The sequence below is a fragment of the Alligator mississippiensis genome, chromosome 3 (genome assembly GCF_030867095.1).
Source record: "Alligator mississippiensis isolate rAllMis1 chromosome 3, rAllMis1, whole genome shotgun sequence".
Lineage (NCBI taxonomy): Eukaryota > Metazoa > Chordata > Crocodylia > Alligatoridae > Alligator > Alligator mississippiensis.
In genome coordinates this window covers 60,039,795-60,318,152 of record NC_081826.1, presented here as the reverse complement: position 1 = coordinate 60,318,152, position 278,358 = coordinate 60,039,795, and the positions used below count along the sequence as shown (strand labels likewise).

Here is a 278,358-nt window from a genome sequence, read left to right as displayed (position 1 = left end):
CATCATAGAATGATCACAGAGTCTGTCGAGAATCCCTCTTGTCATGGTGCCAAAACCAGATAGGGGTATTCAACTCTGTGTTGACTTTAGGAAAGTAAACATGATTTCTTGATTTGATGCATTTCCGATGCCAAACATTGAAGAAATGCTAGAGTGGATTAGGCAGGCCAAGTTTATCTTGACCCTCAACCTAACCAAAGGCTACTGGCAAATTCCCATGGCTCCAGAAGTTAAAACAAAAACTGTATTCGGCACTCCATGGGACCTATATCAGTTCACATATTTGCCCCTTGGTTTGCATGGAGAAACTACCTCATTCCAAGTTAATGGACAAAATCCTGGTAACTCATCATGAATACATATATTCATGATGGGCAACATATATTGAGGATATAGTTTCATAGTTTTGTAGTTGATAGGCTCAGAAGGGACCTGAGCAGATCATCAAGTCTGATCCCCTGCCATGGGCAGGAAAGAATGCTGGGATCAAATGACTCCAGCCAGGTGATTATCCAGCCTACTTTGAAGACCCCCAAGGTAGGAGTGAGCACCACTTCCCTTGAAAGTTGGTTCCAGATCCTAGCTGCCCTGACAGTGAAGTAGTGCCTCCTGATGTCTAGCCTGAACCTACTATCAATCAACTTGTGGCCGTTATTCCTAGTTACTCTGGGTAGTGCTTTGGGGAACAGGGCCTCTCCCATTCCCCACTGATCCCCCATGGTAAGTTTATAGACAGCCACCAGATCCCCACTCAGCCTTCTTTTGTGGAGGCTGAACAGGTTCAGGTCCCGTAGCCTCTCCTCGTAGGGCCTGCCCATGCGAGTGGCTCTCCTCTGGACCCTCTCTATGCTGTCCACATCCCTCCTGAAGTGCAGTGCCCAGAAGTGGATGCAGTACTCCAACTGCAGCCTGACCAATGTTGCATGGAGGGGAAGGATCACCTCCTTGGACCTGCTCGTGATGCATCTGTGGATGCATGACAAGGTGTGGTTAGCCTTACTGACCACGTCCTCACATTGGTGGCCCATGTTCATCTTGGAATCAATAATGAATCCAAGATCCCGTTCTGCCTCTGTGATGATGAGAAGGGAGTTCCCCAGTCTATAGGTATGCTGCTGGTTCTTTCTCCTTAGGTGCAGTACCCTGCACTTGCCAGTATTGAATCCCATCCTATTCTCATCCACCCACCCCTATAACCTGTCCAGATCTAGTTGTAGCCTGTCCCTCCCTTCTAGCATGCCCACTTCTCCCCACATCTTAGTGTCATCCACTAATTTTAACAAGGAGCTTTTCAGCCCCTAGTCCAAAACGCCGATAAAGATGTTGAACAGTACGGGCCCAAGGACTGAGTCCTGGGGGACTCCACTGCCCACATCCCTCCAGGTAAAAAATGACCCGTCCACCACCACTCTCTGGGTGCGACCCTCCAGCCTATTTGCAACCCATCTGACTGTGTGGGCATCAATGCCACAGTTGCCTAGTTTTTGATGAGAATGGGGTGAGAGACAGTGTCAAAGGCCTTCCTAAAGTCCAGAAAGTCTATGTCCATTGTGACAAGGATTTTGTGACCCGATTGTAAAAGGCAACCAGGTTGGTCTGACAGGACCTGCACCTAATGAACCCATGTTAGTTGCCCCTGAGCATAATCTCCCCAGCTGGTCCCTCGCAGATGTACTCCTGGATAATTTTCTCAAAAAGCTTCCCCAGGACTGAGGTAAGACTAACAGGCCTATAGTTACCTGGGTCCTCTTTCCTCCCTTTTTTGAAAATGGGGACCACATTAGCCTTTTTCCAGTCCTTTGGCACCTAGCCAGAGCATCACAAGTGCTAATAAAGCCATGCCAGGGGCCCCGCAACGACTCCTGCCAATTCCCTCAGCACCCTGGGGTGGAGATCATCTGGACCTTCTGATTTAAACACATCCAGCCCCACCAAAAGTTCCCTATCTAGGTCCTCCCTGACCCTAAGCCTGGTGGTACCTCTCCTGAGTCCATCCAGAATCCCAGTGCGGGAGATGTCCCAGTTCCTGCTCAGAAAAATGGAGGCAAAGAATTTGTTGAAGAGGTCAGCTTTTTCATCTGGTGCAACCACCAGGTTGCCAAGCATGTCCTGCAGGGGCCCCACGTTACCTGGTGCCTTCTTTTTACTCCCTATGTATTTAAAAATGGACTTCTTGTTATCTTTGATCCTGGTTGCTAGTCTTAGTTCTGTCTCTGCCTTAGCCTTCCTAACAGCCATTCTACAGTCTTGAGCAATGGAGGCTTAATCCTCCTTGGTGATAACCCCTCCCTTCCACTGGTTGTACACCTCTTTTTTAGCTTTCAGATGTTCCTGAATACCTTTGGTGAGCCATGGGAGCTTTTGAGTACTCTTGCCCCTTTGATTCGAGTTGGGACTGTCACCCTTTGGGCTCAGAAGATCGTCTCCTTAAGGAATGGCCACTCATCTTGGACTCCCAACTCCCCTACCCTCTGGGACCTCAGTACCTCTCCTACTAATCTCCTTAACTCATTGAAATCGGCCCTCCTGAAGACAAGTGCTACTGCCTTGCTGCAGGCCTTTGACACCCTGCACTGTGTAGTAATAGTAATTTATTCAGGGATGTGGGAACAGCATGTACATCATGTGAAAAAGATTTCAGAAGAATTAAGGTGAAATGGGCTAACAGTCATCCAAAAAAGTGTGCCTTGGGGAAAAAAAAGAGACCAAATACTTAGGCTTCAGAGTAGGGCAAGGTAAAATCCTACCACCCACTGATAAGGTAGAGGCCATTCTGTCCTATTGACAGCCACAGACAAAGAAATGATTAAGAGACTTTCTAGGATTGGTAAATTATTACCACAAGTTTATACCATGATTTTCAGAACTGGCTGCTCCTTTGACAGGCCTGCTAAAGGATAGAAAAGGTGGACCTGTGCGGTGGACTCCTGAAACTCACATAGCATTCTTGAGAGTTGTTGAGAGCAAATTCAGGCCTGGATCAGGGAACTCTCTGTTAAGTAGGACAGCAGATGACCTCTACCTGACCCACCCTCTACAGAGTGATGTCAGCAACCTGCGAAGACCCTGGAATAGAGTGCTGAGCGCACACCTGCATGCTGAGTACAGAGCCTTGTGGGTGGAGTGCACTACCTGCATAAAAACTCATTTTAATTGACGGCTCTGTGTGTGTGTGTGTGTGTATTGCAGGGCACTAAGGTGCCTGCTCCTATAAGAGCAGAAACTGCCTGGGGTGAGGGTCCTAAGAGCCAGGCAAAAGCCCAGAGATGCAGGTTATTGTGGCAACAGGCCAATGAGTAAATTAGCCTGCACCTGCACCCAGTCAACTGACTGGGAGAGGCAGGGCCCTGGGCAAATATAAACCCCAGGGCCGTAAGTAGGAGGAGAATTCTCTGTTGGCAGCTGAAGGGGAAGGAGCTCTCGGAGAAGAAGCTCACAAGAGAGGCTTGGTAGTTTGTTCTACCCCAGGTAGGAGTAAGGGTCTCCAGGAGCTCACCCAAGACTCTGGCTTACAAGGCACTTAGTGCTGGGAGAAACTGGATGTTTTAAAGGGACAGAGCACACCTGAAACTGCTTATATTAGGTTATAGCCCAGGGGCTCAGATTTTAGTTGCTGTTTGACCGGTGGATTGGGCTGAGGCTATTGGAGAAGGAGGAGGCCTCATTGGGGGCCCACGACATTGTGGGACCCCAGTGCCAGAGAAGGGTGCAGCAATCAGAGGGTGAGAAGAGCCCAGCGCCAGTGTGGGCATGGAGACAGGGCTGCAGAGAGCTCACCACTAGTGTGGGCATGAAAACAGGGCTGTGGAGAGCCCAGTGCGGATAAGGGGCCGATTTGTAGTAAGACCCAGGAGAGAGAACGTCAATGCCATCTGCGAGGCTTGGGGCATAGTAAAGTGTTGATTTGGAGCCACACATCTAGCCCATAAGACTGAGGGTGTCCTGTGTATCATCCATTTTGAAGCAGGATGCCAAAGGGTCTAAGAACCCACAGGGTTCAGTGGTCCAGCAAGACCGTGTCCAGACAATAAGATCAAGAGCAGCCTCCCTATATTAAAAGTACCAGCAAGACATGGTAGGCAAGAAAGAGGGTGCCTGTTGGGCAAGATTGGCACGGTCAAGGAGCCCTAGGGGTATCACAGCCATCCCTGGGGACCCCATCCCATGACAAGTGGTGCATTGGCCAGGAACTTGGCCATGCGCAGGGAAGGAACCTGTGTCTTTGAGAAGGGGAACAAACATTTGGGCTAGAATATAGATTGAGAGGCATTTATAGTAAGGCAGTGGCACCACAGCTCTGAAGGTAGAGCTGAGGGGGGAATTACCACTGCCAGAGACTGTATGGGGGGGAAGCCATTAGGCCCCGACCAGGAAAGAAGTAAGGCGAGGTTAGTCATGGCTGAGGCAGAGACCATGGAAGGTCTGAGACAAGAGAACTTCACCTGGCTATTGTGGGTGGATGAGTTGGAGGAAAAAAAGGCCCTGTTAGAGTGGGAGTTAGGAGTGCTGAAATCCCAGAAAGAGCAAGCTGAGGCGAAGGTCGCTGCTTTAGAGCAGCAGATACAATCAGGAAAGAAAGAGGTAGGGTGCAAAAAAATAAGGCACTTGATAGCTGTGGAGGCTGAGAGGACTCAAACACTTGAACAGCTCATCATGAATGAGGATCAGAAGAGCCGGGAGCGAAAAGAGAAGCTGCAGAAGATGCAGGAGGAGATGACAGCATGGGCATCAAGGTCTCCTGAAGCCTGCACAACCCAGACAGAGGGACAGAAGTATGTGCAACAGAAGTTAGAAGCATCAAGAAGCTTATAAGTGTCCTCCAGAAAGAAATCCACAGCCAGGAGGACCAAATAGAGTGGTTGCAGGAGGAGGTGAAGAGTTGGTAACAGAAGTGCATACATGCACCTTGCACAAGAGCTGCGAGACAAGCTGGTTGAAAGCCATACCCAGGCAGAAGAAGCAGGAAAGGTGATCTCGAAAGAGATGGAGAAGGTGAAAATCTATATGACAAATTATGAAGTGCTGCAGGACCAAAAGCTGTCCCTTAAAAAGCAGGTAGAGGCCATGAATAAGGAGAGTGATGGGTTATGGACCTAGTTGCAGAGAGTGGAGGCAGAAAAGGACCAGCGTGGGAAACAGGTACAGTCCCTGAAAGCCCTTGTAGAAGACAGCTCGGCTAAAGAGGCAGTGAGGAGCACAGAGAGAGAGAGCAGTTACAGCTTCAGGTGTAAGCTGCAGGAAAACAAATTCAGGCACTGGAGTCAGAGAATAAAATGCTACAGGAGGCAAGGGATCAGACTGTTATAAAAGCCCAGGATCCCTGTGAGATTTGAGATGCCACAGGTATTGCAACATCTACTGAAGCAGGGCAGAGGCCTCCAATACTAAGGGCTATGGACACAATGGAAAAGAGGATGGTTGTACTAAGAGCACAGTTAGCAGAATACATAGCCATAGTTAAAGCTGAAACCCAGGAGCAATCCCACAAGTTTGAGGCATTGAAAAAGGCCTTGCAGGAGACAGAGAAACAGATAGAAGCCATGTGGCTAGGGGTCTGGAAGCCTCAGGAATATGTGGCGCTATCCAGACACTGAAACCTGGAGAATTCAAGAGACAAGGCAGGCTCAGTGCAGCTGGAGAAGAGCCCTATGACAGAGGGACCCCGAGGGACAGATACTACAACCCTACAGGAAGAGGCTCTGCCTGCACTCATAGAGTGCCTGAATCAGAGATGGGGACAGTTGGTGAGCACCCATGCGGATGAGATGGACCAAATAAGATGGACTCTGGAGAAGTTCCTTGGCAGACATGACAAGGGGGTGTCACCCATGTCAGAGTGAGTCCAGCCAGCTGAAACAGGTACAGCAGACATAGCAACTGTGGAGAAAAGGGTGCAGTCCAGCACAGGAAGTGAGAGCAGGGCTTGATTCACCAGGCGGCCTGCAGAGGGTGAAACACCCAAAACCTAGGAGACAGAGACAACAGGTGGCTCAAAGCCTAGTGCAATGTGGGCCAGAGAGAGACTCCAGAAAAGGGAGAGGGGTTGAGCCGCTGAAGGGAAAGCAGGCTGAAGGGCCAGAGATGAGAAGGAGGGGACAACCACCCAAGGAGGCCTTAGAGGGAGTAGGACTGGGCCTAAAGTCTCCTAATGAGGGAGGGCCATTAAGCCTCACACCGAGGCAGACCCTGTCCCAGATGCAGACTGCATACCCAGGCAAGGGAGCAGGGGGTTCCACTGAACCAAAGATACTTAAACAGGAGGGGGAGCAAAGGCCTGGGAGGAGACCCAGGTGTATGTTAATAACCTCCCAGGGCAAGTTAAGTGGTGGACCTTAAGGAAACTGGTTGCAGCAAGGGTCGGGGGTGTGGCCTACGTAAGAGTTTATATGGGGGCTGGGGGAAGACCCACCGGCTGGGGAAAAATAGAATTTTGGGCTGAATAATACACCCGGCAAGCCTTAAGAATGCAGTGGAAGATTTGGGGCAGGCTTATGGACTTGCAAGGAGCCACAGGGAAACAATAAACCCCACGACAGGTCCTGAGAGGAAGAACAGGGCACATAGTACTTGAACAGAACTGAGCCCGAGCTGAGGGGGAGAAGGCACCCCAAAAGACAGAGGAGAGCTCTCCTGGGAAGAGAGAAGGTTCTGGCTATCCCACTTCAGGGCTCTGAGTGAAAGAGAGAGAACATAATGTAGGAGGACCCCATTGATCCTAGAAGGAAAGAAGCTCGCCTGACCGAAAGTACACCCTACCAAGGTTGGCTAATGTGGGGAGGACTACCCATGGCGGGTTGACTCCTATCAAATCCCACACGGTGCGTCGTTGGGGAAAACGTGAGTAGGAGGTGCCTGAAAACCTCTGCTTTCATGTTGCAGAGTTGTCGGGTGGCAGAAGCAAGAATGTGAGAAGCCTAAGGAGAAGGATATGGGGTGACAAAGAGTGAAGACCCACCCTGGTGAGTTTGGGTCTTAAAGGGGGGAGGTGTGTCACAGGGCATTAAGGTGCCTGCTCCTATGAGAGCAGAAACTGCCTGGGGAGAGGGTCCTAAGAGCCAGGCAGAAGCCCACAGGCGCAGGTTACTGTGGCAACAGGCCAATGACTAAATTGGCCTCCAGTCAGCTGACCAGGAGAGGCAGGGCCCTGGGCAAATATAAACCCCAGGGCTGTGAGTAGGAGGAGAATTCTTTGTCAGCAGCTGAGGGGGAAGGAGCTCTCGGAGAAGAAGCTCACAAGAGAGGCTTGGCAGTTTGTTCTACCCCGGGTAGGAGTAAGGGGCTCCAGGAGCTCACCTGAGACTCTGGCTTACAAGGCACTTAGTGCTGGGAGAAGCTGGATGTTTTGAAGGGACAGAGCACACCTGAAACTGCTTATATTAGGTTATAGCCCAGGGGCTCAGATTTTAGTTGCCATTTGACCGCTGGATTAGGCTGAGGCTATTGGAGAAGGAGGAGGCCTCATTGGGGGCCCATGACGGTGTGGGGACCCCAGTGCCAGAGAAGGGCGCAGGGATCAAAGGGTGAGGACAAGGGGCCAAGTCATAGCAAGACCCAGGAGAGACAATGCCAATACCATCTGCGAGGCTTGGGGCATGGTAAAGGGGTGGTTTGGAGCCACACATCTAGCCCATAAGGATGAGGGTGTCCTTTGAAGCATCCATTTTGAAATGGGATGCCAAAGGGTCTAAGAACCCACAGGGTTCAGAGGGGTCCAGCAAGACTGTGTCCAGACAATGTGATCAAGGGCAGCCTCCCTATATTAAAAGTACCAGGAAGACATGGTGGGCAAGAAAGAGGGTGCCTGTTGGGCAAGATTGGCACGGTCAAGGAGCCCTAGGGGTATGATGGCCATCCCTGGGGACCCCATCCCGTGACAGTGTGACTGTGCATGCTTGGACTGTGGGTGTGTGGTGTGGCTGGACTGAGGCGTTACTGCAAGAAGGAAAGAAGTTGGGGTATTTGCTGGCAGAAAGGACAGAGAGAGATGGAGAGGCTGAGTGACCAGTCAACTGTGCGAACTGCAGAGGTTTCTGGTGCTGGGCCCAGTTGCTGTGGGAGATCCTCTGTCTGCCACCAGAGCAGAAAGGGTTGGCTCCCCAGGCTTTTCCCTCCAGGTGTGCCTATCATGTAAAGTAGTGGCCCTCTGCCCTGATTGGTAAACATTACCCTATTCCCTTCTGGGTCGTTGGGGTTCTTCTCCTTGGCGTATGTCCGACAAAGATTAGAAGCCACTGCCTGAGGTACAATCGTCTCTACTCCGACGCTATCTAGAGCCGAACTGAATAAAGTTCCCCTGTCCCTTATAATAAAGTTTAGTTCTCTTATGCTCGTGGTTGTAGTTAGATATTGCTGGGTTAGGATTTGTTTAGTAGGTAATGAGAATTTATAATGACTGTTAGGACCAAATGTGTTCCTGTGTAGTTGTATACTTACCTGCTTGTGTCAGTTTTATAATAAACCATCCATTTGTGTACTACAAGCATTCCTATTGGTGATTATTAATAAAACCAGTGACAGATATGGACAGAGCCAAGATCCACCTTACCTTTCAGGGTGAAGTCTGAGGAGAAGCGGTTGTTTAAGGCCAGCTTCAAGATTTGGTTTAAAAAGGTACGATTTTTCCCCAACAGTGTGAAGTTAGCATTATACCACACTCAGGTCTTATATTCTCCCAATTTTAAGCAAGCTTTCCAATTGCACATGGATGCATCATCCATTTCCTTAAGGGCAATTTTGATTCTGCAGGAGAAGGACAAGAGTGACCGATTGCTTTCACAAGCAGGACATGATCAAAGTCAGAGACACAATATTCAGTGATTGAGTAAGAATGCTTGCCTATAAAATGGAGAGTTGAATTGTTCTGCTATTATTTATATGGGCAGAGTTTTTCCGTGATCATGGATCATGCACCACTCCAGTGGAAGAAAAGCTTACTGCAGCGGTGAGACTGAATGAAAGCAGAGCCGGGCATAAAGTCCCAGATGATAATTAAAAGAACCAGCTGGAGAAGCTGGTGGAGCAGTGAATCGCAGGCTGCACCAGGCCACCCAGCTGATCATCATGGAAGTTAAAGCTGGGATGGACCAGCAGTAAGTTGCCTGGAGAGGGGAGCAGCACGAGCGGAGGATGGAGGTGCGATGGTGTGGTGACTAGCTGAATCATCTGGAGACAGGAGAAAACTACATAACTTAAACTGACTCACCTGAGTAAAGGTATGAGGAGGACATGCTATGTAGTAGCCAATGCTGATCAGAGTCAGTGAGTGTGGTGCCCCCATTCTGGGTGCCTGAAAAAAAAAAAAAAGAGAAAACAGAGACTGAGAGTGTGAGTTCTGGGGATGCTGGCCAGAGGCCCGTGATACCTCTGTCCCAAGGGGTATGTGAGACTTTGTATTTGGGACTTATGGGACAGAGAATTTAATAAGAAGCCCCAAGGTCAGAGGGACTGTTTCTTAGAACTTATGAAATAGAGAATCACATATATAATCCCCGCAAGGAAGAACTAATGGAAACAAAAATGTTAGATTGATTTCTGCACAGAGGTATCTGGAGTGGTAAGGGCAGGGCATGGGGAGGGTGGAGCCCTGTGAAGAGGAGGCAGCCTACTAAGTTGCAGGAGTGGTCATCTGATCTTCCTCCCAAGGTTACATCTTTTTTTGGTTCTTTTTCTTTTTTTATCCAAGGCATGGCAGCGAGTACGAAAGAGGACCCTCGGGTCCTCACAGAGAGTCTGCAACATTCTATAAGATCTTTCGCGTAAGACAAGGTCTTTCACACTAATCAATGTCAAGAGCTTTAGGATCACGCTCAAAGTATTTTATATGGATTTTAAGACGTGTGGCTAAAAGAATGTTTAATACATTGTTAGAAAGTAGTGACTCTTGCTATCTCATGTTCTGAGTTTTTATAAGTAACACTGCTAGACCCTCTTTCTTTCTTTGCTTTACTCCTCAATCCTCTACAACTTTGATACATTGGAAAACATTAAGAAGCTATTACCTTATGTTTATCGTATTATAGAGCATTTTCCTGGAAATAGGGAAACAAAATAGCATTTAACCCAAAAGAAATCCCTAGATGTTTTGTTTCCCCTTCTAATTTTGATTTTTGAATGATTTTCTTATCATTTTAACCCTTGTGTTCTTATTACTAGTATGCTCTTCTCTTTCTTTGCTTTCTCCTTTGCCTTATTAAACCCAGGTCTATACTGCATTGTATAATTTCATTGTTTATTTTATTGTAAATTCTTCTAAGCAGGGACTGAGAATGTGGTTATATTTAGGCTATAAATGGTTTAAACTTTTCCTGGAGGTTTGGATTTTGTAGAGGAAGTTTTGTAATTCTATCTTACTAAGGCTAGTACAAATAAGCTGGGCTTCTGTATTAGACAGCAGACTGTTTGGATTTAAGGATAAGGCAAACCAAAGATAGAATGTAATCTTAGATTATGTACACACACATACATGTGTACCTTTTATATATATTTTGTGCTCAGAACTAATAGTTGAAATTTTCTCATTAATAAATAATTTACCTCTAAAACAGACAATAAAATAATATTAAAAGAAAGGGAATTTTTGGCAATGTGTGTCTCTTCTATGGTATACAGCTTATCTGCTATGGTATATATGTATATATTTTTTTTTTTTTTTGTATAGAGGATTTTATACCATCCTTATCACTATAGTATTTGAGCACCTTCAATTAATTTATAAAATCACATGACTGTCACCTGCCACTTGATTTTCTAGCACGTTTTCCCACAGGGGACAGGATGAGTATGAACAAGCATTCATAGAACCTGGCTCTGGTTTAGGCAGCATAGTTTAAGGCACCTAAAAATGCATAAGGATCCTGTGGCAGAGGTGGGGGGTGGACATGTAGCCTGGTCAGGGTTGAGGAGATTAAAACAGCACGGCTCCTGGGCTGTGGTGAATGGCTGTGCCCAGGGGCTGTGTACAGGCATTAGTTTACCTCTGAGATGAACCAATCTTACAGTGGGCATGCTATTTTTAGTTCAACCTAAACCTGTGAATGCTTGCATACCAGTTACAACAATCTAAATGTAATGCTGGTATGTACCCGATGCAGTGGTGACATGTAGGGGGTGCATAGGAGTGTCAGGTAGCCACCGTGTATGGGTGTGTGCCCTTACTTCCCGCTGACATCCACCGGCCCCTTTCAGGGTGGCTGCAACCTTTGGTCGGTCTACTCTCTCTCTCTCTCTCTCTTCCCGCCTGCCATGACTTTGATGTTTAAGAGATCTTTTCTCTTTTTCTTTTTGGTATGTTAATGAAAGGGAGATGGTGACTACCCGCCTCCACCTTGACCAACTGCCAGTTTCTGCCCCGCTTCCCGAAGCCCCAGGAAACGGATGGCTAAATGATCAGTCCAAAGCGATTCCATCCTCTCTTTTCCTTTGTCTTATTTTTATCGGTAGGACAGCCGTTGAACCTGGTTTCAGGATAATTTGGTTCCAGGTATCCCCTGGGCTCATTTGAGGCTTCCCCTCTGGCCCAGGCTTTCCCCGTGCTCCCAGGAGTGCTGGGAAGCTCTTGTTATCCCCTGCTGATTGCTGCTGCACCTGGCTTATTTGGCAGCATGTGACTGCTTAATCAGCAGAGGAAATTCTTAGCGTAAACCAGGCAGCGGGAGGGGTGGCGTTCCCCGTCCTTCTTTCCCTGGCCTATCTCAGCTTCTTGTCTCCTGGATCCCGCTGTGGTGCCACTAGGGAAGCACAATTTTCTTCCCTCCGTCTGAGAAGCTCCCACTCTCTCTTTGAGTCCTCTTCTTGCTGCAGCCATCTCTGGCTCCTTTGGTGGCCTGCAGCAATCGATCTGCATCTTCAAATAAATGGAAAGGAAAAAAAAACAAAACGGAGCTGACGGCTCAGGAGTATTCTCCACCTTCCCTCTGGATCTCTCCCATCTTTATTCTCAGGCGTCCTCCTTCCACCCTCCTCTTCACCCTCATAGCAAGGATTCCACTGTCTCTCTTCAGAGCTCGACCGGGCACTTACCCTGACCTCGGGGCATTCTCCTAGCATCTCTGGCTCCCAGACTTTGTTCTCGCCGTCTTCCGTTGTCCTCACCTTTCTTGCTCCCCTGGCTCCTGGTCCCTGGATATTGTCCCAGCTGTGGATTTGCACCAATCTTATTCACCTGCTGAGGTGGTAAAGTTGGGCTGGGGCAGACTGGGAGCTCCCGCCACAGCGTGGAAGTCCTGTTCCAGTGGGGTCCATGTCCCTGGTCAGGGATGCATCCCAGGTGAGTATCTTTCATTTCTTCACAGGGGGAGAACATGCACCCCCTGAGAGCACTGGTGCACCCCCTGACAGCAGGGTTTCTTGCTTAGGTGACAGGCAGGGAAGGCAGGTGAGAGCAGTGGTGCTCCCCCTGAGAGCACCAGCTCGGGAGTGGGAGTGCCAGGAGAAGTGATTCCCACGGTCCCTCCACGGCCAATTGCACCAACTGGGGGGGGGGAGATCCTCCACAGCTGATTGTGCCAGGCCAGAAGTGGGGGGACTGCGGGGATCACTTCTCCTGGTGCCCCCACTCCCTGGTCAGCACTCTCAGGGGGGGCACCAGCACTCTCACTTGTCACTGACTGGCTGCTGGGAGGGCAAGTGCCCTTTCAACTCATGAGGCACTAGTCACCCATGGCTCTATGTGTAGTGTACTGTTTTGGAGGTTTTTTGCCTGTATAGGATGCTTTAAAGTTAAATGCAGACTTAAGGTTTTCAGGCTTGATCACCAGAACCTGAAATCCATGGATCCTTGGCCCTGGGACAAACTCATGGTTTGAATCAAGGGTCAGCAGCTGTGGAGCAGGCCCACTGGACATATAACCCCAGGGCTGGGAGACAAGAGGTTCCAGGGTCTCTAGCTCTGGAAAAAACACATCAAGGGGACTTCCGAAGCACCAGAGACCTATACTGTTGCTCCAAAAATAAAGTATGGGAGCTATCATTCAGTTTTGGGATCTCCCATGTGGACTGTCCCAAGGTGGAAAGTATCTGCTCCTTCCAAGCACTGGAGCAGTCTGCAGTATGAGTCTGCCTTACAGCTGTGGATCTTAGAAACACCAGGTCAACAGCTAGGAAGCCATATTCTTTAGGGTTCCAACTTGCTTTGATTTTGGCAACAGCTCACTAAATCCAAGAGGTTTTGAATGAAATATTTCCAACTTGGTGAACTGCACAATTCTGACTAGTTCTGACTAAAATACACAGGGGAAATTACTGATTCTGTCCTGGCTCTCGGTCTGATTTTTTTCCACATAATCTACAAAAAATGAGAATGAAATACCAACTTAGCCAATGGTAGCAGGAAAACTAAGAAGGAGTTAAAATTACTTGATAAATAAGTGCCCTAAAGAGAAGAAGAAAGCTTGTAACAGTTTCAATATCAGGAAAAACTTCCAATTAATCAAAGGATTTGACAATAAAATATAAAATGTTTGAATATGTTAATATCCTTAAAACAAGCCAAGGAAAAATGGTTGAAAGCAAATCAAGGTAAAATTAAGATCAAGATAGCACCAAAATCATTATTTTTAAAAGTTACTTAGTGGAGAAAGGAAAAGTGTAGAGTAGTTCATAGAAAGTCAATCTTCCAGAACAGGCACAGTGTCCTTGGACTGATTCATGAGAGAAACAGAACCTTGTTATTAGTGAGTCCATATATAATTAGCCTGGCTTCCCTCATGAGATTGGATTTATGTTTCTGTATTTAATTGCTAGCCAGTGGATATGCATTCATAGTATCAACCCATGTATCATGATGAGTGAAGATGAAAGAACATGCAGGAGATCACAGGGAAGAAAGCTGGACAGTAACCAAGCAAAGGGTAGAGTTATTCTGCAGGAAATGGACAACTTGAATCAGCAAATGAAGGATCAAGAGAAAGATTTCCAAAGGAAAGATGAAGGGAAGCAGTATTTAAAAAAAAGAAGAAAATGACACACAGGGTGTTGTGTGTACCTGTCAATACACAAACACACATCTGTCAGCTTGCATACCTGTCAATACACAAATGTGTTATAAAATAATATTCTAAGGAAGACATTCCCTTAAAGTACCACTTTGTATTAAATGTGTAAATCCTGCGATTTCAAAGATAATTAATGTACAAGTGCTGAATTCCATTACATGGGTATGCATACATGAGTGTGGCTTTAACACTATGGCAGGCAACTTTCTTTGGGTAGATGTGATATCTTTTATTAAACCAATATAGATCTATAGCTGTATAGATCAAAAAAAGTTCTTTGCAAGTTTTCAGGTACAAACACCCTTCGTCAGGCATAGGGAGACTAGAAGTTAATTTACAACAAGCATGCCTATGAAAATGCAAATGAATGGAAGTTAGGAAGACAATGGGTAGAGATAGGAGGGGAGGGAGGGAAGGGAGGAAAATGTGAGAAGGAATGCATGTTGTCATCTGGAGGGAAGTTACCTGGGTATATCAGATGTCAGGCAGGTTGCAATATGTCATAAATCAATGTCTATATTAAGCCCATTCTCCCGAGGGGATGAAGGAAAAAGGTTGAGAGACCCCTTCTGTGGTGGGGCCCAAGGCAGAAACAACCCGCTGATATAGAAAAGAGAAAAGCCCTGAAAACAGGGCAAACTTACCCATTGCAAAAATGGACGGGCCAGATGAGCCACTCTGAGACAGAACACCCGCATGGTTCATCAGCTGCTTTTGTCTGCAGCTGGGAATGGCGTGGGAGGATGACATCATAGAAGAACGCCGCCCAGCAGAGATAAAAGCTGGCGGTGGGAAAACAACTGGGGGGATGCTGCAGGGAACTGGCTAAAGAGCCATCCTCCAAGCTGGGTAAGCACTGCACAGGCAGTGGAGGGAAGACCCTAGGAGGGACCCATCAGGAGGGTCTGAAGGCAATTAAAGGATCATGATCCCAGACAGTGGAGAAGCCGGACCAGGGAGGGTGGCATTGAGGGACAGCAGGGCCACAGAATCTGGAGTCATGAGTGGGGGTGGGCTGAGACTCCCCATCTCCTTCTTTGTTTCAGTTAATTGTTTCCTTTCCTTTGATTTTCCCTGAGCCCTAGAGCAGGAAAAAGGGCCAAGGGTGATGCTCATAGGACAGAGTGAGCCATAGCAGCATAAAGGATGGCATATCACCAGGGACCATCCTATGTCCTGAAGGCATCTGGGCAGAGCAAGATTATCAGGAGCCGAGTAGGCAGGGAGGACCCAGGAGGCAACACCAGAGGGCGAGCTGACTAACCATCAATTGGCCGTCCTGAGAAGCTCACGCATGGCTAGGGTGTAGGGGAGGTGGAGCCCCAACAATACTTGCTAGGAGTAATGCCTGACCTGCAAGGAGCAACCAGAGGGAGCCCCACTACTGAATGGAAGATCCAAGTCATGGCAGACGAGTGTCAGGGTTTCCCTTGGGGAGAATGCGACCCAGCATTAAGGTTACAGGAGCAACCTCCATGGCTGACACCGGGCACAAACTCCTAGATGGCCAAGGAACGTCTACATGAAGCCAAACAGGTACAAAGTAGTACACTGGCCAGGAACCCCCAAAGGGACCTGGCAGAAAATGACAGCATTGCAATGCAACCAACTGTGATGACCTCTCCTGATGTGTTAAATGAGAACCTGCAGGCCCTCATGCAAATCATTGATACAAAACAGCAGATGATGTGCCAACAAGAAGACTAGTTGTGTCAGTTCCCTTTGAGGATTAAAACTGAGAGGTTGGAGAGGGAGTGATTGTCTTGTGAGAAGTGGGCACTCACAGGTAATTGGATATTTTTGTATTTGATGGATTTTCAGTGTGCATTCATTCTGGTATACAGTTGTTTGGTTTCTCTTACATATTTTCCATCAGGGCATTTAGTGCACTGGATGAGATACATTATGTTTCTGGAGATCCAGGTGTAGGATCCAGGAATGGTGATGGTTCTGTTGTGGGGTGTAGTTATTGTGGTACTGGTGGAGACGTGTTGATGGATTTTACATTTCTTGTCCTGGCATGGTCTGGATCCATTTAGTGCAGCTTGGATCAGAGGAAGTTTTCTTCTGGTGATGAGTTTAGCAAGGTACAGTGCTTGTTTAAAGGCTAGGATGAGTGGTTCTGGGAAGTTCTCTTTATGAATAGGGTTTTCGTCTAATATGGGTTGCAACTGTTTGAGGATTTTCAATATAGGGATGGTATGTCATAACTAATGGTGTGCGTTTTGTAGGGATTTTCTTTTTGTAGCAATTCTTCACATGGTATCCAGGTGGCTCTTCCAAAAGTGCAATCTATCTCTCTAGAGGTTTGTTGGGTTGAGGACCTTGTTGGGTGAAAGTCCTTTTGAGATTTTTGAGGTGACGATTGCAGGTATTCTTCTTAGTGCAAATTTGGTGGTATCGGAGAGCTTGGCTGTAAATTACAGCTTTTTTTGTTGTGTTCATATGTATGTTGGTCCATGGGTTTCTTGTATATGGTGGCTTGTATTTTACCATTTTGGGTCTTGATCATGGTGTCTAAACACTTTACTATGCATCAGGTGCTGAGCCCAAACTGGGATTTCACTGGAACAAGTTAATGACAGGACCTGAATTAAGCAAAGAAAATAAATGCATGCTATTCACAGATAGGATCTCTATTGATAAGGGACCCGAATCATGCAGGATGAGCTTCCTCCCAACAGTGTTAAGACCATAAATTATAATTGCAGTTAAACAGAGTTAATGACACTATAAACGGGATACCCACCCAGCTTTATTATCTAGGCCCGCCAACCATGAGTTCAAACTTTTTTAGTCAGTTTTATTCCCCTCAGAGTGGCTTCACAATCACAATAAGAAAGCAGTCCAAAGCAGGGAAAACAAGCAAGCGAGCAAAGCAGAATCTGGTCATGTGAGATGTTTACAACCATCAGTTCACTATAAAGCCAAGGGGACCCTGTTCAGTTTTTCATGACCCAAAGGTCTGATTTTTTGTGTGTGCTTCGGCACTAGAATTATCCCTGTGGGTTTACAGCTTCATTGCACGGTGGAGTTCTGCTGCACAGAGAACCCGCGTGCAAAGGAGAGAGTTCCCGCCACTTTGCAGCTGTCTTTGCAGGGTGCATTTCCCTTTGCAACACAGAAATGCACGGTGCAAAGAGTTCCTGCTCTTCGTCTGCAAATTTGTGTTCCGCTATTGGCTAGTGCTAAATTATTCCCATGTGGCGGCTAGCAATTGGCCTGCTAGCCGTATAAGAGGCTTGAGCAGTTTCCGCCCAAGCCGAAGAGGACTCCACATCCATCTCGTGGGGACTCTGGATGCGCGGCAGGGTCATCAAAGCCCTGTGTGTTACTCAGAGGAGTTTGGCGGCCTGATCCACCACCCACCTCTTCCCGTCTTCGAGCGGTAACTTTCTATAAGACGTATCGACGAGTTTTCTATTTTGAGGCGCGCTTGTCCTGGACATCCGGAGTTCTGTCTGCGTGGAGCCTAGCAAACTCCACGTGATTGTTCGTGTTTTCTGTTTGTAACCACAACTCAAGCAAGTTTTCAGCCTGCACCGCGACCATCTCGGTGTAAGTAAACGATCTTAAAATCAACTGTTAAGTGTCTGTGCCTAATTCTAGCTCAGCACCCGCCCTCTCTGACCCGGTGTGCCCGGGCTGCCGGCCACAGCCCGCATGCAGCGCGTCAAAGGGCCCGGGTTCATGCCCGGCCCGCACACAGTTCAGTACTTTCATGACCAGGCTCTTACTAAGAACCCAACTTGTAATAAAACAAAAACATATCAGGCTTTTAAATGCCAAACTTTTTAGAAGGGACGTGCCAAGAGATCTCATAATTTCTTGGCCTGGGGCTTGCAAGTATGTGCCAATTGCCTGCTTGCTCAGCAGCACTCTTTGGTCTCCAGGAAATGTTGTATGATCCCTGAACAGGAAAACTGGGCAGTCGTGGGAAATGTAACCACACTTTTGTGAGGCTTCTTATTTTTAAGGGAAATAATTTATTAAAAATATGCAACACAAAAAGAATTGTCTTCTCTTGGTGGACAACATGGACCACAGAGTCCTCTAGACCATGTCAAAGCCACTCTATAGGTCACCAGTCTTGGCTGCGAATAACCTCTTTTGGCAAAACTTTCATTGTCTTGTTAGGCATGTCTCCTCCTCCACACCCAGACACTCTGCAATTTAATCAGTCTTATTTTACTACACTTGAATCAGCAACTGGTTGGTTGTGGGTTGCAAGGACAATAATTTATATGCAACAGACAAAGCTGATTTGAATAAGATATTTCAAGGGATCTATAATCCTGTGCACATGATTTAAAAGTTCAATTGTAAAATAAAGCAGGATGGCTGCTAAGGAATTCAAATCTACCTAATATATAGTTTGCTAATATGGGCCTCAGTAATGCAAGTTGTTTTACATGTCCTTTTCCCCCTTTGTACGCCCTGCTGATGTTAAGGGGAGTTCCATGCAGGGACAGCAATCTGTCTGTATAGAATGAGTTGCAGCATTAGGGCATAATATTTATGCTTGGTTATAAGAACCTGTTACATTTCAAGATCCATATGCCATGGTAAGGTTTAATTTTGCCTTCTTTAGCCCCACCTTTCACACCATCCTTCTAGTGTTAGTGCCAGCATTATTAGCCTATTAGAAAGATTTATTTAAAGTCAACACTGTTACCTTTGTTTTAAGCTAAACTGTATAATTTAAGGGATAAACAATCTATCCCCTACCAAAGCAAAATACTACACTGCATGCAGACCATCCCTCAGCACGGGGATGGGGACATTGAACCACATGTGCATAAGAGGCTCACTCTTTTGCTTAATGCACTTCTGGAAGGGGTTCAGATACTACAGTGCCAAGGATAATGTAAGGATTTATATCAAATAGAAAAGACTGAAATACGGCTAAGTGCCCCACTGTATCCCAGAAAGGATGTTGTATGACTAAAGAACTTTTTAACCAGGTTAGTTTAAGGTGTGAAGGCAGTAGTCAAATACTTGGGTTAAAAGCTGTCCTCTGCTACAGGCTTTCTTGTGTGATTTTGGATCTAACACTGAAGAAAAGGTCCAAAAAAGGACTTAGGAACCTAAAGCAGAATTTAAGCACCTATATCAAAATGCATAAATGATGGTACACTTCCTACCTTTACTACTCAGGCACCCAGAGGTTATAGGAACCAGAAAACATATTTATGAACCTAATGTTCTTCTACTGTGTGCGCCTGGAATTTCCACCCTCTTACCTGGACTGAGCATTTAGGTGCCTATTTCACTCAATTTTATTCCATATACACAAACCAAAGTCACTTAGTCTAGTTCTCTGAGAGTAAAGTTACATGTTACACTTAGACCATACTAAATCTGTGAAATGTTACGTGGTGCTGAAGTTCAAACATGCTATGAGCAGTCTCACATTAAGGGTTAATACCATTACTTTCCTGCACAGCTCTGCTTGCCACTGGAGAGCTGGTGAGTTGTGGTGTGGCTAGAAGCCAAAATACCTGGGCTCTCTCCCTGCTCTGGGCCTTTGGGAGGGAAGGCCTGAGAGCACTACAACCTGGGATGCTGGAGTGCCTGAAGTGGCATAACTTTGAGATGTTTAGAGGGCCCTTAATGTAAGTGAGTGAGCTTTAACATACAGACTCTCACATTTTAAGTGCCCTTAATATAGTGTAAGTGCAGCATGTAACTTCATTCCAAAAACCCTAATGTACATTGACAGCACTGAGTTGTCATTTTCACTAAAATATGATGGTGGTGGTCTTTTATGCAATATTCTAATGGTTAGGGGAAGTGAGAGACCTGGGCCAAATAACCTTTCATATCTCCTAGAGAAAAGGTTAACCATCAGATTAGGAATAAGGACACTCTCCATCCCTCTAGGCAAGTCAGGGGCATCGTGCACCCTTAAGTGGGATCAGAAGAAGAATGAGCAAGAGAAAGCCTGACTGTAGCCTAGTGATGAGCAATCTCCTGCTCCCAGAACCATTTATATATTTTGTGTTGAACACTCATTGGGAAAACGCATATAAAGCATTTCATTTAAATGAAAATGAGGTAAGGTACTGCATGTGCTAAGCTTTCATATTTTGTAAGGAAATAATATATATGCAGGCAGTGACCATGGAGTAGGTGACATGCTATAAATCCCAAACCAATGCTCTCCTTCCCTGTGAATCTCATGGTAATTTGTTCTTGTGTGTATGCCCTTGATATTTTATTATTTAAGTGCAAACAATGTGCTTGATCCTGCAAAAGAAAAGAAGAAGCAATACCTGTTCTGAAGAGTTTAAAAGTATAGATGGACAATACAAATGGAGGTAGAGACAAAGGAAAACTAACTCCTGGAGTATTTTTAACTTCTTTTTCCTCCTTCATTTAATCAGTGAGAGACATGAATCTCTATAGAAAAAATAAAAGATGAGGAATAATTTGAAAGAACAGATTTTTAGATTTTTATTTTTTATGTGTTATGTCCAGAGCAGGTACCTGGGGTGGAAGACTCTGATACAGTCCAGACACTAACTCGTGAAAAGGAATCTCTGGGACATAGGGGTTTTTTCACATCTGTAACAATGAGACAATTGTGCAGAATGGCAACGTCAGGTTTGTAAGCATTTTGACATGATATGGAATGAAAATACATTCTACATAAATGAATGGACCCGATTGCTAATCTAACCACTGTATGGCTCATGAGGTTTTTTGGCAATCCTGTGAAGGGCCCGATCCACAATACAAACTGAAGCAGACTGTGAGACTTCTGTTGTCCTTGCTTCACATGTTTCCAGTAGTCCTTACTTCACATATTTCCAGTGGGAATTTGTATAATATGGAGGAGACGTTGGGAGTTCTCCACTTCTTTCTTCTCTGTTACCCAGATCCCTCAAATGCTTGCTCTACCCAGGTCCTTATTACACAAAGGTGCTTTACCACTCTGAGAAAACATACCATGGAGAAAGTGCTCTTGCTTCTACATGCTTAGGAACATTTCTAATTGGCTCTATGCTCTTCTATGTCCACAGAGAGCCTGTGGCATATTATGTTTACTCTCTTGAATAATTATATAGAGCAAAGTCCTTGGAACTTGCTTTGACTAGTTGTATATGCCTAAAGTTTATTATAATGTATTATAATGGAAACCTTGAGTGCAAACTGTTTGGTTTTGGACCACCTTCATGTTTGCTACAGGTCAGACCCAGATGACTATAGTAATCTCTGCTGGCCTTAAAAATCTATGAAGCACAAAAGGAACGCCTGAGAACTGATCAAGTGTTTAGAGACAATATTGTTAGTCTTTTAGTGCTTTCTTAGACCTCAGAAATGTGCAATACCTCTTGTCTGCTTTCCAAACAAATCCAGATATATTGGTCTGTCAAAACCAAAATCTTATATGACAGCATAAGCCAAACACCTTTAATTTAGGGTGGATTTTAAATTTAATACTCCCTTTTTGTGATTGTTTGGCCTACTTTTCCTTCAGAGACTGTGAAAAAATATACATGAAGCTTTCAAAAAATTATTATCACCTACTAATATCTCAAATAAAAAAATTGACCATAGTACGTTCTGGGAGTTATGCCAGCTAAGAAAGTATTTGCTTAATATATCATTTTATTGCTCTCCCATTTAGCATTTTATACTAACAGAAGTGTCATTTAAGTAGTTATTGAAAATGACAAGTTCATCGTACATGTGGCTTTCCAGTACTTTTACCTACTGTGTTAACAAGGGTCTGACTCTTTTAAGATGAGCCTAGCATTTCTGGAAGAGTTACCCTTACCTAAAGTATTCATATCTTATTAGGCTGTCTCCATCAGGAGCAGCAGCAGGGTGGGCTATCTAGCACTGCCCACCTATAAGCCATGCAAGATTTGCAGTAGTTCATACCCTCTTATAGTCCTAAACAGCTGTCTAAAAGCAAATATGGACAATCTTTCCTTCAGTGAGTAATCTTGCAAGGAATCTTTACTCCATGGTAGGCCCATGGAATTCTTTTGTAAGAACTTATATGAGTAAAACTTTCAGGACTGGGCTCTAATTTTTTTTTTTTAAATCAACAATCAAATATGAAGTATTTGAGATGTTTGCACGGAGAGTTGTTACTATGTCCATTTGCAAATAATACTGTACAGCTCCAAACTACGCTGTAGAATAGTCCTAAAGCGCTAAATGATGATCTATGTATGGCCCCTTTATGAGACTAAGGTTTCCTCTAGAGTCCTAAGATATCCGTGAAGGTTTAAATAATTTCCAACACTGAAGCAATTTTGTTTTGAAATCACAAAAATATTGTGCCGTTAAATGACAAGTTTTAAACAAAATTATAATTTTAGTCAAACGCTTGCTTGCTTACTTGCAGGTTCAGGGCCCTAAGGTTCAATATTGTGTTATTGCCTAGAGTAATATTCAAATCAGATAACCCATGGATAGTGGCAATAAAAAAAAAGGATAGTCTCACAGATTTGTAGGGTTGGCAGGAACTGTGGGTTTATCTTAGCCAACCCCATTGCACAAATGGAAAAAAGCCTCCAGGCAACACTAGAATCTGACAGCATTAATAAGTTAATTGCAATAGTACAGATCCCCAAGTTCATTTTATAAGTGATAGTTAAATTATTGTTAAAAAAAAAAAGATAAATCTATTATTGAATTCATGAAACCACTCCACCCAGTAATCACAATCCTATTTTGTTTGGTTTTTTCCACCAGTCACCTTTCAATGGCTCTTTTCAATGTTGTACATATGCCCTGTGCAGTAAGGTAGTCAAATCTGGACATATCATGATAGCTGAAGGCTTCATATTAAATATAGGATCATTTTCAGAAATGCTGAGCACCCTAGTGATTTAAATCCAGTTATTTATGTATGAGATTCTAAGAGGCCTATACTCTTCTCTTTCCCCCTTTTTAACAATCAGGGATTGTATTTACTATTTAAGATGATAGTTCCCTGCACAAACTGAACCTGAACTTCAAACTAAACATGAGAACTCTCTGCTTCTTATTCCTTTATAATGATTAATTTAATTTTTTTTTATAATGGGGTTAAGACTGGGACCGATTTATTCCAGGTGAATATTGTCTTTTAGATACTTGTGTGATTTCAAAACTCTTTTCCCTCCCTACAAATATTTGTGAACACAACTTGAAATTAATGTTTCATGCCAGTAAAATTTGATCAACCAAATTTGTACTCACATCAAGTGAACACACAAAGAATACTGATGTGAGATGAGATGATTCATTACAGGTCAAGAAGTCGTAAGTGGAAAGATGAAATTATCGGCTGAAATGTGGGCAAAGCTAAGGGCTCAAACAAGATAATCCAAGCATGAACCAAGGCTGGATGTAAAAAAAAAAAATGTATTTTTATACACAAGGAGACACCTCAAATGGCCTGATGAATGTAAATACCAAATAAAATAGGGTTCTGAGTTTAAGATTTTAAATGGGAACAGAGGATGGTAGCTAATGTGGCTAGTGTGAATGAGTCCCTGCAATTCTGTTCCAGGTGAAAGATAACAAAAAAACCTCATAAAAATAACAGACTTAAAGTGTTGATTCATATGCAAAGTTTCTAGTCTGTGGGGGGAAGATCAGTAGTTTCTGTGAATCCATCCATCTGGTGCAGAAACAGTGTGACTGTGTGATAGTTCTGCAGCTGAACAGATTATATTTTGGCTGATCCACTTGATGCTCATGAAAAATTCCGGGGGGTCCAAAATATACTTACATCAGCTGTTATAAGACCTTGGCAAATGAAGCAGCCTGCTTGGACTTTAGTTTCACCCTACCATTTCAAGGTCAGGAAAAAGTTAACTTGGATCATTTACACAGGCCTAACAGATGCATTTCTCGTCTAGGAGGACTGCAGTTTAGATAAAACCCTGACACTCAGAATAGTCACAACCGCCTACACTTGTTTTCCTGTTAGGAGACCCTATAAATTGTTGTGGGTTATATATCCAGTCTATTCTTCTAATTCTATCCACTTTATCCTCTTAATGCATCAAAATGGATAGTGGGGATTCATTAGCAGGTAGAACTGTAAATACCATTTGTAGTTTCAAACAGAATGACCCAGCCTGCTGGCTATGACATGATAAACATTAGTCTATTTGCAATTCCTTGTGCAGTACAGAGTGAATTTCCCCCAGCCTGTTGTACACATTTTTGATGTGGTGCGAAAGTAAATGAAAAGGCATTTAACAACAAAGATCATCTTTTTTGTGTGTAGTTGGGCCATTCATTCCTTTACTGTTAATTATTTCTGTTTATAGTCTCATGTAGGTTTCTTTTCAGTTTTCATGAGTTTTCAATGTTTCCCTCTCTTTTTTCACTCATGCCAGTAGCAATAAATTCTGGTAATAACTCTATTGCTGCAATTTCTCAGGCTTGGAGGCACTGAATTCTTTGTCTGTTTTACCAAATGGTCACTGGAAAAATTAAAAAGGACCCAAACATGAACTCCGTCATTCTTAATTTCACTCATTTCACCTTCATTCACACCTTGTTCAATATTAAATGACTTGGGGTTGAAGCTACACTGTTAGCTGTAAAGAAATTCCTATAAACACGATATGGAATTATCATATTAAGAATCTTCATGATAACCAACCTCTACTTTCTTGCCATATACCTTGCCATGCAGGACCAGTGTATGGTTTAGAGTAAATAAATGCTGGGCACATCTACATGAGACACTAACTGCGCAGTAGCCTAATAACACTGCACAGTAGCGTGTCACAGCACAGACAGTGCTAATACGCTACTGTGTAGTATTATTTAGTTCAAACTAAAAACTTTTACTCTGGTGTGGTAATATTAACTCAGGTGTAGAAACGATTGAGTAAAGTACTGGAGGCACTGTCGTTATTTGTAAGATGAGTCGATTTTGTTTTATTGATTTGAATTAAACATGTGCATTTAATCCCCATGGTTCCTGCCAATGACTACAGGAAATAAAACAATATCTTTTGGCTATTTTGATAATTTTTTCTAGTTTTCTAAATTAGTGACCGTTCCAATAAAGTTAGACTTGTTTTTGCTTTGATCTTAAACAAAATAATATACTTCTAGGCCCCTAGATTATTAGTAAAGCTTCTAGTGTCTCTCTAACTGGAGAAAAATATGTGTTGTGTTATATAGGATGATGCACCATATCATCGGCACCTCCCTTTTCAAAATCCTAGATCCATCTCTGCTTCTTTTAATCTGTTAAAATGAAAAGAAACCAAGTTACCCCACCACACTGGGATCAATCTGAAATAACTCTTTTAAAGTCCATGTAGTTACTCCAGATTTATACTACTATGACCAGGATGAAAATCTGGCTTTATTTAAACAGATATGTATCCTTTCAGTGATACTTTATGGGCAAAATGTACATGACAGTAAAATGAAGGCACACGAATTGCCGGACTTTTTAGTTTGCTGGCATGTAAATTCACTATTCTTCATAATTTATTTAGTTCTAACAGGATTTGCTCTAGCATGCCTCAAAACTTCCCCATCTAATACCAAATCAAATTAACCAGCCTTTAAATAATACAGATGATGACAAAGGGATGGCAATTGCTATGAATCGCTACACATTCTGAACATACATATGCTGAGTATTTTACCTGGAAAACTGTGGTCCATGTCAACACATACATAATCCAATGTATATTTTTTGTGAAAATCAAAAAACACTTTTTAATGAGATATTTAAAAAATAACTCAGCTGAAAGAAGCAGGCCATTCTTAACTCTCTAAAAGAGCAATTATAAGAAAATGTGTATTGTATATGTTTAATAAGCCATTTTTAGCTCAAAGTGTATCCCATTACATGGCTCTAAGTCATAAACACTCAGCAAACACAGGATATGATACAGTTTTATCTCACCAAGTGACCTCCCAATATGTGGTTAGAAATTTTTTTCCTAACTCATTATGTGTGTTTTTTTTCTATCAAGCAGTTCAGATGTTTTAACTGGGAGAAAGCAAAGGCAATGTTTTAATGTAACGAACAATTAGGAATTCCAAACAATTTGGCTCATCAATCAAAACATTTCAATTTTCTAAAAAGAACCCATCTAGTTAAACAGTCTTTTCACCTGGGGCTCATTAGTGCTGTGATTGTTTCTCTCTCCTGTTTCTAACTAATGCACTGCTGGGAGTCCAAGCCAGGTGTTCCTTTCAGTCCTGTCTGCTCCCAGCAACTCTATCTGAGAATTCCATCTCTAGTCGCACCACACTAATGTAACCTTTCGCACTGGTTCTATTAAGTTAGAGCACCCACCATTTCACATTAGCAAATGGAATAATTAATGTATAGCTTAAGACAACAGTACTTAGGTGCCTCAGTTACCTTTTTATTGGTGATCGTTCTTGCTCCATGGGAATCAGCCAGATTAGCACTATAAAGATTCTAAATGGAACATTTTAAAAGCAAATAATGGTTTCCTTTTTCCAATGGTTGGCTTTTACCCTAGACTGATTTTGAAATAAATTCCATTTTCAGACCCACTGCGCTATACCCAGAGTAATGCCATTTGAATAAAAAACCCCCAAATGGTCAAAAACCAGGCACCACAGAACTCATTTCATTCCAGTTTTAACCTGTCATGATGAGTGAGTCCAACTGCAGTACTCCACATCTATAAAGATTTTGATTGTGAGCATAATTTGTACCATTCCATTGTACGTAGTATATTTTCAAATCATTTTCAAAATTGCTGCTGTTTATTTCCAATCTAATAAGCTGCTCTGAGGGCAAGGTTCATTGATTTATGTAAATCAGCAAATATACAAGACAATGACTATGGTTGGTCCTTAACTTCCAAAATACCCCACCCCATGAAGTGGTATAAAGGAAACAAATCTCTTCTTTAGAACAGGGGTCATCAACCTGAGACACAGGTGCCACAAATGGCACGGGCAACCTGTGTTTGGCTCAGGGGGAGGTTAAAGGAAGGGACAAAACACAGGGGTAGATAGGGCAGGCAGCAGAAAGCAAAGCAGCAGATTGGGCAGGGGAAGGGAACTGGAGTGCCACTTTGAAAGGGTGTAGGGCTAATTTGTGGCAGCCCTGCCAAAAGGTTGGCCCCCACTGCTTAAGTAGAATTTTGTTGCGTTAAGGAATGGATAGAGACAGCTCAGCTCCATCTGTTTCTGGTCCTTCACCTCCTATAGCAAACCTACTGAGACAACATATTAAAACCCTGTTAAGTAAAGGTTTCTAAAAGGCTGTTATGAGCTCTAAACTCCAGGAAACTCTCTTGGGGGTTTTATTAGGGCAGTAAAATATGTGCCCCTTTCCCTTTCCCTGTGTAAGGTTGTGGTCGTGAAGCACAATGAAGCCCAAGATTTTCTCAGATTTTAGCTAGAATTTCAGATATACTCTCTTCCTTCCATATAAACAGCAGGAAGAAAAATTGCTTTGACTTGTAAGAATTCAAAAACAAATATTTGCTTTAGTATGGAATTTATCATAACAGGCCTCATTTTAAAACATACATTCATCTAGGGTGTGCACCCATTAAGATGCATGTGCCTAAAACAAATCCTGCAGTTTTACAGCCACACAATAACTTACAGAGAATTCATAACTAAATTCAGCATCTCTCCCCCTACCAATCTTTACTGTGAACTGAACTGAAATCCTAGCCCCTTGCTAGCACTGTCACAACTAGGTGCATTAACTAGGTAATTCTTCCTATATACAAACACTACTGAATTTTAGGAAGTTCTCATCAAACTCTAATAGGCAAAAAGCCATGTCTACTAATGGGGGTGCTAACATAATTTGTTTTTCATTATATAAATCATTCCAGAAAATTATTCAGGGGATACTTTGCATGAGGAAAGGAATGTGGGATTAGTCACACTATTTACTTGACCTTGGTAAGCAATCAGAGCATGATATAATTATGCCCTTTACTAACATTTCACTAACATTTCTGTGCCACTAGAACGCCTTCAAGGAGGTTTCATATTCTTGCGTATTGCTAGCTTGCAGTTTAACTGAACTAAAATTATGATTTTGTTGATTAATATCATATTTACAGATGCATATTTCATACATTTAAAGGTTTTATGATAGTGTAGAAGTATTAGTTTTCTATGTCCTTAATTTCTTTGGCAGCTGCTGCTGCTTCATTAATCTGCTGCAGGTTAATACATAATCAAAAATGTTCACTAATTTTCATTCTCAGGTTAAGCATCCAGAAAAAGAGGCATCTAAATTTAATGAGCACCGGAAATATAAGTTCATGAGAGCACAAGAATCCTAGCTGAGTAGTTCTTCTACTACAAAGAGGCTAGCTTGGCCAATGGTGAAAACTGCTGAAGCGACATCAGAACATAAGCAAGGGGAAGATTGACTTGCTTGTAAATTCTGAATTGAAATACACTATACACAGCGAAAAAGGAGTCTTCCAGTGAGGCTAATGGGAATTTTACCATGAACTTCAGATGGATGCTTTGCTTGAGTAAGAAATACAGGATTAGGAGGACCACTATACCTTTTTTAAGCCACACAGTTGGTGTTCAGGTCATAAATAACTTTATTTTACTGCTGTGTTTCATTTAAAACTTCTTACCTTTAAAGAAGTTAAAAAAAACAAAACAAAAAGTCATAAATTGGCACCTGAATTATATGCGTGTTCATTTGCATATGCAAATGAAATACATCAGACTAGTAATTTGCATACATAGGTTAAGTATCCAGTTTGAAAAATGTTCTCTGCCCTTACTATATGTTGATGCCTCATTGTCATTGGTTGGATATTCATGACCAAGACACTAGAGAATTATAATTCCAAGGAATTGGAAACCATCTCATCCTTGGAGACTGAAAGCAGAAACATGGGTGGAACCCAGAGATAAATGACAATTACTTCAAACTGCTCTTCTAGTGGATTTCACAGTGGTTTTGCAAGTTAGATGCTAGTTAAAGATATTTCTTTTTATTTCTGCAAAATCCACATTTTTTGTCCCAAATGCTATGGACACCAGTCAAAAAATATCTAGTAAACACAGCAGAGCATTATGCATACCAACAACCATTTACAAATATAATGCTGCCTTAAATTATTAGCCTTACATCTAAAAGAGGCCTGTACCAAAAGTCCTGATTTGGGGGAGAAGTATGGATCCACCTGAAATTTACAGATAGTTCCCATTTCTGTAATGAATCCAATCAAAACTATCTGAATTCCAAAATTTCTAAAAGTTTGGAAAGTTCAGAGCTAGATCTGGATTCTAGTTTTTCAGCTAGAGCTCACTGCTACTTATGTCTTGCCTTCTCCAGCTTCTGTGGGTTAAAAGTAAGCCATGTGTTTAATATTTTTATCAAAGTTTTTGCATCAATGAGTTTTTGCCCTTTTCCCAGTGAGTGTGACAGGACTAAGCAAGTGCAAGTAGAAACACTTTTAAAATCTTCATTTTTAGTGAGTTGCTAATTTAAAGATGATGTTGCTCATTTTGTCTTCAGCTTGCTTGACAGTGCATGCGCCACTTGTTATACCAAGATCCTGCAAGAGATTTATGGATCTCAGCATGTATTTTATTTAAAGGGGAAATCACAGTGGGACAGATTTCATGCCTGTATGTCTCTGTCTCTTGGCTTGCTTACTTGCTGCCTCACAATAAATGACACATGTGCAACTCCAATCACTTCCTTATTTTTCTAAAGCATTTGCAGTATTTATGTGCAAGTGAATAAGACCTCTGAGTACATTTTAGAGTTAATTGTTTGTAAATGTGTGAAACTTCATCTCAAGTGACTATAAAAAAATATTATTAAACATATATTTAAAACTGTCAATGAAAATGGTAAGAATGAGCAACCCGTGTCACAGAGGAAACAATGATTATGTTAGATATAATATAAAAACACAAATACCCATATACAAATCTTTAATATTTTTAACTGGACATTTCCTGTATTTTAGGCTGGACATTGAAATTACGGATACCAAAAGCTAGCAGACTTGAACTTCTGCCATACTGAGGTTATAAAAGTTTAACTTCTAAGGAAAGTGCTGAAAAATACATTGTCAGAGATTGTGCAATCTTTGTCAGTATTGAGTAAAACTAATAGTAGCAGTGGGACTAATGGCTGAAATTGCAACAGCTTGGATAGCAATGCCTGCAGATGCCAAGAAACTTACATACTGGTGTTTGTTTGGAGGCTACACAAGTTTATAGGAAGTGATTAGATGAGGTAAAGACTCTCTGTGTAGCCCATGCCCTAGTAAACCTTGAAGGGTCCTCTGAACAATAATTGTTTAATGGAGAGATGGGGATTTGTTCCAAGGCCACCGGTCTGCAATGAGCTCCAAGAGGCACTATGGGTACCTGGAGACATTTAGGGGCCATGCTCTAACTCATGGTGCTTTACATAAAGAGCCATGAGTTAAAGCCCCCCACTGACCCCAGGTCCAGCTGGGGTACTGGGAGGAACCAGGTGGGGCGCCTGAGAGGTGAGGAGGGCTCCCTTCCCCCACCCCCCGCCTGGGCCTCTTGACAGCGGCAGCAGCAGCAGCAGTTGCCAGCTCAGCTTTGCCATGGCTGGAGGTATGGAGAGGATGAAATGGAGCCCCCTTGTCTCACAGGCCTGGCCTGGCCCCCCACAATACTCCAGCCAGGGTAGCTGGAGAGGGGGGGAGGGGGCTGTGAGGTAAGGGGACTGTTCCACCCCCTCCAGCCAGGCAAAGTCCAGCTGGCAGCTGCCTGCTGCTCCCTCTCTCTCCCTCCTCCTCCCTCTTCCACTGACAGGCTTTGGGGCAGGGCTGAGCTGATGCTTGCCATCACAAGCACTGGCCAAGCTCAGCAAAGGTGTTAACTTTGAGAGACAACAAGTTCCCTAAGGTGCTCTGTTCTATACAGCCTTCAGCTAATAGAGGATTTGATGATGGTTAATTTTTCACGCAATCAGCCATTTAAAAATCACTCTGCAACTGGGTGCATGTGTTATGACATGGTTGTAGAGTGCTTTCATGGACCTAACGGCACAAAAAATGTAACTTGAGTAAGCACCCTGTGCTTCTTGGAGCTATTGAGTGGCTATAGGGAGCACAGTAGCTGAGATGCAAACTGGTTCCTCCAGCTGATTAGCTCTGATGTCTAGAGTTCAGTGGTTGTTTGTCAGATGTCAGACTGCAGCTCTGTTTTCTCTATGTCCTGCCTAGAGTTAGCGAGGAATGCTGTTCAGGAAAGTACCAGATTGGCTCCTGTATCTAGCCCTGGGCACAGGAATCACTAGCAACAGTGTTGGATCCTCTCTGCACACAGGCAAGACACAGCCTAGTCCTAAATTGATGGTTTTGCCACATTTTGTGTAGCCCAAATGTATATTTGATACAACTCTGTGGACATCAAATAGACCAGGAATGATCTTGGTCCAGTAAATTTATTATGTGAGGCCACCATAAAATCGACAATTACATCCATATAAATCTGAAATATTTATGCTGAAATTTTCATCTCCAGGTTAACAGAAGCAGACTGTAACAGAACCAGCAAAGAAGCACTCAATAATGACTCAACCCCACAAACATTTAGACTGTAGTGACAAACGAATGGTGCTAGTTATCAGCAAACCTCACTGATCCACAGAAGGGGATTGGGAGGAGTTGAAATGCAAGATTTTTCTGAATGATTACATTATCATCGTGGAAATCTTCTGGCTGAGCTCTGTAAAGCTGGACCCATTTTATTTAGTCACTATATACTTGAGACTTTTTTTGACAAATGTTGGACAAGAAAATCTATGCAAGTAGAAACAAAATCTGTGTGTGACAGCTGTGTAGAAAGTGATTCTTGACATGCTGGAAAGATTGATAAGGTTCCCTTTTGAAGCAGATACTTGAAATATTTGTCCCAGAACTGATGATACAGAAAGAAGTGAGAAAATCATATAAGAGAAAAAACAATGTTCTTATCATAGTGTTTCTTAGTGTCTCATGTTTTCTCTGTGCTTGTCTTTGATTGTCATATCTTTTGGGAAAGGTATTGTCTTCTTGGGTCTTAGTATTCAGCACACTGTTACTGCTTAGTGCAGAATAAAAACCTCCACACATTACTCAGGTTATTATTCTATTTATACAGATCATTCTTTTTGTGTCATCAAAAATCAGCCTAGAGTTAATAGGCCAGATTATAGCCTTTCAGCAGGCAGAAGAAAGAAGATTCAAATATTTCCAAGTAGTTCTTCCATGGTTCTTTGAGAACAAGTAGTGCCTTGCTGAGCTACTAGTACCTGCTGCACTCTGTTGACTTTTTAATAATGACACTATAAAATGGCACTTAATTCAGAGTAGCTCTCTGCCAGCCCCTGGGCTAACACCCCCTGGATGCTACAGCAGGGCAGGCAGGGGTGGGAACAGATTGCTGCCATGAGCAGCAAATCTGGTCCCGCATCCCTGCACATGTAGATGCATGCCTGGGAGACTTTACAGTAATTGACTCGAGAGTAAGCTCTAGAGTAAACTTCTCTGTGAATGAAGTCGTACAAGGAGAAGCAAAAAATGTGGGATTAGATATTTAAAACCAAATTCACATTCAGTTTAAATATAATTTTTACTCAAGGAGTTGCACATAGTCTTCCTAATAATATACTAAACCTCCTGGGGAAAAAAAAATCTCTCTTGCCTTTGGGAAGCAAGATATTTTGAGGTGCCAGTGGAAGGTTTGCTGATAGCTCCCTATTCCAGCTAATTTTCTGTGTCACTGAATCTCTGTCCACATTTCCAAAAGTGCTTCTGGGAGTAACACAGGAAGACTCAAAGTGCTGATTCACTCGTGCCATAGAGGTCACTATTCTCACTATTCTCAAAGGATACCCGAATTTTGAAATCCTTTTCCCCTGAATCCTTTAGTCATTGTGAATATGACCATGCATGAGCATGAAAAAGAATGACAGAATCTGGTTTAGCATGAACTTAAGGTCAGGAAGAACTCTTTACCCTCCTTTGGGCAACACAGAACAAGAAACTTGAGATTTATACAGTGCCTTGCTGAGGCACACTGAACTGTGCACCAGTTCCTGAACTGGAAGTAGTACAGTCAAGGAAGTGTGGCATATGCATGGGATCAGTAAGCCCTGCTGAGAAGGAAAGAAGCCAGCTAGCCCTACCTTGCACCATAAGTTCATACATACAGTCTTCTCTGTTGCAGCAAGCAGCACCTGTCATGAAAAATCATGGATGTATTCCATATGATCAATATCCTAAAATTATGGGGATAGATGTTTCTGGACTTCCTTCCTTACAATCATCATCATTTATGTTTGTGTGAAAGTACCAGAAGCACCATGTATTGATGGCAATATTTGCAAGATTACTGACACAGTACAATATTTCATTACTCCCAAGAATTCCCAAATATTTTGATTTCAGGTTTTCTCCAGACTCACTGCTGAAAAGCAAGTCACTTATTTGGCAACCTTTTATGTTAATTTCTATAATAATTATTCATATTCTAATTGTACGTACAGGAAACTGTTCATGTACAAAGCACTGGGGATGCATGTAACACTGGCTACCTTTCAGCTGGTCAATGTTAACAGTCTAATAGTTATTGCTATTAGTCTTACAAATTTGACCAAATTTGGTACTACAGTTTGCTCAACTTTTATGAACTTGTGAAATAAAAACACTTAAGAATTTGGGATTTTCAAAGCTTCTGAAAGAGTCAGAAGTGGAAGTCCCCAGTGGTATTGCTTTGGTCATTTTGGCTCTAAATCTCTTAGATGTTTTCTTGAAAATCCCAAATAAATTCTGAGATCCTGGTAAACTGAGCTGAAACCAAGCATGAAGAGCTGGTCTTGAGAAAACACAGTTTCCTCAGAAAATGAATCTGATCTCATGGGAATTGGATCCAGAGAACAAGTAAAAATTATTTCATTTGGCCAAGAGTTCAAAGGTTGACCCATCTCTTATCAGAATCTGTTTAAGACATAACTGACATCATGATTATAGTTACTGTAATATTTCATAGAGGCTAAAATACTGGAAAAATAGAAATATCAGATAAAGCCAGCAAAGTACTGTAGAGATTTTTTGAATAGCTTGAAAATTCTTTGATCTTTTAGACCCATAAACTAAAATAAATGGCATATCTCCTTGCTTTGCTGCATTTATACTCAGCATTTATCTTAAAGTGAACCAAGGTAAACATTTCTCTATTTTTAGCAGACCAGGGATTTTTCCTTAAAAAAAAAATCATCCTGCTGTTGCCAATTCTTAGTAACATCTTGAAATGAAGCTCTGCTAATTAATCAAAAACTTCTTATGAGCTCAGACAATCCAACCCCAACTGACCCTGAAAGTAAATGAAAGCACAGAAGTAAAAACAATGATCCCTTAGCCAAGGAAAACATCTTTTATTCTTTAAATAGGCATGGAGGGAAAAGGCTATTTAGTAGATGGTTCTCTATACAAACCCAGCTTTTGCACAGGTTAGACAGAGCAAATGAAAAACACAGTGTTAAGGGGTGAGATTTTTAAGAAACCATGCAGGCTGGCTTGAGTCCATTCTCAGTGAAGGCAGGGGAAGTAGACCTTTGGTTAACCCCAAGTGCTTTTGAAAATCCCATTTTCAGTGCACTCTTCCCTTTACAAGGATTCAAGCTATTGCAAAAAGGGGGAGTTTGGAAAATCAGCTGGCCATATAGTCATGACAGCTGAAGTTCACTCCCATCCCATTCACAGGCCCAGAATAAATCCTATGTGCCCTTGAGGTCCTACTTAAAGCTCTACTTTTGTCATCCTGCCTTACATGGGCCATGAATAGTGTATATTCTCTGACTTTCTGCACAAGGATTCATTTCATCCAGTAGGCACTATGGACTTCGGTCTGTGTAAAGAAAAAAAAAACTTTTAAAAGAAGAAATTTAGTTTTCAGTTGTTGGTATTTTAGCAAAGGTAAAAGCTCAGTCAGAGAATGTAAAATGCCATTGCTGGAAGCAGGGTGTGTGAAGGACTCATTCATTACACTAGATTAATTCAGAATTTGGTTAAGAAACTTACAAAAAACGGAACAAAAAGCACTTATGAAAGTGTCACAAAAATTTCAAGGTGAAGAAATACTTGTTTGCAATAAATGTGAATGGTACTTCCTTGATACTTTGCAGGCACCTCAGAACAAGGACTTCTTAAATAGCTGTTTCATCATGACACCTCACAATTGCTTAAAACACAAATTAATTTAGAGAAAGTATGGCACTATGCTGCTTGTGTTTCTTGAAGGAGTCACTGTTTATCCATTCAGTAGCCTGCCTATATCTTTCCTAGTTCAGATGCATCCATTTGATGCTCCTACTGAGTATACTTTTTGCCATAAATGTTTCCATTGCCTTCAGTTTATCTCTTAAAGGAATATGGTACAATTTAACCAGAATATGATTATCCAGAGCTGCCTCATAGCAAGTATGCACTTTTACTTACTGAGTAAACATATGGGGTTGTTGTCTCTGATCTGACCAAGCTGCATTCATGGTAGAACCTGAGTGAAGTGAGATGACTTAGAAGACAATTTAGGGAATTTAGAAGACAATTTAAGGAATCTGCAATCACTGGATCCCACTGAGATCTCCATTATGTAGTGAACTGGAATAGGGGATGGGGTTGGTTAGGCTACCTCTGTGCAGGTCTGTGGTCCCAGACCAATAAGCTGATTTAGCCACTTATAATTTGGAGGTAGATTTTGTCTTGTACTGTGCAGTTACACAGGGTTAAAAGTGGGAATAAAAATCCCAACATGCTCCCTGCATGGCCTATTTTGATCTGAGGTCTGACTGTACTAGTTTTCTCCACAGTAGGTAGGAACTGGTAGAGCTTTGGCTGTGCTCTCTCAGCACAACAGTCAGTGGAGGTGGCAACAGCAATTACTTACCTCCTAGAACAAGGTGGGTGTGATCAGGAAGGCAGCTGTATCTATCTGAGCTAGTTTCTTCCTAAAAACACTTCTGGGGTGTTGGAGTTTTGCACTGCCTGTTACTATGACACAATCTCTCTTATTGCTACTTCTCAACCATATTTTCTGGAATAGGACAGCACATATTCCCCATGAGGATGTACTAGAACCAAGGCTTCACTTTAAACATTAAAACCATTTAAAGCAATTGGATTTACAAAGCTTCTGAAATCAAATGTATTCCCTTTAAAATACTGATTTTCTTGCTTACAAAAGAAATCAAAAGACTTTCTTCAGCTTTTAAAACTAACACTTGTGGGTTGAGAATAGGAGAAGTAGAATAGGAGAAAATCAACTATGAAAGTCTTTTGGGTTGCTTGTTTTCTCCTTTTATGAAAATGAAGCCACCAGACTAGAGGTACAAAATAAAAGAGCATTGAACAAGCTATTCAGTAGATCAAGGGTCTTCATATTTCTTTTCACCCCCACTGCTTCCAAAACTAAAAATAACAATGTGACTGATTAAAGGGTGCACAGCATAAGTTAAAATAGATTTCAGAACATTTAGGCTTACAAAACCTTCTTGTTATGGAAAAACTTGGCTGACTATGCTTCAAAAGTTATGTCCATTTAAAAAATGATTTACTGTTATGCAAACACTCATGCTGTCTTCTCAGTCTTAATTTAGACTGCTCATCCCTAGAGATTCCAAGACCCTAACTTTAAAGATAAACTAAAACTGTCGACTTCCCTAAGAAATCTGTTCCTCAGTTACAGTGCTAGCCATACACTGGAATGGCAGCAGTGTCAAGTTCAGTTTTATGTTGGGCTTGGTCTTAAAACTGCAACATTTGCAAGAAGCTATTGTATGTATTCCCAGCACATTTTACAGAGGGTGCAAGGCAGTATTAGACTCATAGACATGAATGAAGAAGGCCAAATACTTTGCATTTAATACTAAAATAAAGCAAACACTTGTTAAATAATTGTTTGAATAACCTGATTTTCCATATCTAAATTCAAGTGCTACCGTTTTTATATTCCAACTCAGTAAGTCTTTCCAAGACACTCCTCCAGCAGTGGCATTAAATCTGTCATTGCAGACTACAATGCAACATAGAAACGATTAGAAATCTTTTGTCGTAATTTTTAACGTTCTGTTCTTTTCACTTCTGATGTGGATTAAAGACTGCAGTCACAACTCCTGCTGATAGTTTAAAGATATTTGATCCTATAGTATTTATCCATTATTGACTCTGTTTACCCGAGGGAAAATTAAGTGCTGTGCCTTAGAACAGTGAGATCTGTAATACACTGATGCCTTCACTGATCTCTGACAGATGTTGGTCTTTGGGAAAAAAATGAAAAGCTACGTCATTAGCTTGGGAAGCCAGCTTTGCAAACTGACTGCTTCTGCAGGTGCACACATAATTATTTGTCATGAAAACTCTATAATGGTGAGAACATTTCTGATGAAAATGATGATTCCATTTTATTTTATTTTTATTTCTCCTGCCTGACAGACAAAAACTACACGTGCCTTTTAATATTGAAAACATGTGTTTCATGCTCTTAATTATTTTAATCTTCTTTGGACAGAAACCTCCACCGGCATACATTTAGTGATTTTCCTGCTTTACCTCCATCTTTTCTGAAGTAAACCATAGAAAAAAATTATCAAATTTGAAGGTGTCAGAGTTTTTTTTTGCTGGCAAGAAGAGAATAGCTTAAACAGATGTACATTTGCTCCAAAGATGTATATGTACTATGTACTCCAGTCATTGTTTTAGATCCTCCTTAACATACATGTGTACACACACACACACACACACACACACACACACACACACACAATGGGGCATGATTTCTCATCCTTACCTCACACTGCTGTAAACTGAAAGGTGTGATCATCATCACTAAAAGAGCATGCTAAGTCAGTTATACCTAAAGATTATTAATAGGAAGTATTTCCTTACTGAAAAATACTTCTGCAGACCTAAGACCAAAATTTATACAGAGTGTGGGTGCATCTACACATGTCACTATGACGACATTGTTACTGCACCGTGATTTAGTACTTCCAAAAGTACTAAGTACCAACCCGTACTGTGCTGCATGCATGGTGCATGGTTATTTTTAGTAGCTACCTCACAATAGCAGCACGCTATAATGGGGGAGCATGTTGCTATGGCAATGTGGCTGCTGGTCACATGTAGATGCCCACAGATAGTACGTCACTGTAGCATGTTGCTGTGGCAACATAGCATCCCGTGTAGACACACCCTGTGAGTGGCTAATAAGACAACCACTCAGATTTCAATTAATTTAAAAAAGCAAAAGAGAGAGATTTTTTTTGCTGGCCTGAAAGTCTGAAGTGATCCATTTGTACCATAGCCTATAGGCAAACACAGCACAGGAACAAAATAAAACCCATTCTTGATAGACACCAGCAAACCCTCGTGAAACACCACCAAATGTTTCCCATGTAAAATGTTGCTCTTATGTGCTCTAGGTTGGTGGAAATATGATACATTAATGGTCTGAAACATGTCAGTGGAAGAGTAGAATAAACATAGATTTGTTAATAATAGTTTTGACCTACAAAAGAATTTTTGAGAAATTTCCCACAATAACAGTACTTAGCTTTTATATCACACTTTTCACTGTAGATCCCAAAATGCTTTACAAAAGGAGGTTAGAAGAATTATCTATGTATCATATATAGGGAGACTGAGGCATGATGATTAGACTTTGATCCAAGTCACAGTTCTGCATTATAGCCAGTAGACAAAACTGCCTTACTGCCTTTCTAACAGTCTGTTTTAATGCATACTTTAATGCAAATAAACTGGTCTCCAAAGGCTAGGGGGATGAGCGTGCAAAAGGTTTGAATCTCTTGGTCATCCAGATATGGGCATGTCTACACAAGACACTTTAAGGTGCATTAGCCTAAATGTAAGGTGCATTAGGGTGCATGTCTACACATACACAAGCTTTAAAACTGGTGAGTTTAGGCTATTTGTGTATAAATTTGATACCTGCAAATGCAAGTATCAAATTTAGGTATAAATGGTTAAAGCCCATTAACAAATGTATAGACATTTTACAGTGCATTAACCCTGGGTGTATGGACTGCCTTGGGGCTAACTTTAATCCCAAGGCAGCCCACACACAGTGGTAATATGCTTTAATGCCTGCACATGTAGACACCTGCCAGAACCTGCTTAATGTACATTAAGCTAATGTGCATTAAATTTAGGCACGCTTAAATGCACATGCAGACAAACCCTAAGAGTCACATATTACTCTGCAGTCACCTTGCTTACTAGAGATGTGTGAAATGGGCTATATTCGATTCAGATTTGGATTCAGCCCAAATTGGGGACAGTGATTCAATTCATTGATTTGGATCACCGTCCCCAATTTGATTCGTCCAAATCTGAATCTGAAGATTTGATTAAGCTGTGGTCACAGCTTTAAATGTTTTTTTCTACATACCTCGAGGTACCAGGTGTGGCTCATGAGCACTGTGATGGTGGGGCGGATGCAACGTCTCACAGGAGCATGGGGGAATCCCCCTACTTGTTCAGTGGTGAACCCAGATGTGGACCAGAAAGTCCACTTCCAGGTCCACCACCGAGTGTGCTGGGCCCCCTCGGCTCAACGATCAGCTGTAGGGGGATCCCAGGTGCCCCCCCAGACCCAAGAAGCACCAATTGCTAAGCCAGGGGTCTCAAGGGGGCCCCCCAGCGTAGTCCTTGGTGGACCTAGAAGTGGACTGGAAGTGCTTCTGGTCTACTTCTTGGTCTGCTGCTGAGCATACTGGGGACCCCCCACACTCTTTTGGGATGCTCCATCTGCCCCACCATCACAGCATTCACGAGCCTCCTGGTTCCTTGAGGTACGTAGAAAATTTTTTTTAAAGTTCTCTGAATCAATTTGAAGGGTTCTGATTCAATTCAGAGAGATTAAAGGATCTCCTGATTACGTTCGGATTTGGAGATTCAGCCACTGAATCGGGCTGAATTTCTGCCAAATAGAATCAGGGACCAAAGCTTTGCACAGCCCTATTGCTTACCAAACAACTGAATCTAAACATGTTGTTCTCAAATGCATTTGTGGCAGACATCAGCCTTTTTTAAATCCTCTGTCTCCTGTCTTATGGAAAGAGATTATAATGAACTATTTCTTCTTTGAAGATTTTACAATCCCGGAGACAAAAACCTGAGCTAATTCAGTAGATATTATACTCATCTTTCAAGAATCAAGTTTAACTTATTTTTTGCAACTATGGTTTGAACTACAATCAATTAGATGATCTCTGGAGGACCCTTCCAGTTCTGCTTCCCTATGATTCTATGAACTGGGCCTAGATCTGTAGCTGAAGTAAATTATCATATCTCTACTAAAATCAATAGAACTATGCCAGTTTACATTGTGCCTTAATATTTACAAGAACAGCTGTGTTTAAAAAAAGAGTTTAACAAAACTGGATGCCTAATGTTCATGGTTAAAAGAAGATAACTTATTTGGCCTTAAATATACAACTTATGTCTTGCATCATAAGCCCAACGTGAGACTTGAATGTATTTATTTATTCAAGTAGTAATCTTGTTGTTTTAACTGGTATTTTGCTTGAGCTGTTTCTGCTTCTTCCAGAGAACTGAAGAAGGGAACTTTGTACCCAAAAACCTCTCTAACTTCTCTCTCAACTGAAAAGTTGGTCCAACAAAACTGTTATTACTATTATTTATATAAAGGATTTTAGTTGGTTTTACATGTGTCATATCAGTGGATCAGATTATAAACGTCTTTAACAAATGGCTAGTACTTTGATAGAATACACAGCAGTGGCATTTACTCTCCCCCCCAAAAAACAAAACAAAACAAAACAAAACAAAACATTATAGTAAGGGGGTAACAAAAGCAAACAAAGCATTCAGGTAAAATAGAAAATGTAAATTCCCAGTCCTGAGAAAGGAAAGTGCTGGTCCCATATTATCTGCTCAACCACTGTGCCGACTCTTTTTCAAATATGTAAGAATGATTGATTTAAGACACTATGAAAAACTTCACTTTCTCAGTGAGGGTTCAGTTACTATTGTAACATGTGTGCCTTGTTTTAAACAATCTCCATGAAAGAAGGGCACAGAATGCTCATTTGGGTTAAAATTATTTCATAGATTATGGAATTTACTGTGTCTTATTTATAAAAGAAGCTACCATCACAGATGTGAACTGTACAAACAGACAGAACTGATTGATTGCTCCATAGATAAACTTATTTCACACATAATCAAGCAAAATTAACATTTGAAATATGGGAATAAGTACAGAATCAGTCCAGTTGCAAGCATAATAATGGAGGTGTATTCAACCATTAAATATTGCAATGGTGGATAGAAACATAAATGATTTGAAAAAAAATCAACTACAATTCACTGATAGCATTCCTTAGTAAATGTTATTTTTGTTTGCTTTTTGTTTTCTTACTAAAACCGTATTTAGAGTCCAATCTTTTAAATCTATATAGTCAAGCCATACAAAATATAGAGTTTATCAAATTAAGTCTGACATGGTAAGTGACTCAAACATAGTAAACTAAAAGTCTGCTTTTTTCTGTCTTCATATAATAATATAGTTGTCCCTAGCAGAAATGCTAGCAATAGGATCTAATTTGACTTGTATGCAGTAACATCTGATTTGGAGTGTGACCTAGAATTTAAACTGTACTAAAAACCTGTTCCCTTTAGACTCTCTTCGTAAAAGTTCAGGAGTGAATTGTAAACTCCATTGAAGGCAGTTTGTGTTTTCCATTGAAATTAGTGAGCTAGGATTTCACTCCAGAAGCCTCCATATATGTCAGAACCCATTTATTATTATTTATATTACAGCAATGTTTAGGACCCATGACAGACATTAAAGTAAAAAGGCACAATAGGATCTGATGCGGGATCCCAACAATTGGGCTTCCTGCCATACCACACATGCATGGCAGGAGGTGTGACTGTGGGATCCCAAATCAGATCACACTGCGCCATGTTGCCAGTGCAGGTCTTTCCTTGCAATGGCAAGTAGCAAGCTTGGCTCCTAGCTGGGGGAGTACACCATACGTTTCTGTGGCTGGGATCCATGTCAAATGATCAGAGTTCTTATGGTGCATGCCCCTGGCTGGGATCTCTGATCATCTGACTAGGGTCCCAGCCATGGAAGCACACAGGGTCTCCTAGCTTCTGGAGCACACAGGAGTCTTGAAAGGTTCCCAATAACTCCAGAGGCTGGCCACTGGCCACACATTGAATTAAAAGTGTGATAAGAAACAGCCACAAAGTTAATTACACGTATTTTAATTATGTCCTAAGTGTAACATCTGTTAGGGGCCTAGAAGTCCCAGCAGAAGTTAGGACTCCATTGTACTAGGTACCATGCAAACACATACCAAGAGAAGGTCCCTGCCTCAAAGACCTTAAAATCAAATAGACAAGAGAGAGAAATGGTAGTACAGGAAAAAAGGGGTACAGAGAGGTAATGAACTTGCTTAATACCATGCTGTATGTTGGTAACAGAGCCACATACTAGCCATTTCATATTACCCTTGGCAGTCTAGGAGACTAGTTTTCATCTGCTATGAGAGACTAGAAAGAAATATTAACTCACTAACCTCCCAAACATAGGCTGTCCCCAGAGTAAAATATACATACTGGTACTATTGTTTCAATGTTCCATCTTGTCATTTGCCTTGCACTGTAGCCTTCTAGCATTCTCAAAGGTGTTTCTTGTAGTATTCCAGATACTGAACTGATCATGGTTTCATGACTCAGCAGTTATAGGGCTTTTTTTTAACAAGTCTGCAGTTATGAAACTCAAATGTCCAAAATCCTTTCCCAACGTGCATTAAGCACAGTGTCAAATTTGGGACAGATTTCTGAGGGAAGTGTCTCATGTTAAATTATTTCCAAACTCTGCTCAGGAAGCTGAAGAGACATTTAAAAACATTACAATATGCACCCCAAAATAATGGAAATACAGTTGCCAATTTATGAAGGTTTTCTTTTAACACAATGAATTCCTGGTACAAGAGAGTGGGTAAAAACTAGGGATAGTTGTAAGGCAAAGATTTTCCACTTTCCCTTATGATGGCTTCTGGAGTCCGCCTCACAAATTAGCATTAAAATTGCTAACTTAGGGACCATGTCATTGAGCAAAGCTTCCTAAAACTCATTGCCCTGTAGGTCTTCATGTGAAATGTGGGTTCAGTTTTTACTCCTCCTCCTTGTTCCTGATCATCCACCTGCTCTTACACACACCAATAAAATCTTCAGCTGCCCATTTAAGGCTACTAGTATGGCTTGACCTCTTATTTAGTGTGGCAGTCGAGTGGCAGGCTGAGGCTATGGCCAGTAGCCTGAAACATCAGGTGGGTACTTTTGACCGATGGAGCGGAATTAGGCACCGAAGCGTATTGGTTAAACTAAGATTGCTTTACTTACACTGGTGGTGATTACAGTGCAGGACAGAAAACTGACTTAGATTACAGGTGCAAATGGAACGAGATGAAAGCTTTCTGAGAACGAAACGAGACATCCATGAACGGCTTGACGGGCATGCAGGGTGCGGGGTACGTCAGGTAGGTCGGTGACAGGGAGTCACTGGTGGGTGATCAGTCCACCAGGTTTACTCCGAGAAAGTGCGGAGTTCTCCAACATGGGTGGAAACTGCTTTAACTTTTATATGACTAACAAGCCAATTGCTAGTGGCCAAATATGGATAATTTGGAACCGGCCAATGGTGGTGTGCGTGTTTGCATAAAGTTGGCGGGAATTTTTTTTTTTTCTAAGCTGTAATTTTCCACTGTGATGTAGCATTTAGTCACTGGGCTCTGACATAGCGGAATTTTCCACTGTGGCACATGTATCAAACCAATGGAATTTTCCACTGTGCCATAGGCATACAACTACTGGGTTCTGACATGCCCCCTTGCCAATGGCACAGTTGGAACTATTCTACTTACAAGCCGGTTATGTCGTCATCGTCTTGTTCGGGAGTCTCAAATGGTAAACGAGTATATACAAAGGCTGATAACGAAACAAGTTTGTTCTTAAGGTATTGCATAAAACAACAACCAACACATACGCAAATACCAATGCAAAAAAGAGGCATTAACAGGGTAATAAGGGGGGTTAGAAGGGTTAAGAACCATGAGGATGCGTCCCATCTAAACCAATTAAAGAGGTTTGATAGCCATCCTTCTCCAATACCTGAGATTTTGTTTGTGTCGGTGGCGATTTTTTGGGTTTGATCATTTAAGCGTATTGAGACATTAGGGATACTAATACAACAGAGATCACGGGATAAATTAAGATACTGACATAGAGCTCCCTGCTGTAGGAGCATTGCGTCTAGGGCAAGGCGATTCTGCAAGGTCATGTGCGATGTGGCTTGCAACTGCTGATCGATTAGATGAAAACTATCAGTGGTGCGATTGGCAAGTATTTCGACTTGCTCTGCTAGCTGCGCAATGGCTATTCGGGCCTTTGTTATTCCTAGCCCTCAAAAGAAAGTACTCTCCATGGTCCATTTTAGTCCTTCGTTTAAGCATTCCTGCCAAGTCAGGGCGCTCCAAGTTACACCCCGCTTGTGGCGATGCAGTAACATTGGGCTAGGGGGTCTGGAGGTGCTAGCAAATAAGGGGGGACAAAGCGATACAGTAGTCAGGAAACACTGTATTCCAGAAAGTGTGGCTGGGAGTGCTGTATATAGGTGTCCATCTGAACAAGCTCATAACATTCCTAAGGGAGCGGGAGTAGACAACTGTGCGCAGTCGCCCAAGAAATAAGAGGCTTGCCAGGGTTGTTCCGAGCCACGGTTCCTTTTGAAATTGTGCCATTTCATATAGGCATTGAGGCAGCGTAGAAGGGTTTGGCTGCATGAGAGGTAGACACCGCTTATTGGCCTCACGATAGTCTACCACCAATCGAACCTCGTCAGGCTTTCCTGGTTTTGCTATTCTCCATCCTGGTGAAAGGTAAGTACTGGCTGTAACTGGTTGGATGCATCCTTGTTGTTTGAGGCGTCGAAGGAGATCCGTCAATGCCCCCTTCAGGGGATCCTTGGTCGGGATTGATTTGTAGTGCCATACGGATGTGTTATATAGTGTGGGTCGGTGGCGGCTGAGTTCGGTTATGGAGAGTGGGAGAGCTTGCAATATCTGTTCTTTTAGTTGGAGCGTCTTGATGCCAGGAATTCCCAAGATGTTAATGCTCCCTATTACTGCTTCGAGTGCTTTTCGGTGGTTGACCACCCAGAACTTTACTTTTGCAGTAGTCGCCGTGGCATTTAGCCCTTGTACTATGATAACCTTCGTGGTTTTCGTATGGGGCATCGATGGAGTGATGACGTTAACTTGAGCCCCTGTATCTAGAAGGAAGGAGACTTCATGTTGTATTGTTGGGTCGGTGGGAGTGTAAATGATAAGCTTAGTGTAAGGGCGAGGATCCGTGGAATCAGGTCCAAGGTTGTCGCCGCTGGCCTGACCGGCGGCAGCTATTTGTTTTTTGGCTTCTCATTGTATTGAAAGCCCAGTTCGTATGCTAGCTGTCGTTGCCCCGCATCTCCTAGGGCGCGTAGTTGCTGTTTAGTAGGTTTAGAGCGGTTTAGGAGGAATCCAAACATTGCTTTTTCCTCCGGTGTCCTTTGGGGTGGCGGTTTCGATTCCTTCCGTGGGTCGAATTGATGATATCTTGGCCCTCGATATTCGACTGGGTACTCAGTAAGATGGCTTAGGGCGATGGCTGAGTTTGCGGTTGCTGATTTCATGAGAGCTTGCAGCCGTGGAAGTTGACTTAAAATATTCCCAGCTGGCTGAGTAGCTAATGGGTTGAGGAGGAGGCGAAGGGTGATGGCGTCCTCTCCGCCGTAAACCTCCACACATGCTTCGATGGTGTCAAGGGTGGCTGGGACTGTCCCAGGGTTTCGTAGGAACCGGTGGGGCCAGGCTCCATTATGTTGAGCCTGCATGAGCACCAATTGATGTACCCTTGGGTTCCATGAACAGTAGGACACCCCAACTATTGCCAGTAAAAGTTGTTCTGCAGAGGCTTTTCCCAGTCTTCCATCATGCCATGCGTGAGACTTATCCTTTATCTGTCCCGCAACAAGGGATGGGAGGGGTATGTTCCAGTTATTGATACCTGCTACTAGTTCTAAATCAGTAGCATGTCCTCCACTCCATGAAGCCTGACGTGTTAGAAAGCTGGCCTCCTCTAAGTCTAGCAGTTCTGATCCGTATTCCACTACTAGACGACCCAACCAAATGACTAATGTCTCGGTGGGTTTTATTTTTGATTCTTTGCACAGCTTTTGTAGCTCAGTCCGAGTCCGAGTGCGATAGGTGGTGGTGGTGCAGACTGCACCCTGCACGTCGATTACTTGCTTGGTTATCGCTACAGGGTGAGTGGCTGCCGAAATAGTTACTGTATCTGTTGGGAGGGTCGGATACAATTTCTCGCTCGTTGCCTCCTCCCCGTGATAAGGAGGTGGGGCTGTTGGGAGTGACGTCACCTCCTGGGGCGGGGTTGCCGGGTGGAGTCCTGCCTGTTCTTCTGTGGCTCCGCCCTTCTTTTCCGGGTCCTCCAAGTACCTCCCCTTCTTCTCGGCGCCATTTTCTGGTGGCGGCGGAGGGTTTTGGTGCACAGCCATTTCTGCGGCAGCTTTGCTGACTGTAGCTAACTGAGTCTCTAAGTTAGCATTTTCTCGCAGCAGGAGTGAGACTGATCGGAACAGCACATTGATCATCTTCCCTTTGTCCCACTTAGGTCCCGACCACTTGGTCGCGGTGCGGCCCATCATTTCTAAACTTTCCTGGAGCTGAGTAAGCAGCTCGTGGCCGTGCGACTGGGGTGCCAGAGTCGGACAGTTGAACTTGTCCGGGGGTGTTCCTTCCCCACCTTCCCGTGCATACCGAATGCAGTGGGCAAACTCTTGGGCAGGGTGCTGATTCTCCATGCCCTTTGCTTTCACCCGTGCCAGGGACAACATTTCTATCTCGACCCGTTTTCCACTCATGACACACCCAAAGGAGCTTGGGCCCAGTTGGGTGGCCCTCTAGCTTCCGATTCCCTCTTCTCCCCAGAGGGAGAAGTAGCCGGAGACCAAATTTCCACTCCTCCTTCCTGCCTGATGATAGGCAATGTGCACCCATAAATCATCCGAGTCGGACATTTGGCGCTCCCCACTGCGCCATGGGCAGTGTTTAACTAGTTCCATCTCCATCGTGTCTTCCCCGGATCCTGTTCGTGACGCCATGTGGCGGTCGAGTGGCAGGCCGAGGCTATGGCCAGTAGCCCAAAACGTCAGGTGGGTACTTTTGACTGATGGAGCAGAATTAGGCACCGAAGCGTATTGGTTAAACTAAGATTGCTTTACTTACACTGGTGGTGATTACAGTGCAGGACGGAAAACTGACTTAGATTACAGTTGCAAACGGAACGAGATGAAAGCTTTCTGAGAATGAAACAAGACGTCCGTGAACAGCTTGACGGGCATGCAGGGCGCGGGGTACATCGGGTAGGTCGGTGACGGGGAGTCACTGGTGGGTGATCAGTCCGCCAGGTTTACTCCAAGAAATGTGCGGAGTTCTCCAACGTGGGTGGAAACTGCTTTAACTTTTATATGACTAACAAGCCAATCACTAGTGGCCAAATATGGATAATTTGGAACTGGCCAATGGTGGTGTGCGTGTTTGCATAAAGTTGGAGGGATTTTTTTTTTTTCTAAGCTGTAATTTTCCACTGTGATGTAGCATTTAGTCACTGAGCTCTGACATAGCGGAATTTTCCACTGTGGCACATGTATCAAACCAATGGAATTTTCCACTGTGCCATAGGCATACAACTACTGGGTTCTGACATTTAGATGTGTCAATATGGTCTTAGAAGCCATTTACAAACTGGTCAGGGGGGACCAGCAGGCACTGGGGGAATCCCTGTTCCTCTGAGCACCACCAGGAGTGACAAGAAATAATGGTCACAAGCTGGCAGAAGGCAGATTTAGGCTAGATATCAGGAGGCACTACTTCACTGTCAGGGCAACTAGGATCTGGAACCAACTTCCAAGAGAAGTGGTGCTGGCTCCTAACCTGGGGGTCTTTAAGAGGAGGCTGGATGAACACCTCACTAGGGTCGTTTGACCCCAGTACTCTTTCCTGCCATGGCAGGGTGTCGGACTTGATGATCTGCTCAGGTCCCTTCCGACCCTACCAACTATGAAACTATGTATGCAAATAGAATATTTGGTAGTGGTCCATGTCACCATTCTAGAGTAAAGGTCTCTGCCTACTGCAATAAATGCTGAACAAATTGGCCTAATTTTGAGAAGAAACCTTTAAATTCTGGTCCCAGGTGGGTACCTATACCTCCAGTAGGAGTTCAATGTCTATGAAGATCAAATGTCAGACAGCTAAAACTGGGTACCAAAATAATGTAATATAAGTTTGAAAGTTTGGGTTATTTTACTAAGTTATGTTTATATCATCCCTAAAGCATGGAAGGATAAAGTGGTAGAGAGGCAGTGTTTCTGTTTACCAAGAGCACTGGACTGGGATATGCTATGACTTGGTTTCTGTTTTCAGCAATACCCCTAGCCCACTCAATGACCTTGGACAGACCCCCTCTACCTCTTTTCACATCTATAAAATAGGGCTAATGATACTGATCTTTGTAAAGTGCTTTGAGATCTGCTGGCAAAAAGCCTGATATTTGAGCCAGGTATTGTAGTTATTATGAAGGAATAAGCACTTAAAGAATGATCTCGTTATATCTTACATATGGCAAATCATCATGGGTGGTTCCCTTTCTCTTAAATTCTGGCTGCTGGATATATAGCTTGCAAATACCAAGTCAAAATCTTCATGCTGCATCAAGATATGTAGAAATATAGTGAATATGCTCCAATTGCTATATTTATTAGATATACATTACACTATGAAATATGCATAAAGCAATGTCCCTGGTCAGAAGAGCTTAAAAAAATTATCTTCTTGTAGAGAATCCACCAATGTGATGCTGTGGCTTGCAAAGCAAACCAAACTCTGGCATGCATCTACTGATGCATCTCAAGCAAAACGAGGGATGTCATCCTCCCACTTTACTTAGCCCTGGTGAGACCACAGCTGGAGTACTGCGTCCAGTTTTGGGCCCCCCACTTCAGAAGGGATGTGGAAAAGCTTGAGAGAGTCCAGAGGAAAGCCACTCATATGGTCCAAGGCTTGGAGGGAAAGCCGTATGAGGAGAGGCTGAGGCACTGGGACTCTCCAGTCTGGAACAGAGAAGGCTCAGGACGGACTTGGTAGCAGCCTACAATTATATAAGAGGGATACTTCAGGACCTGGGAGAACAGCTGTTCACCAGAGCTCTCCAAGGCATAACAAGGTTTAATGGCCATAAACTCCAGGAAGGCAGATTTAGACTAGACATAAGAAAAAAGTAGTTTATGGTGCGAGTGTTCAGGGTCTGGAACAGACTCTCCCCAGAGGTGGTGCAAGCACCTGCTCTGGACTTTTAAAAAAAAAGTGTGGATGCTTTTCTTGCTGGGGTCACCTGATCCCAGCTGACTTCCTACCTAGGGGGGGTGGGGACTGGACTCAATGATCTCACAAGGTCCTTCCAGCCCCTAATGTCTATGAAATCTATGAAAATCCAAATATTATACCTACAGTAGTATAGGTAAGGGTGAGGAGTAAGAGTTTTCTGACCCTTGCTCTTTGGACATACAGGGTGAGTCTACACATGCACCTATGGCATCCTTTAGGAAGTACTAAATGACAGTGCAGTAACAGCTGTTACTGTGTCATGCCCACAGCACACAGTTATTTTTAGTCACTATGTCACCATAGCGATGCGCTATAGTGAGGGAGCATGTCACTACAGACACATAGCTGCGGTGTCACGGTTTTTGCCTGCTGATGCTACGTCACCGTAGCATGTTTCTACAGCAATGTAGCATCTCATTTAGACACACCCATGGAAAAGGTAGTATGGCCCAAATAACAAATACGTGCTTGAAACTTTAACCTATGGTTGAGGTGGAAGTGATGACAGGGGACATATTTTCATGGACAATTACATTATTTTTGCAAATTAGGGACTATCCACCATCAGTGAGACATACAGCTTTCCATTCCTAACTATACCACTGCTCCAAATTAAGAATTCAGTTAAAAGAGTCAGTTGTTACTACAGTAATCATATGATTTTAAGCAGTAGGGTCTGGTATAAGTGATATACTTGAAAGACCTAATACTTTTGACTAAAGATGACTTACTGTGTAGAGGTGGGGAGTGAAAATTTTGTATCTCACAACCCTTTAGATATCACCATTTGTCCTTCCTCTGTTCCCACAACTTTTCTCTCTCAATATGAGGATGATGTCTGCCGGGAGGGGGGGGAGGGGGCAGAGGATTGCTGGTGAGTTTTAAGGTGTCTGAGGAATCTAATCCACACTGAAAGTTTTTCCACAGATATAACAAGTGGTGCCTTGGGAGGCTGGGGAGGGAGGGGGCACAGCTGTTGGCTAGGATGTCATGCACTTTCTTTCCTCCTCTGCTATTTCTCAGCTTCCTGAGCAAGACAGTTCTCTTTGAAGTGGGATGTAGCTTGATGTATGGTGCAGTGTCATTGAGACCTGTTACCAGCCAGCACTTCCCAAATTGTAGGGTTGATACCATCATTCTTAAGGTATGCTTTCAAGGTGTCCTTGTAGCACTTCTGCTGTCCTCAACAGGTCCTCTTACCATGACTAAGCAGAGAGAAGAGGACTTCTTTTTGGAGATGAGCATCAGCCATATGCCCACAGTGGCCAGCCCAGCAAAGCTGATGTTTTATGATCTCTGCCTCAATGCTGGTTATGTCAGCTGCAGAAAGGATGCCGGCACTGGTGCAGTAGACTTTCCATCTAATGCAAAGAAACTTCTTGAGGCAATGCTGGTGGAACCATTCCAAGCACTTAAGTTGACTTCAAGGTGCCACCCAAATCTCACACATGTAGAGAAGCATGGGGATAACTACTGCATTGTAGACCAGGGTCTTAGTTTCTATCTGTGGATCTTGGTCAGCAAAGACATGGCGAATCAGCTTTTCAAAGGATATGCTGGCACAGCAAATCCTATGTTCAATTTCTACATCAAGACTGACTGACTGGGAGTGGTGACTGCCTAAGTATGGTAAATGCCCAATGTTTTCCAGGGGTTCTCCACCAATAGTAATTTTTGGGAGGAGGGGGTCAGCTTGTGCTGGAGCAGGCTGATGGAGCACTTTGGTCTTCCTAATGTTAAGGGAGCATCCCAGGCTGTGATAGGCACCTGAGAAAAGGTCAAGGGAGGACTGCAGATCAGTTTCAGTGTGTGTGAGGATAACATAGTCATCAGCGTACTGAAGGTCAGTGATGCTAGTCTTGGTAACTTTTGTTTTGTTGTGAAGACATCACAGGTTGAAAAGCTGACTGTCCATTTGATACTCAACCCCAGTTCTGGGAGGAAGGCAGTCATAGATGAGAATCAAAATCACAGCAGGATAGATGGAAAAAAGGGTTGGGGCAATGACGTAGCCCTACTTGACACCAGTACAGATGGTAGATGGGTCTGTCTCTGATCCATTGTAAAGAACTGTAGCGGCCATCCCATCATGGAGTAGCCTAAAGACACTGATGACCTTCAGTGGACAACCAAACCTAGCCAGCACCTTCCATTAGACATCATGATCGATGGAGTCAAAGGCCTTGGTTAGGCCAATGAATGCCACAAACAGCTCCTGGTGTTGCTCTCTACACTTCTCCTGGATCTGTCGTGCAACAAAAATAATGTTGGTGATACCCCCAGATGGTCTAAAGCCATACTGAGATTCTGGAAGGACATCTTTGGCAAGTTGGAAGAGGTGATTCAGGAGGATGCAAGTTAAGAATCTTCCTAGCAACAAAGAGGAGGGCAATGCCTCTGTAGTTCCCATACACTGACTTGTCCCCTTTGTTGAAGATGGTCACAATGTTGGCATTCTTTAAGTCAGGTGAAACTTCCTTGTTAACCCATATTTTGATGAGAAATTGGTGAAATTTTTGTGCTAATGCTGTTCCACAAGCTTTGAAGACCTCTTCAGAGATGACGTCTGGGCCTGGCACCTTATTGTTCTTGGTGTAAGTAATGGCACACCAGATTTCCTTGCAAGATGGGAGATCAACAAGAGGTTCTATTACTGGGTTTTGAGGGATAGACTTGATGGTGACAGCTGAAACCTTACATTCACAGTTGAGCAGAGTCTTGAAGTGCTCCTTCCAGCATTGCTTGATACATTGTCCATGAGAGGGGTGGAGATGTCCTGGGATCACAAGGGGTTAGGCCATTGGAATGTGACCCATGGATGGCTTTTATTGCTTGAAAGAAGCTTCTCATGTCATGTTGGTCAGTGAAACTCTAGATCTCCATGGCTCTTGCTTGTCACCACTGGTTCTTGATGTCCCATAGCCTCCTCTGAATTACAGCTTTGACACAGTGGTTAGCCTCTCATTTTTGTTGGTTGGAAGGTTCATTTTTCCAACTGTAGAATGCAGCTCTCTTCTAATGGATAAGTGCTAGGATTTCCTCATTGTTCTCATTAAACCAATCTGACAGCAAATAAATATCCAATTGATTCAGTGCATGCTTTGTGAATAATGTTCTTAAGCTCCTCCCAGTATGCCTGGATGCCCTTGATGTCATCAGGTAGATCATAGAGCTTCACATCTAGCTTGGTCTTGGAGTGCCTTGAAGCTAAATCTCTTCCGCATTCCTGTCGGTTGCTTACGGTGTTGTGGTACAAGCTGCATGTCCATGATTGATCTGACTAAACGATTGTCCATCAAGCAGTCATCTGCACCTCTCAGGACTCAGGTGATATAGACAGCAGTACAATCATGGGCTCTGACAATATATACTCAAGAAGGTGCCAATGATTGGAGTGTGGATGTTTCCAAGTCTTATATTTGTCACTCTGTCTGAAGATGGTGTTCATGATGAGTCAGTCATGCTCTGCACATTTTTTGAGGAGGAGCATACCATTGGAGTTGACTTGCCCCATCCCCACTTTTCCAAAGGTGCCACTCCAGTGTTCAGAGTCTCTCTCAACTCTTGTGTTAAAGTCACCCATGTGGTGACTTCCTTGGCAGTGGCAGTCAGGACTGTGTGATCAGCACAATAGAACTGTTCCTTGTTAACTTTTTCATTGTCAAGTGTGGCGATGTATACACTGATGACTGTAGTATACTGGTTGTTACTGAGCTTCAGGTTGAGAGTCTTAAGGCATTCATTAATGCCCACAGGGAGTTCTGAAAGCTGACTGACAATCATGTTTTCGATGGCAAAGCTAACCCCATGAATGCTTCTCTCTTCAGGTGACTTTCCTTTCCAAAAAAAGGTGTAGCTACCACCTTCTTCTTTCACTTTGGCTTCATCTGCCTAGAGGGTCTGGCTTAGGGCAGTAATATAATGCAGAGTTTAAAACCCACTCAAAGCCAGAGAAATTGATAGCCATCTTACCTTTGTTTTTTAATTCATAAGTCTATCTAACTGGTCAAGAAAAAAATGAATAGTCAAATTCTACATGCACCAATGCCAAAAAGCACCACTTTTCAAAATGTAGAAAGGTGCTGATGGTCTATAAGGCTAAAAAGTAGGGCTGTGTGAAATTTCAGTTTGTTTCATTTTGACGCTGTTTCGACTCATTTCGAGCTCAAAATAGCAAAATCAAAAGAAAACAAAGGGCTTCATAACAGCCTTGAAATAAAATGAGGGAAGTCAATACATTTCAAATGTTTCAAAACATTTCAAGTTAAGCTAGGCTTGCCTACAGGGAAACAGAAAGTAAGGAGAGGGATAGGAAAGAAGCAGGAAGAGGAGGAAAGGACTGCTCTCATATTGACTGTGTAGCTGGCCAGTGACTGTGTTCCTTCGCTGAGGTCCCTTTCAATCCCAGTGCTCTGGGGGAGAGATGGAAAAACAGCATAAAAGGCAGCATTGTTTGAACTGGACTGCTTTCTGTTTTGGGGTCTGACAGTTACTGAGCTATCTTCCACCAGCTCAGGAGTGTTAAACAATGAAGGCTACTACTACCATTGGTTTGAATGATTTCCTACTTGCTAGCCTAGCAAGTGGGATTCCACAATACCTTTTGCTTTCTTCTAGACCCTTTTATTTTATTATTATACTCATTGATTTATTCTTTTCAATGTTATAATTATATTGGATATTACACTATAGAATTTATATAGGAAGGGAGATACATTTATATTTTATTTCTATACATTTATACCTTGCAGCATATACATACCTTATATAATTTATATAGGAATGCAGATACGTTTATATACTTTTATAAAAATAAGACACTATGAAACACATCATGCAGCTGGCAAGCCTTCAGGGAAGGGCAGAAGAGGGTGTAGAGGGAGAGCTGTAATTTTCCCCACCTCCCTCCTCAAACTGAGATGCAGCCTCTTTCCTACAACTAGCAGGGATGATGCTTCCAGATGCAGCAAGGATAGGGGAGCAGTGCCATTGCCACTGCCTGTGCCTGAGACTGCATCCCCTCCAAGAGCACCAACCATAACCACCCCCACCACCACCATAAAAACAAGCAGCAGCAGCAGCACCAGCATGACAGTCTCCTCCACCCCCATTTCAATTCCTATGCTGAGCCTTCCAGTGCCAGAGGAAGAGCTGGATCTGGATCTGAGTGCCCTAGCAAGGGAAATTCTGGGGAAGGAGGGGGAGTCATCTGAGTTTGTGCTCTACACCCCTCAAGTTTCCCCTAGACCCAGGTGTCCTGCCCTAGAAGGCACTTCAGAGGAGGCTGAGGTAGAGGTTGCAGAGGCAAGTGGCTCAGCTGAGTCTGCCCCTCCTGTTGCTGCGCCTCTGCCTGCTGATGAGGGGGAAATCGCACCATCCACACATGCATCCGCACCCCTGAAGTGAGCAGGTATTGTGGTCTGGGATCATTTTGAGCTGGCAGATGATCCCACATATGTTATCTGCCTGCACTACCAAGCCAAAACCAGTCAGGGCAAGGGAACAAAACACATGAGCACCACGGGGATGCTGATGCATCTCTGCAGGCACCACCCCCTTGTCCTTGCTCCTCTTCAGTTTGACACCAGTGGGAGCATGCTCAAAAGGAAGTCTCTCTCTCACTCCAAAGCCCCCATGCACCCAATGCAGAGGCAGGCCACCCTGGACCAGTGGGGGAAAGGTGGGGAGAAAGGGGGGCACATTCTCAAGGCAAGTGAGGTCACCCAGAGATGCTTGCTTTGGATGGCCAGCCCTTGTCCTTAGGTGAGCATCCAGGGTTCAGGCAGCTCATGGCGCTCATGGTCCCATTCTACAAAGTGCCCACATGCAACACTTTCAGTAGGACGGTGGTGCCCTCCCTGTATAAGGCATGCAGGGAGTGCTTGAGGGAGGAGCTACACAAGGCACAAGGTACACTTCACCTTGGTCATCTGGAGCAGCTGGGGTGGAGATCACGCCTCACACAGTACTGGTGCAACCAGTCAATCCATCAGTGGGATCTTCTTCAAGCCGAGGTGATGATTGAGTCCCACATGGTAACAGAGATCATGGGGGCCATGAACCACTTGATGCAGGGGTGGCTCATTGGGCAGGGTGAGCTCACCCATGGGTTCATGGTCACCGACAATGGGGCCAATATGCTCAAGGCAGTCTGTGATGCCAACTTTGTTGGCATTCACTGTGTGACACACAAGTTCCATCTCATAGTCAGGGATGCCTTAGAGGCTGACAGGGCTGCCAGTGATGGCACCAACACCACCAGCAAGCTCATTTTCCAATGCAAGGAAGGTGGCAGGCTACTTCCACCAAAGCATCAAGAGGGGCAAGATGCTGTGGGACAAACAAGCAGAGCTGAACATCCCGCACCACAAAATCATGCAGATGTGGAGACTCGGTGGAATTCCACATACCTGATGCTCAAGAGGCTGGTAGAGCAATCTTACTCGGGGAGATTGGGATCAGTGGTCCCCTTAACAGGGCTGAGTGATGTACCATCTTCCAGATCTTAGTGGTGCTCAACCCCTTCCTCAAGGCCACCAAGACCCTCAGCACCAGCAATGCCTTCCTTAGCCAGGTGATCCCTGTAGTGAGGAACCTCAGAGCCAAATGGAAAGCTTCCAGGGGATCAATGTTCCTGCCTGGGGCAAGCCGCTGTCACTAGATGTGCAGGCACTGGTAAGGCGGCTGAAGGAGGGCATCAGGAAAAGCCTTGATCTCTTGCAGTCTAGTTTGGTCCATGTGCTGGCCACCATGTATGACCTGAGGGTGAAGGGCAGCATAGGCAGCTGCCAAACCCTGGATCACTGAACGGAGGTGTTGGTGAAGACAGTCAGGAAGGCAGAATGGTGGAGGCGGGGGGATGTAGAAGAGGGGGATCCACTGTCCCATGCTAGCATGACATCCACCAGCCAGTCTCCTCCTCCACCACAGGTGCTGCCAATGTGGGCCAAGGGCATGGTTTCCATGGTGGGATCCAGAGGCACCAGACCCCACCATCAGGCAGGTAGCACTCAGGCCTTGGTGGCTGCCTATCTCACCAAGGACCTGGAGCCACTGCTGTGCAACACTATAGCCTAGTAGGCACGCTGCAGCCAGATGTGGCCAGATCTGGCCATGGTTGCCCAGGAACACCTGTTCTGTCCACCAACCAGTGTTCCAAGTGAGAGGGTGTTCAGCATTGCTGGGGATGTTATGACACCCCACCGCACCTGCTTGGATCCTGGTTTGGTGGAGTACCTGGTGTTCCTCAAGGTGAACCTCCCACTGCTGTGGTTCCCTAAGCTCCAGGTGCAGATGAAGTGAATGCCACCCTCCTCACTCCATCCACACCTGTTTCCTTTTTTCATTTTTTAAAAGCCATTTAATGCCCTACTCTCAGAGCTGGAGGGGGCACATACTGCATCATCAGTTAGCAGGGGAAGAACATGTCCCTGCTGAGCTCCCATGCCAGGATGAACTTGGAGGTATGGGCTGGGGCTTTGGGGAAGGAGGAGGCCTCAGGTCCTGGGCATGACCACTAAAACTGCACTCTGCCAGGGTCAGGGAGCTCTCCACTTTTACCTGCGCTGCCCTCCCCCTGCCCCCCCCCCCACCTGTCCCTCAGCCTCTGACGCCTCATTTCCATTTTCATTGACTGGCTTTCTTGCCTTCACTGGATGCCAGCCTCTGGCTTCTTTGTGATACCTTCCATCCAGGGAGAATACATACCCAGAACAACTGCAGGTGCTTCCTCAGCTTGACGAAGGGTTTTTCAACCCAAAAGCTTGCTAAGATATATTTCTGTAACTATTCAGTTGGTCTGATAAAAGAAACCAGATTAGATTGACCCAAAAGACCTTTACTGCCAGTACCATGTCCTTAGACCAACACCCCTAGCACCTGACCAGAAGGACACAGGGCCTTGGGCACATCTAAGACCCAGGGCTGGAGCTGGCAGGGAGAGTTCTCTGGCAGCTGCTGGAGAAGAAGCTCCTGCAGGAGAGGAAATAAAGTCTCTTTCACAATTTGGCTGCCTGAGATGTTGCTGATGCTACTGTGCTGCTGCTCACTAAGTTATTATTTTACCTATTGTTATTTACAGTGGTGAACCTGACTGAGGCTGTAGGGGAGGAGGAGCCCTCAATGGGGCACACTGCCTTGTTGTGTAGAGGCCCAAGGGCCAGTGAGGGTGCACCTTAACACACACACACACACACACACACACATACACACATAGATTCACACAGTGAGGGTACACCTTAGTACACATGCTGAAGAAGAAGCTCCTGCAGGAGGGGAAAGAAAGCCTCTGTCACAGTTTGGCTGCCTGAGACGCTGCTGGTGCTACTGTGCTGCTTACTAAGTTATTACCTGTTGTCATTTAAAGTGGTGAACCGAACTGAGGCTGTAGGGGAGGAGGAGCCCTCATTGGGGCACACTACCATGTCATGTAGAGGCCCCAGTGCCAGTGAGGGAGCACCTTAACACACACACAGTGTCACCCACGTCATGAGTTTTGCTTGTCAGCAGCCTGAGGTGCAGTTTCCCAGAAACCCCTTGTCGCTGGCAGATGTTATAAGGCTTCAGCCCCTTTCTGGTTGGTGCCTTGTTCCCTAGCAATGTCAGGGTGAGACTGCATTCTGGTACCACCTAGATGGTTCGGGTGCTGCTCCTACTCTCCTACTCGCCTGCCACATCTTTGATGCTAGTTGATGGGGAGGCAGTTCCCAGTTGGTGGCCCCAAAGGGGTTTTGACCCTGGTCTTTTTTTCATGGGGCTCCAAACCTCCCCTTTACCCCACCCTTACCACATCCATGACCTGGGAAAACCCTGCTCCCTGTAGTCTTCCCTGGGATGATCTCACCTCATCCATGTTATCCACCTCGATCTGGGTTAGGTCTTTCTGGCCATCAATCTCTCCCAAGTCAGTCCCTTGTCTTCAGACTGTCTTTTGGACAACTAAACCTGCCCTGGCACGGGCTGACTGTAACTTAGGACAATTTTAACTGAAAAGGTGTTCAGCATTTGCCGATGGACACCTGAGATTCTGTCTCCCAGGACCCCTCTGTCGCCCTAGAGTGGCAGAGGGAATCTGTCCGTCTGTCCCCTCCTAGAAGGCTTGGGGGCAGGCTGCCTCCCCGTGTGATTTTCCTAGGGCCCAGCTGACTCAGAGTTAATCACTCTTGGTCCCACCACCTGGTGGTACTTGTCACTTCCCCATAGGGCTCCAATGCAGCCACCTCCTGCTCCTCCCTTTTTGCTGGGCTGCCTGATGGGTTTAGCCATCTCTCGTTGCCCGGGGCCGACACCGCCTGGCTCCGCAGCCAACATCTCCCAGCCAGCGTGCCACTCCTCTCCCTCCAGCCAGCTGACTGCCTCTCCAGCTGCTCTTTGAGCAGCCTGCACTTCTCTGAAGCCCCACCCCTGTGGCTTGCTGATTCTCAGGATCAGGTATCTCCAGAACTGCTGAGCCTGCATCGGCATTTCCCCATAGCTGCCGCTTATCTCTGTCCCTGTCATAAGTACCGGGGCTCATCAGGCGGGGTCCTGGGACATGTTGGGGGGGCTTTTGCCTCCCCTCTCACACCCCTGCACCTACCTCCTTGAAAGCTGGCAGGCTTCGTGGCCTCTGCAGGGCCTATCATACCTGCAGTTTTCACCCCACTGCACCTTAACACACACAAGTTTTGCTTTCAAGAATTTGACGTGTAGGTTTCCAGAAAGCCCTGTGCCTATCTCCTTGAAACTTTGCAGGCTTCATGGCCTCAGAAGGGGCTACTATCCCTGTAAGTTTCATCTGAATCAGTCAATAAATGACAAAGTTATAGGCAGTTTTGTGCTTCCCCATTAAAGCTTATGGGCAAAAGGTCGAAACAGCATCAAAACAATGAAACAGTTTCAACGAAACACAATGCAACAGCAGTTTCGAAATGAAATTAAATGAAACTCAAAATAAAACACTGTGCTGTCGAAATGTCAAAACAGAAGTTTAAATGAAATGGTGCTGTTTTGGCCAGCTCAACTAAAAAGGTTATCAGAAGAAAATACCAACCCAAAGAAAATCCCAGAAAATGTATTTGAAGAGGGAACTCTTAGCTGTAGAAATTCCCAAGGGTTTCCTACAAAAGACTAAGGAACTTCAGCCTTTCTAGCTTTTAGACCACTTTTACGAGGCCATGTCTATATGAGTGGCAGACTGTGCAGTAACTGGCTTTACTGTGCAGCAGCATCCCCGCATGGTTTTTTTCAGATGCTACTGCGCAGTAGACACGAGCTGCTGCAGAATAGCTTGTTGCTAATGCACAGTAGTGTCTCGTTTAGACGCACCCTGTGTCTCAAACATAAGGTGAAAAGCCCTGTAATGTTCACTACTACCTACATCTAATCTGCTCCACTTAGCAAGGCCTTCAATTAATTGTTTTAACATCATACATCCTAAAATTGCACAGCTGTTCACCTAAGATTGCCAGCAAGATAACAACTATAAAACACAAGCCATAAGACAAATATTTCTGCAGATTTGATAAGTTATAGCCAACCAAAAATATTCCCTCTGCTGCCCAGTATGCAAACACCCCTCTACTGTTAGGTTTTATGATGGCTGAGGATGGAAGCTGTAAAGAATGTGATAGCATTGTGTTCTACCATAAACTGCTTTTTCACTAGATTCCTCAATTTCTTTGGGGAAATCTAGCACAAAAAGCAATTTATGTGAAAGAAACCTAATTTATTAGCAATACCTTTCTTTCAGGATAAGGCAGAGAACATTACCATAAATATGTTTTACAAATGTGGCATTCTGGACACAGACCACCCCTTATTATTGCCAGAGGCTAGAACCATGAGATTCGACAGCACAAGACTGCTTCTCCAGTTCTAACAGTTATGTATTAATATGGTGTGAAAAGCCTATATATAGAATGCTTTTGTTAAAATCAGATTATACTAATTCTATATGAAGTGCTTTAATGAAAAATGTTTAATGGCTGAAATACTATAAGACTGCAGTTAGAGTGCAGGTGCAAAAATGATATTCTACACTCCCAGGAGAGCAAACTTGTACATACTGTGAAATATCAATTAAGGTTTATAGTTGCCTGTACTAGTTAAATGTCTTTTTCATGGGAAATTTTCATGTTCTCTTATGAAGCAATCATTTTAAGTTAAAATGTGTACTGAATTATGTGGGCATTTTGAGTTATTAAGGAATAGATTTGTTTTACAAGCAAGCTGTAAGCATTCTTTGCTGTTTTTATGAGGTCATCTACATGACTTTTAAATGGGGCTCTTGGCCAACCCTGATTCTCAGATCAGTTCATTAATTCACACAGCTGTCTTTAAAAACTACAAGAATAATATATACTGCAGTTTGATATACAGAGGTGGATTTCAAGGCTGTATTTCAATCAAGGGTCCTGCTGACATCATAAACTATGAGAGGACAGCTTAAACTGTTTTGTGAACAGCAGCAACCTCTTGATTGAAATACAACCTGGTTAACTGATTTCTTTTAGAATATATGGAGAAAGGATACAGACATTCATTTTCATATTAGCACAAATATTTTATAAAGCACACAGATCTGCATAAAGTATTACCTGAGACACATGCAATACTCAGTTCTGACAAAGGTCATCCAAATAGAACCTATCAGAGATATAACTAGTAAGGTTTATGCCCTGAGCCATTGAGCACCATAGGGGAGAAAGTGCTAAGAGTGGGAAGAAGGGGAATGGGAGTCTTACCTGCTTCAGGGACTCAAAGTCCCCAACTGCTGCTGCTGCTGTGGCATGATCTGCTTCCCCAGTTGTTACTGCTACAGCAACAGCATCGTGCTTTTGGACATGGCTGCTGCTGGGGTGCAGATTCTAGGGAGGGAGGCCCCAGAACGGCATCCACATATAGTTGGTGCCCAAAACTAGTGCCCTATATTTTACACACACACACACACACACACACACACACACACTCTTATGCTACTGGAATATTGCAGAACTACATTACTGGGTGTCAGGGCAAGAAGTCAACTCTACAGAAATGTTAAAGGCAGTAGACTGAGATTGAGAAGATCTAGTTTTATTTCCTCTGTCACAGGTTTCCTGGGTGATCTTCGGCAAGCCATTTAAACTTTCTGTGCCTTATTTCACACGTACAGATTTTCTTGCCTTGTCTAGTTAGCTTGTAAGATTTTGAAGTCAAGGACTGTCTTTTACTATGTGTTTGTATAGCAGTGATTCTCAAATGGGGGGGGGGGAAATAGCACCCTGGGGTACCTGGAGATCCTTTCAAGGGTGCCATGGCTTGCCTTGCAATGTTAGCAATATTTGGTATGCAAACATGACACAGAGGCCACATCCTCATGAGTGGGAATGTGGCACCTTAAAGCCTTTTGTGGTACCATGAAATGCATGCGGTATTCATGATTCTTTCCACCATGCTGCATATTTGCAGCTCAATGGCAAAATTAGATACTGAGAAATCCTAGTATGTAAAAAACCAGCAGGAGAAAAAAGGAGGGCAGTGCACATGGCTGCAGCATGCACCGCCTGAAACCAGAGCCTGGCTGGGCAGAGTCAGGATCTGGCTGCTGGCCAGGCTCTGCTTGCCTAGATTGCCACTGATGCAGCCCCAGGAGGCCCCCAGAACCTCAGGTAAGGCTGCTGGGGCAAGTCCAGGTGCTAGCTCCATCCTCCCCTACCCTACCCAGGGCAATTTGCTGTGCACCAGAGCACCTATGCAGGGGCATGCCGGAGGACATTTAGCAGAGACACAAATATGTGCCACTGCTACTTGTTCCCAGGGAAACATGTTTCTGCTTTTAGGGACACATTCAGAGATTTCAAATAGGAATCCACAATATTAAAAATATTTTGACCTGCTATGATCTTTCCAAATTCTTTGCAACAGAAGAATTGCTGTATAGTAAAAAAAATAAATGAAAATGAAGAGCTGGCAACTTCCAAGGAGTACCTTGAGTCTAACAAGGGAGGCCTTGAGTCTAAAAAGGTTGAGAACCACAGCTGAATAAGGCCTAGCATAATGGGTTCTTAATCTTGGTTGGGATTTCAAGGCAAAAATGCAACATAAATGTAATCACCCAGGATCCAGGTTTTCTGTTTCCCACAGAAAAGCAAAAAAAGCTCAGATTTCCCCTTTTATCTGAGAAAAGCATAGATTTCTCATTTTAACAGAGAAACACACGAATTTCCCACTTTTGCAAAATGCTTTGGGCAGGTTGGCAGAGTAGCCTGCAAGGGGCTGGGCGGAGCCATGTGCATGTATATGCACATGGCCACCAAACAGCCTGGAAAGCAGCTCCCACAGGTAAGTCTAGTGGGGGCGGGGATGGGAGGGGGAATTGAGGCCCCCATGGAGAGCAAGGGAGTTGGGCAGGGTTGGGGCTGGGACTGGGGCTGCTGCCCAGCTGCTGTAGGCCTTCAGGCCTAGGGCCATGCATGGCCACAGGCCCAGGCAGGGAGTGGGATGTGGTTGCAGACAGCTCGTCCCAGGGGTAGGGCAGGGCCTGGCTCCCCGCCACTGTGTGCACTCCCAGGGGGGCATGAAAGGCACGTGCCTCCCAGATATGTGCGTGGGGTGGAGGCAGGCGTCCCACTGTGGGCTCGTGCTGCCTAGCCTCCTGCCCTTTCCCGTAGGGCCTCCACAGCCTAGTGGGAAGGACCCGACACAGCAAGGAAGGCAGAGAGGGACTGGGTGGGGAAGCTCCTTCATGCTGTGAGCCCTACACCATCCTGAAGAAGCATGCCTTGCCCACCTGGGAGCAACAGAGGCAGCAACATGGAGTTGTGCCCCTCACTGCTTCTGGGTGAGCAGGGGGTGCCTCGCCAGGGTGGTGAGGGGCTCACAGCAGCACCAAGCTTCCATGCCCTGCCCCACTCTGCCCTCCTGTTTCGGGTCACAACTGCTAGGCTGTAGAGGCTTCAAAGGGAAGGGCAGCAGGGCAGGGAGCCCAAGTGCACAGCGGGCAGCCTGCCCCTGCCCCTGCTCATGGGCTATGCTATGGCCATGTTGCCTGTGAGGGAGGAGTAGCCAGGCTCTGCGCTCTGCTACTCGCTCAGGCTGTAGCAGCTGCTGCCTCCTACATGCAGCAGCCAGGGCTTAGATGCTGCTGCAGGAGGCAGTGGACCCGGGTCCCTGGCCCCGTAGCCCTGGCAGCTGGGGCCTCCTCCGGCAGGGCTGGAGGGTTTGGGGGCTATAGGTAGGGAGTGAGGGGCACCAGCATAGCTGATGAGTGTGAGGTGTGGCTTGGGAGTGAGGAACTTGGACCTGTGTCCTTGTGAGTAAAGGGGGCAGAGGGAGCTCTGATTTTCCATGATAAAAAACCCAAATTCAAACTCCAAAATATATAGGTATTCAGAATTTATTTTATTATAATGATTGAGGCACTGATAGGTTTCCAAATTGCTTCCAAATTGTAAATATATCAATAAACATTGTGTTCAACTGATACCAGTCTACATAGTTGCATTTCATTTTAATCACAGATTCTGGTGTTGTTATGAGAGAATAAGTGGGCTTTTATCAGTGAATGCCAGGATCCCTGATAATAATATTAATTATTACACTGTAGTGTGTATTAAAATAATAAATTAAATTACATATCAATTTATAAAATGCATTTTGATGCATATCTTAGAAATAGTTTAGAGAATTCAATCTGAGTCAACAGGTTTAGATTTTTAAAAAATGTCCAAAGTAAGTCTTTTAGAGTACCGTAAAAATGTAGTTAACATATTTCCTATGGCTATACATGCCTTCATGCAAAACATCTTGCTCTTGGCTATGGCAATATTAGAAGTACCACAACATTTGAGATGGGTGGGGAACAGACAAATCTTCAAACTTGAAATTTTCACAGCTCCTGTGATAATGGAATTACAACAGTTTATATCCAGTCATGATCTACCCAGCATCATCCGATAGTATGACCAACAGCAGGAAGTGTGACTACATAGCTAAGAATACTCTTACAATATCTTCCACCTGATTTCTAAAGTAATTTTTGTATAGTTTGTAGAGATAGTTTTGTATATTTGTGGATAAGCATAGCTGAACTGAACCTGCTAAGCTACTAACATTTGACAGTGTTCACTACTCTATTCTTCTTTCCTAATGTACTCAAAGTTAGCCTGGATGTCCAACTATGTCTGTAATGATCAAGAGCTAGTGCCACCTAATGGTTACTGTGTGGTTTATATGAAATGATGCAATTGTCTCAGACAGCCTGCTGTACAAAAACTAGAACTGGCAGCCCAAGCAGCCAGGTCAATAACAGAAGCATATCATCTACACTTCTGCACTATGAAGTGATCTCTGTAGGTCAGTTACAAGAAACATAGCTAATGTGGCGTTATTTTCCCTGTTGAGCAAGTATGGGATGTCAGTCTTCCAGGCTATCCAAAACACAAATGCACACTTTCATAAACACTTTGATAAGAATTATTGTTTTTCTCACAGCAAATATTCCTAGAATCATAGGCAAAAAGCCTAAGTTAGTAGATAGGAATAGACTTTCTTAGACCAGAAAGAATAAATGACCACATAACCTATATTAAAAACACCCTTTGGTCAGAATTTGGGACTGCTGGTGATAGCATTGTGACAGATCTCAGTTATTAGTCTGGAGCAAAAAGAGTTCATCTTTTAAATTGCCTAAGTTGACACTCAGAGAACCAGAAAAAGAAAGGAAACAGGGGAAGAACAGAGTCTTTAGAAGTATGATATGGAACTTCTTTCTGAATCTTTCTCCCAGTTTATTCTTAATAAGTGTGGCCATTTCCATGGTGGGTACTGCAAAAACACCAGTGTTGACACCACTCATTGTACAGTATAATTGTGAATGTCTGACATACTGATCATTGATATTCTATTTGTCTAAGGTCAAGTATTAAGCAAGAGATGAATTCAGATTTGTAGTCACTGTCAAAAAGTGTCTAAATCAAACATCAAACAAGGGGCAAGATCAGGAGTTGTAGCCACTGCCTCAGAAGTAAACTACATTGAGCAGACTGCTGCTGCTGCTTCCTTGCAATGGGAATCAAATACAGAATAGCCAGTCAGGCCAGAGATACATAAGAATGAGCCATCTTACTGCAGACGTGTTTGAATCCTCTCTAAGAGGTGAGCTCTCACCCTCTATGTGGGAAGGGGAATCACAAAAGAAATGCAGAATCTGCTAAAGCAGGGCCATGTTATTATTTTCCTCAAAACAGGTATGCAGTGCATCCAGATAATTAAGTAAGAGTCATTTATCATTCTTCCTTGCCTTAGTACTGGTGCAAGAGTGTACACAGAAGTAGGGAGGTGAATTTACCTTGAATTGCCCTCAGAAAACTATTGAAAGCCAGTGCAGACAGAAACCCTGGAATTATGTGCTTTTGGCAACCCAATCCCATCAGAGGATGATCCACTGTCATCTATACTAGCTGCAGCTTCCAGACAGTCTAAAAGGACAGCCCTAAGTAGAGAATATTGCAGTAGTCTAGTCTTGGGGTTAGGAAGGCATAGAGGATGGTGGCCAGATCTGAATCAGAATGAAAGGGTTGTAACCTTCTCACTAGATGGAGATGGTGAAAGGCACTCCCAGCCACTGCTGCCACCTGAAGATACAGGTATGGTGCAGGGTCCAGGAACAGCACAAGGCTGAAAACCTGAGTGACAAAGGGAGGCCAATCCCCAACAATAATAGGTGGCTCCATTTCCCCTAACTCAAGTGGTCTGCCTACCACCACAACATCTGCATAGTCTGGTTGACAACCCTTGCCCTAGCACCTCCACAAGCATCCCTCAGTTAGTTAGAAACCTAACTGTAGGTGTTTACTACAGACCACCAAACCAAGGGGAGGAGCTGGATCTGGAGTTCTCTTGAGAATTGACAGAGGCCACACTTGCAAGGGACTTGGTTGTCATGTGTGACTTCAATTACCTGGAGATAGATTGAGAGGAACACTTGGCTAGGTCAGATTATTCACGCTATTTCCTGACTGTGATAAAGGAGCTCTTCCTGACCCAGGAAGTGCAAGGGCCAACCAGAGGTAATACTCTCCTACACTTGGTCTTGGATGAGGGAGATGATCTGGTGTGTGGCTTGAGCACTGAGGTTAACCTGGGTGACTGTGACCATGAAACTATTAGGTTCACCATCTGCGGCAAGGTCAACAAATCAACCAGCAGGATTGAAGTCCTGGACTTAAATGCTTCGACAGGCTCAGAGCATTAGTAGGGGAGGTGATGTGGAACCAAGAAGGGAAGGTGAATAGGGTGCACAAAAAGTGGTCGTTCATAGATTCATAGATTGTAGAGTCGGAAGGGACCACAATGAATCATCGTGTCCGACTCCCTGCCCCTAGCAGGAAAGAGGACCGAGGTCAGATGACCCCAGCCAGGTGACTATCTAGCCTCCTCTTGAAGACCTCCAAGTTAGGTGATAGCACCACCTCTCTTGGAAGCCCATTCCAGATCCTGGCCACCCTTACTGTGAAAAATTTCTTCCTAATAGCTAACCTAAATCCACTCTCAACTAGTTTACACCCGTTATTCCTAGTCACTCCCTGGGGCGCCTTAGTAAACAGTGCTTCCCCTATTCCCTGTTGACCTCCCCTAATAAATTTATAGGCAGCCACAAGATCTCCCCTCAGCCGTCTCTTGTGAAGGCTGAAGAGATTCAGCTCTCTCAACCTTCCCCCATAGGGTCTATCATGAAGGCCAGTAATCATGCAAGTGGCCCTCCTCTGGACCCTCTTGAGAGTCCCTGCATCCCTCTTGAAGTGCGGCACCCAAAACTGGACACAGTACTCCAACTGTGGCCTGACCAGTGCCGCATAGAGGGGGAGCATCACCTCCTTTGTTCTATTAGTCATGCACCTGCTAATGCACAACAAAGTGTGATTGGCCTTGCTGATGGCCTCATTACACTGCCGGCTCATGTTCATCTTAGAGTCAATTATGACTCCCAAGATCCCTCTCTGCCTCCGAGCTGCTGAGAAGGACACTCCCCAACCTATAGGTGTGCTGGGGCTCCTCCTTCCCAGGTGGAGTACCTTACATTTATCTTTATTAAATTGCATCCTATTTCTCTCTGCCCATTGATCCAAACTGTCCAGGTCAGCCTGAATCTGCTCCCTGCCCTCTGGTGTACTAACTCTGCCCCATAACTTGGTATCATCAGCGAACTTGGAGAGGGTGCTCTCCACGCCCTCGTCCGAATTGCTGATGAAGATATTGGATAATATTGGTCCGAGGACCAAACCCTGTGGGACCCCACTGCCCACCTCCCTCCAGGCTGAGAAGGAACCATCCACCACCACTCTCTGGGTGCGGTCCCTAAGACAGTTGACCACCCACCTGACCGTGTAGGCATCCACTCCACAGTCTGCTAGCTTCCCAATGAGAATAGGGTGCGAAACTGTGTCGAAGGCCTTCCTAAAGTCCAGGAAGATGACATCAGCCTCGGTTCCCGTGTCCAGGCAGTATGTGACCTGGTCATAGAAGGCTACAAGGTTTGTCAGGCAGGATCTACCTGTGACAAACCCGCGCTGGTTTCCCCTCAGCATCGTTTCCCCTGCTGGGCCTGCACAAATGTGTTCTTTGATTATTTTCTCTAGCATTTTCCCAGGAATAGAGGTAAGACTAACTGGTCTAAAGTTACCCGGCTCATCCCTTCTCCCTTTCTTGAAAATGGGCACCACATTGGCCCTTTCTCCAGTCCTCAGGGACCTGGCCGGAGCACCATGAGTGCTTGAACAGCTGTGCCAGCAGCTCAGCTATGACACTGGCCAATTCTTTCAGCAGCCATGGATGGAGGTCATCTGGGCCTGCTGACTTGTACCCATCCAGCTCCTCCAGGAGCTCCTTAACTATTTCAGAATTAACCGTAGGCGGACTGGTGCCATGTGGACATACGTCAATGATCGAGGTGGGGGAATTGGCTTGGTCGGTACATAGAAATACTGAAGCAAAGAACTCATTGAAGAGCTCTGCTTTTTTCCCCACATCAACCACCAACTGTCCTGATTTGTCCTGCAGGGGCCCTATGTTGCTCTGAGCTTTCCTTTTGCCCGCTATATACCTGAAGAAGGACTTTTTATTGTCCTTGATTGTTGAAGCCAGCCTGAGCAGGATCCTCGAAGCACAAAAAAGAAGTGTATGCACAGTGGAAGCTAGAGACGGTTCTCAAGGTGGGCTAAACATTAGTGGCCAGCACTTGTAGGGAAATGATCAGGAAAGCCAAGGCAGCAACTGAGTTTAGGTTAGTCATGGGAGTCAAAGATAATACGAAGTCCTTCTTTAGGTGTGTAGGCAGTAGAAGGAAAACTGACTTATAAATGTATTCAGCAGTGGTGAGACCGCAGTTGGAGTACTCCATCCAGTTCTACGTGCTGCACTTCAATAAGGGGTCGGACCCAGAGGGTAGTAATTGATGGAAGTCACTCATAGTGGTGTCCTGTGACCAGTGGGGTCCCCCAAGGCTCTGTCCTTGGACCCATACTGTTCAACATCTTCATTAATAATGTGGACACTGGAGTCAGAAGCGGACTGGCCAAGTTTGCCGATGACACCAAACTTTGGGGAAAAACATCCACACCAGAAGACAGGCGGGTGATCCAGGCTGACCTGGAAAGGCTCAGCAAGTGGGCGGACGAGAATCTGATGGTGTTTAACGCCGATAAATGCAAGGTTCTCCACCTTGGGAAGAAAAACCTGCAGCATCCTTATAGGCTCGGCACTGCTATGTTGGCTAGCACTATGGAAGAAAGAGACTTGGGGGTCATCATTGACCACAAGATGAACATGAGCCTGCAATGCGATGCTGCGGCTAGTAAAGCGACCAAAACGCTGGCTTGCATCCATAGATGCTTCTCAAGCAAATCCTGGGATGTCATTCTCCCCTTGTACTTGGCCTTAGTGAGGCCGCAGCTGGAGTACTGCGTCCAGTTTTGGGCTCCACAATTCAAAAAGGATGTGGAGAAGCTTGAGAGAGTCCAGAGAAGAGCCACGCGCATGATCAGAGGTCAGGGAAGCAGACCCTACGATGACAGGCTGAGAGCCCTGGGGCTCTTTAGCCTGGAAAAGCGCAGGCTCAGGGGTGATCTGAAGGCCACCTATAAGTTTATCAGGGGTGACCACCAGTATCTGGGGGAACGTTTGTTCACCAGAGCGCCCCAAGGGATGACGACTAGGTCGAATGGTCATAAACTACTACAAGACCATTTCAGGCTGAACATAAGGAAGAATTTCTTTACTTTCTGAGCCCCCAAGGTCTGGAACAGCCTGCCACCAGAGGTGGTTCAAGCGCCTACATTGAACACCTTCTAGAGCAAACTGGATGCTTATCTTGCTGGGATCCTATGAACCCAGCTGACTTCCTGCCCTTTGGGCAGAGGGCTGGACTCGATGATCTTCCGAGGTCCCTTCCAGCCCTAATGTCTATGAAATCTATGAAATCTATGAAAGGACATGGAAAAACTTGAGAGGGTCCAGAAAGGAGCCACCCATATGATCAGGGACTTGCAAGGCAAGCCATACGAGGAAAGTCTGAAGGACCTGCGCCTATTTAGATTAAAGAAGAGAAGGCTGAGAGGGGACTTGATAGCAGCTTACTGCTATATCAGAGGAGTGCATCAGGAGCTCAGTGAACAACTGTTCACTAGGGCACCCCTGGGGAAGGCCAGGACCAATGGCCACAAACTCCTGGAAGGCCACTTCAGGCTTAATGTCAGGAAAAACTCCTTCACAGTCAGGGTGTCTAGACTGTGGAATAAACTCCCTTCAGAGGCGGTGCAGTCACCCACCCTGGAGATTTTCAAGAGGAAACTGGACAATCACCTTGCTGGGGTCACTTGACCCCAGTTGTCTTCTTGCCTAGAGCGATTGGGTGGGGGGGGGGGGGGGTTGGACCCAATGATCTGTGAGGTACCTTCCAGCCTCTAACAATATATGAATATATGAATCTCACATACTGGGTGTGGGGACTATGACTGTTACCAGAAACCATTCAAGTATGATTTATGCTATAGTGAACTCAATAAAACTATCGTTGTGCCTGCAGGTCATTGTGCATTGTTGTACAGAGAGATTTGAACTAACTCAGGTACCGGAAAAAGCAGAACTGCATTCCCAATTGGGACACGCATTTCCAATTTTTTCAGCAGTGCCACTTTGCACTGAGTCCTATGCAATTTCTGGGCTTCCTAATGGCTAAAAATGCATGAGCAAAGAGAATGATGCTACATAATTGCAACAGTTGTTCTAGTCTGCAGCTGTGCTTAATTAATTAGTTTGGTGACTGAAGTGTATAGGAGACCATTTGAAAGCTGTTGAGGAAAGAATGGTCTGAAAGCTAATTATGGTGTTATGGTGATCCCTTGGCATTCCAGGGAATTTCCATTTTGTGACTGAAAAGTAGTACAGCATGTGTTAAAGAAATGCAAAGATACTATACAGTTCTTAATGAAAAATAGGGTATTGGGCAACAAAGATGGGATCTAGTCAAGATCAACTGAAGGTTTTATCATTGGCTCTCAGATAAATTATTATGGAGCAATTCCCAAAAGAACAAATTGAATTTCTAAGCAGGGAGAGGGGAATACTGCTTAAATTTGTACCTTACATAACTGAGGGCTTTCACATTAATGAAAGTGAGAGGAGCTTGACACTTACTCATTAGAAAAAGTTCTTATAGCTAAACAATCATGTAAAAAAATGTTCAAAGTGAAAAGCAGTATTTTTGCCTATTGCAAGAAGAAAAGCACTGACAGATTCAATATTACTACAAGTGAAGTGAAAAAATTGCTCAAAAATATAATAGAGGGATTAAAATAATATTATTTTGCCAGAACAAACAATTATTGCAGATTGTTAAAACTACACCTGAGAAATCGAATGAGAGGAAAGACTTTCCATGTGCCTGATAAACTGGAAGAAAGTGGCAAGAATATATTATTTGGGACACTTCCCTTATAAAATGCTGTTTGACTATTTTGTGTATGTAGTTTCATAGTAGCTAGGGTCAGGAGGGACCTGAACAGCTCATCTAGCCTGACCCCCTGCCACAGGCAGGAATGAATGCTGGGTTCACAAGACCCCAGACAGGTGATCATCCAACCTCCTCTTGAATTTGCCCAAGGTAGGGCGAGGACCACTTCCCTGGGAAGTTGATTCCAGATTTTGGCCACCCTAACTGTAAAACATTGCCTTCTGATCTCTAACCTAAACCTACTCTCCATCAGCTTATTACCATTGTTCCTTGTCACACCAGGTGGTGCAAGGGAGAAAAGGGCTCTACCTATTTGCTGTTGATCTCCCCTGATGAGTTTCTAGGCAGCCACCAGGTCCCTCCTCAGCCTCCTCTTGCTGAGGCTGAACAGGTTCAGGTCCTTCAGTCTCTCCTCATACGGCCTGTCCTGCTGCCCTCTCACCAAGTGGGTGGCCCTCCTCTGAACCCTCTCCAGGCTGGCCACATCACTTTTGAAGTGCGGTGCCCAGTACTGGATGCAGTACTCCAACTGCGGCCTGACCAAAGTTGCATAGAGGGGGAGTATCACCTCTCTGGACTGGCTTGAGATGCACTTTTGGATGCATGACAAGGTATGGCTGGCCTTGCTGGCTGTGGTCTGGCATTGGTAGTTCATGTTCATTTTGGAGTCAATAATGACTCCAAGATCCCTTTCCACCTCTGTGCTTTCAAGAAGGGAACTCCCCAGCCAGTATGTATGCTGTGGATTCCTTCTCCCAAGGTGCAGCACCCTGCATTTGTCTACATTGAACCCCATGCTATTCTCGTCTGCCCACTTTTGTAGTCTGTCTAAATCTAGTTGCAGCCTCTCTCTCCCTTCAAGTGTGTCCACCTTGCCCCACATCTTAGTGTCATCAGCAAACTTGGACAGTGTGCTTTCCTCCCTGTCGTCCAAGTCACTGATTAAGATGTTAAGCAGTGCGGGCCCAAGGACTGAGCCCTGGGGTACCCCACTACTCACATCTCGACAGGTTGAGAACAACCTGTCCACCACTACTCTCTGGGTGCACCCCATCAGCCAATTTTTTACCCATCCAACTGTGCAGGCATCAATGCCACAGTCACTTAATTTATTGATGAGGATGGGGTGAAAGACAGTGTCAAAGGCCTTCTTAAAGTCTAGAAAGACTACGTCCACGGCGACACCATCATCCAAGGATTTAGTGACCTGGTCATAAAAGGCAATCAGGTTGGTCAGGCAGGACCTGCCTTTGATGAACCCATGCTGATTGTCCCTGAGCATGATCTCCCCTGCAGGCCCCCCACAGACGTGCTCCTTGATGATTCTCTCCAACATCTTCCTGAGCACCAAGGTGAGGCTTACAGGCCTATAGTTACTTGGGTCCTCCTTCCTCCCTTTCTTGAAAATTGGGACATTGGCCAGTTTCCAATCCTCCAGCACCTGACCACATGACCACAAATGCTCATACAGCTGGGCCAAGGGCTCCGCGATGACCCCTGCCAGCTCCCTCAACACCCTTGGGTGGAGGGCATCTGGACCTGCAGATTTAAAAATGTCTAGCCCTTCCAGAAGATCCCTGACTACATCTGTACTGACTGAAGACCTGATAGAGCTATCCCCAAGATTGTCACCTACCTCTAGTAGGTGGGATATCCCGGTCCCTGTTCAGGAAAACAGAGGCAAAGAAACTTAAAAATATCAGCTTTCTTGTCTGGCATAGCCACAAGATTACCGTTTGCGTCTTGCAGGGGCCCTACATTGCCTGGTGCCCTCTTCTTGCTCCCAATGTACTTGAAAAAGGACTTTTTGTTGTCCTTAATCCCAGACGCTAGCCTGAGTTCCATCTCAACCTTCGCCTTCCTAATAGCCCTCCTACACTCCTGGGCCTCCCTTCCACTAGTTGTATGCCCCCATTTTAGTCTTTAGGCATTCCTAATGCCCTTGCTGAGCCAAGGGGGTTTCTGAGCACTCTTACCCTGCCTGCTTCTCTCAGGGACTGTTATCCTTTGGGCCTGGAGGATCACCCCCTTAAGGTATGACCATCCCTTGTGGACTCCCATGTTCTCTACCTCCTGGGCCCTCGGTGCCTGCCCCACTAGTCTCCTAAGCTCATTGAAGGTGGCCCTTCTGAAGTCAAGGGCATTAGCCTTAGTGTAAGCCCTTGATGCCCTGCGTTGGATAGTGAAATCCAGCAAGTGATGATTGCTATTGCCCAGGTAGTCAAGGACCTACAGTCCCCTCACCAGGTCGTCCCCCATGGCTAAGACCAGGTCCAGCAAGGCATTACCCCTAGTGGGGCTGTGCACCTCCTGGATGAGGTGAAGGTCCTGTAATACAGCCAGGAACCTACGCGAGCGGTCAGACCTGGCTGTCTGCTCCTCCCAGCAAATGTTTGGGTAGTTTAGGTCACCCATGGCAATAACATTATAGCCCTACGTGTACATAGCCCTAGGCTACAAGACCACTTGGCTCAAGCTCTTCATATGAAAGCATTTCTACTCTGATTGCCCTAGTAGAAAAAATATGAAAATCCTTCAATTCAAGACTTTCAAAAAACATTATTAACTTACCAGGTAAACCTCACTGAATTTGTTAAATTATGCAGATTGGTTTGGATCAATGCTTAACATAAATAACAGGCTAACCACACTGATCTTGCTTAGGCTGCAAATATTCAACCAGAACATAAATAGCACATGTGTTTATATCAGTTTGTAAGCTAAAATCAGTATCAGTGGATTTTTAATAGCAGTCATCGTAACCACTTCTGTCATGGGACTTTTTAATTGAATCTTTTTCATTATAGTCTTCTGTTTACTGAGTTTATAACTATCCATAAAAATTTGATATGAGCTGAGCCTTAACTAGCATCCAGCTATATCTCAGTTTACACACAATATTTTTATTGTCACTACATATATAAATATATTGTTTCAGAAATAGTACTCTAGCATATAGCATAGTATACAGTTTAAATATTAATAGATACTAGATATTTATAATAAAAATTTGAAAATACTAAAAATATTAAGATTTTCAATTCATCTCCTATGATTTCCTAATGATATTTTTCATCCTGAAAAATTGTTTTGTAGTAATAATACTAACTTCATATTTGATTGATGTAATACCATGTACTTATTATTATGAATAGGCCTATTGATGTCAATGATAGGAAGCATTCTGGTATGTGTTTGGAGGTGCATGACTATCAAAGTGCACCTGTAGTACAACCTTCTTTAGGTTATGCAGGACCATTTAGTGGAACATCCAGGATGTTGGACTATTTTGAGAGGATATCTATCAGCCTTGAGGTACTGAGTACCTAACAAAGAGGAAATCTGTTCATGTTTGAATTACTTATGATGCTATACTACATGGCAAATTAACTACTGACCCACCACCAAAATATGTCCTATAAGTAAAGCAGTAAATTATTTCCAAAGCAGCTATTTTAATACAACATAACAGATCCAAAATCTAATACTTTTTGAAATATGAATGCAAAAAACGTATTAGTTGCCATGGAGGAAATTATGTACATCTGCTATTACACTGTTTTCTTGTACTTCAGCTAGCTGTATAGTTAAAGCTCTCAACTTTCCATTAACAGAAGACTGGCTCTCTTTATCTTGTATGACAGATAGGAAGATCCTGTCTATAGTCATGCTCTTACACATGTCAATACACAGCCCTAACACCCGACATACCTAGCTTTGAAAATTTTTCTTCAGTCAAGTTCCCTAATGGTTTTCAATAATTTCTGTATAACTATCCCCTGAGCTCTGATTTAACTCAATTTTCAGGCTGAGGAGCTGTATGGTATGCTCAACAGTTCTCACATAATGGAGACTTCCACATAGCTTCAATAAATCTTTTAAGAATGCTCAAACAACTATCATTCCTTCTAGATACTTTTTTTTGCTCTTCCAGCAATGTGATTTTTATAAAGAATAACCATCTCTCTTCTCCATGGCTGCCTTTTTACTAGACTCAAAAATCAAACTTTTGGGTTATAATCACACAGCTATTGTAAACAAGTGCATAAAAATGTCTCACAGTTTAATTTTTTACTCAGAACAATGATGTGTGGTATCCACGAAATAGCCTTGTTGCCAATTATGACCAAAGCTAACCTACCAGAAATTTCAAGTCCCCAACAGTCCATTTATAAAATGGTAAATATGCTGCAGAAACCAAACACATCTTAAACAAATATCCAGTGAAAGTACCATCAAATAAACAATTAATAAACCTTAAGATATCAACATTTATTTTGGATTTTGGTCTCGTTTACACAATGGCCTTTTTCCACAGCCCTAAAACTGGGGCCTTAAAGGCCAGGTACAGACATTACACTTTTACCAGTATAAGAAACTGGTCTGTACCCATAACAGAACAGAATTTCATTACTCATAGACTGGTTTAAAAATGGTGGAACCTTGTCTAAGATTTGCCCCGCCTCCACCAAATGGGCAAATGTGTGTTCTGTTCACTGTTGATCTCAACTACTCTACTTACAGAAAACCGCAAACTTCAACTGATTCTACTTCAGCTTTTTGAGGTGGGGAGAACAGGAGAACTTTAGGGAAACTATACAGTTGATTCAATAAAATATATCACCCTATGAAAGTCTTCCATTTTGTATATTTTCTGGACCATCACAGTGGCAACACCGCCCTTAAAACTACAATAAAAATAGTGAAAGCCTAGCAAATAAACTTATAATTTACAGTGGGAGGAAAGAGGAGTTACTTTTCAGAGATCTATTTTTCAGAGATCTTGATTTCAGGCCACAAAGAATTATTTTATGCTTCATCCTGACAGTGCTCAAGATGATAGTTATAGTAAGTATACCCCTGCAGGCACGTTTTTAAGTCTTGTTTTCATCTTTCAAATATTTTATTTTTCCTTTTAATGGATATATTAAAAAAAAACATTTTCACTTGCTTTGAAGTCAATTACAGTTATAACTTAAAGCTGAAAAGAAAATGAAAACCATGAATTAATAATCATCATGGATTAATAATTGAATGGATGAGATTTTAATGGAATGAGCTTGTAGTAATCAAGACAATACAGAACCATTTTTCAAATCAAAATGTTTCATCATAACTTTGGAACAGTTTGAAACAAACAGAGAGCTAAGAGTGAGTAAAATGGATCTTCCAAACAAGAAGGCACTGCCTTTTTTATCCAACTTCTCTGCATTTTGTTAATCTCACTTACTTTGTTTCAGTTTTTATGTTTTCACTTTTCCCCTGGAAATTGGTTATTTAACTGGGGGACTGTTTTGAAGGTAGAAATGGCAAGTAGACTGCCACTTTCCCCTTTCTCTTTCAAAGTTTTGAAAGAGTTTTACAGTTACATAGTTCATCGCTATGGCAACATAGCATCAGCAGGCATGAACCATGATGCTGATGCTACTGCATAGTAGCAATGAGCTACTGCAGGGGTTGCAGGGGGTACTTGAGAAGGCCCTAGGGGGTATGCATGGGCAGGCGGGAATGAAGCGCCTCCATGCATGATCGTGCGCTGCCGTGCAGGCACCAGCAACCCGGCCAGATGCGGGGGGATTATGAAGCTTGCACACAGTGGCTGCTGCTGCTCTACATCCAGCTGCACACCACCCCCGCCCACTCCCACTCCTCATTTGGCTGTGCACCACCCCCTGCCACCACCACTCCACATCTGGCCCCGTGTCACCCCTGTCCTCCTGCATCCAGCTGCTGGGGATACACTGACCCAAAAAGGTTGAAAACCCCTGATCTCCTACATAGTAGTTTGTTGCTACTGTGTAGTAGCATCAGAAACAACCCATGCAGCACCAGAACTGTGCAGTAACACCAGTTACTGCACAATCATTTAGTACTTGCTTAAGCAAGTAAAAAAAAGTTTTAAAGTACTTTTAGTAAAGAAGTACTAAATGACTGCACAGTACCAACTGTGCAGTCTAAAGCACATGTAGACATGCCCACTGAGTCTACTCTGGTGTATCAATATCTGCCTGAGTCAGGCCTGCAGATTTGAGGTCAAAGTCAGTTTATTTAATTGACCTATACATTTTAAAGGTTTTTACAGGACCCAACACCATATAGAAATCAATCTGGACCCTATTGAAATCCATAGGAGGTTTGCCGTTGATTTCAGGATTTCACTCATAATATGTATGTGGTGAAGTCTTCAGCAAACATCACAGTGGTTTGAGATCTACCCTATCTACAGGAATTTGTATGCTAGTTACCTTATTATAGCAAAAATACCAATAGCAACTCCAAAAAAGGCATTAAACACCTCATAAAACTAGTCACACCTATGCCTGCCCTTCAGAACTAGCTGAGGCTAATTCCAGACTGAGATAACAAGTGAAGGTGGAAAACAGACATAAGGAGAGTAGGGAAAAGAAGATGGAGGATCACAAGTCCACATGTTATACAGTAATAAACATACTTTATGTATATTTTAAAATGTTTTAATAAAAGTGCTAGTCAGTCTCCCAGGCTTTTTGTATGTGAGAAGTGACAAAAGAAAGGTCTATGTTGGTGAAGAAGTCACATGGAGAGAACACTCACTTTGCACTGTCCAAAAAACCATGGAGATTGCTTTGCAGGTCCCGGATTGTACTGAAAGTGTACTGGAAGTGACTAGACAGACTGAGGGTACATCAGGAGATATATATTTTTTTCCTTCCAACCTAGTTGTACAGACAAGTTCCTGGAAAAGGTAATGCTGTTAGGCCCCAATGCTGAGCGAATGAGAGTAACCTGTGACTTGGGCTAGGGACACAAATTACACATAAACCAGTATAAAAGATCAGATGTTGGCCCTGAATATTGTTCTTGTTATTTAAATAGTTATTCTTATGCCTTTAGTTGAAATTGGTTCAAGGCATAAAGGAGGTTTTTTATACATGTACACTATACTGTACAGTAAGACTGTTTTAGAAGGAGAGACCTTTTGACCTTCTAACTCAGGCCAACATGCTGAACATGATAAAAAAACATGGGGTCATTTCTAGTTCAGCATGACTGACAGGTAATATGCCACATAGAGGGACATGTGAAACATCATAGTGCCTAGTGCAAAAGTATAGTAGCGTGTGCACTATACATTGATTGGAGGGCATTATCATTTTGGTAGGAAGTTGTGTGCCGCATACACAATTTAGTGCAGAGTGAAAAGATGTAAGTGCTGCATGCAGCCCTATTCTAACTGGCTACTCACCACAAGGTAAAAGTTGCAAAATGAATTTTTTTTCTGAGAGTCAGGCAATCAGTCTGCTGGTTCTGCTCTGTTCAGTTCTGTTGGAGTAGTGGTCTTTGGCCTCCAGCTCTCCTAATGTATCTAGTGGGTGGTTGTTGCTGCCACTGAGGATTGATTTTGCTGATTCTGGAAGTAGTTTGTAGGTTCTTCCAGCTTCACTTTCACATAATAGGATAGGTAATATATAGTCCTGTGTGTATTTAGTTTCCCTTATGTTCCCTGTGTTATTGTGTTGTCTGTAATTATTGTATATAGTTATTTGTGTTATAATAAACTGTTTAATTTGTTTAACTTTAATTTTGGTGCCTTTGTGTATTGTTCCCTATAACCAGGCCAGGCTGCCTACCTCAGCAACAGCTGAGTTGGCCTGGGCCACTCATGTTCCCTTCTCATACACTATACTCTCTTTAACCGAAGCTGCCTTTCAGCCCTTGTAATTTTCTCCTGGCTTCAAGAAACTGGTTCAAGTTTGTAACATAACAGAAGTTCAGAGCACAGAGAGAAGTGGCAATTTTTGCCTGATCTGGCTCCAGAAAGTGGTCTATAGCCATGACCAAACAAGTGCACAGCTGCAGACTGCTTTAAAGGGACCCAATCCTATGAAAATCTGAGCCTTCATTGCATAAGGGTTCAGATGAACATGACCCAAAACAAAGCACATTCTGTAACTTGTGTCTGCCGAACTCCCAGCCTGTTGCTGTTTTCAGAACAGGAGTGGGGAAAGAGAGCAAAGGGAGTTTCCTCAGCTGGAGCTGGAGGGTGGAACAGGTAGATTTAGTACCCCACCCTGAGAGGGGGGCTCCAATCCACCCACCCCACCCTCCAGTGCTAGTGGGGGAACCCCAAGAATGAGCTATTTCTGCTCCCTTTCTCCCCTCCCATTCTGAAAATGGCATTTGGGCTGGGAGGGAGGAGTGGCATTGTTATGGAGACCAGGCTACAGGCTCTCAGCAAGCAGCTGAAATCCCCAACTCCCAGACCCAACAACGAAATTCTGTTGGGTCAGAGGGATCTTTGCAACTCATAGTGCTTCCTGCAAAGTGCTATGAGTTGCAACAGTTGGAGCAGACGGCTGGAGCCAGATCAGGTGAAAATTGTCATTTCTCTCTGCACCCCAGTACATAAAAACTGCTTTCAAAATAGCCACAACCAGTTTAAGGTAAATCTGGATGGATGTAGTATCAAACTTAACTGATTTAGTTTAAATCAGTTTATGGAACTTCTGTCCCATATCCCCTCAAGATTCAAGTTAACTCACAGTCCCCCAGCATCCCAGGATGTTTTGCACTGCCCCCACAAACCCTTCTCACAGGGTGGGTGAGCTAACCTTGGCCCAGGCTGTCTGCTTCAGCTGAGCAAGGAGGTATGCTCTAGCACCCCCCAAGTTCTGGCCTGAACTACTGCAGGCATGTGACTATATTTCCAGAATAAAAAAATTAATGTCTGTTCACTTTCTTATCAGTTTAATGTGTATGTTGCTTAGACTAACCTGCGAAGATTGAATTGATTCAGCCTTGGGATTTCTGACTGTCTGTACTTAGCCTAGAGGAAGAAGGTTTTGCATCCCTTTATCAGCTCAATCTCCAATAACTCCTCTCACTATTCATTTAACTGCTACACCTAGATTATATACAAACTTCGTTGTTTTGCTATGTAAGCAGCTGTCTCAATGTATTTCCATGATGGACAACATCTAATAGAACATCCCATGAGTCACCTCCTTGTCCATTTATGATTTCAAAGCATTCCTGTGGCAGTTTCAACTGTTTTTCACATAGTAAACTGATAATGAATGCAGCACTGACTGCATAATTTTAGCTGTTTTTGAATGCAAATTAAACAAGGTAGGAAACAAGGAAAGGAACCAGCAGTATGTGACCAGATAGCAAACAACAGGCCATGGGCCACAGTTTTACATCCCTCTACAATTACCTGCCATATTAAGGGGCTGATGCATCAGTTTCCTTGAAAATCTTTTCATTTTTGCCTTAACAATTAGACAATTAAACTTTCCTGTAGAGAATAATTACCATAGCGAATACTGCATCTATTGAAGTAATGTTTATAATCATTCTCAGGTATTTAAAAGGTTGATCATTCTTTACTGTATAGCTTATATCTAGGAATGATCTAATAGCCAAAAAGCAGGAAATACCATTTGTTTTAATCAAATTCTCTTCAGATATGGAGCCCAATTTCTATTGGGATTTAAACAAATGTGAGCATTTGCTTCTTGAATCATTCATGTTAGACCTAGAATTGAACACTTACAAATCTTACAGTACTTTTCACTCATTTAACCCATTTTTTTCCAAAACAAGATTGCTGTCTACAAAGTATTCCCAAGTGCCTTGTCCAATCTACTTTTTTATGACTTACACAACAAACTTGTCATTCCCCTCATGCAATTATTCCCCAGCCTAATCAATCTATGAGGATATATTTCCCAGTATTCATTCATTTAATGCCCATTAATATGCTCTTTATTCTTTCATTTCATTTTTTATCTGTATTTTTTCATCAGAACGTTTTTCATCATCATAATAATAGTAATAATAATAACTGTATATACAGATAAAGCATTCATTTTAATATTATTTCCAATAAAATTAATCATTTAAGTTTTCATTCCTGCTTTGATAGAGCAAATAACTTTTTCATTTGCTTTTTTCTCCATTTAAAATCAGACATGTCACATGATCTGACTTTCAAAATAATGTAATAGATGATATTCACATTCTCCATTCTCCACTTCTCCTTCTAGTCTTTGATGTTTGCACAAAGCTGATACAGTATCAAAAGGGGAAGGTATTAGAGGTGAAATGAGGAACAAATGAGAGGTCTGCTAACCTAATGAAATATATCTGATCCATAGCACAGAATCTCTTTATCTCTTAACTCCTTCTAGTCTCCCCCTCCTTTTCTCTGAGGTCAGCCACTCTGAGGAGTAATTTATAAACTCACAGCTCATATTGTGGTTACAGTTCCAGAACTGACACAAAATTAAATCAGTCTTGAGTGCAGTAGGATACAAAAATTGCCTTCCTAGTTTACTGAGCCCTTCAAGACTCCCAATAAATCTTCTAAAGGTAGCATTCCACTGTCGGTTGGCTATCTTTCTTTCCTTACCGAAGGACCTTGAAATGGAAACAGAGAGGTTTTCTTTGAAGTCATATTTCATACCACAGAAAAGACATGCACAGAAGCAACTGACTTAAATGGTTTCTCCATTCTGTTCAAAATATTTCATGGAAAGTTTTAAGTGGGACCTTTTCCTTAATCCCCAGCATTCCTAATTGCTGTAGCCACATCACATTAAAGAATTGGTAAAAACAAACAAGCAAACAAACCCATGAGCTGAAGTTAACAAAGGATCCTTTTAAAGAAGATAAAGACCAAGCTCTTTAAAATATGCAGGCTAGTAGGAATGTAGGGTATTTAACCTCTCTGCAGCCTCTCCTGCAAATTGTAAAATTCATTATTGCCAGGAACTGCTATTGACCGTGGATCTCCTGAATACACTAGGCAGGAATCATCACTGCGAGAACTTCATGGCCTTCAGCAGAGTTTCACATGAGCTTAACTTGACCCAGATAGATCAATCCTTTCATTTACACTTCATAATGCAAGGCAAATCTTTTTCTTTTTCAGAAAACCACGTTAGGCCAGATTCATTGAGGATCTCTCAGATGCTTTTGTTAGTAGATAGCCTTGTACAGACATCCCGGCACTCAGATCTATGTTTAGATGGAGAACTAATAGTGTGAGGTAAAACCGTCACTCACAACTCCATTGGGAAGGGTTTCACCTGCAGCACCAGCCTTGTAAATTGTCCAGCCAGGGGACACACCGATTCTGTATCTTCCCTTTGGGAGCTCCACTGTGGTGATGGGGACCCTGAGGAGCTCCAGTCTGACATTAAGATACTCTCCCATTGTTGTATTCCATAGGAGGCTGACGTGTAAAAACCAGAAATCCTTAGTGCATCACTGAAGGATTACCTACCTCCCTGTTTTAATTTCTGTAGTGCCAGAGCAATAAACTAGCCTTAATGTTTTATATTAGGTAAAGACTTCAAGCAAAATGTTAGATCCAAACACTTTCCAAACTTGGATGCAGAACTGGATCCAACTTTTGTGGCCAGGGCCAGCCTTTATTTTGTGTATGGAAACTTCCTAATGTCTCTTTCTACCAATGGCTTCAGAAAGGAACTTCCACACAAGGGACCTGTGAAGACTTGATTTTGTGTTATGCTGCCTAAAGTGTTATTGGAAAATTTTGTAAGGCAGCTCAAGTGAGTGAAAATGATTTGCTTAGGATGAATGTAACCACCAGTGCATTACTTCACATAATATAAACAGAATTTCAGGCACACTTCATCTATCATTCCTTGAAAGAAAGAGGCTAAGCTAATGCTCTCCGACAAATATTATGTTTCTCAGGCAGCCCTGGTGCTGTCTTCCACATTTCCTGACCTACTGTGATTAGATATATAAACAGCATGAGTAAAACAGAGCCTGAGTTTTGCTGTTAAAAATACAAGATAAGAATTCCATAAAGATTCATCAACACCCTAGTGCTTTTCTGAGAGAGACATGGAGCACTCAGGAGATCAGAGATTCTTTCTCAGTGCTGTAAGATGAGTCAGTTGACTAATAACTATGATTTATAACAGGGTTTTAATACATCCCAGGGCACTCTGACTACAGCAGAAGGGGGTAGGGTATCACACCTCCAGCTGATTGCATCCTTTGAGGGAGGCAAGAGGAGAGAGACAATAGGATAAAGTGGGAGATCAAGCCTGCACCACTGCAGTATCTAGTGTCTGACATTGTTAAGGGCGCTGGCAGACTTGCAGCTGCTAATAAGCATCACTCAGAGCTCTGCTGATGAAGACACAAAGGGGACAGAAAGGATGGTAGCTGATGAAAGAAGACCTAATACAGGATTCAGTGTTGCTGGCACTTTCCCCTAAATGTAAAACTAATGGTAAAGTCATGACATAAGCTAATAAAAAGAAACACCATCTCATACCTATTGTCTGCTTAACAAAACTGTTTTGTGAACAGTGAGTCATTCTGCAGGTTTTATTTATCACAAAAGCATGCCTCAAGGAACAAGCTTGTATTTTTAATTTAAAATGGCCCCATCCAAAGCTCTGGGCACATGTACAAGAAAGTAATCAGAAGAAAACTGCAACATGATGAAGAACATACAACCTTCCCGGACCCATCAAATAAGATCCCCTTTACTATCTAATACAAGCCACTCAGCCCATTATCCCAGAAAGGTACTTTGCTCTGACATAAAAGTCAATAAATTATGTACATAATAGAAAAATGAGGGTACTTCCTAACCCAAAGGGCTTGCAGTCTAAGATGGAACTCGCAAGAAAAGAAATAGAAATTATATACAGAAAATATCTGTTACTATAAATCTAAAGCTCCAACCCTCACATGAAGCAGCCTTTTTGAAAAAGTGGTATATGGCCAAAAACAATTCCCACAGCTCTGATTTTCCAGTGAAAAACATTTTGTCAAAAAATTCCTGCCCAGCTCTACCACGCAGCATCACTGTGCCCCTACTGTGATACAAACTGAGGCTCAGGCTGCACACCTCACAAGGGTGCTTTCAGACATACAGTGATGCAGTAGTATTTGTAAAGTACCTAAAGTTGCTTGGATGCTGAACATAAGAAAATGTGAAACCTTTGTTGCTAGGGGGTTTTGTGTTTGGTTTGGTTTGTTTTTAAGACAGTTTTTTCTCCTCTTCATTTCATTATCTAAAACTCTTCCTAAAAGCCATTCACTTGATTGTAACTATATAATTAGTACCTAGTATGCAAAATTAATGAGATGTTTCTATTTAATACACTGTGCAGAATGTATCTGAGTAAAAAGAGAAGATAATCTTGCAAGTGCCTAATTTAGTCTCCCTTGAGAGTAGGTAGAGAAGCATTCCAGAACCATTGCCTTCTACTATTTGTAGTATGTCCCTTTCTATTAAAATCCATTTAATTGTGTTCTGGGGGAAAACAGTGATGATAAAGAAGACCTAGCTCCTAGGAAAGTAAAAAGCAATTAAAGAATTTCCTTGTGTAAGCATTTACTTTTCCTTATCACAATATTAAGCACCAATATTCAATGTAATTTTAAGTACTTCAAATAAGTTATCATAACAAAGGTTTGAAGTTGTGTGCAGAAACCTTAGATTTTGTGCATTAAGCTTCTATACCCAGTAAAACCAGAGGAAAAAAACCTAGATAATAAATTCACAAATTAAATCAATGATCAGTACATATTAGAGCTAGATTCTAAAAAAAAACCCAGTGACATTACTCATGGATTAAGCCAGGAGTAAATGTGAATAACAGTATTTGAATCTTTGCATTAGATCAGCAGACCTAAATACCTAATAATTCATAAAATAAGCAAATATACTTAAGCATCTAAAAAGCTACTCAGCCCTCTTAATCCTGAGGGAACAAGCCCTCTGACACTCCTACTCTGACCTTCCCTAACAGCAAAGAAAAGGAAAAAAAACCCAGCCTCCTTGTTCATATAAATTGTGTTCAAGCCCTTCAGGTGTTGCCCTTTTAGGAGTCTTCTATAACAGCCTTTAGCTAGTCTTCATCACCAGCCAGCTTCACCAGCCAATAAGGGGCTTTCTCTCTCAAGCCTGTTGTGGGTTTTTAACCCTTGGTTAGCATCAAGAAACTGTAAGAAAGGGACATAATTTGAGCACAATCAAATATGTAACCTTGTTACCTTTCTAACAAGATTAGTTCAACTGATTTAAAGGTTGTTAATTCAAAACATTAGACAAATATTAATATAGATAATCGCAGAGTATGTAAATTCTAGTTTTATATTTTACATTTAGTGCTAAGAGTGGACAAATGTGTTTGGTTTGACTGACTTGTTTTAACAGTTGCCTGCTCTAGCTTTGTCTTTCTTTAGGGACATAAAGTAAGATGTGATTCATGAGATTTCAACCCCCCTAAAACCTGGAGTCATTGGGATCAATTCTGAACAAATCACAATTGCATCATTCAGAAACAGCTCAGCTGAAGTCAGGAGAGTTTCACTAAGGACATTTCTTTTCCTTCTCCTTTTGCAGCATTAAATTTTCTTCCTCACAAGGGGCCTGCTTCAGTTTCATAGTTTCATAGTAGTTAGGGGTCAGAAGGGATCTGAATAGATCATCTAGTCTAACCCCCCTGCTACTGGTTGGAGCACATGCTGGGATCATATGACCCCAGACAGGTATTCATCCAACCTATTTTTTAATTTAACCAAGGTAGGATCGAGGACCACTTCCCTAGGAATTTGGTTCCAGATCCTAGCTACCCTGACAGTGAAATAGTGCCTCCTAATCTCTAACCTGAACCTATTCTCCAGCAGCTTCTGGCCATTGTTCCTTGTCACCCCAGGTGCTGCTGGGGGGAATAGGGCTCTTCCTATTTTCTGCTGATCTCCCCTAACGAGTTTGTAGGCAGCCACCAAATCCCCCCTCAGCCTCCTCTTGCTGAGGCTGAACAGGTTCAGGTCCCTCAGTATCTCCTTGTAGGACCTGCCCTGTTGCCCTCCAACCAAGCGGGTGGCCTTCCTCTGAACCCTCTCCAGGCTGGCCACATCCTTCTTAAAGTGTGGTGCCCAGTACTGGACACAGTACTCCAATTGAGGCCAGACCAATGTCACGTAGAGGGGGAGTATCACCTCTCTGGACCGGTTTGAGATGCACCTTTGGATGCACAACAAGGTGTGGTTGGCTTTGCTGGCTGCGGTCTGGCATTGGTGGCTCATGTTCATCTTGGAGTCAATAATGACTCCAAGATCCCTTTCTGCCTCTGTGCTCACAAGGGGAAAGCTCCCCAGCTTGTATGTATGCTGTGGATTCCTTCTCCCCAGGTGCAGAACCCTGCATTTATCTACGTTGAATTCCATCCTATTACCTCTGTAGTCTGTCTAAGTCTAATTGCAGCCTCTCTCTCCCTTCAAGCATGCCTACCTCTCCCCACATCTTGGTGTCATCGGCAAACTTGGACAACGTGTTTTCCACCCCCTCGTCCAAGTCGCTGATGAAGGTGTTGAACAGTGTAGGCCCCCCAGTTCTTGCTGGGGGAATTCATCCCTGTGCTGTCGCAATTTTATGTTGTATGAGAGGAGGGTGATACATCAGGTACAGGCCAGAAGAGGTAGTGAGAAAATTATATGCAGGAGAAGACATGGCCATGTTGACTTGGCACTTCTGTGCCCTTGCAGAGGGCAACTGGGACCATTGTAACAGGGCAAAAATTCAGACACTTCTAAGAATTGTCTTAGCCCAGGGGTGGGCAATTATTTTGAGAGGGCCACTTACTGAGTTTTGGCAAGCCATCAAGGGCTACATGATAGGCAGCCAGGGGCAGATAAATATTAATTTTCTAAATTTTTTAGGGGCCCTGCGGGACAGATAGAATGGCCTGGTGGGCTGCATCTGGCCCCTGGGTCGCATTTTGTCCACCCCTTTCTTATCCTGTACCTGGTGCCACATTAGCTTCTAAAAAATCTTCAAGGAGAAAGAATAATCTGCTTTTTTTTCATCTGTACACCAGCATTGATTCCCTAGGCCTCCTTAGTCCATCTTTGACATGTCACTGCCTACCTCAGAATACCACCCAGGCTCCAGCCAAACTGATCTGAAATCAAGGGGAATCTTTCCATTGACATCTGAAACTGATGGATCAGTGGTTGCTTTTTGGATGTCCTTGTTCTAGTGCAGGTATTGGTAGCTTCTAGGAAACTATAATTAGCCTAATTAATAACAATCCATAACTAGTAGTCTAATAGTAGGGACCTGCTTTGCCAGAATTTTACTGTCCTTTTATTACAGTTTCTGCTGTGCTGTGTTGCAAATTGGTATAAAGTACCAGTAGGAGATATTACAGTAAGGGCAGCCGCAAGGGTCTGTGACTCAGAAAGCCTTTGGCAAGGGTCATATGGCTTCAGTCTGTGAAAGACCACACACATTACAGTAGCTATGCCACCTGTTGCACTTTTCTTGCCAGTTATTTCTCTGCTGTGGTAGGATGGTGCTGGTAGTGTGTTGTTCTTAAAAATTACATCACATTTTACAAGGAGAGAGCAGTACTGTGTATTCCCTCTACTACATACTTACACCTAGTGCATCTTGCAGATACAGATAGTTAGTCAGGAAAAGTAAAAGCAGTTTGTAAAGGTGTCTGCTATACTAAGTCAAAGATTTCCTCTGCTAATAACAGCATCCATTTGGGCCAACAGTGTTTTGGAGGGCTGTTTTTCTTGTACCCGTTTTAAAACAAACAACACATGTTGAAGCACCTGTTGTTTTGTCCTCCCACTTACTGCTCCATTGAGTCAACCTCCCATGACTCAAGAAACATAACTCATAGGACTGCCTCCATGCATTAGCTGTGCACTCCCCCACCACTCATGGCAGTGTTTTCTATGATGTAGTAGATGTTTATTGCTGCTGCGAATACAGTTATATTGATGATTAATTAGTATACTTGCTGTATACTTGCTTGATTAATAAAGATAGGATTGATTTTCTGTGGGGTAAGTGGGGTTTTTACTGAGCATCACCTGCTTTGGAGTAACTGGCCACGTGCATATTCCTACCCTGATGCAAATGCGGGCTAAATTGTGGTAACCTAATACACTTTCATTGAGGACTAAACTACTACAGGTTAACTTCCATTTATTATGGAGTAGAGTATGCATGTGGGCAATTAACATGGGGCAGCTGATGCCCCCTTCTGTACCATGGTTCATTGTTTGTGTTTCCATACTTCAAGAAACACATTTGTTTCTTCTGTGGGTCTTCTCTCTGAGGAATGTTTTTGCCCTTAGTGGGGACTCAGCAAAGAATGTATCATGGCTAAGCACTGAATGTATCAATGGTGATAAAAAATTCAGCAGCTTCTAAGATTAGACAAAGAGGGCGCATCCAGACTTGCCCACACGTGCCTTTTACCATGTCTCGAAGTAGCAGGATGCCCAATGGGATCAAAAAAATGTGCCCCATGCTGCATATTTGCAGCAGAGGCTCTAAATTTGATATCTGGATATCCATGTATCAAAATAAAACATGGGGGAGAAAAAGCAGGGCAGGAACTGGCCCAGCCCAATGGCGCATGGGGCCAGTTCCAAAGAGATGCTGTGAGTCTTGAGTCCACCAAAGATATGCTTTAGTAGCCAGCCAGTGTGTCTCTATGGCTGCCCCTCACCCTGGTGCTGAAGCACACTGCCTCCATGTGCAGGGCACCCTAGAGTGGTGCAGCCTGCATGGACCCCAGCTCCATCCCAGGTAAGTAAGGGACTGTGTGCAGGGGGGGCTGCTTGGGAGGGGTGGGTCCCCCACCTGCCCCCCCACCACATGGCTCACACCCCCCCCCCCCAACAGCAGCAGCCCATTGAAGCGCTCCAGCCCCTCCTGGCAAAGCCCCACCATGGTGCAGGGCATCACAGATCACCATGGCTTTCTGACACCTGGCACTGTTTGTGGCAAATCATGTGGGTCTGGCCTGGTGTGGTGCAGTGCTGTGCACCTTCAGGCAGCTCCAGGCCACTTGGCTGTCACCCAAGGTCCTGTGCCACTCATGGGGACTGCCTGTCATGCCGGGCTAGGTCCTGATTGCATGGTCCCCGTGCACCATTGGGTTGGGCCAATTCCATGCATGCAGGACATGGCCTGGCATGACAGATGGTCCCCATGAGTGGTGCAGGGCCACAGGTGACTGCCCAAATGGCCTGAAGCTTCCCAAAGGAGCACAGTACCGCACAGGCTGCACCCATGTGATGTGGCAGAGGTAGAGCCAGGTGCCAGGCAGCTGGAGCTGGGCCATGCTGCCTCTTGCCACAAGGAGGGGTGTGCCAGGAGGCCCTGAGTACCTTGATGGCCACTGCTGCTGTGGATGAGCTGTGGGCCATGTAGGCAGGGGGAGGCTCTGAGCCCTGCAGGGAGGCTTCAGACCCTGTGGGGGGGGGGGGTGCATGTGGCCCCTGTGGAGGGAGCTGGGGCCCTGTAGGAAGGAACTGTGGCCTCGGGGGGGGGGGGGGGCAGTTCATGATCTGTTATGGGAGTTATACCCTGCAGGGGACCCACAGTCCCCCCACAAACCCCACACCCCTAAGCTATCCCCACAAATCCCTCATCCACATACCTGGCCCTGTGGGTCAGGAGTGAGGGAACTAGGGACAGGGGGGCTGTGGGTTGAGAGTGAGGGGCAAGGACAGGATCAGGGCACTGGCATATCGGTGCTGCTCAGCGCTGCACATCCTGGTGAGTGAAGGAAGTCTGGGCAGCTCTGACTTTTCTATGACAAAAAAGCCAAAAGTAAATGCCAAAGTATATAGATAGCTAGAATTTATTTTACTATGATGATAGAGACACGGGTGGGCTTCCAAATTGCTTTAAACTTGTAAATATAGCAATAAAACATTGCCCAACTGATCTCTCTATATATAGTAGCATTTCATTTTAATAGTGAAAGAACACTATTTGGGGTATTTTAATGAGAGAATCTGGGTTTCTTATCAGAGAATTTGAAATTTTTAAACTGGAAACACCAGGATCTCTGCTGGTGAGACAAGTGGCAAGATCCAGGCAAAGGAGCCTGTCCAGGGCCAGCACTGGGTACCCAGCTGGAGGGCAGACAAGGTGGCTGACCTGTTGGCCATTTGGGGCTAAGAGGACACACTTGGACTGTTCAGAGTGGGCCACCACAAGGTGCACATCTTCTTTAGATAGCTTTCCAGATGGCAGGGCAGGGGCACCCCATCCAGGTCTGGCAGGCATGCAGCCATGGAGTTGCAGGTCCGTGGGGTTGCTGTCGCATGTGGCAGCAGGACACAGCCAGGCAGCAGCCCCCACTGCCAGACTGCTGTAGTGCACAGAGGGGGCAGGGGGCACTCCAGGTCAGGGCTACTTCATCAGTCCAGCTGGCACAAAGGGTAGTGTCCCCATATACCAAATGGCTGGGCCTCAGAAGCTCCTGAGGGCAAGTAACCCCGAGCTTCTCACCAGGGCAGGCTTTTATATTGCCAAGGCCAGTGCAGGTGCTGGCCCCAGCCTCTAGCTCCACCTGGCTGCAGATCCAGGAGGAGCTGGGCAGAGTTATTTTGCCCCAAGTGGCACAACTTGCCCCACACCAAAGTGCATGTCTGGGCACATGCGCCAAGGCAAAAATCCCCAGCTCAAAGTTGTGCCGCTCCTATTTGAGCTGCTGTAAGCATCCATGCCTGAATGTGTGGATGCACCCAGAAGGTCTGTTTCAATTAAGAGCTGGACAATGGTATTGCCGGTCTAAGGGAAAGTAATATTTATAATGACAATGGTAATATTACCATATCCATGAAAAGTACCTTGTTTCCTTGGGAAAGCAAAATCCCAGAGATCCTTTTGGTAGAAAAACAGAAAAATGTACAAACTGAACACTGTAGGAATGCAAGTTACTCCATTCTATTCACACTTTACTAGAAAAATGCTACTAGTGGAAATTTGGGCAGTGAGAGATCATGTAACATTGGTCAGGATGCTGTTGATGACATTTCTCTAGAAGAGTTCAACAAGATACAAAATACACTGAAAATATTTCTAATTCTAAAACTTGGTACCATACATCAAAGGGTTCGCATGAATCCCTCAGAATTTCAAAGAATATATTGAGCTAATAACATGGCATCTGAAGTAAGTTGACAGAGAAGTGCTCAAAAAATAGCATCCAGCAAAACACTTGCTCTCTTGCAGGAACAATCTAGAAATATACTAGGGTAAAGTCAGAGTGCAGTGGAAATCAAGGAGATTTTTTTTTCCACTGACTGCATTAGAGCATGTACTTTATCCCTAGTTTTGATCTCCTTGCTATTCTTACTAAACCATATAACTTACATGCAACTGTCTATTCCACTGCTATGCAACAATATATAACGCTGGGACATGCTTGGTAAGCTCCCAATACATGTCTCAACAAAAGATTTATACTTACTGAGTAGGAGATTTGGCAATTTTACTTTATTTTTGTTTTAAGTTCATGAAAGTATTTTGCCTTCCATGACATCTTCTATATATCTTCTATTCAGATATATTATAAAATAAAACAAATATTCAAGGAGGACACTTGAGCAATATTTGTTTTTGTTTTCTTCAGCTTTTCATTAACCCTGGCAAATCATACCAACATATGCCTTTATGACTATTTCTGAAATATGGTAGGTAAGAAATCTATGATTAAAAATGTATTGCTGTTCAGTGTAGCAATCCAAGACTCAGTCCATTACCAAGTATTTCAGCTTTATCTGAGGGCCCTTTTTGCTGTGATGTGAAGTAGGGTTGCAGGCAGAGAATTAAAAAACAATCCTTTAAAACAGAATACACTAGAGTTAGATCTCTATTGTTTATATTTGTAATCATAAATACATGTTTTATGAGTTTCTTAGGAATAACTTGTGTATTGTTGAATTTATTAAGATAAGTGCATGATGCTTTTATGATTCTGCTGGAGAACAAACAGAGCTAAATGGTGACTCACAGCTCTTGTTCTGGCCTATTGACTCCATTCTTAACTCCCTCAGAATCTCCCTCCCTCCCTTTATATTTCTCCAGTGACCATTAGGAGGGGTTTGTGGTCATCTTCCTTTTGAAGATCAGATACATAGCTCCATTGCAGTCTTCAAGCTGCATACTCTTCTAATCCAACTACACTTTATCATCTCTCTCCTCTGCTATACCATTTCCAAGAAATGACCTACTTGTTCATGGCCCCATTTCAGATTAAATTTAATCACATTTGCTGAACTGGGGCTGAGTTACCATCAGTTACCATTTATTGTCTCTATTTTATTATCTTAACTGGATCTTTCTTTCTTCTTCTCACCCTGTCTTCTGAAAAACCACCTGTGCTTGATCCTTTTTGACTGTTTATCAACATGTCTTCCTTCTCTCTCTACAGCAAGGTTTTAGAGAAGGTGCTTTCTCTCCCCTCTCTAGCTATCATCCCTTGGTTGCAGCAGCATTTGCTTTGGCTAGGTACAGATGTTACACTTATCATGCGTTAAGGATGCAGAAAGCATTCTACAGACATAACTGAACAGACATTCGTGGCACAGAGAGATCTTTAAAAATGGTGGACCCTGCTCTAAGTTACCCTGAATGGATGTGGGTATCAGACTAAAGTGCTTTAGGTTGGAGCACTTTATGGAACACCTATACCACATCCCATTGCAAGTCAAGGTAGGTCACATTCTGCTGGCATCCCAGGGGCCCCTCCCAGGGTGATGTGCTAGCCTCACCTGGTGCTTCTCAGCTCTGGGCAAGCACCAGTCCAGCCCTGCCCCTGGGCTGTCACAGAGAGGAGACATAAAAGGGTCGGTCTCCTTCCTGCATGGTTGGGTGGGGAAACAGAGCCTCACTGCTGCATAGGCCCCTTCCACATTGGGTCTATGCTGCTTTTCACTGTGCTGGGAAGTGGGGGCAGAGGAGAAATGGAGCCCCCAGCCACATGGACCTGGCTGACCTGCTCTCCCCCTACCCCCCAAGACCTGACCCAGCAAGCTGGGGTGTGGGGGAGTGCCCATGCAGCAGGAGGGCTCCAATTCCCTGCCCCTCTCCTGAGTTCCCAGCATGGTGAAAAGTTGAGCTGGGTAGCCCTGCACTGCAGCTCTTGGCGGCAGTCATCAGGAGGCTCGAATGGGAAGGTGGGGGAACAGAGCTCTCCTGCTCTCCCTCTAGGGTGCTTTGAGTAAAGCATGATACTTAGTTTGCTTCTGACATGGGCTTCTTAAATATGTGTACTTGGCCTTTGAGACTGTTTTCACCCTGGCTTTCAGTCTTTCTACAGTACCAACACTGTTTTCTTCTGCTTGGTTAATGGCCCATGCTTCTGATCGTGATTATTTTTCTCTTCATCTGACATCATTTCAGTGTGACCTTTTCCTCCCGAAGACTGTTTATTTAGTCATGTTACAAACTAAAAGAGAAACTTTAAAATGTATCTTGCTTAAAAGCAAGATACATTTGCCAGGTCATATGGCTCTGATAAGAGCATAAAAGGAGCAGTGAAATGTACTATTAGCTACTTTAATGTATTAATAATACCCCCATAAAATAGCAGAGCTGCTTTCATTATTCAGAAAGAAACATGCTTACATTGAATAATTAGCCACAAAACAGATTGTAATAAAAATGAAAGAAATCAGGTTCTATCAAGTAACCAAGGTTCTTTTCTCTTTTTTTTTTTACTTAGAGACTCAAATCTCCTGCCCCCCTTAAATTTGTATGCAAGTTTTTCAAAGGAAAGAACTATATGTTGTCATCATTGTCATATGAGTTACAGAACTATCACCTGTTTTATACAGAAAAAAACAACTGTTCAATGTCCACACTCAGCAAGGCTACAGGTTGATGTGTTTACTGGCCAGGACTGGGAGCTGGGAAAGTGCACAGCACAGACACTTAGAGCTGAACTGAAGTGGAGAGCTGAGAAGAGACATGCATTGTGAATGGCACAGCTTTGCAAGTCAGATAGGCATGAGAATACCCACTGCAATGAGTGCAGCAATTTCCCATCTCTCAAGAGCTATTGATATAGGTTTCATTCAGCTGAAAAAAATCTCACTGAGATGAGTTATGCACTTCTCTCTAGCCAGAGAGAATGAATGTTAATTTTGAAGTAAGGTTAAAGCTCTGTTAAGAGCAGACAGGTACATACAGCTCTTTCCCATATCCTAGGCTCGTTTTAGGAATTCTGCATCTCTGCTCTTCTTTTTCTGCCTCCAGTGCACATGCATTTCTCACAGCTTCATTGTTTTCCCACTTCCCTCTCTCAGGTTAGGAGGGGCAGGGAATGTCAAGGAAGAGAAGGCTTGAATGCTACAAGTCTCTCCATTTTAGGAGTCAAGGCTCTTTCCTTCTTTATCAACATCCCTGGCCTCTTATCCATTATAGAATTACATGCAAAATTGCTGTCTTGCTTCTGGAAACTTTCTGTGGACTGACTTTTCTGCATCTCCCTGGCTTTGTCACTACCCAGCTACACCCCTGCTACCTCCATCCATTATTGTGAACCTCAGGCCGGATCCCCAGTTACATTAAGTCTCCTGTAAACCACTGACAGAATAAGAGGCCTTAAAATCTTAAATGTTTCTTTATATTAGGAGAGTTCTGTGAAGGGACATTATCTCAGAAAGGGAGCTAACACCTCTTCTCTTATCTACTCCTGGGGACAACTACTGGGTGGGAACAAAAGCATTCTTTCACCTTTTCGATTTGTTCTTCTCTGTATAACCCCATGCTTCTCTTGGAGGCTTTCACCCTAAAACCCCCTATTACCTCACTACTTTCACCCTAAAACCCCATATTACACTTGACTTCTTGGTTAGATATCATCCATTTTCTCCTACTGCAAGTAGACCTCAAAGAACAAGTCCTTATATTCTTACCTGTTTATACATTTCAGCTTTTCTCTGCTTCCCATTCTCTAGGCTGTTTCCCCAGCACTCTGAACTCCTCTCTCACTCTCCATTCTATATTTTCTGATGGAACATCTTGTGATGCCATGCCTTTTCATGTTTTATGTCCTTTCCTAATGCAATACCTAGATAATTGTCATTATACAATAGACTAGGGAGAGTACAACATGGAATGCTTTTTTTCCAAGAATCAGAAAGGCAACCCGCCCCATAGTGTTGCTTGTTGTATAGTGTTGGTTATTTGTTCTCTAATATAAGTTAGTGTTTGACAAAGAACATTACCAAGCAGGGTATGGAGCTTGAAGCAGGAAACCCCGTTTACTTTTTTTTCCAGTCCTAAAATAGTCTTAGTCCATTCCCCTGATAATTTATAGCATTTCAGGTTTTCTTGAAAGAAAACAATTTATTGCTCCAGCTTATTTTAATTCACATAGTTAATGTCCTGCTTCCCAGTAGCTGTCTGCTGCCTTCACCTCCTGATTCTTTCTGGCATGTGCCCTACCTAGAAAGCCGGACCTCTGAGCTCTGATTTTGGCAACTCCACTGCTGCACACTTCAGTCTAATTGTCCCTAGGCATTATATTTAGACTGCAGTTCTTTCTGTTTATTTCCTACAGAGTGAAGAAGTCCTGACTGATGCAGACTCTCTGGTTATACTACGCCACCTGCCTTATAAAAGGGGCAAAATCAGTTAATTTTCTGCTCATGTTTTAAAATGCCATGAGCCAATTCTTAGGATCAATCAAACATCATAATCATTTGTCACAATTTAGGCCCATTTCTTAAGGTAAATTATGCCCTAAAACCATAGATCATGTAGAGACATTTTGAAATGTACCACTGCAGCAAGAACTTTAGGGTAACTATGCTTACCAGGAAGTTCTGTTACAGACAAAGAAGATTCATTATATATTCCCTTCCATGGTCTTTGTGGCAGAAGATGATGTCATGCCCTGCCTCTGTCTGCTTTACCAACTTTAGCAACATTAGCCATGGTTGCCCTTCCTCAGCACAAGAGAAATGAGGTGGAATATTTACCCAGCAGCGATACAGCACCAGACATACAAACTACCAAGAGGCATTTTATCTCCCTCTGGCAGAAGAGCACCTTACTGCCAGGTAGAGGACAGGAAATGCCCATGGGTTTTACACCAGCTGTGAACAGTTTGTATTCCTGTCTGGGTTCCATGGTTATTTCAGAGGCAGGAGCTTTATCAGGCTTCCTGGATGTCCTAGCTACTTCATTTTCTTGCCAGTGTTGATCAGTGGCAGATTAAGATTTACTGGGGCCCTGGCAAACAGAAAATTGGAGGCCACCAATCAGGTGAAGGCAGGTTCCCTCTGCACCTGCCAGGGGGCTGCAGCTGGGCGCACCTGGCCTCCTCAGCGTGTCTGGGGTGAGCCAGGGAACATGAGCACTGCTGAGGTGAAGGCAACCCTGGCCCCAACCTGACTCAACCCCTCCACCTGGTGGGTGTCACGCAGCTGGAGCTGCAGTCCCCCAGTGCCACAGGACAGGCTGCGGCCAGGGACTGGGCCAAGGCTGGCCTGGGGGAGGGGGACAGGGGATGGGCTCTGCACTACCCCCTCACTCCTCTGCGCTACCCCCTCACTCCTGCCCGCTCACTCCTCTGCCAGCACCAGTGGGGCAGGGCTGCTCTGTCCCTTCCTGTCCCAGTGGGGCTGGTGCCCCACAGATGGCAAAGAGCAGGAGTGGGAGTGGAGCTGCCCACAGAGCCTCCTGGCAGCAGACAGCTTCAGGAAGCCACCACCACCCTCACTGTGCTCCACACCTGCCCCTAATCCCTGGCCCTGGCCTGGCTGGAGGGGAAGAGACACACGCTGCCTGCCCTGGATGCCTGTGGCCAGGATGCCTGCCTGGGACATGCTGCTCCTAGTCCCCCAGGGGGCCCCTGATTGTCAGGGGCCCCTGGTCCTGGGTCCCATGGGCCCATGTATTAATCTTCCCCTGGTGTTGATAGCTAGCAGCCTACCTATATTTTAATTGGACTTGCCACATTGGTGCCAGGGCATCATGGGGCCCTAGAAAGTACCAGAAACAAAGACATCTGCCAAGGAATTAACCTGTTAGGATAAATGGAATTAAGCCACTAGCATCATCGGCCCCAAATACCTGTTCATATGCACATCCATATGCAAGTAAACAATGTATATTTGAGAACTTTCACTAAAGTTGCTTTCCAAAAATATTACAGGAGAGAACTATATAAGGAACTAAAAACATACTTAACTTTAGATAATTGTGCAGGCTTGCCTTCTTTTTGTATTTAAACTCTGTCTTAAAATCTCAGGAAAGTTTTAACTCCTCAAACTATTCCTTTGCATATTTGTGTTTTATTCTGGAGCCAATGTTGTGATTTGGGATTGCTCTGGATTTCCAAACTGTGTCATCACTAGGCCTGTGCGAAGTGGCTAGTATTCACTTCAGATTTGGATTCTTTCAATTCAGGGCACAGTGATTTGATCTGGTGATTCGAATCACTGTCCCGAATTGATTCAGCTGAATCTGATTCAGAGATTCAGCTGCTGCTGAAACTCCGAATCATGCAGGCCCACCCCCCTCCCATTCTCCCAGCCCCAGCGATGGCTGCCCTGCCCACCTCAGTTCCAGCCCTTTACGGACCCCCCTCCCCCCCCAAAAAACAACCCCTGAATTCACCAGTTCCTGCCTGGCAGGGGGCGATCTCTGCTGTCCCATGCCATGTGGGGGGCTCTTTCACAAGCCCCCCTGAAGCCACTGCAGGAGGTGATGAGTTCGGAGGGGGGGGGGTTGGGTTTTTTTTCTTAAAGGGCCAGGAGCTGGGGAGGGCGGGGCAGCCATAGTTTCATAGTTGGTAGGGTTGGAAGGGACCTGAGCAGATCATCAAGTCCGATCCCCTGCCATGGCAGGAAAGAGTACTGGGGTCAAATGACACCAGCAAGATGTTCATCTAGCCTCCTCTTAAAGACCCCCAGGGTAGGAGCCAGCACCACTTCACGTGGAAGTTGGTTCCAGATCCTAGCTGCCCTGACAGTGAGGTAGTGCCTCCTGATGTCTAGTCTGAATCTACCCTCTGCCAGCTTGTGACCGTTATTTCTTGTCACTCCTGGTAGTGCTCGGAGGAACAGGGACTCTCTCAATGCCTGCTGGTCCTCTCTGACTAGTTTGTAACAGGCCACTAGACCCCCCTCAGCCTTCTCTTGTGGAGGTTGAACAGGTTCAGGTCCCTTAGCCTCAACTCATAGGGCCTGCCCTGCTGGCCCCTGATCATGCAAGTGGCCCTTCTCTGGACCAGCTCCAAGTTGTCCACATCCCTCCTGAAGTGCAGCACCCAAAACTGGACACAGTACTCCAACTGCGGCCTAACCAGTGCCGCATAGAGGGGGAGGATCACCTCCTTGGACCTGCTTGAGATGCATCTATGGATGCATGACAAGGTGTGGTTGGCCTTCCTGACCGCGTCCCCACACTGTCGGCCCATGTTCATTTTGGCATCAATAATGATTCCAAGATCCTTTTCTGCCTCTGCACTGCCTCTGCCATTGTGGGTCTAGGACAGTGGGAGGGTTGGGGGACTCACGCAGAGCCCCCCATGCAGCATGGTGCAGTGCAGGGCAGCGGGCATCATCTCTGCGCCAGACAGCACATGGTGAGTCGAATTGATTCGGACCTTTTTATTGGTACCCTGATTCAATTTGGATTTGGATTTGGCCACTGAATTGGGCTGAATCTCCTTCAAATCAAATCACCACCCGAAGCTTCACACAGCCCTAGTGGTCACCCTATTTGCGGAAGAGCAATTGCTTTACATTTTAACTGGCTGTGCCCCTGCTATGTCTAGGTCACAGCAAATAAAATAGTTGCTAACAATGCAAATCAATGGTTCTCTCTGCCAACCAATCCAGGGACTGGATTGGAGTTAGCTTTGGATGTGTGTGTGGGGGAGAGATGGGTATTGTTATCTATACCTTCAACCATAATGACCAAATGAATGAAAGGCAAACATAAGGAGAACAAAACTGAAACATGACAAACTAAAAGTTAAAACATAAGAAGAACTGAAGGGCCTAGCACTGAAATTCCTGTGTGCAAACTCCTCAACTCCTAAGGAAAGCTTACAGAATCAAGTATTAAAACTGTGAGCAATGAAGACTGCTTCTGTAGTACTTGTGATACTTCCCCACACTTCACTTAAAATTGCTAAAGGGTTGGATATTCTTACTCCAGAAATATTATCTTTCACTGCCATCTAGCGTTAATCTGAGAGATTGTCAAAACCTGAAGATGACCATCTACTGCTTTCATAGGCTAAGACCAATATTTTCACATTTGGATCCTTAAAATTAGGCAGTGAACATCATAAGTGGCCATATTTTCAGAAGTATTGACCATCATCAACATCCATGGAAATCAGTGGCATGGCAGATGTTCAGGAAGGCAGAAGATCAGACCACTTTAAGATATGCATTTGTGATTAGTTGTCCAGCATTGGCAACTCACACTTGAAAGCTTTGGCTTGGCCTATCTTTGTGACCATTGAGGAATTACAAACTAGAAGTGTCCATACCTAATCCCCTTGGACTAGGGACAGAAGTTGCCCAGAAACTTGTTTAAGTGATCAGAAACTGGCTTAAAACTGTAACAGAACAGAAGTTCAGTGCACTTAAACCAATTTTAAGTGGTCAAAACTGGTTTAAGATAAACCCAGTTGAAGGTAGTATCAGACTTAACTGACTGAGGTCAAACTGGTTAATAGAACTTCTGTCCCAGGCCTCTTCCTGGTTTAAGTTAAATCAGAATCCTTCAGCATCCCAGCATGCTTTGCAGCCCTGGGCTGGGCTATGCTGTCTGCTCCAGAGAGCAGGGCTGGTCTCACCTCTCTGCTCTCTAGCTGGAGCAAAGGCATGGGATGTGGCTAGATGCTAGCCCAGCATGGCCCCCTAATGTGAAGGGGGCAGGGAGGGGGTTTATTTCTCCTCCCTCCCCTCTCACCCCCCAGGGACCCCATCTGGGGTCTGCCTGGCAGGGGCATACCAGCCCCAGTCAGGCACCTCTCCCCACTTTTTGCTGCTCAAGTGGTGGGGGGCATGCCCCCCAGCAGCAGCCTGAAGCAAGTGGGGAGATAAAGGGGGGTTTAATTCCCTCCCCTGTCCCACTGGCATGGAATCCAGCCAGGGTCTGCCAGACCGGGGCACAGAAGCCCCCATCAGGCATTTCACCCCACTCACACACTCGAGTGGTGGGGGGCATGGCCAGCCCTGGCAGCAGACTGAAATTAACTACCTCATTCACTTCAGCCTGCTGCCAGGGCTGGTCATACCCCCTGCCACTTGAGTGGTGAGTGGGGCAAAATGCCTAACAGGGGCTGCTGTGCCCCTGCCTGGTAGACCCTCAGCTTGGGTCCATGCTGGGACAGGGGAGGGAGGGGAGGAATTAAACTCCCCTCCATCCCCCACATTTGCTTCAGGCTGCTGCCAGGGCTGGCCATGCCCCCACCACTTGAGCAGCAAGGGGGGTGGGTGGGAAATGCCTGGCAAAAACTGCTTCCTCCCTCCCCCTCTACGTACACCCTGACTGGGAACTGTGCAAGCCAGAGTGGGGGTCTAAACTCCTTTCCAATCATACTCAGCCTGCCAGGGTCTAGTCACAACCTCCTCCCCCCACCCCGGTCAGCTCAACTTCCCTTCAGTTGAGGGCTCACTCTAATGCCCCCTGGCTTCAGGCCTGAGATACGGCAGGCATGTGGCTGTATTTACAGAATCAAAAGCAAATGTCTATTCATTTTCTTGCTGGTTCAATATATGCAGGCTAGTCTAACCTGCATAGGTTACTACACTGCTCTTTTCCTGTCTCTCTCTCTAGCACATGTTCACAAATTTATTCAGGCTCGGGTTTTTTGAATGGCTGTACTTAACCTTGAAGCCTGCAGTATAGTACATGTGATCTAACCAGACCTGACAGACCCTGAAAGCACTGAATTCAGCACATAGCACAGTAGTCACACCTGCTTTCATTCATAAATACACTGGTAGCATGTCTGATTTTCAATAATAGCATCCCTCTTAGAATATTTGCCTATGAAGTGGATTTTAGGCCTGCCTCAGGGTAAGAGGGTTTAAACATGTATCTCAAACATCACAGGAAAGTGCTATAACCAACAGGCTTTAGAATAGGATGGGAAGAGCTAGGAGGATTCCCACCCCTCTTGTTCAAGCTGTGCAACTTCATAGAAAAGGAATGCAAGATTCTCAGGGACAGGGAGCAAGTAAACAAGAGGAAACATGGCTTCCATGCCAGTGATGTGGCTATTCATGAGAATAGACATAGGTTTTGGTCCTTTTGCTTCAGGGCATGTTTATGTATGTTATATTATTGTATTAAAGAGAAATTTAATAAAGTGTACAAAAAGCACTGGAGACAGAGACAAGAGCCCAGGAGTTTCCACTCATCCCCACAAATGGCTTAATTACATTACTCTACTGCTGTCTTCCTGTCTCTCTCTCTAACACATGTTCCATGAATCTTGCTTGATTCCTTTCTATACAATGAACCTGGTTCAGTAAGAGTGCCCCCACCACAGCCTAGCTAAAGGCTGCTGCTTTTAAGGCATTTTTGTGGAAGTAGTGGTTGAGGGGGATATAAAACCAAAATCTTCCACTTCCTGGGTAGGTACACTAACCAATAAGTTATCACACAAGAGGTAGGTACTAGCAACACCTCCAACTCCTCTGGCATATTTTTAAGAAAAGAGCAAAGAACAATTTTCCAGAAACAATTGGATAGTGTGAGGAAAATTTACTAGAATCAGGAGAGAGGCAGCGGGACGCCACACCAACAGCTGATTACAGTGAAAGTGAAACTGCTGCCGTGGTCAAAGATCAAAGGAAAAACCCATGGTGGAGCTAGGGAGAGCTGGGAATGGCTCCCGCGTCTGCCTGGGCATGCTTTATAAAAGCATGCCAAGAGTGATTGGCTGGGCAGGCAACCAAAGCTAGCAGAAAAGACTCAGCCGGAAGGAAACTGGAAGGACCAAAAAGAGTGTCCCTGGCTGGCCCAGAGGGGTCAGAACAGCCAGACGATCTGATCTGGACGAGGAGGCTTGATGGCTCCCTCGGGAAGGGAGCGTGAAGGGAATGCTGGACCAGCGACGGCCCAAAGACTCACTGGTGGACCTGGCATGGACCAGAGCCAGTAGCCACAGTGACTGGGACATCGGCAAATGCAATGAAGACAGGACCCTGACCCGAATGACCAGCGGCAGGTACCGAACTCGGGGGGTCATTGACATGTCAAGGGAGGCAGGAGCCTGGGTAGAACCCAGCTTTGCATAAGCCAAAGAGCAAAGAGAGGCCACGGAGAGCATTTGGCACCAGCTTGACCAGTGGCTAACAACCACAGCCCCAAGGAACCGAGTGAGAGAGCCTGAACATCAGCCCTGACAGGCAACATCACAGTTGGCATTAGGCGGGGTGTAGCAGAGGTGGGGCCCCAAGAAGGTGCAGTCGTGAGGACGGCCAAGGGAAACGACCAGGGGGGCAGGACCAGAAATCATCCTCCTGATTGGAAACTCCTTATCGTCAAAGACATGGCAGGAAAGACCTGTGGGGATCTGATCCGAGGCCACTCCCAATAGTCTGGCCATACAGCCTAAGGAGCCATGGCGAGGTTCTTAAAGTATCCAAATGTGCAACACTTGGGGGAAAGGCACAGGAAGTTACAACTTGGTGCATTGGCCAGGAACGCTGATACCAGGGGTACCCTGAAGGCCGATAATACCATAGAAATGAATCTAAGTCTGCAGATTGATTTGCTAGGGCAAATGTTGCATGCGGTGTCTAAGCTGCTAGAGGTCCAACAGCCAGAAGCTGTATAACAACAGGAATGGATGCGTCAAAACTGGATCACTTTTTGAATGCATCAGATGACACTCAAGGAAAATGTAGAGGCCTACATTGAATCGTTCAAGAGGGCGGCGATCCAGGCAGGTCTGCATAGGCTTTAATTGGCCAGCCAGCTCAAGTCACTAGTAGGTGGCAAGGTGCAGGCCATGTACTGGGCCTTGCCATGGGAGGAAGCCTACGACTATGAAAGGGTCAAGGCGGTAATATTACAGCGATTAGAGCTCACCCCAGATCACTATTGTAAGTTATTCCATGCCCAGAAAAGCAAGGAAGACTGCAGACCCAGAAATTTGATGCAGTTGCTGAAAGATCTGTTGGATGAATGGGTCCTGACGAGGATGGTCGATCGAGTGGCTTTGGTAGATCAGATTCTGCTTGAGCAGTTCATAAAACTGTGTTGTCCTGTCCTGTGTACAGGACCTCCACCTGACACAGGAGGTACATGGTCCCACTAGGGGGAATGCCTTACTGGATCTGGTATTGACAACGGGGGATGACATGGTAGGGGACCTACAGATTGGTAGCCATCTGGGGGATAGTGATCACCTAATAATAGAATTCACCATAAGACGTCGAGTGGGTAAGGTAACTAGTAGGGTGAAAGTACTAGACTTTAGGAAAGCTGATTTAAATGAACTCAGGCGATTAGTCAAGGACGCACTGCAGAGTAGGAGTTTTGAAATGATGGGAGCCCAAGAAGGGTGGCTGTGCCTTAAGGAAACGGTCCTTTGGGCACAAAGCGAGACAATCCCCGTGCGGGGTAAAAGAGGGAAAGGGTCCAGGAGGCTTCCCTGGCTGACCGCAGAAATCCAGGGCAGCCTAAGGGCCAAAAGGGGAGCACACAAAAAGTGGAAACAAGGAGAGATCACCAAAGACGAATATACCTCCTCTGCTCGTGCTTGTAGGGAGGCAGTTAGACAGGCCAAAGCTACCATGGAGCTGAGGATGGCAACCCAAGTAAAGGACAACAAGAAATTGTTTTTTTAGATATATAGGGAGTAAAAGGAAGACCCAGGGAGGAATAGGACCCCTGCTAAATGGGCAGAAACAATTGGTGACAGACAGGGGGGACAAGGCTGAACTCCTCAACACTGAGGTGAGACAATCCCCTGTGCGGGGTAAAAGAGGGAAAGGGGCCAGGAGGCTTCCCTGCCTCAGTGTTCCTAAGTGAGGGGCAGGACAAGTCTCCCACTGGGATTATAGAGAGGCAGCAGCAAGGTGCCAGACTTCCATGCGTAGACCCTGAGATGGTGCAGAGTCACTTGGAAGAACTGGATGCCTTTAAGTCGGCAGGCCCGGATGAGCTCTATCCGAGGGTACTGAAGGCGCTGGCCGACATCATTGCAGAGCCACTGGCGGGAATATTCGAACGCTCGTGGCACACGGGCCAAGTCCCGGAGGACTGGAAAAGGGCCAATGTGGTCCCCATTTTCAAGAAGGGGAGGAAGGAGGACCCAGGCAACTATAGGCCAGTCAGTCTCACCTCCATCCTTGGCAAAGTCTTTGAAAAAATTATCAAGGCTCACATTTGTGAGAGCCCGGCAGGACAAATTATGCTGAGGGGAAACCAGCAGGGTTCGTGGCAGGCAGATCGTGCCTGACCAATCTAGTCTCTTTTTATGACCAGGTTACAAAACGCCTGGACACAGGAAGAGGGGTGGATGTCGTATACTTAGACTTCAGGAAGGCCTTCGATACGGTATCCCACCCCATACTGGTGAACAAGTTAAGAGGCTGTGACTTGGATGACTACACAGTCTGGTGGGTGGCGAATTGGCTGGAGGGTTGCACCCAGAGAGTTGTGGTGGATGGGTCGGCTTCGACCTGGAAGGGTGTGGGCAGTGGGGTCCCGCAGGGCTCGGTCCTTGGACCGATACTCTTTAATGTCTTCATCAGCGACTTGGATGAGGGAGTGAAATGTACTCTGTCCAAGTTTGCAGGTGACACAAAGCTATGGGGAGAAGTGGACACGCCGGAGGGCAGGGAACCAGCTGCAGGCAGACCTGGACAGGTTGGACAAGTGGGCAGAAAACAACAGAATGCAGTTCAACAAGGAGAAATGCAAAGTGCTGCACCTAGGGAGGAAAAATGTCCAGCACACCTACTGCCTAGAGAATGACCTGCTGGGTGGCACGGAAGTGGAAAGGGATCTTGGAGTCCTAGTGGACTCTAAGATGAACATGAGTCGGCAGTGTGACGAAGCCATCAGAAAAGCCAATGGCAGTTTATCGTGCATCAGCAGATGCATGACGAATAGATCCAAGGAGGTGATACTTCCCCTCTATCGGGCGCTGGTCAGACTGCAGTTGGAGTACTGCGTGCAATTCTGGGCGCCACAATTCAAGAGGGATGCGGATAACCTGGAGAGGGTCCAGAGAAGGGCCACTCGTATGGTTAAGGGCCTGCAGACCAAGCCCTACGAGGAGAGACTAGAGAACTTTTTCAGCCTCCGCAAGAGAAGGTTGAGAGGCGACCTTGTGGCTGCCTATAAGTTCATCACGGGGACACAGAAGGGAATTGGTGAGTATTTATTCACCAAGGCGCCCCCGGGTGTTACAAGAAATAATGGCCACAAGCTAGCAGAGAGCAGATTTAGATTGGACATTAGGAGGAACTACTTCACAGTTCGAGTGGCCAAGGTCTGGAACGGGCTTCCAAGGGAGGTGGTGCTCTCCCCTACCCTGGGGGCCTTCAAGAGGAGGTTAGATAACCATCTAGCTGGAGTCATCTAGACCCAGCACTCTTTCCTGCCTATGCAGGGGGTCGGACTCGATGATCTATAGAGGTCCCTTCCGACCCTAACATCTATGAATCTATGAAAAGTTTTGGATGAGGATACTCAGCTATGGGTGCGTCGGCACCTTCCCCAAACAGTCGCTGAAGCCTTAAGGATAGCAGAGGCCTTCGCTGCCTCTGAGGGGGAGTCGCTCAGAGAGAACTATAGAAGTATGGGGCCTAAGGAAGAGGACGAGCACCAGTGGGGGCCCGTGCGCCATGTGAGGCGAGGCATCATTTGCTATTGGTGTGGCAAGATGGGACACGTTTCCCGAGAACGTACCCTAGGGGCCACAGAGAGGTGGAAGCCCGCGGGGGAGGTCACAGAGCTGAAGTGACGACACAACGCCCATAAGCCCATTGAGGAAATGGACTGCAGTTTTGGACACAGAGAGGAAGCAGAGGGGTGGGACCGTCCCATGGTAACAGCGTGGATGGCGGGCCAGCCACTCCTGGCCACCCTGGACACCAGTTGTTCTCAGACACTAATATGGGCAGGGACGATCCCTGAGAGTGTTATCGAATGGTGCCCTCTGGTCAGGATGCGATGTATACATGGCAAGATGGAGCAATACGAAAGGGGCTTTGTGGATGTGAGGATCGCCGGTTGCAAGGGTAAACTGCACATCGGACTGGCCCCACAATTAGATGGGCAGATGATCGTCGGGAGGGATTGGCCACCTCTCTATGAGGTATTAGAGGAAGTACGTGCAGAGGAGATAAAGCGTAAAAGACAGCCCCACAGAGAAGGCTGGATAGCGGAGGAGGACTCAGCATCATCTGGCGAGAATGGGTGGGTTAGCTTTGGGACGGGAGCTGAGGGCGGATACTTTCGAACTGCCCAAGAAGAAGATGATGAGCTCTGGAAGATCCGGGAGACGGAGGTTGCTCGGGTAGAGGAAGAAACCATATGACCTAGAATGGACTTAAGTGAAGCATATTTTTGGATACATAGGGGTCTGTTATACCGAGTAAAAAAGTGTCCAGTCCAAGAAGAGTGGACCCAGCAGCTAGTAGTCCCTAGAATGCTTTGCAAGAGGGTGTGTAGGTTGGTGCATGCTAGCCCAATGGGTGCCTACCTTGGGGCAGACAAGACAGCATCCCCAATAGGGCAGTGGTTTTTCTGACTGGGGATGAGGGAGGACATCACATGGCATTGCAAGGCCTGTCCAGAATGTCAAAGGGTCCAAGGGAGACGGCCCCCATGGGCGCCACTACAACCAATGCAACTCATCGAGGTCCCCTTTGACAGAATAGTGCTAGATATAGTAGGATCCCTGACAAAGAGTAGCACCGGGCACCAGTATGTATTGGTGATCATTGACTATGCTACATGCTACCCCAGATGCAATACCATTGAGATCGTCAATGGCCCTGCAAATTGCAGAAGAGTTGTTGAAATGGGTGTCCTGGGTGGGAGTACCGAGAGAAATAATTACAGATCAGGGGACGAATTTTATGTCTGAGGCCATCCAGGCTATGTGTCAACTGTTGAAGATATGGCAACTTCACACCTTGGTGGACCACCCACAAACTAATGGGATGGTAGAATGCCTGAATGGCACAATTAAATGCTTATTGCACTGATGTGCCCAGGATGAGCCGAGGAGGTGGGACTTGATCCTGATACCTCTCCTCTTTGTGCTGAGAGACACCCTGCAGGTGTCCCTGAGGCTGTCTCCATTTGAATTGGAATCGGAAGGACAAACATTGTCCTTCCGATTGGAAACTCCTTATCATCAAAGACGTGGCAGGTGAGACCCATGGGAATCTGACCTGAGGCCACTCCCAATAGTCTGGCTGTACAGCCCAAGGAGCCACAGCGAGGTTCTTAAAGAACCCAAATACACGACACTAGGGAGAAAGACACGGGAAGTTACAGATAATTTCAGTGCTCCAGTTTCAGATTTGTTTTCAGGTTATGAATCTCAGTCAAATAAATACCTAGCTCTTGGCTGTAGATGGTCACCTACATCCAGAAGAGAAGGATTTAATGCACAACCCTTTTATCAGCATTTCTTGTTGGATGACTTGGGTATCCCCCACTCAATGTGTAATAGCTAGTGTGAATCCCCTTATGAGACATCTAAATTCTCAGTACAGTGCACTGGAAAATTAAGATGGCTCACTTAGGTTTGTGAATTCCACTCCTAGAGCCATGAGTCCTTTTTTCACCTGGTCTCTGTTGTGATGGAGCTAAGTGAGGTGGCATTCCCACAGTGAAACTATGCTCTGTGTAATGCTACCTTACTTCTGGCATTTTCTAGAAAAACCTCACTGGGCGCATCAACACGAGACACTAAAAGCGCAGTAGACCAATTCTACTATGCATTAGTGCATCATGGTGAAAGCCATACAAATGTGCTAATATGCAGCAGAATTAGTCTACTGTGCAACAGCATCACATAAAAGATGTGCACCAGTGCTACTGAGCAGTAGCACCAATTACATCGCATTAAGTTAGTACTTATTAGTACAGGTACTATAATTAATGTACCATAATTACAGCACATTCATACATGTGTAGACATCCCCACTAACTTACATTATGGCTTTCTGCCTTTTCAATGGATGAATGGGCTCTATGTTGTATTATATCATTCCAATACCTAATTGAATGATACCATATATTGTTCTTTAATGAATGAATAAAGTTTTGGCCAGGGACTAAAAGTAATATATTGAACTGAAGGGGAAAAAAAAGTGAACACAAAGAAAAACAACATACAAAAAGAAAAACATGATACAAACAGATCCACTCATAAGCAGTTTATTAGCATCATTTCTGAAAAATTAAAATACAACTGCTTAATTCATGTTTATGGTATACATGTTTGTATACTGCTGTACACTACATAATGCATTACATCTGTAAATAAATAACAGAGACAGCTTGGATTAAACCAGGGCTGTCCAACTAGCAGCTTCTGAAGGATTATTCTGTGGTTCCTGGGCTCCTCCTGGCTGCTGTTCCCCCCACTGTTCTGGCTGCCGCTGTAGCTGGGATCTCCAGGCTCCCTTTACCTTCTCTGGTTTTCAGTTCCAGCCCCTTCCCCAGGAAGTGAGACAGAGCAGGGCTGCAAGGCTCAGTGCAGCCTGAAGTCTCAGGGGAGCCTATGGCACAGTGCAGCAGGGGAGCCCTGAGTCAAGCAGTTGCTGGGGTGGAGCAGCCCAGCTATGTGGTGGTAGGAGAGCCAGGCAGGTGAGGGTGGTCATAGTCCGTACTGGTATGGGCCCTGCAGCATATAGGCCCCAGCTACTAAGAAGCCCTGGATTAAACTAACAAGATCAATGCTAACTATTCAGGGAAGAATGAAAACAGAAGCAGTATAATGTGTAAATGACAAATGTTTACTGCTCATTTCTCCCTATGTTAGTTTGACTAACTGCTTTTGGAGCTACTAGCATTTGGGATTAGCATACATGTATGGGTTGGCAAATCTGGCCCTATGGTTGCATAGTATATTCACAATCTTACATTTACTTCTTACCTTTCAGGGCCTGATCCTGCAGTCCTTACTCAGCAGACCCCACAGAGAATTCACTAAAAGTTAGGTTCCTATTTACTAAACTACAAAAAATTATTCCTTTTCTTCTCTATCCCCAGCAGATTATTGGAAGAATTACCACTACTTAGATTCATAATCAAATATATTCATAACAACAAAACCTGTAATTAAATATAGAGCTAAGAGGTTGCCTGTATTCTATGTAAGCCCTAATTAGGTAAATGTTCTATATGGAGTATATGATAAATCTCATTAAGATTTTACATGAGGCATTAAGAGAAGACAACCTGAAGAGAAACTATTTTACATACATACATCATGCAATATCCTTGTTAAGATGACACTGTTTTTCTCACTTGTGCTAGAGTTAGGCTCCTTTTGATTTTACAACTTTTAAAACAGTATCCCATTTACTGTTCCTGTTTTCTAACTGCTGTTTCCTAAAATTTTGTTGAAATAAATCATTACTGTCTTCATCCTCAGCTTCTGATACTATTTCCATTTTTTGTAGGATCAACTTAATAAGGTCATGCTGCCTTTCCAAGAGTGTTGATATATCTTTAAGCCTAAAAAAAGAAGGAAAGAAAATATGTACACACACATTTCTGATAGTTCAGGATATTTCACAGAGTCATAAATATTAGAGATGCAAAAGATCTATTAAGTAATTGCACTCAGTCCCCAGCCAACAAGGAATGTTCTTTAGAATACATATTAAATCTCTCAAGCCATGGTTCGTTCCCATTTCAGAAAAGATGAGGGAGAAAATGAATAGCATAGCATGTGGCTTGAGAAAAGACATATAGGATACTACAGATGTTTGGGGACATTAGAGGAATGTTAGATCTTGTAAAAAATGGACACCCAATCTAACTTAGTTTGTCCATGTGCAGACCTTCCACATAGATCCCTAGTTAGGTCGATCTAAATGCAAACTGTAGATAAGTTCCAGGAAAGTTAGATCAGTCAAAAATGGCCAATGTGATCTAATTTAACTGTACCTTGGAGGTGCGCTAAGTTAGATTGGGTACAGCTAGACCAATCTAACTGAACTTTTATACATGTCCTGAGCGCATCTCCAGGGCAAGAACAGCCCAGCTGCTAGCCCCAGCCTTGAGGCTGTGCTTTTCCTATGACTTCCAGCACCAGGGTATTTTTAGCCCCCCAGCCCCTCCTCCCCCACCCAAACAGGCAAACATCCCTCCACACAGGTCAGACAGCCCTGCTCCCTCCTTCCCCCCAAGCCCACCAAACCCTCTGATCCCACAAGCTGCTCCTGGTGCCAGTGTGACCAGTGTTCACTGGTGCCAGGAGCTGACCAAAGTCAGTCAGGGTGGTGGGGTGGGTGGGGGAGATTGGGGTGGCAGGATTGGTTCTCCAGGGGTGTTGTTCATCTGGGGGTGGGAGGGGATGGGGGGCACATTTTTAACCTGAATTAACCCCCCAAACTTCTTGCTGTAGTGTCCATATAAAGCCATGCCATTCATTTCAATGTAAAAATAGTGATCAGCCCTATCCTGAAATAGAATTACAACTATTTTTCACTCACCCAAGTAGTCCCACCAAGATAAAAAATTGTAAAGCTATTTATGTATCCAGAGACATATAGGGCATGTCATAAGTCTTCTGCCAAGAGCTAAGCCCTAGCCCACAGACTCTGCCCCTGGAACTGAGGTGGTGAGGGTACTCTGGGTGTTCAGAGCCAAACAGGTACTCTGGGTGTTCAGATGTACCAAAAATGCCTAGTGGGATTTTTAAGAGTGCCTAGTAACCCAAATCCCACTAGACACCTAAATAACAATCCATATTTGGCCTAAAGGAACTACCAACAGTAATATCAATTAGTATCATGCCTACATAATGCAAGCCTACATAATGCAATTTGTTGTGTGCATTACCATTGGCAATCTTTTTAGAAACCCATTAGCAAAATGGGGTCCATTTCCAGAAAGCAACCCCACAACCTGCTGAAGAAAGGTTCTCAAAATATACCTTTGAGATTGTTTATACCAGAGGGAACACTAACTTGATCTCCATGCAGAATCCTCTCTCTCAATAGTTGGACTAGTTTTCATGATGGTTTTTTTTTAACTTAATAAATAATATCACATATACTGCAAGCAAATTAGTCTTTTAGAAGGGGTGAAAAGCTAGAGAAATACCCTACCAACTTCATTTAGAGCCAGCCTTTGAAGGGGGCAAAATCATCCAGTTTTTACAACTGTCTAATTTTAGGATCAGATCTTTGCAGTATTCCTGATTCCAGCTCTGCGGGCAAAATCCCACTTTACTACATAAAAGACACAATGCATTCCTGTAGACCAATGGTGTCCAACCTTTTTGAATGTGGGGCTGGATCATGAACTTTTTATCACCCAGTGGGCTGGCGAGCCATATTCATATGTTATCACCCCACGGGCCGTATGTTGGACAAGCCTGAAATAAGGCAAAGCTGGCATAAACCCCCACCTGTGCTCAGCTAGTGACAAACTACAGCAAATGATGTCTTGGACCAGCCATCCCAACAGCTGGAGCCCCCCTTCTGCCTACTACGACCACCATTTGAAGGCAGCCCCAGAAGACATTTGACAGCTGTGTTAAAATATGTGACCAAACTGATGTAGCCGGAGCTCTCATGCAGGCCAAGGGGCCACCTATGTCACTGCTTCCCCAGGCCTTGCCCACACCAGCAACACTGCTGCCCAAAGTCTTGGCAGCGCTCGGGCAGATGTGGCTGGGGCCCAGCCAATGCGTGAGACAGGGGACGGCAGAACTGCAGGAGCAAAGCTGGTTCCCAGCTTAGCAGGGTCTCAGGCCTGGTCTGCCCAGGGCAGCTCCTGGTGGGGGAAGGCCACGGGGGAACATGGGCCACTCTGCTCCTCCGCAGTTCCCTGAGGTGAAGGCAAACAGCCCCCAGGAGAGCGCAGGCAGCTGCCACAACAGGAGAGCAGCACCCAGCCCAGCTGCAGAGAGTGACAATCCCCCCTCCCCACCCGGGGCCGCTCCCGAGCAGTGCAGCCCCATGAGCCAGTGCTGCCTGAAGGGGGCCAGAGTGAGGTGGCTGCTGCACTGCAGCCCCTTGTCTGCCCACCCATACAGCCCTGCTCACCATGGTGCCCGGTCGCCCGCACATGCAGCCCCGGTGGCTTCAGCACTGCAAGCCCAGAGTGCGGAACCCGGTGGACACCGGCACCTGCCGCCTCGCTTTGTAGAGGTCACACCAGGACCCTGCCTGCCGAGGACCCCCCCACCCCCAGGGCTGCTCTGCTGACTGCCTGGTCTGGGCACCACGCCCTGTTCCTGCCCTGCCCTGCAGCTGCTGAGCCCGGCGGGTCCCAGGAGGCGGGCAGGACGCTGGGGGCAAGGGGCTGAGCTGGAGACAAGTAAAAGCGGGTGTTGTCCTCAGCTCATCCTGTCAGGTGCGGCTGGGGCAGCCCCACACCGCGCAGCCCTTGGGGCAGCAGCAGGACCTAGCTCACGTGACGTGGGAGGTCACGCAAGCCCAGCCCCATGGGGGTGAGGAGCTCCCCTCCCCCACCCATCTGTCCCAAGTGAGGGACCTTGGGCCTCAGAAAATGGCTTGGCAGGCCACATGTCGGCCCGCGGGCCGTATGTTGGACAAGCCTGCTGTAGACATACTATATTTACTCAGAACCAAGATTAGGGTTTTGGGAGGGGAGGTGGCATTCCACACAATGAGGGGGGTGGGGGGAAGCCTTGTCTTGGATTTGAGGATGGGGTCATGCTGGGGCTGAAGCCACCACCACTGCTGTTTCCTGACTGGGGTTGGAATTGCTTACTCAGTGAGGGAAGGGTCACATGGTGAGGGAGTGCAAGGGAGACCATGTGGTGCTGGAGGGATATGCAGGGTAGAGACTATGAAGCAGCAACAGAGTGACTCCAGCTCCAGCTCTGGCACTGGACTAGGCCCTGGGTCAGAGGTACTACCACCACTGCTGTCATCAAACTAGGCCAGGACCAGAGCTGCTCTGTGCCCAGGGCCAGAATTGGAGCCAAAGTGGCCACACAGGATAAGTGGCACCAGGGGAACAGATGGTGGGAAGGACAAGTACCGAGCAGGGCAGACAGCAGAGATGCAGGCACCGGGGAGAGGTGAGGGGAGAATCTAGGGGGGCAGGCACCAGTGGGTCAGGTACTGGGGAAGAGGCAGGAGAGAACAAGTAGCAAGGCAGACAGGTGGCAGAGGGATAGGCACAGGCACCCAGGGCAGTGGGTCAAGAGGTGAGGGGTCAAGCCACCTGCCACCTGCTTCTGCTTTCCCCACTGCAGTGGTGGAGTGGATGAATTTAAGATGACCTTCCAATAATTATTCTATATGTGGAAAATTATAATTGTTATAATTTTAAAAATGTATAATTTTCTACGTCTAGACTCTAATTATTTGGGGGGTTGTCTTAAATTTGAAGTCATCTTTATGTAGATGTATTGTAAAGCCTACTCTTATGGACACGTTGATAAGATCATTTAGGCAAAAGAACACTGTTTATTTCTAACAAATGCCTAAGAATAAGTCAGTGATTTTATTTTGAAGAATAAATTGCTTGTATTTTGGCATTAGCCTGGGGTTTGGAATTCCTAAATTCAAGTCCCTGAACTACTGAAAGCATTGTGTGCACTAGAAGAGTCAAGCAGGGCTTTTCTGTGGTTGAAAATTAACTAAGATTTAAGGTAGGGTATGAATTTCAAGTGCAATACCTCTTACTGTAGAACTCCACGTGTATATAGAATTATTCAGGAATATGAGTGCCTCCTTACTACCTAGTTTAATCCACTTTCTGAATATAACATGCCATGTTATGATACTGCAATTAACCAAGAACAAGTTTGAAGGGATGCTTCTCCATCATAGCACAGAAATAAAGCAACACAATAGAAATACCTGTATTTCTGCTTTAGAACTTCCAGTTCTAAAGTGGAATCAGTGCTGTGTGTATCTGTGGTATTGTCTTCACAGCCAAAGCAATACTGGAACACACTCTAAACATGGGGAAAATGTATCAGACTGCAGTCTGAAAATATTAGTGATGAGCATAATATAAAACCCCAGGTGAATAGATACATTTTGGAGAAGCTGCAATTTTCCATCCCATACTTAAGGTTGCAATGAGCCCTTCTTATAAGGCTATAATCTACTACCTTTATAGCTTTGGCTTGAAAAATGTGTTTGACCCAACACATGGTCAACTTTATTCTACCAGGGAAATAATTCATTTCTTCAATGTTTAAAAATATATTCTTTGTTACTGGTCATAACAAAACGTGGTGTTTTTCTATTTTATCTGTGGCTTCTTTGCTAGTCTGCCTAGTTTCCCATATAGTTACATATCTATGACAACTCATGAGTTAACTATATTTGAAAAAAAAAAAAAGAGGTTGCAATTAATCAGTTGACTACTATTTTATTTTTTGTTATGGAAAGCACGAGATCCCACTTATGTCTGTGAAAGATTTTTGTTTTGTACTTCAGTGAGGGAAAATAATTATCTGCTTTAGCAGATAATTCTGCACCCAGAAAAATAAATCAAAAAACTCCTATTGACCTCAAAAAGTGTACAACAGAGACCTAAATGCATGTCAGCACTAGTATTTGGTTTTTTGCAACCTGTAAAAAAATTATACTCTGCAATATATTAAAACTTACCATAAACCCACAGTATCTTGGCCTATTTGGATACACAGTGATTGATTCCTGGTCTACCCGACTTAGGAACCAATATGGCAGCTTCTTCTCTAAGTTTGTGTGAAGATTGACCTAAACACATAAGCATATAGGATACTAGTTAATAAAAAAAATTCAAGTACAGTATAATACAATAATCTATGTACATAAAAATCCATTATTCTGATTATACAAATTACTTTCTCATTATGCCCTCTTTATTATTACTGGGATGTCCACAATGCAAACTGTAGTGTAATGTCAAGATAACCAGGCTAGATTTAAATGAGTGAGCTAACTAGAAACAGCATGGCCCTCCACATAGGCTAATTCATCTCACTTTTCAGGAGGACAAAATGCTTAATTACTTCATCTGACCCAGCTCATTTAAAGCTAGGTTGGGTATCACACACTGCAGTCTGAAATGTGGAGTTGGTTGGAGGCTGACACTTGTCACTGTTGTGGGAAATGAAACCAGTAAGCAGATAAACAGTAATTATTGGGTGCATCTACACGTGCAATTAATGTGAAACAATCAAGTCTGCAGCAGTTTGAGCTGGAGTAAATTACTCCTGGACCCAGTCTCTACATGTGTGCTTCAGACAGCAGTAATTTGAACTGGGGAGAACAGACCTGGGCTGGCAGAGGATGAGGGGTAGGGACAGTACTGGGGAACAAAGGTGCTGCAGAGTCATGTGGCTAGGCAGCACACAGGAGTCTGGCCCTAGCTGTCTGGGCACAATTTACAGCTGCAGTCAATGTCTACACATGTTTGATCACAACAAATTACCCTGCATAAAATAGTATTGTCCCTGGCAGTACTATCTTACTGTGGCATTATTTAGTATACAGCGACCTAATACCAACACATGTAGACAATGATGCTTTACTCCACAGCTAATTAGTCTACTCCCCAGCTAAGTGCATGTGTAGATGGCTTTGGCCCTGACATGTGCCAAACATTGGTTTGTGAGAAGGCCCCTGTAGAGTAGCTGAATATACCTTGAAGAAAGTCTAACCCAGGAAGAATTCTCCTTTGGCTTCACTATCTGTTTGCATTGCCACTGCAGAGTACAAAAGCCAAACAGGGCAACGAGTTCCCTTAATTCATTTTTAAACTTCTAAGGAAATATCAGACATGCACACCTGGTTCTTTAAAAAGAAGTGATACTGTATAAATTCATTTTCTCAGTAACAGCACTGTTATGTCATGATTTTGTAAAACTTGACAAAGATTGTATTGTTCAGTAAGAATTTTATATATTTTGTTAGATCTCAAAATACAGTCTGTTTTTAATTTTCTGACTGCTAAACAAGTGCAAAGCATATGTACCTTCTTCAAAAACTGCCTGTACATTTCATCCTAAACTTCTGCTTTTAGTTATTTGTATCTTTAGCAAAATAAATTAAATGTCTCACTCCTTAAGGTGTTAAGCCCAAAGTGAAGTCTTAAAATAAGTTTCACAGAAGTCAATTTAGTACATAATTTTCTGTTACATGAGCATCAAAAGAGCATAAATTTACTCATCATAAATTTGAGTTATTCAAGTATATTGTCTCTGTATAGTCCCATTTCTGGGATATCGACTTCAGCTCAGCAAAGCTTTTGGAATCTTCCCAAATGTGGAGTTAAAAGAGGCCACAAGCACCTCTCTCCTCATAGCATTGATTTCCTGAATGTCCAGAACAGACACTGAAAAAGTGTTACACACTTTCAACCATCTCAGTTCCTTTTACCAATTCTACAGTTCCTCATTCTACAGCCTTAGGGAAGCAGAAAGTCTAGACAGGGTGAGGATGCAATTGTCAACTTTTATTTCATATCTGACAACCACATATTGTGTGTATTTCCACTGTGGAAATCAAGTGGGCACAGTTCTCCAACTGAGAATGGGGCTGCCTTGTGGACTTCCCCAGCAAAGACTTTAAACCCCTGAGCTAAGCAGCCCCAGTGGGGTTGCATGGGGGATGAAGCTCTCAGAGGCAGGAGCTGAAGGACTTCCCGCACTGGGGACTTTAAACCCAGTGCCCTGCAGCTCCAATGGGGCTGCCAGGCATGGGGGATCAGAAGCTCCCAGCAAGGGGAGCTGAAGGGCTTTCCCTATCAGTGACTTTAAACTCTGCACCTGGTGACTTTAAAGTCCGTGGCTGCCTTCAAATGGACCTGTGGCTGACAATCAGCTGACTGTTGATCCCAGCAATGGGACAGGTCCCCCAGGCTTTAAATTTGCTGGTGCAAGGAGAGCCTGCAGTCATGATCCCAGGCTCCCCCTGCACTAGCAAGTAGAAAAGGTATGATTAGGATCTGATCTCTGAGTCCAAAATTGTGCCTCCTGCCATGCATGAATGGCAGCCCTGAGTTATGAACCTCTATGACTGGGATTCACAATTAAAAACATTTCTGGAACTTAGCTGCCAAGAGCTTGTGCCCAGCCCAGGAGTGCTGCTAAGGAGCATACCCCATGCAATGGCACCCATTCTGCACATATCAAATATCAGAAAATTAGGCAATGCAGCTTCTTTAGAGTGGCACTGAACGAACTCCTAGAATTCCTCTGAGGCTGTCTGCCTTGGACATGCCCTTCGGCGTGCACTCCAGGTCACTTAACCCACATCTCCTACTTCCTAGCCTTAACTGCTAGCCAAGAAGCAAGGCTGTGACAGGCACTCTCCAACTTTCTTGTTTAAGTCGGTTTATTCTGTAGAAAGGAATGCAAGATTTGTAGAAAGACAGTCAAGCTAGAGCATAACTGTAGCCTCACTCTAACCTGAGAGTGAGACTCTAACCAGGGAGTGAGGCTCTAGCCCTGCTCCTGTTTTTGTATTTTATCCAATAACTTTTTAATTCAAAACATAAGGAATCCTGAGCACAGGAACCAGCACCAAGACCTCTGCCCCCAAGGAAAGCACTCTTTTACTGGAGTACAGAGGCATGCTTCCTCTTGCCCCAGGTCCCTTCTCCTGCCCTAGCGTGACAGCTAGAAAAAATTGAAAATGGGAGATGTGGGTTTGAGTTATAGGTGCTGAGGAAAGTCTAGAGCTCAGGTCTCCCACTTCCAGAGCAGATACTCTAAAGTCTGAATGAATGCTACTGCTATGCATTGTACCAAATCTAAGGCCAGCGACATGCCTTCCAAATCAGCCCCCTAAGGGAACTTGGATGCACATACGTTTAACTGGTGAATCCCATGTGGCACTGAATTTTGGCATTCTGAGTAGTACAGAGGGAGAAGTGAGTGCTTACCACCTCACTTAACTGCTGCAGTTGTGGCAGTGGTAGGGGCTACTCCTGTCTCAGCACAAATTCCACAAACTGTTGCGGTGGTGGCGGCAGGTGTGCGGGTTCTCTGTGGACTGACATTATGGCTCTAAACTGGCACAGAAGCTTGATACCTCCCTCAACTCTCCAAGTTCCACTAATGTTTAGGGGTGAAAGGGGTGCCAATATGCTCTGCAGTGCCAAGATGGCAGAGCCTCTGGACATTCACTGTTTTCTCTGGAAAACTCACATAGATGCCTAAAATTCTGCTACAATCAGAAGTGGTTATGTGGATCACTTGTATGGACTTAGACATCTATATTCCACCTATGTTGCAATTCAGTTTTTTGGACCGAATCCCTATTTGACACTGGCTGTTATATAACGTGTCTCACGACACAGCCTGTGACTGAGCCTCAAATATATGATATCTCTGTATTGCATCTGCCATCTCTCAGATCTTCTTGTGCTGTCTGTCAGGTGAATAGATTTTGCCCTTAAAAAAGCAAGATAACGTATTTCAAGTATATTAGGGGTTTTTTGTTTGGCTACTGGCTAGTCACAGTTTCTTAAAAGTATTCATTTTTTTACCTTAGGTCCTATAAGGATTTTTACAGTGATATAAATGACTGCCAGCTAGGATTTAGGATGGAATGCCAATGTCAACCAATCTAGTTTATAGAGAAACATAAAGATAGGGTTACCTTAAGGATAAGGAAAATGATATAACTTGAACCAAAAGTAAAAGACACATTTAGAGGGATTGGATATTAGTTGTACAAAAACTCAGTAATTTCAAGGCTATGTTTAAACCTTTATTATTTGGTTCTCATACCGTATAGTGAATGAAACCACTAAGATACACTGCTAACCTGCATTGCGATCCTTTTGAGTGCAGCGTATTTCTGCACCTCAGCAATGTCTCCAACAGCCAAACCAATCTAAAAGTACAACACAGAAGCAAAAAGCTTTCTTAGTTACCTAATTATTTATACTGGGTGGTTTAAATTATATTCCTCAGTGATATTTATCACCCAAAACCCACTCACTAAATTATATTGTGATAACTAAACTCTAAAACAGTAAACACACATGTTTTTGTGCACTTTCTGTTCTCATTTTTCTTAGCAAACTATTTGACCTTCATTAATAACTACTTTTAGCAACAGTTAAAAATATATACACTTTTAAAATTATATGGTGCTATTTCTATTAATATCAATAGTAAAACTTATATTTACTTCAGATGATGCAGGACCAGACCAGCACTATGCAACTTAAAAGTATTTAGAAAATTCACTTCATGATCATATAGGAATGGTATTTCCTACAAACTTAGTTGTTTTAGTCGATCCCTTATGTTTACATAAATCCTACCATTTAGTCAATTGCCAGTGGATGTAAATGGTACAACTCCTTCTGATCTGTTTAGATAATTTGCTTTAATTTTTTTGAAAAAAAATGGTTTAGTTGCCTATGCCTCTAACAATATCCAGTTGTAAAACACTACAGCAAGATCAAGGCTTTTGGACCCTGCACTGGAATCTGTATGAAGCCTCATCAATCCAGGAGGAATAGGATGAAGGCATGAACAGAAGGTGCTCATGAACAGTTTCTTCTAGTCTTCTCAGTAAAAATAGGTAGGTAATACAATATGCTCCATCCATTAGGCTGGTACAACTTCTCTCTCCCTGGTATGCCACATGGGAGGAAGGAGAACAGGTACTCCACTGAGTACAGATACTAGCATTAAGGGATAGGTGCAGAAGGCTTGGCTTCCTGCATCCCCACACCAGATACCCTGAAGTTACATAAAAGCGATGATAATCTGGCCCTAAAAATATACTCAACACGGACTCTGCTGTAATAACAATGCCAAAACACTGGGTTTGGGTAGTAAAATAAAGGAAATAAGCTAAAAGACACAGAAGTGGAAAAGCAATATCCCAATATTTCATTTGAAAAGTCACAACTGTTGCAAGTCAGCAAAAAAAATCTTGTGTGATAATTTTGCATATAAGCATCTATTCTCACAGTCTCCTGATTTTTATGACTAAAATACTTACCAGCAAGTTCATAAGTAGAATTGGAATAAGCAGGGTAAAGATAATAAGAACTGTATAACTCAGGAAGGGATAAGGCAATTCATTACTTAGCAATGGACCAAGGAAAGCATCATGATAATTAATATCTCCTAGCATCATAGCAAATGTCTTCATTACAGAAAGGAGTGGACTGCTATACGTTTTCTGCAAAAAGAAACAAGAAAAGCAGTGAAAAAGACGCAGCATGTTAAAATATGGAATGTAACTGCTCTATTCTAATTCTGCTCCTTTGGGATTATTTGCCACTTGCTTTAATTCAAGGTGGTCCCACTAGTGGTCTGCAGGCTTCATGTGGCCCAGAAGGGACTGTGTGGCCCACAGGCTCCCACCAGCTGCTGCTGCCTCTATCACTCCTGCTGCAGCAACAGTTGCCTCTCCCTCCCCCCCAACTCCAGTTTCTGCTGCATGCCCACATGGGCAGGGAGCAGGGTAGAGTGGCACAGCCCAAATGCCAGGGCAGGCAATAAGCCAGAGCTCCCATGTGATATGGTGCAGCAGGGGAGCTCACGGCCAGGGAACTGGTCAGGTGGGGTGCCATTCACAGGGCGTGTCTACACATGTATTTTAGCCATCTTAAATTTACTGTGGACTAAGTTACTGTGCAGTAAGTGGGAATAGGCCAGCATTGACACATGCAGGTATTAAAGGGCATTAATGCTGTGTGTGGACTGATTTGGGACTAAGGTAAGTCCCAAGTCAATCCACCAGTGTTACCACACAGTAAGGCATCTACATATGCGTTACTGTGCAGTAACTAATCTGGCGTAAATTTGATACCTGCATGATACAAGTATCAAATTTACATTCAAGTTGGCATAACTTGCCATATTTACTGTGCAATACAGGCATGCACATGTAGACATGTGCCTGTACGACACAGTAATTTTGGTTACTGCACAGTAAATGTGCATGTGTAGATGTGCCTATAGCATAGCTGGGAGACAGAGAGAACGGAGATGGAAAGAAAAGTATGCCGTTGCTCTTTTTTGCAACAAGAGCACACAGTTGGCTCATATTCAGCTTAAGGTCTACTGTAACCTCCAGATCATTCTCTGCAGTACTGCATCCTAGCCAGTCATTCCCTAGTTTGTATTTGTGGATACAATTATTCCATTCCAGATTCCATTCAATGGGCAGGACTTCGTTTATCCTTGTTGAATCTCATCTGACTGACTGTGGACTATTTTTCCCAGGCTATTCAGGTCATTCTGAATCCTAGCCCTGCACTCCATAGTCTGCAACTCCACTCCACTCAGTGTCATCTGCAAACTTGCTAAGCATACACTTGATCCAAATAGATAATGATGTTAAACAATACCAGACCCAGAACAGACCCAGGTGAACCCCTCTGAATCTAAATTCCTTTAAAACTCTTGAGGAAGATTTGTGCAAGAAGGGTTCCCCACTATGTGGGGATACTTTGCGGCAATTATGCTTCTGTAGATGGGAAACGCCAGATTCTTTCATTTGAAAAATGAACATCAGGTTTTAATATGGTTACTGAATAATTATAAGGCATTATATTTTCAAGGATAATTTTTTCCCTACTTACAGTATAAAATGTCCTAATTTTACTCAATGAAATTGCTTCATCAGTTCTATCTACCAAATAGTGTAATACAGAAAATGTACAAGGCTTTATAATTCCAGTCACAAAAAATAACATAGACATTAATTTTACCTGTGAACCCAAAAGAACAAAAAAGCTGAGTCCAAAGGCCAATATCAGGAAAAAGAATACAACAACAATCCGAATCAAAGTCCTCAGTATCTCCCAGAACATCACCACATAGATTCCATAGTTTTCAAATCTAAGTAAGCATTTGAAAGAAAAAGATAACTATTATCAAACACTTTCCCTATATGTAAAACTACAGGCTACTTTCCCTGTATGTAAAACAGCATGAAATATTAAATTTTGTACACTGTAGCAGACACTTTGCTTCTATGACAGCTTCTTAAATGGTCAGAACAGTACCTAATTCAGGTGCATGAAAATGGAAAAAGTCTAGTTTATCAGTTTAGAACATGATGTACCATACTTTAATTGAAGGTTTAATAGACACTTCTTTCCCACCCACAATCACAAAAATCACAATCTTCCACACTGAAGCAGATGCCTGGTAATTCTATGCTTCAGAGCTATTGCTGGTTGCATGCTGCTGCCAAAAGAAAATTCCTCCCTCTACCCCTCCATCCCTCTACCCCTCCTGCAACTGAATTTATTATTTGGCTTCCAGGGTTTTTTTTGTTTGGTTGGTTTGTTTTTTCACACTTTTCTTTGAAGCAGTGGCCACTGACCACAGTTAGTGGTGGGAGTTGGACTGGAATACACACGTGCTTCTAATGACACTTAAACATCACAGGTAGCTGGCTGGTAAGGACTGCTCAGCATCAAACTGATCACTTTTTGACATCACAAGGTCATATTGACAAGGACTTTTTTCCCTGTCTCCACAGAGTGGGGTACAGTCTCCTTCCTGCAATTTTCTGACCAAATTTGAGGAATTTAATGAATTTCCTGCCATTGGTCCATTCCAATTCCTGCCTCATAACATTTTTCATAGAGTGCTTTGTGTCTGTAATGTGAAAGGAATAGTGACAGCTAGATAATCAGCCAAGAAAAAACCTTCCCTTCCATAACTCCTTGTTAGGAAAACAGGGCAGAGACAATTTTAGTTTGCCATTTAATCAGGGTCAGACACAGGCCTGGGTGAACTGGGTGGCCACACAGGGCCCAGCCAGAAAGGGGGCCTGAGAATGGTAATTTTTTTTCTATTGTCTGATTATTATTATCATCATCATTATCTTTGGTGAAGGGCAGCCCAATACTAAAAGTTCACCTGGGGCTGCCAGGAGTCTAGTTACAGTACTGCATTTAATCAAAAAATGGTAGATAAGGCTGCTTTCTCCTCCCTATAACTACAAAGCTTTCCTTTTGTTAGATATAACTTTACTTCAGCAGGTCTTTTTAAAGTTCTCATATGCAAAAAGTATTTTTTTTATTTTTTTTTATTTATTTATTTATTTTTTTTTACAGTGAGAGGCTAGACAATAACAACACTTTAAAAAATATTATTTGCTAGCCACTGAAAAACTTAAGAAATATCATTTGGAGAGTGGTATTTAATATACCTATTGATTTTTTACTTGGTATAATATACTATGAAATTTTGGTTATGAAAAACACTGAACCTTACTTTAAAGTTTCTGAAATAGCAACAAAGAACTTAACATACGTGTGTTTAACTCTATCCATGAAAACTATTGAATTAAATGGCTCCATTTGTAGTGTGTCTAGGATCAGAAATTAAATGTTACCTTTGAAGATAAAGCAAGAAGTTCATCCAAGATAAGTATACAGCAATTGCTCCACATTCCCACTGCAAGTGACCAGGGATGGTAGCAAATAGTGACGACACAAAAATAATGCTTGTAGTATAAATTGTCCAGTCCAGCAGGTTGGAGTAGTCCAATAAATACTTCAATTTCTGGGATATGAGAGACAGCAAATTAACATACTGACCAGTATTAAATCATTATAATAGTAAATTAGGTAATGTTTTTCTCATTGCTTCAAGTTTAAATCTCTTGGATATAAAAGAGTTAGGATTATCTTTTAATAAGAGAATAATGAAGACATATTTTAATATCAAATAATTTATTATGATTAATAATTGACAAACAAAGTACGCACACACTTCAACACACTTACTTGTTGAATGAGCTGAAATATTTCTTTGCATATTCCCAATAAACTCATGATTAATACTAAGCACATACATACTCTTATAAAGTATGATTCCTGCAATAGAAAAACACAAAGGAAAACAAATAATTTGAAAACAATAAATGTAAGAGACTCTTGATTTAAGTTCTACTTAGCATAGTCGCATTACATAGATAAGATGTGCTTGCTTGCTAATGAAACACAGAACATTTTCCCTGACTTGGTTCATATGTATTATGGGTTCCAAGTCCTGTATCACCTTGCAAACAACTCTGAAGATTTCAGTGAGAAAAAATGCAAACGGCAGGTTCTCCAACAACTGAATCATGAAAGCATGTTCCTCTAGGGAAAGGGAGAGAAATTACACATAAATTGGTACAAGTTACTGGAAAGCGACTTAAATCTGTAACACAAAAGAAGTTCAGTACATGTAAATCGCTTTCAAAGGGTGCAGACAGAAATGACATTTGTCATGTAATCAGCCCCTTGAAAGTGCTCTAAAGCTGTGCCTAAACAGCAGAATCCTCTGATTGCTCCAGCTGCAAGAGCAGCCCAGCCAAGCTGCTGTTTCTGGATGGGAGAGGGAAAGTACAGGGGAGGGAGGTCCCTTCTGGGGTTTTCTCAGTCCCACTGGAGTAGGGTGGGGGGCAGGTGGATTGGAGCCCTTCACCTTGGGGGACTCCAATCTACCCAGCCCTGCACTCCAACAGGACGGAAAAAACCCCAGAAGGGACTTCCAGCCTCTGCCTTCTCCCCCCTTCCATCCACAGATAGCAATGGTGCTCCAAGAGCATGGGTGGAGCCTGGGAAAGAGACAGGGGAAGAAGAGGCGCAGGGAAGAGCCAGGGGAAGATGCAAATTGGAGCCGATCTTCCACCTTCCCAATCCAACAACTAATGTCTGTTGGGTCAGGAGGATTAGTCTATGAATTACCGTGAGCTAGACCCAGGAGCTGCACTTCTGTATGCACCCAAAATGGCCAAAACTGGTTTAAGATAAACCTGGATGGACACAGTATCAGACTTTAATCTAAAATTGGTTTATCAAACTTCTGTCCCAGATCCCCTCCAGATTCAAATTAACTCACAGTCTCTCAGCATCCCAGGATGCTTTGCACCTCCCCCACAAACCCCGCTTCACAGGGTAGGTAGGCTAGTGCTGGCCCAAGCTGTGTGCTCCAGCTGAGCAAGGAGGTGTGCTCTAGGGCAGTGGTTCTCAACCTTTTTTGTATTCGGATGCATTTGTAAACATCAATGGCCAGTCCCAACCCAGTTCCCCTCACTCCCAACCTGCTAAACCCAGGCCTCAACCCCCCAGGGTGTGGGGCAGTGGGGGGGAGGGGTGCAAGAAGTCCCTTGCAGGCTGAAATGTTTCCCACATTTCCCTACATTTTTCTCCTTTAAAGGAGAATCATTTAAAAAGTTTGTTCATAACCCTTTCATATATTCTTGTCACCCACTTTTGGGTCATAACCCACAGGTTGAGAAACGCTGATCAAGTGCCCTCCAGCTTCTGGTCTGAGCCACTGCAGGCATGTGGCTGTGTTTCTAGAATCAAAATGAATGCCTGTTCACTTGCTTGTCAGTTCTATCTACGCAGCTTAGAGAAACCTATGAAGACTGAATTAATTCAGCCTCAGGCTTTTTGACCGTCCATACTTAGCCTAAATCAACAAAAGCACTTCTTAGTGATGAGTATTTCCATGTCAAATTTCAAAACTCCAACATCTAGCTATTTGGGCTACCAATTAAATATATATATTAAAGGTTTACAATGTTTTTTCTTATTATGGCAAAAGCATATTGCTTTCTGTCTCTTTATTGTTAAGTAGAGCTAAATATTTTTTGTTCAAACTAATGAAAAATTTACCCTAAGCCACAGACTGAAATTAACATTTTTTGTCCCAAAAAAGAATCTTTCAGAAACCAAGCGACTGATAAATATAGTAGTTCCATAAAAAAAATATAGTAGTCCCATAAATACTTCAGTTGCAGAAACATATGACTAGGAAGTAATATTACTGGGTGTAATAAGTTTTATATTCAATGAATTAAAATTGCAAAATGATCAATAATTCTACAAATTACATTTCAACCATGACAACCCACTTTTTAAAAAATAGACATGTTGAAACCAATTAAAAACAGTACCTCAGATACTAATGGTCCTGAATTATAGGTCTCACTTCCATTTAAAGTCTTTCTTGGCTTTATGTTGGTGACCAGAAGAGTGAGTGGAATGAGACCAAGAGAATATACGCCCAAGTTCATAAGATGTGCACGAAACCCATATGCCATCCTGGAAAATGAAAAAAATGTTATAAAACATGGAAATATAATTTTAGTAGGAGAGTAGGGATTGCCTGGGTTAGGGGGCAGTGAGCCAGCTAGTGAGGCCAGTGAGCCAGTCCTCTCAGCTCCAGGTAAGGAGCAGAGAGGCGGGGCCAGCCCTGCTCTCCGGAGCAGACAGCACAGCTCAGCCCAGGGCTGCAAAATTCTGGGATGCTAGGAGACATTGATTTAACTTGAACCAGGAAGGGGTCTGGGATAGAAGTTTCATAAACCGGTTTGACCTAAATCAGTTAGATCTGATACTACATTGAACTAGGTTTGTCTTAAAACAGTTTCAGCCATTTTCAAACTGGTTTATGTGCACTGAACTTCTATTCTGTTACAGGTTTAAACTAGTTTCCGATGTATAACTTCTCTCCCTAGCCTTACAGACAAGGCCATGGAGTTCACAGTGCACAAAGGCTTAATAGCCCTCTTTAATTAACTAGTTTTCATTTCCTTTGAAGTTTCTGATGTTAACCTACATTTTTTATAATAGGTTTTAGTTTTTTAAGTGCTAATGAAGATTGTGGTAGGTTTCATTTTGCAAGTGTTAACATTAAAACAACTCTTTATATCCTGATGCTTGATATTTTTTAAATCCTCTTATCAGTGTGACTGGATGCAAGTGGCATTGACTAAAATTCTAAATTTAAAGAGCCCTTTCTCTGCCACAAATCTTATCCGTAAATTGTATACAAAATGTTTCTTTTTAGTATTGCCTTTCTTTCTGTATTCTATTTTATTGAAAACCTGATTCTATAAGAACTTCAAAATAACAATTAACTCCACCTAAATTATACAAGCAAACACTAAAGTCTAATTAACAATACATACCACTTCATGAGCAAATATTCTTTACATACAGGATGACTGAGAAGCTCCATACAGTTATGGCGTACCATGGCCTATAACATATGCAAACAAGTGTGTCAAATGTATAGTACATCTCCTTCAGCTGAGTGAGCCACTTACAAAGCAATAGGATAAACCAGGGCTGTCAAACTTCTGGGTAGCACGTCCCTCCGCAACTGTGTGTGCATAGTGCAGGCAGCATATACTCCTCTCTGCCCCGCCTCCCACTGCACTATCCAACCTCCAGGAGCATATCAGGAAGCAGAAGCTGGAAGAGAGAGGGGGAGCCCAGAGCCCCAGCCACCATAGCAGTAGGAGCACTGAGAGGAGTGGTGGGTACGCAAGAGCCCATAGGCTAACCCCTCACAGGATGACAGCCCTGGCTTAGACTATTTACTTCAGTACTTGATAAAAATTCTAGCCTATTACAAAATGAAATACACTGGAGAAATCTCAAAACTCTTATGGGTTTTGTTTGTTTGTTTGGTTGGTTTGTTTTATTCATTCTGGAAAAATCAAACTTATTACTCTGTATAAATGTTGTCATTAGACATTTCACCTTCTTTTGTCTCTATCAAATATAAATGTAAAAAACTTAAACTTACTCAAAAGACAGCATATATTAGCATAAAATAAGCAGTAATTATATTATGTTGCAAGAGCAAACACTGATGAATGTAATACATTGCATGGAGAACAGATGAGGATTCATTTATTCCAGTTAATTCCAGGTGCTATTTAATTATTCAACTGTATGATCTGTCCAATTACCAATTATTAGCTTACTTTATTTAAAAAAGCCAGGTCATAAGTAGGTAATAAGTTTAATAACCTAATTTTATCATTACTAAACTGAGAAGAACAGAATATTGTTTAAGGCTAATGTTGTATGAGAATGCTGAAATTTGTGTTAAATGCTTTTATTATTACATATGTGCTCATACCTTCTTTTATTCATAATAATAACTTGTGTCCTTGCTATATCATCTCTGAAAATATTTAGAAATGCTCTTTGCAATCCAGGATGTGTTCACAAATGATAAAGGACTGGTTTGCTTAGATGTGCTATCCATACATTTAATTTGTTTCTCCCTCTTGAATTTTCCATAACTCATACTAAGCTATATAAACAACTGAGCTGTATAAATAAGCTCAACATTTCTATCCAAACAGCCAAGTCTATATTGTTTATGTAAATTATTGTCAATAATACATACCACTTCATGAGAAAATATTCTTTACATACAGGATGACTGAGAAGCTCCATACAGTTATGGCGTACCATGAACTTTGGCTAATACATTAATGACCAAGTTTCAACCCAACATGCTTCAAACTTGTTGAATTGGAAATAAAGTATTTACTATGAAACAAGCAACTTCCAACAGTATCAATATACAATACTTTAATTATTAAACAGAAGAACCTACGTTTAGAATGGTAAGTGGTTCATATTCAATTTCTTCATCTCCCTTTGGTTTCCTAAGAGTTAGAGGACACTGAAGATACCTGAAGTTATATTCAATCTGTATAGGAAACACATGCAAGAGTGTTTGTTTATGACTATACTGATATACTAATATTGATTTATTACTTTCAATTAAAAAAAGAAATATCTCAAGAGAAAAATGACTACGGTAGCAGAATAACTTGTGTGTTTATGCAAATGGACACGTGGTAATACTCAGATAATCAATCCACCAATAAATTAAGCACTTGACATGACCACCTATGGTTATTGCTTTTAATTTATTTTAGCGCTGATTATAAGTTAAGGAGTTATATATTTTTGGCACTATAGTAAGAAAAAAAGCCACAGTAAAGCAGTCGTTTTCCAAATCATCCATTACTGCTTTTGACACAATTGTGAATCTTTATGATAATTTTAATTTAATTCAAAATTAGTGCAATTGGAAGAATATATTACGATCTGAAATATATTATGATTCCCTAACCAATGTACATTGGTTTTGTACATTGATGTAAATTACTGTGGAAGCAAGAACAGACAGGCAGGTACCTGCCTATCTCAGTAGGCGCTGGTATAGTGATTCTCAATCTTTTTAGCTTCAAGGCACCCCTTTATAACTTTTCTGAATTTTGCAACACCCCAGTTGAGAATCACTGAGCTAGAATCTAAATTCAGACAAGATATGGAGGGGCTCCTGAGGCTAAAAAAGTTGAGAATCACTGTTCTAGCCTGACAAGATTCATAGGTTCATAGATGTTAGGGGCAGAAGGGACCTCAGTAGGTCACCAAGTCTGACCCCTTGCCTTCGGCAGGAAAGGGTAGCATAAACAGGACCTAACCCTGATCTTTTCATTAATCTACCCCCTCCCTGTCCCCCAAGGTGTACTTGGGTGGTCACAGGCGGTCCCTCCAAGGAGTCTGCTCCTGTGAGCACTCACATGCAGGTAATTGCTACCACACTACCCTCCTCCAACAGGCCCTGGGAGTGTGGGAGGAGCAGAGGGAATGAGCCACTCTGCAAAGTGTGGCTCTAGCCCCATGTCCATCCACCTACCTGCTCATCCACAGCCTAATGAGCTGCTGAGAATGCTGGGGCAGCCCTATACCAACTTCCAGAAAGCATAAGAGGGCAGGGATGGCACTAGTGGTGGCAGTTCTTAGAGGAATACCTATAGGTGCCTCTGGAGTGGTGCAAGGTGCCAGATGAAGGGAGATCATTTGCCTCCTCACCCAGAGGCTCAGCAGCATGGCACCCATAAAGGGATCTGGTGGCACCCCAAGGTGCTGTAGGTCCCAACTGGAAATCACTGTCCTATTACAATACCTTGCAACTGAGTCAGGCCACAGCCTTGAACCTTGGGTCTTGGCCTACAAGACAGGCAGTAATTTCAGCCTGCACCCTGTGACTATCCAGCCAGGCTGCTCAAAGCCAGTGTGAAGTCTCTAGTAGGACCTAATCCTCTGCCCACTTCCTGTCCCCAGAGTGGCTGGCAGGAGTCAGTTGACTCTCCACTTCCCACATATAAATCTATGATTTGGAACAATAAGTGCCTGGCCAATTGACCCAAGTTCGCTTCAGTCCTCCCTTTGGCTTGTTCCTTAGCTTATCTTTGTTTCTGATCTCTTGAGTTCTTGATTCAGTCTGTCCCTGGGTTTTGCTCCTGGATTGACTGCCTGCCTGGCTTTCTAACCCAGGTTGACTTCCCATTCCACTTATCTATCCAAGCCCTATCCCCTTGATCCTCAGGTAGCCCCAGGCCTGGCCACCACATCCTGGCATGACAGTAACACTTATCTTGAGCTAACAGCTTCTCAGGATTAAGCTGTAATTCACACTAGTGTAGTTTTACCACTAATTTTTCTAGGATAATTCTACACTGGATTCTAGTAAATTACACCAGCATGGGACCATTTGTCCTGTATTGTGTTCAGCATCTTCAATTACCTAGAAATGGGAGTGCACAGGGAAATTTCTGAGTTTGCAAATGGTACTAAACTATCCCAAGTAGTTGAATCCCAAGCAGATAGAGAAAAGCAGCAGAAAAATCTCACAAAGCTAAGTGAGTAGGCAAAAAAAAGATAGACAGATGAGGTTCAATGTCAACAAGTGCAAGGTAATGCACAAGAGGAAAAATAACCCCAACTACACATATGCAATGCTGTGGTCTGAACTAGCTGTTAAAACACAGGAAAGATACTTCAGGGCACTTATACACTTACTTTTTTGCCCGCGACACATGTAGTATGAATTTTTGCATATTAGTTATTATGCTTAAATGATAATAGTATTGAATTGATAAACCTCTGTGATTTTATGAACAACTAAAACTCCATTTTGTGCTTGCTCGACATAAGTAGATGAACTTCTTATGCCCTGTGTACGTGAGTGTCTGTGTGAGAGGGTGAATGGTGAAAGAATGGTAACTATTTGCATGAAAACAGAAGAAGATTTCACTGACTGTGTAAGCAACAAGGCACTGATGTATAAGTTACCAGACAGTAAACTAATTAAGCTAATGAATGGATGGCTGAACAACTCATCTGTGATCAGGTGCAAAGAAGGAATTTTGCGTATCCTGCCATTTGAACTGCACAATGCTTCAAGAACATAATGCTTCAAGGCAAAGATCAAGATTAAGATACCAACGAAGATACCAACTTTATTGGAACGACCTCAAGTTGAGATAACAAGAAGAAACAATCTCTAATTAAAGATTGAGCATGGAAAACCCCCAATGCTGAACAAAGACTTGAAATCCCTATAAAAGTGAGATGCAGACAAGCCAAGATGGGGAGTCTACTCTCTGCAACCTTATGGAGTACAGGCATGCATGTCTGTTCTTCCCCAGCTCCTGTCACCATCAATAAGCCTGGACCCAGCCATCCAGTGCTAATATTGTAACATCTGCTGGTAACTATAACATCTTACTGGAGTGGTTTTGTCTCTATGTCTGTTTGTATCTATGCTCGTGTATATCGCTGTATGACTGGCGTGTCCAAGCTTATGTATCTGCTTCATGTAACCAATAAACACGGCATTTTGCCTTATCCTCCTTTTAAGTTCTCGCTCTTAATTTGAGCTATTGGCAATTTTAAGTAACACACATGGGGATCCACTGCTTCGGAGCTGACCCTATTAATTAAGTCTGCACCACATGCAAGCTGATACAAACTGTGCTGTGCCACGTGAAGTTGTATAAGCAGCAAAATGTGCATCAGTACACAGAAAATGGTAGCACCTTCTTTGTGTTTTAGTTCAAAAGCGGGCCACTGCCACTTTCTCAGCACTCACATGCATTTAACTACTTATACAACTGTAAGCATTACAATGCCGGGTGCTTTTGTGTGTAAAAATGCCCTTAGAGTCATTGTAGACAGTTTTCTGAAAACACCAGCTCAATGTACAGCAGCAACCAAAAAAACCAATAAAATGTTGGGCAACATTAAGAAAGGAACTGAAAACAAAAATAGAAAACATCACCACACCACTATACAAATCCATGGTGGCCTCAAAACATGACTACTGTGTGCAATTCTGGTGTCTTCATCTCAACAAAGATGTATTATTTTTTCTAATTTTATTATAAAAAAACACAATAATCACGGGTATGGGCTGTCAGACTAAAAAGGCTAGGGCTCTTCAGCTCGTAAAGAAGGCCAAGGATAGGATGTAAGAAAGGTCTATCAAGTTATAAAGGGTGTGGACAAAGTAAATAGAGAACTGTTATTCACCACATCCCAAAATACAAGAAGCACCCGCTGAATTTAGCAGGAGACAGGTCTGAAATTAACAAGAAAAAGTGACTTTTCATGCCACATGTAGTTAACTTGTGGAACTGATTGCCTCAGGAGGATATAGAGGCAAAAAGCCAGGTTCCAAAAGGGACCAGACAAATGTATAGATGAATAGCTATTATGTTTAATAGCTATTAAACTGAACTGTCAGGGATGTTTCCTCTTATATACTTGTGTGGCAAGTACCAGTGGCATCCCCTGCTGCAGATGTTTCTTCTTTTATAAGTATGAAAGGTTGAATCTTTTCAACAGTTGTCTGTATGCTGAATTGATGACAGTGCCATTGCATTTGAAAGGGACCTCAACAAGTTACCTAATTCAGTGTACCCCTGATTATGTAGAACTGCTTTATAAAATCCTGTCTCTAAAAGGCTGCGTTGCACAGAAGTTTCTCTCCTCAGACAGGCTATGGATTTTGAGCATATACTTCTTTCAATTGAGAATTCTGACTTCCTGAATCTTTTCTTTTTCTTCTTACCCCAAACTGGAGCCACGGTATTTCATTAACATGTACCAGCACATTTATAGGACTGTGACTGTATTAAAGCTCCTACAGGCAAAATTGTTGACTATGTATAGGATCTGGGGGGGCAAGAAGGGTAGCCACCCTGGCACCTGATCCTCTTTAGGTCCATGCTGCTTGCTAGTAGTCCTTACCCAGTCCACACTCACCTCCAGCTTCTCACCTGCCATGACTTTGGTGTAGCTGTATTGGTTGTTGGAGACGGCAATCCCAGGGGGCTAGGCTTTACCTCATGGGTCCTGATCTGCCTGGTCATGCTAGCACCCCATCAGGGCCTTTGCTCTCTTTCTGGTACTTCCCCTTTAAGGCAGAGCTCACATAGGATTCTGAGCACTTGTTGGGGTTTTGGTTGTCACAGCACTGGCCCCTTTTTCTCTCTGACCATACCCTTTGCTTTGGCCCACAGTTCAAGACCTCAGATTCTGGGAATTAATCTTGTCCTAATGGCAGCTCCTCCGTTCCTGGGGGTCCTTTTTTACCTCGGTAGTTTCTGCCCTCTGCCTTGGGGCTGTCTTCTGGTATCTACTGCAGGGAAGCACACTCAGGCATCCCTGTCCATGGTCTCCTCCACCCCTATATCCACAATCTGGTTCTCTGGTTACAAGTCCAAAATGAAAAAACAAAAACACAAGCCAACTACTTCACAACAATCTCTCTTAGTCAGCATAAAGTGTTTCCCACAGGCCCTACCTTCCATAGGAGCCCTCTTACCTACAGCTCCCCAGGGCAGCTTTTGAGGTCTTATTTCTGCCCCCAGCAGCTCCTTTCTCTCAGGCTCCTTTCCCTCCTGTAAGCAGGGGCCACCCTCTGTCTACTGATCTTATATTCCCCAGCCCAGCCTCCTTCCAGTCACCTAATTGGCCCTTCTGCCCCTTTCCCCTAAGGTCAGGTGTACTTAGTTGCTTCACTAGCTGCCTGACCCCTGGTTCTTTACCTAAACAAAGCCTCCCTCCCTTTAATGTAGTGTAACAGGCAGGGGCTTCCTGATACACTACATTAAAGAACATTATGATAGTCTATGACAACAGTTCCAAAGAGTGTTAACAAACTTGGACAATAAAAAACAACAACATTTTACCCCCAAAACCTGCTATGGCCTGATCCCACAGCATCTGACATCAGTGAAAACTTAGCTATTCAGTTCAGATGTGGCAGAACAGTTCTGATAGGAAGTACCAGTAGCTGCTTTTACTATATGATATGCACCACAGACTGACAGAAGGGAGGCGAAGTAATAACTGGTAGCCACCAGACTGCTTAACAGCCAGGTGACTGTGCCTTGAGCACTCTGGTACAAGGGAAGACACTGAAGACTGTAATGATCTACATCCTCAAGAATTCTGAAGCAGTCATTGAAAGTATATAAAGAATATGATATTGCAATAGATCATTTACACTGCTGCCTTAACATGAAATTTGAGTTGAGTTATATAGGAAAGGTATGTTGAAATACCAATTAGTTTGAATCCCATCTTGGATTGAAGTGTTTCTGTTAAGCCTATTCCATCAGGTATATAAGAAAATGCATTCACAGAATAATGGGGGGAAAGTAGGACTGGAAGATAACTCAAGTCACATAGTCCTCTTCTCAAGGCAGGTTCATCCACGTCTAAAAGCCATTCCAGGTAAGTGTGTGTCTAACCTGCTCTTAAAAAAAAAACTTTAGGTGGAGATTCTACAACCTCTCTGGGGCAGTGGGGGCCAACTTATCCAGCAGGTGTGCCACAAATTAGCCCCCACCCTCCCTGAGTGCCACTCCAACTCCTTTCCATTACCTAATCTAGTACTCAGCTTTGTGCTCCCTCCCCTGTGATCACTGACCAAGCTGCCACTCCGCTTTCTGCTTCCTGTCCTGAGCTCCCTGCCTGCTTTGATGCTCTGCTTCTGCTCCCTGACCTATTTGCCTCTATAGGCATAGGGAGTGCACAGGGGTGCACATGCACCCCCTGAGAGTGCTGGTGCCCTCCCTGAGAGCGAGAGCTCTCGGCTCTGGTGATGGGCAGGGGCGGCAGCGGGGGCAGGTGGAGCGCTGGTGCTCCCTCCTTTCCCCCGCCCCCAGAGAAATGCTGCTGGCATCTGGCTGCGGAGGACCCCCGTCACTGCCGATACTGCCGTTGCCTGCAGACGGTCCCCACTCGGCCTGCCCTTCCTGTTAACACCTGCATTGCCACCTGCATTGCTGCCTGAGAGTGGTCACTGTGCTCTACCAACCTCAGGAGGCACGCATCGCCTATGACTACAGGCACAGACAGAAGCGACAATTTTTGCCCAAGCTGGCCCCTAACTGCACTCTGCAGCCATGACCAAACAAAAGTGCATTACATGAGGGTTCAGATGAAGGCACCCCAAAGTGAAGTGCCCTCAATAAGTTCTGTTTGCACTTACCAGGAGCAAGGCTCAGCTGACACAGCCTAGCACTGTTCCTGGCACTGTTTTCAGAATGGGGTGTGGGAGGAGGGAGCAGAGGGAGTTTGTTCTGGGGGTTGCCCAGCCAATGCTGGACAGTGGGATAGATAGAGGTGGGAGGCTCCAATCCATCCAACTCCCCACTCCAGCATGGCTGGAGAAACCCTAGAACAGACCTCCCTCCACTGCCCTCCCTCCTCGCCATCCTGACAGAGCACAGGAGCTAGGAGAGGGACTACAGTACAGAAGCTGCAGACACCCAGCCTCTCTTCCCAAATCAGCTCCAAAGTGGAACTCAACCACCCACCCTCCTGATCCAACAACAAACATCTGCTGGTTTGGGAGGGTTGGTCTAACTTGTTGCACTTCTGTGAAGTGTCATGAGTTACATCAGGGTGCTGCACTTCTGTCAGTGTCTCCTCCCCAATCTGCTACATGCTACACAACAGAAGCTGCCTGTGCCACTTGTGGCACCCATGGCACAGGTTGGCCACCCCTGCTCTAGGTAAACTTTTCCAATGCTTAACCACCATCTTAGAAAGTTATTTTAAATACCCAATCTAAATTTCCCTTGCTGTAATTTAAATCCATTACTTCTTCTGCCATCACCTGCAGCCAGAGTGTAGTCTATTTCCATCTTCTTTATAACCACCCTTTAGCTATTTGAAGACTCTTACCAAATCCCCCTTGGGCTTCTCCTCTAAAGACTAAATAATCCCATTTCTTCAAACCTTTTTTTTGTAAATGCTCCTTAGGCCTCTAACCATTTGTTGCTCTCACCCAGACACTTTCTAGTTTGTCCAAGTCTATCTTGAAGTACAGTACCCCAAACAGGATGAAGGATAGTAAAAAGAACATCATTACTGGATGCATTTAAGAAGGAACTGATAATTACAGGATTTTGGTACTATTATTCCTCATAAAAAGATAAACTCATTCTAACAACTGATGGAGTGATATGCAATATTTATTCTGATACTGAAAGATTCTTGACAATCACAGAATGAGACCAAAATTTAACCTTTGGTGAATTTCATTTTTTACCAGAATCATTAAGCAATTATGTAAAACATTTAAAAATGGAATTAAAACTAAAAATTAATCAAGTTCAAGTAGATGCTAAATCATTTTCGTACTATCCAGATTTTTACTACATAATCCATTACTAAATTGTTACTACTAACATATTGCCAGATACATTATAAAATATCTCACAGTAAGAAAAACATCAGGAACTAAAATGTGATAGCTTTAATGAAATAGTATATTTCCTCTACTTACGTAGAAGTCCCGGTTTGTCTTTTCTTCTGAAGACTCAGACATGCAATTGTCCAAAACCAACTTCAAAAGGTAAAAAAATATGAACTATTGATAATTAGGATACGATTTAAGAAAAGCAAAATGAATAAACTCTCAAAAGACAAAAAAAAGAATTTCTTTGGGTACAGATACATCTACACTTTAGCCATTTTAAAAAAGGAGGAGTGCTGCTGCTCAGACACACACATCAGCTTTCATACTGTAACTGTTATATTTCCATGATTCTGTAGCAAAAAAGTTAGCTAAATTACTCCGACTCTGACTCTGAATGAAGCAGAGTTAAAGTTGGAGTGATCTGCTGTGCTTGTATTGCTATAGAATCATGCAGATATATCAGTTACATAACAGCTTATACTCGTATACTTTAATATTTAATATAAATGTTGTATCTGTTTATACTCTATAGCAGCCATCCAATGGGAAACAATTATTCTAATCACCCTTTACAGCATACAGTGATGCATAGAGAACTCTTGTATTTGTACATACAAGTTAATTAATAAGAGGTTTATATGATTTCAATAGTCATGTGACAATTTGCATGTGCAAATGCAAATATTGTATAAATATATGCAAGCATACGAAAACACATACATATTCACTCACAAGATTTAGAGGCACATTTATGTAGATTTGTCAAAATTCACCCGTGTGTGAATAGCCCTATAAAAGATTTTAGACCCAAGTCTCCTCTTACATACTTAACTTTTCTGCTTGCTTATCCCCATTGATTTCAAATTGCATAAGTAAAAGGAAATAAAGAGAAGTTGCTAATATTGCATACATTGAGCTAAGCTACCTGAAATATAATAATACTTTTTCATACAATATTTTGTGCACTGATGTAATTTTTATTTAACAGTAATTAATTGCATTGTTTAAGGCAGTGCTGGAAAAACTGTAATGATGCTGCCACATAACTGAATTTAGGAAATGAGGTAAATTCTTAATGTATGGAGTAAAAACTCTTACCTTAAATGATTCAGGAAGGTACTCAACCATCTCCAACAAAGGACACTTATTGGCACTACAAGAGTGCGAAAATGTTGTCACAGCTTCTTCCCATCTGCAAGAATAATTTGAAATAATGGAAAATGAATTCTATGCTCGTCTGAAATGGATAAACAAATCAGATGCCAACTTGCCAATGGAAGAAAAAAAATGATTATTTTTAAATGGTAGGAACTGTTGCTTCAGAAATTATTCTACAATTTACAATTCATAGTAGATTCATGTCACAAAATGGATTTAAAAAGTGCTATAAGAATAGTTGAGTATCATCCCCAGTTGCTTTCCTAAGAATGAGGTAAGCCTCTTGTTTATTAAAGCACATGCCTATGCTTTAAGAAGAAAGAATGATTTAGGTCTGTTGTCTATTCTTGGCACATGCAAAAAAATCTTCATTAGCATTTTTTTCATTAGATTTTTGCAAGACGTGAGTCCTTCTTAAGAGCAATATAACCCTGAACTCATTATGAACCCAGAACTGATGGTGGAAACATGTATCTTTGGCTACAAGATTATACAGGTAAAATTAATTGTGGTCATTACTTTCCTTTTTAGCATAAGAGGTGATGAGTAGGAAATGGTCCTACTCTATTTGTAAAATTAACCTAACACATTTGGCACAATTATGTCATATATGAATATATCCCAACCAAACTACAACCTAACTCCCATGTACTGCAATTTTTGCAACAGTTTAAAATAGCAATAGAAAATTAAATAACTTAAATTGTGTGATTTGTGCTTTAACTTTGGTTAAGACTCTTATTATATATGTAAAATATTTTTTCTTATACTTTTCCTCTTAGCTTCCCCAGGAGAGGCCAATTCACTTATCTTGGTTTCTTGTAGGCCCTGAATAATCATCCTGACATGGAAGGGATTTGTTCCCTATGGCTGAAGTTTATTATTAAGATTTTACCACTACTTTTTGATTCGCATTTGATTAGAATAGCATACATCTTTAGAATATGAAAAATAGGTCAATCTTATTAAAATACTATGTATTTTAACTAAAAGCGGACAAAAAGACAACAATATAAAATAAGCACTTACCTTTTATTCAAAATGATCACAGATACAACATCTTTTTGCCTACTGTGTATTGCTTCATGAAAAAAAGAAGCTACTGCTTTGTTCAAAAGTATCTTGGCACCATGGTCAAGAAGTAGTTTCACTGCTTTTGGATGTCCTTCTCTTGCAGCAAGGTGCAGAGCTGTGTTCTTTTCAGAAAGACAACATATCTAAACATTATTAGAAACCCCCTTTGTTACAAGCGTTAAGCGTATAAGTTACAGTTTTCTCTACCCCTACCAAAGGGTCAGAATTTTCTCTCTGTTGCAAGAGTGTGAGACTCCTGAATAAATTCACTGGTGTTGCATAAAAAAAACAGTATATCATTCCATGGCCTTAATTCCATATGCCTGCAACCAAGATACCACTAAAATCTGAAAGTATAAAGCATATATAAGGGAGAAAAATCTCACACTTTTATAGTTAATAGTAGCAAGATGTTACAAAAAGTTATAAATGCCCTGTATCTCAAGATCCATATAACTCATATTTGAAGGCAACAAGCTAAGTATCCCACATTAGATCCAGAAAGTGTGCTCATTTATGTCTGTCTTCAGAAAATTATTTATGGGAAGATTTCTAATAAGACAATTTTACTGTCAGTGCCTTGCATAAAACTAAAGGATATGGTTAGAATTCCAAGAGGGTTACAAAAACAGGTCCTACTGAAAGTCAGAGGGATTGATGCTCACGAATCCTTTTGTCATTATTCAAATTACTTATAAGTGTCAACTCACCCAATATTCTATTAAGAATGTGCAAATAAAGGACTGCACACTAGCTTCTGAATATTTCCAAGTAGAATTTATTTAATCCAAAATGCTTTAAACACTGACTGTATAAGACACATTTTGTTGGTAACGGTACAGTAGTTTGAGCTGACTGTTTTCTGCTTTTTAACAGAGAATTTTACAAAAGTGATCTTTGGAACTGGATTCTTTCTTGATCCAACAGATTCTGGTTTTGTCAAACTTTAAAACAACCTGCAAGCTGTATCTATTGGGCTTTGTAAAAAGAAAAAATTCAGGGATCTGAAGTGGCTTGTTGATGAGTCATTATTACCTAGGGATTTCTTTTACTCACTGTGAACTCTCTATATTGTGAGTTTCTTCTGCTATTATATTCTGTTTTATTGTTATGTGGGCCACTAATGTGGTTGATAGAGTCCAAACAAAGTAAATCCAATATAGTTAATACATTTACGCTTGGCTTTTTTTTAAAGCTCCTAGAGGTTGGATATTCACTTCATTAATTATAAATAAATTTAAACAACAGGTATTATCAATAAGGAACATATTAAGACTAACTCCTATGAAATATTATCTTAAATTCTGTCTATTATAATCTGTAGCAGTGAAACCAGTCTATTAACAGGGTACCATACTCACTTGGATTAAAAAGTCCAAGACTGGTAAGTACAAAGTAGGTTTGGGTATTTGAATGGTCAAATAAAGTTCAGTCAATTGACTGGTCAAATATTGGTCAAAAATTGTAAAAAAAAAAATGCTTATAGGCCCAAAGAATACACAGAAAAAGCACACATTTTCCATTAAGAAATGTGCCAAAAAAAACATTTAAAAAAAAAACCATATTTCTGTCAAGAAAACTACAAAAAGTAGGTTATGTAAAATTACTATAATCTTTGACTGGTCAAAAACTATGCAGTCAATTGACCGACCATAGGTAGTCTGCCCCATAAAAAGGGGCAGTGAAGACTGACTCCTTGGGACGCCCTCTCCATCTGGACCAGCACTATGCCACAGCACCTATCCACCCAGAGGCCCTGCCGGTAACTCCCCCTCTGGACAATACCTTGCTGGAGAAGACCCCGATTGGCCATCAAGGATCAACTCACAGCCCAGGATAGGTAGCTATCACCCCCACCCTCTCTTCAACCAAGGACTTGGACTCTGTTTCTCTTCCCTACCTGGGTTCCAATCCTCCCACTGAGTCTCTTTCTCCTGATACTATTGTGGGAGTGTGTGAGGGAACCAAGCTGTAGAGTACAGTGTTCATTTAATAAAACTGTTATTTGGACCCCAGAGTTGATTTTGCTTTACCACGGCTTCAGCCCTGCTCCAATCTCTGCTCCTCGCGCCTCTAAGTTCCTTCTCATTTCTCCCTCTCCTGCTTCTGGCTCAGCGTCACCTCCAACACTTGTCCCATGCTCCTGTGGCTCCAGCCGTCCTGAACTCCTCTCTGCCTGCAAACCTCTGTTTCTTTCCTATTGCCTTAGCCCCACTGCCTTTTTCTTGATCTCTGCCACTGCAATTGTCTCATCCCCAATGCCTTTTTCCCTGATCTCTCCCACTTGCTCTTTGCTTACCAAGCACCCCAAACATAGGTACCACAGGCACCAACACACACACACACACACTGTCACCTGAGTCAGTGTTCAACCCGTATGTATATGTGTCCATATGTGTGTATTGTGTATGATTTCATGTAATTATCATTAGGGTGTGTATGTGCTTGAATTGATGATAGGTGTGCATGTGTCTAGGCTGGTAATTTTGGATGCGTACGCCTGAGTTCGTGGCATGGGTGTATGTGCCTAGTGTGTGTGTATGTACCTAATTGATTTTTGTGTGTGTATATGTGCGATTGTGTCACACCCTCCTATCTAACAGTGCAATTTTGAGATGCTGAGAGTTGACCTGGCCCCACAGGACAACACAAGGATAACCATGGGCATGGAGAAGCTTCCATATAAGCAGAGCCTAAGCAAGGTAGGATATTTCAGTTTATATAAAAGATGCCAGGGGGGGAGGGGGGGATGTACATAGAGATGTACAACTCATCCGCTGAATGGACAAAGTAAATAAGGATTTACCTGTCTCTCACAATAGGGAACATGCAATGAAATTACTAGGAAGTAGGTTTAAAGGAAACAAAAAAAAGAAGTGTTTTCATACAGCATGTTACTAACATGTGAAACTCTGCCACAAGAAGTTATGGAGTCTGATAAACGAACCAAGTTTAAAAGAGGTTTAGACAGATTCATGCAGGTCTATCGGTGGGTATTAAATGTTAGTGGCAGTCTAGATTAATACTTCCTATTGCTGAAAGCCATATGGGAAACAGGGCAGGAGAAAAATCAAATCTGGATAGGACATAATACCCCTAAATACTCCTCCCCTTAGCATCTACTCTCTGCCACTGTGAGATACAGGACACTGGGCTAGATAGACCTGTGATCTGACTCAGTATGGCATTTATGTTCTTAAACAACACACTGAAACAAATAATGTTGTATTGCTACATACCCCTTCTTCATCCACTTTGTCTGTACATTTCGCATTAGTATCTAAAATTATCTGCATTGTGCGTGTGAATCCTCCAAAGGCAGCATGGTGCAGGGCTGTCCAGCCTTTATAATCACTTTTGAAACAGCAAGTGTAAAATTATAATAAGAATATGAATGACCTATTGTAAAATGTATAGTAATTTAACTGCATCCTTGACCTCATGGGCCAAATGAGTCTTTCATTTGAACTAGCTTATCCAGTATTATTACTCCATTGATTTCAATATTCTGTTTTGTTTTAATTTGTCTTCTACTAGCGCAACACTTAATGAAAGGGTTTAATTGTGCAAAATATAACTGGGGCCCATAAAAACATGAGTGTGTTCTTCTGGGGTGCTATTGGCTTCATAAAATTTCCCTTCAAAACAAGTTACAAGATCCAAGAACTAATACCTAAAAGTTGAGGCAGTATCAGACATTGTACGGCTGTTGAATTCTGTGCTTACGACAACTGTCATGTAAAGCATCATAAATACACAATTTTAGTCTACTAGCATTATTTGATTATGACAGCTTTTATAGACTTGGTCACAGTTTTTCTGGAGATCCAGTACTTCTGAGGTCCATGGCCCTGGAGCAGATCCAGTAACCATAATATCCCAGGACCAGAAAACTGGGAAGAACCTAGGGACAAGTCCCCATGGTGGGGTCATCCCTTGGCAGGTAGGGCCTTGACTTGGGAGTTTAGAAGTATGAGGAGTCTTTCTCTAGGGCAATCTACCTGATGGGACTGTGGCAAACCCTGAAAACATCCAGGCCCCCAGTGCAGTAGTTTGATTTCCAGATAATCTAAATCAGGGGTGGTCAGCCTGCAGCATAGGTACCATGAGTTTCACTGGAACCTCTGATTGTGGCATGCAGCAGACTGGAGCAGGGACAGGCAGTATAATGGCAGACAGGGCAGGGAGAAGAAAGGAGAGCTGCAAGCAGGGAGCACAGGGCAGGGAACAGAAAGCAGAACAGTTGATTATATAGGGCAGGGTATGGCACTGAGGGAGGGTGTGTACCTAATTTGTGGCGTACCAGCCAAAATGGTTGACTTCCACTGGTCTATATCACCTGGGACCCTGAAAGTACTGGGAACCTAGCTTTGGTTCTAGACCCTAGATAAATGACCCAGGGCTGGAACCACATAAATTCTAAGGTTTGTGGCTCTGTAGGGACAGTCATAGAATCATAGAAGTAGGGTTGGAAGGGACCTTGTAGATCTTCAAGTCCGACCCCTTGCCTGGGCAGGAGGAAAACTGGGCTCAAATGACCCCAGCCAGGTAGGCATCAAGCCGCTTCTTAAAGACTCCCAGGGTAGGAGCCAACACCACTTCCCTTAGAAGTTGGTTCCAGATCCTAGCTGCCCAAATTGTGTAGATCTTACGGATGTCTAATCTAAACCTACTCTCCAACAACTTGTGGCCATTATTCCTTGTTATCCCGAGGGGCACTAGGGGAAACAAGGTCTCCCCCAAACCCTTCTGGTCCCCCCTAGTGAGTTTATAGATGGTCACCAGGTCCCCCCTCAGCCTTCTCTTGTGGAGGCTGAACAGGTTCAGGTCCCGTAGCCTCTCATTGTAGGCTCTGCCCTGCTGTCCCCAGATCATGCGGGTGGCCCTCCTCTGGACCCTCTCAATGTTGTCCACATCCCTCTTGAAGTGGGGTGCCCAGAACTGGACACAGTACTCCAGCTGTGGCCTGACCAGTGTCGCGTAGAGGGGGAGGATCACCTCCTTGGCCCTACTTGAGATGCACCTGTGGATGCACGATAAGGTCCAGTTAGCCCTGCCGACCGTGACCTTGCACTGTCGGCCCATGTTCATCTTGGAGTCAATGATGACTCCAAGATCCCTTTCTGCCTCCGTGTTCTCAAGAAGGGAGTTTCCCCATCTTATAAGTGTGCTGCTGGTTACTACGGCCCAAGTGCAGCATCCTGCACTTGTCAGTATTGAAACGCATCCTGTTTTTGTTAGCCCACCCCTGCAACCTATCCAGGTCTTGCTGCAGTCTTTCCCTCCCTACTAGCATGCCCACCTCACCCCAAATTTTGGTATCATCAGCAAATTTAAACAGGTTGCTTTTCACCCCATCATCCAAACCACTGATCAAGAAATTGAACAGTGTGGGCCCAAGGACTGAGCCCTGGGGGACTCCCCTGCCCACTTCCCCCCAGGTCAAATATGACCCATCCACCACCACCCTCTGAGTACGACCCTTCAGCCAACTTTCAATCCATCTGACTGTGTAGGCATCAATGCCACAGTTGCCTAGTTTTTTTTATGAGGATGGGGTGGTCAGTGTCAAAGGCCCTGCTGAAGTCCAGAAAGACTACATCCATGGCGACACCTGCATCCAATACTTTTGTGACCTGATCGTAAAAGGCAATCAGGTTGGTCTGACATGACCTACCCCTAATGAAACCGTGCTGGTTGCCCTTGAGCATCATCCCCGATGCCAGCCCATCACAGATGTGCTCCTTGATAATCTTCTCAAAGAGCTTCCCCAGGATTGAGGTAAGACTGACAGGCTCAGGTTTTCTGTGATGGTACCAGAAGCCTGGTAGCCCCGGCTATAACAGGGGCTTAGCTCCTGACTTCACTGGGAGCTGGGAGCCGGCAAATCCTAAAACCTCTAACTACAGCTAGGTTTTTCAGAGTTTCCAGGCTCCTTGTTGAGGAACTAAGACTTAGACTGTCTGGGAACCACAGATCCTGGGATCTACCTGCCCCTTTTCCCAGCTGCTTGATGAAATTGAGATTTTTTTCTTACAGGCTCACTGCCAAAAGAATATAACTTTTGCTGTGCAGCTGCAAGTCTTCTGGAAGCATATTTAATTCTCAAAAAACTATGTCTCAGTATTTGAAAAAAAATGTCCAGGTGGCAGGAAATCTTGGATTTTATTCTAGCCCAATTTGAACCAAAGCCAAATTGTACAAGACATACATTTCTATTAAAGTGGAAAACGTACTTTTCAGCGGTCTCTAATCCTGTATGCAACATAAGCTACCTTACTGTTTGCTAAAGAGATGTCTTTAGCTAATAAAGCCTTGCAAGACAGACCACCTTAATCAGAATAATTGTAGAAATAGTCTTAATGAATTAAACAAATGGGAAGTCACTCTGCTTATGCTTTTTTAACATGATAATATATTTTTCTTCCCCACTTCTTCTTCTTCCCCCCCTCCTCCCTACTGTAATCAGTATGGGAAAAAAAGCCCCTCATCTTACACTTGCATATAAGAAAACCTATATGGTGGGTGAATCTACGCATGCTATTAGCATGTAGTAATAAACTCCGGTACATATCATATATCTCACCAGAGTTTATTGCTTCTGGACCTAATGTTTGAACATGCACGTGAGACAGCAGCATGTTGAGCCAAGTCAGAGCAGCCCTAGCTGGCAGGGGGTCCAGGGCTCAGCCTGCCTAGCCTGGGGCTGTTCTAACTCAGCTCAACGTGCTGCAGAGGGGCTGGCTGAGGCATGAGGGTGCTCCACTGTGAGGCTAGCCAGCAGGTAGCCCCTACACTGAAGCACTCATGTCCCAGCCAGCCAAGTCAGGGTCTACATATGCACTGCTGCACATGAAAAAACTTTGCAACAGGATAGTACTTGTATTTACTCGGCCAGAAACATCTCATGCAGATGCACCCTGCCCATCATTAAACTGCTGCCAAAAACAGCACATGCTTAGCAATGGAAACTGACTGTGAAGTTGATTAAATACAGCCAACACTGAGCATTTTTGCCCACAAGGTGCAAACATGCTGATAGGAAGAGAAGGTTGAGAGGCGACCTTGTGGCTGCCTATAAGTTCATCACGGGGGCAGAGAAGAGAATTGGTGAGTTTTTATTCACCAAGGCGCCCCAGGGGTTACAAGAAATAATGGCCACAAGCTAGCAGAGAGCAGATTTAGACTGGACATTAGGAGGAACTTCTTCACAGTTCGAGTGGCCAAGGGAGGTGGTACTCTCCCCTACCCTAGGGGTCTTCAAGAGGAGGTTAGATAAGCATCTAGCTGGGGTCATCTATGCCCAGCACTCTTTCCTTCCTATGCAGGGGGTCAGACTCCATGATCTGTTGAGGTCCCTTCCAACCTTAACATCTGTGAATCTTTTTTTTCCTCTTATCCTTAAAAAAAAAAAAAAAATTGTGGGTGTTCCTGACAAGGAACTGGCACCACACCAACACTAGGAGAACCAAAGCCAGTCTAACACCCTCCTATTGAAGCCAAAAATGCTTGATCTTAACTAAAGGGATAAGATACTGATGAAGACCTACCACAAACACAGGTTAGTTTAGTACATTTGAATAAGATACTTGGTACTGAACATTGTTTTCAATCCTCTTCAGGATGAATTCTTTTAAAGTTATGGTGAGCATACATTGAATATATTTCAACTTCGTCTTCATTCCCACAGCTGAGCTATGCCTTTATTTTCCATTTCCAATGATTTCTGTCTCTTCACCAGCCTTAAAGGTCTGGCAAACATCACCAAATAGGGCCCCAAACAGTTCACCCAGAATCCCTCTGTTGTCCCCTGCTCTCAGCCTGTCACACATGATTAATGTGGCCCCACACTCTGTGAAGTGGAGCCAGACCAGGTTTCCCTGTACCTCATCTGCATATAAATTTTTGTAGGATCCCAGGACTTGTGACAAAAACAGCTGGTTCCAGTCCTAAGTGGAGGACTAATTAGCACATGAATCCTTTGTGGTGGGTATCTGAGTACACACACACACACACACATATATTGAGCGACGGGGTCACCATGGCTTGAAATGCTGTTAACTCTGCTGGGGCCCAGCCCAATGGACTATATGGTAAATCATAAGCTTTTTGGCTTCATGCATAGTTTGCACTATACCCAAGTAAGCATAGAAGTTCTGTTTAAAATTATGTTTACAGAATACCTCTACTAAAACTTGCAACAGTTTCAAAAAAGGTAAAATTCATTAGTTTCAAATGAAGTAAGTCTATATTATTGCAAGTTCAGTGTTTTCAAATTTGCTTCTCACTTCCATGTGCTCAGGAAGAGAAGAGTCTGGCAGCAAAGAGAGACAGAGAAAGAGGCTGCAGAAGGAAGAAGTTGGAGACAGGCAAAGGGCAAGGGGGCTACCTAGCCACCCAGATTTATTTTCCCTGTTGTAGCAGTGGGAAGGGGGATACATTCAAGGCAAACCTTCAATAATTAGATTACAAACTTGAAAAATTATAACAAATTTATAAATTTTCCATATATAAAATCTAATTATTGGGGAGTTCTTATATTCAAATAAATATGGCAAGACCACATACATTAACTTTAATGCAAACCTGCCTTAATAGTCCAATTCTAAGATAGTGGATGGTACAAAATTTAAGTCATACTATAGATCAGCAACTTTTTTATTGTAAAGAATTTATCATTTAGATTTCAAAATAACTTAGAGCATGGATACATGTAAGTTTGTTGCAGCTTCCAAAGATGTTGGGGGTGGTGCACGGGGCGCGAGGAGGCAGCTGTTGCTTAGCAGTGCTGAGCAGCTATTATGCTGTAACCGTTGTGTGCATGAGCATGTAGCAATGCCACTAGCAATACCCTCTCTACACATTACACTTAAAGTGTGATTAACCAGGAAATTATCCCTTAAGTTATGACCCAGCTACACATTCAACCAATTGATGGTGTGATAAAACAAGCAATGAGGTACGAAGTTATTCCATAAAAATGTGTAATAACTTTCTATTAATAACACGATTAGAACAAACTGCAATGTGTAGCCAAGTACCCCCCGTGGCTGGGAGCCCCATCTACTGAGGGGCTCCCAGGCACAGGGGTGCACCATCCACTGCCAGACAAACAGTTGACAAGGCCTGCAATGATGGAAGCATCTTCAGCTGTGGGACTCCCACCAGGGCCAGATTAACCCTTTAGTAGGCCATAGGCAAACAAATTCATGGGCCCCTACTTTTTTCACTCAATAATTATAATATGTAAAACAAGCACAACTGGGCCCCTTCTTTACTTAGGGCCCTAAGTGTGTGCCTCATTTGCATATGCATTAGTCTAGCCCTGGCTGTCACTGCTATAAGCCTCATGAAGTGTGGGGCTCACAGCATTCCCCAAACTGCCTCTGTTATGAGCTCCACAGCACATTTGGCATGGCAGAAGGCATGCTTGTATGGATCGCACATTAGATCCTGTTGCACCTTTACTTGAACATGTAGAGGGACCCTTAGTATTTCAAAACCACTTTAATTTGAATCCTGCTTCATCAAGAGTCAAAGTTGGGGCACCGAACTTTTTCATATTGCTACTGATTCATGATCACATAGCAATTACAATGTAATACCTGCTATATGCTCTTGAGCAGCACCTCCCCTTTTGAAGCCACTGGAAACATACATTTGTCCATACCCTTATACACTTACCAGAGAAAAAGTGCTCCTTTCTTCAGAAGGAGCTGTACAACCTTCTCATGACCATTTTGGGATGCCAGGTGAAGGGGAGTCATTCCCTTCCTATCACCTTCATTCAAAAGCCTTGTGTCTTCCATGTCTCTTAGAAGTCTCTGACAGGTGTTAATTCGCCCATAACTTTAAAAGATTAATGAACAAATTAATACTTAGAAAATCCAGGAGAAAATGGTACTAATGTACTACGTAGAAGACAGCACTTACCTAGCTGCAAAATGCAGGGGGGACTTCTTGTCTCTACTTTTAGAATAGATGGAAACATTCAAGTTCAGCAATTTGTTTACAGACAGGGCAACCCCTTGTCTACATGCATAATGTAGGGGAGTACACCCTTCATTGTCTTCATCTACCACAAGTTCTTTAATATGTTTCATCTGTCACAAAAAGAAATAGTTCCACATGCATTATTCCTACAGGTCCTAACTAGTTGCTCATAATTTTAAAGCACTTTTTAAAAGATCTGTATGTAGCTTTCAGAATGGCAAAATAACAGAGGAAGAGCCATTAGCAACCTATGCATACTAATTTCAAGCTTTCAGTGGACTATACCTCACAAGAACTTAGCAACTTAGAATCATAGAAACTTAGGTTTGGAAGGGACCTCAGGAGGTCATTTAATCCAACCCCCTACTCAGAGCAGGACCATCCCCAACTAGATCATCCCAGCCAAAGTTTTCCACAGCTGGATCTTGAAAACCTCCAAAGATGGAGATTCCACCACCTCTCTGAGTGACATGTTTTAGTGTTTTACTACCCTCCTAGTGAGAAAATTCTTCCTAATATCTAACCTAAACTTCCCTTGCCATAACTTGAGACCATTGCTCCTTGTTTTGTCATCTGTCTCCACTGAGAACAGTCTAGCTCCATCCTCTTTTGAACCCCACTTCAGGTAGTTGAAGGCCACTATTAAGTCCCCTCTCACTTTCCTCTTCTCTAAATAAGCCCAGTTACCTCAGTCTTCCCTCAAAAAACTCATGTCCCCCAACCCTCTCAACATTTTTGTTACCCTTCACTGGACTCTCTCCAATATCTCCACATCCTACTCCAGATGTAGCCTCACCAGTGCTGAAAAGAGAGGAATAATTACTTCCCTTGACCTACTGCCAACACTCTTACCAATGCAGCCCAGTACATCATTAGCCTTCTTGGCAACAAGGGCACACTGCTGGCTCATATTCAGCTTATTGTCCACTGTAACCCCCAGGTCCTTTTCTGCAGAGCTGCTGCCCAGTCAGCCAGTCCCTAACCTTTACTTCAGCATGGGATTGTTGCATCCTAAGTACAGGACTTTGCATTTGTCCTTGTTGAACTTCATGAGATTCCTTTTGGCCCAATCCTCCAATTTGTCTAGATCATGAACTAGCGCTATTCTCCTCTCCAGGATACCTATTACATCAAGCTTGGTGTCATCTGCAAACTTGCTAAGGATGCACTCTATGCCATCTTCCAGGTCACTGATGAAGGCATTGAGCAAAACCAGTCCCAAGACTGACCTCTGAGGCACACCACTTGATACTGGTTGCCAACTAGACAGGGAGTTTTTGATTACTACTCTTGAAGCTCAATGCTCCAGCCAATTTTCTATCCACCTTACAGTCCATTCATTCATCCCTAACTTGTGGTATAGAGCAATAAAACTCTGCATTAATAACAGAAGAGGGGTAATACAGACAATGCAAGATATTCTATCACTGTTCTGCCAGAATGTTTCAACCATAACAAACTGGTTACTGATGTCAGTGAAAAGTTCGTACAGAGAGCAAGGGTAGAGTATAGCAGTGTTCAGGTAGTAAGAGAACAGCATCTCTACTCAGAGAAAAAATACACTGCATTTTAGCTGTCACTATTTGTACCTTACTTTTCCCTTTTTTCTTAACTTCATTTCTCCTTTTTTCCCCACCCTCTATCTTTATGATTATTCTGCATTTTCTCTGCATCGATATTAACTTCCAGTCTCAAACTCAGAACAGTTTGGGTGCAGACAGAAGTATAGCTCCCTGCAGTAATTCATGGTGCTTCTCACAAAGTGCCATGAGTTGCCATGCAGCAAACCCGCAGACCCAACAGACATTCGCTGTTGGGTCCCAGGGGTTGGGGGATTGCAGTTGAGTGGTGGTAAGTCTGAAGCCTCTCCCCCGTGATTCTGCCCCTCCCCCTTCCTAGCCCAAGTGCTGTCTTCAGAATGGGGGAGGGGGGGGAAAGGAGTAGAGAGAGCTTGTTCTGGGGGTTACCTAGCTGGTGCTGGAGGGTGGGGTGGGTGGACTGGATCCAGATGCACCACCCTCCAGCAGCAGCTGGGCAACCCGCAGAATGAGCTCCCTCCACTCCTTTCCCCCTTCCTATTCTGAAGACAGTGCCAAAAGCTTCCAGCATGCACAGACAAGTTAATGAAGGCACTCCACTTTGGAACATTTTCATCTGAACCCTCATGTAATGGGGTCACAGGATAAGACCTTTTTAAAGCACACTGCAGCCATGTACTTGTGTTACGCCATGGCTGTAGAGTGCTTTCAGGGTCCAGTCATGCAACACAATGTCACTTATGTCAGTGCCCTTTACTTCTATTCTAATCCTACTCTTTTGGTCCAATTACTAAAATGATCAGTGATTAAATAGTTAAGTGTGGACACTAGACTTTTCTGGTTATAGTTTAAAGTTGATTCTCCAACTACATTAAAAAGAGATTGGTGAGATAAAATCTGAGAAATCATTGGTTTAAGATTTCTGCAGGTTGAAGCTGATGTCACTGAATTGGCTACACTGTATTCAGATTTGAAAAGCTCAAGGCACAGACACATATGTTTGGAGTTGCTTCAAAAGGACAGAGGAAGCTGCTGCTTAGGAGCATGTGGCGGCTGTTACACTTTTAACTAAATTGCATGGTTTTGAGCAATACAAGCAAGATAAACTGCCTCAATTTTAACCCTTAATGAAGTAAAGTTAAAACTGAGGCAGTTCTTATTGCTACCTGCTCATGCACACGTAACAGTTACACTGTAACAGCTACAGCATCTCCTGTTTCCTTTTGAAGCTATATCACAAATCTGTAGCTCCGTTGGCTAAAACCTTAAAAACAAAAGAAAAATTACAGTCTGGAGAATATGAATATTTATAGTGGCCAATAAAATTTATCTCAAATTGATGAAGTTTAAAATATGACTGGGACTTTAGAGAGCCCATTCAAACTATAGACTTCATAAGAATGGGCAAAATAATGGCAAAAAGTGTTAGGGTGATGATATTTGGACCTTGGGGAGCACTGGGTATGCAGCTGAATAAAGGCTTTTTCCTGTGTCTCAGCAAAAGCTGCTGGTCACAAGACAGGATGATATATTAAAAGTATCTAATTTTGCAAATGCTTAAGTAAGTGGTTTCCTAACAAAAGGATAGGGTGCGAAGTGCATGATGTGTTGTGTATGAGCAAGATGCAGCCCACCAGCTATTGTCAGGAGATAAAACAAGACCTTCAAGATGGTGCTGAAGTCAGCAAGAAACCAGAAAGAACCAGCAAGTGATGGGAGAAAGCAGAGGTCAAAGTCTTAGGCATGGGCTCTTAGCAAAGAGGCATGTAAATGAATGAAATGCATAGGCAATACCATGCTAATGAAGCAAACAGTAAACAGAGGCAGAGCTCAAGATGGGAAGAGAAATGGGTGGAACCGAAGGAGGGTCATAAGCAGAGGTGAATGTTAATGAGTATGAAACAAGGTGTATAAATGTGGAAAGAACTATTGTTCAGGGCAGGTCCCCAGTTTGTTGTTTTTTTGGGACCTGGCCCAAAGCTGTCTCCATTCTGAATAAAGCTGTTGTGAGCAATGTGTGCTGGTGTTTGCTCCCTGCTTGCTCTGGCAAATGAATAACAGGACCCATGAGCAATTGGATCGTCATCTCCCTAGTCATTGGGTGTCACATGGAGTTGGGGTCTAACAAAAAATTCTATATTATACTGCTAATTCCTTGAGCCTTTCACTCCTTTACACCCCACAGCCAATTAGTTTCTGACATTATTGATGAAGAAAAGTGGTTCTCTCTCATTTACTCCCCACTCCTTACCCCAGAGATTTATAGTTCATTTTACTTATAAAGTTGCCCCAGTGTCCAGAAATAGTTTAAATATTTTCACATATACTATGAGAACATTACCAAGTCCTTAATATAGCTTTTTCATTGAAAGTCAAAGAAATACATATTCTCAAAGGCTTAATGCATTCCATATACACAGGTACAAATTGATGCTCACTGTACCTGCAGAAAGGTCTCATTCAAATGTTGTAGTCCTCCAGGTTGCAGGACAGTCAAATGCAAGAAATTCCGACCAAGTTGATCTTTTAATGATACATTTGCTCCTTAATGAATAGAGAAATACTAGTCATTTCAAAACCGCTGGTTCTTACAGTAATCAAGATTAAGTTTAAAGCATGCAGATTAAAATTAAATGAAAAACAGCTAAACCAAGCCACCATCACAAAATAAATCAGAACTTGTCCTCAAACAAAAGTTTCTATTGATAGAAACTTTCAACTTGCAATAACATTTGTTTCATAGTAGCATTGAGATAGTATCATTTACAGAGACCTATTCACAGATAATGAGCAACCATATATCCAGCTATGAATGGGAGATCTAGACAGTCACCACCTCTAAATATCAAGCCCATACTTTGTACACTCCTTTTGAAGTCTCATTTTTTCAACTGTGCTTGTACTCTTTTTAATAGAATGTGCTCAAGCAATTTTATTTGAGTTACACTCTAACATCATCATAACAACTGGACAACCAAGAAGTTTGGCAACCCTTAAAGACATACAGTCTCTTGTCTACTAGAAGTAAAGGTGTGAATGAAAGGCATTTTCCTTTCTAAAAACTTTTATTTTAAAATGCTGATAAAATAAGCTTTAAATATTGATGAGAGAAATAGAATAACAATTTTTGCAGTAACTTCTATTTAAAAATATGGTAACAGACAATTAAATTTCAACTTTTGCTAAGGGTACAGTGGCATAATAATGTTTTAGGTGTTGCTACACTGAAACCAAAGTCTACAATTTAGGTTTAAAATCCAATCTGGTCTGACTGTGCGAGAGTGCCATTTTCTGGTATAACAGTTCTGCCCCTTCTTTGTGCATTCAGTAGGGCAGAGCTCTGAGTTCCTGGAGAGATCAGGCAGAGCACAACTGCCACACCTCCCAGAAGAAGTGCACAACTGAAGAGGGTGCAGAAATGTGGTCTTCTGCAGCCCCCCAGCTCTGTACTTAATGTGGAAAGGCTGGGCCTTGACCTGGCTCCTCACTGGCTCTTTGGAGGATTTAGTATTCCAGAGAGTACCAGTATGGAGCATTCTTGCACTCAGTTGTGCCTGATGTCAAGGGAGGAAGTTTTAAGGGTAGACAAGGGTGAGTCCATTGAGAGAAACTTAACCTGTAAAGAACCTTCCTTGGATAAAACATGTAATATTCATTTCTTTTTTTGTACCTTTTGAGAGTAGTAAATTAACAATTTTCCATGATGCACAAGAAGTAGCCAACAGAAGTGGTGACCGACCCTCTGTGTCAATACTATTGATATTTGCACCCTGCAATAAAAAGGCCCAAGTTTATTCATAAACATTAAAAAATGGCAATAGTGCTGCCTCTTAAAAACAGGGCAGAATTATAGGCACTACTAGTCACTTGCCAGATGCTTTGAACTATGTCAATTAAGTTAACACATTCATCTTTATTTAAATAACTGTATGTGAAAATTTTCAACCTTGGGGTGCATAAGGTTAGACAGCTAAATAAGTGATTTCAGTGGGCATGTTTACACATGCAAATGCTCTGGGGTGGGTTTACTCTAGAGCAGGGGCATTTATTTCAGTTGGAGGGCTGCTTAATGAGTTTTGGTGAGCTGTGGAGGACTGCAAGGGTAGCCATCCCCCATGACAGGTGCCCTGCCCCCCTTGTTCACCGTCTTGGGACCAGAAGTCCTGCCCTAACACCTGACCTTTGCTGCCAGAAATCCCTCCCCTTGCCCCCAGAAGCAGTCCTTTTGAGAGGGGAGGGCTGCCATCTTGGAACCAGAAAAAAAACCAAATCATATAGTAGGTATATATGACTTCTAGTAAATTTAATTTATTACCAACAATATTTTTGTAATGATTTGTGTTTGCACAGTGTATATATAGAAATGAGTGGATAATAACTCAAAAATAAAGTCTTATTCTTGTATATTGTACATGGGAAGGATGTGGGGTGTGGTTGGGGTTTGTTAGGGGTTCTGGCTGTGAGTGTGGGAGACATAGGGTATGTTGGGGTGGTATATATCTGAGGGGCTTGTGGGGTTAGGGTGTGGGTGTGAGGGGTTTGTGGGGTATGAGGACTGCCCCACATGACTCCCCTCCATGGCGCTCAGCTCCTGGCACCAATGGCAGCATCAGCAGCAGGCACTTGGGGCACTTGTGGTCCATACAGGTGCAGCCACCTGGTGGCACACCATACGCAGATCCAATCAGTGCAGCATATGGTGGCAGTGCGCTCAGCCAGGCCAGCCTGCCTCTATTGTGTGGGGCTTCCTGCAGCACATGTGCAGCTCCTAGCACTTGCCTGCCACTGGAGGAAGCCCCAGACAATGGAGGCACCTCCTTCCCTGGTCCCTGCCATGCACATCCCAGGATTCCACCAGGAAGCAGGGGGCAGGGCTGCCTTCTACTTCCAGTGCAGTCTGGGGCCTGCATGGCAGGGGGCAGGGAAAGCAGCCAGCTCCATCATGTGGGGCTTCCTCCAGTGGTGCACAAGTGCCAGGGGCTGCACATGCACTGTGGACAGCCACGCATGATAAAGGTTATCTGGCCTGGGTACACTCCTCACCACCATGTGCAACACTGGCTGGATTTGCATGCTGCCTGGCAGCAGTACCGCACAGGCCATGAGTGCTCCAAGTACCCGCTGCCTGCTGCTGTTGCTGCTGCTGGCAACAGGGGTTGTGTGCCATGGGGCAGGGGGAGAGAGAGTGTGGGATGGTTGTGATACCCCCCACCCTCCCTCATACCCACACTGTGCCCACCCAAACTCCACAATCCCACCCTCCTCTAGGCATGGGCTCCGTGCTCCCACCAGCCTGAGCCCTACATTCCTGCCCAGCTGCAGCTCCCCTTTCCTCTGCTGGGTGGGGTAAAATTAGTTGATGGGCACCTGCAGGCTAGATGAAATTGCCTAGTGGGCCAGATCTGGCCTGTGGGTCTTATTTTGCCCACACCTGCTAAAGTAATTCATTCTAGGAGTAAACCCATCCCAGGCAGGCATGTGCAGGGAAGCGGTGGGGTGGCCATCACAGAGGGCAATCCAGTTGTCCTTGGTCCTCTATTGATACAAAACTCAATGTCTTTATGTCTTCTATTTTTCTCTTCAAGAGAATTTTAGTTGTCACTAAAGCAGGGTTCTAGTTCTCTAGAACTGAATTTTAGTTCTCTTCAAGAGAAAAACAGAGAACATAAAAGGCATTGGGTTTCATATCAATAGATAGAAGACAGAGTAGCAGAACACTGGAATGTCCTCTATGATGGCCACCCTAGAAAGCAGGAGCAGATTTGTTACTCATGGCAGCAGTCTGCTCCCACCCCTGCTGACCCTGCACCAACCCCCTGCAGCAGCCAGGGAGAGCTCTAGGCTCCACCCGAGTGCTAACCCAGGGGCTCCCAGGGAGTATGGGTCCAAGAGATAGCTATCTCCTGGCAGGGGCTGAAACATTGCTCCCTGCCCCCAGGGCAGGCTTCACCACTGGAGCCTGAATGGGGACAATGTTTTCCTATCCTGGCAGCTGAGAGCTCCTAGCCCCTGCTCTGCAAGTGTGACAACAGAGCTGGGGATGGAAGATTCTTATCTCTCAGCCATGGCTCTGCAACCTAGGAGTTGGGGCTGGGAGATACTTATCGCTTAGCCTCAGCTCTGCAACCATGGATCCAGGCTGGGAGATAAGAATCTCCCAGCCACAGCTTCAAGGTTGCAGAGCCAGGGCTGAGAGATAAGAATCTTCCAGCTGCTGCTCCATGATTGTGGAGCAGGGGCTGGAAGCTTCCTGCTGGCAGGGCAGGAGGACATTGTGGTGGCAGTGGCAGAGCCCTTCTTGGCAGCACCCGGGGGCAGGGAGCAATCTCCTGCCCTCCCACCCCCTGCTACCCGGCTGATCAAAAGCACATTTGCTGCCAGTCAGCCATCTACATGTGCTGTACTGCACATTACTCCCAAGTACATTTGCTACTCGTATTTACAGGTAGCAACTTTACTGGCAATTAGAGCAAACTACTGTGCAGTAAGCATCTACACGTGTAGACGATCACACTTACTGCGCAGTAATTTGCTCCAATCTCAAGTGAAGCGTCTCCTGTAGATGCACCTAGTGACACTGATCGGCAGCTCCCTACCTATCCAGCACCAATGCAAGCTGCTTCCCAACCACCGTACCCTTGTTGTAGAGTAAACTGTGTACTAACATCTTTATGGCCAGATCTATTACTACAAAATGTGATAGTAAAGCAAGTAATGTGCTATGAAAGAGTCACTGGCATAGTTGTTACAGTAAAAGCTCCTTCTGTGAATATAGTTTACTAGCAGAACTGTAGGAGATAAGTGGTCAAAATAACCACTGACAGCAAAAATACAAAACAGGCAAAAAATTATGTTTTGGTAATATAAAATGCATCCATGATTTGGAGGGCTTCATTGATAAAGTACAGCACTACAACTATACTTGCAAAACACTCCTAACATAGATCTAGCCTATTAAAGCCCCGACCACCCTGCTGCGACAAAGAGAAAATGAAAAAGTGAGTTAATAAAAGCTATTTTTAAGAGATTTTTGTTATGTGGGTATCTACCTTTTTTTTCCTAGAAAATGAACTGAGAAACCAAATCTGATCAGGAAACTATCCACATAGTGTAAACTAAGTGAGATTTAATCAAAGCTATGATCTATATTCATGCATAGGTTAATGCTTTTTTCCCCCATAGAAACATGGGATAAATCTAATCCTTACTAGATACACAATAACTATTTTCAGAAACATCAGAAAGTCACCGCTTATGTGCCTGCCTTCCTTAAATATACAATATTTCTTTTAATGTTAGAATTCCACTAAATGTACTGTTCATCCATGGTAAAGCAATGAAAGAGATTTTCCTAGTACACACACCCCACATATACACCAATAACTTATATATGGTTAAGTTACTGGTGGTCTAAAAATATTAAATTCCAAATCATTTATATAATGGAGTTTTCAGCTTTAGCTTAACTCTACACACACACACACACACACACACACACACACATATATATAGGGCTATGCGAAACAGCACCATTTTGTTTCAATTTCTGTTTCTCCATTTTGAAGGGACAGTGTTTTGTTTCACTGTTTCATTTAGGTTTCGAAGCACTGTTCTGTTACGTTTCGTCAAAACTGTTTTGCTGTTTTGACATTTTGTCAATAGGCTATAATGGAGAAACATGAAAAGGCTGAGGGGCTATGCCAGACTCCTCCTGAGGGCTCAGGCCCCCAGATATGCATGACAGATGAAAGAAGGCTGCTCCCACCACCTGGGACTGGCACTGTAACCAAGTAAGCCCAGCTTCAAAACACTTCAAGTGCCCTCTTTTCATTTTGAAGCTGTTTCTAAACCTTTTGTTTCATTTTGATTTCACTGTTTCAAGCTCGAAACAGCTTTGAAATGAAACACCCAGCAAAATTTCACACAACCCTACTACATATATATATAGACACACATACATACATATATAGATATGTACACATACACACAATAATTTTATTTATTTATTTATTTATTATATAAATAAATAAATAATAGATCTGTTCTAATCTGTGAAGGAAGAAAAAAGAATAAAAAGGAAAAATAAAAAACAATAAGAAATAGAAAAGAAAAGAAGTGCCAATAAAATACTTAGCAAAATGAAGGGGTTTAGGTTGTAGCCGTGTTGGTCTAAGGATATAGGCAGACAAGGTTCCTTGTCTATGAGCTCCATTTCATCAACCTGCTGGATACTAGAGATCATGGACTAAACATAGACATTGGATTTTTGATACATTACAATCTGCCTGGCAACTGACTCCCCAGCCCAGCCCCTGGCTTGTTTACTTTTCATTCCATCCAGGGAGAGCACGCAGCAACTGCTGCAGCTTCCTTAGCCTGATGAAGGGTTTTTGAACCCGAAAGCTTGCTTAATAACTATTCTCCAACCATTTGGGTTGGTCTAATAAAAGATATCAAATTCACCCAAGGAACCTTGTTAGCAAAATGAAATCACTTCAGAAGAGTCCCTTTCACTGAAATGGCCTTATCTCAAGAGATGCCTTAACTCTGTCTTTGAGAAAGCTCAGCCTTCAGAGGTTAATTCTAAAAATCATTGTCACAGCGGGGTCCTCGCGGAGGGCCGTGATCTCCTTGAGGCCCTCTCACCGCGCTACTCCGGCCCGAGGGCACCCTCCATTCTCACCCGCCACGTCTTGATGGAATATATGTAATAGGGAGGCTGCCTTGTGTTTCCTCGGGCCTGTCAGCTCCTGGACCCCTCATGGGTCTCCCCGTACAATGGGCGCTACCCAAGCGCTCTAGCCTTATGGGCTATGCGTGGCTCCTACCTCCCCTGATACCATGCCCCAAACCTCGCAGATGTAAAGGACGTTGTCCGGTCTGTCTCTCTACTGTGGCCCACCTTGGGCTCCCTCTCTCATACCCAGCCTCTTGCTGGGACTCTCGTCTGGTCCACTCTGGGCCTCCCCTGCCGGTGTGGTTCCGCTCCGGGACTCTCTAGCGGGCCTCCGGTCCTATGGGCCAACCGCACGGATACCCTCCCTGACTCTGGCTCCCCGCGCTGCTACTCCCTGTCTTCTCAGGGACAACCACAGCGCCCTGCCTTGGTCTGAGGGGGATTGCCGCACTAGCCTGCGGCCAGGCTCGCTATGCCCGTGCGCCCACACTGGACTACTCAACAAAGCACAATGGCGTTCCCCCTCTCTGGGGCTCACCGCGCCCACACTGGGCTACTCAATAACATACAAGGGCGTTCCCCCTCTCCAGGGCTCGCCGTGCCTACACTGGGCTACTCAGTAATACCGCCCCTTTCCTGGGGCCGGGGGCTATGTTCCCCCACACGCAATCCGGGGTCTCGGTCCCCGTCCGCAACCTATGGGTTGCGCCCGCGACCCACTGGCCGCGCTCCTCGCCGCCAGCTGCTCGCTCAGTGGCGTGCGAGCTGCACCTTCGGGGTCTACGCTCCCCCACACGCAATCCGGGGTCTAGATCCCTGTCTACAACCTACGGGTTGCGCCCGTGACCCACTGGCCGCGCCCCTCGCCGCCAGCTGCTTACGCACTGGCGTGCAAGTAATTGAGGCCTCCTCCAACCCCTACAGCCTCACCCAAGCCTCCGGGTGTAATAATACAAACACAAAGCAAAACCACAAGCCCCTAGGCTGTAACATAACCACAAGCCACATGGCCATAACTCATTATCATAGCTCAAGCCTCCAGGGCTATCATGAGCTGTAGTTGCGACTTAGGCTCCTTCCCATATCTCGGCCAAGGGAGCTCCTGCCTCTCCGGCTGCTGGCAGAGAACTGCCAGCCTGGCTTCGGCCCTGGGCTTTATAAGGGCCAGGCCCTGCCCCCTACAGGCAGCTGGCTCCGCTTAGTTGCTCCGGCAACCCACAGCTGTGCTCACTTGGTTCTGCCAGGGCTCTCTCCCTGGCAGTTTCTCCTCTCTTAGGAGCAGGCACTAAGATGCCCTGCGACAATTATAAATGCATAAGAAAATCTTTAAGCTAAATTCCCCACTAGACAAACAGCATTCCAAATCCATGTAGTCTAAGTGCCTAAAGAAAAAAGATTAAGAGTATTCTAAGGCAAGTATATCACATGGATTTAACAATTTTATCACTATCAAAACTACCAAGGCAAGCTTTTTCCCTGCACTTCTTGCAGCTACACAATTTTGTAGCAAAACAAGTATAGCAAAACTGCTTCCACTTTAACCCTGCTTTATTCATGGTTTGAAATAAAGTGATTTAGTTCACATGTACCATTACAGGTTCATACAAAATCAACCAGTTACAGTTTAAAAGCTGCTGTTGATTCCCCAGAAATAGTTCCTCCCACCCTTCTAAAGCAGGTCAAATACATTTGTCCATACCCTTTGGACACAGACAGAAGTGCAGCTCCTGGATCTAAAAATATAGCACTTCAAATAAACCATTATGAGTTAGACTGATCCTCCTGACCAAAGAGATGTTAGCCATTAGGTCAGGCAGATGGGAGATCAAACTCCAAACTGGAGCCAATCCAGGGAGAAATGCTGCTTGTCTGAAGCCTCTTCCCCTAGCTCCACCCCACCTTTAGCTCCTGTGATGTCTCAGGTAAGGAGCTCCAAGGTGAGGGGCTCCAATTCATCCATCCCCCCCACTCCAGCATAGCTGGGGAAACCCTAAAAAGCACCTCCCTCCCCGGGCCTTTTCCCCCTCCCATCCTAAGACAGCACCAGGGGTTAGGCTAGGCTGCAGCAGCCCAGCCCTGGAACAGACAGAAATTAATGAAGACACTCCACTTTGTCTTCATTTGAACCTTCACACAATGAGGGTTATTTTGTCATGCGATCAGAGTGCTCTGCAGTCTTGCTCTTCTTTTTTGTCATGGTTTTAGAATACTTTCAAGGGGACAATCACACAACAAATGTAATCTCTGTCCACACCTTCAGTGAAGCTTTGGATTTTGATGACCAGATTTTTTTGTTTAAATGTACACACAACTGTAAACCTAATTTACATATGCAATTACATCCTTTGTGTGCACAAAACTGTTGAACAATGAGGCATGATCTATTTCAATATACATGTTATATTGGTTTACACAGGTAGTAAATATATAAATTGAACAGGGATCATAGAGAAGTAGGGCTGGAAGGGACCTCTGGAAGTTATCTAGTCCAACCCCCTGCCTGAGGCAGAATCAGCCCTATCCAAACCATCCCATACAAACCATAATCTAAACCACTGGTCTCCAACCTCAGGATGCAACTCAAATCAGGGTCGCAGGGGTCCTCAGTAGGGTTCTGAAGGGCCTGCATACACATTCACATGTGCGGCCCAGGAGTGGCAGGCAGGGCTGCCATACACAAAGTGGGGAATGGTGGCTCCCCCACCCTCGGGTCACTGCCACTTCACTCCACTCCCAGTAGCCCCCATGGTGCCGGGTCGGGAGGTCCTGTTGGTGGTCAACTTAGGGTTGCAGCAAAAAATGGTTGGGAACCACTGCTCTGAACTCTATATAAGACTACCATCAACCCTAACACAACATAGAACTAACACACTAACCTGCCACAGATAAAGCAAGGAAAACATGACAGTCAATGTCCTGCTCCTATGAAATGTTGTCAAGATATACTCAAAAAAATCCTGGGTAGAGGGCCACACACCCCCTCCCCCCACTACAGAGAAAGGCAAAACCCCCATGGTCTGTACCAAACTGACCATGGGGTAAAAATCCTTCCTGACCCCAAATATGGTGATTGGCCTGACCCTGAGCAGAGGGGCAAGATCCCCTAGCCAGGAACCTCCAGTTTTGGTCCCCGTAGAAGAATTGGCACACTCCAGTCAAAGTCCCCAGCCTTGGCTGTAGCCAATACCCAACGCCTCTGAGGAAGGCTTAAAAACACACTGACATGTAGTAGAAGGTGGGGGGGGGGGGGAGGAAAAGAGGGCAGCAGCAATCAGCAAAGCCCAGAAGTATGAGAAATAGTAGAACATAGGCCTAGTTATGGCGTAGGCACCCCCAACCAGTGGTTGTCCAGACTCTTTTTGAACACCTCCAGTGATGGAGAGTTCACAAGTTCCCTAGGCAGTCTATTCTACTGCCTCTCTATTCTAAAAGTGAAGAAATTTTCCAGATATCCAGTCTAAACTGTCTTTGCTGCAGCCTCAAGCCATTAGTCTGCATCCTCCTCATTGTAGCCAGAGAGAAAAAGTGCTTTGCTTCTTCTTTATGGCAGTCCTTCAAGTATTTGAAGATTGCTATTATGAAATATTTGAAGATTGCTATTGCCCTTGCGTATCTTTTCCGCAAGCTGAGCATACTTCACTCCTTCAGCCTCTCCTCATATGATTTGCTTTCCAAGCTCTTGATCATCTTCATTGCATTCCTCTGGACCCTCTCTAACTTTTCCATGTCCTTTTTAAAATGTGGAGTCCAGAACTGCACACAGTATTTCAGACAAGGCCTAACCAGTGCTGAGCAAAGAGGTACTATCACCTCCCGTGTCTTGAACCTAATGCTTCTATCGATGCATTCCAAAGCCATATTCACCTTTTGTGTGGCTGCTTCACACTGCAGACTCACAGTGTGTCTGCATTCTAACAACCCTCTGAAGTCCTTTCCCATAGCGCTGCCATCCAGCCAAATGTCACCCATTTTATATTTGTGTTTTTAACTGTTCTTTCAGAGGTGTAGCACCTTGCATTTGTCTGCAGTGAACTTAACTCTATCCCAACTTTCCAATCTGCTAAGATTCTACTGAATTGTGCTTGCATCCTCCAACATGTTCAAAATCATTTCCAGTTTCATGTCATCTGCAAACTTACCCCCTTAAATTTCTATGCCAGCATCCAAATTGTTGAGAAACGTGTTGAACAGCACTGGGCCCAGAACAGACCCCTGTGGGACTTCACATAAAGCCTCCTACCATTCTGACATGGACAGATTAATAATTATCCTCAGGCTATGGCTATTGAGCCAGATATCTATCCACCTTGTAGTAGTTTTATCCAGCTCACATTTCTCTGATTTGTTTATCGGGAGGTCATTGTCAAAAGCCTTGCTGAAGTCCAGATACACTATATCCACAGCATTCCCTTCATCCACCCCAGTAATTACTCTGTCAAAGTAGGAAATCAAGTGTTTGACATCATTTGTTTTCATAAATTCACACTGGCTGCTTGTGATCAGCCATTCATCCTCCAGATGCTTGCAAACGGCCTTCCTTAGGATATGCTCCAGTAATGTCCCAGGTATTAAAGGAAGGATAACCAGACTGTAGTTCCCTGGGTCCTCTTTTTAGCCTTTTTTAAAGAGGGGCACTACATTGGTCCTTTTCCAGTCCTCTGATACCTGGCCCATCTTCCAAGACTTCATGAAGATCATTGCCAAGGGCTCCAAGATCTCTTCTGCCAGTTGCTTCAGGACCCTGGGATGAAGTTCATTGGGTCCTGCTTACTTGAATTCATTCAGATCCAACAAAAGCTCTCTCACCATGCCTTCTGTTATCTCCTCCCTCAGTTTGCCCTCTTCTTTATCCAGATAACCCTTATTAGGTGTCTGGCTGCAGCTTAATTTTTCGTGGAGACTGAGACAAAGTTGCTGTTGAATAGCTCCACTTTCTTTGCATCTTCAGTTAGGAGTTCCCCGTGGCTGGTTAACAAAGGGCCCACACAGCTTCTTTGGCCCCTCTTTTCTTACTAACATATTTATTTGCATACACTCTAAAACAATTAGATATGTAACATTTTAATTAATACTTTTACATAATACCTTCATTTTTCTTTTTCAAGCACATCTTTTTCCCTTTCTTAACTCTTTGATTCATCTTAATAGCTGATCAAAAAAAGGATTTGAGCCAGGCTCATATCTTCCAAAAGTCCAAACATGTGATCAAGGGTTGTGCTGAATCAGGGCCAAAATGATTACCACAAAAAGAGAGCAACAACTCAATTTGTAACTATGGAACTGTGTTCCACAGTGGTTTGTATCTCGCAGTTAGTCATTCACACTATGCACATTGTATAAAATGTAGCCACAGCACAGCATATGGGTGATGCCTCTATACAATTCTGCTTTTGGCAGGATGATCAAATGCTCACTGTAAAAGACTAAAGTGGTTAAGAATAGAGCCTGTAGTTGTCAGGTCTATTTCCAAACACAAGAAGCATATAACAGAAGACACTACATAATATTTATAAGCTAATGTGTTTAAAAGGATGAATGGATTTTAAAAAATGCAAGTGATAACCAAACCCAAAGTCTACTGATTCTGACAGTTGCTCAGCATAGCGCGCACACTGAACATACAATGAACATATAGGTTAGGGACAGAAGTTACACATAAACCAGTTTAAGTGATCAGAAACTGATTTAAACCTTTGACAGAACATAATTCAGTGCACATAAACCAGTTTCAAAATGGCTGAAACTGGTTTAAGATAAACCTGATTGAATGTAGTATCAGACTTAACTGATTTGGGTCAAACCAGTTTATGCAATATCTGTCCCAGAACTCTTCCTGATTTAAGTTAAACCAGAGCCCCTCAGCATCCCAGATGTTTTGCAGCCCTGGGCTGGACTTGGTTGTCTGCTCCAGAGAGCAGGGCTGCCCCCACCCATCTGCTCCCTAGCTACAGCTCCAGCAGAGACTGCAGGTACAGCAGGGTCTGCCGGGCTTCCCCCTGGCCACCCCCTCACCACTGACTGCTCAAGCAGGGATCTATCCTTCCTTTCCTCCCATCTCCCACAGCATGGACCCCAGCTATACGAAACCTAGCCAGCATGTGGTATGCTAGCTAATGCTGAGAGGTGTCTGTGTGTGCATCTCCAGTTTCACTGGGAAAGGACAAAGGCAAACAGGACAGTGTCTGCTTAGTGCTTTTTGGAGCTAATCAACAGGTCATCTGGCAATGTCCCTCCATGCCTTCCTTGGAAAAAGCTGTTTAAGAAGATCTTGAACTAGAGAGAGAGGCTTTTGTTTTCTTGATGGGCTGCTAAACACTGTTATCAGCTCCCTACTGTCTTCCTCACCAGTCAGGTTTGTGGACAGTATGAAGAAGCTGGGTGAGGGAGATTGAAAAGCTCAATATCATCAACAGATGCAGGCACTGCACACAAGTAGTCCTCCCTCCCCCTTCCCACTTTGCCTCAGAGTGCTAGCTGGGGGCTGGCAACCCTCCCACCCCTTGAGCAGTGAACTGGGAAAAGCCTAGAACTGTGCAGGGTGATTCTCTCCCTAATCAGTGTCTGGCCAGGGCCTGGCCATGCCCCCTCCCTCCCCCCTCAGCTCAGCACGGTGGAAGGGAAAGGAGGGCTGCTCTAGCACCTCCCCCCCCAGCTTCTAGCCTGAGCCACTGCAGGTATGTGCCTGCATTTCCTTCATCCAGAGGGAATGTCTGTACACTTGCAAATCAGTTCAACCTAGACAGGTTAGACTAACCTGCAAAGGTTGAATCAATTCAGGCTAAGGCTTTTTGAATATCTGTCCCTAGCCATAGTGATATAAAGCCAGTGTTAATGTGTACCCATATCCTAGTCATCAGGAAACTTTGGAATACTTCCTCTCTGGTCCTCATATCTATTTCATACAGAAGCACAAGCAAACCCCCTCAGAGATGTGTGAAGCAATGTTAATATTCTTAAAGGCAAGGATGCCTGAGTCATTGTGTCATATTCTATTTTTTCTATGCCTGAATGATTAAAATGCATAGATGAACATAATTTTCCAGGATCCATAAATATAGATACTACTGTGAAGCCATAACTATACCTATGAATAGTTGCACCTGTGAATTATGGAATACATTTTTTAAAGTGACCTGTACCTAAAGGAACATTTTACTTCGTAAATTTCTTGCATTTGCCAAGCAGGAAATTAATTTATTGTTAAATAAAGAAATTACAAGATGCTTCTATGCACCCATGGAAAAACAACTGCCAAGAGCATTTACATATATAGATCTCTATTTGCTTGATTAAATATTTACCATGGAAAGCAAATATTCTGCCAGTTCATAATGATCAAACAGTGCTGTCCTGTGGAGAAAAATGCAAAAATATATTATAGTATAGTCTATTGTAGGATACAATTATCTAATATATATCGTATTAAAATGGTCACTGAAGTTTAAAAGAACAGGCAATACTTTTCTCGTTCTACTGCATCCCTTTAGCACTAACATGTAATTTCTTTATACAGAAGAGAGAGATATCTATCTTTGTAATAATTTACAATAAGTAATTGTTACATTTATTTTGCATACCTTGTTATTTTTTTTAATCCAGGGTAATACACTGCTAATCTTTACAACTCAGTGGGTGACATGCTGGTCTTAATAGGTAAATTACAAGATTCCTATTGCTGTAAGTATAGCCAACATTTTACTCATTGTTGCTTTTGCAATACAACAAAGATCAACATAAAGTATTAGATTCTACAGATTTATTTTGCAGTATATGAACCTCAAGCTCCACAAGGACTTCTACGTGATATGATCAGGAAGAATCTGATCACCATTATAACATACAATACTAGAAGATTTCTTACCTATGAAGCAATGTTTCCTTATTCCCATCTACAGCATCGATAAGAGACTCATCACCAGCATACGAGGACATCATTAATTTAACAATCTCAGTTGCTCCTTGAGTGGCAGCAAAATGAAGTGCTGTGCATTTTTCATTCTGCAAATGGCATTATAAAGCACAATTTATATTCAAATGAATTTCCTCCCTATTTAATCTGCTCTAAAAAGCTGTGTCATGGTCCAGAAGCCTAATTTTAAAGAGTCACACTGCCATACAGGTGAGTAGTACATGGACTTCTGTTTCTTTAGTTATATAAATCTAGAGCTATTTCTAATAAGATCATCTTATGAGCGCTCTCTCATTCAGTGGCCACTGATTGATGGCCTCTGAAAAAAGTCTGAAAGTCTTTTGTACCTAGAGTAACATGCAGCTACACAGAGCAGCCCAGAAAATGGGGGGCTAATCCAGTGTGGGGGAGGGGAAAAAAAACGTAAATGATGAAAAATATTCCAATCTTGTCATTATAATTATTGTTTTAACTTATTTTATAGGTACAATTTCCCAAATCCATCATTTACTAAAAAAGTAGTATATTCTTATGGCTTTATATCCATGTTAATCCATGGATTAAGTTTTTGGATGCAGATTTTCAAGGCTGTGTTCTCTCTTAATGGGGAGGAAGTGGTAGTTATAGCCACTTCTGAGGGTTCTCTTAGGCCTCTTATTTTATATTTTTTTTACACTTCTGCAACACATTCTTGGGAAGTCTCTTTGAATTGAACTGAAAGTCTTTCACAATTCTATAACCAGGCTTAAAATGTTCATTTTCCTACCTTCTTAGGAAAGAACAATTGTTCATGGGTAATATTAATCTCACCACCAGATCATGGCAATTTAGATACAATTCCAAAAAACAAATGTGTTCAGGATAGAGAGGAATGGCCAAAAGAAATAAAATTTCTTGTTCTTTTAAAGGAATAAATCCTATTAACGTTTACTGACATGAATACATTTTACTCATTCAGGTAATATTACTCATTTCAAGCTATTTTCAGAAATATGTATTTGGTAGAAAGATGAATCAAGGCACCATTGTTGTCATGGACAAAACAGCACACATACATACAACACAGAATTTTATAAACTCTTGACAGAGTACCCCATGGCACAATACCAGGAAGAATTAAGTGACCTTGTAATAACTCTGCCCCTAGAAACACAGAATAAAATTAATGCTTCTGTCTCCCAGGGACCCAGGCCAGGTAACTTTAATTTATTACCCAAGACCCACAAACTTAGGATGCCTCATTGTCTCTGGCATTGGCATCATCTCAGCAGAGGAAGTTTCTGGCTATGTTGACTCTGTCTTATTCCTGTATACCACTGGAGCTGCCAGCTACTGGAAAGACACTCACAGGTGCACGTGCACCCTTTGAGAGTGCTGGTTCATCCCCTGACAGGCCACACTCCCCACTTAGGTGATGGGCAGGCGGAAGTGCTAGTGCCCCCACTGTGAGCACCGGACAGGGAGTGGGGACACTGGATGAAGTGCCACGGCCACTTCCAGGAGTGCTGTGGTTGTTTCCCAGCCAGTGTGATCGGCTGCGGGGGGGACCCCCCACCCCAGTTGGCAATATTAGCCAGGAGGGAACCTCCTCTGGTCGCTGGCAGGGCATGTGACCCCCCTGATTAAGATGGCAACAATTGCTCATGTTAGCTACCATGCATGTCACATCTTTGTACACCAATAACTCCCATGTGGACAGATTACAAGCTATAAAAATCATTATCCCTAATGAGGGCACTGCTTTTTTTTCCTATTGCATACTCCTGCTTTGTCCTCACACATAACTATTTCATATCTGGAGATTCCCTATACCTACAAAAAATGGCACTGCCACAGTAACATGTATGGTCCCTCAATATGCCAATATGTTTATGACAGACCTAAAAGTCCATTCCTCCACAGCTGCCCTCATTTTCCTCATATACTTAAGGTACATTGATGACATCCTCATCATATGGACACATGGGAAGGAATCTCTAGAGAAATTTCACCAGAACTTTAACAACTTCCACCCCTCCATAAAACTAACTCTGGAATACTCTGCCCAGCAAATTAATTGCCTAGGCACCACAAAGAAGGTTTGAGTAGCCATATTACCACCACATTGTATCAGAAACCCACAGACTGCCACAGCTGCTTTCATGCCACCAGCTGTTATCCTAAGCATACTACCAGATCCATCATCTACAGCCAAGCGCTATGTTGCAACTGTATCTGTTTAGATCCCACCAACTCAGATACACATCTTAAGGACCTGGAGCAGGGATTCCTACAATGTAAGACAATCCCAAAAATATTCATAAAGAAAAACAAATCAATAAAGCCAGGCTCAGACTGCAGTTTGAGCTTCAGACTGCCTCTTTCTGCTTAAGATGATAAGACAGATCCATATTTAGCTGTAGTAACAGCAAACCTGTGGCAAAAATGACTGACCTGTGGAAGCAGGAGAGAGAAAGGCCCAGGAAAACGTTTGTTTTGGTTATTTTAAAATCTAGTAGTCTCAGTGATTAAAACAGGACTAATGGAGTAAGATTTCTTCTTTTAAGATTTCCTCTTTTAAGCATAAAAAAAATATTAAAGACTTTGGGTAAATAAAGGCATTTTATTCTGAATAGTCTTACTAATATGGATGGTGCTTACTCACACAAATAGACCAATGGGTGTCAATGGGATGGCTTGGATGAGAAAGACAGGCAGGATCTAGCCAATAATTTGTCTTCCAGAGCCAGGGTTTTTGGTTGTAGCCGTGTCCCTTGCTTACCACCATAAGCATTCCTTCACCCATGCTTCCCCCTTGTTCCCCCGCCCATTCCCTACCCATTGTTTTCCCAATTTCCACCTATTTATATTCTCACTGATCTCCTGTCACACTTTTAGCTTGACTTAGTTGGTCTAATAAAAGAAATCACATCTACCCAAAGAACCCTGTCTTCCAGGGTCATGCACATTCCCAGACCTTTTGTTTCTACAAAGTTTCTTTTAAAAACAAATATGTTTGGAAAAGCCAAGCACTTTTCATTTAACTTTTCTAACAGAAATGCACCGCTTAGGATTTCACTAGAGGTATACCAATAGCCAATTTTTAAGGAGGCATATCGGCCGATACCAATCTGATTTCTGATACAGCTGCATGCAGCTGGTAAGTCTGTTGTGGTGAAAGGGGAGGGGGCAAGGAAAGGGTGTGTTGTGGGGGGGCACATCAACACCCCCACACTGTGCAGAGGGGCAAAAATGGTAGTGTGGACTCAGCCCAAGCCCTAGCCCTAGGGTGGTGTGGGGGTGGAACGGAGGGATGTGACCCGGCCCCAAGGGGGAAAAGGAGGTATAGCCTGATCATGCAAGGGGAGAGGAGACGTGGCCTGGACCAACCCAGCCCTGTGGGTGGGGAAAGGTGTATGGCCTGGCCCTGTTGGGGGAAAACAAATGTAGCCCAGTCCCAACCTGGTCTCACAGGGAAAAAGAGGACGTGGCCCAGCTTCACAGGGGCTCAGCTTGGCTCCAACTGAGCATGCAGGGCTTGAGGATTTGGCAAGGGGGAGATGGATATATTAATGGCCACCACTCCCCCAGCTCCAAAATTTCCCAACCCATGGGGAGCCTCACAATTTAGATGTGATGTCTCCATGGGCCAGAGGTTGAGCACCTCTGGACCATATCACAAATAGTAATTCCATTTGCACCATACACCTGCCAGCTGCTTAAATTCAACACCAGTGCAGGCAAAGACATAACTGCAACTTTAGCCACACCCCTGGACAGTATTTAATTTTCTGCTTGTGCAGCCACACCACCCAACTGTTGTTGATGTAATAGTCTCTTTTGTAGCTCTTATCCTCTGGGAAAGCTTTTCTATATTTCCCTACCTTGGATTTTCTGCCTATTTAATTTGACAACATCTGTTCACTAAATTGCCGCTTCTTCTACTTCTGCAACGACCTTTTTTGGCAAAATACAGTTTGTATGGGATAAATATACTATACAAAAATTTTCTTACAACTAAAATTGTACCTGTTTTAGATCAATTTGTGCTCCGACTTCAATGCACATTCTAATCATTTCCAAGTCTCCACTTTGAACTGCCAGATGAAGGGGACTGCACTTTCCATTATTGGTAAAATTGATGTGAATTTTAGCAGAATAGCCTAATTCTTCACCTAAGAGAAAAAGCAAAATGCACTTTTTAATATAAATACATAAACAAGAAATTAAAATTAAAAACCCACACAAATGGACAGTGATATTTACTCCCTCAGTACCACAGTGTAACTTCTCAAGGAGCTCTCTGCATACACCGAAGGAGGCAAATTACAAACCATTCCTGCAAGAGTTACTTTGCCCATGGGAACAGCCTCAGTGAACTTGTAGAAAGTTAATCATACATACTGTATAAGTGTTTGCAGGACCAAGGCCAGCTTTGAGAGGTATGTGCTGAATGTCATTATAATTAATAAAACTGAAAGAGATTTGAGCGTATTTACCTTTCTTTAAAAGTATTTCCATACATGTTTTTGCACCGGAAAATGCAGCTGCATGGATAGGCATACATCCAGTTTTGTTTGGTTTACATATCTTTCCCCCATTTTCAATCTGCAAAAGTGTTCATAAATAGTATCATAATATGCAGGAAATTATGACCACCAATAAATATTTTGTTAATGACTAATTGTCGCATTTGACTTCCTCCATTCTTATATATATATATATATATATATATATATATATACACACATACACACACACATGTTGATAATTTAATTTGAAAGCAGGAATACATGTGTATTTATATATGTGTTCTCTGTCTGTCAGCTCTACAGGCATATTTCTATATGTTCTTAAAAGACGTAATTTTAATAGCAATCAGGGGTGGGGGGCAGTTTCATGCACACAAAACTGATAAACACTGACACAATGTCCACACATAATCCCTTAAAACAGCATGCTTGATTTTTCCCATTTATTTTTATAGTATTCAGAAATATCATATTTCTTTTGACATACTTCACAAAAGAACTACATATAACAAATCCTATATTTTTTTAAGAATGGAGGTATTTTTTCATAATATACTGAAGGATTTAGTTTACGTGTTGTTTTCCTAGAACTCCTTCAGATCCAAGTAAATAAAAAGCATGCCAAAGGAAAGTAAAATACTTAACAGGCAGATGAAAAATATTTTTCATTTCAGAGACATGATAAAAATGTCTTCTTCAGCTTAGTCACCACGTTTTCCAAAGGGTGCACATTTACTTAATGACTACATGACAACATAAGGTGCACACTCATCTGTAACCTAAGTGTCATGACCCAAAGGTCTGATTTTTTTGTGTGTGTGTGCTTCGGCACTAAGAATTATCCCCGTGGGTATACAGCTTTGTTGCACGGAGGAGTTCTGCTGCGCAGAGAACCCGCGTGCAGGGAAGTTTTCCCGCCACTTTGCAGCGATCTTTGCAGGGTGCATTTCCTTTGCAGCACAGAAATGCACGGTGCAAAGGTTTCCTGCTCATCGTATGCAAATTCGTGCCCCGCAATTGGCTAGTTCTAAATTATTCACACGTGGCGGCTAGCGATTGGCCTGCTAGCCGTATAAGAGGCTTGAGCAGTTTCCGCCCAAGCCGAAGAGGACTCCGCATCCATCTCATGGGGACTCTGGGTGTGCGCGACAGGGTAATAGAAACCCTGTGTGTCGCTCAGAGGGGTTTGGAGGCCTGATCCACCGCCCACCTCTTCCCGTCTTTGAACGGAGCCTACTATAAGACGTAACGACGAGTTTAATGCGAGCTTGTCCTGGACATCCGGAGTTTGTCGTGTTCTGTCTGCGTGGAGCCTTGCAACCTCCACGTGTGTTTGTGTTTTTTGTTGTAACCGCAACTCAAGCAAGTTCTCAGCCTACACCATGACCATCTCGGTGTAAGTAAAATAATCTTAAAATCAACCGTTACGTGTCTGTGCCTAATTCTAGCTCGGCGCCCTCCCTTTCCGATCCGGCCTGCCCGGGCTGCTGGCCACAGCCCGCGTGCAGAGCGACGTAAGCGACCCGGGGTCAGACCCGGCGCACACACTAAGAACCCTGCAAAGTCAGTGGGAATCCTCTCATGCTGACATGAAGGAACTTTCAGGATCAATACGTTAGTTGTCATTTGTGCTTCTTACAGAAAAATAAAGACGACAAAAAAACCACACAGTAATTTTTACTTACACAATCAGAGGCAGTTAGGAGACACCAGATAATTATACATACCAAAAGTGTCAGGGCTTCAGGATTATCTTTATAACATGCTACAATTATAGGGGTGTTCCCAGCTTCTCCTTCTAAATTAACATCTGTACTGCTGTGCTGAACCAATATCTAGATATTTAAAAAAATGAAGTGTTGATTATCATGCATTTGGAGCATTGTTGTTGCTGCTGTTTCTTTCCTTGACAATTTTAATGAAATGCTGCTAATAAAATTTAGCTTTCTGATAAAAAAAACTTTTGCATAAAAATGTCAACTAAGTTTACTCAGTGGAACATAAGAAAGAAATTACACTCAGCATAAATGTCACAGGATAATTCTGTGGATAAACCCAGCTTCTGAAAGTAGATTAATCCTTTTTGGGGAGTCAGAGGCTGACCATCTCAACTATTGTGTAAACACTTCAAGGCCTATGTTTTCATCAGAGATAAGCCACCTGTATATGTATATACCTGTATATGTATACTTATGCACTTGAGAAGTTAGTTAAATTGTGTACACAAGTAGATGTTCTGCCATTAATAAATATATGCATGGATTTTGTAAAGGGAAGGGGGAGGCAGGATCAGCAACCAGAGCTGCAGGGGTGGCTGCATTTCTCTTCTCTGTGCTCAGTGGCACGTTCTCTCTACTGTCATTCCCCTCCTCCCTTCCCTCAATTGCCACTATCGCTTGCTGAACCAGGAGCTGGAGAAGCTCCAGAGCCACTCCTGTCCCACGTCAGCTGGGCTGCACAGGGAGCTGGGCTCAGCTGAGGATAGTGGTGGTGGTGGAACGCAGGGTCCCCCTTCCTGAGCCTGTTTCTGGGCTCACCTAGGGGGACCCAGTAGGAAGGAGAAACCCACCCACTGCTGCCACTGTCACTGTCCCTGGCTGAGCCAGGCTTCCTATGCAACCCAGATGGAGAGGGGCAGGAGTGTTTCTGGAGCTGCCCCTGGGTCAACCAGGGGCAGTGGAGACAGCAGAGGCAAACGGGGAGGGGAGGACTAGAGGGGAGAAGACATGCCTCTGAGTTTCTTACCTGATTCAGGGACTTAAAGCTGGTCCCTGGCTGCTGCTCCTGTATGACCACACCACTGCAGCCACTTGGAATCTTTCCTTGAATGCATATATATTTACTTGGACTGTAATCTTACCTTAACTATTTCATTTTGAAGGGACTGCACAGACATATGTAGAGGAGCCATCATATTGGAGTTCAGGATGTTTGGGTTAGCTCCTTTTCTAAGAAGTAATTTAACACTCTCAATCTGGTTTTTCTTTGTAGCCCAATGAAGTGGGGTATTTCCAGAAGAGTCTGTCACATTTAATACTAAATCAAAGAATAGAAAAAAAAGTTAACACTACAATAAACATATAGCTAGTAAATGTTCAGATGGATTTAACTGAAAATTGATTTTCATGTGAAGGTCACATTTTCATTGGAAGTTTAGTTCTGCAACACTGGATTAGTTTAACTCCATCATCAGTTGTAACAGACTCCTGCTGCTGCCTCCAAGCTGCCCTCCACAAAATAAATTGATGCATTGATTATTATGCCAAATCCAGGAATGATGAAAGGAAGAAAGGACTGTATTAAAAATGTCAACATGCCGCTGTGAAGAGAGCAAGCCCAATATGGTTAGGATATAGCAATGACCCTTTTATTATTGGCATCTGAACATGAAGGCTGTAGCCTATAAAAGCTTTTTTCCTTTCTGAATGAGGTGGTCTAAAAGGTAACACCCTACCCCATTTTCTGCAATACTTAATATAAAATGGTAACAGAATCAGGAAGACAGATGAAATTATGAGTTGCTTTCTGTCCTATTCTTTTTCTCCCTTTCTACCCTTTCCCCACTCTGTTCTTCCATTCTTTGTTAATGTGTTGTCAATGAACAGTTCGGAGGAAAGAAATGCATGGTAAAAATTTTTGTAGGAGGTAAATAAAGTACTATCCTTTACTAATACGCAGCGCAAAAGACAAATCTCCAGTTGGTGTAAATTAGCACAACCCCACTGAACTACTGAACTAATTCATATCAGTGACCCTGGTCCTGGACTGGTGGAGGGGGATTGGGTGTTGGCAACTTTGTAGTAGCATATGAAATTCAAAATATGAAAGTCAAACTTCAACACAAATGATCAGAATTGAAACAATAACCAGACTGGTATACTGAAAGTATTAACAGACCAAAAGGTTTTAAGATATAATCAAACTTGCAAGTCAGGGACTGACTTCCTATTATCATTTGTACAGTCGACCCCACATCTACAACTGGAGTTCCTCAGTGCTTGTGCAAAGCAAATAATAAGTTAACAATACCTTTATCTATGTTTTTTCTTTCCCTAAGGCCTACATCTTTTCTATAAATAAGATCCCCTACAGACTAAGTTCTCCAAAGCCCAATGTTGAGTAAATGCTTACTCCTCTGCAATATGACATCATTATGAATGAAATCATTAAAAAGTACGTGTGTGAAAAGGGACCTCAGGAAGTCATATAGTCTAACTCCCCTGCTCCAGGCATGATCATTCCTCATCATTAGAATGTTCTTCCTAATATACAACCTAAAATTCCACGACTGTAGTGCGAGGCAAATTGCATCTCACCCTTGCAGCTACAAAGAAAAGTCTCTCTCAATCTTACAATCACCCTTCAGGTAGTTGAAGACTGTTACCAAATCTTTCCTTGATCTTATATTCTTCAGACTAAATAATCCCTTTTCTTTCAGCCTTTCCTCATAAACCATATTTCTTAGACTTCTAATCATGTTCATTGCTCCCACTGGACTCTTTCTTATATGTCCACAGTTTTGTTTGAGTGAAGGGCCAAAAACTGGACAAAATAAATGATAAAAAACCTACAAACTTAAATTGCCTTTATGTGCCTTAGCTATTGGCTCATGAAGTCTGTATTCATCAATGTAAGTGATTTGGAATTGGATAAGGTATGTGTATTTGTGTTTTGCATAGTGCCAAGTATATTTTCCCCAAGGATATTAGATAGGTCTTTTGTTTTGATGTATGCTTAAAGAGTAGCAAGCATATAAAATGGATCTGTTCGTGAAACTCATCTGATAATTCTATCTGCTTAAAGTAATTTTCAACGATGAGAAATTTTTCAAATCTATATTTGGAATGTTTCCATATGAAAAGATACAGATCAGTGAATAGTAAAATTTAAGCACTAAAACATTAAAATGATTTATTCAGGAATCCAGTACTGAAAATGAATCTTCTAACAATACCAAGTGTGGAAATTGATTATTGTATTGTCCATCTGCATCATAATCATGATGTATAGTCTCTCTCACATTTGAACACCTGAATTAAAAATGAATCACAAACACAGTAAACTTAATTAAAAAGTATCTATTTCTCAATAGGTGCTGATTTGGTGTCTCCATACTTACTAGATGGGCCAAACTGGCATTTCCTCATAAAAAGGGGTGTTAGAATACTAATGATCCAAATCATAATTGATATACAGGAAGAGATGTGACAGGCATTTTCAATTTTATATGCTTTAGACCTGTATTATTAAAGTTCATTTTCAGGGACATTAACTCGTAGTAAAATTATCAAAACAGTGTTATCATGTTTTAATGGTAGAAATGGCAGTAACAACTCCAAGCTCTACTTTAAGTAATACTTTTTATTTCAGGAACTAGTTTCTTCAAAGTTATAGAAAATAATTCCATCAACAGTTACCTTCATATGAAGAATCATCTATTATCATCTGCATCAATTCAATTTGACCTCCTTCTGCTGCATGATGCAATGGAGTGGCATGTAGTTCATCCACTTTGCTAAGTCCAGAACGATTCTTCTTAATGAAACTCCGTAATCTGCAAGTACTTCCATCTGAAATCACCTTATTTTGGATACAAATATAATCATGTTCTATTTTTAGCAGACTGTTTTATTAACTTCATATGCTAAAAGTAGTTCTGTATATTTCCCCTGTATCCTATCAGTATCAAAAGCAATAGGCCAACAGTAAGAAAAATGTAGAGTGTAAAAAAAAAACAAAAAACCCCAAAAGCTACCCACAAACACTTCCCCCTACCTTAAAATCACTAGCAATTCTGCAAAACTAACAATTCTTTTACAACTACTGAACAAAAACATATTATCACCTAATGCAAATACTTAAGCATACTTTATTCATATAAGTAGTTCCATTGGCTTCCGTGAGATTATTCAAGTGAATAAAGTTACATACATGCTTAAGCATTTTCAGGACTGGTACTAAATTCAGTTCTGCCACCTGCTACTGGAGTGCTGACATAACACAAAGGGTAATAGGGCTGAAAAGCTGTTATTTAAAAGGAAAATACAAGCTCTGATGTCAATATATCATCTAGAAGGAATCTGATTGTGCACACACACACAAATTTTATATTTAAAAATCTAGGTAAGACTTGACCCTACAGAGTCAAAAGGAATTGGGAGCAGGAGCCAGAAGCTGGGATCTGAACTGGATCCAGTGGTCAGTGATTCCCAGTCAGGAATCAAGGACTGGGATGAATCATCTCCCAGAGCTACAGAAAATAGTCCTTGGGCCCTTATAAGGTCAGACCAGATAGTAGCAAGCTATTTGGACAGCAGATTGCCTTGTTCTTCCTCTGACTTGTTTGGAATTTTTTAAGCTGACTGTGCTCTGAACCTCTGGCTTGAATACACACCTGTTCCTGTCCTGGACTTCCTGCTCAACTGTGTGCAACTCTTGACTTGCAAACCTGGACTATGACTGACACCCAGCTTTGACCATACTGGTAAACTCCTGACCTAATACAATCCTCTTGGACTGACTGCTTATATCCTGATTCATCCTTACAGTTGGGAGCTAGCAGCTCAGGAAGCTGGGATCTGTGCTGTAGTCTGGAGCAAGGAGTCAGGAACCAGAAGATCTGGAAGCAAGAATGTGACCTGCAGACAGAAGTCACCAAGGAACCAGTAGGCAGGAACTAGGAAGCAGGAGGTAGGAACAAGGAACCCAGAACTAGACGGAAAGGCATCTATCCTAATGAGTAGCTTCCTGGGTACTGAAATGCCTGCTGTTAATCAGCAGACAGTCACACCCCTGCAGGTAACTGTGACTAATTAGGACAGCAAGGCCCAACCCAGTTGGGCCAGCTGGGCCCTAATTAGTCTGCCTACTGCATCCACATCTGACAGGTCTGAGCTCATTTTTCCTGAGTATATGTATGACAGTGATGCTTTTGATTCCATATTATTTTTAAATAACACAAAATATAACAATTTACCCACATTAAATAGTTTATATAGACCTAAACAGAATCTTGTTATTGCTATTGTTATTTTGTATATGTTTTTATGTACTATTTTAATTATTACAATGGACCAACAGATGTTTAACAATTTGAATTGGATTCTTCTCTTATTTACACTGATGTGGCTCTAAAAAAATTCCATTTAATTCCACTTAAGTAATGTTAAAGTACATGAGCTTTTAGGTTTAGGGAAATTACACATGCTAGTGAAAAGTACAAAGAAAAGCTGATAATATTTCAGTTCTGGATCATCTGAATATTTTCATTCCAAGCATCTTTCTCCCATTGTCCTAAGTGTTCATGTGTTTTCTAGCACCATACAGTTTATTTCACCCAGGTATTCATATATGCAATATGTTTCAATGAAGGACTATATTTTGCACCTTCACCTCGTTGTCTTTCCTATTAAGCTGAATGTCATTAAGATTGCTTTTAAGAGAACTAAGATTGAAATTGCAACCCCTTGGAAAAACTGCAATTTCACCTTACAACTTTTCCTTTTGGTTTGCATAGTTTCTTGTTTCACTTTGGTTATAATCCTGGTAACCACTATTGCATCTGACACTCAAAATACCAGTTACAGCTATTCAGATGTACTATTACAGAAAAAAATGCTTTGTTTGGCTGCTATATTTATTGGATTTATTTTTCTTTCTTTTTCTAACTGATTTTCCTGGCTTGCAAGTATTAAGAACAAAATGTAAACAAACAGCCACCTTGATTTGATTATAACCAAACAGCAACATAGTTTGACTTATTGAGTTTCAAGGATATAGCCAGCCACTGTAACATACATGAACAGATACACATACTTTGCATGTTCTCTATAAACAAAGTACCAGACCATTAGTACATCTCTAGCTTTCTCCTGTTCATGTTCCTATCTAAGGCTATCATTTTTAACCATCAAGAAGGAATATTCTTAAGTTCATATCTGCACATAGAATTCTTTTCAGCCCTAGTCAATATGTAAATACAAGCTGTTATTTTCAGAATCATCAAGAGCTTTACATACTTAGTGTTTTTCTATATGAAAAACATAATCAAGAATATGTTTGATACAATAAGCAATTATTCAAGAAACTTACAGGAAAAGGCACGTGTTCAGATATATCCTTTTTGTTCCTAGACTGTATTAATAGTTTTTCAAGCCAGTAAAAGGCATCAAACCTTTTTTTTTTTTTAAATCTTGATAGCCTATACAGTTGCAAACATCTCTTGCAAAAATAGGGCAGGAAGAAATCACTTCAGCTATGTTCTCAATACTTCAGTTAAGAGAAAACAAATTCAGCCACTTTCAGGAAAGTTCCTTGCCTATTGTGCATGAGTGATTCACTGACTCTACCACAATGATTTGGATAACCAATGCTATATAGTAGTGGTGCTCAACCTATGATCTATACAGGCTCTGACCATGTCATCCAGCCCACAGAGCTCCTCAGGGGTCTGAAATTTGGCAGCAGGGAAGCGATGGCAGCATTAATTGCTGCAGCTCCCCCACCACCAAATTTCCAGACCTGTGGAGAGTGCTGGGGGGGCAGATGACATAGCCCTGCATGCTGAGTCACATCAGCGTGTGGGTCTACTCCATGGCTGGATCCAGGGCACAGAGCCAAGCCAGGATGCCAGCTTGTACCTGTGGACCAACCCTGCACTGGATCAGGCCTGAAGATGGACCATGTGAGATTGGGCCCATGGACCAACACCTACACCACTCCTCCAGCCCATGGAGCTCAATAGGTTGAGGACCACTGCTACACACAACTGGAATGTCAAGCCTTTTGGATAAAATTCTAGATTTCACCTCCCCATATTCATAACAAGACTCTAGAGGGACATAGCAAGACAGATTTAGTCCTGGAGCAGTGGCTGAGCATAGGGCAGTGCTGGCTTCAGCCAGGGGAGGTGCAGTCAGCCACTGCTGCATGGTGGCTATTTTTTGTGCCCCCCCCCCCCCCCTGCGCAACTGTTTTGTGTGTCCCCTGGTTGCCCCCTCCCCCACACACACATAGCACTATTTACTGTGCTGAGCCTTCATGAATTTTTAGAATTTAAGACCTGAAGAGTCTCTTAGATTAGTGGTTCTCAACCTTTTTTGTACCATTTGTACAAAAACCCATTTGTAAACATTGATGGCTGGTTCCTACCTAGTGCCCCTCTCACTCCTACTCCCTGCCCCCTGCCCCCAAGCCCCAGCCCCACACACTGGGGGGCTGGGGGGGGGGGCTGTGGCATGGGGAACCCCAAGCAGGTCCTGGCAGGCAGGAACTCTGCCAGTCTGCAAGGGAAAAGTCATAGTTTCCCATGTTTTTCTCCTTTAAAGGAGAGTCCATTTTTTAAGTTTGTTTACAACCCTTTCATATATCCTTGCAACCCACTTTTGGGTTGTGACCCACAGGTTGAGAAACACTGTTAGATCATCTTAATTGGACCTGTACATCAGTGCCCATTAAATATCACTCAGGTACTCCATGTGGAACTCAAAAACTTAAAATGTGACTATAGTTAGTATCCAGCTAAATGATATGTTCCAAAGAAGCATCTAAGTCTTGATCTGAGAACATCAAAAGAAAGAAAAATCATTTTCTTTGATGACTTGTTCTAATAGCTAAAAATGTGTGCCTCGCTTTTCACATGAATTTATCTTTCTCAGCTTCCAGCCATGGATCTTTTTATGCCTTTCCCTACTAGATTAAAGAGCCCATCAGCATTTGGTATTTTCATCCCATGAACATAACTGTATACTGTGATCAAGTCACCTCCACATCTTTGTGATAAACTCTTAGTGATAGAGCTCTCTTTAAGTCTCTCAGTGTAAAAGCATGCTTGCCTTCTATTTAGGATCATGCATAGGTGAACCCTCCTTCGTCCACAAAAGATAGCTGGATCTACTTTGCATTGTGTGAGGGGAGGAAAGTACCTTGAACTGGTGCCTCCTATGCACTGCAGAGCTGTGCTCCATGAGAGATCCCTGTGCCTCAGTAAACATAGACTTAATATAAGTCAAACCTGGAACAGGATGGAGACAGTTTGATGCGATTGCATGGCTCCATAAATCATTCCAGTTGACCCAAAAGCTGTGGGAGGTACTGCAACAGTAAGACTTCAGGGGAGATCTCAAAGAAATAATGTTGTGCAATCCTGAGTATGAGAGATATTTCCATCCCTGGGGCTCTGATGCTTCTTTATGCATGGACTAATTGCTTTGGCTGTACACAGAAATGGGGATTTTTACCTTTTATGCTTCCTTATTAAATATGGCTACCAATAAAACATATTCTGGTAGCAGCACTTTGATGGGTATCTCGTATCAGTGATTCATTGGGAGTTGCTGGATTCTGTGATGAAGAACTAGATCTGTTACTACCATTACAAAAGGCAAATCAGAGCAAAACCTACTAAAGGCACCCTTTTGACACATTTTTGCCAAGCCTTAAACTGTAACAAATGCACACCCTTAACCACTTCCACTCCAAATGAAAGAGTGCTTTCTGCCTCTTTTAAACTTCTGTCACTTTAGTAATAGAAAAATAAAGTTCTGGGACTGAAAAATAAAGTCTGGCTCCTTTGTTGTTGATAATGTGCCCCAAACTTTTCTGAGACCTATAGTTGCATAACACTCACACTGAGGTTAAAGGGAGCTTGCTGTTGGCTTCATAAGGAAATCCCTCTCCCCCTTTCCCCATGTTCACCAACTCCCCTGACAGTACATGAGAAGACATTTACCATCCCTGCTCCTGTGTGTCATGACACCTGGATGCTAGTGTCACCAGGAGAAAAGGGTCCCAAGGTTTCCAGTTCTGTTCCTGGTCCTAAGCCCACTTGCAAGCATGTACAAGCATGAGCCCCACTTGTGCAATCCCATGCAGTGGTAACTATTCATGTGGATCAGCCTCTGAGAAGTGAGCTATAGTTCCTGAATGCTTGTGCTAAATAGACAAGTATATCGCCTGAAGTTGAGCAGAAGGCAGGGTAGATTTGCACTCTATGGAGTAACCAAAGTAGGTAGGTAGGTAGGTAGGTAGGTAGGTAGGTAGATAGATAGATAGATAGATAGATAGATAGATAGATAGATAGATAGATCATCTATTTTAGCTATTGGATTTGAACCTTATCCACTCACCAAAGTAGATCATCTAGGCAAAGTAGATATAGTAACTAGATACAGTAGATCTATTCTCTTTCTTTAACTGTTAGATTTGTACCTTCTAGACTAACCAAAGTAAGTAGATAGACAGATAGACAGACAGGTGATAGATAGATCTCCAAAGTAGATAAACAGACAGATAGATGGATGACAGACAGACAGACAAACAGATGGATAGCTGTCTATGTTAGCTGTTAGATTTGCACCTTCCAGACTAACCAAAGCAGACAGACAGACGCATATCCGAAGTAGATAGGCAGGTCGCTAGCTCAACCGATGGACCGCTACTACTGCGGTTAGTCTAGAAGGTGCAAATCCCCACTGCTGTCTTGTGGACTTCAGCCTAACCCGGCTCGCTGCATCTACCCGTCCTGGCTGTGCCCGCCGATGCCAGGGGTGCCCCCCGCCCCGCCCCGCCCCGCCCTGCCCCGCATCAGGCAGCCCCGAGTGCCTCCCGCGCCCGCGTTTACCTTGAAGACGTCCTGCGAGGCGACTGAGGCGGCGTCCGCTTCGCACACGACGCCGTGGTAGGTGTCCGGATCCGCCGCCTTCTCCCTGCCCTGGAAGAGCTTCAGCAGGGAGCGCCTCATGGTCCCCGCCGCTCCGGCCCCGGCCCCGGCCCCGGCCCCGCGCCGTGCTGCCTCCAGGCACCTGGGAGAGGATCAGAGCAGGCGCTGAGCCGGCGGGAAGAGCCCGCAGCGGCCGCGGGAGGCGGAGATGAGCCCCGCCGGGCATCGGCTCTGGAAACACCCCCTGCGGGGCTGAGCCGGGCCGCCCACACGCCTCTTACTGGCAGAGGGGAGGTAGGGAAGGTGCTGGGCTCAGGGGCGAGGGAGATTGGTCTACCGGGAGGGCTGCTCTCCAGTCCGACAGAGAAATCTAAAAGAAACCCGGCAGGGAAAGCCATAAGGATCATTTGAAATCCGTGAGGCAGGCACGTTTTGTAGGAGCAAGGGCTGTGAGTCTCAACCGGGGGCTCTGGAGGCCCTCCCAAGGGTGTTGCCAGGTTAGTGCTGTTCCATGCACAACCCAGAGATTTCCAGCCGGGACCCACAGACTTAAAACCATGCTGACCACTGTCAGCTGTCATCTTCCTGAGCTCCTTGCGGCAGAAAAATTGCTCTGTTATTTCTCTGTAGTCAAAAAAAAAAAAATGCAAGAAAGCTAGCAGCTGGCATATCCTGAGGGGTGCCACAAAGCTATCAAGCCTATGGCCAGGCACCTTGGGTGCGTTTACATGTGCATTAATGCACTTTTCCCAACGCACATTAAATTTAGTACCCCCAGTGTGAGGTACTACATAAATGCCCATGAGGATGCCCTAATGTGCAGTACTGAAAGCGCACATTTTTAAAGTGACGTTTAATAAATGACTTCCTGCCCCTGAGGCAGGGGGCTGGACTTGATGATCTTCAAGGTCCCTTCCAGCCCTAATGTCTATGAAATCTGTAGTAGCCTATTTTATTGTGCATTAGTGTAATTGCACTTTTTAATGTAATGCTTTAATGCGCAGTAATATCAGTACACACAGTAATATTTAATGCACAGTAATTAAAGCACATGTGTAGATGTGCCCCTTGCTTTTCAAAGGGTTGAGAATCACTCCTAGAAGTTTGCAAAATCCTTCACAATTGTCTCGGGGGGGGGGGGGGGGGGAGGAGGGGAGTTCTCTCTCTCAGAAATTTGGTTTGGGTAAAAACCAAGACAGCTTGTATTGCCCCAAAGAGGATCATGCCCCAGCAAAGATGTCATCGAATTTAGAGTTTGCAACTTGCTCTTTTCTACAAGTGAAGAGAAATTTTCTCACTGAGAGGAGTGGGAAGTCCCCTCCTCTCCCCTCAACCCAATATGACATTCCACCCACTGGGGAAAAAACGTGTATTAGCAGTCACAAAAAATAGAAATGTGAACATTTTCCCCCACATTTTTAACTGATTTTGTGAGGGATTCATTTTAACAATCTTATTGATTTCACTGTGATTGCGCAGCTGTAAATGAAATAACCTAAAAGATTTTAAGTTGGTAGTGTGCTATTCTATTCCTTGAGTTCTTTTAAGTTTCCAGCATATTACTGGCTACTAGACATCCATAGGATTTTGTATCATGTGCTCAGGGCAATAGTACATTAAACATTTCCAGTGCAGTTATTTGAAATTAAAAAATAAGCAAATGGAAGACTTAAGGCAAGACTATAACTTTGATGTTGAGAAATCAAGCTCCCAGATCAGAATATTCTGCTACAATGTGTTCTTGTCATAGAGCACATCTACTTAACTCAGATGCCAAGTCCAGTATAATAATACGGGAAGGGAAACAATTCTGTCTTCAGAAAAACTAGACCAGCACCTAACATATATATAATTGTCTCTCTTTCTGCACTACTGTACTAGACTCAACCTCATCAGTTCTTAAAAAGTTAGGTCAGCCTTTGGGCTTCTTGATTTCACATGCTCATTGTGGGTTATACCGGAAACTGAGGACTGGCCATGAAGTTTAAGAGTCAGTTTAAGAAAATAATAAGAAAGGTAATGAGAAAAAAGGACAAAAAAAAACCCCATTTACAAATGATTAAACAACTTTAACTGATTGCACTCAACTTGGGATACCTTAACTGAGTCATCCTTCATTTAGGAGCTTTAACAGCTTTATTTAATTCAGGATACCTTTACAAAAGTGTTCATATATTGAGTGAACTAAGGGGTCTTTAAAGTTCAAAGATTTAGAATTTCTGTCAGTAACTTTCATGCAAACTTAAAACAGAAGGCAATTTTTTCTAAGGTACATTAAGTGATCTGAAGGAATTGCAGAAGTCAGGTGCTCAGTCAGACAATACTATAGCTCAGCGAGAAAGTTACTACTGCCTATAATTATGATCCATTTTGCAGTAATTATTATAGGCTATGAAACTGTATTCTTTACTGCTTTTTCTTGTGTCATTCAGCAGAATTCTGTTCCTTTTGTGTACCTAAAAGTAAATTTTCTAGTAACATTGTTGGCAATCGTGTACAGATTGTGATTCTATTATTCCTGCACTGTGCAAGCATGGGCTTTGAGCATAGATTAAGCATGTTCATTAGGCTATGCCTTGGCCAGACAGGTACACAGCTATGTATGTGCGTACCTGAACTGAAGTCCAAGAAAAGAGTAGGAAGAAGGAAGCAGTAGCACACCTTGCCTCCCTTGAAGTTTTAGCCCAACTGCTAGCTGTCCAACTTCTTTCCAACTTCCCAGCACAGTACCCTAACCAGCCTGCCACAGATTAGCCATTATCCAGGTCTTTCTCTGGCATTCTTTTTGAAGCTCAGTCACTTCCTCTTGCGTTTAATAATGATTAGATGGAAAACAGAGAAGAAGTCTCTGCTCCACTGAACATGTCTATACAAGATGCTATGGTGCAGTAGCAACAAGCTACTGTGCCGTATATCGTTGCTACCATGCCATAGGTGACACGTACGGGGGGCATGGAGTGGTACATGTCCCCCCATAAGATTGGCCGCCGCTGAAGCCGCCACCAGCTTCTGCAGGTGGTCACCACTTGCCACCTACTCCCCTCACCCCCACCCCTTGCTGTTGACGCAGCCGCTAGGGTCTGCAAGCAGTTGCTGCTCACCGCTGACATCACCACCAGTATCTGTGGGCGATCCCCGCTTGCTGACACCAATGCCAGGATCTGCGGGCAGTCCCCACCTGCTGCTCATCGCCATGGTGACCCCCCAGTCATTCATGTACTGGGCAGTAGAGTTGTGGGCACTGACCGTGATGTGACATGATGCTACTGCACAGTAGTAATGAGCTACTGCTCAGTAGCTTGTTGCTACTGTGCAATAGCATCAGAAAAGTTCCATGTGGCAATAGCTCCAGTTACTGCACAGTCATTTAGTGCTTGCTTATGCAAGTACTAAATGACTGCACAGTAACAACTGTGCAGGCCGCTGTTCATGTAGATGCAGCCACTGAAAGCTAAGGCCCAGGCTAGAACCCAGGATGGCAGCAGCTATCTTACTGAGCCACACACCCTCTGGCAAGCTGTCTTTCTCCTGGCCCCACATACCTTACTCTCATGGCTAACAGTGGGGACCAGCATCAAGAAGGAGCATGGAGAGGGCCCTGAATAGAACCAAACCTATGGAATGATGGTTAAAATGTTGTGCTGAAAAGTCAGAGAGATAAAGGTCATTCTCTATGCAAAGAGGGAACTAGACTGGGGGTCTTTTTTTCCCTGGGCAAGTATCCTAATCACTCAGCTATCAGGGTTAAAACAGTCTTCCCCTTCCCCTCCTCCCACCCTGCCCTTCTAACACATATTAATCATGGGTACTGGCCAGCTACATTCTCATGACTTACACACACTTATGCCTCCAAAATTGGCACACATGCATAGCCACATACCTGCTTGGCTGAGCATGTTTGCTCAGCCTATGTGCATGTGCTTACATGGCCACACATGCAGGAATAATAAAATCTCACAACCTGTGTTAAAGTTATGATTTGGAGTGTTAGCAAAATGTGCACTTATTATCTGTAGGCTCACAATGTGAAGACTTGTGCTATGTCCCTCCCTTCCTACCCGCATACGTACTGGACTCAGATGTTCCAAGAAACTAATGACCAAGTGGGGTTATACCATTGGTTCAACCACCTGTGACTGTTCAACCACAGAGCCTCAGACTATGCAACACCTACTGTAATGCCCGCTGCTCAAAGGCACATGTAAAATGAAAGATCTTGCAATGTACAATAAATGAGAACAAGCATGTGTAACAAAATGGTCAAATGTGGTGTAGAGACACAAGAAGAAGATGACAACCTGTGTGTAGGTACCACTACTTACTTGACTAGAGAATGGCCTTTTTGGTGCAAAAATGAAAACAGAATTTCACCCATTGCTCTGTTTTTCTGAAACAATACCTTAGAAATGAAAATACACTCCTGCTCTTCCTTGGTTTTGAAGTATTTTGTTTTCCTGAATGAGGACTGAAACTGTTTCTTTTGCTTAAGGAGTGGATTAGATAGTGTACATTTCCATGATAATCAGTTTATTTAGAAATGTTTTTTTTAAGTGCATTTTAAGGCATGAGTACAACATTTCTAATGGAATATATAAGAAAAGTAGTTTTATTTTCATATTTACATGGCTTAAAATGGCTTAATCAAATTTGTTTAAATTTCCAAAGAGAAAAACTCACAATATCTTTTTTAGAAATTTTTTTTAGAAAAAATACTGATTGGCTAGTAACAGGAATTAGAGTGTAAATGTGATCAAGATTGCAGATGTGTTGAAAACATAACATTGAAATCATCCAAGTTTCAAAATCTCCACTCAAAAATATTACATTCGCAGTACATGTAATGCTGCTAAAGGAAGCAAACTGAGTTACCATTGTTTTTTACATGGTTAAGACTGAGAACAAAATTTTAGTACTATAAAGTTTTTTAAAGGGTTTGGATTTAATCATGCCAAGAACAGGAATGAAATGAGTTATGGAGGCACATATACAGGTCATTCAGATTTCAGTGAGTATAGGTAAGTATAAAAATATAATAGTAATAGGAAATATAATGTTGTATTCTGGATTCAGTTCTTTTATGGTATTCCAGCTGATATCACTGAAAGCTATAGTGTACCACGCATAGTCATCTAATAATTTGTCCAGATGCACTGCTGTAAACTAATAAGACAAAAAATAGTTCAGTAATGATGTCACCAAACTGACAAGCAGAGCATAGAAAAATGGTTACAGAAAGGGTATGGAAAACTGGCATGGAAACTAGACTTTTTTAAATAAGAAAGAGAGAACCCACATTCTGGATGGCTTCACTAGCCAGTATCTAGAGATATTTTCCTAGAATGTGAGAGACCTACTTTGACAGCGCTCACTTCTCACTCTCACAGTCTCTCACTGATTCATCACAAAAAATAAAGTCTATTTTTGAAATTTCAAAAATATTTACAGTACATAAAAGTAGTTCCCACACAGCTCTCACCTGGTAAGCTAAGCTGAGGGAAGTTCAGGGTATATTTTTCCATAAAGGACCATTGAAGGGGCAGAAAGGGTCATTAAAAAAAGATGACATAAACAAATGTACCCCTTCTAGTTCTTCCTTTAACAATTGTCGCTGCTGCTAGACTGGTGCATTTTTCCACTGATTGCCATCTTTCCATCCCTAATTTGGCTTTGGCAGTGGAACTTTGTGCTTTAGTTTATCCTCTCACTCTTTGTGAGAAATTTTAGCTTAATAATTAACATTGTAAATACAGTATGAAAAATTAAATGTTTACTTTATGATGGAAGAATGTAGCAATGAAATTGCCTATATTTAACTAATACTTGTTAAGACCATATCTATCATTACTTTTTGCATACAATTACCATTCACTTCAAGTAGAATGGAACACTGTCAAACTATGAACTCAGCATAACGGAACATCACTACCAATCCAATGGTTCAAGCAATTTTTTTATTATACTTCCAGCTTACATTACTCTCATTTTGGAGTCTTACAGTGATGTGCAGAAGAAATAGTGAAATATGAAAAATAATATGAACATTTTTAGATCCCAAGAGGAGTCGAATGGAATCATAAATATACTGACCACAGCTTCACATTTCTACATAATGACTTGACCTTAAGGAACTCATTCAAATAAGCAGCCAAAAAGTAATACTTCTTATAACTGTTTTCCCTGGAGTAAATTAAAAACTCATTTTTACCACTTTCTTTCAAATATGAGCTTGCTAATGGTAGAAACATGGATCCATTAGCACAAGCAAAATTCACAGAAGGTAACCTTAGAGCATATTTTCATTGAAAATGTGACTGTTTAATACTTAGATTGCATATATAGCAAATACATAAGGTCCCAGCTTTGCTCCAGGCTCCAAATAAAGTCAAGATTTACCTGCATAGGAATTGCCCTACATCAGTGCCCTGAGTAGCTTTGCCTCAGTAAATGGAAAGGTTAAACTATAACTATTACTCAGAAGTTAATCCCTATTAGCAGCAATGTCAAAAAGGAATTATGTAAAATGTTGATAGATAGGACACCATTGTTCAGAATTTTGCATTATTGATTTACTTCAATAAGCCAAAATGAATCTCTGGTGTAACTTTAAAGATACTGAGGCAGTTAACAGAGATGAATTTGCTCTAACAATTTAAACATGTTACAAAACTGTGGTCAGACAGAAGTTCATAATAAGCACTTCTCATAACAATACTCATAACTAGGCCTGTGCAAAGTGGTTAGTATTCACTTCGGATTTGGATTCAGCCGATTCAGGGGACTGTGATTCGATTGGGTGATTCAAATCGCTGCCCTGAATCAATTCAGCTGAATCTGATTCGGAGATTCAGACATTGCCGAATTGACTGAATCTCTGAATCAAACAGGCCTCATCCCCTGCCCGCAATCCCAGCCCCATCAATGGCTGCCCAGTCTGGCCCCAGCATCCCAGCACTATAAAAAAAAAAGGCCCTCACTTACTGGCTCCTGCCAGGCAGGGGTGTGATGCCCGCTATCCCACTCACTGCCCTGTGCTGCATGGAAGGCTCTGCCATGAGCCTCCATGCCCCGCCCACTCTCCCAGCCCCATCAATGTCTGCCCTGCCTGGCCTCAGCATCCCAGTACTTTAAAAAAAAAAAAAAGCCCCACACTCACCGGCTCCTGCGAGGTAGGGGGGCAATCCCCGCTATCCCACTGCCCCACTCTGCACAGGGGGGCTCTGCCCCGATCCCCCAGAGGCCCCAACAGCCACTGCAGGATCTGGTGAATGCAGGGCTTTTTTTTTTTTTTAAAGCACTGGGATGCTGGGGCCGGGTGGGGCAGCCATTGATGGGGCTGGGAGAGTGGGTGGGAGTCAGTGGGGGCGGGCTCAGGAGGGCTTGGAGAGCAGGCAGGGGATGGTGCCTGGCGGGGGTCCCCACATGGTCCTGTCCCCCCCAGCTTTCCCCCCTACCCCGTATTTACCGGCACAGAGTCTGGGTCCAGCTCCCTACGGTGGCAAGCAGAGACTGCCCGAATGTCCTCCAAATCTTTTCCGAATTGATTCGGAGGCTTCAGATCAATTAGAACCTTTTTATTGGTCTACCAATTCAATTCGGATTTGGAGATTCGGCTGCCGAATCAGGCCGAATCAGGCCGAATCTCCTCCAAATCAAATCAGCAACTGAAGCTTTGTACAGCCCTACTCATAACCTATGGCCACCTATAAGTTTATCAGGGGTGCTTACCAGGATCTGGGGGAATGTCTGTTCACCAGAGTGCCCCAAAGGTTGACAAAGTCAAACTGGTCACAAACTCCTCCATGACTGTTTCAGGCTGGACATAAGGAAGAACTTCTTTACTGTCTAAGCCCCCAAGTTTTGGAATAGATTGCCGCTGGAGGTGGTTCAAGCACCTACTCTGAATGCCTTCAAAAGACATATGAATGTTTATCTTGCTGGGATCCTATGATCCCTGCTGATTTCCTGCCCCTGACTGGACTTGATGATCTTCTGAGGTCCCTTCCAGCCCTAGTGTCTATGAATCTATGAAATCTATGAAATATAAAGAACAGTAACATTATCTTTGTATACCAATAATCCAGTTTCCTTTAATGTGATGTTAAGTTAAGGAGTATTCACAATGAATATAGGACTCCACATAATAAGACTATCCCTAATTAGGAAGCAAATTGAAGCCTGGCAAATAATAGCATGGAAAATATGTATTCTGCTTAATTGGTATGCCTTTCTGTGATGAAGGGAAGCTTAACCCATATGTTTATTCCTTTGGCAAAAGCTTTCAGAGCTAGATCCACAAAGGGAGTAGGTGGGGTTTTATATGCCTTCCTTTAGGTGTACAGCAACTAGAATGAAATCCATAAGCCTGCATCAGGTACCTAAGCTCCCTATACCAGGTAAAGAAGAAGTTAAATGCTGGAGAATGGGATTCAGGGTAACCAGTGTGCTTTATGAGCCACGTCAGCTAGCAAAAAGGGAATGCATCCTGCCTCTCTCAGCAGCTCAGATCCTTATGGGCACGTCTACATGAGACACTTAACTGCTCAATAGCACAGTTTACTGCACACTAAGCATGTGTGTCTACATGTGCACATGCTTACTACACAGTAACCCTTGCTAATCACAAGTAAATTTGCTACCTGCAAATGCAAGTAACAAATTTACTTTCAATTAGTAATGGTGCAGTAGTGCTCATGTAGATGCTTGACCAGGAGCAAATCTGCTCCCAGTCTGCCATCCACCAGAGGGTGGGAGACTTCTCCCTGCCCCTGGGAGCTGTCTGCTGCCAGAGTGGGCCCTGCCAGTGGAGCCCAGGTACAGACTACGTCCTTCTCTCCCAGTGCCAGCTCCACAACCATGAAGCCGGCACTGGGAGACCCTGATCTCCCCAGCTTGTTCCCCACCCAGCTGCATGCTCATGGAGCTGAGTGGGGAACAGGCTCCCCAGCCTCCACCCCACATGCAGGATGGAAGCTAGGAACTGTCCTGGTTAGGGGCTAGGAAATGTCTTTGGAACTGTCCTGGTCACCTGTCCTGAGTGATTGATACACAGGGCTTGGAAAATGCTGCAGGGGTGGGTTTGGTCCCAGCCCCCTGCCCTGATCTCCTGGTGGGGTACCTAGTTGGTGCCATTCTAGAGCACACATAGATCTAGAGGGTAGCAGTGTGGGGTGGGCATTATCAGAATATCCTTACCATCACATTTCTAGGATTGGTGCGTGCAATTGGGAGTAGGTGGGTAGGACCATGTTTTTCAGTGACAACTAAAAAGCACAGGGTATGGATGTACCCTTAGTCAGAACAGATCAGGCTTCATAGCTTGGAGATCTTGCTTGAAATTAGGTGCTTAAGTCACCTGAGGAGGTGGTCACATTTTTCTTCTAAAATATAGCAGAGGGGAAAATACAGTAGTTTAGCAGATAAAGCAATCACCTGGGATGATGTCAGAGACAGAGACCTCTTGGGTTTTATGTTCTTCTCACTCTGAGGGAATTCACACCATTTCCTGCCTCTAGGAACATATCCTCCTTATAGACTGCTCCAGAGGTGGATCCAGAGGGTGGTGAAGTAGAGCAGTTGCACCTCTCCTTTGATTCTTGTTCCACCCAAACTTTAAAACCAACTGCCCAGGAGGCAGTGGCATTTCTACTCAGGCAGCAATCAGACAGTCAATTGACTTTATGGCTCATGATCATCTCCCTGATTGTTGTTAATCTCTCTCTAATCCACAAGTGTTAACAACCCTCTATACTTTCTATTGGTCTTGATGTTCCACTATTCAAACTATCCTTTCTTTTGCAATTTTGCTTTCTGTTAGCCACTCCTGGCAATTTATCCTTTCTATTTCAGAGCCCTGCAGACTGTTTTTAGCTCTAGCTAAAAACCTCAATTCAAGTGTGTCGTAATATTAACTTAGATGTATAGATGACTGACAGGCCACGTCTAAACAAGCTGGTGTTACTGCACAGTAGCATCCTCACAGGTTTTTTTTCTGAAACTCCTGTGCAGTAGGTCATTATTACTGCACACTAGTATCATAACATGGTTAGTGGCCCCAACACTACTGTGCATTAGCAATAAAATACTGTACAGTAGCTCATTGCTACTGCCCAGTAGTGTCTTGTGTAGACGCAGCCACGGTGAAATATGAGAGGTATTATATCAAAATACTCAAGAAGGCCAGATTTTGTTCTGTCAATCTGATCTGATGTGTATTTAAGTATAATGACTACAGGAGTCATGACAATATCTTTTGACTAATTTTGGCCTAGTTTGTTGCATTTTTTCAAGTTTAATATACAATATAGCAAATCACTGCACATTCTAATAGTTATATTTGTTTTTGCTTTGATCTTAAACCTTATAAGTTAGTGCTAGCCCACTAGCATATTAGGACAGCTCCTAGTTTCTCTTTAACTGGAGAAAAATGTGTTGTGTTACATGTGATGATATGCCACGCTGTCTGCACTCCCCTTTTATAAAATTCTAGATCTGGACTGGTCTATTCTTGTATCTCTCTTCATAGATGTTGGATCTGTGCCATTGTACAGAAAAGAATTTGGGGGTCATTGAGCAAGACGGAGCGAGTATGAATCCAGCGTAGTCATCAGAGTAGACACCTGGGAAAGGAGAAACCTAGGTTCTGGTCCTTGCTCCCAAGATGCCTTCTGTAGTTTATATTAAATTGTCATTGGGTAAAAAATGCTAACTGCAGTTGTTGGAGCAGAGACCAGAAATCAGGACTTCACCTTCTCAGCTGAGTAGGTAGCTAACAATTCAGCTACAGTCATCCTGTCCCTTATTTTGTCCCAGATATCCTGAATTCTTTGCCTGTGGTGTGGTAGGAAGGACATTTTTCCAGGAAGTCAGGTGTAGAGGTTTGAACCTTCTTAGGTTCAAGAGAGTCTAGAGTCCAGGTTTACCCAATTCCTAGGTGAGTGCTGTATATACTTGACTGTTTTATAGAAGGTGTGTGTCATCGCTCTCTTTTTTCCATATTTTTGAAAGAAAGTATCCATGATCACTGTATTTTGTGTGGACCTCACTCCTGCCGGGTGTGTTACATGCTTTCTAAGCATCCACATTGGAGAAGCCCCTCAAGAACTCAGTGCAGAATGTTTTGTTTGTGAATCCCTGTCACTCAGGCTTGTGAGATAGCTGTTAAGCAATGCTGACAAGATTGTAGCAGTTCTGGGAATGTGCAAAGGCACAATTCTAGGCATGTTCGGTAATGTAATGGCGAAAACAAGTGCCTATAGGGTTTTGAGAATCGTGCTCTTGGACATAAATATGTTGTTTTTCATGTAAATCCCATTTTTTATACAACTCCTTTGGGTGCATCAGATTTTTGTTTTTTATGATCTGTGAAAGTGTATTAAACTATATTGGAAGTATACTTCCTATTTCTGTTACTATCTTGATCTTTCCACATCAGCTCCACATTCTAGGCTACTATTTTTGTCCATACAGATAGCATCTCATCCCAATTTTACATAGATCTCTTCTATAATTTGAGTGCCCACTGAAATTTTACAGACAACAGCCTTACTACTGCAATAGAATTTTTCATTAATCAGGAATTCTGTTTATGAGATGAGTTTTAAAAGTATGAGAAAGACAGATCAGAAGAAGTTGGCTAGACATTGCTTAGCATTCATTAGTGGTTTTATACAAGCTAGATCTGGTTTAGGGCACAGCGTAGTGTATTTACTTGAATGTAAGATGAGCCTCCCCTCCCCCATTGGTGAGGGAACCCCTCATCTTAGATTCAAGTATGGGCCAGGGAAGCAGCTGCTGTGGCTCTAGACAGGGCCAGCGTGCCTCATGAGGTAGGGTGGAGATGCATGGGACAGGGGAAATCATAGGGGAAATGCAGGGGTAGGGGGCGCTTAGTGCAAGGGGGAGTGCAGTAGAAATGATGTATGAAGCAAGGGGAGCACACGGAGGAGGATGTGCTGTGCAGGGGGTAGCATGTGCAGTGCAGGGGATAGCATGCTGGGGTACATTAAACATGTCAGGCTACATTTCAGGATCCTGCTTCCCCAAAATAACCAAATGATAATTTATCACCCAAGGTGTCACTAAAAACATTTGCATTGAACTCTGCTTTCAATAATGCCTTCACAATCACTCTGTTATCCCAACAAACAGAACTTTATCTAATTATTCTGTATCTGAACTGGGAAAAATATGTTAGAATATAGAAGTACCTGCTTTCTCTAAAAAAGAAAAGAGTACTAATTAACTAACTCCATATTGATATACATATCTATATATAGTTTCTATGTACACAATTTAAATAGTTGAATATTTACTATGGATTTAACCTGAATATGCAACATAAAAATATAGTTTCTTCATGTTAAGTTAGTTGTGCTGTTTAAACCTACATAATTCAAATAAACTGCAAAAAAGTTGTCATTGTATACTTTTATTTTTGCTTTCTGATTGCATTTGCATTAAGAAGTTAATGACAGAACCTGCAGGTTGGATGGTGCAAGATACTTAGTACGCTTGCTAACTGTGTAGACTCTCATTGAAGTTGTATTCTTCGTTGGTCTAGGCCAGAGTGGGTAAAACCTTGCAAAATCAGGTTCTGCATTTTTAATAGAGGAAGATAGCACTGAGTTTAGGTACTTCTTTGAAATATATATACTGTGATTTATATTCTGTAGACAGGCACTGAGCACCAATAGATCAATTTTATTCTTATTAACAAGCACGTTTTACCTATAAACATATGAAAGTTAAAATCAATTACAGTTACAAAACACTACTTATAGGTATAATCGCTAATACATACAGTAGTAACTTAAATGCATTTGTTATGGCAGTAAGGCTTGCTAAGATCTATTGAGGAACAGTATCTTTCTTACATTAAAAATAAAAACTACACAGTGAACACATCTACACAATAAAAATACATACTATGGTACATACAACATCAAATGATATTTTGTATCAACCTTGTTTTTCCATGTGGAGAAATGCCTTAATTATGCAATAATTTATGTTATGTTAAAATATTATATTATTATACTAAAATATTATGTTAAAATATTTATCTTAAAAGATTAGTTATGCAAAATTCATACCTAAATATATATTTCAAGAGAATCTATGTTGTGCATAAAGAAGCTTATTCTGAAAATGCAAAAGAGCATGTGCAATTATGATTCTATTTAATCTATATAAATATAAAGTTATACCTACCATTCAAAGAAGTTTGCAGAGGTTGATGATTTCTTTCTGCAATATATACATAAAAAAAAAAAGAAGATAAGACAATTCAAACAGTTATCTGATACTTTTATCAGGTAGTTCCGGTGGAGTGGGCAGCCAGAAGTTGTGTCAGAGTGGTTTGTGCTGTATGCAAGGTGTCTTTTATTTAACAGAAATTTCCATGCAATGAACATTGGAGGAGGAGCATCAATGTTCATAAAGTAACCTTTGAAGACATTATTTTACAGCTAACCAAACCCAATCCACGTATTTTATCAGCTCCAAATGTACCTAGCATTTCAGAAGTTTTTCTAAAGCAATTTCTTAGAGGAGCTTAAGTTTTGTTAGGTAGTCACTGGAGGGTATTTGTTTATCTATTTGCAGTGAACTAATTGCTTTTAATGGATAATCCAAATAGTGTACAAGAATAAAGATTCACTGTACTAATAAATGTTTAAAGATTAAAGTTTATAAAACAGCAAAATGTGATCAATACCTAATGTAATATGAAACAGAAGAGAACAGAAGTCTCATGTACTTTCTTTTTTAAATAAATTGTGTTTGGTTTTCTGTAGTTTCTCTCAAAATAGCACAAGATTGCTTAGTTCATTTGAACAAATTCTCTAATGCATCTTTAGCACGATCTGCATTACACAGAGAGCCATGCTACACATAATGACTTTTTGAAATGCTTTCATGAAATGGGAACATTTAGCATGCATATTTATACAGAAGAGTTTCCTACCACAATTATTTCAACCAAGTTATCTTGTCCCATACACCAGGATGCACAACTGTATTTGTATTTGTATAGTCTGGGTAAATTTAGCTAGTTGTAGTATCTTGTAGTATCTCATGCCCTCTAATTTACTGGCATTATGATTAAATTATTTTAAACTATTGAACAAATCTTGGTTTTTGGTGTAACTAGAAAGTTTTGGCTTATGTTTTCACAAGTAATCATTTAAACAAATGCTTAAACTATTCTGTTTCCCAGTTCATCTTCTACAAAGGCATTTTCAAAAAAGCATTTTGTTTTACATGGTGGGCCAGGTAGATAAATTAAAGGAGCATACAGATATCATACAATGTAGACATAATCTTATGTGATAGGGTGCTCCTCCAGAGACAACTGGGGTCCCCCTTGTTGTGGGGCAGTACCTGGGTACCTACTCTGGTCCCCTAGTCTGGCCCCTTTTCTCTCTCTTTCCTGCCATGTCTTGGTGTTAACTGAGGTATTCTCTTGAGAGGCTGTCTTTAAGGAACATAAGCCTAGGCCACAGGTTCCTTGTCCCTCTGTTGTGTCCTCAGCTCTGAATCTGACAGGGATGTACAGAGCTTTGTCTCCTCTCTCTTTCTCTTGTCCCTGGCACTTTTTGCTAGCAGGTGGATGTCCAGACCTGCTAGGCTCCAGTATGTCTTAGTCCTCCTTTTGTCCAGGATCTGGCCAGTCTGAGTTCTGGCCCCACTCCAGGTTTCTCATCCACTACCTCCCACCCCCGAAAGCCATCAAAGTCCCCCCTCTTCTCCCTCCCGCTTCTCCCCCCCAAAAAAATCACAGGAAAAATCTCAGTGCACTGCTGGGCACTCTGCTTTGCAGCATCCTTGCCATCATAGTCCACCAGGTGTTACTATTGTCATGAGAACAAAAAGAAAGAAAGAAGAAAAAAAAATAGAACAGCAAGCAGGCTTGTACTGGGCTCTTAAGACAGCCCATGATCTTTGAGATACAACATCTCCCTGGGCCCCTTGGTGTTATCATGAACAGTTTTAGTCTGTCTGTGCCTACTCAGCCTCCCCCTGGGTCTCCTCCAGGGTGAATATAAAACTACCCTCCAAGTTAGTGTCCCCTTCCCAGGGTCTTCCAAGTCACAAACAAAAGAAAATAAAAGAATGGAAAAGAAAGGAGGTCCTGAGTATTTCCTGGGCACTGGCTCCTTCATTCTGGGTTGATGGACATCCCTTCTTTCAGGCATCAGCTCTCCGGGCTGGAGAGGTTCCTGCCCTTGCCTCCCAGTGGAGCTCTGTCTCCTTCCACTGCTATGGCCAGTTCTCTTCTTCTGGCCTGGGGAGAATTTATATCTGTCAGCCATGCCCCCCACTCCGCATCAGTTGACCGGTCTTTCTGCTCTCTGGGTGCAGGTGTGCTCAGGGGTGACTGGTGCCTCCTGAGTCTTGGGGGGCACAATATGTGGGTGGGCCCAAGGGCAAGGCAAAAGCCCCATATCCACTCTTATACTTCTTTGCCATGACTTATTGCTTCCCTTCCCCCCCCCCGCCCCCCCCCCCCAACATGCCACTGGCCTGTGCAGCAAAAAAAATGCCCTGTCCTGAGCAGTGCTGAGTCAGGGGCCAATCTCAGGTGGGGCACGTGCTCCCTCCCACCAGTTGCCTGTGGGTGTGCTCAATCTCTTGCTTTCTTCCCCCTGCTAGGTCCTGTAGCTGACTGACTGAAGGCTGAGCTTTGCAAGTGTGAGCTCCTGGCCCAGGGCCTGTCCTCATCCCTTCTCTGGGTCCATAATCCCCCTCTGTACTGCAAGCTGCTCACCCCTTTCTATGTAGCTGGGGTGATCCTTGATAACCAGGATCTTCTCCGCCCTGTCTGTGCTGGCTGGGTTCCTCCTTACTGGAGATAATCACTCCTTTCTCTGGGCTACATAAGTTTGGGCCTTGAAGAGCCCCCACTGCCTTTCCTTCCCTGGCCCCCTCCTCATTGTAACAGGGCTATTATAGGGTTCCCTGTTACACCTTACTGCAATCCTTAAGCATTGAAAAATTAAGTGCTTCTTCCTTCCATTCTCTTATTCTGTCTGTCTGCTTAACAATGACAATGACAGTGAATAAAGGCTTGCCACTCATTCAGTAAAAGATTGTCCTTCTTGAAAGCAAGTTATGTTTAGATTCTGATTCCTGTGTTTACTGACAGCCAACGAAAAAGTCCACCTCTCATTACACATTTTTGGCCAGAATCATACCTATGTTTTTACTCAGTAGTTTGGAAAGACAGAGTGCTGAATTCTGATTCCTATACAAAGATCCACATTCTGATGAATGTTCATAGTTTCATAGTTGGTAGGGTTGGAAGGGACCTGAGCAGATCATCAAGTCCAACCCCCTGCCATGGGCAGGAAAGAATGCTGGGGTCAAATGACCCCGGCAAGGCGATTATCTAGTCTCCTTTTGAAGACCCCCAGAGAAGGAGCGAGCACCACTTCCCTTGGAAGTTGGTTCCAGATCCTAGCTGCCCTGACTGTGAAGTAGTGCCTCCTGATATCTAGCCTGAACTTACTCTCAGTCAACTTATGGCCATTATTCCTTGTTACTCCTGGTAATGCTCGGGGGAACAGGGACTGTCCCATAGCCCAGTGGCCCCCCTTGGCCAGTTTGTAGACAGCTTCAAAAGCTGCTCTGCATTCCGTGGCTGAAATGTGGTATGTAAATCAATATTTTAAATATCAGTGACCTGGATCCCAGCACTTCTGAGCATTGCAGCTGGTATAAACCAAGAAATGGCACCAGTTAGTTCAGATTAGTTTCAAAACCAATTATCCCCAGATAACTAGATCCCCTCTCAGCCTTCTCTTGTGGAGGCTGAACAGGTTCAGGTCCTGTGCCTATGAGCCTGTGCTCGTAGGGCCTGCCCTGCTGCCTCCCCTGATCATGTGAGTGGCCCGCCCTCCTCTGGACCCTCTCGATGCTGTCCACATCCCTCCTGAAAAGAAGTTCTTAGCATCTGACCAAGTAGATTTTTCTAGTATGAATAGAAAGCTTATACCTCTATACTAGTTAATTTATAAGGTGCCTATGCCTATCCTGCTCTATATGAGCTACCTAAACACAGCTGTATAAAGAGAGAGTCATGCCTCACCTTGAGCAATCCCACTTAAGTCTTTGAGGGACATCAGTCAATATCTGAAGTCATCTTTCTTTCCTTCACCTTGATCCCAATCAATTGTAATGCCAGACATTTGAATCTTCCTTCTCTGTTTGTTTCAGTCAGGAGCATCTTCTGTTTTTATTTCCAGGTTATTCACATCATCCCTAACTACACTTTTCGGTCGCAACCTTGGCCTTTCTCTTTTCCTGTTCCCTTTGGCTTTCATCTTTGTTACTCTTCTCAATACCCTTCCTTCTTCACCATACAGGAAGTGCCCTAGCCTCCCTGACCTCCCTGACATCGAAATATTAGAAATATTATTGACTATCTTAAATAATTAAGATCTATTGACAATGTATTGCAGACCAAATCATTATCTACCAGGTTCTTCATCCTAGCCAATCAACAAAAAGAACAAGTTTATTTGTAACAACAACTTCATGTCTCTCCTATGGTGGTCTTTGGTGCAAATGGAAAGTTTTGCCTAATGTTTTCACAAGTAAAAAGGTAAAAAATACAGGTAAAAAAGGTAAAAATTCCTCAACTCTAAGGGGCAGATCCAGTGGGGGTGCAGTAGCACATCTTCACCTTCCTTTCTGATTGGACAGTGCCATAGGAGCCTCTGGGAACTTTTTTAAAGTCCCCAAAGCAATAATAGTTCCCCTCCTTCCCCTCCATGCTCAGAGGCAGTTCCCCTTTTTTTCACTTCCCTCCTCCCCCCCCCCGCCCAACTTGCTGCTCTCACTTTTCCAACTGTCCTGGGGGCCAGGCAGAGTAAAAGCACCCACTTTCTATCCATCCTCACTGCTACCACTTTTACTATCCCAGATGAGTCCAGCCCCCTTGTAACCTGGCTGGAGGGGCTTTGAAGCTTCCCACACCCCAGGACAGTGGGGAAAGCAGTAACAGCAGGTGAGGGTGGGAAGGAAAGGAGACGTGCTTCTGAGCATGTGGGGGAAGGGAGAGATTCTTATATGCTTTGGGGACTTTACAATCAAGTCCCCAGAGGCTCCAGCAGTGTGGTCTGCCCACACTGGTGGGGTGGTGGGGGAGGGAGGAAGGAGGCTGGAGTGGAGTGGAGCAGAGTGGAGTGGAGCCACCCTTCAGTGCAGGTGACTGCTTCCTCACCCACCTTTGCCAAATCATGAATCTACCCCTGTCAACCCTAAACTTGTTTCAGTCCTTGGCACGTGTGTCTCCAGATATCCTATATTCAGTATTAAACAAATATAGACTAGCATACTGCCCATCAAGAATGACGGGCAGGCAGTAGGGACAGAAAGACAACAACCACTACCTTGCGCTGCCGCCGCTCTGCATCCAGCTGCGCACAACTTTCCCACCCCATACTCTGTGTCCAGCCCCGTGTGCCTGACACACATACCTGACACACACCCACATACCCAGCCACATACACACCCAACCACACACCCAGCCACATGCCACACACCCCCAGCCAAACACCTCACACACACACCCAGCCACACACCGCACCTGCACCCAGATGCCACACACACACACCCCCACCCACACATCACACACACCCACTCACCCAGGCACACAGCCACCAAGGCACACACCACACACACCGACCCACATGCCACACACACATCCATGCACCCAGCCATACACACCCACCCAACCACACGCCACACACACCGACCCACATGGCACCCACCCACCTAGCCACATACCATGCATGCACACCCAGCCGCATGCCACACCCAGCCACGCAGCCAGACACACCCACCCAGCCACACACCACACACCCAGCCACACGCCACACCCACCTAGCCACACGCCACACACACACACACACACACAGAGCCACATGCCACCCCCACACCCAGCCCCACCCAGCAGCAGGACTCACATGGCACCACACTGCTGTCAAAGCAGGGGCAGTGAGGCAGGGAGCAGAAGCAGAGCAGAGGCTGCAGCTAGACCTGCCCCTGCCCCGTGCACAGACTTGGGGCCATTTGACCCTCCTGGGCTCCCCGGCACTGCCTCTGGAGGAACTGCTGGGCTCCGAGTGTCCCACAGCCCAGCCTGGTTATGGCTGCATTCACTGTTCCTGGGGCCTTGGCCGGGCTGGGTCATGGGGCCATCAGAACCCAGGGGGTCATGCAGGGCTGCAGTGCTGGGGAGCCCAGGGGCCCCCCTGCCCCAGCTCCTCCATGGTGTGTGCAGTAGTGGGAGCCATCCACCCCCAGCCCTGGAGGAGCCACTGGGATCAGCCCGGCGCAGCCTCAGCTCCAGTCCCTGTGGTGGTGGTGGCGGCAGTGGTGGGCTGCCGTGACCCCGCTCCTCTTCCCACTCCCTGCATGGCACTCTGTGGCTGCATGCCACACCCTCCCCACACCCAGTGCAGCCCACACCCTCAGCTGGCAGTCATTCCCTGCATGGCGCCGTGCAGGGACTGGGCACTGGGGGCATACCCTGCCCTGTGATCACGTCTGCAGTCAGTGGGTGCTTCCTACATGCCGCCCATACCAGCTCCCCATGCACCCGTGCACCACATCCCCCCATATCCTGCACACCCCGAGCCCCATGGCCAGAGCCAGCGGGTGATCCCCATGTGGGGGGGGTATGGCACACAGCCGCAGGGTGCCACATCAGGAGCAGGAGCAGGAGCAGGGGGTGCGCCCCACCCCACAGCCACATGCTGCAGCTGGTGGGTACTACCCATGCCCCCCATGCCCGCTCCCTGCACAGCACCCTGTGACCATGTGCTAAGCCCCGCCATATGCTATGCCCACACATGGTCACATACCCCAAGCCACACCCCTCGCCTCCCCTCCCCACTACCTCCACCTCTCCAGTATGTCTGGCTGGCAATAAGGCTCCAGGCGGCGCATGCGCAGTTGGCCCGGAACACTACAGACAGACAGACAGACATGCAGCCAAAAGTGCTACAGCTTTTATTATATTAGAATTATGAGCTTCTTTTCCTTTGAGTTAACCAATTCATGTGCTGCCTCTGTGCATAGAAGGTGTTCTGTCCAAGATATATTTTGTATCTGCATTCAGGAGTGGACATGTTGGTAGAAGTACTTAAAACAGTCTCCATTTGAGAAAGTATGTAATGCAACATAAATAACATGTTCATGTTAATGCAAAGCTTATATAGTTAAGAATATTAATACAGAGATTAGAAACGGAAATGAAACTAGAGAAGTTGCATTCCGTTTTTTAATTTGAAAGAAAAGAGCTATTTCCTAATGCACACATTTGTAGATTTAATTGGAAATAGTTATAAACCTTAAAAAGATAACAGTAAATTAAAGCTAAACTAATACTGCCTAAAATATTCTGGAAGCATATTGAAACCCCATCTGTGATCCTGTTTTCTTTCAACAGCTCACTCTTCAGTAGCTGAAAATATTAAGCAATACTGTCATAGAGCCATAGTCATAGAGAAGCAGGGCTGGAAGGAACATCTAGGGGTCATCTAGTCTAACCCCCTGCCTGAGGCAGGCTCATCCCTATCCAAACCATCCCATACCACCATAATCTAAAATCTATATAAAATTACCCTCAACCCTGACACAACATAGGCCTAACACCTTAATCTGCCACAGGTAAAGCAGGGAACCATGGCAGCCAGTGTCCTGCTTCTATAAAATATTGTTATTACACACTCAAGAGATCCCGGGGAGTGGGCCATGCCCCTTCCCCCCACATCACTCCCCCCCCCCGTGCACGCGCGCGCGCACACACACACACACACACACACACACACACAGAGGAAAGCAAACCCCCCCACAGTCCATACCAATCTGACCATGGGGTAAAATTCCTTCCTGACCCAATAATGCCAGTCCGTCTGACCCTGAGGGAAGGGGCAAGGCCCTGTACCCAGAAACCTCTGGGTTTGCTCCTAGCAGGAGCATTGGCATCCCCCAGTTTAAGTCTCCAGCCTTGGCTATAGCCAACACTCAGTGCCAGTGGGAAGGCTTTAAAACATCCTGACACATAGGGCATGTCCACACATGCAGGCACATGCACTTGCAGCAGTTCAAATAGAAGAAGTGCAAATCTGAGCTGGGGCTTTTTGCCTAAGTGCACGTGCCTGGACATGCTCTTTGGTGAGGGGCAAATTGTGCCACTTGAGGCAAAATAACCCTGCCTGGATCTGCAGCCATGGGGAGCTAGAGCCTGCACTATAAAAAGCTGCCCTAGCAAGCAGCTCAGGGCTACTTGCTCTCAGGAGCTTCTGGGGCCTGGCCAATTGGTATCTGGGGGCACTACCACTTGTGCCAGTGGGACTGCTACAGCAGCATCCCAAATCCATTTTTAAAATACCCCAAAATCCATGTTCTTCCACAATTAGAACAAAAGAGCACTCTACACATATATGGGGGTGGGGGGAGGAAGGGAGGGATTGATCAGTTGGGCAGTGCTTTATTAGTATATTTACAATGTTAAAGCAATTTGGAAGCCTACTAGTGTCTCTGTCATCATGATAAAATAAATCCTAATATCTATATGTGTTGATGTGTGCTTTTGGTTTTCTTCATACATGATGGGTATGTGATGGGGGGATGTGGGGTTTGCAGGAAGGGGGTGAAAACGGGTGCAGGGGAAGGCGGCTGGGTGTGTGGATTGGTGTGTGGGTAAGTGTGGGGTGATTGTGGGGGAACTGTGTGTGTGGGGGGACTGCTCAGGAGGGGTGGGTCTCCTGGCCCCCACAGGGTACAACCCACCCGCACAGCACATGGACTGCTCCCACTGCAGGGTCCCAGCTCCCCCCTGGAGGGCCATAGCCCTATCCCCCACAGAACCCCAGGCACCCTGCAGGGCCACAGCCCCACCCCCCAGGGTCCCAAGCACCCTGCAGGGCCACGCCACCCCCATACACAGGGTCCCAAGCACCCTGCAGGCCCATGCCCCACACACAGTGTCCCAAGCACCCTGCAGGGCCACGGCCCCCACATAGGGTCCCAGGCACCCTGCAGGGCCACAGCCCGCCCTGCACAGGACCTGGCTTTGCTTGGTACACTGTCTCTGCATGCCACACCAGGTCCTGCCTCCGGCAGCAGTGCTGTCTGCCCCACTGTGTCTGTGGGGAGGCGGCACACGGCGGGACATGGCACGGCACAGCTTGCTAACCCGGCTTTGCACTGGAGCAGGTTGCGGCATGCTTGAGCGGGAGGAGCACGCCTGAGCCTCATGGAAAATGTGCCCCGTCAGCCTGATCCAGCTTGGGCAACGCAGCTAGTATACTTTTGCACAGGAGCCGTGCCTCCCAAAGCAGCACAACCCACTCTGGTGCAAAGCCGGATTAGTGAGCCGGGCTGGGCTGGGTGGGTCACGCCGTGCACCACCAGCTCCACCATAGCTGTCGTGCATCACTGGCTCCAGCCACTCACCCCCCACCCTGTGGCCCCACACGAACTGCTATGCCCTGGGCCCTGCACACCCAGAGAAGGCTCTGGGGCTGACATTTGCTTGCCCCCGCCACCTGGTCCCTGTGGCACTGGCAGCAGCAGGCAGCATGGCTGTGGCTCTGCTGCAGGCATAGCGGGCAGTGACATGGTGCAGTGTGACCTGAAGTCCTATGTGCTGAATGGACCTGGCCTGGCCCATGCAAGGCTGTGAACTAGTGGGCCAGGCCAGGTCCATTCAGCATGTAGAAGCCCAGGTCACACAGCACCACATCACTGCCCGCTATGCCTGCAGCAGAGCCACAGCCACATTGCCTTCTGCCACCAGCACTACAGGGGCTGAGTGGGGGGCAGGCATGTGGCAGCCCACACTCAAGTGACTCCACATACCCACCCACTAGGACATCCCCCCCACCACTCCCCACACCCCTCAACATCCCCATCCACTCCCCATAGCCCCCAACAACCCCCTCCACTCCCAACACCTCCCCCAACATCCCCCACCACTCCTCAGACCCACCCACACCCATAAACGCCCCCACCCCATGTCCCTAACTTACCTTTGACAGTGCCAGGGGCAGCAGGAATACCACAGAGATGCTCTGGCCAGAAACCAGAGCATCTGTCCTTGAGGGCTGACTCCTGTGTTGCCTCCAAGCATGGTCTGGGACTGTGCCTTGCCCCGCTGTTCTGCAGAGCAGTTTTTTTTTTTTTACCCCTGGATATCCAGGGGTCTAATTTTGCCCTTGCACAGCAATCTTGCAGTGTGGGGAACATTTTTCATTCCCACACATGCCTCTTGCAACGTCTCAGAGGGGTTTGAGATGCTGCAAGATGCATGTGTGCACTCCTCTGGACGTACCCATATAGAGCATAAATTCTATTTTTTTCTTACATACAGATGACACTACTCCTTGAACATCTATGCAAAATGTTTTGTTAGGTTTTCTTCATATTTTTCTAACTAAAATCAATTTTTGATTCGCCATAAAATTTTGAAAGACTGACCAAGCTTTGCAAAAAGTCAGAAAGTCATTTTATGTAAAATTCGCTACTAATTAATTTTGAGAAGCTGATCTCTGATTTCTGTTACATCATTAAGTATATCAATACCACAAAAAGAGGATATTTTTACTTAGGGCTGGTTAACACAACATAGCTTACTTTGGTCAAAATACAAGTGAAATTTAATGCAATTTGGGTTTTAACTTGGAAAAGGTTGAACTAACCTAGGCTTTATTACTGGCTTGAACCTGAGGTGCTAACAAGCTACTTTGTCTCTTCATTGCTATTTTAACCAGAGTTAAACACACATCTCCTTATAATGTATGTATACCCAAATTACATATATAAACTTGGGTTTGCTAGTAAATCACAAATGATGGAGGATTTATTATCCATTAACCTTATGCCAAATAGGATTTTTAACTTTGAACTCTTGAGATGAACCTCCAGTGAGACCAAAGGCTTTACCACAATTGCTTTACTAAATGCCTACCCTAATAATTTCCTAAATTGCCTCACAGGACCATCGCTATTTTAATCCAAGAATCTCAGCCACTGAAACCAATTCTGTAATTAGTAATTTGATCAAGTATTGAGCAGTAGAGTTTAGATTATGGTTTGCATGGAATGGTTTGGATGGGGATGAGCATGCCTCATGCAAGGGGTTGGACTAGATAACTTCTGGAAATCCCTTCCAGCCCTATTTCTCTATGGCTCTATGTAAGAATAAATAAAACTAAAAATGGTTAGGAGCACAGGTAAAACTTCTAATAATTACTTTTCAGTACCACTGCTGCTATTCAACTTTCTCTTTCATTCTTGCCACTTGGCAAATTGATTTTCTATATGTTCATGTAATTTTTGTATAAATAATCAAAATGTGATCATCTTCATCATATTGTCCTGTATAACAAGAGTACTATCTTCCAGAAAACTTGTGTTTTAAAGGAGCTGAAGGCAGTTGAAATGCAATTAAAAGTGGCACCTACCACCCTTAGCTCCTTTGAAGCTACATGTCTGACAAATACAACTGTATTTGTCAGCTTCATGCTGTCTGAAAATTGTGAGCGTCTCTTTTGAATGGCCGCTCTGGTTAGATTAATTAAGTGCCATGGCAAACATGATGTATTGATTGTCAGGTGAGTTTCAAATAGGAAGTTACCTGCCTACGGTAAGATTAACCTGCTCTTAATCTAAAAGAGAAGCTAACAATCTGTTCTGTTAATAGATGACTCATTTTAATTGCTGGGAGGGATTAATCATTTGAAGAATGATTGTGTTCCTAAGAGAATTGTTAAAATTGAACTAAGAGCATCAGGTACTCTATCTGAAATGTAATAATCTTTTGATGATAAATCAAAAGCACTTTTGAATGGCTGAAAATGCTTTGAATAAAACTGAATGAATAGTAATGTGTGTGTCTGTATGAAACATATGCACCATATTTACTTGCAATTTCTGAGCTCATTTAATGGCTGCACCACTGAACATTGTTATAACATTTAAATTGCCCAAGTAATGGCCATACCCAAATTTATAAATTACAAAAGATATTCCTCTTTAAATATGTGTCTTGTTGTAGGCTGGAATGCACTCAAATAATAAACCCATGTCATGTGAGATTGAATGTGGAGTGTCACTTACAGCTCAACTGTAGAACTGTGCAAGATAGAGAAGTACAGGTAGGTGTTCTAACACACACACACACACAGAATTACAACTTTTGTTTAGCACTGATGCTTTCTCAGTCTTGTTCTGACATGTGCATAATGGTTGTATCCTACTTTTTGGCATGAAATCTCAGAATAAAGTGCAGCTATTTCACAGTGAAGTATGGTAGGTAGAAAAATTCTTATGTCTATAGAGCTAGGGACATAAATTAGACATAAACTGGTATAAATGATTGGAAACTACAGGGAGGATGGGCTAGCCTTGGCCCAACCATCTGCTCCAGCTGAGCAGGGAGGCATGTGCTAGCCCCCCCCCCCCCCCCCCCCCCCCCGCCCCACCCCAGTTTCTGGTCTAAGCCACTGCAGATATGTGACTGCATTTCTGGAATAAAAAGTGAATTTCTCTTCACTTGCTTATCAGTTCAGTTTACATAGCTTAGACTAATCAGCAAAGATTGAATCAATCAGGCCTCAGGCTTTTTGACTGTCTGTACTTAGCCTAGCAGTCCCCACATACAGTTCAGAAAATTGAAGAAGGGTTGAGGGTCATAGTGGAATATAAAACATGTAAATATCTGTGTGCTCAAATATTTGTCTTACGTACCTTTATTTGTTTATGCCTTAGGAATAATATTATTTCATGGATTATGTTAAGATTGTAAATATTAGCTTGAACATTAAGGCCAGGTACACTCATTATGCATAAACTGGTATCAGTGACTGAAAACCAGTCTGCACCCATAACAGAAGTTTGGTGCACGTAGACTGGTCTAGAAATGGCAGAACCGATAAACCTGGATCGATGTGCACTCAAACTTAATTGATTTAGATTAGACCAGGGCATTAAACTTCTGTACCAGATCCTCTATCGATTCATGTCAGATCACTGTCTGTTGGCATTCCAGCTGCCTTTGTTGCCACCCACTAACTGCCCCTCACAGGGAGACACACTAGCACTCACTCCACAGCACCATCAGCAGCTGGCAGCAGGATATATCTGGCAGCCTGGGAGGCTCATGCCAGGAAGCAGGAAGAGGGGGGGCTCTGCTAAGGGAAGAATCAGACTCCTTGGAGCTTAGCACCTGTGGCAACCAGCAGCAGGATGTGCCCAGTAGCCTGGGAGGCTTGCAACGGCAGCAGAGACAGTGTGGTTCTGCCAAAGGAAGGATCAGGTCCCTTGGAGCTCCAGTGAACTGCAGGCAGCAGTAGGAGGCTGGGGAGTGCCCCTGTCTCCGCTGCCCAGCATGAGCCTCCCAGGCTGCCCAGTGTGTCCCGCTGCTGACTGAGGCTGGTGCCAAGCTCCAAGGGGCCTGGTCCTTCCCTTGATGGAGCCTCCCTGTCCCGCTGCCCAACATAAGCCTCCTAGGCTTCAGGGCTGGATTAACACATAGGCAAACTAGGCACATGCCTATGGCCCTAAGTGAAGAAGGGGTCTAGTTGTGCTTATTTTACATATTATAATTATTGAGTGAAAAAAGTAATTTAAATATACTGTATTAAGTAGAGGCCCATGAGTTTGTTTGCCTACAGCCCACTAAAGGGTTAATCCAGCCCTGCCAGGCTGCCTAGTATGTGCTGCCAGCTGCCACTGCTTCCAGGGCTGTTGCAGGGACACAGAACCTGCCCCTGACCTGCCTGCAGTTGACAGCTGGCCGGAGGCAGGAGGCAGGGCTGGGGAAAGAGTCTGTGTTGGTTCAGCTCTGTGACAGCCCAGGGGTGAGTCCCACAGGGAGATGCACAGAAGTGCCCCCAACCTGATGGCCTCAGCCAGTGCAGGCAGCCTGCACGCCCCACCTCAGCCCACCCTCCCCACAACCCCACCAAAGGGTGAACATATATTCTGTTTGCTTCTGATCTACCTATGCCATTTACAGAAACCAGCATAGGTTTGACTGATTCTGCATCTGGCTTTTAAGTGTTTTTACCCAGTCTAAGGGTGTCCTTGCAAGCATTGCCAGCTGCAACTGTTCACTTTCTTACGCAGTTCACAGTTAAAATATTAACAGAAACAAAACTAATGTGAAAGACTCAACTAGATTACAGAATTGGATACATATTTGCACTTTGTTTCTATGTTCTTCTAGTAGCAAGCAAGGAATTATCTAACACCAAGTTATTGCACATATCAGACAGTGAATATTGTGCTTGCCACTTGCATTGAGAGCGGTCCATGCAAACATGTGGCTTTGAGAGAATAGATTTTTTCAAAGAAAAGATTAATTCAATAGACATTTTCATGAGCTATAAAAAGCAAACACTTCCATGGTAAATGTCCGTTGAACCTTTATGATTTAAATAAATGCTCTGAAGGAGAAAGGAGAATTGGGCAAGACAATTATTCATAGAAAAGAAATAGAAGGGAGTTACAGATTTTTCCTTGCATAATTACTTCAGGAATACAATTTAGGGTTATTAATGGAACCTCTGCAATTGTCCACTAAATATTAAAAAGAGTGAAAAAAACATGGAGTGAAAACTACCTCATAAAATTTATTGGCTTGAAAAAATTTGCTTCCTTAAAAATGAGACTCTGTGGCCTAACTGCAAAGTGTACTTAATAAATATTATAACAGCACCATTTGCTGTAGCATGGGTACAGTGGCGCCTGTAATTCCATTATAAATCCATTTTCGATTCTTTTTGCTCATACAACAAATTGTCAATAACATTTTCCTGTGGCTGTTACTCAGTACCTAGTAGATGAGAACAAAGCTTTGTCTACTGCAGTGAGTCTGCAGCTGTAGGAGCCTATTCAGTGTATTGACTATACATTGTATTGTAAAGTATTTAGTATAGAAACTAACATCCTTACCCAAAAGACTGCAATAACTTAAGGTCATTTAGTCGCCCCAGTAATCAGTTAGACTTACAAGCTACAAGGAAAATCCTCCTTTCTTTTAAAGGCAAAAAATGTGGGAGCATACCAATATGTTGTGCAGCTGAGTAGACACAGTATTAAGCAGATTTAGACAAGAATCATACATCACAGAAGAATAAACCTCCCATTCTCCAGAAACAAAAAAAGTTCCCAGCAAATGAAAAGATGGGTTAAAAAAACAAAATTCAACTAAGCTATTACCACAAGAAGAAGTGCAGAAGCTCATGCAGTTTTTAAGAAGAGAACAGTAAGACTAAGTATAAACAGTCCAAGAGCCCAAGACTGAATTGATTCAATCTTTACAGGTTAGTCTAAGCCAGTGGTTCTCAATCTTTTTCATAATGGGACCCATTTGCAAAGACTGATGGCTTGCCATGACCCACATTCCCCTGACCCCACTGGTGCCCAACGCACAGTGCCTCACCTCACCCCACTCCCGTTGTGCCGCAGCCTCAGCACCCAGCCACCTTCCCCCATTGCGGGCAGGCACCTTCCCCTCTCCCCACACACCCATCCCCCATTACAGATTTGAACCAATTTCTGATCGCTTATACCGGTTTAAGTGCAATTTCTGTCTCTACCCCAGGAGAACAGCTTTTGAATAATGGCAGTCACGGCTACAACCTCAAAGACAAGTTGACCTAAGATGATATGGACTGAGAACTTGACTTAACAAATGTGATGCGAGCCATTTGAAAAGGTAATACCGCCTTACATAATAAAAGAAAAAAAGTGAAAGAAAAATGGGGTTCATTGTAAAGGGGAAAAGTGAAATGGTATGTTGAAGCCTCACAGGAGAAAGTGGAAAGATCTCTAATTAAAATCACAGTAAAAGCTGCTATAAGGAAGTGTGTTCTAGAAAACAGCTATAGATGCAATAAAATCCACTCCTGAAATAGTGCCATGAGATTAATTTACTTGAGAGAGGCGATTTTCAGGAACATATACTAGATTTTAAAGAATGAGATAGCCATAGGTGCTCAAACTGATAAGTGCCAAAAAAGTGCTTATAGGTAAATGAGTACAGAAGTTCAAATTAAAAAAAAAAAAAATTGTAGGGAGCAAGCCTTACCCTGTAATTATGAAGTGTCTGTACTGGCACTAAAAAAATGAAATGATGCTAGTACAAAAGGCAAATTATCATTCTACAATTTTTTTAGACAGTCATACATTATTTGTACAGAAGCATCCAGAAGTGCCAATCACAGGTCAAGTATTAGTTCACCATACAGACGCTCCAGAAAACAAGTTTACAATTTAATTCAAGGCAAGGTGCAGTAAGTGGCATAGCAGACAGGGGTAATATAAAAAACATTACTGGCTAGCTGTGAATGCTGCATGGCGATAGAGTCTGTTAAAAGGGCAGGAAGTATTAAACACTTCTATTTGCAAGCAATATTGGGAATATTCTTTAAAGGATTTTAAAAGGAATTAATTAAAAGCTCCACAAGCATAACTCAGGATGCTTTGCCCACTCAGTGAAGAATGGCACTGAGATTGATATCCATGGTAAAGCAAGACATCTTATTGGATCATCTATCTTTTCTACAGGTGCCTCATTTTGTTACTTAACTAACAACCACAATAAGAACGTTCCTTAGTGGCCAATGATCTAATTTCTGTTTTTAGTAGAATAGTGAACCACTACAGGAATACTCATATGAATGAGCATGGATGCATACAAATTACACACTTACCTACCACTTACCATACAAAGAGACTAGGTGAATTCCAGTTTCTTTGATCCTAATCCTTTTCAAACTTTAAGGCAGTCAACAAGGTTAAGAAACTAAATATGGTCCATTCTATAGGACTAGAATCTGTGACTAGTTAAATTTCCTGCTGTCAGAGGCTTCCTGTGTGATTTTGAGTGAGTCACATAGGGTCAGATTATTTGAAAAGCTTCAATCCCACCTCGACACTCAAACATTCAGACACATATACACAACCACAGTACCATACCAGGGAGCAGTACAATGAGGCAATCTTCATCATCCTTAATACCTCCCAAAAAAGAAGTAATATAGTCAGTTTAGAACAGCTCTGGCCATGTATATTTAGTATAGTGCTCCTCAAGACAGCACTGAGGTAATATAGACATGCCCTCAGATTCCTTAAAATGAGTTCTGAACTCCTTTAAAGAGCTAATCATTAATTTATTGGTCTCCATTCCCCATGCAAAATGGGGACACTAATACTTCTCTAAATTAGAAAAGGATTATGGAACAGTAAGATACTATGTCATTAGTGGTTATATAAGGCCCTAAATACAGGTTGTTGGCACCTAAAACCCTTTTCAGCTTATTTTAGAAGGTTCAGTATTTTACTGTTTGCAGCTCCACTACTGTTTTGTAAGCTATTGAATCCTGACCTGGGAGCTAACTATAACTTGAAAGTTAAATGTTGTATCAAACCCTGCAACCTCAGGAACTGGCACAGGAGGCTGGCAATGGAAGTTTCCACTTCTATATAGTGGAGGATTAGGGTCACAAGCCAACAAACTAAGGATAGGGGAACAGGCACAGGTAAGTAAACATTAATATTAAAGTACACCCATCTCCCAAGAGCTGGTACCAGCTCTTGGTGGGAAACACATGGGTGCAAGCCCATTGTTCCCCTAAGAGTGAAGACCCCCGATGGACCCCTCTGACTGACCCCAACCTGACCCCCAATGTGGAGCCAGGAGGTAAGTTGGGCCCACTAGCTAAAGTGGGCAGCTGAGTGGAGTCGAGGAGGGTAACACCCCACCCCAGATCCTACTTAGCCCAGCCCCCAGGGAGCCACGTGAACACAGCGTGCAAACAGGCATACTCTGGACCCAACGCAAAAGTTAGCACAGGAGTTCATGCAGAAGGGCATGAGAAAGGGCTATTGGCAGGCACTCTCACTCTGGGCATTGTAGTTCACATTAGAAAAGGGTAGGCAACCCCAGCATGAGTGCCAGAGCATGGCATGCAAAGGCATTTTGCTTGGAACCTGCCTTGAGGAAGGAGCCTGCACTGCCACCACAAGGATTGGGCCCCTTGTGTCTGCCCTACTGTCTGCCTCTGATATGCCAACATCTTATAAGTTGAGGTTGCAGATATTCTGAATTAATTAGCTTGCTGGTCACAGGTCCCAGACATAAAAAGTTATAAGGCCAAACACATTTAGTCTTGTCAGATTAGCATAGTCAACTAGTGGAAGCTGCATCCTAGAGATATGATCTAAGTGGTTGGACCATGTGCTTGAGATAGAGGAAGCCAGGCCCATCAGCTTAGGATGGCACCTGAGAGGAAACAAAAGGGTATAAGGCACCATTTGCCATATAACTGTAATACTTAAAGTACTGATATCCTGTAATAACTAGGGCTGTGAGAAGCTTCAGGTGTTGATTCGATTTGGAGGAGATTCAGCCTGATTCGGTGGCCAAATCTCCAAATCTGAATCAAATCAGGGGACCAATAAAAAGGTTTGAATTGATTTGAAGCTCTCCGAATCTTCAGAAAAGATTCAGGGAGCTTCAGCCAGACTCGAAGCTGGTAAGTAGGGGGTGGGGGAGGAAGGGCTGGAGGAGGGGACCATAGGGGGACCTCTGCCTGCCCCTATCCCCTGCCTGCTCCCCCAGACCTCCCCAATCCCTGCCCACTCCCCCAGTCCCCCATGGCTGCCACGCCTGCCCCAGATCCCAGTGCTTTAAAAAAATGCCCTGACTCACCAGGTGCTGCCAGGCGGGGAGGGCGATATCTGCTGCCCCCCCGCACTGCCCCATGCTGCATGGGGGGCTCTGCCATGAACTCCCTGCCCCCCCCCACTTCCCCATTCCCCTCATGGCTGCCTCGCCTGCCCCAGCTCCAGCCCTTTAAGAAAAAACAAAAAACAAAAAAACGCTGGGACTTACTGGCTCCTGCAGCAGCCTCAGGGCTTTGGGAGGCTCATGCAGAGCCCCCCACATGGTGTGGGTAAGCGGGGATCGCCCCTCCACCAGCAGGAACTGGTGAGGCCAGGGGTTTTTCCCTTTTTTCTTTTTTCCTTAAAGGGACAGACCTGAGGTAGGCGGGGCAACCATGGTGGGGGACTGGGGGAGCAAGTGGGGGGTCAGGGGCTCATGCAGAGACCCCCCACACAGTGTGGAACAGTAGGGGGCAGCAGGGATTGCCCCCCCGCTGAGTCAGGGCTTTTTTTTTTTCAAAGTGCTGGGAGCTGGGGTGGGCGGGGCAGCCATTGCTGAGCTGGGAGAGCTAGTGGGGTATGGGCTTGGGTGATTCACAGATTCGGCACAGTGATTCAAATCACTGAATCAAATCACTGTCCCCAAAATCAGCTGAATCTAAAGCCAAAGAGAATATTAGCCACTTTGCACAGACATAATAATAACTACTTAGACAAGTTTAGCTTCTTCAGACAACCTCATGGATTTCACTATCTGAGTGTCAATTTGGTTCGCTCCTGCCTTTTAAACCCTAAAAAGGTTTTTTCTTTCCCTGTAAGATTCAAATATTGGCAAGCTTTCTGCCCATTTTTATCAAACCAGTTTCATAGGCAGTCTGAGGAAGGTAGCAGAAATTACCAAAGCTAATAGTTCTGGCATTGTCTCTTAACCACTGGAAGCTGTTTATGACATCTTGGAACAGCATCTCCTCCCTGTCTGGGTTGTTGTCACCAAGTGGCATGCTACATGTGCCAACTCCATAGTAGGGTGGACTCAGGAGGCTCAGCAGGAACACAGAATGATCTGATAATGTGCAAGGGCTGGAAAGAGCCAGTGTGGAGCAGGTGAGGATGAAGCGATGTGTGGCACCAATGCCACAGTTTATAAGTACATGCACGTTGAGGCTTCAGAGGTGCATGTATAGTGATGTCACAAATCTGCACCTGTTGCCAGATATTAAAAGGTAAGTGAAGCCAGTCAGCAAGGGGAAGGAGAGAAGCATGTATGCATCTCGGCAGAATCATGGTAAGCAGCCACACTGGTTCCCCAATCTAGAGATGCAGAGGGGTCACTAGCTATCAGGAACTGCAGGCCAGCATAAAGGAGGGCTTCTTATGGACTCTAACACCCTGGCGCCAGAAGACAAAACCCCAGCGAGTACCACTGGTGGAGCCTCATGCTGGCCCTCAGAAAATTGAAGCCCCTCATACAGGAGTACGATACTACAAGACAGACCCATCAAGGGTAATGTACATGATGTAAAATTTAGCTATAAGGATAAGGAGTCCTGACTTGGAGCAAGAGTAGGATTCTATATACTGCATTTAAGCAACAAAATTCATTGAAGCTGGGAAGGTGGAATAGCCCCAAATTGATTGTGGGAATGATGAGGGGCAAACACTCATAATGAATTGATGATGAAATCGCTTTGATTTAATGAGAAGTCTGATGAATTAATCAACTGTTTCACTTAGTGGATTATCTATTTGATTATTTATTTATTTATCTGTTTATCCAAGTACATGAATTAATTAAGAGTCTTGTGTAGTCCAGAAGTCCTGCAGACCTATGATGGACTGAGTGAATAGAACGATAGCCTGTATAATATGCAAGTGAGGCTAGCTCACTTTGGTGAGACAAAACACAAAAACATGGAACCACAAAGCAATTTACGGGTCTGTCACTATCCTAACAAAAGGCAGAAAAAGTAAAGACAGGAAGGTCTATCTGCATTCCACTAGGAGCCATAACATCAGCTGGGAGGGCTGCAGGGACACTGCTGGATTTCTCCTATGGGTGAGGGCCCCAAGCTGCCTGCCAGATAACAGGAGGCTGCTCCAGCTGTGTGAGGCCAATGGCAGCACCAATCTGCCCAGTGCAGCTCCACTGAGCTGAGCCCAGTGGAGGGAGGCAGACCACAGCCCCAGTGCTGTGCTCCACCTCTCCCCACTGGGCTGAGTTCCACAGGGCTGCAAGCCGCTGGTAGCTGAGCCCAGTGGTGGGAGGCGGAGCACAGCTCTCCAATTCCCCCCACCTGGCTCAGTTCCACGGGGCTGTGAGCCACTGGGAGCTGAGCCTGGTACAGGGAGGTGGAGCGCTGCCTCAGCACTGTGCTCCGATTCCCCCCCACTGGGCTCAGTTCTATCGAGCTGTGAGCTGTTGGGAGCTGAGCCCAGTGGAGGAAGGTGGGGCACTGGGAGCTGAGCCCAGTGGAGAAAGGCAGAGTGCAGCCCCAAGAACTGAACCCAGTTGGGGGGAATTGGAGTGCAGCACCGGGGCTTCACTCCACCTCCCTCCACCAGGCTCAGCTCCCAGCAGCTCACAGCCCCATTGAACTCAGCTCAGTGGTGGGAGGTGGAGCGCAGTGCTGGCTCTGCCCACCTCCCGTCACTGGGCTGAGCTCCATGGAACTGGTGGAATCAATTGGAGCACAGCCAGGCGGTAGGAGGCGTGCAGAGCTGGCACTGTACTCTGATGGCTCCACCAGTCTCCACTGGGCTGAGCTCCCAGCAGAAGACAGAGTGGGCTGAGCTTCACTGGAACTTAGCCCAGTGGCAGGAGACGGAGCGCAGTGCCAGCTCTGACTGCCTCCCACCACCGGGCTGAGCTCCATGAGGATGGTGGAGCCAATCAGAGTGCAGCCTGGAGGCGGGAGGCACGCAGAGCCAGTGCTGAGCTCCAATTGGCTCCACCTCCCTCCACCAGGCTCAGCTCCCAGTGTCTCACAGCCCCATGGAACTGAGCCAGGTGGGGGGAATTGGAGTGCAGTGCCAGGGCTATGCTCCACCTCCCTCCACCAGGCTCAGCTCACAGCAGCTCACAGCCCCATGGAACTCAGCCCAGTGGTGGAAGGCAGAGCACACCACCAGCTCTGCCCACCTTTCATCACTGAGCTGAGCTCCATGGAGCTGGTGGAGCAGATCGGAGTGCAGCCCAGCAGTGGGAGGTGGGCATAGCCAGCGATGTGCTCTGATCAACTCTGCCAGCCTCCACCAGGCTCAGCTCCCAGCAGTGGGAGACGGGGAGAGCCAGGGCTGTGCTCCCTGCCAGGCTAAGCCACATGGGGTTGCGGAGCCACTTGGTGTGCAGCCCTGACTCTCGCTTGCCTCTCACCACCTGGCTGCTTTGAAATTCAAGACGTTTCAACTTCCCTCGTTTCATTTTGAGGATGTTTTGAAACCCTTTGTTTCATTTCAATTTCACTGTTTTGAGCTCAAAACAAGTCGAAACAGCGTCAAAACAAAACAGCTGGCAAAGCTTCACGCAGCCCTTCTGAGCAGTAACAACTGCGCAGTTCCCCGCTCATGTAGATGAGGCCACATTGTAGCAAGAAGTGTGAGAACTGAATTGTTAAGGAGCATAAAAGCCAAGAAGATGAAGGATTAGGTAACTATTTGAGTTGGTCTAATAAAGGATATCAGATTCACCCAGAGAAACTTGTCTGCCTAGGTAATTTTATTGCACTTTAGCAAATGCATTTCAGCTCAAGTATCTGAGAAAAGTTATGTTATCAGCTAAATGATATTAATGTAAATACATTATATGGCAAGATAAGATCATATATATTTAGCCTTCCTTTCCTTTTCCTCTGTTTTGCCTCAGTCCTTAAGTGCACCACAGCAAGCACTTATATAAACAGTTTAGATCTGCTGTAAACTGAAGAAGTGAAATGTAAAGTGTGATTTCTGTTTCTGTATATAGGAGATACATAGAAGGGAAGTGAAACAAATAAGTTAGTTGCAAAAGTTTTTTGCATGCTATATTTTATAAATCTTTACAATCATAGGCTGAACTTGAGTGCTCCAGGTCAGGACATGTTAAGCAGCAACACTTTATTTCTTCATCAGTATTACCAATTTAATAAAGCCTTTCTTGAACCATTGAACATATTAATGAAACACTTAAAATTTTTGTTCTTTGTTCTTTATAGTAATCCATAAACTTTTCTTTCTTCTATCAGTCATTAATTTATCTGCATAGACACTTTTTCTTTAAAAAGGGAAAGACCTCCAGGTTTGCTGCTAACAGCATATTTTAGACCAGTGGGGGTCAACTTCTTTAACAGGTGTGCCACCAATTAAGCATGATGCCCCCACCAATTTCCACTCTGATCCCAATCTGCTGCTCTGCTTCCTGCCCTGTGCTCCCTGTTCAAACTTTTGCTCTGCTCTATCTGCCACTGTACTGCTTGCCCCCCCTCTCCCAAATCTGTTCCATGCTACACACAAGAGACTGCCTGTGCCACCTGTGCACATGTGCCTGCAGGTTAGCCACTCCTGCTCAAGAGACAGACATATCTGGCAGCTTCCTGTCACATAGTTTTTTGAATGATATAAGCATGCATGAAAATGTAACTGAAGTAGAGCTCTCACTAAAAAGTATTTAAAAATGATCTAAACATGATCTACAATTCATGTATCATCTAAGATGCATCAAATAAAGTTGCCTTTATGTGTCAGACTTTCAAAGTATTTCAGAATACATTACTGAGCTTAAATATTCTGGTCATGTATGTCTACATTGCCCCTGTCCCTTGCTCAGAAGTGCTGCTATGAAGCTACTCACTTCCATTCATGCTCACCAACTCCTTGAAATAAGGCAATGTTGTTGCTTGCCAGTATCTTCGATATGCCCAAGCCTGTCTCAGGCATGTTTATTGGTATATGTTCAGGGCTGATTTACGGTCTCATTTTTAGAGTTCGATATACCTGGACTGGGAATGAGTGAGCAGGGTTTGCTTCCCAGCAGTCTGTTGGGCACAGTGTGGCATTCTAGATATGCCCAGTCTCATTAAACATCCATAATACATAAAAGTCACAGAACTTTAGCTACCAACCAATAAAATCCTCAGTGTGTGAGCAGATTTCAAACACACACTCATTGGTGGTTTTTTCATGTGCATAATCTGCTTTTCAAAATAGTTGCCTTATTTCAAAAACTTTACTAGAAGAGAATTTAAGCTTGTGGTATACTGGCTTTCACATTATTTATTCTAAGCAATTTCAGTCATTTAGAAGCTGGTACTGTAGCATTTATGAAGTGAAATGCAGCATTTATAATACCTCCATCAATAGCTAAAGAGTCTCTTTGAAAGCCTGTTTTACTGGAAGGGAGAATATTAGTCAGGGCACTATGGTTATCACCCATTGTACCTGTTCTGTAAAATGGAAGTGAATGTCTTTATCCAGTACTCTCAAATCTGACAAAAGAGACATAGGCTGATGCTAGAATGATAAATACTCACACAGACTATTGAAATGGAAGGAGAGGTCTGAGCAGCAGGGCTGCCAACTATCATAAAAACTGCTAAAAACACTTGTCTATAAAGTCCATAAAAATTGAGCTGTCCATAAAAAAAATATGAAACCATGAACTTGATTGAAGATCCTCCATTGAAATGAAGCTGGATGCAAGTGTTGATAGACAGACAAAACAAAGCAGTGCCACCTTGTGTCTGAGCGGAAGCACAACTTGGCATCCTGCAAGGAGCTCTCTATCAGGGCTTTTTGGCCCATGAGAGTGTTCATTGCCCCCTCTCCCCCAACCAACACCACATGCTGCTGCTGCACCCTGCTGGGTTATGAGTACGGCTGTGTGAAGCTTCGGTTGCTGATTCAATTCGGAGGAGATGCGGCCCAATTCGGCAGCCAAATCTCCAAATCTGAATTGAACTGGGAGACCAATAAAAAGGTCCAAACTGATGTGAAACTTCCGAATCAATTCAGAAAAGATTCAGAGGAGATCCAGGCAGTCCCCACTTGCTGCTACAGGGAGCTGGACCTGGACTCCATGCCAGTAAGTAGGGGGTGGGGGGCTGGAGGAGGGGAGAGGAGACCATGAGGGGACCCCCACCAGGCCCCATCCCCTGCCTGCTCCCCCAGCCCCCAAGCACCCCCCAACCCTACCCACTCTCCCAGCTCTGCCCTGCCCTGCCCAGCCCCAGCATCCTGGCACTTAAAAAAAATAAAAAGTGCACTGCTGCAGTGGCTGTTGGGGCCTCTAGGGGCTCTTGGCAGAGCCCCCCCCATGCAGTGCAGGGCAGTGGGGGGCAGCAGGGATCGCCCTCCTACCTGGCAGGAGCTGATGGGTGCAGGGCTTTTTTGGTTTGTTTGTGTTAAAAGCTGAGACGCTGGGGCCAGGCAGGGCAGCCACTGATGGGGCTGGAAGAGTGGGTGGGGGATGCGGGCTGTTTGATTTGGAGATTTGGCCGAATCAATTTGAAACAGAGATTCAAAATCACCAAATTGAATCACTATCCCCTGAATCGGCTGAATCCAAAGCAAATACTAGCCACTTCACACAGGCCTAGTCTGTAAATCAGAACAGGCTTGTCCCTCATGGCTACCTTAAATCAGCCTTTTCCAGGAAGGGCTGGAGGTCATTAATGATGTTTCCTAGATGTTCAAGCTGGGAGCTATAGGTGACCACCAGAGACACTCTGTTGTCCTTGTCCCAGGGTTCATAAAGTAGCAAACTGGAGTGAGGTCTGAGTCTAGCTGTGTTGATTTGACTGACTACACGTTTAGGATTTCTTTGTAATTTTAGGAATTCCTGCTCCATATCCTTAAGGGGTGTGCATCCCAGTCAGTTGGAGAAGAGCAGAAATGGTTGTAACATAGAGCTTATCTGTAGACAAGGGATCTATATGTCAGTTAAAAAGTTTGGTTGGCACTAAAAAGTCTGCAGATTGTCATTAAAAAATGAATAAATAAAGCTTTTTGGGTTGGCTACCCTGTTGAGTAGAAAAGTTGCTTTTGCAAGTTCATGGTGTGTTTATATAATGGACATTAGAATTGATTGCAATTGATTAATGGAATTGAAGTATTTTACCTGTGATTAGTGTGAACTCACTGAACTCTCCACCAGGATTAGCAACTGAAGATATGCCTCCACTTCTAAAAGATTCCTGTCACTATCAGTTATCAGCCCTCTCCTGAAAACTCCTGAAACATCATAATACAAGTTCTGAAACCAGATACTATCTGAAACTCAAGGCATTGCTAATCCCAACTGCACCAAAAGAGCCACCAAATTGTGGAAAATCTTCTGAGGGCCCCTGTAGCTATGCACAACTCTGCCTAATCTGGAAATAATACCAAAGTAAATGTGCTATAATTTCTAGGGGTGCACTGATAGAGATTTTTTGGGCCAATACTGTTTGCCAATTTTTAGCAAGCCATATCAGCCGATACCGATTCAATTCCAATATGCAGCCAGGCAGCTTGGAGAGCAGCATCTATCTGGAAAGTCTATGGTGGGGGATGGTGCAGGGGAAGGGAAAGGGTATGGGGGGGCAGATCGAGGCCCCCCACAGTGAGGAAGGGAGTGAGGCTGGGGTAGGGGCAGGAGCTGCCCAGCCAAGGTGGGGTGTGAGACAGAGCTACGAGTGGCTTGTCAGGGGGGGCATGGCTCTGCTTTTTTGCCCCCTCCCTTCCCTGCTTTGCCTTTTGTTTTCCTAATTTCTACCTATTTACATTCTCACTGACATTCTGTCATACTTTTAGTTTCTCTTAGGGTTACCACACATCCAGGGTTTCCCAGACATGACCTCTTTTTTGGCCCCTTGTCCTCCATCTGGGCAGGCTTTTTAAAAATACAAGCAAACATCCAGGTTTTTGTTTTCCCTGTGCTTTTCCTCAGGGGTGGGGGCATTACTGACTCCAAGATGAACATGAGCCGCCAATGCTAGACCGCAGCCAGCAAGGCCAGCCATACCTTGTCATGCATCCAAAGATGCATCTCAAGCCGGTCCAGAGAGATGATACTCCCCCTCTATGCGACTTTGGTCAGGCTGCAGTTGGAGTACTGTGTACAGTACTGGGCACCGCACTTCAAAAGGGATGTGGCCAGCCTGGAGAGGGCTCAGAGGAGGGCCACCCGCTTGGTGAGAGGGCAGCAGGACAGGCCCTACGAGGAGAGACTGAGGGACCTGAACCTGTTCAGCCTCAGCAAGAGGAGGCTGAGGGGGGACCTGGTGGCTGCCTACAAACCTCATCAGGGGAGATCAACAGCAAATAGGTAGAGCCCTTTTCTCCCCAGCACCACCCGGGGTGACAAGGAACAATGATAATAAGCTGATGAATAGGTTTAGGAATGTAGGGCACCGGCAGTGCTGGGGGGGGGGGGGACAGGGAGCTATGACTCAGGATGAGTAGCACCCAGGGGAGTAAGGAGCTATGGGTCAGGAGTGAGGAGCAACCAGCAGGGCTGCTGGGTGGGAAATGGGCTTCAGGATGGGAGTGAGGGACACCGGCAGGGCTGGAGGGCAGGGAGCTACAGGTTGGGAGTAAGAAGCACCAGGCAGTGGGACTGGGTGGTGGGAAAGGGGCTTAAGGTTGGGAGTGAGGGGCACCGGCAGGGCTGAGGGGGCAGAGAGCATATAACTGCACTCCCCCGACAATGACATACCCCTTCTCCCCTCCCCCCAACAGGCGTCCTCTTTTTGAAATTGGAAATATGGTAACCCTAGCTTCTCTCATTCCTTGGAGTTTCAGAATAGCAGATACTTCCTATGCCTGAAGAAGGGTGACTGCACCTGAAAACTTGCTAAGAACTTTTTTCCAACTACCCAGTTGGTCTAATAAAAAATATCACATCTACTCAAAGAACCTTGACAGCAGAACAAGGAATTTAACTTCTACCAGTGCATTTGTTCAGTATGTTTTGCAAAAAGGTATAATAATATTTAACTCATACTTCAAAGCACTTTGCAAAGCAATCAGCAATCCTCATACAAATGTGTGGGGTGTAACTGTAAGCCCTATGTTACAGATTGGGTGCGTCTACATGTGCATGTTACCTCTGCAGTATGGACACACATCTACATGGGCACTCCCATACTGCACAGTGAATAAGGTAACTTATGCTGACTTGAGTGTAAATTTGATACCTGTCAGATGCAGGTATCACATTTATGCCTAATTAGTTACTGCGCAGTAATGCACATGTAGATACCGTACTGCACAGTAACACTGTGTGTATGCATGGACTTGGGACTAACTTTAAGTAGCAGTAAGTGGGCTGGAGTCTACATGTGCAGGCATTAAAGCAAATTAACACTGTCTGGGGACTGACTTGAGACTAACTTTAGTTCCAAGTTAGTCCATACACATTAATGTGCTTTGATGCCTACACATGTAGACACTGACCTGTTCCCACTTACTGAGCAGTAAATTTAAGCCAGTATAAATGCATATGTAGACATGCCCATTGTGTACCTGAAACAGAACAAGATTAAGTGACTTTCACATGACCACAGGGAGGGACAGTTTCACATCAATGAAATCAATATTAGAACTGTGGAGCTCCCACTGTGGTGTTAAGACAAGCATACTATTCTTTTTGTCAAATTAATTTTGCTTGTGAGAAATGACTATGGAAAAAAATGACTGGATAGACTTCCTTTGAAGAGTCCTCCCCGGTACGTGAAAATAGCTAGTTGTTTCCACTTGTATTTGTTGTGCATATTGTGTCCTTTCAAATATATATATTTATAGTCTCAGTTTAATTTACAAGACTAAAATATTTACATAAGAACCAGGTGTGGTACTCTAATGGATTACAGTAGGGAAAAAGGCATTGAATGCTCCTAACCTCCTTTTATGTACTGTTTGACATAGTTCACTTTGTCTATGGTTGCTGGCAAAATGTTTGTTTAGTCATTTCAGTGGAAAGCATAAGTAGAGTGAATGATGTAAAAAGCACGCAGAAAAATTGCAGATACATGGCTGATTTTGCCCTTTTGTCTTGCTTTGTTTCTCTCATGAAAATTTTGTTTTATACTTTGCTGTTTTAAACTACCAGACACTTGCCCTGGGTGCTACTTTGGATAGATCCAACTCCTTCCAAGATCTGAGACTGACTTCACAAAGTGATACTTGAGCCCAGCTGATGATGTCATGATATATGCATGAAAAAGTATTTCAAAGATGAAATGTCTTGCATTAGAAAGGCTGTCTAACTCTATCCTAATTATGCAGATAACCCAAGAAAACCCAAATAAATCCTTTCCTCTTTCAAATACAAAGCAGAGAACAGGGGAAAAGACAAAACGGGAGTGAACAAGAAGACAAAAAGGTCTGAGGAGAGGAGAAAAAGCAACTAAGAATCCATCATGAAGAAAGTAGTGAGGGACATGTGGATTAATAATTTTTGTACTAGTTTCCCCTTGTATTAATAAAGGGATTGGAGACTGTTATGGGACTCAAGACAAAGGGCCACACTGAGATAGGGCCCAGACACCGCACTCTCAACAGGTGTTTCTCCCCCTTATCTCTATATCCTGCTTGCCATGACTTGATGTTATTGAAAAGGATATCAGGAGGTGGTACCTGACTGTAGTGGGGTATGTTGAGATGGGCACAAGTCTCAGCACCCGGGCATCTTTTGTGGGGCTCCACCTTCCCTACACCCCGCCCCTTTCCACTCAGGGGTTCCTGTGATGATCGGGATAGGTGCCTGGTCCCCCCTGGTGCCTTTGTTCATTTGACGGAAAAAAGGTCTGATATGAAAGGAAAAACAGTGCAGTTTTGGACTTATGTGAGCTGGCCGAGCCCTGTGACTCATAGACTTCATAGACATTAGGGCTGGAAGGGACCTCACAAGATCACTGGGTCCAGCCCCCTGCTTAAATGGCAGGCAGTCAGCAGGGGTCAAGTGATCCCAGGAAGATAGGTATCCATGTGTTTCTTAACAGAATCCAGAGTAGGTGTCTGCTTCACCTCTGAGGGGAGTTTATTCCAAACCCTGGGGACTCAAACAGTGAAAAACTTTTTCCTTGTGTCGAGCCTAAAATGGTCTCCCAAGAGTTTGTGACTGTTGGAGCTAGTCTTCCCATGGGGTGCTCTGGTGAAGTCATTCTCCCACTTCCCAGTGCACACCCCTTACATACTTATAGGCTGCCACCAAGTCATCCCTGAGCATACGCTTTCCAGGCTGAAGAGTCCCATGTCTCTCAGCCTCTTTTCATAAGGCTCTTGTCCTCTAATCATTCATGTGGCTCTCCTCTGGACTCTCTCAAGCTTCTCCACATCCTTCCTGAATTGCGGAGTCCAGAACTGGACACAGTATTCCAGCTGTCATCTCAGCAAGGCGGAGTAAAGTGGGAGGATGACTTCCTGGGTCTTGTTTGAGATGCATCAGAAGATGCAGGTCAGAGTTTTGTTTGCTTTGCCAGCTGCAGCATTGCATTGGTGGCTTATGTTCATCTTGTGGTCAAATCATGACCCCCAAGTCTTTTTTGGATGCAGTGCTAGCTAGCATAGCACTGCTGAGCCTATAAGTGTGGTGTGGGTTCCTTCTCCCAAGGTGGAGTGCCTTGCATTTCTCAGCATTGAATGCCATCGGGTTTTGATCTGTCCACCTTGTAAACCTGTTGAGGTCAGCCTGTATTGACAGCCTGTCCTCCGGGGTGTCTGCACTTCCCCATAATTTGATGTCATCAGCAAACTTAGCAAGTCCACTTGTAACACCCAAGTCCGGATCATTTATAAACACATCGAAGAGTACAGGTCCAAGAATGGAGCCTTGGAGGCATCTACTGGTTACAGTGCATCAAGTTGATTTGGTTCCATCAACTATCACTCTCTGGGTCTGTCAATGGAGCCAGTTCCCCAGCCATCAGACCATAAAATTGTCTAGGCTGCAATTCACCAATTTTTCCATGAGAATATCATGGGACACAAGGTCAAAGGCGTCCAAGAATATGATATCTACCTCTTCTTTGTCCAGGTGATGCATCACCTGGTCATAGAAGGAGATCAGGTTGCTCAGGCAAGATCTACCCACCACAAAGCCATGTTGGCTGTCTCTCAGAATATTACCTTCTGTTAGGATGTTGGTAATGGTTTCCTTAATTATTTTTTCCAGGATCTTCCCAGGGATTGAGGTCAAGATAATTGGCCTGTAGTTCCCTGGATCTTTTCATCTCTCTTTCTTGAAGATAGGCACCACACTGGCCCTCTTCCAATCATCAGGCACCTTGCCCCAGCACCATGAGTTCTCAAACATATTTGCCATAGGCTATGCTATGATGTCAGGTAGTTCCTTTTGTACTCATGGGTGCATTCCATCCAGGCCGGATGATTTGTGGATGTCCAGCCTCTTAAGATGTTCCCTCACAGGATTAGTGGTAATGGTGGGTGCAGGCTCACCCTTCCCTTGATAATCCTGTCTTTTGTCAGGCAGGGTGATCCCACTGGGCTGATGGAAGACCAATGCTAAGTAGTTAATAAGGAGATTGGCTTTTTCCTGAGTGTCAGTTAGCAGTTCCCCACTGGTTTAGTAAGGGTCCAATGTTACCCTTGTTCTTTTTCTGGCTTACAATATATTTGAAGAAGGACTTTTTGTTGTCCTTAATTGGAATGGCCTGTTTGAGATCAGTTTCAGCCTTGGCTTTCTTAGTTTGCTCCCTACAGGTGCGGGCTAGTGCTGAGTATTCCTCTTTAGTGATGTTTCCCATCTTCTATCCTTTATACGTTTCTTTCTTTAGGTGCAGGAGGTCCTTGTGTTCCCTATTGAACTAACGGGGTCGTCCAGCCCTTTTGCTACTTTTTCTGCAGGTTGGAATGGACTTCCCTTGTGCTTCAAGGATTGCGTCCTTGAGGAGCAACCACTAATCATGGACATTCCTCGCTGCCAGATTGTGGTTTCTCAGGACCTGAACAACTAGCCTCCTAAGCTTGTGGAAGCCGGCCTTTCCAAAGTCAAGGACTTCTGTATTGCTCACTGACTTGCCAGCTTTGCAGTGAATAGAGAAAGTGATCAATTCATGGTCACTGTGGCCCAGCTTCCCCTCAATTCTCAGGTTGCTGACTAGGTTATCCCCTTTGGCCAGTACCAGATCCAGCAGTGTCTTGCCCCTTGTCAGTCCATAGACTTCTTGAGACAAATAAAGCTTGTCAATGCTTGTGAGGGAGCATTGTGACTGATCGGATTTGGATAAGTTATTTTCCCATGAGATGCCCAGGTACCTAAAGTCACCCATGACAACCATGCACTGAGAGTGTGCAGCCTCAGCCAGTTCCCTGGTGAACTCATGATCAAGTTCTTGCTCTTGATTAGGAGGTCTGTAGTAGACTCCTACCATTATATCCCCTTTACCATGTTACCTCCTCATTCTTACCTAGAGGGTCTCAAGTCACCCTCCTTGGTTGCCAGTCTCCACCTGTAGGGAAATGTATTGCTTTTTTACATAGAGAGCTACACCCCTGCCCTTTCTTGCAACATGATCTCTCCTGTACAAAGAACATCTATACCTGTGGTCCAGTAATATGTGGAGTCCCACTAGGTCTCCATTATCCTTATGAGATTGTAATCACTACTGTTTAGTAAGGGTCTAGTAAGGGTCTACCACCAATGACATCCATACTGCATAGAAATTAATAAAGCAATATAATGTAAATAGTCATGTCCTTCATTTACTCACGGGCCTAGCTTTCATCTTGTAGTGTTCATCCACTTTTATCTCAGATGGCTGAGGCTTTTCAGGGTTCCCTCCCAGTCGCAAGCCTAATTCACAGGGCAAGCCTCTATTGGGCCAACCCTGTGGGTAGTTTGGGGCCATGGGCACTATTAATCCCTTTGAGGTCCTTGCAGGTACCTGGCATCCAGCATCCACAGGATGGTCAGGTTCCTGCCATGGGAGCCAGGGTCAGGCTGGTCTCCAATCAGACATCCTTAACACTGGTGAAGGAAGACAGCATGGCCTAGTGCCTACACCAGTGCCTCCCCTTCTCTGGGGCTAGCACTGCCCTATAGGGGAAGTTCCAAGTTGACCTGAGCCAACCCAGACCCCTGCAGGCTCCTATATACTCTACTGCTGCCACCAGATGCTGGGAACCCCTGTGGAGCTCACCATTGCCTCAAGCTGCAGCCTTCAAACTCTAGGCAGCACCAGACACACTAGTCAATTGTCCATGATGGGGCTCTGGGCCTTGATAGAACCCAGTTTCTGGCTCTTAGCTTTGCCCAAAGAGCAGGCATGTGGGGAATGCATCACCCGCCACTTGCCTGCCCTGCCCAAGGGGTGAGCATACAGGGGGGAGAGGGGCATGCTGTTTGTCTGTAGGACAACCACCTACCATCAGGATGGCCCAGGATCTCACAGACTGTGGGGCACCCTAGTGGTTATGGCCCCAGTAAGTGCAGGGCTTGGTCCCTTCTACAAAGATCTTACACAAAGCAAGCTGCAAAAATAAATCAGGGTCTCTATGTCTTCAATACCCTGTGTATGTATGTTGCATGTTTAGCACAACAAAAATTGTATCTGTATATGCAATGTATGTTTTTGCATTTGTTTAGGAATGATATGCCTCTGTACAGCATAAGACCTGATTTTACTCTCATGTTACATTTTGTTGATAGCAGAAAAAATTTACCCTTGATTTACACTGATAAACTTAAAGGAAAATTTCAGGCACTGTGTTCTTAAAATTAATTTTAACCCAGTATGCAACAGTCTGACCTGTGAGTTCCACACTGAAAGCAGAGGTTACAAGAAAAAAGAGCATAGGACAGATATTAGTGAATTCACGACTAATGTGCTACCAAAGTCTGGAGGAAAACAAAGCAGAAAACAGTCTTAAGAAAGATATCATAAAAGCAGAAATAGAGACAAAAATGGAAGTATAAATGCTTGAGTTGTATGCATTATAGTAGAGCATAGATTCCTTAGTGTAGGTAAAAGTGAGGGTTTGCAAACTAGTTACACGTATATATAGCAGCAGCAAACAGTAGCACGGGACCACTGAGGCGTTCCACTTATTTACTGCAAGTTTTATTTTAAAGGACACTGTTTTTCCAGTCAGCTGTGCAGGATGTTGATGAAGTCCACATAAGGAGAGAAGTGACATTTTAAGTAAAAGCCACAGCAAACAGCTCAGTAGATTGTATTTCACTCAGAAATCTGCTGTATATTAAGCAGGTTGCAAACTACCCAGATACAAAAAGAGTCCAAATTCTGCTATATCTGTTTCATTTTATCCTATTTATAGAACTGAGTACAGCTAATATTGTCCTCTTCACTTCTAGAGAAGTAAAGAAGACAAATCGTTCAAAACCCAGGTTGAATCACAAGTATACAGCTGTCAGAATATATATATATTTGTATATATCTGACCTGACACAGTCTAATTTTAGAAGATGTTTGGGAATTAAATGTGTTTTAAACTATGATTTTAGTTTACGTGGGCCTTAAATTATTGCAGGATTCATGAAGTTTTCAGCTTCTCTAGCTTTGTACTGTTTGAGAAAAGTGGATAATAAAATTCTACTATGTATTTATGAAATTTGGCTCTTTAAACACTCGTGACTTCTAAAGTGCTGAGATAGATAGAATGATTATCTGTAGTTCTATATGGATGAATTACCCTCATTGAATGATAACAGGATGGTTTAAAAAGTATAAAGAAAGGGTTAGCAGATGCCATAATTGAAAACCAGATGAACTGAAGTACTTAAATGAAAATACATTAGTAGAGTAACTCAGGTGCCTCCCAAGGGAATGAAAAAAATATTCCTTCCTACTACCCTTTATTTTTTGGCTCCTAATCAGTGCCCTCAGAGTTGGCCTCTGTTCACTTAGATTTTTTTTTTACAGTTACAGAGAGCATCTCATCCCCTTTTGGAGCCATTTTAGAAATGAAGGGCCAGAATTTGATAGTGCTCAACCTTAAGAGCTCCCATTACAACACTTATCCATAAGATATGCTGAGCTCTTTAGAAGTATGCATCATTTACATTTTTGGGGGCCATGGGGACTGATTCTACATTAGATTATAGCTCTGTTTGCTTCAATGTTGTTTTCTTTTGATTAACAATGGCGGAAATGAGAGGAAAGAAATCACCCACAAGGGGAGAGTTAGGTTCAAGATTGAAATTCCTAACTTTTAAGTATTTAGCTTAGCTGCTTACTGGTATCCACCGTTCTGAGTTAGACACCCTATGCTCCCTCTCTAATATATGGAGATCTCTAGATCTAGAGATCTAATGGATTCCAAAAGAAAACTTAGTCGCAGAGTTGTCTAGGTTAGCCAGTAGGACATGCCACAATTATAATCTCAATATCTGCCCTTCTCAAAAAGTTAGATGCCTCACTCCGAGTTGCAGGGAGATGCCTTCAGGTTTGGGAGAACTGCATCATGGAGCATCTTTATACATGCTCCATGGGGTAGGGAGGTGTGCTTTAATTAAAGCAGCTCCAAGATCCTCTCTAATTAAAGCACTTACAGCATTTTGTGTATTCAGGATCCCACACTTCAAAACGGCAGCAGGAGCACTTTAAAGCTTGTTCGACAGGTTTTAGTTAAAGTGTCCCTGCCACCATTTTGAAGTGTGAGGATGCTGAATACATGATACACAGAGGCTGTTGGAGTGTGTTAATTAGAAGTGATTAATCAAGTCTGCTCCAATACACTGTAATTACAGAGTCCCCACATATCTACAGGCATTAAAAGAGTGTTTCCATTATCTAGCACCAGTAATTAACTCAATCCTCTCATTTAAAACCAAACTTAAGAAGAGACTGAAAGCCATACTGCCCAATAGACACAACTACTTTTCTCTCTTTTAGACTATAAGCTTCTTGAGGAGGAAATTATTGGCCAAAGAAAGTACATAGGTGGACATAGGTGTCTAAGTCTAAAATGAGACTCAAAAAACTTCCTCTTATTGGCTACCTAACAGTTTAAACTTGTACCCTGTTTGGTCTGAAAGTTGTTTGGTAACCTGCCACTCTGCTTCTGCCCAAGCACAACTGCCCTGGCTTGCTTTGAAAAGCTAGATGCAGTCTAAACTTGACTGAAGATCCAGAAACTAGGTACAGCCCACTAAGAACCTAGTTTGTAAGATACATTCCAAGCATGCATAACACATAATGACAGAATCAAGTCTCTCTCTCTCAAAAAAAACCCAACAGTTGCAGCTGCAGTTGCTTTAAAAAAAAGAAACCTCCACAGCCACAGAAGGTTGTCTGCCAGGGAGGATTACTGGTGTGTTTTAAGGTGTCTGAGGAGTCCAATCTACGTTCTGAAAGTTCTTCCACAGATATGAGAAATGGTGCCTTGGGGGGCACAACTGTTGGCTGAGATGTTGTGCACTTTCCTTCCGCCTCTGTCGTTTCTTGGATTCCTGAGAAATATGGTTCTCTTTGAAGTGGGATGTAGTTTGATGTATGGTGCAGCACCTCTGAGACCTGTTACCAGCCAGCATTTCCCAATTTTTAGAGTTAATGCAACTCTTAAGGTATATTTTCAGGGTGTCCTTGTAGCATTTTGTCTGTCCTCCATGAGTCCTCTTATCATGACTAAGTAGAAAAAAGAAGGCATCCATCAGGAGACAAGTGTCAGCCACTCACACACAGTGGCCAGCCCAGCAGAGTTGATATTTTATGATCTTTGACTCCATGCTGGTTATGTCAGCTGCAGAAAGGATGCTGGCATTGGTGCAGGAACCATTCCAAGTGCTTAAGGTGGCTTTGCTATGTCACCCAAATCTCACACATGTAGAGAAGCATGGGGGTAACCACTGCATTGTAGACCAGGATCTTAGTTTCATCTGCAGATCTCAGTCAGCAAAGCCACAGTGAAGCAGCTTTCCAAGGGATACACTGGCACAGAGAATCCTACGTTCAATTTCTGCATCGAGACTGACTGACTGGGAGTGATGACTGCCTAAGTATGTGAAATGCTCAATGTTTTCCAGGGGTTCTCCACCAAAAGTAATTTGTGGGGAAGGGGGCAGTGTGTGCTGGGGCTGGCTGCTGGAGCACCTTGGTCTTCCCAATATTAAGGGAGAGTCCCAGGCTGTGATAGGCACCTGAGAAAAGGCCAAGGGTGGACTGCAAATCAGGCTCGGTGTGCATGAGAATAACACGGTCATCAGTGCACTGAAGGTCAGTAATGTTGTGAGGTTTGACCTAGAAACTACTATGCAAAGCCCAAGCAAGAGTGAATGTTATGTGACGAATGCCCATCTGCAATGATAAGGAGGAGACAGTCTTAAATAAAGGAGGCTTGAAAACAAAAGCAGAATCAGAGTACTGGGTCAAAGAGTTCATTAAAATACTAAAAATCACACCCCTAGGTGGGGAAGAGGTATGCTAATGAAACATACATGTATGTTAATGAGATACATAGCTAAAACACAGGTATAGAGACATGCTCAGTAAAGAACTCCTTACGTCACTCCTTTATAGCCAATTAGCAAACAAGGATGCTTATGAAGGTCTAAAATCCCTGTATAAAAGGGGCTTAGAATTAGAAATCTGGTGTGCTTGTTCTGTGAAATTATTCCGCTTGCACCTTTTATTGCTAGCAATAAATCTTCTTTATACTTTCACCCCTGGTATCTTTATTGGCCTTTGCATACTGGGCACGAACCCAGACTTGAGCTGGGGCTCAACAATATCAGTCTTGGCAACTTTCATTTTGTTGTGAAGCTGCCAAACACTGAAATGCTGACCATCCATTTGATACTCTACTCCAATTCCAGAAGGAAGGTGGTCATGGATGAGAATCAAAATTACAGCAAGATAGATGGAAAAAGGGTTGGGGCAGTAATGCAACCTTGCTTGACACCAGTGGATGGATGGATGGGTCTGTCTCTTATCCATTGCAAAGGACTGTGGTGGTCATCCTATCATGGAGTAGCCTGAGGACACTGATGAACTTCAGTGGACAACCAAACCTAGCCAGCACTTTCCATAAGGCTTCACAATTGATGGAGTCAAAGGCCTTGGTTAGGTCAATGAATGCCATAGACACCTCCTGGTGTTATTCTCTGTTCTTCTCCTGGATCTGTCATGCAACAAAAATCACGTTGGTGATAACCCAAGATAGTCTAAAGCAGGAGTGGCCAACCTGTGACTCCAGAGCCACATGTGGCTCTTCAGAGGGCATTGCCCTCCTCACAGTTGCTGGGAAGATTCTTACATGCATCCCTCTGAATCACCTCCTCCTCCTGGCTGAAGATGTCCTTCCAGAATCCCAGTGTGGCTTTACACCAGGGGTGGCCAACCTGCAGCTCTGGATCCACAAACAGCTCTTCAGAAGTTAATATGCATCTCCTTGAATCTTTGCATGATGTGATGTAACAGCTATGGAAGCTGATCACAATGTGCTTGTGCAAAGATTCAATGAGATGCACATTAACTTCTGAAGAGCCACATGAGACTCTGGAGCCAAGGGTTGGCCACCCTGCTTTACATTATCTTGGGTTACCACCAACATGATTGGCCTTGGTTAGGTCAATGAATGCTATACACACCTCACCGACTTGTCCCCTTTCTTGAAGATGGTCACAATGTCAGCATTCTTTAAGTCAGGTGGAACTTCCTCATTAACCAAGATTTTGATGAGAAGTTGGTGATTTTTTTTGTGCTAGTGCTGTTCCACCAGTTTTGAAGACTGCAGGGATGCCATCTGGGCCTGGCACCTTATTGTCCGAGTAATGGCACATCAAACTTCCTTTAAGGATGAGGATCAGCAAGAGGTTCTATTACTGGGTGTTCAGGGATGGACTCAATGGTGGCAGCTAAGGCCATGGTTGAGTAGAGTCTTGAAGTGATCCTTCCAGTATTGCTTGATAGATACATTGTCCATGAGAATGGTGGAGCCATCCTGGGATCACAAGGGGTTAGGAAATTGGAACGTGGCCCATGGATGGCTTTTGTTGCTTGAAAGAAGCTTCTCATGTCATATTGGTCAGTGAAACTCTGGGGATCTCCATGGCCTTCACTTGCCACCACTGGTCCTGTAGCCTCCTCTGAACTACAGCTTTGCGTAGGTGGTAATCTTCTCATTTTTGCTGGTTGGAGGGTTCATTTTGCCAACTACAGAACACAGATCTCTTCTGGTGGATAACTTCTAGGATTTCCTCATTGTTCTTGTCAAACCGGTCTTGGTGACAGTAAGTAGAGAATCTGATTGATTCAGCACAAGCCTTGTGAATAGCATTCTTAACCTCCTTCCAGTGTGCCTGGATGTCCTTGATGCCATCAGGTAGGTCAAAGAGTCTCTCAGTAAAGCATTGCTTAAGAGCCTTGCATCTAGCCAGGTCTTGGAGTGCCTTGGTGTTAAATCTCTTCCACATACCTTTCAGTTGTTTATGGTGTTGTGATACAAGCTGCATGTCCATGATTGATCTGACCAAATGGTAGTCCATCCAGCAGTCATCTACACCTCTCAGGACTCAGGTGATATAGACATCAGTATGATCACAGACTCTGACAGTAATATAGGCAAGAAGGTGCAGTGATTGGAGCATAGATGTTTCCTAGTGGTCTTATATTTGTCACTGTGCCTGAAGATGGGTATTCATGATGAGCAAGTCATGTTCTGCACATTTGCTGAGGAGGAGGATACCATTGGAGTTGACTTTCCCCACCCCCTCTTTCCCAATGGTACCACTCCAGAGTTCAGTGTCGCCCATATCATCCATTGAAGTCGCCCATGAGGATGAGCTTGTCTTCCCTGGTAGTGGCACCCAGGACTGTGTCACGAGCACAGTAGAACTGTTCCTTGTTGACTTTTTCATCATCAAGTGTGGGGGTATACAGTATGCTACACACTGATGGCCGTAGCATACTGGCTGTTACTGAGCTTGAGGCAGAGATTCACCAGGCAATCATTAATGCCCACATGGAGTTCTGAAAGCTGGCTGACAATCTTGTTCTTGATGGCAAACTCAACCCCGTAAATGCACTTCTCTTCAAGTGACTTTCCTTTCCAAAAAAAGATGTAGCCACCTCCTTCTTTTAGTTGGCCTTCATCTGCTCAGAGGGTCTTACTTAGGGCAGCAATATCACTGTCATATCTTGCAAATTCTTGAGCTAGTATGGCAGTTTTTCTTTCAGAACACTCACTGTTTGCGGAATGCATGAGAGTGTGGACATTCCACGTGGTGAACTTCAGTACTTTATTTTGTTGGTTTTGGCTACAAGTAGAGTTATCCCACTGGATGCAGCAATCCAGCCATAGGGGTTTGAGACAATCTATGTTTAGGGCACCTTTTCTAGCCCCTTTCCCATTCAGGATGAGTGGAAGAGATCCTAAAGAGGACTGTTTAGTCATGTCCACAACTGCTGAATTGTACTTCTGCCTTGGTAAGTGCAGAGTGACCATCACACGACCACCATCTATGTGCAGATTTGTGACTAGGGACTCCCAGTAATCATTGTTCCTGTCCCCACTGCCACTCATCCATAGCCACAGATCTTAGTTTGTGGGAAATGTTAACATCAGGCCTGCGCATGACATCTTAAAAATGGGAAAGCCAGTGCACAAGCAACAACCACATGAGCTTGACAGGAGGGAGGAGTCCTGAACCCAGTAGTAAGGATGTCCAAGATAAAAGGAGACCTCCATCCCACTGCAGTCCACATCCGTCTTCATAGCCACAGAAAGCCAGCAGGTCAAATAATCATACTTAAAGATAAAAGCTGAAATCTATTGTGAGGCATCTAAACAAAATGGCTATTTTAAAAAACTACTGAACATTAACAATTCCCATTATCTCTAATGAGAAATAAATATTCAGAGTTACTGAGCACTAAGCCAATTATTTAGATGACTATATATATTTCACAAACATGAAAATAATTGGAGGAGCGGGAATACAAAGCATTTTGAAAGAAATTGTTTTTTCCTTACTGAAATTTAAAAAAGGTTGACAAAAATATAATTCTGACATTTGAAAAAAATGACTGGCTCTAATTTATAAGTTATCATAAATGTTTATTTTAACACACTTGTCCTTATCTGCTTTCCTGTGTAACATCTCTTAGTTTTGCTGATCAACGATGTTCTGCTGGTACTGTATGAACCGATAAAATAGAGTTTCTTTCTAACCACTTTTTGTATCCCATTCAAAGCAAATTGTTTCCTGAAGTAGTTTTCGACTGTCATAGAAGTCAGAAGACACTTGAAGCCCTGGAACAGTGCCATTAAACAAAACCTCAGTCCTTTGAGATAACAGTTCATGTTAGCTGGTGAGATCAAGATGTCTTTTTTTGAGGCTTTTATTGCTAGCAGACTCAAAAAGCAGAATGCCAGCTATATTATAAAACCTAGCTTCACTTAAAAAATGTTTTAAAGGAAATGTTTTGAAAATGGCTGAAATTTTTATATTAGAAGTTTAGCAAAGAAACATTACTGACCACTTAGAAATGTAACTCTTACCGCAAGCAACAACAATATTCATGTGGCAAAATACTTGTCTTCTAATTCAAACTCATAAGAGCAGAATAGAGTTTTTGCTTCTTCGTCAGGCATAAGTGGTTTCTAGGCCTGTAAATACTTCGGAACATTCAAATTATAAAGAAAATAAGTATGCCTGATGCTTTAGTGTGTTTTTGAAACATGCTTATACTGGAATTTCTGAAATAGTCTACAATGGGGAATGAACTTCAAGACATAAATGGGACTGTCACAGAGCACAGAGGTGCACTGCTCCTAGAGAGGGGAAACTGCCAGGGAAGAGCCCTAGCAGGGAATAAGGAATCCAGCTGTGGGTTGCCAGGGCAACCAGGAGGTCAGCTGACTGAAAGGGGCAGGGCCTGGCTCCTATATAAAGAACAGACAGGAGGCCAGAGGCAGTTTTCTGCCAGCTGCCAAAGAGGAAAGAGCTCTCTGCCCTGGGAGAGAGGGGAAACCTGATACAGGAGCTGCATCTGAGAGTTAAAAGGTCACTGGTAGAACTGAATGTCATTTGGGCCCTTGTTATAGCCGAAGGGCTTGTGTTTATGTTGTTGTTTGTGACCGGTAGTTTGGGTGAGGCTATTAGGGGTTGGAGGAGGCCTCATAGGGGACCCACAGTAGTGTGGGGACCCCAGCACCAGTAAGGATGTGGTGTACGGGGTGCATAGACCCCAGCCCTAGAGAGGGGGCACTGTTGAGAAGCCCCAGGGTGGGCGTGGCGAACCCCAGAGGAGGGGGCAACACTTGAGGCGTTACTGAGGAGTCTTAGAGAGGGGGACTGCCTTACCGAGGAGCCCAGTGCGGGCACGGGGAGCCCCGAAGAGGGGGCAGCATTGCTGAAAGCCCCAGAGAAGGAGCAGTGACTGAGAAGCCCCAGTGTGGATGCGGAGGCCCAGAGAGGGGGCAACACTGTTGATCACCGGAAGGAAGGCCCGGAGAGGATAAAGAGAGGGGCCCGATTGTGAAAAGGGCATAATTAGGAACATCTATTCCATCGGCGAGGTGTGGACTGTGGTGTAGGGGAAGAAACGGAGCCGCAGATAGCGTCCCCTGGCAGCGGGGCAGTACAAGGGCAGCCTCCTGCTAATTAACACCAATTAATTAATTAACAACAAGGCATGGCAGGTGAGTAGGCGGGCAGTTGCCCCCAGGAACAGGTGTGCGGGCGACGTTTAGGTCGACCCAGATCGACAACCTGTCACAGGGACTTAAGCCCTATTGAATGTCAGTGGGAGTTAGCTGTTTAGGAACCTAATCTTCTGCTAGGGTGACAGTATTTGGATCTTAGACAACATTGAATTTGCAGCTGAATAAAGGCTTTACTCTGTGTCTCAGCAAAGCTGCTGACCACAAAGCAAAATGATATATTAAAAATAACATTGCGAGATGCTTAAGCAAGCATTTTCCTAACAATGGAGTAGTGTTATAAAGATATATAATTAATTGTGCAAGGAGAACAAGATGCGGCCCACCAGCTATCATCAGGAGATAAAGCAGAAGCAAGACCTTGTGGTTTCTTGCTGATTTCAGCACCATCTTCAATTGACTGGGAGAAGCCGGGTTCATGGGCTTGAGCATGCTCACTTAGCAAAAAGTCATGTAAATGAATGAAATACACAGGCAATTCCATGCTGATGAAGTAAACAGTAAACGGGGCGGAGCTGGAGATAGGAGGAAATATGGGTGGAACAAAGAAAAGGCAAAGGTGGAGTAAATGTTAATGAGCATAAATCAAGGTGTATAAAAGTAGAAAGAATTAATGTTCACTGCTGCTCCCCAGTTTATCTTTTTTGGGAGCTTTCCTGAAGTGGTTTCCATTTTGAATAAAGCTGTTGCAAGCAATGTGTGCTGGTGTTTGTACCCTGCTTGCTCCCTGAGCAACTGGATCCATGGGCAATTGGATTGTCATCTCCCTAGTCATTGGGTGCTGCATGGAGTCGGTGTCTAACATCTTCTGTGCCTTTACTGAGGAAAATTTTCAAATATAGATACCAATAACATTCAATCAAGGTGAACCAGAACTAGGTCTCTCTCTAGATGTGCTGCATTATTCATTAATTAATAAGGGATCAATACATAAGGTAGTTGTAGAATGAGTTTGAATTGACAAAGCCATTCAATGTATTCATATTTGTAAGTGGCAATGTTTGTGCTTATTTTGTGCTTGGTAGTGTTAGGAGTTGGTGCTTGTCCAGAAAAATACCTCACAATGATTCTGTCATTCCAATACTTACAAGTAGCCTAATGTCTTTAAAACACATCAACCCATCTCAAGTCCTAGCAGTATGCTCATCACTTTCTCTAAACATTGATGATATTCTGGAGCTCTGTTTTTGCATCGTGCCCTATGTCTGGATCCATTTAATCTCTTCTGAAATATTTTCCTATGTTTGCTGCCACATTAATATTTCCCACAACAGGAAATTCTTCATTCCTCATAAGCAGCAGAATATATATGCTGCTAATAAAACTTTGAAGAACAATTAACAGAAGCCTTATTAAAGTACATGTTTAAATCATTTTGCTCTCAAATGATTATGTCCTCTACTGAGCTGGAAAATAGTTGTTTGGCTATCAACATCAGTAGAGACCAAGGTCAAAAATTAACTGGACAACTTTTTGCTAATAATACTCATATTAACCCTGGAATTTGAAAAATATTCTTAATGTCAGTATATTTTACCTTAGAGAATGACCTATTTATCTGCCTACTGGACAAAGTGAAATCAGCCATAACAAACTTCTTCACACTGATCCATAATGTCTCCATTCAGTATTTTGCTTCTCTGTGAATTAGGTTGCCAGTGAATACTGGTGGTTTTTATATGGAGATATCTGTTCAGTAGGAACACAAAAACAAGAGCAGTAACTTTTTCACACATTCTACTGAATAACCATGAAGTTATGATTTACATTCACTATTTAGATCTGAATCTAAATTCAGTCCAGATAACTCAGCAGTTGAAAGTATGCTATCCCTGCACTAGATTTTCCTTAAAATAGGTTTTAATTTGGAAAAAAAATCAAAATAACATTAGGAACATTGTCAGATATGGCCTGTTTGTTTGTTTGTTTGTTTGTTTGTATGTTCAGTGATCCCTATATCATACCAAAAAATTCTATATACCTAGCAAATTGTTGTGCCAATAGGTAAAGTTAACTGCATGTGAAAAGTGGCACAACTTGTTGATTTCAATGAAGCCTATACTGTTTCTACACAGGTAAGGTATTCTGTGCCTTAACTATCTTTGGGTGCGTCCACTCATGCAAGCATGTGCACTTACAGCAGCTCAAATAGAAGCGGTGCAAATTTGAGCTGCGGCTTTTTGCTTCAGCACACGTGCTTATACATGCACTTTGTTGTGGAGCAAATTGTGCCACTTGGGGCAAAATAACCCTGCCTGGCTCCTCCCAGATCTTCAGCCAGGGAAAGCTAGAGCCTGGGACCAGCACCTGTGCTGTCTCCAGCAGTATAAAAAGCTGCCCTGGCAAGTAGCTCAGGGCTACTAGCTCTCAGGAGCTTCTGGGGCCCAGCCAATTGGTACCTGGGGACACTACCCCTTGGGCCAGCTGGACTGCTGAAGCATCCTTGAGAGTTCTCTGCACCCTCTACCCACTGTAGTAGTCTGGCAGTGGGGCTGCTGCCTGGCTGTGACTTGCTATGCACCTGCCAGACTCGGATGGGGACTGCAGAGCCAGTAGAGGCATCTGCCTCTCTGGGCCACCTGCTAGTGGACTGCAGTTGCAGGGCTGGCCTTTGTGCAGCATTACTGCCATTTGTGCTCCCTGCCTGGCCATCTAGGCAGCTATCGCCCGGAAGATGTTCCAGGTGTGGTGGCTTGCTTTGAACTGTCAAAGCATGTCCTCCTGGCCCCATTTGTCTAGGAGGCCAGCCACAGCTAGATGGGTCCAAGGTGCCAGCTCTGAGCAAGCAGGGTCCTGCCACTGGCCTCCCTAGCAGGAATTCTGGTGTCCCCTATTAGAAAACTGAAAAAGCTGATGAAAAAAATCCCAAAATCACTCTGTAAAATACCCCCAAATCCATGTTCCTCCACAAGTAAAACAAAAGACCACTAAAAAGACAGAGAGCAAGACAGAGACTGTGATCAGTTGGACAGTGTTTTATTGATATATTTTACAGTGTTAAAGCAAGTCTCTTATCATAATAATAAAGTGAACTCTAAATACATGTTTCATGAATTCATGAATACATGTTTTGCTGCACTCCCACAGGGTGCTGGCCCCCACACAAGGGGTTCGGCCCCCCAACAAGGGGTTCAACCTGTACACAAGGGGTATGGGTCCCCAACAGAGGGTTCAGCCCCCACACAAGGGGTATGCCCCCCCAATGGGACATTCAGCCCCCCCAACAGGGGATTCAGCCCCCACACAAGGGGTAGGCCCCTCCAACAGGGTGTTCAACCCCCAAACAAGGGGTACAGGCTCCCAACAGGGGTTTCAGTCCCACAACAGGGGATTCAGCCCCCACACAATGGATACAGCCCCCCAACGGGGCCAAATGGCCCCCACAGGGGCTACCACCCCACTTGCAAGGCCCACATGCCCCACCTCAGCCCCCCAATTGCTGCCCCACCTGGCACCATCCCCCACCAGATGCTGCAGCCCCCCTAATGGCTGCCACATCCCCCCACTCCCCCAGACCCCCAATGGCTGTCTCACCCAACCTCACCCCCCCCAACTAGGCCCCCATGGCTACCCCCACAACCCCAGGCACCGTCACGTAAACCCCCCCCCCCCAGAAAAAAACAGAAAAAAAATGCAGAAAAAAAGCTTCTGCTCACCTTAGAAGCAGGAGTGAGGGGGCTCCAGGGCCTTCTGGCAGAACCTCCTGGGCAAGATGGGGACGCAGGGGGGCAGCAGGGCCTGGCCTGGGCCACTGGGGTTGTCACCCTGCCCCACACTGTGTGGGTGGGGCCCCAGTCAGCCAGATGCAGCCAGACTGCAGGTAAGTGCCAGAGTTTGGGGGTTTTTTTCATTTTTTATTTAAATTATGGGGTGAGGAGGTAGGGATCAAGGGAGCTTGTGGGGATGGGGTCAGCCAGGGCAGGGGGTCTCAGGGGGCTGGCAGGTAGAGGGGCCAGCCCCAGCAGGAGGAGGGGGCCTTGGGGGGGCTGGCAGGGGGAGGGGCTGGCCACATCAGTGGTCAGGGCCCTCAAGGAGGCTGGCGGGGGTTGGGGGAGTGGGAGGGGCTATCGGGGGTCCCCCCCACAGTCCCTTTCCCCCTCCTCTATTCCCTCCTGACCCCTTATTCACTGGCACCGGAGCCCTAGTGCTGAAACATGCGGCCTGGCTGGCCGCGTGTTTCAGCACCAGGGCAAGGGCCAACCATAGAGACACTCTGGCAGCAGAGCGTCTCCATAGAGGACCCAGCCTTCAGTTGCCTCTCTGGTTGCCTCAGTCCCCGACTGTGCCCTACCCCGCTTTTTTAAACATAAATGTTTTTAGACCCCTAGATATCTAGTGGCCTAATTTTCTCCCTGCACTGCAAACTTGCCGCGCAGGGAAACATTTTTTGTTCCCACACATGCCTCTTGCCCCACCTCAAAGGGATTTGAGGCAAGGCAAGAGGCACATGCATGCTCATGTGGATGTGCCCTTTATGTCTAGGAATTACCAAATGTACTCGAATATAAGATGAACCCCCCAAATAATTAGATACTACATATGGACAACTTATAAATTTGTTATAATTTTGTAGGTGTAGAATCCAATTATTGGAGGTTTGCCTTCTATTTGTTCCCCTCCCACTGCTATAGCAAGGAAAATAAATCTAAGGGATCAGGTGCCCCTTTGCCCTCTGCCCCCCTCCAAGTTATTTCTCCTGCAGCTCTATCTCCCTGAAGTGAGAGGCAAACTTATAAATATGCCTGTGGTATTTTATTTAATCCAGAATTTATGCATTTTACCTTTTTTGGAAACTACTGAAAGTTTTAGCACAGGTACTCCATAAACATACTTTCAAGCAGCACTTTTGTATCTTACTGCACGCGCGCACACACACACACAATTTGTATCCGAGGCCAAATTAGTCTAAACTAATTTCAAATCCACGAGTCCAGAACCATAAGTGGCCCTACTACCAGCAAACATCCTCCATCAGCACTTGGGGCTTCAGATGTTTCCAAAACCTTTGGTGGGCATCCTACTTGCAGGCCCAAGCCCGGAGGCTTGGGGTTCAGATGCCCTCAAGTTTTGTTTGCCCTTAGCCATAAGGCCCTCAGTCCAAGCAAGGAAGGAGACTCCCATTTCCATAAACTGAGCTTAAAGCCACTGCACCTAGGCTGGTACTGAACCACACCAGAAGAGCAGTTCTCCTGCGAAATGATTCAGGAAAACTGTCTTCTTGGAAACAGACACATGGAATTTCCTTTGCCAGGTTCCATGCAAGGTATAAGTCTAAAGCCAAAAAGCTCATGATTTATCAAATACTTCATTATCCTGGACCCCAGAACAGAGTTTCAAGCTATGGTGATCCCATAGCTCAGCACTGCTCAACATGTGTAAGTACTCAGATACCACTCACAAAGGATACATGTGCTAATTACCTCCCCCCTGTCCCCACTCATGACTGAAACTAGATTTTCTTGTCTTGAGTCCTGAGAGCCTCCTAAAATTTATGCGCAGATGAGAAACAGGCAACCTGGTCCAGCTCCACATTGGAAGGTGGCACCATACTAATCATATGTGACAGACTGAGAGAGGGCGTAAAACAGAGGAATTCTGGGTGGGGTTTAGAGCCCCATTTGGTGATATTCACCAGACATTTAATTCTAATGAAGGAACAGGAATCATCAGAAATGGGAAAGAAAAGCTCAGCTGTAGGAGTGAAGAGGAAGTTGAAATGTGTAGTGTAGTGACTCCACATGACTTGAAAAAGAGTTGATGCTGACAGGGGCTGCACTCAATAGGCACTACCATATAACATATTCAAATGGGCTTCACTAACCTATCCTTGTGGTACGTTTGCCCCGTATGGACCATGTGTTTTATAGTCATGATCAGTGTTGGCTGCATTTAATCAACTTCATAGCTGGTTTCCATTAATAAGCACATGCTGCTTTTGGCAGCAGTTTAATGATAGGTAATGTATTTAATGAGGTTTCACTGTATGTAAATGTAAGATGAGGAGATTTCAGTGAAAACACCTAATCTTGTATTCAAGTAAATATGGTAAGTAGCTAGGGATAACATTCTATTTCCTTCCTATGCATTGTTCAGATTTAATCATCTGCATGATATGCTTGGCTATTTAAGTGCCCAAAAGGCCTCCTCTGCACAGGCTGAAATTCCATTTTTGGGCATGTAGCCCTGCATACATGGACAACTTTGCACAGTGCTGCATGCATGGACAACTATGCCCCAGATGGCAATCATCTGATTATCAAAACCCCAGCTGGGAACCACAGGGACCTCAGGATTGGGCTGCCACATCCCAATACCAGGATCTCAGTGTGCCGGAGCTATAACACCACATGTGCCACCTAGCATGTGCCACAGGGTATGGACAAGTGCTAGTGCATAGGGAGCTATATAAACCCCACATACTGCCCAGCTTGGTGGTACACAAGTTTTTACTTATCCACAGGCATGGGGAGTCTGGGATCTGGCTGCAGCAGCACAATCCCTCAGTCCCCCTGCACTAAGACCTATAAAACCATGTGTGCAGCCCAGCTGGAATGCTGGGTTTCAACAGGGCCAAGGACATGGGTGCCACACATTCAATTTAAGGCATGATACAAATGATCAGCCAAGTGAAGTTCCAAACTGTGCATAAGTAGCATTTTTAGCATTACACAGCTGAATAGGTGACCAGATCCAGACACTTAGGTGACCAAGAAAGAATAGAATGTCATCTTAGATGTCTAGACATTAGTTTCCACTGTGAGCTGAAGAGGTATAGCAGATACAGAAGGAAACAAAGTTATTGGGCAAATTAGGTCTCAAGAACAAGTTTTGGCTTTACTTTAGCTCAAGTCTATTTTTTAAAAAAGATTGCAAAAGTCATATCATTTTTATATTTGAGCAGAAGCAACTCTTCCTAAAGTCTCATCTGCAGTGGTTTAAATATGATTACTGCATATAATTAAGGATTTGAAGGTGAAACAAACACCATTGATGTATCCTGAGCATAGATAGTGAACAAATATACATATATTGGGAGTCATTTTAAAAGAGGAGCTACTGACTGAGAGTGGCCAGTAACAGTTAGGTTTGAATAGTTATGTATAGACAAGCTGAAAGTAATACAAATGTAGCAACATTTTTTGACTTTAGCCTCTGATGAAGCAGTGTAAAAGTTGGAGCTGTTTTTCTGTGTGTATATTGTTCCCCGCTTGTCTATATGTAAGTTAGAATGTAAGAACTGCTGCATGGTTCAGAGCAAGATTCCTCCCCTTTCTGAAATATCTCTGTATGTGTGTGTGTGTTCATATCCACAGAGAAAAGCAGAAAGAATACTTTATTATTTATGCCATACGTAAACAGAATTTTTCCAAATCTTTCCAACTCCAGGCCTCCAACTCTACTTAGTGTACATAGATTCATAGATTGTAGAGTCAGAAGGGACCACAATGGATCATCGTGTCTGACCCCCTGCCCCTGAGGTCAGACGACCCCAGCCAGGTGACTATCTAGCCTCCTCTTGAAGACCTCCAAGCTAGATAGCACCACCTCTCTTGGAAGCCCATTCCAGATCCTGGCCACCCTTACTGTGAAAAATTTCTTCCTAATATCTAACCTAAATCCACTCTCAACTAGTTTACACCCATTATTCCTAGTCACTCCCTTGGGTGCCTTAGTAAACAGTGCTTTCCCTATTTCCTGTTGTCCTCCCCTAATAAATTTATAGGCAGCCACAAGATCTCCCCTCAGCCGTCTCTTGTGAAGACAGAAGAGATTCAGCTCTCTCAACCTTCCCCCGTAGGGTCTATCATGAAGGCCACTAATCATGAGAGTGGCCCTCCTCTGGACCCTCTCAAGATTCATATCCAGGATGATCCAGGCTGACCTGGACAGGCTCAGCAAGTGGGCGGATGAGAATCTGATGGTGTTCAACGCTGATAAATGCAAGGTTCTCCACCTTGGGGAAAAAAAACCTGCAGCATCCTTATAGGCTCAGCAGTGCTATGTTGGCTAGCACTATGGAAGAAAGAGACTTGGGGGGTCATCATTGACCACAAGATGAACATGAGCCTGCAATGCGATGCTGTGGCTAGTAAAGCGACCAAAACGCTGGCAGGCATCCATAGATGCTTCTCAAGCAAATCCCGGGACGTCATTCTCCCCCTGTACTCGGCCTTAGTGAGGCCGCAGCTGGAGTACTGCGTCCAGTTTCGGCCTCCACAATTCAAAAAGGATGTGGAGAAGCTTGAGAGAGTCCAGAGAAGAGCCACGCGCATGATCAGAGGTCAGGGAAGCAGACCCTACGATGACAGGCTGAGAGCCCTGGGGCTCTTTAGCCTGGAAAAGCGCAGGCTCAGGGGTGATCTGATGGCCACCTACAAGTTTATCAGGGGTGACCACCAGTATCTGGGGGAACGTTTGTTCACCAGAGCGCCCCAAGGGATGACGAGGTTGAATGGTCACAAACTACTACAAGATCGTTTCAGGCTGGACATAAGGAAGAATTTCTTTACTGTCCGAGCCCCCAAGGTCTGGAACAGCCTGCCACCGGAGGTCGTTCAAGAGCCTTCATTGAACACCTGCAAGATGAAACCGGATGCTTATCTTGCTGGGGTCCTATGACCCCAGCTGACTTCCTGCCCTTTGGGCAGGGGGCTGGACTTGATGATCTTCCGAGGTCCCTTCCAGCCCTAATGTCTATGAAATCTATGAATTCCCCACGTCCCTCTTGAAGTGCGGCACCCAAACTGGCACTCCAACTGTGGCCTGACTAGTGCTGCATAGAGGGGGAGCATCACCTCCTTTGTTCTATTAGTCATGCACCTGCTAATGCACGACAAGGTGCGATTGGCTTTGTTACACTGCCGGCTCATGTTCATCTTAGAGTCAATTATGACTCCAAGATCCCTCTCTGCCTCCGAGCTGCTGAGAAGGACACTCCCCAACCTATGGGTGTGCTGGGGGTTCCTCCTTCCCAGGTGGAGTACCTTACATTTATCTTTATTAAATTGCATCCTATTTCTCTCTGCCCATTGATCCAAACTGTCCAGGTCAGCCTGAATCTGCTCCCTGCCCTCTGGTGTACTAACTTTGCCCCATAACTTGGTATCATCAGCAAACTTGGAGAGGGTGCTCTCCACGCCCTCGTCCAAATCTCTGATGAAGATACTGAATAATATCGTTCTGAGGACCGAAACCTTCGAGACCCCACTGCCACCTCCCTCCAGGCCGAGAAGGAACCATCCACCACCACTCTCTGGATGCGGTCCCTAAGCCGGTTTGCCACCCACCTGACCGTGTAGGCATCCACTCCACAGTCTGCTAGCTTCCCAATGAGGATAGGGTGCGAAACTGTGTCGAAGGCCTTCCTAAAGTCCAGGAAGATGACATCAGCCTTGGCTCCCATGTCCAGGCAGTATGTGACCTGGTCATAGAAGGCTACAAGGTTTGTCAGGCAGGATCTACCTGTGACATACCCGTGCTGGTTTCCTCTCAGCATCGTTTCCTCTTCTGGGCCTACACAAATGTGTTCTTTGATTATTTTCTCTAGCATTTTCCCAGGAATACAGGTAAGACTGACTGGTCTAAAGTTACCCAGCTCATCCCTTCTCCCTTTCTTGAATATGGGCACCACATTGGCCCTTCTCCAGTCCTCAGGGACCTGGCCGGAGCACCACGAGTGCTCAAACAGCACCACGAGTGCCAGCGGCTCAGCTATGACACTGGCCAATTCTTTCAGCAGCCATGGATGGAGGTCATCTGGGCCTGCTGACTTATACCCATCCAGCTCCTCCAGGAGCTCCTTAACTATTTCAGAACTAACCATAGGCAGACTGGTGCCATGTGGACATCCATCAATGATCGAGGTGGGGGAATTGGCTTGGTCAGTACATAGAAATAATGAAGTGAAGAACTCATTGAAGAGCACTGCTTTTTTCCCCCCACATCAACCACCAAGTGTCCTGATTCGTGTTCATTAGTTTCATAGAGCTTCATTAGAATCATTAGTGTCATATATATATAAAAAAGGATAAAACCCAAAACTTTTAAGATGAGCACAACTGGTCTACATGACATCAGCACAATAAACATTGATGTGTTTGTCCTTTCTTCCTCTCCTCAGAAGGAGAAATCTAAGTGGTTGTTTCTTGTTTCAGTAGGTTTGCTTTTTTTTTTTTTTTTTTTTTTAATTTGGTTGGTAACATTGTATATCTGTTCCCATTATCCTCACCTCCTCTCTTTCCTTGGTTACATGGAATACTGCTAATAGAGAAAAGACAATGTAATAGTAAAACTATACAGCAATATGTAGAGCAAGGCTGTCCAACTTGCAGCCTGCAGGCTGCATGCAATCCACAAGGTGTTAAATTGGGGCCTGTGGACTCCTGCTGGGGTGCCTCTCCCACAACAGCTCCAGCTGCTACTGCCACTGGAATCTCTGGACAACCCCACTCCTCTCTGGCTTCGTCTTCCTGCCCCCACCCCTGGAAATGTGCCTGGGAGGTGGAAGTGGGCCATGGGGAGATGGGAAATGGGCCATGGGGTCCAAAGGAGACCACAGATCAGGGGCAAGGGTCCCTGCAGAGTGCACCTCAGTGGACAAGAGGGGCATTGGCCCATGTGATGTGCATGGACCCATGCGATGTGTAGCCCTCATCCACTTAAAAGTTGGACAGCCCTGATATAGAGAAATTCATTGAGATGTGATTTTTTGTTGCAGCTTAGAAAGTGATTCTAACTCACTGAAGTTAAGTCTCAGTCTACATATGATCCTAGATGGTTGCAAGGCTAAAACCCAAGTGAAGGTATCAAACTGTAAGACTAAGTACAGACAGTCAAAAAGCCCAAGGCTGAATTAATTCAATCTTTACAGGTTAGTTTAAATTGTGTAGATTGAACCAATAAGCTAGTGAACACACATTCACTTTTGATTCAAGAAATATAGTCACATGCCTGCAGTGACCCAGGCCAGAAGCTAGTGGGCACTAGAGCATGGCTTCCTGCTCAGCTGGAGCAGAGATCTTGGGTCAAGTCTAGCCTGTACACCCTATGAGGTGGGGGGTGTTGCAGGGTACATACCTATGCAAAGTGAACCACTGAACTACTGTTTTAATGAAACAAAGCAAACTGCCAGGGCAACATAACAATCTTGGGTGCAGATTTATTGTTTGGATTGCCAAAGAATTATAGGTGTAAGACAACTACTTCCTATTCAAGCAAATTCTTACCTTGAAGAATCAGTCCCTTTCAACTTGGAACTACATGCCTGCATGCTTTGCTGAACCACAGTCTTACTGAAGCAGTAGCAGCTGTAGGCAAGAATGACAAAGTTCCACTATGACAAACCAAAGTGGTTTCTGTATGGATGAATGCTACAGAGGGTTGCAAAATAGGAAAACCCCAAAAGGTTCTCTTAGCACAGTTTTCATTAACGTTTGATTTCCTGTGAAAGCAGAATGCACAGCTTTTGTCCTGTTGTAAGAAACTCTTCTGGGGAGTATATGACTGCATCATCACATGATGCATAACCAACTGCTGCACAGCTGTGGCCTGGGCAAGTCAGAGATTTATTAAGAGCAGTCAGCCATCCAGGGAGGCTACCATCTTCCATGGTTCTGTACAGTAATGTGCAAGAAAGAAGTCGACCAAAAGGTCAAAAGGAATACAACAGCCCCAGCTCTGGCCATAACAGTTCTATCACCAGGGCCATTGATCTTAGGAAGACTGGTATTTGGCAGTCTCTAGTTGGATCCTGACTCAGCCAGCCCTTTATAAATCTGCATGTTCCCTCACTCTGTCTTCTTTTTGCCCTCCCATCTTTCACTGGACATCTGCGCAGGTGTGGCTAGGTAAGGATGACTGAGTCCATAGCAGTCTATTAGCCTTTTGTTGGGCAACATGAGGTTTATCTATTTCATGAGAGTACCACATTCTTTGTGGTATCTTCCTGTAACTCTTTTGACCAATAATTAAGTTTGCCCCCAAAAAGGTCTCTCTTAAATCACAGAATACTAGAAAAGTAGGACTAGAAGGTACCTTTGGAGGTCATCTATTCTAACCTCCTCCCTGAAGCAGGATCCCATACTATCCAAACTACCCTATACAAATCCTTGTCTAACTTATTATTAAAACTACACATACACCCCTAATGCACAACCACAAGAAGATAGAGAGGCCTGAGAGATAGGACTAAACAGCCCAGAGCCTGGAGAGGGGCAGGGGAGAGCAGAGACCTGGAAAGCCAGGAAGCAAGGGGGGCCAGGGTGCCTGTGGTCTCAACTGTCCTAGGAGTGAAGCAAGGGCCTAGGGGGACTGAAGGGGACTCTGACCACTGTCAGAGACTGAGAGGGTCAGAGAACCTGTAGCCCAGAGACGGGAGTAGACAAGGCAAGGAAGCCCAGAGATTGCAGCCAGGGGGCCAAAGCCCAAGAGGAGCTGAGACAGGAGTCTGTGAGGGCAGGATGCAGCGCCCACTGGTAACCTGCAGAGGCAAAGTGCCTGGGTGGAGAAGGCAAGCTTGGAAGCTATACTCAAGAGTAGCTGAGCTAGGTGAAGTGCCCAGGCACAGAGGCCCAGTCACAGGAACTGAAGCCATGGCTGAAGGGGGCTGATGATAGACATAATTAATATCTGCAAGGCGTGGGTGTGGCATAAGGGGTGGTTGGAGCTATATTATAAGCCCTTAAGTTAAAGTAGAAACACCCAAATACCAGCATGGATCAGGGATTCTTCCCTTTGAAAAGATCTAAGAACAACAAAGCATGGCAGGCTAGGAGAAGGGGAGCAAGCTAGTGATGCGAGGGCAGAGCAAAAGGCTAAGTGGCCACCAGAGGGTATTGCAGCCACTCCCTGGATAGGCATTTGTTACACAAGGGTAGTTTAAAAGTATAAGAGGTGCAAGGATGAGGGCCATACCCCCCACTACAGAAGAAGGCAAAACCCCCCACAGTCCATGTCATTCTGTTCATGAAATAAAATTCCTTCTTGATCCCAAATATGGCCATTGATCTGACCCTCAGCAGAAGGAAAAGGCCCTCACACCTGGAACTTTTGGGTTTAAAAGTCCCAACAGGAGCATTAGCACATCCTAGTCAAAATCCCCAGCATCGACTGCAACCAACATCCAAATACTACAAGGAAAGAAAAAAAAAATCCCCAACATATCAACAGGTTGGGAAAAAAAAAGATACCTTCCTGGCCCCATATGGCAACCAGAAAAGTGCAAAAGCATAGGAAATACATATAGAAAAGCATAGGCATAGCTGTTCCTAGATCATCCCTGATCAATGCTTGCACAATTTCTTGAAGACCTCCAATGATGGAGATTGAACAACTTCCCTAAAAAGTCAATTCCTTTGCCTCACTGTTCTAACAATGAAGAAGTTTTTCCTCATAGCTAATCTAAACCTACTTTGCTAGAATTTCAAGATGCTGGTCTGTGTTCTACTCTTTGTAGTAAAAGAGATAAGGTGTTTTCCCTCCTCTTTATGGCTGACCTTCAGATATGTGAAGACTGCTATCCAGTGGCAATGCATAGGGGGGTGCACAGGGGTGCACCCCCTGAGAGCGCTAATGCACCCCCTGACCGGCTGCACTCGCTGCTTAGGCGATAGGCAGGGGGGCAGGCGGGTGTGCTGGTGCCCCCCTGCAAGTGCCGGCCAATTGCTGCAGCCACTCCCAGAAGCAATGAAATCAGCTGCAGGGAGGACCCTCCTCCCCCTCAGGCAACAAGATCAGCCGTGAGGGGACCCCCTGCCCCGGTACGTGGGACTGGTTGCAGGGGTGACATGTGCCCCCCTGACTAAGGTGGCACCAGTCACCCATGCCTTTTCCTCAAGTGCCTTTTCCTCAAGCCAAACATGCCTATTTCCATAGGTATCATTGGAACAAGTGAAATATTTTTGTATTTTCTAGTTAAGCACATGCTTAAGTGCTTTGATAGACTGAGCTTAATTGGCTTCATCACTCATCCAGTGCACCTCCTTCAATAACCTCCATACATCTTTCCTTCACCCTGCAGCTGGGACCCTTCTTACCCTAGTAACCTTTCTCCTCACTCATCTTCCTTTTAGTAGTCATCCTTTAAATTTTGGACAGAACAACCAAGACTATGCTTTGCCTCCTTTTCTCCAAAATAAAAAACACATGAATCCCATGTCTGCAGGTTTTGAAGGCCCCAAAAGTAAAACTGTAGAAGCTCTGGGGGCTATTTTGTCCCTGGAAAGAACTGCCTTTGAAATGTCTTTAAGCAAGCCTTGTGAATGTTAGAATTTCCTTATGAACAAAGGAACTTCCTTAACAGTAGTTTAAACTCTGATTGCAGTAGCAATGAAGCACAATTGGAAATAAAATGTTGCTGTGTACAACCAGAGCAAAATAGCACTTTGATAAATTCTATTAATAATGCAAATCATTCTAACAAAGCCAAAAGGACCTAACCCAAATAGTCTTCTCCTTAGGACTGTGATTTGATTCCTGGAACTGCTTATCGCTCAAAAATTTCTACCACAGTTTATATGCCATATCCTGTTGCAATAAGCAGAGGATAATCTCTAAGGAACAATCCTCCCTCAAACCAAAACAATATTACTCTAACTTGGTGCACAAATGGCAGGAGCTATCAAAGCATAAGAATTAACAACAAGTCAGGAGAAGTGAAAAGTAGCATTTGATAATTTCAATAAATCTCCACAGGTATGTGGTTCCTGTTACATTAGAGGTTGCAATTCACTGTCCATCCTTTCCAGTTTCAGTTAATGCAACCATAGGCAAAAAAAATGCAACTTAGTAAAAGGTGTCTCATAAAAACTATTTTTGAATTTTATTTTTTTTTTAATTAAGATAACAGGGCATTTACCTCTCTTCTTTTATGAAAGATGGAAAAGCTGTATATGTTATGTGATTCCCATCTACCTGTGCAGCAAGAACATTCCCAGTGGTAATAAATCGATAGTTTCTCCTGTCAAAATCCAAATCATAAATCTGAGTCAGTATTAGTTTAGGCACCTTCCCATTCAGCAGTCATCACTTGTGGAAGTGTTCTACTCTTCTAAGATACTGGGATACACAGAGTTGGCAGCACTCAAGATCACATTGATAATTTACCAGAAACCACAGGTAAATAAGTATGTACATTTACATAAGCCATTTTTCTAAATCAGTAAGAAAGACTTAGAACCATATCATTCACAAATTCTTCACTTCGGTACATTTCTCAGCAGAGGAAAGAAAATAGTTGTCTGCCTTTAATAACAAGGACTGGGTACATTTTGGTACACCAAGACTTCAGGTTGGGCATCCTTGCTGTAAATTGTACAGCAGATTATGAAATGCATGACTGTTATAAATTAAACCATTTGAAACTATTCCAATTTAACAGAAAAGGGAGTGAGAAATAGGTTATGGTACAATGAGCTGCATATTTACTGTACCTTAAAGGCACCTTTTAGTATTTTTGGAAGTGTATTAGTGACTTGGGTGTCAAGTCCTATTGATATGCAATTGGATGTTTTCTTCTAAGGGCACCCCTACACACGCAGGTGAAGCTGCAAAAGGATCTAATGAACAAGCCACACAACTGCACTTCCTACGATGCTGCTTAAGCCTGATCCCAGGCTCCCCCTGTGCTGGCAAAAAGCCAGCTCCTGCAGCTAGAAGCCCTCTCAGCTGATAGGTCCCCAGCTGTGGGGGAACCCCATATGCCCCTGCAGCCAGGAGATGCAGCTGCTGTGATTTCTCAGCCATGGAGGCCCTCCAGGACTGGGAGATCACAGCCACAGGGTGTTTCTGGGACCCAGATTCCACAGTGATAGGACTCTAGGACCCAGCCACTGTGGAGTGCTGCCAGGACCCAGAGTTTGCAGGGCTGAAAGTCCCCTCAGCTCAGGGACTCCCAGCCCCAGCAACTGGGAGCCTGGTCAGCTGATGGGACTCCCAGGTATGGGGGAGATCCTGCTACACATGCAAATTAAAGCTCAATAACAACCAGCTATAAAGTTAGTAGGCATTTTTCAAGGTCTAGCTGGTTGGACCTTTTTATGGTGTGATAGGTACTTTGCAAGTATAGCTGTTCTCCATTAATTGTGCAATATCTGTCATGTGTAAAGAGGACCTAAGACACAGTGGCACTTTTGAAAATTCCTAATTCCACCCATAGTGCTTTGCAAACTTGGTAAATTTACTTTGCAGTATCCTGCAATGTTAGCACAAATCAATGACATTTTTAGTATAGAAGTATCCAAATCCCAAGTAGCTTTGCAAAGAGGAAGAGAGAAAAAAAAAAAAAAAAAAAAAGATTACTTTCCTATTCTTCCAGGAGCTACCAAAAAATCAAAGGTTTAAGGATCTAGTTATTAGCCAGGATGTATTACCTTGGTTTATTTTTTAAACCATGCACTTACAGACTTCCATTTTCCCCAGTTCACCTGTTCAGAACCCTGACCATTCTATATGAAAGAAGTGGCCATTTAAAAGGTTTTTAACTATGGGATTTTTTTCCTCTTATGCCTTGTGACAAGACAGCAGTCATGCCCTGCCAAAACTGGTCAGAAGAATGGCAGGAATGAGAATGACTGACCTGCAGGGGGAAGGAGTCAATAAAGTGAGTAATGACAAAGAGTGGCTTTACTGATTCTTGCTGGAGCTGGCAGGAAAACCAGGCTGATGGGAAGCTGACCAGATAGGCTCCAGCCATTGACCCAGAAATAGAAAATTCCACTGTCAGGCGAGTTGTTTTTCCCAGAGATGGGAGACCGGCAGGAGCTCCTGCAGCTGCATGAAGGTGCTGCAATTACTCACCCCAGCTGGAGGTTAATGGTTCTTGCCAAAGAGAATCAAAAAGCAGTGAGACTTACCTGAGGTGAGGCCCAGCATGTCAGCACCACAAGGGACACCAGCAAGGAATCTGTCTGATGAGTGAGGCGCTTTGGGTTCAAAACCTAGAAGGGAAGAGAGAAGGCCTGAGTAAGGGGATCTGCCTTGAGGAAGCAGGGTTCTCCCCTGTAACAGGGATGGAGCATAGGGCTAAGCCAGGGGACTGAGTTAAGCTGGTTATAGTTCCTGATCGGTACCCTGTGAATTAAGATGAAACAAAACTGAAATATTGATGCTTAAGTGAAGCAGGCTCAGTTAGGCTGGCTGTTGGGAAAATCTTGAGCATTCAGAGAAGATATTCACTCGAGATCTCAAGGCCAAGTAAGTCTAAGGGTGGATCTAAAAGGCAACCTGTGAAGGTGTAAGCCCCAGTGTGGGGAACAGTTCAGGACAAAGGCATCATATGGTTTATAAGAAAACATAAGACTGTGTTGGTGCACTAAGCACAGACTGTAATTAGGAATCACACCTCAGACCATCTGGTGTGGTAAGAGCAGGGTATGGAGATGGAGGAGCCCTGTGCAAAGGCCAGACATGTTGCAGTGAAAAACAACAGTGTACCTCACATTATTTACTTTTTCCTTTGTATATTCTTTAACACCAAAGGCGTGGCAGACCAGGATCAGCAGGTCCTGGGTTGACTGGCAGCAGTATATCTTTCTACCAGAGCCTTAGACTTCTACATGCCTCAAAAACATAAACATAGTTTGTGCCTTGAAGGCACTTTGGGCAATTGGCTGTAGGGAGATTATACATCACCAGCGCACACTGCATGACAGCCCACAACTCAGAAGCCCAAACAGCTGGGTAATTAGCTTCCTTTTCTTCAGATGGCAGTTTTGAGGGCAGAAGACCATGTTAACATGGATTCTTCTCCTCCGTCTCAGGGGACAGGGAACAGTATTACAGACATATTCCTGAGCCATTAAGTCCCAATCCTGAAATTGTTATTTAATTCAAAATGGAAATTCTGATTCCACTTGCTAAAAATGGCAAAATCTCTACAGCATGGCAAAACAGAAATTTTTGTTCACAATTTTTCCACATTAATTGTGTTTTTGGAGTAGTCTTAAAGCCTTGCCTTTTTGTTGATGTTGTTTCTATTAGTGCAGTTCTAGCCACCTTCATTGCACATATATAGAAGGCCACAATTTTGAGCCTCACTGCACCATCTGGAAGCAGACTCTATATCCAATAGGCCAGAGCTCTGCAAGGCTGGTTAAGCTCTTCAAGAGTAGTCATTCAATTTCATAATCAATCATTTTCTGAAAGGAGCCAGTGTTTAACCCAATGATTTCTGCAATGTGCTTCCCAAATTCTGTGGTGTTTGTACTTCAAATGGTTTCTACCCAATAATATATTATGAAAAAATTCACAGTGAAGTACAACTTCTTAACATTTTTTTGTTTTCTTTCTGAGGATAGTCTGTTGTGGGTTTTTTGTTTGTTTGTTTTGTTGTTTTTTTGCTGTCTCTACAACATGAGGTTTTATACCTTTCACACAGATAATCTTATTGTGTCTAATGCTTTCCGAACCTTGCCATGCTCTCTTGGCCACAGTGATATCTGGTGACAGTCTTGCAGGTTATTTTTTTCTTTTATTGTATAACATAGTATTTCTTTCACCAATTTCATTTGTTGCCTTTCAGGTTTCTTTTAAATATTTCTTGATGCTGAAAATTATATAGGTAGGGTTCTTACGAAGGTCTGACCTCTGTAATATGATTTGTTATAGACCTCCTATGTCCTCTGCCTAAATTCAGCACACACAATATTTTCTCAAAACAGAAATTGTGATTGATCAGTCAGCTATTTCCTTAAAGTCCTTCTTGGAAAGCATAAAATGTTCTGCCTTATGCCAGAGAAAAAAAACCTTGGCTGTATTGAGCTTTCTGTTTTCCTCCATTGTTCTATGTAGATTTTGATTTATTTTAAAATATTGAGTGATTAAAATAGTTTTGCTCTGACTTTTTACTTAACATTACCAGATTATTTTTAAGAAAGCAAATGCCCTTCCTACCTTTAAACAATTTTTTATGCTGCTTGGGGGTGGGGGGGGAGGAATCATCAGTAAAGACTTCAGTTCATGCAACAAATTTGTCAAACAGGAAACATGAGAGATGAATATAGTAATAACTGTATCTCATGAAATATAGAAACTGTTAGCAGGACCCAGGTTTGCCCTAAGGCTCTGCAAACCCTGGTAAAATTTTGACAAACCTGGTTTAAAACTGGGATTGTCATGCACATGGACTTAGAAATGTTACTTGTTACTCAAATTCCAGAAATCAAGCTTTTGCATCTAAAAGTTAGAAGAAATCCTGAATAGAAGCCACAATTTCAAAACACAATTACATTGGAGAAAGTTTGGATTCACCACCATGCTAAGACTACCTCTTCAAATTAGCTATTGGAAGTATTCATTCACCACAGTAGTCATGAAGATTTCCTTTGGGTATAACTCATTCCTGTAACTTTTTCCACACACAAAAAAAAATAAATAAATAAAAAAAGTTAACACCAACCTTTAAAATCAGCCAGTTGATGGCAGCATTTCCACAATTTAGTTGCACCGTACAGGAGCATTAGCACTGAAAAGCACTTTTCAATGCTGTGCTTCTTAAAATATAGGCAGGTTCTATCCAAAGAATTGTGCCATATAGCTCTTCTTTTCCTGTACTCTTCCCATTTATTTTTGTGATCCTTCCATTTCCTGTAATGCTTCATTTAACCAACAAAATAATTCTTAGTTTATTAATAACTTCTTTGGAGTTATTCTCCAGTGTTTCTTGGCCTCCCTTTCATATTGCGTTACTTCATTAGTGGGCACATCTACACGTTTGTTAATGCACCCTGAATACTATGCATTTAGTTTAGTACTTCCTTACTAAAGTACTAACTAAAGTTACTGCGCAGTAGTGCCAGTGCATGGTTATTTAGTGATGCTTACTGCACATTAGCCTAACAACACTGCATGGTAGGCTATTAGCATGGTTTTTGCTGTGACATGCTACTGTGCAGTGCTAATAAGCTTACTGTGCATTAACATCTCGTGTAGACATGCGCAGTGTCACTTTGAAAAGTTACCAGTTAGGAGCAAATGATAACTAATGTAGCACAGATGCTCGGGATTAGGAAAGATTTTCTCTACCCCCAACTACAGGCAGTCCTCGGACTTACGACATAATTGGTTTCTGAAAGATGCATCTTAAGTTGAAACATCATAACTTGGAAGCAATTTTCCCATAGGAACAATGTTTCATAGTAGCTAGGGTCAGGAGGGACCTGAACAGATCTAGCCTGACCCCCTGCCACAGGCAGGAATGAATGCTGGGTTCACAAGACCCCAGACAGGTGATCATCCAACCTCCTCTTGAATTTGCCCAAGGTAGGGGCGAGGACCCCTTCCCTGGGAAGTTGGTTCCAGATTTTGGCCATCTTAACTGTAAAATATTGCCTTCTGATCTCTAACCTAAACCTGTTCTCCATCAGCTTATTACCATTGTTCCTTGTCCACTGTCCCCAGGTGGTGCTGGGGAGAAAAGGACTCTACCTATTTGCTGTTGATCTCTCCTGATGAGCTTGTAGGCAGCCACCAGGTCCCCCCCTCAGCCTTCTCTTGCCGAGGCTGAACAGGTTCAGGTCCTTCAGTCTCTCCTCATACGGCCTGTCCTGCTGCCCTCTCACCAAGCGGGTGGCCCTCCTTTGAACCCTCTCAGGGCTGGCCACATCCCTTTTGAAGTGCGGCGCCCAGTACTGGATGCAGTACTTCAACTGCGGCCTGACCAAAGTCGCATAGAGGGGGAGTATCACCTCTCTGGACCAGCTTGAGATGCACCTTTGGATGCATGACAAGGTATGGCTGGCCTTGCTGGCTGCAGTCTGGCACTGGCAGCTCATGTTCATTTTGGAGTTAATAATGACTCCAAGATCCCTTTCTGCCTCTGTGCTTTCAAGAGGGGAACTCCCCAGCCTGTATGTATGCTGTGGATTCCTTCTCCCAAGGTGTAGCACCCTGTATTTGTCTACGTTGAACCCCATCCTACTCTCATCTGCCCACTTTTGTAGTCTGTCTAATCTAGTTGCAGCCTCTCTCTCCCTTGAAGTGTGTCCACCTCGCCCCACATCTTAGTGTCATCAGCAAACTTGGACAGTGTGCTTTCCACCCCCTCGTCCAAGTCGCTGATGAAGTTGTTAAACAGTGCGGGCCCAAGGACTGAGCCCTGGGGTACCCCACTGCTCACATCTCGCCAGGTTGAGTACAACCCATCCACCACTACTATCTGGGTGCGCCCCATCAGCCAATTTTTTACCCATCCAACTGTGTAGGCATCAATGCCACAGTCGCTTAATTTATTGATGAGGATGGGTTGAGAAACAGTGTCAAAGGCCTTCTTAAAGTCTAGAATGACTACATCCATGGCAACACCATCATCCAAGGATTTAGTTACTTGGTCATAAAAGGCAATCAGGTTGGTCTGGCAGGACCTGCCTTTGATGAACCCATGCTGATTGCCCCTGAGCATGATCTCCCCTGCAGGCCCCCCACAGATGTGCTCCTTGATGATTCTCTCCAAGATCTTCCCAAGCACCAAGGTGAGGCCTATAGTTACTTGGGTCCTTCTTCCTCCCTTTCTTGAAAATTGGGATCACATTAGCCAGTTTCCAATCTCCTGGCACCTGACCACATGACCACGAATGCTCATACAGCCGGGCCAAGGGCTCCGTGATGACCCCTGCCAGCTCCCTCAACACCCTTGGGTGGAGGGCATCTGGACCTGCAGATTTAAAAATGTCTAGCCCTCCCAGAAGATCCCTAACTACATCTGCACTGACTGAAAGCCTGACAGAGCTATCCCCAAGACTGTCCCTACCTCTGGTAGGTGGGATATCCCGGTCCCTGTTCAAGAAAACAGAGGCAAAGAAACTGTAAAAAAATATCAGCTTTCTTGTCTGGCATAGCCACAAGATTACCGTTTGCATCTTGCAGGGGCCCTACATTGCCTGGTGCCCTCTTCTTGCTCCCAATGTACTTGAAAAAGGACTTTTTGTTGTCCTTAATCCTGGATGCTAGCCTGAGTTCCATCTCTGCCTTGGCCTTCCTAATAGCCCTCCTACACTCACGGGCCTAGGAGTACTCCTCCTTGGTGATAGCTCCTCCCTTCCATTGGTTGTACGCCCCCCTTTTAGTCCTCAGGCATTCCTGAATGCCCTTGCTGAGCCAAGGGGGTTTCTGAGCACTCTTACACCCCTTGCTTCTCTCAGGCACTGTTAACCTTTTGGCCTGGAGGATCGCCCCCTTAAGGTACAACCACCCCTCATGGACTCCCATCTCCTCTACCTTCTGGGCCCTCAGTGCTTCCCCCACTAGATTCCGAAGCTCATTGAAGGTGGCCCTTCTGAAGTCAAGGGCTTTAGCCTTGGTGTGAGCCCTTGATGCCCTGTGTTGGATAATGAAATCCAGCAGGTGATGATCGCTATTGCTCAGGTGGTCAAGGACCTGCAGTCCCCTCACCAGGTCATCACCCGTGGCCAGGACCAAGTCCAGCAAGGTGTTACCGCTGGTGGGGCTGTGCACTTCCTGGATAAGGTGAAAGTCCTGTAATATAACCAGGAACCTACACTAGTGGTCAGACCTGGCTGTCTGCTCCTCCCAGCTAATGTCTGGGTAGTTTAGGTCACCCATGAAAATAACATTCCTTGACCTAACCGCCTCCATAAGCTGACTGGAAAAGTCCTGGTCTAGCTCTTCCCCCTGGTTAGGTGGTCTGTACTAGACACCCACCGTAAGGTTCCTTTCACCACGCCCCCCTTGTAGTTTGACCCATAGTGCCTCTGCCTGACCCTCCTCTAACCCGAAGCTAATCCTTGGTGATGTGAGGTGCTCTTTGACATACAGCACAACCCCCCCCCCCCCACACCACCTTTCCTCTCTGTCCTGTCTCTTCTATATAGGGTGTAATCCCGAATGCCTGCCACCCAGTCGTAGGTAGGGTTGTAGGTTATAAATGGGGAATTGGTTCCTGAACCGAAGGCCCAATACCTGCCAGTGGAAACTGACATCAGACAATCGAAACAGGGTGCCAATTTATAAATGTTGTAAGTGCCATTCATTGCAACTCAAAATACCTTAAAGTTGAGGACTGCCTGGAGTATAATTCCTCTTGAAAAAGAGACTAAGAAACATCATCACATCCACAAGTCAAAATTGCAATTGTGCTCAACAATTGAGCTCCTCCTCAACCACACTTTCTCCTGGGCTGGTGAGGAACACCAGGTGGAGGGGAAACCTCACCAGTCTGCTGCTGTCTAGAAGTAAATTCTCTTAATTTTCCCTGTGCTTTTGCTTAACTCAAATATGGTCTGCTTTCCAGACACCAACATCTATGGCTCAAGCTGTTACCTTTCATGCTGCTAATAGACCCCTGTTTGATTTATTTTTGCGCTGATTAATGGCTATATCAATCCATGCTCCAGCAAGGCCTATGTCCACAGTGTCTGGACAAATCCACCCAACAGTAGAGGAGATCCTGAAAGACTAGAGCATTTGTTAGCTCACTGGCTGATTAAATAATATTAAATTTACTTACAGTTTTAATAGCAATTTCCTATAAAGTTGGATATTCCTAGAAGCTCCTATGCATGAAATAAAAAATTAAACAGCTGCATAGGATATATATTCCCTACTAGCAAAATGCCCATCAGGAATGATGGGGAGTGCTGGGGGGAGCAGGGACAGAGACCGTCATCTGGCCCCGCACCCTCCCACTGCTGCTCTGGGTCCAGCCCTGCTCCCTACCTCTGCTGCCACTCCGGAACCTTCTCCACTCCCCTACCCCCCTGCTTCTGCTCTGAGTCCAACCCCACTCCACGTGTGAGGGGATATGGCACAAGATTGCATGGGGTGGGGTAGTGCAAGGCCATGGGCATGGCATGGGGAGTGGCCACGGCCCTGGGAGCTCTCAATGGCTATGATGGATAGGGAGTGGCCCCAGGGTGTGGTGCAGGGCACATGGGGGTACATGGCATTGGCCATGCAGGGAGGGTAGCACGCGCCCACAGGGTGTGGTGTGGGGAAGCACCTGCTGGCTGTGGCCACATGGTGTGGGGAACAACCCCAGGGTGTGGTGCAGGGCGCGCAGGGAGGGATGGCATGAGGCTTGGGGTGGGGGTGGTGGGGGTGTCGTGTGGCCACAGGGTGTGGCATAGGGAGTACCTGCCAGCTGCAGCCATGTGGCACAGGGACTGGCCCCAGGATATGGTGCAGAGCACACAAAGCACATGGTATGCGGGGGGGAGGGGGGGGCGTGAGCGGCCACAGTGGGGGGGAGCACCGGCCAGCTGCAGCCACGCAGCATTAGGGCTTTGCTCTGGGGTATGACAAAGGGTGTGTGGGGGGCACATGGTGCACAGATGCATGGTGCATGAATCAGCCAAAGCGCGGGGACCAGCCAAGGTGCAGGGCAAGCCCATCAGCTGCGGATGCATGCCATGTGGCATGGCCCTAGGGTGTGGCAGATGGTGCACGTGGGGCATAGCACACTGGGCGGGGCATGCAGGAACAGAGAGCCAAAAGGGGAACAGGCATGGGAGGCACACCCCCCTCCACAGCTGGCAGAAGCTGCAGCCAACGAGCACTTTCCACACCCCATGTGCCCCTTCCCCATGCTGCACCCTGTGGCCTTGTGCCTACATGCCATGCCCCTCTATGGCCAGAGCTGGTACTCGTGGGCACATGGCCACAGGGTGCCACACAGGGAGCAGGCAAGGGGGCATGCTGCACCCCTCAGCCATGTGCTGCAGGCAGCAGGCACTGCCCACGTACCCCTGCCCACTCCCCTCAGGGCTCCCTTCAGCTGTACGCCACACCCCACCCAGTCGCAAGCCACGCCCTGCACGGCAGCAAGCCATGCCCCTGCATGGCCCTTCCCCGGGCCCCACAGTGGGGAGCACAGCCTGGCCCTGACTGCCTCAGCCCCCACCTCCGCCTGTGTGTCCATCTATCCTAAGGCTCCAGGCTGTGCATGAGCAGTTGGCCCGAGTGTTATGGGCAGACAGACTGAAGCCAGGCTTTTATTATATTAAAATTGTAATGGTGCTTCTACTACCAAATTCTTTTATTTGAAACAGTACTAGGAAAGCATAGTATATTAGACTATGTTTAATACAACACTGCTTATAACATTAATTATTGAAAAGGGTTAGAAATCCTCCAGCTTCAGGAGAGAAATCAACCTTTAATTACTGGGAGCAAACTTTTCTTGGTAAGAGGTAATCACATAACTACTTACTGCAGCGGTTCTGTCTTCGGAGCAAATAGTATGTTCCAAAGTCAGAGATAGCATATTAAACTAGATAAACCACCGGCTGATTCATTATGGCAATTTCTAGAATCCCAGAATGAAAAAGGTGATATAGACCGCAAACAGATCCCAGGATACCAATGCCTAGAAGCCACGGGCTAAGTTTTCTACAGCATAAGTGGAAAAGGTTCCTCTGAACTCAATGAAGACACACAGAGTTATATCAGTAGGAAATTGCTTATGTTGGTAGACATCTTATAAATATAAAAGGGATGAAATCTTACCCAAATTCAGAGTTTTCCCATTGACTTGCAAAGGCAAGATTTCATCCAAGCTACTTCTTTTCTTTTCAAACTTGAAGTAATTTCCTATATATAGCCAAGTCACTCTGCATACCATATTACATCTTTAAAAATACAGTCAAAGAGATTTATGTAATAAAAGAATACCTGCTGACCAACCTCAGATAATGATCTGTCATTCCTGGCACGACTATCTGACTGGTAAAAATTCTGTTTCATGTTTTAGAATTTACCACTATTATCTCTATATGCCAGCATGAAGATGTTGGAATTTGTATTTGACCCTCCACACAGTGCAACTATAGAAATATTTCTGAAGTTCTTGGCTTCAGAGAAATAAGCGATAGCAGAGGAAACATTACAAGGAGTAGCAAGGACTACGCTGCTGAGATATACGATACAGACTGAAGTCTAAAGAGTGTATTAACTTTGTTCACATCTGACCTTACACAATCAAGTACATGGAATTTTAATCACTTACCCAGAGAGCTGTTTCCAGATTTTTCCATTTGCAGCTTTTACAACATTCATAACTACGTTGCTTTGTAGCATTAAATTTGTGAGCCAAAAATCAACGGCCAACTTCTTTCTCATCTGCTGCCAACAAAATGCTTAACAGATGATAGAACAGTTTATCAACAGTAAATACTAGCGTGATTGATATATGAATCTGTTGACCACCAGTCAGTATTTTTTTTTATTTACACTTTGTGGTCATGTTCTTTATCTTATGGGTAATCTTTGCTTAATACTGTGATGTTTCTTCTTTCAACTACTTCCAAAATAAAGACAACTACAAACAAACAGATTCAGAAGATATAGGATTATGAAAGTTACTGTTGCAACATTTTTCTTTGTGTATCCCTCAGTTAATAGGATTACATTATTCCAAGTCATGGAAACACCACAATGTTTCTTTCTACTCACTGAGGTACTTTTAGAGTGAAAATAGTGACATCCAACTAAAAAAGTGTTCCCCTTGTTCAATTATTTGTCAGAATGTAAATGATCCTTATAATTAATGCTGATCAAAACCTTGAGGAGAGAAGTAAATAGAAGGGAAATCCAAAGTATACTCTCATCTTCCAGTTTTCAGGTGCATTGGGGAGCATTACAGAAAAGTAAGCTGTACAGATTACCTCAATATTTGTTAAGACACTGCAATCTTAAATGCAGTATCTAATTGTGGCAACAGTGTGGAATACTGTACGTCATTTCTCAAGACTGTTAGCATTTCATTCACTTTACATTTTTGTAAATGTAAATTAATCAAATAAGTACATTCAAACAAATAGATTCTCCGTCACATGGCCTGATATTTTCCCAAACATACATGGCCTCTCTTACCTGCAACCATTCCATTCTCCACCTGTGTTCAAGGCAAGGCAGCAAAACTGAAGCAGGAATTAAGTATATTATGTCTCATGCACATTTTTTTTGTATCTTTGCTATTACTGGCAAAATATTTTTTCACAAACATAGAATACAGCATTGTACAAGTCAAAAAACTCTGAGGGTGAAACTGAGCTTCACACCTTATGCCAGTACTCTTGACAGTGGGAAGACCATTCTTTCTTTGCACCCCCAGAACCAGGCCCAGTAGGATTTTCTGGAACTAGCAACACCATCAGAGCCATCATTTTTCTACCACTACTTCAGCAAGCAAAAGTTGACTGTTCACAAATGATAGAGATCTTACTTTTTCTAAGAGTGACCCAGCAGTCCTCATTTTTGGAATTCTAGCTTCCATCATATCAGATGATATGTATGAGCTGGTCTGGGTGCACTCCATGAGATGACATGTGCCTCTGGCCACATCTGAAAACAGTTTCAGACACAGCAAGAGGCACACTGGGAACAAAAAGATGTTCCCTGTGCTGCATAGCTCAAAATTTGATACCTGAATATACATGTGTCAAAAAACCTCCAGAAAAAAAACAGGGCAGGGCATGGTCCCGAGGCATCCAGAGGCTTGGATCCTCCAAAAAGATGCTCTGGTAGCCAACCAGAGCATCTATGCCTGCCCCTTGCCCCAATGCTGCAGAAAGCTGCTGGCCCATGCAGGGTAAACAGTGATACAGACTGCAGTGACCTGGACCCGGGCTCCATTCCAGGTAAGTGGGGGAGGGGGGCAGGGAAGTGAGGGCACAGGGGACTATGGGAGGGGCAGCTCAGGAGTTGTGGGTCCCCCACCTGCCCCCTGCAGGGCCCACATGTCCCCCAATGGCCCACAGCTCCCCACACAACCCCAGCCCCTCTACATGGCCCTCAAATCACCCACAGCAGCAGTGGCCATTGGGGTGCTCAGGGCCTCCTGGCACAGCCCCGCCCCTAACATGGTGCAGGGCAGTGCAGCTCATCCCTGGCCGCCTGGCACCCAATGCTGCCTGTGCCATATCATATGGTCCCAACCCAGTGCTGTGAGCCTTTGGAAAACTCCAGGCCACTTGGGCTGTCACCTGGGGCCCCATGCCACTTGCAGGGTCCCCCTGCTGGGCTGGGCCCTGTGTGCATGAAAGTGGCCCGGCCCAAAGGCATGAGGGGCCCATGCACATAGGACCCAGCCCAGAGTGACAGGCAGTTTCCATGGGTGACGTGGGCCCCATATGAAAGCCTAAGTGGTCTGGAACTGCCCGTAGGTGCGAGGCACAATGCTGAGCCAGGCTGGGCCCATGCAATATGGCACAGATAATGGCACTTGGGGCCGGGAGGATGTGCTTTGAGGAGGACAAACCAGGCCACTACATTGAGAACATCTTCTGGGTGATAGCTGCCCAGATGGCAGGGCAGTGGCACACATGGCAGTAGTGCTGCACAAAGGCCAACTGAGCAGCCACAGCCCTCTGGCAACTGGCCCAGAGATGCAGATGCCTCCATTTTAGTGATGCAGTCCCCATCCGGGTCTGGCAGGTGCACAGCCTTGGGGCCACATGCTGTCACAGGTGGCAGTACATTATAGCCAAGCAGCAGTTCCCATTGCCAGACTACTACAATAGGTAGAGGGTGTAGGGAACTCTTGGTTAGGGCTGCTTCAGCAGTCCAGCTGGCACAAGGGGCTAGTTTTCCTGAATACCAATTGGCCAGGCCCCACAAGCTCCTGTCTATTTGTCTTATTTGTCAGTTACCATGGGCCCTAAGGCACACTTGGCTAACTAGTAGCCCCTACTGTACAGGGGCTAACAGATGAATGAAACAACAAAATTCTGGGGACATTGGAGGCAAAAAAACAGGACAGGTGTGCCATGTGGGTGAAAAGTCAAAACATGAAAATAAGTGCATGGTGGGTCAGTAGGTGGTGCTCCTACACTGAGCCACACACCTCACTGCACCAGACCATCTTCCAGGCTCCAAATGCCCCCTTGGAAGCATCACACATCTCACTGATCCCCTTCCTGGAGCACATCCACTAGCCTGGGGATAACGCCTCCACCACCCAGGGTCTGGGCTGATCCTGGCCCTGTTCCCCCTGGGAAACACAGGCCTAGTAGTCCTTGAGAGTGCTTGACTCACTGCAAGAACTAGGGGTGCTTCCCTTAGTCTGAAGCATGAGTAGTGGTCTCCTTTAGTCAGCCAAACCAAGGGGACCCCAAGGCATAATCTAGACCCTCTCCCACTAAGTCCCCCATGCTAGGTACAAAGGAGAACTTTATTGGTTACAAGAAGTAGGTTCGGAATAGGGTACAGGGTTGAGCAATATCAGAGAAATCCCATAGAGCAAACTGGCATGGCTGGGTAGCCTTTGACCATGCATCCAAGTTACTGCAAACTATACATCTAGTTAGATCTCAGGTAGCTTACTCACGAATATCATCCAGAGGCAAGTGGAGAGTCCTTCTGGCAGCAGGCAGTTAATTGATCATGAGGTTCAAGAGACAGCAAGTTTCAGACGGTCCAGCTTCTCTCTGTGAGTTTCCATCATGGCTCCTCCTCCTTCTCCTGGGCAGTCCTTAACCTTACAAGCTCATTTACCTAGTCCAATGGAGGCCAGCAACTGTTGGCTGCCATCCAACCAATTTGAAATGTATCACTGGTTGCTGGATAGACTGGCATTGCTCAGAACAATAGGGAGCCCAAGCCCCTCACCAGGGTATGTGATGCTAGTCACATAGGCAGAGGGAGCAGGTTTTCCCCCTCCCTCAGGAAAGTATCCATATCAGGTTACAACTCAGGGTTACCTAAAGAGTCCATGGGATGTCTTCCCTCTTCAGTTACTATTTTAACCAAACTGTCACATAGCAGAGTTCTTGGGGGGAGACAGAGGTGGCATTCTGCCACAATGGAGGCAAAAAACAGAACAGGCGTTTCATGTGGGTCAAAAAGTCAAAACATGAAAATAAGTATGCCTGAGGGGGACACTGAGCAGAGTCCCCCTGGCCATACCCACCAGTCCTCAAAGGCATCTAAGGAGCTTGGACACCACCCACTGGTGCTCTGCCCAGAAACATGCACAGATGAGTGAGAGGAAAGCAGACCCACAGTGCCTGGGCATCTTCCTGGCCAAAGCCACCTTCCTGGTCATGAATAGGGCCCACTTGGCCAGGGCCAGGAGGAGGTTGACTAGGAGGTCCCAGGACTTGGTGGGGCCGTGGATGGGGTAACCAACAAACAAAAAGGTGGCGGGTGAAATTCAACCAGAACCTCAGGAGTAGGTTCTGAAAGTGGAGATAGAGGGGCTGCAGCCTAGTGCACTCGAGGGTTATATGTGCCAGGGTCTCCCTCTGCCTGCAGAAGGGGCAGGAAACTGGAGTGGCCATGAAGCTCACCACACACGCCCATGGTGATGGATCCATGAAGGATCTCAGCTGGTGGCTCATGGGATGAGGATGAAGTACAGGCTCAGCCACTGGGGTGCCCCAGCCACAATCTTGCCGAGCATGGTCCCAACACTTGGTGTCTGATGGTGGCATGATGGATTGTATGGCACATGAGCATGTAGAGGCGGCAGCGATAGACAGTGGAAAGCGGACCAGTCTGGTGTCCTCCAGTCAGGTTAGGTGGTGGAGTGGGGAGCGCCACAAGGCCAGGCAAGGAGCCAGCCCCATGACAAACTCCAGTGGGCTGGAGGACAAGGGGTAGGGGGAACCACCACTGTGCAGGACCTGGTCAACAAGGGCAAGGGCATCAGAAGGTAAAGTATATTTCACCTTCTGGACCAGACAGGAGGTTGCACGTGTCAGGGGTAGATGCATGCACTAGGCTAGAGCATTGGGGTCCACCCACTCCTGCCTATCATAGTCCAGGAGGTCTCCAATACAGGTGACATCAGCTAGAATCAACCTCTGTCACAACCAGGGTGCATCTGCTGTCAGCACCTCCAGCTGGGGGTTCCAAAGGAAGGGATTGATGAGCAGGTCAGCACCCTGGGTGAATGGCCACCCCACAAGAGGTGGCCAAGAGGTGACTACAAGCAGAGAACAGCCATCAGGCCCAGAGGAGATCCTGGTAGAAGTCTGGCAGCCCTAGCAGGTCCTTCAGGGAGAACCCCTGCAGGCCGAGGAGCTACCAAAAATATCAGAGCCCCCAGAAGTGGCAGAGGAAGGCATGCCCCAGGTGCCCCTTGCCACATGGCTACCGACAATGTATACCAGTTGTTGCAGGGCCTGAAGGTGGAACATCAGGACCTGGCCGCGGAGGCAAACCAGGCCCTGGCTGCCCTACCACAAGGGGATGCTCAGGACCTCCACAATGATCCAGTGCCATCCTGGCCAGAAAAACTCCAGTGCCCATCTCTGGAGCCCTGCCAGGACCTCAGGGGACACAGGCAGGGTATGTAAATGGTGCCAGGGCATGGACAGGACCAGCTGATTCAGCACCAGCACTCTCCCAGGCAGGGGGAAAGAGACTTCAGGAACCAGTCCCACACCCAGAGCTGCTCCACCACCCTTGCCTCCAGCTGGTGCCAGTTCTTCGATAGGGAGGGGTCTGGGGGGGGGGGGACAGATAGACCCCTCCCCCCCCCAAGTAGAGCAGAAAGCCTATGCTCTATTGGATCCCACAGAGCACAAGTGAGAATGAGCCCACCTATCACCCACCACCAGGCAAAAGCTTTTGACCCAGCTTGACCCAGGCAGATGAGGCTGCTGAGTACAATGCCTGGCAGGCCTCCACCTGTGCCAGGTCACCCAAGTCCTGGACCACAGGGAGTATAATCAGTTATCAGCATATACTGAAAGGACTAGCTGCACCGCTAGCTCCCAAAGCATCAACCCTGTCACTCATCCTCCTGTGGAAGCAGGGAAGGGCTCCAGGGCCAAGGCAGTGGACAGACTTGACGCACCCCTCTCCTTAATGGGATAGGCTCTGTCAGGGTCCAGTTGATCTTAACCAAACACTCTCCAGGTGCTATATGCCACTGCAGAGCCCATGCAAAACAAGGCCCAAAGCCAAAGGCCCTCGACGTGCCTGTGAGGTACCCATAATCCACTCTCAAACAGCTTCTCCTGGTCCAGGCAAAGGAGGGCAAAAGACAGGCCCTCCCAGTGCACTAGCGCCAGGAGGTCCCAGGCAAAGGTTGCTGAGGATGGACACCATGTATGTGTAGTTGGGATGGATCACATCCATCAGCATGGACAACAGGTACAGCGAGGTGGCCTTCACTGCCACCTTGTAGTCTGTGCAGAGGAGGGACACAGGATGCCACTTCCTCAGGTCACCAGGATCCCCCTTTTTTGGCAGGAGGGTCAGCACAGCCCTCTGGCATGACAGGGGGAGTTACCCATTTCCCTTGGATTCAGCCCAGACTACGGCAAAGTCCGGGCCAAGGATGTCCCAGAAGGCCTGGTAGAACTCCACAGTCAGTCCATCAATGCCCGGCACCTTGTTGCCAGGCATCAGGTGGAGGGTGGTTGAAAACTTGGCCAGAGTGAGAGGAGCCTCCAGCTGGTCCCGGTTGTCCATCCTGACCTGCAGGAGACCCTCCCAGAGGGTCTGACAGGCTTCAGTGTCGGTCGGATCCAGGGAGAAGAAATCTTCATAGAAGGCCCATGCATGCCGGTGCATCTCACCTGGATCCATGAGAGAGGGTGCCGTCACCCACCAGAACTTCTTGGCTCCCTGCCTCCTCTCCAGGGCATAGAAGTGGGAGCTGCACTCCATCTCCTGAAGAAGCTGGACAAGCAAGCGGACAAACACACCACAGGCACGTGGTCATCCAGAGCACAAAGTTCTTGCAGCCTCTCCTGACACTCTCCATAGAAGGACAGGTTGATTGAGTCAGTGGCCAGGCACCTCTCCAGCTCCAGCACTTCCTGCTCAAGCTGCTCCTGGACTGCCTCCTTCTGCTGGGTGTGCCCACAGAGTGGTGGCAAAAAAGCCAGATGCACACCTTCCCCATGCCAAGGGGAAAGCTGCCCATTGCTCCTGCCAGGCCAGCCAGAATCCTGGAAAGCCTCCTTGAATCCCACATCCTCCAGCAGATTGGCAATGAAATGTCAGTAGGTTGACCCCAGATGCCCAAGCCCTAGCATGGCCTGGACCCAAACAAGGTGGTGATCACTGAAAGGGGATGGCTGGATGCCAGAGGAGTGGGCCTGGGCAAAGTGCAGCAAAGAAATACAAACCTGGTCCAACTGGGAGTGGCATGCCTGCTCCTCCGGCACCCTCACACAGATGAAGGCTGGGGGGGGGGGGGGCATGGTAGGGTGACAGGCACATCAGACATCTACCAGGGAGTAGTCCATCAGGATCTCCCCGAGAATACCCATGGTGGCCTGGTTCTAGTCCCTGTCCGACCAGTCTCGCGCATCTAGGGTGACATTAAAATCCCTGCCAAGGACCAGGCACTTGCGAGGGTTGAAGTTGCTGACGTAAGTGACCACCCGGTGAAAAGATTCAGCCAACTCTGGGTCTGTTGCAGGGGCATACACATTCAGAAGGTTCAGGACCAGCCCCTGCATTTGGACCCAGAGGTGCAGCAGGTAGTCTGGCAAATGTCGTAGAGAACCTCTGGCTGCAGGCCTGGGGAGAACAGGGTGGCCACCCCACTAGAGGTGGCTGAGAGGTGACTAAAAAAGACCCTGCCTCCCCTCTCCAGCTGCCAATTAGGCTTGTCAGCTGAAGTTGCCAGGGTATCCTGCAAGAATACCATGGAGTACCCTGCTCCTGAAGGAAGGAGAGCACCTGGCATCTCTGGAGAACCTTCCTGCAGCCGTGGACGTTGAGAGTTGTGATCTTAGATGACCTCATGGCTGGGGGAGTAGATGGCTCAGCAGAGGCCTCACACATCTCAATGTCTGGGGTGTGGCCCTCTGGCTCACACAGCACCTTCCTATAAGTATAGAGGGAGTCTATAAAACTGCGGGGCCACCTATAGATCCGAGTGTTGCAGCTTTTAGGCCCCTTGCTTTCCCCCCTCAGTGGCAAGGACACTGTCAAAATCTCCCCAGAGGTCCAAGGCTAGCTGTACCTTGCTGGCAGACTAGCAGGTGTAGTCATGGCCAAGAAATACACATAGTTCATCCCTGGGGACCGCTGAAACTGAGAGGTCTGCAGACTCCATGGAGCCTGCTGGTTCTTGAACATCTTCCTCCTGGTCCTGGGGCTCAGTGGGCTCTTCAGGCACCATCTGCACCCCCCAGTCTGCTAAGACCCTGGACTGTGGTTGGGATTGGGAGAGCTCTACAGCCCCTTGGGACAGGGGTGGGAGTGGGGCTGCTTCACAAGATGGTGGGGTAGAGCTGGAGCCCTGGGGGGCTGTGCAGGGTCTCCAACAAGATTGGCTCATTAGAGACCCCACCATGACCCCCTCGGGTGCAGGACTATGGGGCAGGCTGGAAGTAAGGTTTTTCTCGGAGGGGGAGGGAAGAGACCCATCAGGCATCATGGTGGCTTTGGTGTCTGCCTCAGGGTCCTAGGAATGGTATCTCCGCCCTTAGGACTCACTGGGAGTCCCAGGGCCTCGGTATCCCCGAGATCAGATGGAGGACATTCCACTGCTGGGCCTTCCTTTGGGTAGGCCTTGGTGTCCGTGATTCAGGGGATAGGCCCTGGTCAGCAGAATGAGGGGCTTCCTCCATGAGCTCCTGTTCAGGACTATCTAGCAGCCCTGAAACCTCCTCCATGAGGATCATCCGTTTGATCTTTCCCGGGGTGGGGTGTCAAGTGCAGCTGGGGAGGCCCCGGAGGCTGGACCACTCCTTCCTACCCCCACCATGTGATGGTCTTGGGAGAGGGAGAGGAGTCCTTCACAGAGGGTTTCAGGTGCACCTGGGCCTTCCTCTTGCCTTTACACCAGGACGGGACCTTCACCCAACTCAGCCATGGGGTAGTCCTCAGGTGGACAGGCTTCAGTAGGAAATTAGGTGGGGTGGGGCAGCTATGAGGTTGGTGGAGTGGGGCAGCTATGGCAGGGACATGACTAGGGGCAAGGGGGCCCTGCTCCCTCTCTCCCCCAAGTTGCTGCTGCCCTCCCTGGTACTCTGCCAAACTTTGTTGGGCGGTGGGGTCCCTTGGGCACACGGGGGGGGGCAGTTGCCAGTGATAGAGGCACCCCTCTTGCCAGTGGGACCCACGGATACCTTCCCCACCTGGCCCATGGCTCCCACTGCCAGCTGGATCATTAACTTGACAACGGAAAGATCCTGGTGATGGAAAGAGGGTGGGGTCTCAACATGCCATTGAGAGGGCCACCACTGGGGAGATAAGTCTGCCCAGGGTTTGGAGTTGGGGGAGCAGGGCCCAACTGGGGAGGAACAGAGCTGAGGATCACCATGGTCCCCAGCTCTTCTAGAGGCTGAAGGGGGACGTACTAGCCCTCCACCATGAGCCCCCTCTCCACCACCTTTTGTACAGCAGCCTCCAAGACTTGGATGAGGGGGTGGAAAGCAAGCTGTCCAAGTTTGCTGATGACACTAAGATGTGGGGCGAGGTGGACACACTTCAAGGGAGAGAGAGGCTGCAACTAGATTTAGACAGACTACAAAAGTGGGCAGACAAGAATAGCATGGGGTTCAACGTAGACAAATGCATGGTGCTGCACCTTGGGAGAAGGAATCCACAGCATACATACTGGCTGGAGAGTTCACTTCTTGAAAGCACAGAGGCAGAAAGGAATCTTGGAGTCATTATTGACTCCAAGATGAACATGAGCTGCCAATGCCAGACCGCAGCCAGCAAGGCCAGCCATACCTTGTCATGCATCCAAAGGTGCATCTCAAGCCGGTCCAGAGAGGTGATACTCCCCCTCTATGCGACTTTGGTCAGGCCACAGTTGGAGTACTGCGTCCAGTACTGGGCGCCGCACTTCAAAAGGGATGTGGCCAGCCTGGAGAAGGTTCGGAGGAGGGCCACCTGCTTGGTGAGAGGGCAGCAGGACAGGCCGTATGAGGAGAGACTGAAGGACCTGAGCCTGTTCAGCCTCAGCAAGAGGAGGCTGAGGGGGGACCTGGTAGCTGCCTACAAGCTCATCAAGGGGGATCAACAGCAAATAGGCAGAGCTCTTTTCTCCCCAGCACCACCTGGGGACAGTGGACAAGGAACAATGGTAATAAGCTGATGGAGAATAGGTTTAGGTTGGAGATCAGAAGGCAATATTTTACAGTTAGGATGGCCAAAATCTGGAACCAACTTCCCAGGGAAGAGGTCCTTGCCCCTACCTTTGGCATATTCAAGAGGAGGTTGGACGATCACCTGTCTGGGGTCTTGTGAACCCAGCATTCATTCCTGCCTGTGGCAGGGGGTCAGGCTAGATGATCTGTTCAGGTCCCTCCTGACCCTAGCTACTATGAAAATATGAAACCACCTTGCCATGAAAATGGGAGGCCACCAACCTTGGGGGCCCCCACTACCTGAGCCAGGGCCTGCACACAAGTGTCAAAGTGCAGGTTCTCCCGCATGGGCAGTTGGCATAGGCAGTTCACCCCGTGCCAGCAGGCGAGTGCCGGAAAGTGGGCTCCACCACCCAAGATGGAAGGGCTGGCAGTGGAGGGTCTGGGCCCCCCCAGCTTCAGGTCTCCCCACAGCTGCAGTTCCCCCCCACCCTAACCAGGGGGCCATGTTGGTGGGGCTGGGCTAGGGCCAGGAATAGAATGAGTGGGTGTGCTGGCTGGTGTAGTGCACCTAGTCCCCTCAGGTGCTGGTGGTCTAGGCTTGGGGGCAGGGCCCCTGCCCTTCCCACCCCCAGCTGTGGAGGAGGCTGAAGAGGAGCCCTTCCTACTGCCTTTGTCCTTGGTCCCTGATGATGGGAGATGGGGCTTGGGAATCCCTCTGGGGGTGGGGAGTCTGGCCAAGGGAGAACCCCTGGTCCTGTTGGTTCCCTACCAGAATCCCACCTGCCCCTGCAGCAGAGGTTGCAGGCTTCTCCAGCCCCGGAGAAGGCTGGTCAGACTCTGCCTCTGGGGTGGAGGGTGCAGGGGCATGCATCCCCTTGGGGACTTGGCTGGGATCTGCACCCATAGTGGGGGCTGCAGAAAGCTCTGTGGGGGCATCTATCCCTCCCCCAGAAGTTTCCTGCCCTGCCATTGTTTCACATGAGGGCAGGGAAGACAATAAAGAAAAACAAAATATCCTGTGCAGCTGGTGAATCTAGTAGGGGCAGGCTGGGGTTGTGGGGGAGAAGGGGGGTAGGGAGAAAGGGGGCTGAAGCTCACCAAGCTACAGCCCCACAGGAAAAAAACCTGGAAGGGCTATGCTTTGAGAATGTGTGGGAGGAGGAACACACACAAGGGCTGGGGAAGCTTGACCTGGCTTACTCAGCCACACAACAAACACCAGGGCAGGAGGATTGAATCATAGGACTTACCACACAAGGACAAGAACACACAGGGGAGGCTGCTGAGGCAGGTGTAAAAGATGGCTGGAGCACTGGAGGGGCTTTGTTTGTTGAAGATCTGTCCCAGAGTCCCTCAGGCCTCCAGCCTGGTGTTTAGCAGCAGAGAAGTAGGCAGGAAGACAAAGCAGGATCATATGCAGTGAGGTAGCCATGGGGGAGGGCAGGAGCATTCAGTCAATTAGGAAGTAGTACAGTGCAGGTGTGGTGTTAGGTAGTGCAGCAGGGAATCTCCCTCTCTCCTAGGAGGGGGCATCAGCAGAAACAACAGCAGCAGCAACGGTAGAAGCCATCCAGTTCAGTCACTCAAGGCATGCTTCTAGTGAACATAGAAGCTGGGGTGTGGTGCAGTGCAGTGGGCCCCTCCCTCAGGGGGGCCAGCAGCGTGCAGCAGAAGACACCCCTATGGTGGAGGGCAGCCACAGCCACAGGCAGGAAGAGGTGCAGCCAACTTACTCCAAAAGCTCTGAGACCAAGCCAGCAGCTAACATTAGCCAGAGGCAGGAAAGGTACTGGCCATCTTCTTCCCAGAAGCTCCTGAGTCCAAGCCTGAGGTGGCAGCAGCAGCCTGGGACAGGAAGGGATGAGGCCAACTTCCTCCCAAAGGCCTCTTCCCCCAAAAGTTCCTGAGGGCAAGTAGCCCTGAGCTGCTCACCAGGGCAGGTTTTTATACTGCAGGGGCCAGCAAAGGTTCTGGCCCGGGCTCTAGCTCCCCCTGGCTGCAGATCCAGGAGGAGCTGGGCAGGGTTGTTTTGCCCCAAGTGGCACAACTTACCCCATACCAAAGTGCATGTCTGGGCACATGCTCTGACACAAAAATCCCCAATTCACACTTGTGTCGCTCCTATTTGAGCTGCTGCAAGCTCATGTGCCTGCATGTGTGGATATGCCCATGGAGCTTTTCTTGGCATATGTGCCTGCTCATTATCTCAGTGCAGGTCTCTGGTAATGTTACAGTCAGTTCTTATCACAAAATCATGCTGTATATCATAAGCAGTATGAGAATGGTTCTTATTCTTTAAATATAGCTTACATACTATGATCATTTTTGGCTTCATTCTCAACTGCGGTAAAAATACATGGTTCCATTGGCTTCAATGGAGTTGCACTGATTTATACTAGCTGAGAAGCCTTTGACTCTTCAGCTATCATGATTCATTTACAGCTGAGTGAACAGGGGGTAATCCTCAATACTAGCTAAGAACAAGTTTGAACTCTTTAACTGCTCTGTCCTCACAACACGTTCCCTACTAGGATAGCACAGTATATTTCTCTTGCTGAAAATTACCTGTAATAAAATCAGAAAGACCAACCAACCATGAGAACTTTTCTTCTCACATTTTCTTACATAAAAAGAAAGGGTCCAGTCTTCACAGCTTTCATTCTTACTCTCATTGGGGTGGATGAATTGTCCATTTAAAGGCCACATGACAGGAATAGAAGTCTCATTTTTTTACTTTTATTTTTATGATTATATTCTCAGGACCAGCATGTTTGTATCATCCAACTCTGGTATTGCTAAATTAGCTAGGATGACAGTGCATCCCATTTTAAGCACCTGTGCCAGGTGTTTAAAAAGGCATCCTTTTTTTTGAGAAAATAAATCACTTTGTCCTCTTTTCAGGAGGCTTGCTGGCACAGAAAAGCAGCAAGAGAGAAGAGGGAGCAGTGTCCCATTTTGAGAACAAGGAAATATGTTCACCATACATGAGGCTGATTTAACCAGGAACGCAAAGATTACTAGGTATGGCAGAATCCCCTGGTAGCTTAAAAGTAATGTGACAGGTTCGATATAATTCATCCTGGGCCTAGCCAGAGTGCTGCACCGTAAGTTTACAGTAGCACTGAGGTGGATCCTTCTAAGTTGCAAAAAGGAGGAAAAGGAGAAGGAAGGGCTAAACTGCCCTGAAGCAAACCCAGAAACTATGGGGAACAAGGGAATATAAAGATGGTATTGAGCCACCTTTCTTTACTCTCCCTTCTGAGTCCAGGTTGGCCAGATCTTAGGACCAGGGCCTTCCATTTTTACAGATAAAATTTCAAATTAAGAACTAACCGGTAAATCCAATTTATATACTGAGACAAGTCCATGGCACCCAATATTTGCACATTCAAATAAAAAACATCTAGCTTGGCTTTATGGGAATCTAGCTGCACATGCAGTTCTCAGACTTACCAATGCAAATGTCTGCTTGCTAACATGGAAGCTGGGTTTTGTTGTATAGCAACTGCATGTGATTTGGGGTTGATTCGCCTAAAAATGTCTATTGCTGTCAGCAATTACAGATTTGCACAGCTCTTCTCTTTAACTACAGGATGTACTAATTCACCCACCAAAACAATTCTTGTACTTGCCAATTAAGGATCAAAAATGTTCATATAGTCCCTTGGAACTGAATGGACAAAACTCAGTCTGTGACCCTTGATGATAATAAAATTATAATCTCTTTAAGTCTTTTTTTAAAGGTCATTAACCAAGTGCCCTCTCCTTTTCCTTCTCTCCATCCTCAAGAAAGCTACTTGCATATAAACAACACGAGAAAAAAAGAGAAACAGACCAAATTCTTATTCATAA

At 44.4% G+C, this 278,358-nt stretch overlaps 1 protein-coding gene and 1 long non-coding RNA gene across 2 annotated transcripts; both read right to left on the bottom strand.

Annotated features, from left to right (window-relative positions):
* Positions 1 to 108,640: 108,640 nt before the first annotated feature.
* TRPA1 (transient receptor potential cation channel subfamily A member 1) lies at positions 108,641 to 183,439 on the bottom strand. The gene is made up of 27 exons (XM_006277018.3): positions 183,224 to 183,439; positions 177,021 to 177,183; positions 174,464 to 174,639; positions 173,331 to 173,438; positions 171,571 to 171,679; positions 171,101 to 171,246; positions 167,045 to 167,181; positions 166,485 to 166,533; positions 154,177 to 154,276; positions 152,950 to 153,050; positions 148,909 to 149,078; positions 148,660 to 148,824; positions 142,215 to 142,329; positions 138,931 to 139,097; positions 137,842 to 137,935; positions 136,831 to 136,890; positions 128,785 to 128,880; positions 127,337 to 127,407; positions 126,320 to 126,467; positions 124,155 to 124,244; positions 123,761 to 123,930; positions 122,121 to 122,250; positions 120,401 to 120,583; positions 119,207 to 119,275; positions 115,058 to 115,168; positions 114,296 to 114,393; positions 108,641 to 109,961 (listed from the first exon to the last, which is right to left on the bottom strand). The coding sequence occupies exons 1-27, from the start codon at positions 183,341 to 183,343 to the stop codon at positions 109,763 to 109,765; spliced, it is 3,345 nt and encodes a 1,114-aa protein (XP_006277080.1). The 5' UTR covers positions 183,344 to 183,439; the 3' UTR covers positions 108,641 to 109,762.
* A 12,264-nt stretch (positions 183,440 to 195,703) lies between these two features.
* Positions 195,704 to 276,403, bottom strand: LOC132249074 (uncharacterized). Its single transcript, XR_009460466.1, has 4 exons — positions 275,757 to 276,403; positions 255,397 to 255,480; positions 196,472 to 196,507; positions 195,704 to 195,854 (listed from the first exon to the last, which is right to left on the bottom strand). It is a non-coding gene; the product is annotated as an uncharacterized LOC132249074 (long non-coding RNA).
* Positions 276,404 to 278,358: the final 1,955 nt, after the last annotated feature.

What these genes read in the sequence shown, in the direction of transcription:
- TRPA1 (XM_006277018.3), bottom strand. Translation starts at nt 183,343, where the DNA reads ATGAGGCGCTCCCTGCTGAAGCTCTTCCAGGGCAGGGAGAAGGCGGCG. An exon ending in AAAGGAGCACTTTTTCTCTG is followed by an intron (nt 142,330 to 148,659) that starts GTAAGTGTATAA and finishes CTGTTTCAAAAG; the next exon opens with TGATTATAAAGGCTGGACAG. An exon ending in GTGATCATTTTGAATAAAAG is followed by an intron (nt 137,936 to 138,930) that starts GTAAGTGCTTAT and finishes TTATTCTTGCAG; the next exon opens with ATGGGAAGAAGCTGTGACAA.